The sequence below is a fragment of the Mercenaria mercenaria genome, chromosome 5 (genome assembly GCF_021730395.1).
Source record: "Mercenaria mercenaria strain notata chromosome 5, MADL_Memer_1, whole genome shotgun sequence".
Taxonomy (NCBI): domain Eukaryota; kingdom Metazoa; phylum Mollusca; class Bivalvia; order Venerida; family Veneridae; genus Mercenaria; species Mercenaria mercenaria.
Window position 1 is genome coordinate 4,902,775 of NC_069365.1, and position 288,358 is coordinate 5,191,132.

At 35.7% G+C, this 288,358-nt stretch overlaps 5 protein-coding genes, 1 long non-coding RNA gene and 1 pseudogene across 17 annotated transcripts; 5 read left to right on the forward strand and 2 right to left on the reverse strand.

Moving 5' to 3' along the window:
• Positions 1 to 3,165: 3,165 nt before the first annotated feature.
• Positions 3,166 to 3,945, reverse strand: LOC123537131 (uncharacterized). The gene has a single exon (XM_045320700.2). It carries the CDS (start codon positions 3,943 to 3,945, stop codon positions 3,166 to 3,168), a length of 780 nt encoding a protein of 259 aa, XP_045176635.2.
• Positions 3,946 to 13,318: 9,373 nt separating this feature from the next.
• On the forward strand, positions 13,319 to 179,751 carry LOC123556315 (arf-GAP with Rho-GAP domain, ANK repeat and PH domain-containing protein 1-like). 11 transcript variants are annotated; one of them, XM_053542542.1, is made up of 48 exons: positions 13,319 to 13,411; positions 26,812 to 28,878; positions 68,474 to 68,598; positions 72,223 to 72,266; positions 72,897 to 72,975; positions 79,305 to 79,367; positions 82,802 to 82,843; positions 85,840 to 85,884; positions 88,118 to 88,165; positions 89,810 to 89,885; positions 95,654 to 95,706; positions 96,224 to 96,277; positions 96,710 to 96,793; positions 100,133 to 100,239; positions 121,978 to 122,062; positions 122,752 to 122,812; positions 123,310 to 123,449; positions 129,776 to 129,958; positions 131,403 to 131,471; positions 131,823 to 131,859; positions 132,696 to 132,736; positions 133,079 to 133,106; positions 133,546 to 133,580; positions 138,749 to 138,821; positions 139,167 to 139,184; positions 147,431 to 147,492; positions 153,253 to 153,320; positions 153,785 to 153,890; positions 154,382 to 154,471; positions 154,754 to 154,810; positions 158,374 to 158,443; positions 158,864 to 159,003; positions 161,989 to 162,079; positions 162,257 to 162,334; positions 163,202 to 163,336; positions 163,614 to 163,719; positions 163,956 to 164,049; positions 164,858 to 164,959; positions 166,880 to 166,960; positions 167,676 to 167,750; positions 169,202 to 169,307; positions 171,742 to 171,872; positions 172,298 to 172,411; positions 172,918 to 173,003; positions 173,317 to 173,355; positions 173,875 to 173,965; positions 174,479 to 174,507; positions 175,052 to 179,751. In XM_053542542.1, exons 2-47 carry the CDS (start codon positions 26,838 to 26,840, stop codon positions 174,491 to 174,493), a joined length of 5,568 nt encoding a protein of 1,855 aa, XP_053398517.1. In that variant the 5' UTR covers positions 13,319 to 13,411; positions 26,812 to 26,837; the 3' UTR covers positions 174,494 to 174,507; positions 175,052 to 179,751. The 11 variants fall into 11 exon arrangements, with proteins under 11 accessions (XP_053398517.1, XP_053398515.1, XP_053398520.1 ...); XM_053542540.1 differs by lacking the exon at positions 82,802 to 82,843 and adding an exon at positions 83,327 to 83,389; XM_053542545.1 differs by lacking the exon at positions 88,118 to 88,165.
• LOC128556843 (uncharacterized) lies at positions 104,624 to 121,326 on the forward strand. The gene is made up of 2 exons (XR_008370864.1): positions 104,624 to 108,193; positions 108,835 to 121,326. It is a non-coding gene; the product is annotated as an uncharacterized LOC128556843 (long non-coding RNA).
• A 12,548-nt stretch (positions 179,752 to 192,299) lies between the features above and the next one.
• Positions 192,300 to 193,451, reverse strand: LOC123558074 (uncharacterized). The gene has a single exon (XM_045349951.2). The coding sequence runs from the start codon at positions 193,449 to 193,451 to the stop codon at positions 192,300 to 192,302; it is 1,152 nt and encodes a 383-aa protein (XP_045205886.2).
• Positions 193,452 to 229,954: 36,503 nt separating this feature from the next.
• On the forward strand, positions 229,955 to 233,896 carry LOC123556318 (uncharacterized). The gene is made up of 4 exons (XM_053544414.1): positions 229,955 to 230,160; positions 230,346 to 230,564; positions 232,232 to 232,430; positions 233,306 to 233,896. The coding sequence occupies exons 1-4, from the start codon at positions 229,986 to 229,988 to the stop codon at positions 233,643 to 233,645; spliced, it is 933 nt and encodes a 310-aa protein (XP_053400389.1). The 5' UTR covers positions 229,955 to 229,985; the 3' UTR covers positions 233,646 to 233,896.
• A 5,452-nt stretch (positions 233,897 to 239,348) lies between these two features.
• LOC123556319 (senecionine N-oxygenase-like) lies at positions 239,349 to 249,937 on the forward strand. Of its 2 annotated transcripts, none has more exons than XM_053542551.1 (5): positions 239,349 to 239,502; positions 245,428 to 245,608; positions 246,473 to 246,637; positions 247,532 to 248,216; positions 249,231 to 249,936. In XM_053542551.1, the coding sequence occupies exons 2-5, from the start codon at positions 245,446 to 245,448 to the stop codon at positions 249,604 to 249,606; spliced, it is 1,389 nt and encodes a 462-aa protein (XP_053398526.1). In that variant the 5' UTR covers positions 239,349 to 239,502; positions 245,428 to 245,445; the 3' UTR covers positions 249,607 to 249,936. The 2 variants fall into 2 exon arrangements, with proteins under 2 accessions (XP_053398526.1, XP_053398527.1); XM_053542552.1 differs by lacking the exon at positions 239,349 to 239,502 and adding an exon at positions 240,370 to 240,389 and having other exon boundaries at positions 249,231 to 249,937.
• A 13,459-nt stretch (positions 249,938 to 263,396) lies between these two features.
• Positions 263,397 to 272,992, forward strand: LOC123556320 (flavin-containing monooxygenase 5-like; annotated as a pseudogene).
• Positions 272,993 to 288,358: the final 15,366 nt, after the last annotated feature.

A 288,358-nucleotide genomic window follows, 5' to 3' on the forward strand; every position in this document is an offset into this window, starting at 1 on the left:
GGTAAAGGTCTGCCTTATTCTATAGACAGGTATTACATATAATTCATTAAGTTCAGTATACCTATTCGAACTTATATACTTGTCGGCATAATAAGTACGCAGTGCAAAGAACTGTGTAAAATCTAGGCAATATCAGAAGATGAAATTATGGAAATAAATACTATTTGTAATCCGCGCAATAAAACCCTAACATCTTTTATGTGAGAAAAGTACGGGAAAGTGTTGGATTGCATTTAAAAAGCGTTAATATTGTTATCATGTCTGCATGAATTTTAAACACATGTAATAACAAAAACATACCAAAGAAGATATAAAAACGGTGATCATATGAAATGTGAACACAGCAAGACTATTACATTTTGTGACAGGACATAAAGAGAGGGAAAAATAAGAAAGAAAGAAAGAAATACGTTGATTTTATACACAATTGAATAGTTAAGAAGAGAATAAATCAAAAACAATTAATAAAGTACAATTAAATAAGGAATAATCGAAAGAAAATGCGTAGACAATAATGAATATTGTTTTATAAAATGTAAATTTAAACTGATATGTTTTCATGGAACTTGCAATTTCTTAGAATCCATGAATTCGAAGAATGAACAGTATGCACCAATAAACATATTGTTGACGGTGGTGGTCAGAGAAACGGAATGCACAAATCGGGAAATAAGGAAACGAACATCCATAACAGCACACTTTCCCGAAACGTTATCTTACCCTTATTGGAATACCAGTGCTTAAACTCTTACATGGCAGATAGGCTGCATGTAGATGTTAAAATCCTCTCGAAGAGAGCTACATTAACACTAAGTGTCACAACTATAGCTCATTTATAGCTAAAATCATTGTGCGGAAACCATTTTTCTGAAATGCACAATTGCGTGCAAGCCAACCCGGACAAGTTTCAAGCTATAGCCATTGGTAATAAAACACACCCTAGGAAGCCTACGCTCAGTATAAAAATGCCAATATAGGATGTGAAGACGTCGTTAAACTACTAGGAGTTAACTTAGGCTTTTTCTCTCACTTTTGAAAATCACCTAAGTACTATTTGTAGTAAAGCAGCACAACAACTAAACATTTTGAAAAGAATAGGCAGAATTCTATGTAAATTAAGTAGGCTAACTATCTTTCACTCTTTTATTTATCAAACTTCAGCTTTTGTCCTTTGACATGGCATTTCTGTTCAAACAAAAGCACAAATAGGATTGAAAAAAATACAAGGAAGAGCCCTTGGTTTTGTTTATGAAGATTATTCAAGTACATATGAACATCTACTTAGTAAAGCAAACCTCCCTAGCTTATAGATGAGAAGAACTAGAGCAACGGCCAGAGAAACATTCCAAAATTTTAACAATATTGCTCCACCTGTTTTAAGGTATTAGCACACTAATAGTCAATATTGAAAATCTGCATAAACCCTATATTTCTAGTATCTGTACCCAAAAGGTAAGTTGATTTCAAAATTTTAAGAAAATTTACCGTATATTTTGAAAATTATTACAATTTTTATTAACTCGGCTAACCTTCCGATTTTGACCCATCAGTCGACAAGGACCTTAATTGTAAAAAGAGCTACAGAATTTCATAAAAATAATTTTTACACTATTTCTTTTTGTTAATCAAGTCTCTGACTATTACTGAGTAATCAAAACCAGATTTTGGTCAGTTTCAAAGTAAACCGACTGAAAAATATTAACATATTTATCTATACCCCCTATCCAAAATGGCCGCCTTTTCTAGAAGAAAATTTTTTATCAGACATTTCTTAGACATATTTTTTTAATTGAATGTCATGTACATGGGGAATGAGCACATCAAAATTATCTTCATTCTTATAGAAAATAAATATAAAAAAACAAGTAACTTTTACCGTCATATATTGTGACACCAGTGAAATAATTTATACATGTGACATGTGAAAAGAAGGGCAAAATTGACAGTATAGAAGATAAAAATGTAATTTCTACCAAAAATTGTTTAACATGAAACAGTTCTAAAGAAATAAATTGTTTGAAATTTATAATGCTTTCCTTCTTTAATTATAAAACAACATTAGACCATTGCAAATGAAAAGCAAGAGCACACCTGGGCTGTCATCGCTCGTCTGCAAGTGCTGGACAATATGTAAGAAATGAGTTACAGTTCAGAATTTCTAAGTACAAAAAGGGCCATAGTTCTGGAAAAATGCAGGTTAGAGCTATAGTTGTTTGCCTACATAGTAACCTTATGATGATAAACAAGTGTGCAAAGTTTCAAAGCTGTAGCTCTTATAGTTTTTGAAAAAAGGTGGACCTAAGTAAGAAAAATTGACGAAGAAACTCAAATTTTCTAAGTACAAAAAGGGCCATAATTTTGACAAATTGCAAATCAGAGTTATGGTTCTTGGCCTACACAGTCATCTAATTATGATAAATATGTGTACAATGTTTCAAAGCTGCAGCTCTTACAGTTTTTGAGAGGTAGAGCTAACCAAACAATATAATTAACGTCGACAAAGACGAACGAGTGACCATAATACTTTGAAGAGATGTTTTTCAAATATCAGACAAACTAACAATGCAGACTTGGATGATAAGATAAACACCATAGCTATCAATTAGATTTACAAAATGTTGCAGAGACAATTTTCCATATAAAACTAAGTAATGGATTTTGCTTTACAAGAAAAAAAGTTACATATCATATTATCTAATTACATGTGGAAAACTTGGACTAAATTGTTTGCTTGCTTACTTTGATCTAGTCAATGGAACGCAGCAATAATTTATCTGTATTACACTTCAAAAGTAAGGTAGTTATCTACAGCTACCTACAAACAATTATCATAATAATACTATAGTGGACGCAACTTGACCCCGATGATTGACCTTTGTATTATAATACGTAATTAGATACAACCTATTATTGAAAAGGAGTGCACGTAAAACGCTTCAGCTCTTTGCATTCATAAATTTAAAATTGACGGCTACTCCAAGTACCCCATCTTTCTACAATGAAATAATCGATATGAATAATCAGCCTAAGGTCAACCATCGCGGTCAAGTTGCGACTACTATAACAGTCACTGATGTGCAATAGAAGTCACTGATGTACACTCCGCATTTCACTTTTTTTCCGACAAGACAGTCTGCTCTAAAACAATCATTAAATAATTTTGACTCAACTGTTTTTGCTAAACAATTCTACCAGTTTAGGAATGACGGACTCTAATACTCTCTTAGTGTTTGTGACACGAGGTTGGCCATCACTATTCTTAGAAATAAAAATGTTAGTCAACCCGTCTTCCCCTTCACGACTGAAAATTGTCCTAAGATGCTCAAGATTGAGCCCTGATCCAGCAATGTTTTCAGCAATGTTAAGCTTACATATACCACTTGAAACAAGAACACTTAGAGATGGAAAATTCTTTGATTTCTCTCTGTTGTATATCTGATTTTTATACACAGCTTCTGGTGAAAAACTGAAAGGTAGCACTGTTTGGTGTGACGCGGAGTGTTTCAGAAGATGTCCGAGAGCTCGTACATCTTCAGTAGCATCATGGGCTCCATAGGTTGCACCTAAAATATCGTGAACCAGATCTATTTGCTTGTACGAAGATCTTCCCGGATACTGCTTTCGAAATACTGATAAAGAATCGGTGCAACCTGACACACATTTGAAGAACCTTTCCTGCAATTGTACGTTGTTGATGGCACTTATAATAACTGGAAAGTCAAACCTGCGCCCATTATGTGCAACAAGAATTACATTGTTAAACTTTTCCAGCCATGTACAAAAGTCATTCAGTGCTGTTGTGACACTAGATGGTTCAACAATATGCCCATTGACTGTCATTTCATTGCACGAAAGAGATATACCGGTGACTTGTTGTGCTGTGACAGCTATCGGCTGTTTGGGCAAAACATATCTGTTGAAGGATTGGCTGGTCTCGAGTTCCATGGCTGCTGATGTGATGTGGAAGTTGCCGTCAGGGACGAAACAAAAGAAAATTAAAATCTTATAATTTATTACATTATTGAACGGTTGACGCGTGGACTGGTAAGAGAGAACGTCGATTATGACGTCAAATTGCCACATGACGTCCGATACATTATTCCTAGGGTAAATGAAGTCGAGGATAATATCTATTAAAATATGTCAATGAGCATGTCAGAATAACCACGATTCATCTTTCAGATGCTTCAGTATTTAACCACTCCGGCCAATGCCCTCGTGGTTCAATTCCTACACATCTGAACTCTGAACCGTGGCAAATCTGACAGTTTTTGAAATTTTGTTTTTGTGATATCAAATTTTTTTCAATTATCTATAAGTGTTAATTTGATGTTATAAAACATTTTTAGAAGATAAATTACTTACTCAGATCAGTTGTTTCAAGGTCAAATGTGATTGGTGTGGAATTTCCATTTGGTAGGTGTATAGGCTTGAAAACCCCTCTTGGAACCGGATCAGGTAATTTTGTGACGTCAACAGAGTCATGATGACTAATTCCTTGAAGAAATAAATTATTGATTTTATTATGTCTCCAGTGACAGGTGAACTTTATAGAAAATACATGGCTTTCTCCCTAAAAACCTGTATCTACAATATATATATAGAGAGATAATCCAAGGTTTGACTGTAGTTTGTATGAAATCAAGGACTATCATTTGATCTCGAAATGAAGTTGATTAGTGGCAAAACGCAATGTTTTAGGTTTTATTTCTTAACAAAACCCTTAATGATTACCGTCGCAAAACAAATTATGCTACAATACACAGGGTTAATATGTTATTAAACTGTATAAGCTCAAAATCAAGCTTCTCGATCAGTGCGCTTGCAATCAAAATTGATTGAGAATGGGGTCAAAATATTTCCACGGTATTCAGAGCAAAAGAAATAAATAATTGGATCAACATGTCCTGATTACTTGATTTCGAAGCTTGCACAAAATGCAATATATGCAATTTAAAGCAAAAAAAGGCCATAATTCAGTCAAATAGTTATGTACTCTTGCCTACAGATGTAAATCATAATGATAAGCAAGTGTTCAAAGTTTAAAAGCCATATGTCAAATAGTTTTGACAAAACATGGACTTGTATGAAAACAGAACCAATTTCAAAGTCCAAAAAGGGCCATAATTCAGCCATAATAGATGACAGAGTTATGTTCTCTTTCCTACAGATAGAGACTATTATACTAAACAAGTGATAAAAGTTTCAAAGCCATATGTCAAACACTTTACAAAGAATAAGAACTGGTACGAAAAACTTAACCAAGATTTCTAAGTCCAAAAAGGGCCATAATTCAGCCAAAATCCTTGATGGAGTTATGTACTCTTGCCTATAACTGGACATGGTGATGGTAAACAGGTGATGAAAGTTTCAAAGCTTTATCTCAAAAGACTTTGTCAAAATATGAACTGGTACGAAATATTAACCCAGATTTCTAAGTCAAAAAGGGCCATAATTCAGCCAAAATCCTTGATGGAGTTATGTGCTCTTGCCTATAACTGGACATGGTGATGGTAAACAAGTGTTGAAAGTTTCAAAGGTTTATCTAAAAAAACTTTGTCAAAATGTGGACTGGTACGAAAAACTTAACCAAGGTGTGACGCCGACGCCTAGGTGAGCAGGATAGCTCTACTTATTCTTCGAACAGTCGAGCTAATAAGTTTACTTCATAAAACTTTAGTCATTTTTCTAACCTGACTGGTAAGAAACCCCTTCTAATGCTTCCTTGGCCACCTGATTCACAGCACGTTCTTGTTTTAAAATGAGACGCCTCCGCTTCGTTGATGGTAGCTGAATGCGCTCTTGGATTCGCTTGCGGTGATCTGCACACTTTTTAGCATACTTTTCGGTAAAAACACCAGGAGACAGACCAGCTGCAGAGTGAACCTATGTATAAGATAATACATTTCAAATTTCAAAGTAATAAAATAATAATAAGATATGAGTGTTTTCATCAGAAGCTTTAGTGAGTTAAGATTCTGAATCTTTCAAATACTAGTCCTTTGGTTACAAGAAACGATTTGGGTCATATCTACATTATTAGTTATTCACCCAGTATGAAAAAGTTGTGTTGTAATTGTAGGTATATCAACGAAGGAGAACTTCTAGTAAGTTGGAATACCTAAAATTGTAACCAGCATGAACATGAATTAAATCATTTAAAACAGGTGGAGAAATATTGTTAAAATTTTGGAATGTTTCTCTGGCCGTTGCTCTAGTTCTTCTCATCTATAAGCTAGGGAGGTTTGCTTTACTAAGTAGATGTTCATATGTACTTGAATACTCTTCATAAACAAAACCAAGGGCTCTTCCTTGTATTTCTTTCAATCCTATATGTGCTTTTGTTTTAAATGATTTAATTCATGTTCATGCTGGTTACAATTTTAGGTATTCCAACTTACTAGAAGTTCTCCGGTCAACAACAACTAGGTATGGCGAAAACAGTTTCAGATATGCCGCTCCGGTTCTGTGGAACTCGCTTCCAGAAAACTTCAGGAAAAATATCAAGCTTTGATCAATTTAAAAGCCTGATTTCACACTGGAATGGCCAAGACTGCAAGTGTTCAATGTGCAAACATACCTAGCAGCTTGTTCAGCAGGACCGGACGGCATCTCTCTTAACACCCTACCAGTTTACTACTATGCTTGTACTTTTATTTTGGCCTTTTACTTTTTTTTTTGATTTGCTTAGTATTTTTTCGCTTTGTTTAGTTGCTTTTGATGTTTGCCTTGTTCTCCATGTTTAGCTGCTTTAGTTATATACCTTGGTTTTCTTGTTTAATTGACAACGACATTGTGCCTTAAATCATTAGTCCTCCACCTCTGATTCATGTGTGGAAGTTGACAGTTACTTGCGGAGAACAGGTTTTACTGGTACAGAATCCAGGAACACTGGTTAGGTTAACTGTCCGCCGTTACATGACCGAATTACTGTTGAAAAACGGCGTTAAACCTAAAACAAACCAACAAACGTAGATGTATGCCCTGTTCTCAATGTTTAGCTACTTTAGTTGTATACCTTGCTTTCCTTGTTTAGCCGACTTAGATGATGTATGCCTTGTTCTCCATGTTTAGCTACTTTAGTTATATACCTTGCTTTCCTTGTTTAGTTGACTTAGATGTATGCCTTGTTCTCCATGTTTAGCTACTTAAGTTGTATACCTTGCTTTCCTTGTTTAGTTGACTTAGATGTATGCCTTGTTCTCCATGTTTAGCTACTTTAGTTGTATACCTTGCTTTCCTTGTTTAGTTGACTTAGATGTATGCCTTGTTCTCCATGTTTAGCTGCTTTAGTTGTATACCTTGCTTTCCTTGTTTAGTTGACTTAGATGTATGCCTTGTTCTCCATGTTTAGCTGCTTTAGTTGTATACCTTGCTTTCCTTGTTTAGCTGACTTAGATGTATGCCTTGTTCTCCATGTTTAGCTGCTTTAGTTGTATACCTTGCTTTCCTTGTTTAGTTGACTTAGATGTATGCCTTGTTCTCCATGTTTAGCTACTTTAGTTGTATACCTTGCTTTCCTTTTTTAGTTGACTTAGATGTATGCCTTGTTCTCCATGTTTAGCTACTTTAGTTGTATACCTAGCTTTCCTTGTTCAGTTGACTTAGATGTATGCCTTGTTCTCCATGTTTAGCTACTTTAGTTATATACCTTGCTTTCCTTGTTCAGTTGACTTAGATGTATGCCTTGTTCTCCATGTTTAGCTACTTTAGTTGTATACCTTGCTTTCCTTGTTTGGTTGACTTAGATGTATGCCTTGTTCTCCATGTTTAGCTACCTTAGTTGTATACCTTGCTTTCCTTGTTTGGTTGACTTAGATGTATGCCTTGTTCTCCATGTTTAGCTACTTTAGTTGTATACCTTGCTTTCCTTGTTTAGTTGACTTAGATGTATGCCTTGTTCTCCATGTTTAGCTGCTTTAGTTATATACCTTGCTTTCCTTGTTTAGTTGCTTTAGTTGCTATAGTTGCATACCTTGCTTTCTATTATTTATTATGTATTAACTTGCTTGCATAATATGCGTTGAATGTGCTAATGTCATTACTACATCTTATTATTGTGCTATGTTTCATGTGCTACTGTGAAGGAGCTGCTGCTCAGTTCACTTCAGATCTGATCTGAGGTGATATCCTCGTTTAGCAAGTTTTTATTCAGCTTTTTGCGTCTATTTTGCCCAATTTTTATTCCTGGTTATCTTAAGCGGTTCTTAGACCTTTGGTCAAGAGCAGCAGATACTTCACAGGTTTAACTTTATTTTTTGTGCTGCTACATGCTATGTGCTATAATATTGTCTCTTATTTCACAGCTTTCTTACTATATGCTTCAACTGTTTACCCTTGTTATATATAGTTGGCTTAAAAGCGCTTGCCACTTAAGTTGTACTGTTTTTCTGTCTTGCTGACTTAAAATGAAATTTATCTTATCTTCTGGTTGTAAAGTGACCTTGACCCTAGTGATCCAAGCTAACTACAGACGAATTCGAATCGTGATCTGAATTCATATTTTTGCTAATACATCGCTGACATGTCATTGGCTTCAGTAACTGGATACCATGTAGTGGGTGCCTCCGTGGCCGAGTGGAAACTTCGAAACACTTGCCCCTAACCGCCACAGGTTCGAATCCTCGCTTGGGGAATAAAATTCTTCAATCAGATGAAGCCGTCCAGCTGGCTTACGGAAAGTCGGTGGTACTATACCTAGGTGCCCACCCAAGCCTGAAATAATGTTCTGTGGGACACATTAGTTACTCCTCCACCATCGAAATGTGGAAATCTGTCATATTAACTATAACTGTGTCGATGTAATACTGCTACACTGCCAGGCTGCTAGCTTTACGCTGCTAGACTTCTCACCTCACTGAGAGTTAGTATGAAGAATTGCATCATCATCAGATATCTGCTTACAGCTGATAAGCATTACAATACCGCCTACTTATCATTTATATGACTGTATTGCACTATCCTTACTTCTAACCATTTATAAGCATTACATCATCCATTAAATATCATTATTTTCTTACCGCCCAGTGCTATTGATCTCTCAAAATATGCTTATAATATAGGACATATAAGTTTGTGTCGCATATATCTCAAAAAAGTATTTGACTTAGATCTAGTCATAAAACATTAGGGGCTTTTTATAAAACATGTGAAGTTGTGCATCCTGTGTTCTATTTGGGATATCATTCAACCAGACCAGAATTATGGTTCTTGACTCAGTGACACATACAAATAAAAGGCTTAACAGTTTGACGTGTTGTTTATATCTTAAAGGTTTTTTATCTAGAGTCATGAAACCTTGTAGGAATATTATCCAGGTTGTGAATGTGTGTAGCTGAGTTTCTTATTTCAGATTGTAAGACCAGTGTTATGGTCACTGACTCGGTAAAAAATAAAAGTCTGTATCCCATGTATCTCAAAACTTGTATCCGACCTAGAGTCATACAACATTAGAGGATCGCTATACAGCATTTGAAGTTCTTTTTTGGATTTCACCCAGCTAGGCTGGATTCATGGTCCTTCATCTAGTGAAAAATACGCATTAATTAAGTGCCTTTTGTCATGAAACCGTGCGAAGTGACAGGAGTGGGGGCACCCGAGTCCGTTAGACCCACATCTAGTTTATCATATGTGTAATAATGTTTCCTTTTCAGTTTATAACCATTGTTTTAAGGCAGTTGACTAGCAAGGTCACGAGCACGACTTCTCATATGACACCAGAACCGGTTTTTCCAGGGAACGGACTCGGGAGTGGTTCAAATAAGCTTGAAGCTTTCATCACAATCGAGCTAAAAGAAATTAGTATAAACTAAGATTGTTTCAGTTTTACTCCATTTAAATATGTGTTTTGTGTACGTACTTCTGTTCATAATTATGTATGCACGGCACATTTTTGACTGTATTATTTAGCTGATATAGTCTCAGTAACTTCAACATATGGAGTGATAATATACGAATCAATTTGCTTTGAATATAGATAATGTAACTCTTATGTATGCATCTAAAATATCACTTCTATTTTGAATTGAAAAATAAATTGCAAGATTAAAATTCAGTTTGCAATGCGAATCGTAAAATGCAAACCCTTTTGCAGTCGTGGTTCGTTATATTTCTTGAATTGCAAAATAAAAAAATTGTTTGCAATTCAAACTACGAAATATTTTGCAGTTTACAAGTCGGATAAAAATACACTTAGCGCAATTCAATCTTGCATATATGATATTCCCATAGGAAAGTGGTTCTACAAATACTTAGAAAATTGCTCATTTTGAATAACACGGTGATTGTATAGCCATGGAGCGACGGTGTTGCAAGGTAGCCCAACAAAGATTTTGTTTCTGGGTCCTATTGACGATATCAGCGTAGAGAGTCACGTGATCTTATCAAGGTAAACACTCCAAGGGGCATATCAGCTGAGCTCCCAGTACAGTTACAATATTGAAATATACATCTGCAGGATACTAATAATTATGTTGAATTATTGTTGTGTGCCAAATTGTAAAGGCTCTGGTTAGGAAGAAAATGTGTCTATGCATCAATTTCCAAATGATTTAAAATAGCAAAATGTGTGTTTTATCTTTATGTACAGTCAAAACATAATGAAATATACTAGTAATACATCTTTACACTAACTTCTAGCAACATTTTTTTACAGCAACGTATATAGATTTATCAAATTGTATCATGTATAGTTATGATGCACTTTCTTAAAAGTATTACATGTTGATACCGGATAACAATAAAAGTTGATAATGTTAACATATTTAGATAGGTGTGGAAGGAAAGAATACGTTGTGCAGGAGAAACAACAAAGGACGACTTTGTTATAAAATAAATCAACAAGAATTTGCAGCAAACTCTTCAAAAAAGAAGATTTTCACTACTTAATAATAATAATGACACATCAAGAAGAACCATGTTACAAAGTGCTACATTATCTGCGTTTCCTTAGACGAAAACACAAACACGAAAATTCGAAAAGAAGAGGCGCCTAGAAGACAGTGACACTGACACTGTGTCAGAAAAATCGGATGACAGGGTTCATGCTGAAACCCAAACTGACATACCAAATATCTGCAACCATCAGTTCTTTTTGAAAAAACATTATTGAATCAAACCCCTAACTGAGATCAATGCAGTTCTACACAGGATTTCCAAACTTATCTATGTTCAATACTGTTCTACAGCTGCTTGTTCCAAATAAAGTCAGAAGTCGAAAAATCTATTGGGTAGACGCAATCCAAATCAATTTACAAGTGGAGTTGATTCCGATGATGAAGGGTGTGTGAGCATGGACAGTGATGATGAAGATGACGACTCAAAGCAAACCATTCAGATTACAAAAACTTTCGCTTAAAGATGAGTTTTTGTTAACATTAATGAAATAAAGATTGGGATTACTTAATAAGGATTTAGCCATGCGCTTTCAAATTTCACTGGCGACTGTAACAAAAATATTTATTACTTGGGTGTTTTACTCGGCTCCATAGTGATATTTCTCATCAAGACATTATTTCAATGTATATGACACCTGAATTTAAAAAGCAATACCCTAGTACTGTGCTTATAATCGACTGTACAGAACGAAAAATAATATCATTAGACTAAGTAAGAAAATCTCAGACATACTCGGATTATAAATCCACTAACACATTTAAAATCTAATTGGTGTGGATAGCAGAAAGGTTTTACCATTGCAAACGAAATGTCTGAAATTGGACTTCGCCTGAATATACCACCATTTTTTGGGAAAACGAAAACGATTATCTACGGCTGATGTTCAGGACCACATGTTATTACACAACATCGTATACACGTCGAAAGAGCAGTTTGAAAAATGCAAAATTTCTGCATATTTGACCGAAAGCTACCGATAAAATCTGCTGGTATTGTCAACCAAATTTGGACTGTTTGTTGTCTGCTGTCTAACCGTTTCAAAATCCCATCATTACTACAGCAGAGAAGAACCTTATGTTATTAGTGTATGTCTGCAGGTTTCAAGCATGGAACTGCAACATTAACGTAAAATTGTGCTAAATTTATTTCTGTAGATTCATGTGGCTTTTCATTCTTCCTTTGGCTTCTCTAACATTTTGCTTTGATATGGAACTTGTTAATTGTCTTACAAACAAATGCGTCATGAGTGTAACTTTCAACAAAGAAATTATATCCTTTATCAAATGACCTCTTTTTACCATTTTCCTTTATGAAATCAGCACTTTGAATAATAGAAAATAACTTTGATTTCCCAAACAGCTTTTAGTCTATTCAACAGAACTTGAAGTTGCCATTTTCTGTTTTAATACAATGATAGATTGGAAGCTCTAGAAATTGTGAGAAATGCAGTAAACATGTGAATGAATGCAGAATATATATTTTGTAAATTGTTTGATGATGATAATTGTTTATTTATTATGGGGTTATCAGGGATTTATCTAAGGTTTAACAGCTAATTATCAACACCACTCTCCTACTAGCCAGTGTATTGCTATTGTAAATACTGCCTAGAGTTAAGCTGCAGTTTATCTGTTTACCTGGAACAGATCACGTGACTCTTCGTTGATATGGTCTATACGCAACTAGTATACTGAAGCGAAGGTCCTGCAGGTGGCTCTGAAAGACCTCTCCTTGCCATTTCCCTTGGCGACACTGTTTATACTTCTGATAAAGCGGATATGATGTTTTGCTTTTTTAACGGGACTGAATCCTATTTAATTTCCATAAGGCCTTAAATTTTATGTTAAAAACAGATGGAAAAGCTGTCCAAATAGACGGTGTGCATAATTACAAGGGTTGAAAATCACAACTTTTTATACTGCACATGAACTTTTACAGATAGAAATATGAAGGGAGGTAACAACAAACAATGGTTTCAATAAAACTTTCAACACATTCAAACATTCGACAAATATTCAAGAAAATAAGCATCGGAAATAGGTTTTACTAAGAAAATAATATATTTTATCATGTTCATATAACGGAAAATGTGGCAGCCGCATTTTAAACAAAGACATTATCAGCCTTTAAATCAAATAAAACAATAGCCCCGGCTCGGATAATTTTAGCAATATTATTTCCCTTAAAAGGTGCAGTTTGACGCAAATTTGATCTAACCTCAGTTTGTTTCAATTTTCAAAATATATAGAGTCCATCAGCTTCAGCAATCATAAATGCTATTTACATAATGTTTGGCGACCGAAACAATGAAAATGACTGATATCTAAATTTCATGTTATCAAAGAAATAAATGCTAGACGAATTTAAGGGAATGAAGCTAGTGTGCATACCTCCGTCGATCCACCCTTTAGAAACGATAACGTTATTTTATGCAGTCGTTAGATATTTAAGACAGCCCAAAACAAGGAAGTGGAAAAAGTCATTTTTTGTTTATCAAAAATATACACTTATCAAGGTATTGTATGTCATTCTTTCGTTCAGTAGTATCATGTTATAAATGTTATAATTATTGGTATTCTCAGAATAGTGACGTAACATCGCTTCACAAATAAATTTTCATTTGAGATCAGTTTTCGCGAGTTGCAAGAAAATTATTTATTCCCTAATTAATTGCTTCCTCTTTATGCAAAACAGTCACAGTAACGGAAATAGAATATCATTAAAATTTTGAATAATAATGTTATGTTTTATTGACTGTTACTTTCTCGGTAACTTCAAAATTCTGTATTTTCCTGGCACTGTCAATGACAATGTTGTAGTGAAGCAAACTACACCACTTACCGAAATCTTAGATTTACATTGGTATAATGACATGTTTTCACATCTCCAGTAGTTAAAAATGTATAAACTTATTGCCTGTATCATCACTGTAGATCATTTCAGTCAGTAGACTGTTCTTCAGTTGAACACATTATGCACAGCGAGATCATGGCCCACCTCGACAAGCATTGAATACTTGTCGATCAGCAGCATGGGTTCCGGAAGAGGAGGTCCACGGAGAGCCAGCTCATCATCACACTGCATGACCTTGCAAGCAGCCTCGATGAGGGGGAGCGGATTGACGCCATCTTGCTTGACTTCAGCAAGGTCTTCGGTAAGGTCCCCCACAAACAACTAGCCCGCAAACTTCATTATTACGTTATCAGGGGCAATCTAGTGCAATGGATCAGGAGCTTCCTGACATACAGATGTCAACAAGTCCAAGTTGAGGGCAACTCATCCGACCAATCTCCAGTGGTTTCAGGTGTCCCCCAAGGATCAGTCATAGGAACCCTCCTCTTCCTGCCCTTTTTCAATAACCTCCCACTCCAACTCCAAGCTACTTCTACATCATGCCTGTTTGCTGATGACAGTCTCTTGTGTAGAAAGATGATGCCAAAGCCTTACAAGAAGACCTAGACAGATTCCAGCAATGGGAACGAGACTGGCTTTTGTACTTCAGTCCCAGAAAATGAGAGGTTGTGCGCATTATGAGAAAGAAGAACCCAATCAAGACCACCTACCCCATCCATGGCAGTGAATTGCAGACATTGAAATGTGGCAAGTACCTGGGAGTAGACATCAGCGAAAAGCTGTCCATGAATGCCCACTGCAAAGAAGGCTAACAACAGCCTCGCCTTCCTAAGGAGGAACCTGACAACCTGCCTGCAAGATATCAAGGCACAGTGTTACGAGACCCTTATCAGGCCCATCCTAGAATATGACAGTACTGCCTGGGATCCGCATACATCACACAACTGGAGGCAGTTCAGCGCCGCGCTGCACGATTCAAGGGGAACTCTCTCACAGCAAGCAGCACCAGTCAGATGGTTGCTGACATTGGCTGGCAGCCCCTTGAACGTCGCCGCTCCAAAGCCAAGCTTGTGATGGTCTACCATATCACCCAAGGCCTCGTCAACATCCCTGCCAAGAGGTTCTTCCATCCAGCCTCCATAAAAACAAGGGGTCACCCTTATTCCTCTCTGCCACCAGACTATGGAACCAGCTTCCCAAACAAGCCATCATTGTCGACAGCGTCAAGGCCTTCAAGAGATGTTTGGATGCCATGTTGTAGTCACATGACCACAGTTTTTATTCATTTTTACCTGCACTTGTAGTTAGTTGCGCGTCGCACACAGCCTTGTACATATCACACTACGACAATGCCCCAAAGTGGGATTTATGTACATCATTGGAAGAAGAATAAAAAAGAAGAATAATCATTTATATCAATCAATACTTCAAGTCAGATCTTTTTATCTTTTTACTTTGTCATTTCTTAATGACTTCTTCACCACTTCTTCATGACTCGTCACAACCTCTTTACCACTTCATTACATCTACTTCACTTCGTCAAGACTGCTTCACAACTCATTAGTCATTACAGCTTCGTCAACACTTCCTCACCACATCTTTATGGCTAGACTGGCAAGTCAGGACCTTCAAAATTGATGCATAGGAGGCAGCTGAAGTATCTTACAGACAAACTTGACCCATATTTTGTCTCGATTCACTTAAGTAATTAAAAAAAAAAATTCAGTAATTTTGATCATTAGATGTAAACTGACTTGCAGTATTGAATTTCGATTTGGATGAGTATGAATACCTGTTCAATATGTTCAAAAGTAAAAGCGTTGATCAGGTTTTGGATCAGTCAGACATAATATAGGTATATGTCACCATGGTCGGTTTGTACAATGTATTTGCTTTTCTCAGAGCTTTCTGCAGTTCTATTTTCATCCTTTACTGCCAGAGAACACAAAAAATACGTGTTGATTTTATTGACGTGTATTTCAGGAATATCATATTGCTAAAAACGGCTTCAAAATTTTATTATTTTATAATTTCTGTTCACGTCTCATAAATTTTAGTTAAATCATGACAGATTTCAAATACCGATATGACTAGAAATACTTAAATCATCACAATAAGATTATTTTGACCCGTCATCCTGATATTTAGCTCGAAGAAAGCACAAGATATAAAGCTTCGAAGTTCAAGGCATACAGACACAGTCACTAAATAAGAAATGGTAGTCGCATAATGGCAGATTCAAATAGTCCCCAGTTTTTTTGCTCTGCAGAGTTATTTTTATTTTCTTTGCTACTTTTTTGCTGAAATTGAGATCTATGGTTGACATGTAGGTAGCATCTTCATTATATATGGAATGAAATCATAACATGACAGAATTTTTCATGGAAAATTATCATACACCACCACTACAATTTAGGGTCTCATTTTTTAGCTGATTTTGCAGTTTGTATGTTTGACAGAAAATATTTTTCTTGCATCAAACATGACCGCCACTTTTCTTCTGAAAATTTAAGTTACATATGTCTGTCATGATGTGTGATGCAGCCATTGGAAATATGTCAATTTAATATAGAATAAAGAAGAACAGCTATTTATTATGTTGTAACCTCAATCACATTTTTTGCTCAAAAGTTCAAAATTAAATGATCTACTGTCTGGTTGATTTACACACACTGCATTGGATATACGGTGTGAAGAATTATTCACTAACATCTTCACCCAAGATCATTAGAATACCTTATCTTATGTGTATAAAACAAAGGCACAGGAGAACTTACTAAACATTTTAACATGCTTCTGCTATGTATTATTTTTTCGAATGAAATGTCTAAATAAGCAACAACAGATTTCAAAGTAGTTGCAAAATGAAGTTCAATATTTTTTAGATCAAATGATAACTTTCCAACATTTAGCGGAGGTCTTTTCACAGTCGAATACTTTTACTTCGGAATTAATAACAAGTTTTGAGGTAACATATAAATTCTGGATAATACAGCAATTAAAGTGTAGTCACTTATTTTCAGTGTACAAGGGTTAAATGGTAAGTGATATGATTGTTCTTTCTGAAGTTTAATGCCCCATGTGCTACTGGTGTGAAGCCTTGCCTTAGTAAGACAATGGAATTATGACATTTGAAATTGAATTATGCATTTTTACCAGAATTTTGATTATTTCCACTAACTTAACCTTTATTAAGCTGGACCCATTTGATTCTGCCTTTGTGATCATTGTAGATCTTTGCAGTCTGATCAAGATCTCCAGTGTTTGCCATTATGTCAGTACCTTTTTGATAAGCACTTTTAACAGTTAATGGTACTGTCCAAATTGAAAGATTAACAGGGTAAGGGTTAAAGTAATGCCAGTACAGTCTAACCTGTATTTAGCAACTAGTGACACAGTCTGCAAGGTTAAGAGAACTTTATATTAAAAATAGACAGTCAATTTGGGAAGCTGACTGGTTTCTTGGAGCAAGTGGCAGTTTGATACAGGTGACTGCTTAAGGCAGTTTTTGCTGTATACTAACATGTACTGTTATCTCACGTATGTTTAATCTAGTTTGGTAGTAGATACAGCATCTATTGTCTTCTATCTTTACAACTACTATTATTTAATTCTATTGTGTATTGTTATGATACAGAACAATCAAATTAAAGATAAATTCAACTGACAGCATTATTATTTAAGTTACTTACATAATGTAGGTGTATTTTATGTAGAATTAGTGGTGTGTGGATTAATAATATTGTAACTGAAATGGAATACTACATGTAGACACTAGGATTCTGTAAATCTTCCTGAAACTAGTGGTAAGAATATAAAGCAATTATGCAGAAATTTTCTCTCTATCTTTCAAAGCAAAAGTGTCATACATGGATACACATCTAATTTCTTTGAGTAAACTTCTTTTAATTTTAGAGTTTTTATTCTACAGAATCAAAGGGGGGAATTGTCTGCGTTGGTCACATTTAGCCGAGGGGCTTTTGTCCAGAGGGATTTTGTCCTGCATATGGTGAAAAGTCACAAAAGGTGTCTTATTACAAAATATAAAATGTGATTTGTTCTTTAACAACACAAAGGGAATTGAAAAAGTGGTCTTTTGATTCAAGTGACATCTTATTAGACACGGTCTCTCTAGCAAGTTTGACTGTATCAAAACTTAAAGCATGGTTAGATGGCCATATGTGTAGAAGAAAAGTAAAATCAATAATGCCTATAAAATTTTAATTTATGCACATAACAAACCTGAGTTACTCCGTTTACAATTTTCATTGGATATTTTTTAATCCCCCGCCGTGGCGGAGGGATTATAGGAATGGTCTGCTTCCGTCCATCCTTCCGTCCGTCCTTCCGTCTGTCCTTCCATCTGTCCTTCCGTCCGTAACACTTTCGTGTCCGCTCCATATCTCCTAAACCCCTTGAAGGATTTTCATCAAACTTGGGTCAAATGATCACCTCATCAAGACGATGTGCAGAACCCATGAGTCAGCCTTGTCGGTTCAAGGTCAAGGTCACAACTCAAGGTCAAAGGTTTGAGCCTGCCATTTTGTGTCCGCTCTATATCTCCTAAACCCCTCGAAGGAATTTTATAAAACTTGGGTCAAATGATTACCCCATCAAGACGATGTGCAGAACTCATGAGTCAGTCATGCCGGCTCAAGGTCAAGGTCACAACTCAGGGTCAAAGGTTTGAGCCTTCCATTTTGTGTCCGCTCTATATCTCTTAAATCCCTTGAAGGAATTTTATAAAACTTGCGTCAAATGATCACCTCATCAAGACGATGTGCAGAACCCATGAGTCACTCAAGCCGGCTCAAGGTCAAGGTCACAACTTAGGGTCAAAGGTTTGAGCCTTCCATTTTGTGTCCGCTCTGTATCTTCTAAACCCCTTGAAGGATTTTCATCAAACTTGGGTCAAATGATCACCTCATCAAGGCGATGTGCAGAACTTATGAGTCAGCTATATCGGCTCAAGGTCAAGGTCACAACTGAAGGTCAATGGTTTGAGCCTTCCATTTCGTGTCCGCTCTGTATCTCCTAAACCCCTTGAAGGAATTTTATAAAACTTGGGTCAAATGATTACCTCATCAGAACGATGTGCAGAAATTATGAGTCAACCATGCCAGCTCAAGGTCAAGGTCACAAATAAGGGTAGAAGGTTTGAGCCTTCCATTTGGTGTCCACTCTGTATCTCCTAAACCCCTTGAAGCATTTTCATCAAACTTGGGTCAAATGATCAGCTCATCAAGAACTCATGATTCAGCCATGTCAACTCAAGGTCAAGGTCACAACTGAAGGTCAAAGGTTTCAGCTCTGTATCTCCTCAACCACTTGAAGGATTTTCATGAAACTTGGGTCAAATGATTACCTCATCATGACGTTGTGCAGAATTCATGAGTCAGCCATGTCAGTTCACGGTCAAGATCACAGCTAAAATCAAAGGTTTACCCTTTCACTATCCATAGCAGTGGCGGGGGATTTAGCTGTCGTTCAGACTGCCTTGTTATAGCATATGACTGTGAGTAATAACTTTTGAAGAAAATTGTATGTTACTTTTTCATGTTTTTTAGCCCACCATCATCAGATGGTGGGCTATTCAGATCACTCTGCGTCCGTGGTCCGTCATCCTTCCGTCCGTTAACAATTTCTCGTTATCGCATCTCCTCAAAAACTACCAGGGGGATTTTGACCAAACTTTGTCAGAATGATGTATTGGTACCCTAGTTGTGTCCCCCTGTAAATCAGACTGGTTCAGCAATTTTTTAATGAGTTATGGCCCTTTGTTTATTTCTATAATTTACATAGATTTATATAGGGAAAAACTTTGAAAATCTTCTTGTCCAAAACCACAGAGCCTAGGGCTTTGATATTTGGTATGAAGCATCATCTAATGGTCCTCTACCAAGATGATTCAAATTATTTCCCTGGGGTCTAATGTGGCCCTGCCCTGGGGGTCACATGGTTTAGTTTAAACTGTATTTATTTCCACAAATTGTATATACAAACATGAGTACTATATTTAAATTAACAAAGTTTGATAAAAAGACATACATCAATCAAAATAGTACAAACAAACAAACAAAGAAATTTTCAATCGAATGGATTGGAAAATGAGCTACTTAAAACTTATATGAATTCTGCTCCATCACATGGTTTATATAGACTTATATAGGGAAAAACTTTGAAAAACCTCTTGTTCAAAACCACAGAGCCTAGGGCTTTGATATTTTGTATGTGACATCATCTAGTGGTCTTCTACTAAGATTTTTCAAATTATCCCCCTAGGGTCAAATATGGCCCTGCCCCGGGGGTCACATGGTTTACTTAGACTTATATAGGGGAAAACTTTGAAAATCTTCTTGTCCAAACCACAAAGCCTAGGGCTTTGGCATTTGTAATGTAGCATCATCTAGTGGTTCTCTACCAAGTTTGTTCAAATTATCCCCCTAGGGTGAAATATGGTCCCGCCCTGGGGGTCACATGGTTCATATAGTCTTATATAGGGAAAAGCTTTTATAATCTTCTTGTCAGTAACCTACAACATTCAACTTTGGACCACATGTATGGTTTTGAGTGGCAAGTTGAACCTTGACATGAGTTGATCTTGATTTTGACCTAATGACCTACTTTCACATTTCTGTAGTTACAGCCTTCAAATTTGCACGACATGCATAGTTTTGTGCACTGAAAAAAACTTTGACCTTGACATTGACCTAGTGACCTACTTTCACATTTTTGAAGGTACAGGCTTCAAATTTGGACCACATGCATAGTTTTGTGTTCCGAAGTAAAATTATGTCTCCCCAGGAGACATATTGTTTTTGCCCTGTCCGTCCGTCCGTCCGTACGTACGTCACACTTCATTTCCGAGCAATAGCTGGAGAACCATTTGACCTAGAGGCTTCAAACTTCATAGGGTTGTAGGGCTGCTGGAGTAGACGACCCATATTGTTTTTGGGGTCACTCCGTCAAAGGTCAAGGTCACAGGTGCCTGAACATTGAAAACCATTTCCGATCAATAACTAGAGAACCACTTGACCCAGAATGTTGAAACTTCATAGGATGATTGATCATGAAGAGTAGATGACCCCTATTGATTTTGGGGTCACACCGTCAAAGGTCAAGGTCACAGGGGCCTGAACATTGAAAACCATTTCCGATCAATAATTAGAGAACCTCTTGACGCAGAATGTTGAAACTTCATAGGATGATTGGTCATGAAGAGTAGATGACCCCTATTGATTTTTGGGTCACTCCGTCAAAGGTCAAGGTCACAGGGGCTTGAACATTGAAAAACCATTTCCAATCAATAACTAGAGAACCACTTGACCCAGAATGTTGAAACTTCATAGGATGATTGTTTATGCAGAGTAAATGACCCCTATTGTTTTTGGGGTCACTCTGTTAAAGGTCAAGGACACAGGGGCCTGAACATTGATAACCAGTTCGATCAATAACTTGAGAACCACTTGACCCAGAATGTTGAAACTTCATAGGATGATTGAACATGCAGAGTAGATGACCCCTATTGATTTTGGGGTCAGTCTATTAAAGGTCAAGGTCGCAGTGGCCTGTTTATGTAAAATCATTTTTTGGAAATAACTTGAGAACCACTTGACCTACAATGTTGAAACTTAATAGGATGATTGGACATGTAGAATAGATGACCCCTATTTATTTTGAGGTTACTTGATCAAAGGTCAAGGTCACAGGAGCCTGAACAGTGACTTGAGAACCACTAGGCCAAGAGTGTTGAAATGTAGCGGGATGACTGGACATGCCAAGTAGATGATCCCTATTGCAGCCAACCATCAGTGTCTCTTTGACTTTCGCTCCTGACCCCTATTGAGTTCTTGCCTATAGGACTTTGCATTGGGGGAGACATGCGCTTTTTTACAAAAGCATTTTCTAGTTTGACCTTGATTTTGACCTGGTGACCTACTTTCACATTTCTCAAGCTACAGCCGTCAAATTTGGACCACATGCATAGTTTTGTGTACTGAAACAAACTTTGACCTTTACATTGACCTAGTGGCCTACTTTCACATTTTTGAAGGTACAGGCTTCAAATTTGGACCACATGCATAGTTTTGTGTTCCGAAATAAAATTTGACCTTGATTTTGACCTAGTGACCTACTTTCACATTTCTGTAGCTACAGGCTTCAAATTTAGGCCACATGCATAGGATTGTGTACCGAAACAAACTTTGACATTGACCTAGTGACCTATTTTCACATTTTTGAAGGTACAGGCTTTAAATTTGGACCACATGCATAGATTTGTGTTCTGAAGTGTAATTTGACCTTGATTTTGACCTAGTGACCTACTTTCACATTTCGTCCTTGAAATTGATCTAGTGACCTACTTTCACATTTCTCAAGCTACAGCTTTCGAATTTGGACCACATGCACAGTGTTGTGTACGGAAATGAAATTTGACCTCGAGCTAGTCAATAAGTCTTGAAATTTGGAACACTCAAAAATGGCACATTGGTGGGCGCCAAGATCACTCTGTGATCTCATGTTTAATAAGGCTTTATAACTCTGTGTTAAAGGGATATTTGAGATGAAATAATTTTGAAATTTAGCACATCAGTTATGCATCCCCCTTGTGCCAATTATCATAAAGGACAAATATATGTTGAATAAGTCTGCAAACTGAATAAATTGTAATAAAATGAATAAAGTTTTCCTGTAAAATAAAAAGAATGCTTGATGAGAAACAATTTGTCTCTCCCTTGTCCCTTCAGAACAGCATGTAAAAACTACGAAAAAGAACTCAAACATGAGAAAAAATCATCTCTGAGTGAAAAAGTTCAAAATGTAAAAGGTGACTCAAAAAAGCTTTATAGATTTGTATCTGAGACAACAGGCACTAGGTCTGAGAACCCTATGCCAGCTGGACATGACAAGCTGGAAATTTGCAGATCATTTCATGAATAAAATCGAAAAAATTCGAGAATCGTTGAAACATTTCGATAATTTTCAATCATGCGAAAAAGATATTCCTTGTTTTGACAGTTTTAAAGATCTGAGGGAAGAAGAAATTAGAAAACTTATAAACCAACTACAGACGAAACTATGTGAACTTGATATTCTACCAACAAAAGTGCTAAAATTGTACTTGGATGAGCTGTTGCCTGTTATTACCAAATTGGTTAATTTGTCTTTGTGCGACGGCATCTTTCCAACAAAATGGAAACAGGCAATTGTAAGACCTTTGTTGAAGAAAATGGGACTGGAACTTGAATTTGCAAACTACAGGCCTGTTGGTAACCTATCGTTTCTGTCAAAATTAATTGAAAAAGCAGCTCTGTTCAGGCTCAATGATCATGTAAACAAACAATCTTCTACCAAAAAACCAATCTAGACTTATAATTATTATAGGAAAAAAATTTGAAAAAAGCTCTTGTCCAAAACCACAGGGCCTAGGGCTTTGATATTTTGTATATGACATCATCTAGTGGTCCTCTACTAAGATTGTTTAAATTATTCCCCTAGGGTCAAATATGGCTCCGCCCTGGGGGTCACATGGTTTACAAAGACTTATATAGGGGAAAAACTTTGAAAATCTTCTTGTCCAAACCACAAAGACTATGGCTTTGATATTTTGTAATGTAGCATCATCTAGTGGTTCTCTAGCAAGTTTGTTCAAAGTATCCCTCTAGGGTCAAATATGGCCCCGCCCCAGGGGTCACATGGTTCATATAGACTTACCGTATTTTCCCGAATTAAGGCCCCCCCCCTCTAATTAACGCCCCCCCACCCGTTTTGGAGGGGGAAAAAAGTCAACAAGAACGAAAAAAAATCACCTACCTCATTTTTATAAGTCCACATAATAAGTAATTTACAGTAAGTTATAATCCAATGTTTTAAGAATTAAACACACTTTTAAACAGTACATGTACCGTAAATCCAAAACGTTTATACTAAGTACGGTACGTATCCAATCTTCAAATAGAAAATTAAACGGTAAATCCATTTTTGATTTGTTTTTGCACCACCCGCGCACAAGCTTCCTGTCGACTTTAAACAAATTTGCGCAAAGTGTTAACCTTTTCTTCGGCAGTTTTAATAACTTTTAATTTAAAAGCCGGCACATAAGCAGTGTGTCAAACCACTGACATTGTGTATCGCTACCCGCATGTACTAAGGAAAATATTATTGGAGTACACAGCTGTTTGGGTATGATGACGTAATGTGTAATGTCGCGAGCGTGTCACGGAATACATGAGGTACCGTATTAATATGCATAATTTTAAGACACGTTGCATTATATTGGATGCCAATAATTACGTTTTGGGGGAATTAAACAACACAGAAACACTTTACAGTTGGTTTGAACGATGTTTTTAAGTTTTGTAAAAATTTTAATTTTTTATTTTTTTACCTCAAATGAATTTTCTTTGGAAAATGTAATGCCCCCGGGGGCGTTTATTCGGGAAAATACCGTATATAGGGAAAAACTTAGAATCTTCATGTCCATAACTTACATCATTCAAATTTCGACCACATGTATAGTTTTGAGTGGCAAGATGAACCTTGACATGAGTTGACCTTGATCTTGACCTAGTGACCTACTTTCACATTTCTGTAGCTACAGCCTTCAGATTTGGACCACATGCTTAGGTTTGTGTACTGAAACAAACTTTGACCTTGTTATTGACCTACTGACCTACTGTCACATTTTGAAGGTACAGGCTTCAAATTTGGACCACATGCATAGTTTTTGTTCCGAAATGAAATTTGACCTTGATTTTGAACTAGTGACTACTTCCACATTTCTCAAGCTCATTCTTCAAATTTGAACCACATAGCATAGTTTTGATGTACTGAAATGAACTTTGATCTTGAGATTGACCTAGGTGACCTACTTTCACATTTTGAAGGTACAGGCTTCAAATTTGAACTTGCATAGTTTTTGTGTTCGAAATAAAATTTGACCTTGATTTTGACCTAGTGACCTACTTCCACATTTCTCAAGCTGCAGCCATCAATTTGAACGACATACATAGTTTTGTGTACCGAAATGAACTTTGCTTGAGATTGACTGGTGACTACTTTCACATTTCTGAAGGTCACAGCTTCAATTTTGACCTGATGCATATTTTTGTGTTCGAATTGAAATTTGACATTGATTTTTACCTATACCATCTTACATTTCTCAAGCTACAGCCTCCAGATTTAAAGGACATGCATAGTTCTGTCTACGGAAATGAACTTTGACCTTGATATTGATCTAGTGACCTACTTTCACATTTCTCAAGCCACAGCTTTCAAATTTGGACCACATACACATTGTTTTGTACCAAAATTAAATTTGACCTTGATTTTGACCTTGAGCCAGTCTTGAAATTTGGAACATTCAAAAATGGCTCAGTGGATGGCACCAGGATCACTCTGTAATCTCTTGTTAGGTTAATAGATTAAAGGTCAAGGTCAGATTAAACCAGAATGGTAGAACTTTTGTTTACAGTGAGCATATAATTTCTGTTCCTTGTGCAATTACTAAATGCATTAATGGGGGCATTTCATGTTCGACGAGCTCTTGTTCTTACTTAAGGTAGTTCTTACGTTTGGAACGAAATTTTTTCTACAATGTAGAATTTAATTAAACTCTGATTTTTCAAAACTTCCGAATATATAAAGATAATTCAGCAAATAAAAAAGATAGGGTCGTGTGCGTGATTTTGTGCTAGACTGATTTGAAAAATTTCGACCTCACACAATTTTTCATAATGGGGGTCTATGGGAAAAACGCAATTTTCATAACGTTTTCGCAAATAGAAATTTTTCTACAATGTAGATTTTAATGAAACTTCTCACAGTCGTAAAACAACATATGGCCTATAATATGGTGAAATAAAATATATAGGTCCGTGTGCTTATTTTTGAGATATCTGGCTATGATTAAAGTGAACCGCCTATTTCAAGCTAATTTTAAGACATTATTTTGAAATATATAACATTTAAGATGTTTTAATATCATATTTTAATTTTAGAAAGATAGTAACAGTGCCATTTCAATACACTTACTCACGGGTTGCCCTTAACTCATAAACTGATTTTCGTCTCCGTACGCCGAATCCAGGCATTATTCTACGTTTTCCGGATAAATGACGTTACGCCATCACTTCCGGTTTATCAAACGTGCAGAACTACCTTAATAACAAACAACTATCTAACTGTATGATAATGTTCTAATATTTTATTAATCTTATCTGATGCCTGATCTTTTGTTTAATGCTTACTAAATAGTTTATTCACAATGATATTTATGCTTAATTATGTCATATGTCATTTAAAATATCTTAACTTTTGTCGTATTTTTATGTATTTGTAAAACACCATTGAATATGTTTTGCGTAAAAATAGGCGTTTAATCAAATAAAACAGTTTCAGGTTTCTCTTAGATTTGTAAAAATTTGATATAAACCCACTGGAAAAACCCTTGCAGTTTAGATCAATGCGAGATTCAGTCTGTGCCATCTTTTATGATTTAGTCTCTTAAGCAATAGTAGCCTCTTAATATTTAGGGGTTTAAAAAGAGTTACAGATTTAGGGGGTTCTAGTTTCGAAGTGGTTGCTCACACAATAAGAGTAGGATTGGGTCATGTAGAATGACATCCTGTTTTAGCCAAGCCCTTTTGAAAGTAACATATAAATTGAATAAATGAACTGACTCAGAGGTATTGAAATTATGTGTCAGCACACAAAACTTCATAAGCTAACTGAGATTTCTTATGTGTTCATAAAGTTATGTATTATAAGTGTTAATATGTAATTTACTTATAAAATAGATATACATATACCAGTATATAAAACTGATGGGCAGGCATGATTTAAAGTTACAAGAAATCAAAATACTTCAGAATTTTTATAAAAGTCTGAAACGAAATGAAGAATATTCAGTAAGGAATGCAGGCAGTTATTTTAGAAACAATTTCAAAACCGTCTATAATCAGAATACTGAAGGTTTTTATTCAATCTATCTGCCACTAATGACATAACTGTATTTGATATATTTTATAATAAAGAGCTGAATGTCATTATTATATTTTACAGGTTAATGAAGGCCACAGACAAGTTAAATGGCTGAACACCATTCTCTGCAGTACTGGCTGGAAAGTATCAATCTGCCCCAGTATTATTTAGACTTCATACAGCATGGTCTAATAACCCGAGAACAATGTGCAAGCCTTGATGAACAAACTCTTACTAATATTGGGGTAACACTGCCAGGGCATCAAAGACGGATTCTTACTCATTTACCAAATGATGATAATTGGATTGAAAATGAAACAACTGTGCCTAATCTCCCACCAAAGAAAAAATCTGTCAGAGACTCGTACCTTTTCCAGGATCGAAAACCTCCTGACAGTTTAAATGTTCAAACCAATTCTGGAAACATTGACAAAACCACAGGTCTTGACTCTGTGAAAGTTTCTCCACGCCCTGTTCCAAGACCTAGGCAGAAATCTAGCCACTTAAAATCTCCTGCAACAACGCCAAACGAAATTACACCAAATGAGGAAAAGCCAAAGCCAACTAAGCGACCAACTCCTGCTCCACGAAATCTCATTTCTCCAAAAACCGGGAACAAACAAACAGTAGGTTCTCTTCCAGATAAACATGAAAATAGTTCTCGTGAAGAGACAAGTTATAAACCACAAGAAAACCATTTAGATTTTGAAAATGTTTCTTTAAGACTAACTGCTGATTCACAAATTGGTGTCAAAGTTGAGCCATCTTCAGATGTGGACAGAGTTCAAAATCTGCATGATTCTGTAAAGTTAGATGGAGCTTGTATGGAAGAAACATCAACTGATGATGCCTCATTATCAGAATTGTATAGTTTTCCCGATAAAAAGAAAACACCAGAAAAATCTCAAAGTGATACTGAGACAGCTGATTCGACTGTGACATTGAGACACGGTACAAATGAGAGTGATAAACATGTGAAGGAAACAAATGGTTTAGAAAGAGCAGAAGCTGAAGACTTGTATATAAATATAGATGATTCAGGTGAGAGTATATTAAAGAATTTACCAGAAAAAGATAAGAATAGAGAGATTGCTGAAGCTAGTTGTAGTGCTGTTCTTGACACAACTGAAAGGTATGAAAATGCTGAATTTGATCCAGTGTCCAAAACATACCAAGTGAAGTCTGAAGGTGTGGCACACATAAATAGTGACAATGTGACTAGGCATCTTATATCAGAACCAGTATCTAGAAATTCTCCTGAATTATGTAAAAGTGATAATGTTGAAATAGAAGGTGATAATGAGGGTATATATGAACCAATTTGGGAACACGAAGAAAAAGAATCTGTGACTAAAGCTGCTGAAAATCATCGTGCTTCCAGTTTAATGCAGTTCTCTCCCTTGGTTACAGAAAGTAATACGTGTGTGATCACCAGACCAAAAGAGAAACCTTCTGCAATAAATACCCAAGTACAGAATAGAATGTCAACATTTGAGAATAGAGATTCAGCGTCTTTTGACATGCCGCCACCACAGTTTGCTCCCCCACCTCTGCCTCCTGCAGTGATCAGCATGAAAGATGTAATATCAGACTTTGATCCCCTCACAGAACCAGTGGCACAGCATATGCCGCCTGTGCCCCCAAGACCAACAAACTATAAACCGCCAAAGTTATTCAAGCCTTACGAAAATGTGCAATTTCCAATGGGTGCTGAATCATCTACCCTTCCTGGCCACCATAGTGACATAGAGCCAGATTTGCCAGTGTACTCTCCAGCCTCTGTCAGCTACCAAGATGCTCGTATTTCAAGTGCTGATGACCCTTTCAAATATGAGGATCCGTTCGGACAGTTTAAACCAGACTGTGAAGGTTTTGAGCCCGAATCCTTTCCACCTTCTTCCTGTAACACACAAGGTCCTATAGCTCCTTCTGGCACTGAAGGTGACGCAATTTATGAAGCTGCTGAGGACCCGGATGCTTTTGATCCGTTTGGATTAAATCAGAAGCCAAGTTTGACTTCCTTACCAAGGTCTATTTCCAGTGGAAGCAGCGGAAGCCAATACAGACTGAGCGAAGTTCCTCCTGCACCAAAGTGGTACCAGGCAACTCCAGATACTGGCAGAATGTACTCAGTTGCAGGAAACTTAAGTAAGTTTTCTTTTACTCTAACTCATACAGGGATTTTCCGGACGCGTGTTTTTTGCATCACTGACTCATATTTTAGGCCAAGGACTCGCATTTTGTGAACTAGCGTGCGTCCATGGGACCCGCTTTTTCACCAGTCACATTTTTAGCCCACCATCATCAGATGGTGGGCTATTAAAATCACTCTGCGTCCGTGGTCCGTCCGTCCGTCATTCCGTCCGTCCGTCCGTCCGTCCGTTAACAATTTCTTGTTATCGCATCTCCTCAGAAACTACTGGGGGGATTTTGACCAAACTTTGTCAGAATGATGTATTGGTACCCTAGTTGTGTCCCCCTGAAAATCAGACTGGTTCAACAATTTATGAGTGAGTTATGGCCCTTTGTTTATTTCTATATTTTACATAGATTTATATAGGGAAAAACTTTGAAAACCTTCTTGTCCAAAACCACAGAGCCCAGGGCTTTGATATTTGGTTTGAAGCATCATCGAGTGGTCCTCTACCAAGATGATTCAAATTATTTCTCTGGGGTCAAATATGGCCCCGCCCTGGGGGTCACATGGTTTATATAGACTTATATAGGGAAAAACTTTGAATAACCTCTTGTCCAAAACCACAGGGCCTAGGGCTTTGATATTTTGTATGTGACATCATCTAGTGGTCTTCAACTAAGATTGTTCAAATTATCCCCCTAGGGTCAAATATGACCCCGCCCTGGGGGTCATATGGTTTACATAGACTTATATAGGGAAAAACTTTGAAAATCTTCTTGTTCAAACCACAAAGCCTAAGGCTTTGATACTGGTAATGTAGCATCATCTAGTGGTTCTCTACCAAGTTTGTTCAAATTATCCCCCTAGGGTCAAAAATGGCCCCGCCCCGGGGGTCACATGGTTCATTATAGACTTATATAGGGAAAAGCTTTTAAAATGTTCTTGTCAATAACTACAACATTCAAATTTGGACCACATATGTATTTTTGAGTGGCAAGATGAACTTTGACATGAGTTGAACTTGATTTTGACCTAGTGACCTACTTTCACATTTCTGTAGCTACAGCCTTCAAATTTGGACCACATGTATATTTTTGAGTGGCAAGATGAACCTTGACATGAGTTGACCTTGATTTTGACCTAGTGACCTACTTTCACATTTCTGTAGCTACAGCCTTCAAATTTGGACCACCTGCATAGTTTTGTGCACTGGAAAAAACTTTGACCTTGATTTTGACCTAGTGACCTACTTTCACATTTTTGAAGGTACAGGCGTCAGATTTGGACCATATGCATAGTTCCGTGTTTCAAAATGAAATTTGATATTGATTTTGACCTAGTGACCTACTTTCACATTTCTCAAGCTACAGCCTTCAAATTTGGACCACATGCATAGTTTTGTGTACCAAAAAAAACTTTGACCTTCACATTGACCTAGTGACCTACTTTCACATTTTTGAAGGTACAGGCTTCAAATTTGGACCACATGCATAGTTTTGTATTCCGAAATAAAATTTGACCTTGATTTTGACCTAGTGACCTACTTTTACATTTTCAAGCTACAGCCTTCAAATTTGGACCACTTGCATATTTTTGTGTACTGAAATGAACTTTGACCTTTACATTGACCTAGTGACCTACTTTCACATTTTTAAGGTACAGGCTTCAAATTTGGACCACATGCATAGTTTTGTATTCCGAAATAAAATTTGACCTTGATTTTGACCTAGTGACCTACTGCTACATTTCTCAAGCTATAGCCTTCAAATTTGGACCACATGCATAGTTTTTTGTACCGAAATGAACTTTGACCTTTACATTGACCTAGTGACCTACTTTCACAGTTTTGAAGGTACAGGCTTCAAATTTGGACCACATGCATAGTTTTGTATTCTGAAATAAAAATTGACCTTGATTTTGACCTAGTGACCTACTTCTACATTTCTCAAGCTACAGCCTTCAAATTTGGACCACTTGCATAGCTTTGTGTACTGAAATGAACTTGACCTTAAGATTGACCTAGTGACTTACTTTCACATTTCTGTAGCTACAGGCTTCAAATTTAGACTACATGCATAAGATTGTGTACCGAAACAAACTTTGTTTTTGACATTGACCTAGTGACCTACTTTCACATTTCTCAAGCTACAGCTTTAGAATTCGGACCACATGCACAGTGTTGTGTACTGAAATGAAATTTGACCTTGAGCTAGTCAATAAGTCTTGAAATTTGGAACAATCAAAAATGGCACATTGGTGGGCACCAAGATCACTCTGTGATCTCTTGTCAGTTATTTGGCCCTTTTCAGTATTTAAGCTTTGAAGATCTTTTCAGTAGCTACAGTCACTGGTGCTGTCACATTTCAAGCGTCTAGCTGACACATGATTATGGCTGCCGCTACTTTCTTTATTTTTTAGCTCACCTGTCACAAAGTGACAAGGTGAGCTTTTGTGATCGCACGGTGTCCGTCGTCCGTCCGTGCGTCAGTGCGTGCGTGCGTGCGTGCGTGCGTGCGTGCGTGCGTCCGTAAACTTTTGTTTGTGACCACTCTAGAGGTCACATTTTTCATGGGATCTTTATGAAAGTTGGTCAGAATGTTCATCTTGATGATATCTAGGTCAAGTTCGAAACTGGGTCACGTGCCGTCAAAAACTAGGTCAGTAGGTCTAATAATAGAAAAACCTTGTGACCTCTCTAGAGGCCATATATTTCACAAGATCTTCATGAAAATTGGTCAGAATGTTCGCCTTGATGATATCTAGGTGAAGTTAGAAACTGGGTCACGTGCCATCAAAAACTAGGTCAGTAGGTCTAAAAATAGAAAAACCTTGTGACCTCTCTAGAGGCCATATATTTCACAAGATCTTCATGAAAATTGGTCAGAACGTTCACCTTGATGATATCTAGGTCAAGTTCGAAACTGGGTCACGTGCCTTCAAAAACTAGGTCAGTAGGCCAAATAATAGAAAAACCTTGTGACCTCTCTAAAGGCCATATTTGTCATGGGATCTGTATGAAAATTAGTCTGAGTGTTCATCTTGATGATATCTAGGTCAAGTTCGAAACTGGGTCACATGCGGTCAAAAACTAGGTCAGTAGATCTAAAAATAGAAAAACCTTGTGACCTCTCTAGAGGCCATATATTTCACAAGATCTTCATGAAAATTGGTCAGAATGTTCGCCTTGATGATATCTAGGTCAGGTTCGAAACTGGGTCACGTGCCATCAAAAACTAGGTCAGTATGTCAAATAATAGAAAAACCTTGTGACCTCTCTAGAGGCCATATTTTTCATGGGATCTGTATGAAAGTTGGTTTGAATGTTCATCTTGATAATGTCTAGGTCAAGTTCGAAACTGGGTCACGTGCCTTCAAAAACTAGGTCAGTAGGTCAAATAATAGAAAAACCTTGTGACCTCTCTAAATGCTCTATTTTTCACGGGATCTGTATGAAAATTGGTCTGAATGTTCATCTTGATGATATCTAGGTCAAGTTCGAAACTGGGTCAACTGTGGTCAAAAACTAGGTCAGTAGGTCTAAAAATAGAAAAACCTTGTGACCTCTCTAGAGGCCATACTTGTGAATGGATCTTCATGAAAATTGGTCAGAATGTTCACCTTGATGATATCTAGGTCAGGTTTGAAAATGGGTCACGTGCCTTAAAAAACTAGGTCAGTAGGTCAAATAATAAAAAAAACCTTGTGACCTCTCTAGAGGCCATACTTTTCATGGGATCTGTATGAAAGTTGGTCTGAATGTTCATCTTGATGATATCTAGGTCATGTTTGAAACTGGGTCACGTGCGGTAAAAAACTAGGTCAGTAGGTCTAAAATTATTAAAATCTTTTGACCTCTCTAGAGGCCATATTTTTCAATGGATCTTCATGGAAATTGATCTGAATGTTCACCTTGATGATATCTAGGTCAATTTCGAAACCGGTTCACATGCGGTCAAAAACTAGGCCAGTAGGTATAAAACTAGAAAAACCTTGTGACCGCTCTAGAGGCCATATTTTTCATGAGATCTTCATGAAAATTGGTGAGAATGTTCACCTTGATGATATCTAGATAAAGTTCAAAACAGGGTCACGTACCTTCGAAAACTAGGTCAATAGGTCAAATAATAGAAAAACCTTGTTACCTCTCTAGAGACCATATTTTTCAATGGATCTTCATGAAAATTGGTCAGAATTTTTATCTTGATAATACCTAGGTCAAGTTCAAAACTAAGTCACTATGTCAAATAATAGAAAAAACGACGTCATACTCAAAACTGGGTCATGTGGGAAGAGGTGAGCGATTCAGGACCATCATGGTCCTCTTGTTTGGTAATAAATCTCCACAGGCATAAATAATAATGCGGGGAATGATCCAAATATTATTAGCCCAGGCCAGTCTGATGAAGTTGAAACTAATACCAAGGGAAACTTAAAAGAAAAAAAGCTTTTACATGAGTGTCCAGATAATTTTATATGGCTTCGCTACTGAAATAACGTTATGTGTTGCAGCTACTGTGTATCAAAACTTAACATTGAACAAACTTTCTGCTGCAGACAGACCACAGTCATAGTACTATAAGTTTGTTAACACCCTCACTCTATGACAAAATCTAGTCAATGGCTACAGCAATAAGATTTACCCTTGCAATTTTTAGATGACATAAATCATCAAAAAAGGTAATTATCAGGGTTACCAGTAGGATGAATAAAAATAAATACAGGTCAACTTATAAATGTAATATTGTATCTTTTAAGTAGTTTAGATATATTTGCTTTACAATTCATGAAAATCTCATTAAATAAAATTAGGGACCCGCAAAAGTCACCTAGGATTCCCAAACCTGCAAGTGTGGGAGTCCTGGGACCCCCATCTGGGAAAGCCAAGGGAAATCCCTGCTCTTATTATATTTAAGTACCAGAAGTTGAAGTTCTTGTTTGGGGTTGCCAGTTGGTAAAGGCTACGGCTTCAAATCACCTCTCGCTGACATGGGTTCAAAACTTCCAATGGGGTGTAGAAAACATGAAAGTCAGTGCAAACTAATGCCTGAAAAAATGCTTAAAGGGGCACCTTGGGTTTTCCTCAACAGCTAAAAACTGGAAAAGTTACCATATTACCTAAATTGTGTTGGTATGGTTTTAAATCCAACAAATTCACGATTACAACCTTGGCTTAAATTCTTCTCAAATTGTAATACTCATTAGCTCTTGATAGCTAGCTTCACTAACACCTAGGCCTTGGGTTATAAAAAGAGTATGGAGACCATTATCAAAACTCTGGCATCTGATTGGTTGATTGTTGGCTTGGTCTTGAAGTAGACCAATGACAAGCTTGTATTTTGAGTCTTTGTCTCCAAACCCTGCTTTAAAACTATACACACCTTTACCCATGACATGTGCTAGTGTGTACTGAAAAAAATGCCCATATGAAAGGCAATGTCACAAGATTCTTCTACCATCAGTAAATGCCATTGACCTCATGTTGATCAAGCTATATACCGAAAGAAACAAAGTGTTAGGGGGAAGTAAGTGGTCAGTGTAGCATACCACTATATTAGGAAGTACTTGTCATTAATTTAGGCAATATGATAAGATGTTGAGCTAGGACGTTCACTTATGTTTGTATCAAAATTTTTTCTACATTATAGAATTGACTAAACCCAAATTTTTCAAAACTTCAGAGTGTACTTAGAAAGTTAGGCTGACTTGTTAAATTTTTTGATAAAGTCAAATATCTCTGTTACTATCAAAGCTTTTGACTTGAAACTTGAAACAGTTATATACTATCGAAGTCTACATCAGGAGAATTAATCCCCATAACTCTGATTTGAATTTTGACAGAGTTATGCCCCTTTTTAGCTCACCTGAGCAATGCTCAGGTGAGTTTTTCTGATCGCTCGATGTCCGGCGTCCGTCGTCCGTCGTCTGTCGTCTGTCGTCTGTCGTCTGTCGTCTGTCAACATTTAGCTTGTGTATGCGATAGAGGCTGTATTTTTCAATTAATCTTCATGAATATTGGTCAGAATGATAACCTTGATGAAATCTAGGCCGAGTTCGAAAATGGGTCATCTCGGGTCAAAAACTAGGTCACTAGGTCAAATCAAAGAAAAACCTTGTGTATGCGATAGAGGCTGTATTTTTCATTTAATCTTCATGAATTTTGGTCAGAATGATAACTTTGATGAAATCTAGGCCGAGTTCGAAAATGGGTCATCTCGGGTCAAAAACTAGGTCACTAGGTCAAATCAAAGAAAAACCTTGTGTATGTGATAGAGGCGGTATTTTTCAATTAATCTTCATGAATATTGGTCAGAATGATAACCTTGATGAAATCTAGCCGAGTTCGAAAATGGGTCATCTCGGGTCAAAAACTAGGTCACTAGGTCAAATCAAAGAAAAACCTTGTGTATGCGATAGAGGCTGTATTTTTCAATTCTTCTTCATGAATTTTGGTCAGAATGATAACCTTGATGAAATCTAGGCCGAGTTTGAAAATGGGTCATCTCGGGTCAAAAACTAGGTCACTAGGTCAAATCAAAGAAAAACCTTGTGTATGCGATAGAGGCTGTATTTTTCAATTGATCTTCATGAATTTTGGTCAGAATGATTGCCTTGATGAAATCTAGGTCGAGTTCGAAAATGGGTCATCTGGGTCAAAAACTAGGTCACTAGGTCAAATCAAAGAAAAACCTTGTGTATGCGATAGAGGCGGTATTTTTCAATTGATCTTCATGAATTTTGGTCAGAATGATTACCTTGATGAAATTTAGACCAAGTTCGAAAATAGGTCATGTGGGGTCAAAAACTAGGTCACTAGGTCATATCACGTTAAAACCTTGTGTATGCGATAGAGGCTGTATTTTTCAATTGATCTTCATGAATTTTGGTCAGAATGATTACCTTGATGAAATTTAGACCAAGTTCGAAAATAGGTCGTCTGGGGTCAAAAACTAGGTCACTAGGTCAAATCAAAGAAAAACCTTGTGTATGCAGTAGAGGCTGTATTTTTCAACTGATCTTCATGAAATTTAGCCAGAATGATTACCTTTATAAAATCTAGGCCGTGTTCGAAAACGGGTCATCTCGGGTCAAAAAACTAGGTCACTAGGTCAAATCGAAGAAAAACATTGTGTATGCAATAGAGGATGTATTTTTCAATTGATCTGTATGAAATTTGGTCAGAATGATTGTCTTGATGAAATCTAGGTCGATTTTGAATATGGGTTATCTGAGGTCAAAAACTAGGTCACTAGGTCAAATTAAAGAAAAATCTTGTGTATGCGATAGAGACTGTTTTTTTCAATTGATTTTTATGAAATTTGGTCAGGTTGATTGCCTTAATGAAATCTAGGTCGAATTTGAATATGGGTCATCTGAGGTCAAAAACTAGGTTACTTGGTCAAATCAAAGAAAAAACTTCTGTATGTGATAGAGGCTGTATTTTTCAGTTGATCTTCATGAATTTTGGTCAGAATGATTGCCTTGATAAAATCTAGGTCGAGTTTGAACATGGGTCATCTAGGGTCAAAAACTAGGTCATATCTAAGAAAATGCTTGTTTTATCGCAAGAGACCAATTTTTTGGTCCAATCTTAATGAAAATTGGTCAGAATATTTGTTTCCTTGAAATCACTAGGTCAAACATGTTTTACACTGTTATGGAGTGTTTCTTAGGTGAGCGACCTAGGGCCATCTTGGCCCTCTTGTTAACTTGGATTTTTTGGTTATAGTTTTTGATAAAGTCAAATATCTAATTACTATCAAAGCTTTCGACTTGAAACTTAAAATAGTTATTTACTGTCAAAGTCTACACCAGTAGAAGCAATCCCCATATCTCTGATTTGAATTTGAGTTATGCCCCTTTTTAACTTAGAATTTTTCGGCGTGCCATATTAAGCACGATTTTATGACCTCGTATGACCTTATGCCGCCTGAATAATGTACCAATCGGATTGCTTGGTAAGGTATTCTCGGTATTTTCAGCCATAATGAGAGATTTTGTAAGAGTGGCGCTGATTGGAGGAAAGGCTGAAAATGCTTCACTCTGAGTCATGTGTGACACTGAGTGAAATGACAACACGTTCTATAACCTCTATAACGTCTATAACCTCTATAAGTACAACACCATCGGGTTGTATGCATACCACTTGAACAGGTGTACGTAACCAAATATTCATCTGCTCATCCGGACATATTTCTGTTTTGTTAAGTTTTCTTGTTAAGCTATTTCTGTTTTGTTAAGTTTCCTTTCCTTAAGTTTTGTTTTTACAAAAAGGTTATTTGTTTTATACAGTCATTAACTCTGACCCTGCATTACAGCAACAATTTCTAACCAGTGCTAATCATTACTAACCTACAACCACATGTCCGATACTGTTAAATTTTAGACTCTAAATTTTAAATTAATCTTTCCGGTGAAAACAGTACTGTACATATTCTGAATGATAGACAACATTACCAAAAGATTTCAAATACAGGTTTCTGCCCATATATAACTTGTGCTTCAGTTACATCAAGCCGACCATCTTTTTTAAAGATATTTCTTGTTTTGTTCAAGTTTTATAAAGTTTTTACTGGCAAAGCTCAGTATCTAGCTCAATATCTCAGTACACCCTTACTCACTTGACTTTATGTGGCTATGTGCACTGCCGTATGAACACATCTGCAGATGTCTCTAAATTGTTTTTTTTTGTACTTTTTTCTTGTGTATTATTCTTTAGACATTTGATTTTGCATCATACTTCCTTCTAAGTTACTGATATCTGAAGTGTATTTTACATATTTTTAAGGTTAAAAAAGTTTCTGAAGTCATAACATTAATTCTGTAAACATATTACTGGGAGGGGAGGGAGGAGGGAGGGGGTGAGTTGGGAAAGGGTGGGGGTCGGAGACCAGACAACTTTTACTTACATGATTAAAATTTGTGACCATAATTACTTCTGAAGTTTATTTTGTAACAGAGGATATTTTTTAGGATAAATTTTCTCATGTTTGTAGAACCTTGAGTTTGCGACTTTTACAGGAATTTTAAGGAAGTGTATTTCCATTATAATTTAAGAAGTTTCAAAGCATAAACTTAATAAATAAAACATTTTGGTATGGGTGTTATTAAGAATTTGAAATTTGGTATAAAAACCCACATGCAAACTGTTTCACATAAAGAAGTTTAGGTTGTCAGCGTTTTAGTTCCTGTTTCACATCAGTATTATTTGTGACTATAATTAGGCATTTTGAATAGTTAAGGAAATGAACTCATCCGTTTAACCAGCTTAATTGTCCTGAATGAGTTTACTTTAATAGCTTCATTTTGTCATGTAACCAAGATACTGTTGATTTTCATTGTTGGACTTAGCTGGAATTGAAAAATTTTTCTTTAAGTGTTATTTACCACATTGGAAATGTGCTCACAGATGTATGGGACATACGTTTTGCTTCACTGTGAATTACAATAGATCTTTAATATATTATTGTTGGATTAAAGTAGGAACTGACACAAAACTGGACTCGTATTCATTAGAATTTTTTTATTTAAATCTCACTGTATAAATTTAATGAAAAAGATATTAGTAATGTTTTGTTAGTTGTAAGGGTTGTCTAAATTCAGATACTTATTTTACAAAATTTAGAATCAGGAGTACAAATATTAAATTGTTTATGACAACTCAGAAAGGTGTACTAAGTTCTTGTGCTGTCAGCTGAATTTAGGACAATTTAAAAAATAACGATAATCTGATATGATAGTGAAGTTGTGATTGAAGTATATGTGACAAACTGACACATCTGTATGGTGCAAAAGATGAATAGGAATAGAAAGTGTAGGAGAGCTATACGCTCACATGTTCAAGGAATGGTTGAAAACCATGCGAAGTTTAGGGCTCACACGTGCACTGTTACTGTTCATAGCGAATGTCAGAATATTTTCATTTCGGAACCATTTAATGCGAGGATGTTACCGACATTGATTGATATTGACCCGTGTGGCTTCCTAAGAAAGTCAAGGTCATTAATGCATTTGCAACTTAAAGAGGAGACTAAAACTAGAAGATCACATTCACTGCCTCAGCTTGAACATTGTATAGTATTTAATAAAAATTCAATCTTTTATTAGTAAAGCTATTGCTTCCAGGAAATATATTTAAATTCACTTTTTGTTGATACATGTACTTTACACTATCAAATGGCTGATCCAATTCCACATTATTATACCCTCACCAAACATGTTGGTAGGGGTGGGGTGCGGGGGCTATATAGAGTCAGTTTTGTCGCATTGCGTTGCGTCCCGAAATCTATATCTCTGTTATTTCTAAATGGATTTGATTCAAACTTAAAACAGATGTTCCACCTTATCACCCACATCATGTGACACAAGGTGCATAACTCTGACACCAATTTTTTCATGAATTATGCCCCTTTTTACTTAGAATTTAAGGTTAATTTTGATGCATTTTCACTATATCTCAGTTATTACAAAATGGATTTGATTCAAACTTAAAATAGATGTTCCACCTTATCACCCACATTATGTGACACAAGGTGCATAACTCTGACACCAATTTTTCATGAATTATGCCCCCTTTACTTAGAATTTAAGGTTAATTTTGATGCATTTTCACTATATCTTGGATTTGATTCAAACTTAAAATAGATGTTCCACCTTATCACCCACATCATGTGACACAAGGTGCATAACTCTGACACCAATTTTTCATGAATTATGCCTCCTTTTACTTAGAATTGAAGGTTAATTTTGATGCATTTTCACTATATCTCAGTTATTACGAAATGCATTTGTTTCAAACTTGAAGTAGTTGTTCCACATCATCACCCACATCATATGACATAAGGTGCATAACTCTTGCACCAATATTTCCTGAATTATGCCCCCTTTTTGCTTAGAATTCTACTTATATAGTGTTTTGATACACTTTATCTGTACCTCTGTTTTGATACACTTTATCTGTACCTCTCTTATTATTTGATATTTTTTAACACAGACTCAAAGTAATTGTGCTATATTCATCCACCACTGGAGTCATTAAACACTCCAGTGACAGTTCTTAACATATTTAAATGTTTTTAGTACACAGGACTGGTGTAACATCATAAAATACAGTTAAAGTTCGAATTTGGCTGCAAACCACCAATTTTATATGTAGTTATGGCCCCTTTCCAACTTAAAATTTGTCAAACTCATGGTTGGTGGACAGTAACTCACAAAAGGCTTGACAGATTTAGATAAATTTTGATACACATCTGTAACATCATAAAATACAGGTCAGGTTCGATTTAAATTGCACCTTCTTGTGGCCATGTCTTTCTTATGGTTGCCATTCTTCTGTGACAAGACGGTATTGTGGGGGTATTGTCACTCCTGTGACAGTTCTAGTTTTCTCCAACATAGAATTGTCTCAGTTCTTATAGTTACCAAGCTGTATTTCAGTTTGTGAATACATAAACTTTTGCTAAGACTAAAAAGAATTCAGAAATTATAACTTTACTGATTTATCGCCCCTTCTACTGTAATGTTATAGCTGTCCCACAAGCTGCTTTTGTACCAAATTAACATGACATGATAGTTTCTGTTCATCTGAGGCAGTGAGAAACTTTGTGGAATTATTTGGAAATACTCCAGATGATGGTGTGGTGCTTTATGAAAACTTTTTACATTACAAAAATGCATCAAGGTTGAAACAGGATAATTTATATTATGAGAATGTGTTTGAGTTATGGAAGGGAGAAAACTTGAGAAAAAGGACAGATTCCTCTGCTGCATCAGTTGATGGACTGGTTGGAAATCGTGTCTCAGGTACAGTTTTTACTCTGTCTATTTTTGTTCAAAGGACTATACAGGTATATATATATATATAGTGCATAACTTCACCAAATTGTGGCTGTATGGAAAATGTTGAAAGTCTTCTCTCACCTGCCTGGTTGTATGTTTGATGTACAGTGTACTTAGGTATTCAGAACCAAACTTCAGAAAATAAAAAGTTCTGAATAAACAACTATTTGGAATAGAGCAAAAAAGTACAGTTATTTAGAATACCCCATTGGTAATGATTTTCTTTTAATATAAATAGATATTTATCCAAAATATTTCGAAATTGTTATTGTTTCAGTGTGATACTTTGTGTCCATGTAAATCCAGAGATATTCTGACAAGGTAACAAACTCACACAGTCATCTGAATATTATAGTTTGTTAACACCCAAGGCACTCAACATAGACAAAATATAACCACCCACAATGATTATGATTATAATCATTAATCATTGTGGGTGGTTATAATTTGTACTCAGTAATTTTGTAATGTCCACAACATAAGCTGTAACATACATTGTAAGCTGTGCTTAAAAATCAAACACATGTAGTACACTTCTCTTAGTGACATTGCTGAAAACCAGAAATGTCTGCATTAAATCTATTATGTTTGAAAGATCATAAAATGTCAGATTAAAGGAAATTTTTCAAATAGTAGAGATATATTGTAAGCACCCTTTCATTGGCAGTAAGTTCTAGTGTTAACACGCTTGACAGTCAGTCCTTAGGTCCCAGTCCAGGCACTTGAAATTGCTGAGGTGCGTTTGAATGTTTCCCGTCTTAGTAACCGAAATGGTCAGTACTGGTACTTCTCAGGAAAGAGGGCTTTGCATGTATCCTTGCTATAACTGGCGTGTTTAAAAACCAGGCTGTCTAGGCTTAGTTAGTGGGACATACTTGTATCTAAAAGATATGTGTCTCCCTTTCTGTTCTGGGGATTTTGTCTCACTCTATCTCTCTGGTCAAACTCTGTGTCAACACCAGCACAGAATAAATTTATCACTGGGCTGCTGCTGTTGTTTGTACTTGTTTTTCATGAAAAGGGTGTTGTATAAATCAGGTAAAATAATAATGATAATATTTACAATAACAATAATATAATGTTGACATTTTGATTTGGCCTCTGATAGAATCTTTGTTTTCTTTAGGAAATAATGTCAAGTACATGATCGATTAAAACCCTATTATAAAATTAATATGATATTTCCTACTATCTACATAAGGGATGATCAAATAACAAGTTATTTTTAGCCCACCATCATCAGATGGTGGGCTATTCAAATCACTCTGCGTCCGTGGTCCGTCGTCCTTCCGTCCGTCCGTCCGTCCTTCCGTTAACAATTTCTCGTTATCGCATCTCCTCAGAAACTACCAGGGGGATTTTGACCAAACTTTGTCAGAATGATGTATTGGTACCCTAGTTGTGTCCCCCTGAAAATCAGACTGGTTCAACAAATTTTTTAAGTTATGGCCCTTTGTTTATTTCTATAATTTACATAGATTTATATAGGGAAAAACTTTGAAAATCTTCTTGCCCCAAACCACAGAGCCTAGGGCTTTGATATTTGGTATGAAGCATCATCTAGTGGTCTTCTACCAATATGATTCAAATTATTCCCCTGGGGTGTAATATGGCCCCGCGCCGGGGGTCACATGGTTTATATAGACTTATATAGGGAAAAACTTTGAAAAACCTCTTGTCCAAAACCACAGGGCCTAGGGCTTTGATATTTTGTATGTGACATCATCTAGTGGTCTTCAACTAAGATTGTTCAAATTATCCCCCTAGGGTCAAATATGGCACCATCCCGGGGTCACATGGTTTACATAGACTTATATAGGGAAAAACTTTGAAAATCTTCTTGTCCAAACCACAAAGCCTAGGGCTTTGATGTTTGTAATGTAGCATCATCTAGTGGTTCTCTACCAAGTTTGTTAAAATTATCCCCCTAGGGTCAAATATGGCCCCGCCCTGGGGGTTACATGGTTCATATAGACTTATATAGGGAAAAGCTTATAAAAACTTCTTGTCAATAACCTACAACATTCAGATTTGGACCACATGTATGGTTTTGAGTGGCAAGATGAACCTTGACATGAGTTGACCTTGATTTTGACCTAGTGACCTACTTTCACATTTCTGTAGCTACAACCTTCAAATTTGGACCACATGCATAGTTTTGTGCACTGAAATAAACTTTGACCTTGACATTGACCTAGTGACCTACTTTCACATTTTTGAAGGTACATGCTTCAAATTTGGACCACATGCATAATTTCGTGTTCCGAAATGAAATTTGACCTTGATTTTGACCCAGTGACCTACTTTCACATTTCTCAAGCTACAGCCTTCAAATTTGGACCACCTGCATGGTAATTGTACCGAAACAAACTTAGACCTTTACATCGACCTAGTGACCTACTTTCACATTTTTGAAGGTACGGGCTTCAAATTTGGACCACATGCATAGTTCTGTATTCTGAAATAAAATTTGACCTTGATTTTGACCTAGTGACCTACTTTCACATTTCTCAAGCTACAGCCTTCAAATTTGGACCACATGCATGGTTTTGTGTACCGAAACAAACTTTGACCTTTACATTGACCTAGTGACCTACTTTCACATTTTTGAAGGTACGGGCTTCAAATTTGGACCACATGCATAGTTTTGTATTCAGAAATAAAATTTGACCTTGATTTTGACCTAGTGACCTACTTTCACATTTCTCAAGCTTCAGCCTTCAAATTTGGACCACTTGCATAGTTTTGTGTACCGAAATGAATTTTGACCTTAAGATTGACCTAGTGACCTACTTTCAGATTTCTGTAGGTATAGGCTTCAAATTTAGACCATATGAATAGGATTGTGTACCGAAACAAACTTTGACCTTGATATTGACCTAGTGACCTACGTTCACATTTTTGAAGGAACAGGCTTCAAATTTGGACCACATGCATAGATTTGTGTTGTGAAGTGAAATTTGACCTTGATTTTGACCTAGTGACCTACTTTCTCATTTCTCAAGCTACAGCCTTCAAATTTGGACCACTGGCATAGTTTTGTGTACCGAAATAAACTTTGACCTTCAGATTGACCTAGTGACCTACTTTCAAATTTCTCATACTACAGTCTTCAAAATTGATGGACATGCATAGTTTTGTGTACAAAGAACTTTGCCCTTGAAATTGATCTAGTGACCTACTTTCACATTTCTCAAGTTACAGCTTTCGAATTTAGACCACATGCACAGTGTTGTGTACGGAAATGAAATTTGACCTTGAGCTAGTCAGTAAGTCTTGAAATTTGGAACATACAAAAATGACACATTGGTGGGCGCCAAGATCACTCTGTGATCTCTTGTTAGTAATAGAAAGAGCATTGAAACTCGAGGGTAAACGATTTGTACGAGGGGGCATAGCCCCCGAGTATAAATCATTTACCTGAGAGTTTTAATGTTCTTTCTGTTTTGTATCATAGCCATCCATATATGGCAATTGTAGGCGTTCCACATTGCCATATACAGCAGTTCAGTGAGTACTTAAAATCCTTGCTTTACAAATGTGTAAAGCCCAGGTAAAATAAACCAATGCTAGAGCAGAAAATCAATAAAATACACTGCGCTGTCTACTGTTCCAGAGACGCTGGCATACTTTCCTATCCAACAGTGCGGTAACTAGCGTGCGGGTATTAAATACCTGCACACTTTTAGTTACCGCATCCTACGCTCAGTGTATACGAATTACCTGCACCAAATTTGTTAAGAAAAAACACTGAGCTATGATACAATTGATTTTTACACCACAGTATGCATTCAGCTAAATTAACCATGATGCCCGAATGCAGCTGGAATTTATTCTTTTTTGAAAATTTCAGGTTAAATATCATAATGTAACTGCTCTTGAAGAATTGAGGAAGAGTATTTTGTGTCTGATGGAAAAAAAACAACAGTTTATAGCAAAACTAACTCTCTATGCTTCATTTGAGATTGAGTTTATGAGCATGATACCACATTCAGAATTATTGTTTGACCCCTTCCTGATAAAAGATGATGATTTACTTACAGTTTGAACCTGGAATTAGTTCAGTTTTTGAATCTAGTATTTTACCTCTGTGTCTGAGTAACGCTTCATATTATTACATTATATTTTAAATGATGTATACCGAAGGGTAGAATGTAGAGATCAGGTACTTCTAGGTGAGGATGAGGAACAAAGTCTTCAAGTCTTCATGCCAAGAGTTATGGACCTTGTGATATTAATGTACAAGTATAATCCTAAACTATTGTAATCAAACTTAGATATTTGAAGTACCTGTAACCTTAATATGAAGCATGGAGGAAATGAACTATTATAAGTTTGAAGCATCCATTGAGAAATGATAAGCATTAAGTGAAAGTGCATTAAAACTTCAACAGAAGAACTACAGTGCAGGCTTATATTCAGATATAGACATAAAATTGAGCAGAATAGCTCACCATACAACTCCTATAATGCAATTTATTAGTCTGGATAATGATACAATTTTTGATTGAAATTTTTTATATTCAAGGACAGTAAAGTAAAAAATTTCTTAAATTTGCAGCAATTTATTTTAAATTAGGATACAAAGTCTTGCTTTTTATGCCCCCACTTTGGTGGGGGGGCATATAGATTTGCCCTTGTCCGTCCGTCTGTCCGTCCTTCCGTACGTTCGTGCGTCCTTCCGTGAATGTTGTGTTGTGCCTAGCTCCAAAAGTATTTGACGCAGAGTCACAAAACTTTACAGGAATGTTGGTCAGCATGTGTAGTTGTGCATTCATGGGGTTTCGCATCCGGATTCATTCAGTTGTGTAGGAGTTAGACCCCTGACTTTGTAAAAATTGGTCATTTAAGTGTTGTGTCGTGCATAGCTCCAAAAGTATTTGACCTAGAGTCACCAAAGTTTACAGGAATGTTGGTCAGCATGTGCAGTTGTGCACCTGGGGTTTTGCGTCCGGATTCATTCAGTCGTGTGTAGGAGTTATATCCCCTGAACTTCTCAGACCACAGCATAGTCATCCTTGAGTTCAAGCAACATTAAAATGCGGTGATGGACATGTATCAAAAAAAAACCTCAAGAAAGCATATTTAAGTTTATATGTACATTATATATGGTAAACCACACCCAGTGTGTGCAGTGTCCAACACATAGAAGTGGTCCTACACTAGACCTGGTGTATGTACGTAATGGTATACAGCAGCCAAGAACTTCATGCCTGTCTACATACTTCTCAGACCACAGCATAGTCATCGTTGAGTTCAAGCAATGTTAAAATGCGGTGATGGACAGGTATCTAAAGATCTCAAGAAAGCATATATGTTTATATGTACATTATATATGGTTATTTTTTGCATTTTTTTTTAAATAGCAACATATTGTTTTCCCAAAGTTGATCTGTGTCCTTTGTCATGTAGTGGGGGCATCTATGTCCCATGGACACATTTCTAGTTAAAGATTAGGACTTATCTAGTCTGACGTTGCGTTTGTCTCGTTATCAAGCATTTATGACAGGAACCAAATCGCTGATTTCACATAAAGGCTTGGCCTTAAGAATGACATAACCATGTTAAGGTTTAGTAGTATATCACCAAACAACAGAAATTTTTGATAAACGAACAACATCGTTACCAATACTTTATCTGACCCTTACATGTTCTGCCGTACTGTCCCGTACTTAAAACATTCTGAAAAAGTTGTCCCCCTTTGAAAATGAATGCTTTTGTAAAGAAATAAAAATAAACAATTGCTGAAAACTGTCTTCCACTTAATTATGGGAAATTTCAACACTAGCACACTATTGCAAATGCATCAAAACAAACATGTGTAACAGTTCTTTGAAAATGGTGAGTTTTTAAAGGCGTTTGACTGTCCGGTAGTGGGGTCCCTTTAGGCAGTCCTTTTCCGGAATTAAATGTTTATATCAGTATACTGACACTTGTTTTGTAAATTTTGTAATAATAGCGTGTATATTACTCTACAAAACAAGTGTCAGTATACTGATACAAACATTGAATTCCGGAAAAGGACTGCCTAAAGGAGTCCCACTTCCGGACAGTCAGACGCCTTTAAAAACTCACCATTTTCAAGGAACTGTTACACATGTTCGTTTTAATGTATTTGCAATAGCGTGCGAGTGTTGAAATTTCATATCACCAGGTGGAAGACAGTTTTCAGCAATTGTTTATTTTTATTTCTTTACAAATGGCATTCATTTTCAAAGGGGGACAACTTTTTCAGAATATTTTAAGTAAGGGACAGTACAACAGAACATGTAATAGTCAGGTAAAATATTGGTAACGATGCTGTTTGTTTATAAAATATTTCTGTGTTTTGGTGATATACTCCTAAACCTTAACATTTTATTATAATATTATATAACTGTCTTTTAAATTATGTTAATACTGATAATTCTGTGTGTTTTTGTTGGAATGTAAGTCATTGTAAATAGGAATGTGCAGGATTTGTTTGCAGTATGATGTTTCAGGAAGTTACCTTTAAAAAAAATTAGTTATAAAATGCTTTTTTTATGCCCCCAAAGGGAGGCATATAGTTTTTGAACTGTCGGTCTGTCCGGAATTTTCGTGTCCGGTCCATATCTTTGTCATCGATGGATGGATTTTCAAATAACTTGGCATGAATGTGTACCACAGTAAGACGACGTGCAGTGCGCAAGACCCAGGTCCATAGCTCAAAGGTCAAGGTCACACTTAGACGTTAAAGGATAGTGCATTGATGGGCGTGTCCGGTCCATATCTTTGTCATCGATGGATGGATTTTCAAATAACTTGGCATGAATGTGTACCACAGTAAGACGACATGCAGTGCGCAAGACCCAGGTCCGTAGCTCAAAGGTCAAGGTCACACTTAGACGTTAAAGGATAGTGCATTGATGGGCGTGTCCGGTCCATATCTTTGTCATCGATGGATGGATTTTCAAATAACTTGGCATGAATGTGTACCACAGTAAGATGACGTGCAGTGCGCAAGACCCAGGTCCGTAGCTCAAAGGTCAAGGTCACACTTAGACATTAAAGGATAGTGCATTGATGGGCGTGTCCGGTCCATATCTTTGTCATCGATGGATGGATTTTCAAATAACTTGGCATGAATGTGTACCACAATAAGACGACGTGTCACACGCAAGACCCAGGTCCGTAGCTCAAAGGTCAAGGTCACACTTAGACGTTAAAGATCATTTTTCATGATAGTGCATTGATGGGCATGTCCGGTCCATATCTTTGTCATTCATTTATGGATTTTAAAATAACTATGCATGAATGTGTGACACAGTAAGATGATGTGTGGCGCGCAAGACCCAGGTCCGTAGGTCAAAGGTCCTAAACTCTAACATCGGCCATAACTATTCATTCAAAGTGCCATCCGGGGCATGTGCCATCCTACGGAGACAGCTCTTGTTTAAACAGGTATCAGTTGAACTGTTTGAACATATGATAATTTTGTTATACATATCTTCTGTGTGTAACATCATAGATGTATAAAAATAAAAGTTTCATTTGCTTTCATTTGTATTAGAAAATTAAGTTCTGTTACATACATTCTTGTTTCTAATTGCTTAAAATCAGTTCTGTTTACTCTAATTGACTAAAAGTTAAAATGAATATTTCAAAATTGCATGTCAGTAGTAATATCACTTCAAAAAATGAGTAGGGAATTGCCTTGATTTATATGAAGTATGCATACCATCTGAAAATATATTAAGATCATATTTATCAATAGGTCACCTTATACGGAAAGCATGTGGAATTAAGGTAATGGCTGACCATGCAGTAAAGGTTGAGCCTTGGAAAGCTTGTGGAATTAAGGTAATGGCTGACCATGCAGTAAAGGTTGAGCCTTGATTTTCTGAGTAAAACTAGGTCACTGTTTCAGAGCTGAAAATGGTTACAGTCTAGGGGTCAAATTCTAAAGTCCGGCACAATAACTCAAAGATAACGTTGTATGATGAGGTATGATTTTTCTTCATTATAAATTTCAATAAGAAAATATTGTTGATGTAACATTACAGTACTGTAGGCGAACTAGATTTCGACGACCCAAAACTCGCAAGTCTGCGTAAACGTTATTGGCGATGCTTTTTATCATTTGTGACAGGACACACCTTTTGTTGATGCACACCTACTGAACAATTGCAAATCATAAATTAACTTAAAATTGAAATTACATTTGTTCAAGAAATGTTGTACAGCTCTCGCTTGGGAGTTGCTGTGCTTTCAGCGCTGGCATACCTTTTGGGCTCACATTTTTAAGGGTCCCATCTGTTAATGCAGATCCACCTTGATTATGATAAAAACAGTGACAGTTTTTCTGTAAAACACGAGTTATGCGTTAACATTTTTTTTACTCTAAATTTTGTCGTATATAGGCCGCTGATTATTTTACTTCGCGCTTATCAACATTATAGTAGATGTATGACAAGTAACATGTTTTTTATCATTAACTCCGACCTGAAAAGTTTCTGCGAACAGAATAGTAACATGATTAGCTTCTATGCCTGATTTCTGGGTCTGCAACACGCTAACACGTAAATTACGTACCTGTCGTCCATCACGTGCTCGGTTTATTTAATACAAAAAATTCGCTTTGTGAACCGAAGACTGAACTTGATTCATTTATTTTTCATGATATTGGTCAAATGAAAATATGACACTGAAAAGGTTGAAATTGTCCAATCTGGGTAGCCACTGCAGTATGCACTTAAACTCTATCATTGACGCCTTTGAGTCCAACAGGCTGACACCTAACATCATAGATAAATAAAACACTCTTTAATTATCGGCGTGAGTATTTCAACTGATATTACAAAACTTTGTCAGAATGTTTTTTAGCCATGAGCAATGCTCAGGTGAGTTTTCTGATCGCTCGATGTCGGGTCCGTCGTCTGTCCTGGTCAAACATTAGCTTGTGTATGCGATAGAGGCTGTATTTTTCAATGCTTCATGAATTTTGGTCAGAATGTGATTGCCTTGATGAAATCTAGGCCGAGTTCAAAAATGGGTGATCTCGGGTCAAAAACTAGGTCACTAGGTCAAATCAAGGAAAAACCTTGTGTATGCGATAGAGGCTGTATTTTTCAATTAATCTTCATGAAATTTTGTCAGAATGATAACCTTGATGAAATCTAAGCCGAGTTCGAAAATGGGTCATCCGGGTTCAAAAACTAGGTCACTAGATCAAATTAAGGAATAACCTTGTGCATGCGATAGAGGCTGTATTTTTCATTTTATCTTCATGAATTTTGGTCAGAATAATTACCTTGATGAAATCTAGGCCGAGTTCGAAAATGGGTCATCTGGGGTCAAAAAGTAGGTCACAAGGTCAAATCAAGGAACAACCTTGTGTATGCGATAGAGGCTGTATTTTTCAATTGATCTTCATGAATTTTGTCCAGAATGATTACCTTGATGAAATCTAGGCCAGTTCGAAAATGGGTCACCTGGGTCAAGAACTAGGTCACTAGGTCAAATCCAAGGAAAAACTTGTGTATGCGATAGAGGCTGTATTTTCATTTTATCTTCATGAATTTGGTCAGAATGATTACCTTGATGAAATCTAGGCGAATTTGAAATGGGTTATCTGGGGTTAAAAATAGGTCACTAGGTCAAATCAAAGAAAATCCTTGTGTATGCGATAGAGGCTGTTATTTTTTCAATGATTTTATGAAATTTTGGTCAGATGATAACCTTGATGAAATCTAGACGAGTTTGAAAATGGGTCATCTGAGGTCGAAAAACTAGGTCACTAGGTCAAATCAAAGAAAAAACTTTTGTATGCGATAGAGGCTGTATTTTTAATCGAGTTTATGAATTTAGTCAGAATGATTGCCTTGATGAAATCTAGGTCAATTTCGAAATAGGTCATTTTAGCTCAAAAACTAGTCTGGTCAAATTGAAGAAAATGCTTGTTTACCTTAAGAGACCAATTTTTGGATCCAATCTTAATGAAAATTGGTCAGAATATTTGTTTCCATGAAATCACTATGTAAAACATGTTTACACTGTTATGGTGTGTTTATCAGGTGAGCGACCTAGGGCCATCTTGGCCCTCTTGTTTTTCTGTATCAACCTTCATTTCTGCTTTACAGAAATTCCAAATTGCACTTAGATTATTATGAAAGAATTGATGTTTAATAATGATCTGATGTACTGATAATCAAGCTGGGTATTCCTTGGACTCAGAGTGATACTGGACATTTGAGAAAAATATTCATTATTCAAAGAGAAGATATTACTAAACATGGATCAGAGAAGAAAGTTAAGTAACACTATCGGGAGAAATATGTCAAGAGTGACTCAGTTGTTTGAAAATCCTATCAGTAAGTCTAAAATAAGGAATAAAACTGTAACACTACTATTAGATATTGCACGTTTTAGAAGGAAAACATTTATTTCCGAGCCTTTTAATTTCAAAAAGCTTCCAAGTTTAATTGACATTGACCCAGCTGGATTCCGTAGGAGGTCAAGGTCATTGCTTCAGGTGGAACATGGGATATGAATTCGTGGATTTCAACTTTTGAACATAAATTGAATAAAAATTTTACTTGTTCGTTGGGATTAAATTTTGTGGATTGACGCAACCACGAAATCCACGAAAATTAGTCCCCCACAAATATTTTTAATGATTTCACAGTATTGTAGTTTCATTTTTTAGCTCATCTGATTTTTGGGAAAAAAAATGATGAGTTACTGTCATCACTTGATCGGTGTCGGCGTTGGCATCGGTGTCGGTGTCTGTGTCGGCGTTGCCTGGTTAAGTTTTATGTTTAGGTCAGTTTTTCTCCTGAACTATCAAAGCTATTGCTTTGAAACTTGGAACACTTGTTCACATTCATAAGCTGACCATGTACAGCTAGAAACATAACTCCATCCTGCTTTTTGCAAGATTTATGGCCCCTCTTGGCCTTAGAAAATATCAGATTTCTTGGTTAAATTTTATGTTTAGGTCAACTTTTCTCGTAAACTATCAAAGCTATTGCTTTGAAACTTGCAACACTTGTTCACCATCATAAGCTGACCCTGTAGAGCAAGAAACATAACTCCATCCTGCTTTTTGCAAGAATAATTGCCCCTTTTGGACTTAAAAATTTTAGATTTTTTGGTTAAGTTTTATGTTTAGATCAACTTTTTCTCTTAAACTATCAAAGCTATTGCTTTGAAACTTGCAACATTTGTTCACCATCATAAGCTGACCCTGTACAGCAAGAAACGTAACTCCATCTTGCTTTTTGCAATAATTATTTCCCCTTTTGGACTTAGAAAATCAGTTTTCTTGGTTGAGTATTATGTTTAAGTCAGCTTTTCTCATAAACTATCAAAGCTATTGCTTTAAAACAGTTTTTCACCATCATAAGCGGACGCTGTACATCAAGAAACATAACTCTATCCTGCTTTTTGCAAGAATGATGGCCCTTTTTAGACTTAGAAAATCATGGGTTGGACAATATTTCTATTATACAAAAAAAATCAGATGAGCGTCAGCACCCGCAAGGCGGTGCTCTTGTTTAAACTCAAATTATTGTGTAGAAAAATTCTTCATGTAAATTCTGTAAAAAAGGCTAAAAATTCTTTTCGTTGTATAATTGATTGAAATTATTTCTAAAAGCACAACAGCTTTTCATCTGAAGTTCGAAGCTTTAAAAGATTTAATCTGGAATCATTTTAATCTGTTATAATTTTATCAATTCAAAACCCCCTAAAATGGCATCTAAAAATGGTGTATTTTATTTTTGCTATGGTCGTTAATGATCATTTAAATCCTATTAAGCATGGTATATCGTGTTACGCGTTATCCTTGTGATGTATGCATTTACAGGTAGATCACTTGTTGACTGGTATGATTGCATGTAGCATCAGGTGAATGTAGATGTTACAGTGTAGTATTCACTTTGTTGAACTGGTAATGCAGATTTACAGTGTAGCATTCACTTTGTTGAACTGGTAATGCAGATTGACAGTGTAGCATTCACTGTGTTAAACTGGTAATGTAGATTTACAGTGTAGCATTCACTTTGTTGAACTGGTAATGTAGATTTACAGTGTAGCATTCACTTTGTTGAACTGGTAATGCAGATTGACAGTGTAGCATTCACTGTTGTTAAATCGGTAATGTAGATTTACAGTTGTGATTCACTTTGTTGAACTGGTAATGTAGATTTACAGTGAATATTCACTGTTGAACTGGTAATGTAGATTTACAGTGTAGTATTCACTTTGTTGAACTGGTAATGTAGATTTACAGTGTTGTATTCACTTAGTTGAACTGGTAATGTAGATTGACAGTGTAATATTCACTTTGTTGAACTGGTAATGTAGATTTACAGTGTTGTAGTCACTGTTTTAAACTGGTAATGTAGATTTACAGTGTAATATTCACTTTGTTGAACTGGTAATGTAGATTTACAGCATAGTATTCACTTTGTTGAACTGGTAATGTAGATTTACAGTGAAGTATTCACTGTTGAACTGGTAATGTAGATTTACAGTGTAGTATTCACTTTGTTGAACTGGTAATGTAGATTTACAGTGAAGTATTCACTGTTGAACTGGTAATGTAGATTTACAGTGTAGTATTCACTTTGTTGAACTGGTAATGTAGATTTACAGTGTAGTATTCACTTTGTTGAACTGGTAATGTAGATTTACAGTGTAGTATTCACTTTGTTGAACTGGTAATGCAAATTTACAGTGTAGTATTCACTTTGTTGAACTGGTAATGTAGATTTACAGTGAAGTATTCACTGTTAACTGGTCATGTAATTTACGTGTAGCATACTTGTTGAATGTATGATAAGTTAGATTACATGTGATTAAGAAGTATTCACGTGATGGTATGTGATTTACAGTTGCATACTTGTGACTGTAATGTAGATTTACAGTGTAGTATTCACTTTGTTGAACTGGTAATGCAAATTTACAGTGTAGTATTCACTGTGTTTAACTGGTAATGTAGATTTACAGCATAGTATTCACTTTGTTGAACTGGTAATGTAGATTTACAGTGTAGTATTCAATTTGTTGAACTGGTAATGCAAATTTACAGTGTAGTATTCACTGTGTTTAACTGGTAATGCAGATTGACAGTGTAGTATTCACTGTAGTGTAGTATTCACTGTGTTTAACTGGTAATGCAGATTGACAGTGTAGTATTCACTGTGTTGAACTAGTAAATTGGTAATGGAGATTGAAGGTGTAGTAGTGATTGAATACAATGGCAGTTAAACAGAGTGAATTTATATTCTGAAACAAAAATATATGGGAATTTTTACATAGCCTATGATTAGACCTTTTCTGTTCAGTGTCTACTTTGATGAGAAGAGAAACTGCAATGGGAGCTCTCATCAACTCCAATTTGTGCAAACACCACTTTCCTTAATCTAGCATACATCATGTTTTTATTTCGATGTAAATGAGATGTGAAACCAAAATTTGTAGTCCTGTTTGGCGCCATATAACCTATACTGTGTTGATGCGCCATAAAACCCAAATATAAATATAAATTAATCTAGCAACCTTTTCTTGTGGTAGTGGTACTCCTGCACTATATGCAGGTAGACTTTCTTCTTTAGACCTATAAATTTGCTTAGATATTGGAAAAAAGTTGTCAGCCTGGTTGCAGATTGTTTACAGATCAGCATTATCACATTCCACAGTACTGTTGCAAATAGACATTAACAGTTGAACAGAGTGGTATTATTAAGAATAAACAGTGATTAATTTAAGTTATAAAAACATTGATACAAGATCTTCCTGGTTAATGCATGTACACCTTACACTTTTCACAAGCAGATTCAGTGGGGTACAGCCCGGTGCACCTTGCAGGTGCCCTGCCCCTAATATCTGCCAGACATGTGTTTTGTAGCTCACCTGAGCAATGCTCAGGTAAATTATTGTAATCACTCGATGTCTGGCGTCCGTCGTCTGTCTGTCTGGCGTCTGTCAACATTTAGTTTGTGTATGCAATAGAGGCTGTATTTTTCAACTGATCTTCATGAAATTTGGTCAATGTGATTGCCTTGATGAAATCTAGGCCAAGTTCGAAAATGGGTCATCTGGGGTCAAAAACTAGGTCACTAGGTCAAATCAAAGAAAAACCTTGTGTATGCATTAGAGGCTGTATTTTTCAATTGATTTTCATGAAATTTGGTCAGAATGATTGCATTGATGAAATCTAGATAGAGTTCGAATATGGGTCATCTGGGATTAAAAAGTAGGTCACTAGATCAAATCAAAGAAAAACCTTGTGTATGCGATGGAGGCTGTATTTTTCAATTGATCTTCATGAAGTTTGGTCAGAATGATTGCCTTGATAAATTCTAGGTCGAGTTCGAATATGGGTCATCTGGGATCAAAAAGTAGGTCACTAGGTCAAATCAAAGAAAACCCTTGGTATGCGATAGAGGCCATATTTTTCAATTGATCTTCATGAAATTAAGTCGCAATGATTGCCTTCTTGAAATTTAGATGGAGTTTGAATATGGGTCATCTGGGGTCAAAAAGTAGGTTACTAGGTCAATTCAAAGAAAAACCTTGTGTATGGGATAGAGGCTGTATTTTTCAAATGATCTTCATGAATTTGGTCAGAATGATTGCTTTGATGAATTTTAGGTAAAGTACGAATATGTGTCATCTGGGGTTTAAAAGTAAGTCACCAGGTCAAATCAAAGAAAAACCTTGTGTATACGATAGTGGCTGTATTTGTGCTCTGGTGAGCTATTGTGACTGGTCATTGTCTGGTGTCTGTCGGCGTCCATCGTCAATCGTCCTTCGTGCGTCATTATTTGCCATGTGAACAGTCTAGAGGCCATATTTTTGATCCAATCTTTATGTAACTTGGTCAGAATGTTAGTCTTGATGATCTCTAGGTCAAGTTCGAAATTTGGTCATGTTGGGTCAAAAACTAGGTGAGAAGGTCAGATCAAAGGAAAAGCTTGTGAACACTCTAGAGGCCACATTTGTGACCCAATCTTTATGAAACTTGGTCAGAATGTTAGTCTTGATGATTTCAAGTCATGTTCCAAACTGGGTCATGTTGGGTCAAAAACTAGGTGAGTAGGTCAGATCAAAGGAAAAGCTTGTGAACACTCTAGAGACCACATTTTTGACCCAGTCTTCATGAAACTTGGTCAGAATGTTAGTCTTGATGATCTCTAGGTCAAGTTTAAACTGGGTCATGTGGGGTAAAAAACTAGGTCAGTAGGTCAGATCAAAGGAAAAGCTTGTTAACACTCTAGAGACCACATTTGTGACCTAATCTTTATGAAACTTGGTCCGAACATTTGTCTTGATGATCTCTAGGTCAAGTTCGAAACTTGGACATGTGGGTTCAAAAACTAGGTGAGTAAATCAGATCAAAGGAATAGCTTGTGAACACTCTAGAGACCACATTTGTGACCTAATCTTTATGAAACTTGATCAGAATGTTAGTATTGATGATCTCTAGGTCAGGTTTGAATCTGGGTCATGTTTGATCAAAAACTAGGTCAGTAGGTCAGATCAATGGAAAAGCTTGTGAACACTAGAGACCACATTTGTGACCCAATCTTTATGAAACTTGGTCAGAATGTTAGTCTTGATGATCTCTAAGTCAAGTTCCAAACTGGGTCATGTTGAATTAAAAATTAGGTCACCTAGTCAAATCAAAGGAAAAGCTTGTGAACACTCTAGAGGCCACAGTTATGACCCAATATTTATGAAACTTAGTCTGAAAGTTTGGCTTGATGATTTCTAGGTCAAGTTCAACTCTTGGTCATGTGGGGTCAAAAACTAGATCAGTAGGCCAGATCAACTCTGATGAGCGATATATAGGGCCATCATGGCCCTTTTGTTCAATTGATCTTCATGAAGTTTGGTCAGAATGATTGTCTTGATGAATTCTAGGTCAAGTTCGAATATGGGTCATCTGGGGTCAAAAAGTAGGTCACTAGGTCAAATCAAAGAAAAACCTTGTGTATGGGATAAAGGCCATAATTTTCAATTGATCTTCATGAAATTAAGTCAGAATGATAGCCTTGATGAAATCTAGATCAAGTTTGAATATGGGTCATTTTGGGTCAAAAAGTAGGTCACTAGGTCAAATCAAAGAAAAACGTTGTGTATGCGTTAGAGGCTGTATTTTTCAATTAATCTTCATGGATTTGGTCAGAATGATTGCCTTGATGAATTCTAGGTCGAGTTCGAATGTGTCATCTGGGGTTTAAAAGCAGCTCACTAGGTCAGATCAAAGAAAAACCTTGTGTATGCCATAGAGGCTGTATTTTTTAAATTGATCTTCATGAAATTAAGTCAGAATGATTGCCTTGATGAAATCTAGGTCAAGTTTGAATATGGGTCATCTGGGGTCAAAAAACTAGATCACTAGGTTATATAAAAAAAATACTTGCTTAAACTCAAGAGACCACATTTTTGGTTCAATCCTAATGAAAATTGGCCAGAATATTTGTTTCCATGAAATCACTAGGTCAAACATGTTTACACTGTTATGGTTTGTTTCTCAGGTGAGCGACCTAGGGCCATCTTGGCCCTCTTGTTTATTTTAATGAAAAAGGACATGAAGACTTTTTTATTGCTTTACTTGCACATTATTGATAGTTATTAATGATACCATGTGGTGGGGTACTCCTTTTCATATTGGAAATACAAAAAAATTAAGTTTAAAAGTACCAAAAGTTCAAGCCCCATCCTCCCACACCCTCTCTTCTGCCGCAAAAGAATACTTGATCTGTTCCTGCGTGCAGTATAATATCCCGTAAACAATTCATGTAGTGCAGGAGACAGTTGTGCAAGCATAATGCATAATATAGAAACAGATTGCTATATATCATAAAATAAACAGTTGATACAATTGCCTGTGTCATAGAAGCAGCTGGGTTATGAGAAGGAAGTTTTGGTCATACTTGTACAGTTAATTCAACAGAAAGATAATTAATGATTGAAACAATTGATTCAGCAGAAATGGGTGATTCATTGGAGTGAAGATAATTGTTTTGTTGAAGGGCAGAATGAAACAAACAGTGAGATATATTACATAACTATAGACCTCATAATATGCATTTTACTGTCGTTAACATGACACAAATATATTGTTACCTTAAAGATGTCACGATGTTATTTTTACCTCACAGTGAACCTATATATACATATATTATATTCAGGGGACTGTATATCAGTATATCACTGATAAAACAGTTGATCAGGGAAGTTATAGATAACAGTTGATTCAACTTGTAGCTTTAACTATTTACAGCAAATCAATAAAAGTTTATATTGAAGTCATTACAAATTTTTAAGACTATATGATAGTGTTTTTTATATATTTTTTTTTATGGATGTGCACTTTGGGTGAAATTTGTAGTGTTTATCATGAGAAATAATATGATGACAATATATTTAATTAATGTAGTAAAGAAATGCATCTAAAAGTGTAAATTAGCTGATTTGAAAATATTCTTCTGAATAATGTGTGAGTCATGTTTTGAGATTTCCCTCTGAGGGCAGTTACAGCCTGTTTTATAATGGTGGAACAGGGGAGAGTGTTCAGGTAAATAAAAGTGTTGATAATCTAGTGATTTATGAGAACTTTATAAGTTATAACTATTCAAGTATGGAAGAACAGCTTTATGAGAATGTGTTTGAGTTAGAAGAGAAACGTGTCTTGTTGAAAGGGGCAAGTAACTCTCACCGCAGTATATATTTCTACGATTCTGATGATGATTCGGGAACAGGAAGTTATGCGCAAGGTAAAGATAACTTAGAGTTAGAAAATGCTTTGAACTTTAATTTTGTAAAATGTCTTAAGCAGTAAATGTTATAGAAATTTGTTTTTGCAAATAGTATTTTCTTTTTTATCTTTTGAGAATGAATAATTGGCTTTGTACTAAATTATGTCTCCGAGACTTATTGCTTCTTTCCAGTCATTCATCCATCTGACTCTCTGTCCAAGTCAGTAAGAAAATTGTTTGCCCTGTATCTTCTTAAGGCGTAAAAAAAAATTGTTTGTTTCCGGTATCCTGATCTACCCTAAATTTTTGGCCCACCCTAAATTTTTGGCCCGCTCTAAGCCCTCGAAATGTTTTTATGGCCTTAGAGAATATTTTTTCTACTCACCCTGGCATCAGCGTCGGCGTCACACCTTGGTTAAAGTTTTGCATGCAAGTACATACAGCTATCATTTAAAGGCGTATAGCTTTGAAACTTATTTTTTCTTTTTTTAGGTCAATTACCAACCTCAGTGGGTCAAGTTCCATAACTCTGACATGTATTTTGAGCAAATTATGCCCCCTTTGGACTTAGAAAATCCTGGTTAAAGTTTTGCATGTAAGTTACTGTCTCCAAAACTAATGCAGATATTGAATTGAAACTTCAAATGTGTCTTCAGGGTTATAAAACTAGTTGACAGCATCTAGTCCCATAACTCTGACCTGCATTTTGGCCAAATTATTCCCCCTTTGGACTTAGAAAATCCTGGTTAAAGTTTTGCGTGCAAGTACTTACAGCTATTACTTAAAGGCATAGAGATTTGATTTTTTATGCCCCCGAAGGGAGGCAGATAGTTTTTGAACCGTATGTCCGTCTGTCCGCAATTGTCGTGTCCAGTCCATATCTTTGTCATCCATGGATGGATTTTCAAATAACGTGGCTTGAATGTGTACCACAGTGAGACGACGTGTCGCGCGCAAGACTCAGGTCCGTAGCTCAAAGGTCAAGGTCACACTTAGACGTTAAAGGTCATTTTTCATGATAGTGCATTGATGGGCGTGTCCGGTCCATATCTTTGTCATCCATGGATGGATTTTCAAGTAACTACGCAAAAATGTGTGGCACAGTAAGACGACGTGTCGCGCTCAAGACCCAGGTCTGTAGCTCAAAGGTCAAGGTCACACTTAGACCTTAAAGGTCATATTTCATGATAGTGCAATGATGGGCATGTCCGGTCCATATCTTTGTCATTCATGCATGGATTTTAAAATAACTACGCATGAATGTGTGGCACAGTAAGACGACGTGTCATGCGCAAGACCCAGGTCTGTAGGTCAAAGGTCCTAAACTCTGACATCGGCCATAACTATTCATTCAAAGTGCCATCGGGGGCATGTGTCATCCTATGGAGACAGCTCTTGTTTTATCTTTTTCTAGATCAATTACCAACCCCGCTGATTCAGGTCCCATAACTTTGACATGTATTTTGGGCAAATTATGCCCCCTTTTGGACTTAGAAAATCCTGGTTAAAGTTTTGCGTGCTAGTTAATATCTGCAGAACAAATGCAGATATTAAATTTAAACTTCACATGTGCCTTCGGGGTTATAAAACTAGTTGATTGCATCAAGTCCAATAACTCTGACATGCATTTTGGTCAAATTATGCCCCCATAAAACTTCTGGTTTATGCCAATACAAGTTTTGCATGCAAGTTACTATCTCCAAAACTAATGCAGATACTGGATTGAAACTCTGTAGATATTTTAACATTTAGGGTAACATTTTCCTGCTTCTGGGACAATAATTCGAATAGTCAAGCATTGGCTGTCTTACAGAGAGCTCTTGTTTGACATCAAAAATAATTTTCGAAAGTCTCACTTAATAAAAAAAAAAATCCAAAAAAAATTTTTTTAGACCTATCTACACAAATTTTTTTGAGCCTGTTACCAGAAACAAAGAATTTCTTTTAGGCCTAAATAAGATGCAGCATATTTGTACAAAGACAGTGTGAAGAAAGCAGCCATACTGGTAACAGTTGAAAGGGTAAAACAGTGAGTACTTGGTGTCTACTATCCCCTGAAGGATTTTTAGCTCCACTATTCGGAGAATAGTGGTGCTATTCTGCTTGCCCCAGGGTCGGTGTCAGCGTTGGCATCTGTTTGAGCTTTCTTGGTTAAAGTTTTTTGGCATCCTTTGTTTTTCATTGTTACTTTTCCTTAGATCTTACTCTAACTTCACATTAACATTGTTCAGCATGCAATTAATTAATTAAACATTTATTATGTACAAGGGCTGACCTATCTACACAAAATTTTTTGAGCCTGTTACCAGAAACAAAGAATTTCTTTTAGGCCTAAATAAGATGCAGCATATTTGTACAAAGACAGTGTGAAGAAAGCAGCCATACTGGTAACAGTTGAAAGGGTACAACAGTGAGTACTTGGTGTCTACTATCCCCTGAAGGATTTTTAGCTCCACTATTCGGAGAATAGGGGTGCTGTTCTGCTCGCCCCAGCATCGGTGTCAGCGTTGGCATCTGTTTGAGCTTTCTTGGTTAAAGCTTTTTGGCAATCTTTGTTTATCTGTCACATCTTTGTTACTATTACATAAGGTCAAACTTGCACACAACTTGTATTTGCATAATATCTCGGTTCCTTTCGAAAATTGGCCAGATCCCATCATGGGTTACAGAGTTTGGCCCCTTAAAGGACCAAAATTTACTATTTTTGGCTTGTGAACATGATAGAGACCACTTTTGCAATCAACCTTAATCAAACTTGCACACAAGCTGTATTGGCATAATACCTTGGTTCCTTTCGAAAACTGGCCAGATCCCATCATGGGTTCCAGAGTTATGGCCCCTTAAAGGTCCAAAATTTGCTATTTTTGGCTTGTGAACACGATAGATACAACATTTTGCAATTAACTTTAATCAAACTTGCACACAACTGTATTGGCATAATATCTGGGTTCCTTAAAGGGCCAAAATTTGCTATTTTTTGCTTTGCTAGAGAAGAGACAACATTTTGCAGTCAACTTTAATCAAACTTTGACAAAACTTGTATTGGCATAATATCTCGGTTCTTCTCAAAAACTGGCCAGATCCCATCATGGGTTCCAGAGTTATGGCCCCTTAAAGGTCCAAAGTTTGCTAGTTTGGCTTTTGCAGCCATATGGAGACTTCATTTATGGTTTGATTTGATACAATCTTGCAAAATATCTTCAACAACAATAAATCTTGGATTCCATGATGAATCTGTTAGATTCAGTCATAGGTTCTGGAGTTATTTTATATCTGATTACCTCCCCTGATTTTAATCAAAATAGATTTATATCAGTAAGTACTTATAGGACTCATTTGAAATTTCATTATTGTCAATAGTTGGACTGAGACAATCAGGGTAGATAACTATGGACTGATTTTATGTCAAATTACCTCCCTTTATTTCAAATTAAAATGGGTATATCTCCGTAACTAATGAAGATACTGATCTGAAATTTCATTTATGCCATCAGATGGACTTGGACAATCAGTGAAGATACATATTGACTGAATTTATGACAAATTACCTCCCTTTATTTTTTATGTAAATGAATATACCTAGCAGCTTCTAATGAGATTGGTTTGAAATGTTATTTATGTCTTCCATGGTAAAAAATTTATACATTTACTTACCTTTCTGTAAAGGTTTGTACTCTGTAACTATCTTCTACATGCATGATTACCTCCCCTGATTTTAATTAAAATGGATTTATCTCAGTAAGTATTTATAGGACTCATTTGAAATTTCATTATTATCATTAAGGTAGCAAGGTACACTTAGATGCGAAAATTTTGGGCACGGACGGTCTTACATGTAGCGCGGCGCAATATTGCACTTCCCCTATAAGCAAAATTTGGGTGGCTATTTTATAAATTGCGTGCATGTTTTGTGCTTTTAATTAATGGCAAGATCGGGATTCTCATACAAGAATAAAGAAAGTTATCAAAGCGAAAGGTTTACATCATCCATGAAAAATAGCGTGCCAAAATCATCAATTTTGCACCTTTTGAACAGTCTACAATGATCCCGCTGCAAGAACTCTGTCCTTCCGTGAATTGAATTTTTCCGCGAAATGGTGTCTCATTGATCATACAAAGCTACCAGCAGTTAGTTTTCCAACTGACATCAGAATTTTACATGTATCGGCTGTATAAATTTTCTAAAGAATTAATAATCATTATCTCTCACCTTAATTTACAGACATCCAAAATCACGATGTTCTCTTTATAACAAATATTGACGGGGGCCAAAATTCGAAAGTGTACCCTGCTACCTTAAGATTTTTCAGTTAATGAACAAAAGAGGGTTTTACTTGTTCTGAACTTTTATATGTCTTTCGCCAATTCAACCAAATAAAAATGTTTCCAATAGCATGAAAAGAAGTCTGTATGAGAGACTCTAAACTTGCCCACCCCTAATGCACAAATTTAGCCAAAATTTACAAATCGTCGCTACGAGACAAAGAACGTACAATACATCCGTTTTTACCATTTTCTGACATGATTTAACGTATTTTGTCATTAGGAATGATATAAGGGCAATTCTGCACCATTTTGCGAAAATAAAATGTCTCCACCCCTTATTTTCTTATTTCATGGGGTCTCCACCGTCCGACTATCCCCCTGATTGACGAACTGCATAGCTGGTGGGCCAGATATGCGCTGTGTGGGTTAATAACGATAAAAATGATGTTTTTACTGTACCAGAACCTTATTACTGGAGCTAGAATCCAAAAAAATCGTATGCGTGTATATTGACTTTTATGCTTTTATGTGTCCTCACCATAACATTTTTGAGCTGCTGTGCCGTCAGGTAGCGTTTTAAGTTCCCAGAAAGTTTAGAATATCAAAGAAGAGGTTCTAAACTATTTGAAACCGCACAAATTTAAGAGTTCTTTCAAAATTTAATTTTGGCAGATTTTCCTTAAGGTAGCAAGGTACACTTAGATGCGAAAATTTTGGGCACGGACGGTCTTACATGTAGCGCGTCGCAATATTGCACTTCCCCTATGAGCAAAATTTGGGTGGCTATTTTATAAATTGCATGCATATTTTGTGCTTTTAATTAATGGCAAGATCGGGATTCTCATACAAGAATAAAGAAAGTTATCAAAGCGAAAGGTTTACATCATCCATGAAAAATAGCGTGCCAAAATCATCAATTTTGCACCTTTTGAACAGTCTACAATGATCCCGCTGCAAGAACACTGTCCAATTTTATTGCATTTCTTAATTTAATAGTCCTTACTGAACGTCAGGACATAAATGGAATGGGGGCCCATCCAGCTCGTTTTTTGGGAAAATAACGAAAATGTTCCTGAGTATCAATCAACAAGCACAGAACCCTTCCGTGAATTGAATTTTTCCGCGAAATGGTGTCTCATTGATCATACAAAGCTACCAGCAGTTAGTTTTCCAACTGACATCAGAATTTTACATGTATCGGCTGTATAAATTTTCTAAAGAATTAATAATCATTATCTCTCACCTTAATTTACAGACATCCAAAATCACGATGTTCTCTTTATAACAAATATTGACGGGGGCCAAAATTCGAAAGTGTACCCTGCTACCTTAGTTGGACTGAGACAATCGGGGGTAGATGACTATGGACAGATTTTATGTCAAATTACCTCCCTTCGTTTCAATTTAAAATGGGTATTTCTCCGTAACTATTGAAGATACTGATCTGAAATTTCATTTATGCCATCACATGGACATGGGCGATCAGTTTAGATACATATTGACTGAATTTATGATAAATTACTTCCCTTTATTTTTTATGTTACGTTATAGCAGCTTCTAATGAGATTGGTTTTAAATGTTATTTAAGTCTTCCAGGGTAAGGAATAGTCATGCTAGCATTTGAGCCTAGGACCCTCAAACTTGGTATGGAGATTGGCCCTGACTAGTATGTGACCCATAGGTCAAAAGGGGCTGTTACAAGAAAATATTGATCCTGATGATATTTAATGTGTTTGCCTATGTGATCTATGTCAAAACTTGATCTTACGATTAAGAGCAATGGTACTCAGGTGAGCAATATATGGCCATCATGGCCCTCTTGTTTTAAATATTATTCACACCATTTAGGCAAAAAATATAATTCTCTTTGACAAATATATATTTCACCTGTTTTTGACAAATTTAATAAAGACAAGTACATGTACCATAATAACACTGGAAGTCATTGCCGCTGCCTTAAGGACATTTTGCACTAATGTTATTTTTGATTTTCGATGTTCAACTTTTTGTATATTGACATAATTTTATATGGTCTTCATACAATGTGTTATAGTGATTCCAGCTACACCCCAGTGATACACATGTAAAACAAATGTCAGTCATCACCTCATCAACTGTCTGCACTTTTCATTTCATTAGTGTGGGCTGGTAGTCTAGTGGTAACAAGCTTGACTGTCATTCCAGAGGTCCGGGGTTCTAATACCAGTCCAGGCACTGGAAATGAGTGTCTCCCACCTAACTAAGAGGCCTCACAGTGCTGGTTCTTTGTGTGTATCGGTGCTGTACACAGGGCACGTTAAAGAACCACTGTCTTATTTGCAAAAGGCTAGGCTAAGTTAGCCGGACAGGCCTGTATCTAAAAAGTATTTCTCTCTGTCTGTTCTGGGGGCTTATAATCTCACTCTGTTCTCTGGTCAGATCGCTCTGTGTCTGTTCTAGTAGAGGATGAATTTCGCGCCCTCATTGTGGCTGCGTTTGCTATATGTAAAGTGCCTTTGAAAGTATTTATCATGAAAAGGGCGCTATATAAATCTGGTATAATAATAATGATAATTAGTAATGAATATGGAAATATTGCTGATACAAAACTGTAAAATATTGACAAATCAGTCATTAATGCTCCATAATCATAGAAAAGAAGCCTAAGCAGGCCTTAAAAGTAGATGGTAATAATGTTATTATGGAATTATGTCAGAAAAGTACTTTTACTATTGGGATGGACAGAAACTGACAATTTGTGATTGATTAATAGTCAATGTTCAATGACTTTACACCACAATTGACTACATTTATATTTTTCGTTATCTGTAAGATTGTGAATGTCGATAAAGGTACAAATTAAGCCTTGTTTAGACATTGTCTTCCGGGTTTTAAACATGATATGGTCTTTTTCCCTTCCTTCTTTATTTGACATGTAATATGAAATGCAAACTTTAAAGTTTATATATATGATACAGATACTTAAATGCGCATATTCACTAAATTTGGTCATCTTCTGCTGTAATGCATAAGTCAAGTGCTCCTTCACCTAATATTTACAAAATGGAAGGTAATTTCACCTCCCCCCCCCCCCATCTCCTTACCCAAAAAGTGGGTGAGGGGATAAAACGGTTTGAGTTTGATTTATAGCTATGTTTGCTTACATTGTAATTAATTTGGCCCCTAAATCATCCCCAACACCACATCCACCCACTTCCTTTGCAAAATGCAGTGCCCCATGAGGGTTTTTATTTGGACATTACAGTACAATTAAAGAAATAAAGTATCATTTGTATAATTTAAATGAAATCATACTCAAATACTAGCTGAATTAATACAATCGTGAACTTGGACTTGTATACATTTTTTGTTAAGTTCAAGTAGGGCTCCATAGTTTAATATGCCTAGTTAATCGTTTTATATACCGTAAAATCAGTGTTAATTGTGTGGTTCTAATTGTACCCCCCGACAACAAAGTTGTAAGGGGGGCTATACTGGTTTCAGGTTGTCTGTCTGTCTGTCTGTCTGTCTGTCTGGCCGTCTGTCCGTAGACGCAATCTTGTGCGCACCATCTCTCCTTATCCCCTTGACAGAATTTAATGAAACTTCACACAAGTGATCAGTACCAACAGTAGTTGTGCAATGGGCATGTTAGGTTCTTTTAGAAAAAAAATTTGCAGAGTTATGGGACTTTGTTTTTTTGTTACTATACTATATATATAGACACAATCTTGTGCGCACCATCTCTCCTCATCCCCTTGACACAATTTAATGAAACTTCACACAAGTGATCAGTACCAACAGTAGTTGTGCATGGGGCATGTTAGGTTCTTTCAGAAAAAAAATTTGCAGAGTTATGGGACTTATGTTTTTTTGTTACTATACTATATACATAGACACATAGACACAATCTTGTGCACACCATCTCTCCTCATCCCCTTGTCACAATTTAATGAAACTTCACACAAGTGATCAGTACCAACAGTAGTTGTGCATGGGGCATGTTAGGTTCTTTCAGCTACAAAAATTGCATAGTTATGGGACTTTGTTTCTTGTTAACATACTATGTACATACAGTCTGCATATGCAATCTTGTGCGTGCCTAATCTACCAAACCCTTACACACAATTCAATGAAACTTCACACAAGTGATCAGTACCAACCCTAGTTGTGCATGGTGCATGTTACATTCTTTTAGATAAATATTCTGCATAGTTATGGGACTTTGTTTTTTGTTACTATACTGTATACATACAGTCTATTCACATACAGTCCACATAATTATGCAATCTTGTGTGCGTCAAATTGCAATGTACTGTGTCAGTGCATGGGGGGGAGGGGGGGGGGGGGGGTACATTCATCACCTTTAGTGATAGCTCTAGTTTTAATTGCTCTTATGGTAAAGTGACAACATCTTGAGAAAAAGATTTAGTTCACATTTTTTTAACTTCTAAAACTAGATATCTGTAATTCATGTCCCTATGACATAGTAGTTTTTGGTTGCCAAGACCATGACATTTTATGCAATCAAATTTAAATGATTTTACAGTATACAGTTTCTATTTGCCATCAGTATTTCTTCCTGTTAGAACGTTATTGTTCTTATTTCTTTATTTTTAAAGCATTTTCATGATGAGAACATTGATAGGATAGCATTTATCAAAACGTTTATTTTGGATTTTAAAATGGTACGGTCAGTTAAGAGCAGCAGGAAGTTATAAGAGGTACTTGCTGAACTTAAATTTCTTACAAAAACTGTATCCAAATGATGTTTCCTTTAACAACTTTTGCAAGTTATTGGCAGCAATACTGAATCCATTACCAATGAATTATTTATGTTTTAAGAACACACATTAAATATGCCTCACTAATAATATTTTGTCCTTTTGTTATTTTTTAGGATAGACCAATCTAAACTACAGAAGAATCTTGATTTCTTCTTGTGGTTTATAAAGTCCATCAATGATACAGAGATCTTTTGTCTCATCCACTTGAGGATCTGTTGAGATAGTTGATAATGAAGCTTAATGATTTGGGAATGCTCTTAACTGATTTTCGCTTATCTCAAAATTTCGGATATCTTAAAGACATTTAAAGTCCCATCCCCAAAACACATGCACAAAATATCCTTTTAAGTGGAATTTCGGTTAAGTCAAAGTAAAGTGCTCGATCCGTTCAAGTTACCAAGTTTAAACTGTATTTAACTTCATAGGTATACTTTGGATGTTTAATTTTGTATGGATTTTTATAATGCAGGATTCCTTAAAAATGTTCCAAAAATGCACAAAAAATGTCATAAACTTGATTAAGCTAGAGAAGTGCCAGCTCCAGCTGCAGGAGATTCCTCTTTCTCATATGCTTGGTGTTTCAGAAAACATTTGTTTGATAGTTTATTGTCTGCGTTGTCATATCATACTGGGTCAGCAATCCACAGCTTGACTGATGCAGGCTTATCTAGAATTACATATTTATAGACTTTGTCAAAAGATTAATATATTAATTATCAAATACTAGAAGAGTTGTTACAGAAACATGTACGTGTATCCAGTATAGGATTTGCCATTATTTACCTTATAGTACTGAGGTGATGAAAATTAATTTTTGAAACAAAGTGCATGGGCAGATATAGAATAAAAATTAAGTTTTACATTGAGGAGTGTTGGCCAGTACAGGAGGAACTCATCTTCCTGGTTATGAACACCTCGTTAGTTATTTCTCAAGTACCGGTAAGTATTTCTTTGAGCCAACACAAATTTCGAAATTTTGAAATACGTTTTGTTTAATGTTTCAGATGATGTTGACTCGAGCAGTAATGGTAGTTTGGATGATTTGATTGACAGTGGGGACACTACTGAGGAGGACACTAGCTCTGGAACAATGACACAAGTAGAGATTCTCCCAACAACAGCACTTTCAGTAAGTACTCCTTGTCTTGATAATTACTTTTAAACCATGATTAAAGTGCTTGTAACTGTTATATGTTATATTATGAAAATATGTTGACCTCAAATTTTTTTTTTTATTTTCTTATCTTTAAAACATTTTAAATAAGAGAATATATATTTGGAAATTCTACTGTTCCAAGAAATCCATCTGAAGTTACAAGGCACTATACATGACACATAAACTTCAACAAGCTTTTATTGAAATCTTGAGACATTCCGATGGAGGCAATGTGTGTTACTCTAGTGCAGACATATGTCAAGGAGACACATGATTCCTTCTCTGTCATTGAAAATGGCACCTATTACTGTCGAGGAGACACATGATTCCTTCTCTGTCATTGAAAATGGCACCTGTTACTGTCGAGGAGACACATGATTCCTTCTCTGACAGTGAAGTGATGATTATTGACCTGTTACTGTTAAGGTGACACATGATTCCTTGTCTGTCATTGAAAATGTCACCTGTTACTGTCCAGGGCTTTTTCAGGGGGTTTTGGGAATAAGGCCCCTGGTCATATTTGAAATCATGTGTCACCTTGACAGTACGCGGTAAATTGTCAAATTTGGGAAAATATATCGACAAATTAAGTGAGTTTTTAATTAATATAATTATATTAGTTTAAATCTTCAGTTTCAAATTTTACTGGTAGACAGTATCCCCTTGTGAATTTTTGAGAGTTTTTTCAGGATTGTGTTCCAATATTGCCTAAAAATACTGTAACTCTTTATTTGTCATGCTAAAATTTTTGTTTACAGTTTGTTTTCACCAAAGTTTTAACTGAAATTATCCAAAAAGTAGAATGGCAAAGTGCGAGTATTTTCGAGTGAAAGACTGGGTCGCGAAAATATGTGACAATTGATTTTAATGGTATCAGAACTACCTGTCAACATGTTTAGGGTACTTTATTCAATTAATATTTGTGTTTTTATACATTTTGAGAGGTTTTTGCATACAAATCATACATTTCTTCAGCAAAATCTTGTAATTATTTTTTGCCGAGGTTGCAGAGGTCATGTTACTAAAATTAGAAACGAGTTGGTTTTTCCAATATTTTGTTTGATTTACTTGGCAAACAAAACTAATTGTGCAAGAATTATTATTGAAAAACAGAAAGTAACTGATTTCAGTTGGGAAATTTTTCATTGGATTGGGAATTTTTGGCTCCAGATTAGGAACAATAGAGCATATTTGGCATTGGGAATGGGGCCGAATATCGGCCCCGTGAGATAGGGTGAAAAAGCCCTGCTGTCAAGGTGACACATGATTCCTTCTCTGACAGTGAAGATGGCACCTGTACTGTCAAGGTGACACATGATTCCTTCTCTGACAGTGAAGATGGCACCTGTAACTGTCAAGGTGGCACATGATTTCTTCTCTGACAGTGAAGATGGCACTTGTTACTGTCAAGGTGGCACATGATTCCTTCTCTGACAGTGAAGATGGCACCTGTTACTGTCAAGGTGACACGTGATTCTTTCTCTGACAGTGAATATGGCACATGTTACTGTCAAGGTGACACATGATTCCTTCTCTGACAGTGAAGTGAAGATGGCACCTGTAACTGTCAAGGTGACACATGATTTCTTCTCTGATAGTGAAGATGGCACCTGTTACTGTCAAGGTGACACATGATTCCTTCTCTGACAGTGAAGATGGCACCTGTTACAGTCAAAAGTTGGTAAAAAATTCTCCAAGGCCATAAAAACATTTAGGGTCAGGCCAAACATTTAAGGTAGGTTGGGATACCGGAAACAAACATTTTTTATGCCCCCAGCATCTACTGATGCGGGAGGCATATAGTGATTGTCCTCTCTGTTCGTCCGTTTGTTTGTCCGTCTGTCCGTCCGTACGCGGTTTACCAAATGGGACCGTTTCGTCTAGCATCAATACCCCTTACAAGAATGAATTGATACTAATACAGATGTAAACTGTGACCATTCCTCATCTTCAAACATCACCTGACCTCAGTTTGACCTTGACCTTGACCTCGACCTTGTTTTGTACTTAGGTGCAAAGGATGCCACTGGGGGCATCAAGCGTTTATTGAATGCAGCTCCTTGTTTTTACACTTTATTGTCAAGATGATACATGGTTCCTGCTCTGACAGTGAAGATGGCATTGTTGTTATCATCTATCTGTGCACAGGAATGTACACTGTCATATTCTCTTTGTTGTACTTGCATATAACAGTGAAATCAGATTCTTTTATTACCGGTACTGTCTTTAACCAGGTTTTCAACGAAAACCTGAGTTATTAGATTGGGGTAGATGTCGGTCGGGCGGGTGGGCGTCAAACTGGTGTTTCTGGTCAATAACTTTTGTTTCGGTAAAGATATTTGAATAAAACTTGGTGTGTATGTAGCTTATATCAAGACAAAGGCTGGGATTGATTTTGGGGTTTATGGGGTCAAAGTCAAGGTCACTGTTACTTAAAATAGAAAAAAGGTTTCCGGTCAATAACTTTTGTTTCGGTAAAGATATTTGAATAAAACTTGGTATGTATGTAGCTTATATCAAGACAAAGGCTGGGATTGATTTTGGGGTTTCTGGGGTCAAGGTCAAGGTCACTGTTACTTAAAATAGAAAAAGGGTTTCCGGTCAATAACTTAACTTAGGAATGAGCTATCATGATGAAACTTGGTGTATAGAAAACTTATATAAAGTTGTAGCTTGGGATTGATTTTGGGGTTTCTGGGATCAAGGTCAAGGTCATTGTTACTAAAAATAGGGTTAGGGTTAGGTTAGGGTTAGGGTTAGCATATCTTCTAAATGCGTGGAGGGATTTTGATGAAAGTTGGCACAATTGTTCACCATCATGAGACGGAGTGTCATGCGCAAGAACCAGGTCCCTAGGTCTAAGGTCAAGGTCACACTTAGAGGTCAAAGGATACAAGAATGAAAACCTTGTCCGGAGCATATCTTCTTCATGCATAGAGGGATTTTGATGTAACTTGGCACAATTATACACCATCATGAGACAAAGTGTCTTGCGCAGTTCCCTTCTTTAGAATTACTTCCCTTTGTTGTTACTATAAATAGCTTATATTGTAACTTTTTCATTACTAGACGTAGGGAAAAATCGAGACCACTTTTCTGTAGTACAACATGCATGTTACATCCAATTTTTAGGTGTATTTTGACCAATCTCTACCTGGTAAGGATTTCTGTGTGGACTTAAAAAAAAAATTTTGTATTTTTTTTTGTTTTTTGTTTTTTTTGTTTTAAGATTAACTTCCCTTAGTTGTTACTATAAATAACTTATATTGTAACTTTTTTTTATAATTGACCGTAGGGAAAAACCAAGACCACTTTTCTGTGGTACAACATAGTTGTAACTTTCTAATTTTAGGTGTATTTTAAGGTATCTCTACCTGGTAAGGAGTTTTTTTGTGGACTAAGAAAAACAAAAGAATTACAATGATTACTAAACAACCACAAAATTAAAATTACATCTGCAAATACAGGTGCTAGAGTAAAGAAATTTGCTGTGACGGGCGTATATTGTGACATTCTGGCACTCTTGTTTATTCTTATGAAAAGTGTTGAAAACCTGGTTTCGTGGCATTGCCGCATTTCTTGTTTGATATTTTTCAGCCAAGAAGAAAAGAAAGAAGTGGTTATTTGTATAAACAAGGAGGGTAAGTTCTAGTGTCTTGAGTTACTTGAGTTATTTTACTTACAAATAGGGTTCAAACTTGGACTTGTAAAAGGATGGGCTTCCATGGCTAAGTGGTAAAGATCACTGATTTTGAGTCACCCCTCATGCTGGCAGTTCAAAACCTCACTTTGGGTGTAGAATTCTGTCTTCAGAGAAAGTTATTCAGCAGGCTTATGAAAGGATAATGGTTCTGCCAAATTGCTCACTCATGCCTGAAATGATGCCTGGAGGGGGTGGAGGGGGGCACCTGGGAACTTCGTCTGTCAAGAAAAAAAGCTGAAAATTTGAATTGTGTCAGATTGACTTAAAATTCATCAACATATTATTTTAGTATATCAGAAATGTCAGATTCCTTAGCATGAAAAAGAGACCCTTGAGGAAATGAGAATAGCTATTTGACTTATTTGTTTATATTTTTATCAAGTATTTATTGTATTTAAAAATGATTTTATATTGTTTTGATGCACAATATCAGCAGTTTTCAGTTCCAGTGCATTGTCTTTTTCTAAGATATACAGAAACCATTTAGTCCATATAATATGACTTTTGATTTCAGTTAATCCTTCTCACAGAAGAATGGTTTTAACATTTTATGTAATTTATGTTTCAGTGTAAAACAGAACCGAGGCTGGAGAAAACGATGGGTGATATTTGATTCAAAAACACTGAGATACTACTCCAATTCAAGGGTTGGTTTGAATATATATATATATATATACTTTTGCTACATGTTTTACCATACCTTATGCACCTATCAATGTTTTCCCCTGGGGGGAATTTGACATTTTTCCTTTTGCGGAGTCTAAATCCACACCCTAGAGCAATGGCAATTTGTCAAAATCCCCACAGTGGGAGATGCTTTACGTATCAAATGACCTGTAGATGGGCTTTCATGGACATCCATGAATTTATATAAGGTTATTGCCTTTTCACATACAATCTTTAAAAGGTAATAAGTCAGCCAGTTTCAATTCAATTTTATTACATTTGTATATTAAAAATTTCACATTTCACATGACAAAGTCATGAAATTGCCTCTGCCTCCTCTGCCTTCCAAACCTTGATATACTAACTGTGATACCTGAAACAGAGGTCATTTCCTTTTTTGGAAACTCAGTTAAAATTGTACACAAAGTCAATGAATGTTTAATACATGTATATATACATTTAAAGAAGAGCATTGCCTAATGGGGGCAGATGCTAACACTCGACAGTGTTTGCCCATGAAGGTCACCTGGGGGTCAACTTTAAGTAGGTCAATGTGAAGGTCTTTCCCCAAGGGTTATTTTGTCCAAATGTCATTCAGATCTTTTAAATTTTATATTCAGTATGCCTCAAACTCGAGTGAGAGCTTATTATAAATAAAATATTTACAAACAAGAAATATCTTTAAAAATGATGGTCGGCGAATTGTAATAAGGAAAGAAGTTTATGAATTTTTATGCCCCCGAAGGAAGGCATATAGTTTTTGAACCGTCTGTCGGTCTGTCAGTCTGTCAGTCTGTCGGTCTGTCCGCAATTTTCGTGTCCGGTCCATATCTTTGTCATCGATGAATGGATTTTCAAAAAACTTAGCATGAATGTGTACCACAGTAAGATGATGTGTCGCGCGCAAGACTCAGGTTCGTAGCTCAAAGGTCAAGGTCACACTTAGACGTTAAAGGATAGTGCATTGATGGGCGTGTCCGGTCCATATCTTTGTCATCCATGGATGGATTTTCAAATAACTTGGCATGAATGTGTACCACAGTAAGACGATGTGTAACGCGCAAGACCCAGGTCCGTAGCTCAAAGGTCAAGGTCACACTTAGACGTTAAAGGATAGTGCATTGATGGGCGTGTCCGATCCATATCTTTGTCATCCATGGATGGATTTTCAAATAACGTGGCATGAATGTGTACCACAGTAAGACGACGTGTCAAGCGCAAGACCCAAGTCCGTAGCTCAAAGGTCAAGGTCACACTTAGACGTTAAAGGTCATATTTCATGATAGTGCATTGATGGGCGTGTCCGGTCCATATCTTTGTCCTTCATGCATGGATTTTAGAATAACTACGCATGAATGTGTGGCACAGTCAGACGACGTGTCGCGCGCAAGACCCAGCTCCGTAGGTCAAAGGTCCTAAACTCTAACATCGGCCATAACTTTTCATTCAAAGTGCCATCGGGGACATGTGTCATCCTATGGAGACAGGTCTTGTTCATCTAACATTCATCTTTCATCTAACATTTTTCAAATTGCAAAACTAAACACTGCACTTTAACAATTTAAATGGTTCTCTTTTAATTTTTCGCAAAGGTTTCGTAGGGTTGCAATTTTGTTTTGTTTATCCTTAGACGAATAATTACAGCAGTAGTTTGATGAAGATTCATGAAGCGGTTCATGAGAAGAGGTCATTAAACGTGTTTATATTTTTAGCTAAATTGGTCCCTATCCCCATTTGTAACAAAATAGCAGGAGACCTTACGATATTGTTACACATCGAGTTTGATAAAAATCCATTACATTTTAGTGGTTAATGCGAAGAAAGGCATATCTACTTTTAGATATAGTGGTCCCTAATAGGGCCCAAGTTCCTATATAAATAAATCTGGAAGAGGACCTTATAATGATGCTCCAGACCAAGTATGGCAAAGATCCACCAAGCTGTTCATGAGACGCTGTATAAAGGCATTTCAAGTTTTAGCTCTAGCAGCCCCTAAAAGGGGTCAAATGTCCCAGCTGAACAAAGTTGGCTGCGGGCCTAATAAAGATGCTACAAATCAAGTTTGATTAGAATACATGAGAAAAAATCAATTAAAGGATTTTTTTGTTTATTATTTTTATTTATTTCTGAAATAGGCCAACTGATCCCGCTTTAACAAATAGCATATTCGCTATTCATGAATCTACGGACAATGACGTCACACCTATAAAAAAGTGAAGGTCAAGCAAAACATACAATTGTAATTATTTCAATATTTCTGTATTATAAGCAAAGTTTGACCGTAGTCATAGCACATAGATAAACTGTATGCAGCGTACCTTCATTTCTGTGTGATGAGATTCAATCATTATATAGCATATATATAATAAAACAGATTTCAACTGAGTTCAATATTTGCATACCATACTAAAGAAAAATATTCATATATAATAAATCAGTTAAATAATTTATAACAAATATATCAAAGCAAACAAGTACTCATTTTAATATGCAATCTGAATAAGTCACAAAAGCAAGAAACCTTTTCATATACAGACGACAATTGTAACAAGGAAAATCTTTTAAAAAGCACTTCTCTACATAAAAGACTCTTATCACACCCTTATTCATGTGATACGCAGACCGTATGCAGCTCTTTCTTTAATTTGTTATATGTTGGTATTTGAACAGGTTTTTATCATATTTATTAAACTTACTTATCATTTTGAGATATATCAATATTCTTGCTAAATATACTGAGCCAAAGTTAGCTTTAAAACTGTGAACAGCGTCGTTTAGAATAAACGCTTTGTCTACATTTCATTCAGCGTAGCACAATCAACAGAGTGAAAGAAATTGACACTCTCGTCCAATCAGACAGAGTGTTGCATAAATCTTCCATTTTGATAAATTATCTATAATGCGTTATCAAGTAGTTTGATTTGCAAACTGAAGTCGCGTGGCATAGGTAACGAAAACGAATTTAGACGGCGTCACCGAAAAACCATGTGAAAACTGCAACTTATGAAAACTAATCATAACTTTTCCCAGCCATTACCTTATACACTGGTAATACAGTACTGTACTACATAATAATATTACATGTACATTGATTACCGGACCAAGAAATATTTGACTGGAGTAGGGGGGAGGGGGAGGTGGGGCACCAGTCTAAAACAAAGATGTCACGATGAGGCGCATAGCGCTGAGAGCGGGCAGGTATTGGAGAGAGCCTCTGTCTGTATAACAGTGGGTGGGGTCAGGGGTCTCTCCCCTGGATTTTTTTTAAATACAGGCCTGAAATGGTGGCCGCTGGTGCGTTTTGAAGTAATGGAGGGGTTACTCCCCTAATTATAGGGAGGTCAACGGTCTCTCCTGGAAATTTTTTAAACATAGGTATGAAATGGTGGCCTCTGGTGCATTTACTGGTGGGGCACTCCCCTCATTATAGGGGGGTCACAGGCCCGGATCTAGAATGTTGAACAGGGGGGTGGGGGCACCAGTCTAGAACGAAGATGCCACTGCCAAGGCGCATAGTGCCGAGAGCAGGTAGGTACGGGGGAGGTGGGGGTGCATGTGCCCCCTTGTCCCGGCCCTGGAGTCTAGAGGTCCGCTTACCGGACCCCTAGCCACTTCCATCTTAAAATCAAATTTAGGGGGTGGGGGATTCTTAGAGGGATAAGAATCTAATAATCTATTTAGTTTTGCCTAACCCTTGAGAGAACCCAGTAATCTGAAGAAAAACCATCATTTGACATGTTCACTAGGTTAGTATGTATGAAATAGGGCCTGAACTCGTAACACTTCCCACGTAACATAGCGAAAATACATGACAAAATACAAAATCATAAGACATAAATTGGTATCGGGCCTAAGAATATAAAAGAAGGAAAATAGTCTGCCTGCAATTCTGCCATTTTTGTTTCTTTAACGAATCTGATTGCTGTCGTCTTTCATGCGATCGTAGTTGTCTCCCATACCATTACAGTGGTATCAAATTTCCAGCCCCCAGGATCTAAAAGTCGGCCAAAGTCTATTTCCCGGGACTCAGCACCATTCTGTTTGTCAGATTCCCACATATCGGGATAAGCCTTCTGTCAGAAGTCCCGGGTATGTCCGCCGCGCCCCCCCCCCCCACCCCCCCCCCACACACACACATTGATAGGTGCATTACTGTTTAGACATCAGGACAGAGTTGCTTAAAACTTGAACAACACTGATGGAACATTCAATCTTTTCAACTAAAGCAACAACAACAAAATCTGGTAAAAATGTCACTCAGCCTGTAAAAAAGGCACAGAATATGCTCTTATGATCTGTTTTTAGCTTGACTTTTCAAAGAAAAAATAGAGCTATTGCACTCGCCCCGGAGTCGGCGTCGGCGTTGGTTAAAGTTTTTGATAAAGTCAAGTATCTCTGTTATTATCAAAGCTATTGACTTGAAACTTAAAATAGTTGTTTATTATCAAAGTCTACACCAGGGGAAACAAACCCTATAACTCTGTTTGAATTTTGACAGAGTTATGTCCCTGTTTAACTAAGAATTTTTGGTAAAAGTTTTTGATAAAGTCAAATATCTCTGCTGTTATCAAAGCTATTGACTTGAAACTTAAAATAGTTATTTACTATCAAAGTCTACACCAGGAGAAACAAACCCCATAACTCTGTTTGAATTTTGACAGAGTTATGTCCCTGTTTAATTTAGATTTTTCAGTTAAAGTTTTATAAAGTTTTTACTGGCAAAGCTCTAACTCAAGAGTCAAGCACTGAGAAAAGTCGAGCGCACTGTCTTACAGACAGCTCTTGTTTTCATGGTTATATATCAATACCTAATACTGCTTACCCACGCGAGAAAGTTTTGAGATGGCTGATGCTTGTTGACCAGTTACTAGAGATGAACAATTTATGACAATGATTAGGATCATGTAGTTCATCAATATCTAAGGCCATAGTGGTATTGCACTTTCCATTACACATGAACAGAATCAATCAAAACAAGTTTGCTGTTATTTTGCTAGGTTGCATTTTATGATTCTATTGAACTTTTTTGCAGACTTTATTAAGTATTACAACAGCAATGTGGCAGCCATTAAAAGTCTCCATGTACTTGGATTCAGCCTTTAGGGGTGTGAGGGGTGTTCCACTTTTCATTACCTTTCATGAAAAATTTTGATCAGACTCAGTCTGTTATTATTTTGCTTGGTTGCATTCTATGCTTCCAAAGGATATTCTTACAAATTTTATCAATATCAGTTCATTTTCATACGCCCGTCTCTGAAAGAGCGGGACATTTTATGTTAACACCCGTGGTGGCGCGGGCCGCGTCCAAAGCATGTCCACTCTCTTATGTCAAACAGTTTTCATCGGATCTTCACCAAACTTGCTGACAATGTTTGTGGGCATAATATCTCGGCCAAGTTCGATAACCAGCCAAATCGTCCCAGGCACTCTTGGATTATGGCCCTTGAATTACTCAAAAAAACAGCAAATTTAGCTTTGTCCGCTCTCTAAGTTGAACTGTTTTCATCCGATCTTCACCAGACTTGCTGACAATGTTTGTGGGCATAATTCCTCGACCAAGTAAGATAACCAGCCAAATCGCTCCAGGCATTCTTGGATTATGCCCTTAAATTACTTAAAAAACTGCGAATTTAGCATTGTCTGCTCTCTAAGTCTAACAGTTTTCATGGGAATGTCACCAAACTTGCTGACAATATTTGTGGGTATAATATCTCTCCCAGGTTCGATAACCAGCCAAATCGCCTCTGGCACTCATGGTCCTTGAATTACTAAAAAAACTGCGATTTTAGCATTGTCCGCACTCAGTCGAACAGTTTTCTTTCGATCTTCACCAAACTTGCTGACAATGCTTGTGGGCATGATATCTTGGCCAAGTAAGATAACCAGCCAAATGGCCTTAGGCATTATTGGATTATGTCCTTGAATTAGGCCAAGTTCGATGACGGGCGTATTTTGTGACAGTCTGGCACTCTTGTTTTGGTGTGAAGTAAGTAAAAAAGTGTGTTAGTAATATGTTTATTATGTTCAAAAGTACTATAATTATCTGTTGAAAAAATACCTCTTCTGGTATTAGAAGAAAACAGTATATTGTGGCTTAGAAATAAATGGTGGAATGGGGAGCAAAAAATATCGACCAAAATACTTGAACGACTTAAGTTATTAACTCTGTGTATTTATTCCTTGCCAGTGTAACAAAATAGTTTCTTTTTCTGTGCTTTTGTTAATTGACAGTTGTTTTTTAAACAATATAATTTTATATGATCATCAATTGCTTTCATTGCAAATTATATTTGAGACTTTTCCCCAACAGGACCAAGTATCTAAAAGAATAGTACCACTGTCGTGTATGACCAACGTCGAAATGGATGTCAAGGTAATTTTCTTTCTATAAATAGAAGTTCAGACCATGCCATATACATTTTTATACCCAGAGTGATATATGTAAAAATGACACAGACATTTAGATGGATGTACTAATTTCACAAGAGAATTTGGTATTTTGATGTTAGATACAGCTTGTTTGGATTAACCCTTTTTGTGTTTTTATCATGCAGCTACTATGCAAAGTGCCTGATATATTTTTTGATAGCTCCTCCCATATTAATGGACTAGTTTTTACATCAGTTTCCTACCAGACTGAATTTAAGTACAGAGCCCAGTTTTAATGTCGATGACTTTTTCCAAAACAGATTTTGTAATTTCAGCTAGTAATTTCCTTAAATATGCCCTGTCTCCACTTTCACTGCACAGACAATAGTACTTAATGATGTCATTGTATAATGTTCATCATGACATCACAATGTTTACATGGAGGTTTATAATCAATAGGGGAAATTTCCCATTTGGGAAATTTATGCTTTTTCCCTACTTCCTGAATGGGACACTTGTTACTAAATATAGTAGCTTGTTTCCCATTTGGGAAGCAAAATCATCATTTTTAGCTCAACTATTCAAAGAATAGCCGAGCTATTGGACTCACCCGTGCGTCGGCGTCCGCGTATGCGTGCCGATTTGGTTTAGTTTTTTGTATGTAAGCTGGTATCTCAGTAAACACTTGTGGGAATGGATAGAAACTTCACACACTTATTCACTGTTATAAACTGACTTACGTTGCACAGGTTCCATAACTCTATTTTGCTTTTTTACAAAATTATGCCCCTTCGACTTAGAAATTTTTGGTTAAGGTTTTGTATGTAAGCTGGTATCTCAGTACCCACTAATAGGAATGGATTGAAACTTCACACACTTGTTCACTGTCATGATCTGATATGCACTGTGCAGGTCATTCATTCAATTGACCAGGCTGTTGAATAGTCAAGCGTTGCTGTCCTCCGACAGCTCTTGTTTGACTTGTTTCCATCGAAAGGTCCGTTGCATAAGAGTATACATGGTGTCATTAAATGAAATATGCCAAGTTAAACTTAGATACTTTATCTAAATTTCTACCATTCAGATGTTTTAAAAATATTTTTATTTAACTTTTATTAGCTCACCTGCGCAATGCTCAGGTGAGTTATTGTGATTGCTCAATGTCCGGCGTCCGTCTATCTGTCGTCTGTCAACATTTAGCTTGTGTATGCGATAGAGGCTGTATTTTTTTAATTTCAATAACTTGAGAACCACTTGACCCAGAATGTTGAAACTTCATAGGATGATTGGTCATGCAGAGTAGATGACCCCTATTGATTTTGGGGTCACTCCATTAAAGGTCAAGGTCACAGGGGCCTGAACATGGAAAACCATTTCTTATCAATAACTTGAGAACCACTTGACCCAGAATATTGAAACTTCATAGGATGATTGGTCATGCAGAGTAGATGACCCCTATTGATTTTGGGGTCACTCTGTTAAAGGTCAATGTCACAGGGGCCTGATCATGGAAAACCATATCCGATCAATAACTTGAGAACCACTTGATTCAGAATGTTGAAACTTCATAGGATGATTGGATATGCATAGTAGATGACCCCTATTGATTTTGGGATAACTCTATTAAAGGTCAAGGTCACAGGGACCTGAACATGAAAAAACATTTCCGGTCAGTAACTTGAGAACCACTTGACCCAGAATTTTGAAACTTGATAGGAGTAGAAGACCCCTACTGATTTTGGGATATTTGTTTCCATGAAATCACTAGGTCAAACATGTTTACACTGTTATGATGTGTTTCTCAGGTGAACAACCTAGGGCCATCTTGGCCCTCTTGTTTTTATTAATTTCGAAGTTTCCCAAACAGGAAACATTACTTCTCAATCGGGAAACACAGATTTGTATATTTACATTATTACCCCTTTTCCAGTCAGAAAATTCTTTTGTTTTTTAGTTTTCAGGTTTTTGTACAGGTCCATATGAAGCTTTTAATGATGTATATACTGTTGCATAAAATCATTTTGGGCCAGTATGATTTTAAGCAACATAACATTTAAAACAAGAACTGCATGTATATAGGAGTATAAACTGCTTAATTGTCACAAATATAGTGTTGAAGCATTTGGAAATTCTAGTTTGTTCTAGCAGTCATTAAGCAAGGCAATGTTAGAAGGTGTTTTATTAGTATTATTTGTGTAATTTCAGTACTTTATGAAAGACAAGCTATTCAATATTAATCTTTATCCTGTCACTTGCAGTATTTTCGACCCGATATCAGGGTGCTGTATATCTTTCTTGATATACCGTCAGTTGACACGTGACCAGTGATATACGGTCAGTTGATCATGTGACCTTATGATCGATATTGTTGTCATAAGAAAGTTTGCATTGAAACCATAACCATTGTGTTGGAAATGTCCGAACTAAGAAAATGAGTAGTCAAATAATGAGTTTTTATTCAAAAACGAAGAAGTTATTGCGATTTTGTCGGTGATTACGTTATTATATAAGTGACGTCATTACAAATAAGACGTCATTAAAACGGTTGTCGCACACTTATTTTTGTAAAAAAAATTGCTAAATATCGGAAAATGAAGTAATGACAAGATAAATAGAATAATAGGTTAGTGCCTAAGATGGAGAAAGTTTATCTGGCTCGGCTCCGGACGTTATCAGGTTACGCCTTCGGTTCACCCGATATCCTCCTCCACCTCGCCAGATAAACTTTCTCATCTACGGCACTAACCTATTATCTCTATATATAATGAGCTTCCCGATGGTGAAGTTAAGTTTCCAATTCGGGAAATTTTGAAATTAAATAATTTAAAAGTTGAATAAATTTTTGATCAGGATATTTAAAAAAAATTGAGCAGTAGAAATTTAGACATATTTCTCAAGTTTACAATCATTATGGTGTATTTTATTTAATGATACCATGTGTTTGCTTATGCACTAGCCCTTATGAATAAGTCAAGTCAAAAAAAGGTAATTTTACTTCCTGAATAGGGAGCAAGTTACTATATTTTGCATCAAGTTTCCCATTGAGGAAGTAGGGAAAAACCCAGTGGTTGACTTCCAGAATGGGAAGTTTCCTCTACTGATGATACACTTGACACTATAATATTTATTCTTGATTTATGCCATAGTTAAGGCATCTATTTTTTTTATCAAGTAGAAGCAGAAGTGGTTTTATTAATTATAATTCTTGGAAAAGTCGGAATTAAACTTTAAAGTCTATCTGGAAAAAGGAAGTGACATTTTCAGTACTTGTTGGAACATGTAGTTGCCTCTTACAGCAGTTTTCAGTTGCCTCTCTGATGGATGGTTTTCTGTCCTATAGGCTGTTGCAAACCATTATGTCAAATTAAATATTATATTTTGACTTACACTGTTTAAGAAATTTTATTAGTATTTTACCTGCAATGTTTGCAACATTAGCTCAAAGATATGTTAACAGCGGTTGAAAGAATGTCCTCAAATGTGAGTAAGATAGAATGATCTTCCTTGAATTATATCAACTAAACTTGGTCTGCATCTATCAATGTTCAAAGTATTTACATTTAGACTTTAGAGTGCCAAACATTCAATTTTTCATATCTTTTTCTCTTCTAAATTTATACTTCTAAAAATCTGCTGAGGTCTTTGAAGCTGTAAAAGGTTATTTAAGTTTCATTATAATCCATGCATTTGTAATAATTTTATACTTTGAACTTTGGTGGGGCCCAGTGTTGTTTATACAAAGTAAGGAATGATCTTTTCTGAATTATATAAACTTACTTGAAGTTTTTATACACACTAAGGAATGATTTCCCTAGGATTACATAACACTCACTTGAATTATTTATATGTAGTAAGGAATGATGTCTCCCCTGAATTATGTACTGGTAATCTGGTATGCAAAATTAGGAGTCATATATCATAAACGTTCTCTACCTAAATATCATATTCATCTGTTTTATCTAGAATAATATATATCCTGACTATTCAGTCATACCACTATTCCACCTACCCAAGAAGACATTTCATGTAAATATTCAACACCAGTATGTCAAGATAAAGCAGAGAGCATAGGCCCTGTGTAAATCTTTCTGTTGGAGAAATGTAAAAACTTTCAAATACATAAGCACATTTATGCATTTATGACTTTGTTTCATTAGTTAAATTCAGGAGGTCAATGGTCGTATCTGTATGTTAGGTCGTAAGGCTTTGACTGCAGGGTTAAGTGCTTTTGCAGTATCTTGACTCAACATGCTAGTTCTAATTCCTTATTTGTATTGCCTAAATCTTTGAGCAATGGGTAACATAAGTGCTGTATGAATGGAACTAAATATATCTTATTCTAGTATGAGAAGCTGTGTTTATTGCTGATTATCCATGCTAAAGGTGATGTCACGTCAGGCTATTTTGTGGTGACCAGGGAATAGCGCTACAATGTATTTAACTATATGACAAACAGTACATATAGAATTTAAATGATACATGGCAGAATTTTAGTAAATTTAAAGACAGTGAGTTGGTCATATGCCAAACTGAATAGTATATTTGATATACACCTTCTTTAAGTAAATCCACTTGACATAAAAACTATGGTCAAATCTAAATCATGTTTGAATTAAGTACATTATAAGGCTTCTGCTATGTATCATATTTGTAAATATTCTTGGAATCGGTATCTTCAGTTGTGATATGTTTAAACATGTAGTAACATTGTCAGGAGTTCAAATTATAACTTATTGTTGGGATAGTTACAGGCAAACTTTGCTTAATGTCATCTAGAAACTAGCAGGTGGAATTGTACTCTCAACCAGGAAGTAATGTTACTATTTCCTCTCACATAAAGTATCATCTATTTCCATGTGTAATGCACACTTTCTTTTTCAAACTTGGGTTTAACAGGCTCAGACAAAAGTTAAAGAAGAACTTAAGGACATGTCACGGCTGAGATATTTATGCATTATTGCAACACGTAATCGGTATTTAAATTGTGTTTCCAATACATATACTTGTTTGATAAATCCTCAATATCTATGTGAAAATAAGGAATGTGCTTTGTATGATTGCAACGCTATGAGTTGCTCTAAATTAATTAGTAACAAATGACTGAAACAATAGGAATTCTTACATGATCTGGATAGACAAAACGACAGTAAGGTAACAATACATTCTTTTATTGTTTTAATTTATGAGTTGTAAGCTACAATATAGAAGACCCATTTTAAGAAAATCAAACTGGAAGGTAGAAATAACAGAAATTTTTTAATTAGGTCATGAATCATCATACACCTGTCAAAATTTGTCATTACTTTTCACGAGCTGTCAGAATTATTTTTATCTCTCCATTCTGCATATACATTGTTTTTGTAAGTATCTTGGTAGGACATTGTAGTGTGTAACTTACTTTACATTCCACACTAGTATTTGTGCTTGAAATTGCTTTGTTGAGCTCACTGAAGTCACGTTAGAATTTCTATTGTTTTATTTTTTTGTCTGTAATAAAGTTACCAAACCTCAATATTATGATATGAGAATTGTTCCTTTCTGATGGACAAAGGAAACTATTTGGTTGAATCACAACATAACAATTTTTGGAAAGAACTGAATATTCTTTACTTTCTATCATTCACCAGAAATTCAAAACGTGATACCACCTTAAAAGAGTCTGTTTTATAACCAAAACCAGTTCTTTCCTTCGCAAGACAATTCTTCTCACTGATCTAAAGTGTAGCAACTAATACTGTAGATATACTGTGGTGATTTTTTCACTAGAAGCAAACATTTTCGCTCATTTTTCATCTTTCTAAAAATGAAAAAAAGAATTTCCCATTCAGAAATCAGGGTGTATATGAAATACATGTGTGTTTTAAACATGGGTAAATATGGTATGCTGGTTTTCCCAAAGTAATGAAATATCACAGGTTAATGTAAAAGGCATGTTTAAGTGACATATATTCTGATGTTTTGTTCCTAGGTTATGAAGGATAAAATCACCTTGGTACAATCCTACTCCTCATGTATACTAAGGTTTACTAAATACTATTATAGCTAAGTAGTCTCTCTGAAGAGTCAGTCTTGTAAACTTTTCAAAGTATCTTAGTTTGTTTTTATTCATTGCAATTTTTGAAACATATAGAAAAACTTAGTCAGTTTCATTGATTTATGCAAAGTGATGCAGATAGAGGGTCTGTAGCTGTTGGTGATTTTGTTCTAACACCCTTTCAGACATTAACCTTTATCCTGCTTAATTTCTAAAATGGTTGGGCAGTATCACTTTTGATTCAGAGGGGGTGTTCACTGAAAATTTACTGACTGAATAGCGAATAGTGCAGACCAAGATCAGCCTTCACAGATGTGCAGCCTGATCTTGGTGTTTACTACTCGCAAAGGCAATATCATTTGGCGCCAGCAGGCTAAAGGTTAAAATGATAACAACAAAAAATGTGTGTGACTTTATTGAATGTTCCTTACTTTTCCAATAGGACAGACCATTGTCAAGAATTATGCTATCTTCCTCCGAATTTTTTGTAAGTGTTTGCTGTTGTTGCATCCTCCTATTTTAGGCACCTGTATTAATGCTTTAGTTGACATGAGTTACTTGTATTAAGTTAACTAACGCTCCTTGTTTATTGGGCATGGCAGTTCTTGTTAACAGTAACATTGTATAATAAATATAGCATCATTTTGTACACTTATTGGAAACCTGTACAGTTTATTTTAGCTTTTGTTCAACTGTTTGCAATATTAGATGAAACAGACAAACTCAAACACCAGGGCCAGTATGACATAACAGGGTCAATACAGAATTTTAACATTTTAAGTAATAGGAAGGGAGGGCAATACATGGTTATACAATAAAATTTTCATTAATTAATTGAGTTCATATTTGCCATATTGTTTGTCAGGCTGTCCTACTGATATTTGACCTTGGCGTCAGGCTGTCATACTGATATTTGACCTTGGCGTCAGGCTGTCATACTGATATTTGACCTTGGCGTCACAGGCTGTCACACTGATATTTGACCTTCAATCGGGCATCACAGGCTGTCATACTGATATTTGACCTTGGCGTCAGGCTGTCATACTGAACTTGAACTTGGCGTCAGGCTGTCATACTGATATTTGACCTTGGCATCACAGGCTGTTATACTGATATTTGACCTTGGCGTCAGACTGTCATACTGATATTTGACCTTGGCGTCACAGGCTGTCATACTAATATTTGACCTTGGCATCAGGCTGTCATACTGATATTTGACCTTGGCGTCACAGGCTGTCTTACTGATATTTGACCTTGGCGTCATTATGACAACCTTCTGTCAAATTACAAGATCAATCACAATTCTGTTACTAGTGTTGGGTACTTTAGCTGCTTTTTACTACGCGAAAGTATAAGTTGGGGTTATGCTTTGATTTAAGTAAATTTTTATGCACTCAGTTTGTTTCCTTTAAATGACTGCAGTTTGGAGAAAAAGAGAAAGTTTAAATCCAGTATTTAAGTCTGTAGATGTAAAGGTGTGCTTATTGCAGACTGGTTTCAAACATTATTTTCAGGTGTTTCATAATGTAATGAACTGAATACTTGAATTAGATGAATCAGTATATATTCCTCTTTACTGTATCAGACATAATGAATCACTGTTTAGCAAAACACAGAAAATCAAAACTTTGTTCTGACGTTATCCAATGCGACCTTCTTTAAGCTGAAAATATCCTTATTGTAATGGAAAAATATTTTGGAAACACTTCAGGGAATTGTACGTTTCTCTCAGCACAATAACACTCTCATTTAAGTCTCTTGCTACAAGTATTTACTTTTGTCAGTTTTTAACCAAACTTTTGGAATTAACTGTGATACAGTTTCTTGTTTCATCAGAACATTAGTTTGCTGTAGATAGTTTTTGTCTGTTATCTTTACTTTAGTCCTCAGTAATATAGTATTTGTCTTTTCCTTATCTGAATTAAATGTAAATGTAGTCATATAATAACATACATACTGTTGGTTATCAGTGAATGTTCAGAAGACATTAATTTTGGTCAGTTTGTTAAACACCAGATCAGATAATTGTTAAGTAGAAATGAGTTGATTGTAAAAAAATTGTTATGCCCCCCGGCATCTACTGATGCGGGAGGCATATAGTGATTGTCCTGTTCGTCCGTCTGTTCGTTCGTTTGTCCGTCCGTATGAGGTTAACCAAATCGGACTGTTTTGTCTAGCATCAATACCCCTAACTAGAATGACTTGATACTAATGCAGATGTAACCTGTGACCATTCCTCATCTTCAGACATCACCTGACCTCAGTTTGACCTTGACCTTGAACTTATCCCTTGTTTTGGACTTAGGTTGCTTTGTATTGACAAGGATGCCACCAGGGGCATCAAGCATTTATTGAACGCAGCACCTTGTTTTTTTGGACAATTTAGCATTTATTTTTATTGTTAGATACTTACCATATTGCTCTTATTTTCAGCGTAGTTGTCAAATAAGATACTTACCTGTATAATGATAGTGGTGAATAGCCTACTCTATGGACTTGATTAAGTTGATATTTGCTGCATCGTTATACATTAATATGCTTATGAAGTTTGCCATGTAAATTCTTAGTATATGAAATTGTATCAGTTAGTGTATAACAATCATTATATTTATTGAACAACATGTATGATAATGCAATTCTGCACAGATATTGTACACTTATGTCACCAGAATTTTACCATCAAATTACTATAGACTGTTATATCAAATTTGCTGTCACAGGAAAGAAAGAAATGGAGAAATTCCCAGGTGTTTACGAGTCAGGTGACTGTAAGTTACTTTTCCTGAGGTCTCCCAGTATAAACATTATGCAGCTCTATTCAGCTCCTTGCTTAATTTTGCCAAAGTAGAGCTTCAATCCCCAGACTGTGATAACCCCTTTTGAAAGAGAGTGGGTATATTGTTTTGTTTCTCATGGCCGGTAGATATGCCTGTCTGTCTGTCATCAGTCGGTCAGTAGATCATTTTGTTTCTGATGAATAAGCTAGGGAAATGGTCAAACATAGGATGATTGCTTGAAGTGTATATATTACCCTTATTTAGAGTCATGTAGGCCAAAAGTTATAAGGTCAAAGAGATTCTGAGACTAAAACTGGATTACGCTCAATTACTGGACGACTTTGGTTTACAGAGTAGTAAAACTTTTTAAGGTGATTGCCTTTGGTCAATAAATTATCCCACATTAAAGTCAATGGTCTTGCATTGGTTACAGTGACATAATGAGACTAGAATATCTTTCAGGATGCAACAGATTTGGCCTTTATTGGTGATAACCGGTGGTCAGAAAGTGACCTTGTTATATTTGGGATGAGTTCAGTAGGTCAAAAGTCAAGGTCACAGTGACTTTCAGATTGAAAAACTGTTTTCACTGTATTACTGAAGAATGCTTAGGCTTACAGACAGTGGCAGTAGGTTAAAGGTTAGTCAAAGTGGTATTGAGACCTCAAGATGAAAAATGGTTCACAATCAGTAGTTGTAGAACACTTGGCCCTGTGGCCATCACATGAGTATGATTATCTATGGTGTTTAGGTTGTTTATGTGATCATAAGACGAAATGTAATGGTCATACTGAAGACTGAAATTACTGTTACTGTAGTCAATGGGGTGGGTAGGGGGGGAGGGGTGGGGGATGGCATATGCTTGTTTGACTCCTGTTATCTTGAAGTCAGCATGTGCAATTATATTAGTTTTAAAAAAAGACTTCTATTGCTTTCAGCCAGAAGAAAAATAAAGTAACTGTGTATCACTATATCTACACATGGCATCATGGGATATGGCTAAAATATATCTCTGTAGTAGAAATTTACTGCTTATTCATTATTCTTCTATGATCTTTTACTAGTAGAAATAAATGACATTAATTTTGTGCCTTTTAAATTTTGGGTGGGTTAGAGGTACTTAGATTTACCCTTGTCTGTATTATGTTATTTTCAGGGAGAAATTATCTCAGTTTTCATGTTTTTGTTTATAGCTAATGTCTGTCATGAATACTTTCTGCACCTGGCTTCTTGAATTCATTTAAAACTTAGTATCTGATTGGATTTCATACATCTATACTGTATCATGATAGATTAAGTTTCTATGGTCTGAGGTTATGAAAAGTACCAAACACACAGACTGGAATTTTTATGATGTATTTTAAACAGAATTTTGAACAAAATTTTCAGTTGAGAATTTCGCCTTTCAGTTTAATAGAATAATTCTATTATTTTCTTATCAGTGCTAACACATTTTTTATGTATATTGCATATTATGGTTAATATTGTCTCATATGAAAAGATGAAAAACAACCTTCTTGCTGATTTTACTTGTCTTTGTAAAACTTTGACCTTAGTTGTTTTACTGCTGCTCAGATACTTTCTATGTATTATTCAACATTCACAGAAATATTCACTATTTTTCTTTACTTTCAGCCAAACAACTCGAGACAGTTCAAGTTCAAGCTTCACTGTACCAACAGGGTGTTCTTGTTTGCAACAGATAATCTAGGTAATGTATGTCTCTTTACCTAACATACAACAGATATTCTAGGTAATGTATGTCTCTTTACCTAACATACAGCAGGTAATCTAGGTAATGTATGTCTCTTTACCTAGCATACAGCAGGTAATCTAGGTAATGTGTCTCTTGCTTACCGTACACCAGGTAATCTAGGTAATGTATGTCTCTTTACCTAACATACAACAGGTAATCTAGGTAATGTATGTCTCTTTACCTAACATACAACAGGTAATCTAGGTAATGTATGTCTCTTTACCTAACATACAACAGTAATCTAGGTAATGTTATGTCTCTTTACATAAATACAACAGTAATCTAGGTAATGTATGTCTCTTTACTTTCAGCCATACAAGCAGGTATTCTAGGTAATGTATGTCTCTTTACCTAACATACAACAGGTATTCTAGGTAATGTGTCTCTTGCTTACCGTACACCAGGTAATCTAGGTAATGTATGTCTCTTTACCTAACATACAACAGATAATCTAGGTAATGTATGTCTCTTTACCTAGCATACAGCAGATAATCTAGGTAATGTATGTCTCTTTACCTAACATACAACAGGTAATCTAGGTAATGTATGTCTCTTTACCTAGCATACAGCAGGTAATCTAGGTAATGTATGTCTCTTTACCTAACATACAACAGGTAATCTAGGTAATGTATGTCTCTTTACCTAGCATACAACAGGTATTCTAGGTAATGTATGTCTCTTTACCTAACATACAACAGGTAATCAAGGTAATGTATGTCTCTTTACCTAACATACAACAGGTAATCTAGGTAATGTATGTCTCTTTACCTAGCATACACCAGGTAATCTAGGTAATGTATGTCTCTTTACCTAACATACAACAGGTATTCTAGGTAATGTATGTCTCTTGCTTACCATACACAAGGTAATCTAGGTAATGTATGTCCTTTTTCCTAACATACAACCCGTAATCTAGGTAATGTGTGTCCATCTATCAAACATACAATTGGTATTCTATGTAATGTAACTATGTCCCTTTACCTAATATACTCAAGGTAATCTAGTTAATACATGTCCTTTAACCTAACATACAACAGGTTATCTAGCTAATGTATTTCTCTTTACCTCACATACTGAAGATAATCTAGGTAATGTATGTCCCTTTACCTAACATACAACAGGTAACCTCAGTAATGTATGTCTCTTTACAAAACATACAATAGATTATCTAGGTAATATATGTCCCTTTACCTGTGGTACAACAAGTAATCTAGGTAATGTATGTCTCTTTACTTAACATACAACAGGTAACCTAGGTAATGTATGTCTCTTTACAAAACATGCAATAGATTAACTAGGTAATATATGTCCCTTTACCTGTGGTAGAACAAGTAATCTAGGTAGTGTATGTCTCTTTACTTAACATACAACAGGTAACCTAGGTAATGTATGTTCCTTTACCTAAATACAACAGGTAATCTATGTACAATGTAGTGTATGTCCCTTTACCTAACATACACCAGGTAATCTAGATAATGTATGTCCTTTTACCTAACATACAAGTAATCTAGGTAGTGTATGTCCCTTTACTTAACATACAACAGGTAACCTAGGTAATGTATGTTCCTTTACCTAAATACAACAGGTAATCTATGTACAATGTAGTGTATGTCCCTTTACCTAACATACACCAGGTAATCTAGGTAATGTGTGTCCTTTTACCTAACATACAAGTAATCTAGGTAGTGTATGGCCCTTTACTTAACATACAACAGGAAATCTAGGTAATGTATGTTTCTTTACTGAACTTATAATGGACAGATCCAAAATGTGTCAATCATTAATGTTTACATAAAACAGACTGTCCAGTCAGGACTGTCCAATATGATAGACCTAGTTTACACAATAGACCATGTGTGTTTTGTTTGTGATACCGCTTGTGAGCTCTTGACCTTGGTATGAATAGAATAACAAGGGAGAGAGAGGAGTCAGATGAAATTTATCAACAAAAACTGGAACTGTCCATAGAGTATCTAGGTAATATAGTTATGTCCCTTTACCTAAGATATAGGTAATCTAGGAAATGTATGTCCATCTACCTAACATACCCAAGGTAATCTAGTTAATGCATGTCCTGTAACCTATAAATACAACAAGTAAACTAGATAACTGACAAACAGCAAATACTCTAGGCAATGTTGGTATTTAATGCAGTGAAGTCTTAGTCGAACCAACCATGATACAGTCTTACCTAGTTAAACCTCAGACATATTATATTAGGCTAGATCTGCCATCATCTGTTTGAAGTTTTGTTTGTACCAAAAAAGAGGTATCATATCCTTGGCTGTTGATAATATTAGCAGAAAGAAAGCATTTTCTCAGTTTGGAAGAAGACTCCATATATACAGGAGTAAATTGATAGAGCCGCAGATCTTTCACAAGAATTTCACTCTCGATGAAGGTTGGTCTAACAAGTGACAATTCCTACTAGCTAATAAGGCCCTAATTGTATGTAACCGTATTTATGTCTCCCCCAGGAGACATATTGTTTTTGCCCTGTCTGTCCGTCCGTCCTTCCGTCCGTCCGTACGTCACACTTCATTTCTTTATGTCTCCTGAGACATATTGTTTTTGCCCTGTCTGTCCTTCCGTCCGTCCGTACGTCACACTTCATTTCTTTATGTCTCCCCCAGGAGACATATTGTTTTTGCCCTGTCCATCCGTCCTTCTGTCCGTCCGTCCGTACGTCACACTTCATTTCCGAGCAATAACTGGAGAACCATTTGACCTAGAACCTTCAAACTTCATAGGGTTGTAGGGCTGCTGGAGTAGACAACCCCTATTGTTTTTGGGGTCACTCCGTCAAAGGTCAAGGTCACAGGGGCCGGAACATTGAAAACCATTTCCGATCAATAACTAGAGAACTACTTGACCCAGAATGTTGAAACTTCATAGGATGATTGGCCATGAAGAGTAGATGACCCCTATTGATTTTGGGGTCACTCCGTCAAAGGTCAAGGTCACAGGGGCCTGAACATTGAAAACCATTTCCAATCAATAACTAGAGAACCACTTGACCCAGAATGTTGAAACTTCATAGGATGATTGATCATGAAGAGTAGATGACCCCTATTGATTTTGGGTCACTCCATCAAAGGTCAAGGTCACAGGGGCCTGAACATGGAAAACCATTTCCGATCAATAACTAGAGAACCACTTGACCCAGAATGTTGAAACTTCATAGGATGATTGTACATGCAAAGTAGATGACCCCTATTGATTTTGGGGTCACTCCATTAAAGGTCAAGGTCACAGGGGCCTGAACATTGAAAACCATTTCAGTTCAGTAACTTGAGAACCACTTGACCCAGAATGTTGAAACTTAATAGGATGATTGGTCATGCAGAGTAGATGACCCTTAACGATTTTGGGGTCACTCTGTGAAAGGTCAAGGTCACAGGGGCCTGAACATTGAAAACCATTTCCGGTCAGTAACTTGAGAACCACTTGACCCAGAATGATGAAACTTCATAGGATGATTTGTCATGTAGAGTAGATGACCCCTAACGATTTTAGGGTCACTCTGTTAAAGGTCAAGGTCACAGGGGCCGGAACGTGGAAAACCATTTCCAGTCAATAACTTGAGAACCTCTCGACCCAGAATGTTGAAACTTCATAGGATGATTGTTCATGCAGAGTAAATGACCCCTATTGTTTTTGGGGTCACTCCGTTAAAGGTCAAGATCACAGAGGCCTGAACATTGATAACCAGTTCCGATCAATAACTTGAGAACCACTTGACCCAGAATGTTGAAATTTCAAAGGATGATTGAACATGCAGAGTAGATGACCCCTTGATTTTGGGGTCAGTCTATTAAAGGTCAAGGTCACAGTGGCCTGTTCATGTAAAATCATTTTTTGGAAATAACTTGAGAACCACTTGACCTACAATGTTGAAACTTAATAGGATGATTGGACATGCAGAGTAGATGACCCCTATTTATTTTGAGGTCACTTGATCAAAGGTCAAGGTCACAGGAGCCTGAACAGTGACTTGAGAACCACTAGGCCAAGAGTGTTGAAATTTAGCGGGATGACTGGACATGCCAAGTAGATGATCCCTATTGCAGCCAACCATCAGTGTCTCTTTGACTTTCCCTCCTGACTCCTAATGACTTCTTGCCTATAGGACTTTGCATTGGGGGAGACATGCGCTTTTTTACAAAAGCATTTTCTAGTTAGCTCGACTATTCGAAGAATAGTCTAGCTATTCTACTCACCCTGGCGTCGGCGTCGGCGTCGGCGTCGGCGTCACACCTTGGTTAAGTTTTTGCATGCAAGTACATACAGCTATCATTTAAAGGCATATAGCTTTGAAACTTATTTATTCTTTTTCCAGGTCAATTACCAACCTCACTGGGTCAAGTTCCATAACTCTAACATGTATTTTGAGCAAATTATGCCCCCTTTTGGACTTAGAAAATTCTGGTTAAAGTTTTACATGCAAGTTACTATCTCCTAAACTAATGCAGATATTGAATTGAAACTTCACATGTGTCTTCGGGGTTATAAAACTAGTTGATAGCACCAAGCCCCATAACTCTGACCTTCATTTTGACCAAATTATGCCCCCTTTTGGACTTAGAAAATTCTGGTTAAAGTTTTGCGTGCAAGTACATACAGCTATTACTAAAAAGCATATAGATTGGAAACTTACTTTTTCTTTTTCTAGATCAATTACCTACCTCACTGGGTCAAGTCCCATAACTCTAACATGTATTTTGGCCAAATTATGCCCCCTTTGGACTTAGAAAATCCTGGTTAAAGTTTTACATGCAAGTTACTATATCCAAAACTAATGCAGATATTGAATTGAAACTTCACATGTGTCTTCGGGGTTATAAAACTAGTCGATAGCACCAAGTCCCATAACTCTGACCTTCATTTTGGCCAAATTATGCCCCCTTTTGGACTTAGAAAATTCTGGTTAAAGTTTTGCGTGCAAGTACATACAGCTATTACTAAAAGGCATATAGATTGGAAACTTATTTTTTCTTTTTCTAGATCAATTACATACCTCACTGGGTCAAGTCCCATAACTCTGACATGTACTTTGGCCAAATTATGCCCCCTTTTGGACTTAGAAAACCCTGGTTAAAGTTTTACATGCAAGTTACTATGTCCAAAACTAATTCAGATATTAAATTGAAACTTCACATGTGTCCTTGGGGTTATAAAACTAGTTGATAGAATCAAGTTCCATAACTCTGACTTGTATTTTGGGCAAATTAAGCCCCCTTTTGGACTTAGAAAATTCTGGTTAAAGTTTTGCGTGCAAGTACATACAGCTATTACCAAAAGGCATATAGCTTTGAAACTTATTTATTCTTTTTCAAGGTCAATTACAAACCTCACTGGGTCAAGTTCCATAACTCTTAACATGTATTTTGAGCAGATTATGCCCCCTTTTGGACTTAGAAAATTCTGGTTAAAGTTTACATGCAAGTTACTGTTTCCAAAACTAATGCAGATATTGAATTGAAACTTAACATGTTTCTTCGGGGTTATAAAACTAGTTGATAGCATCAAGTCCCATAACTCTGATATGCATTTTGGTCAAATTATGTCCCCTTTCGAACTTAAAACTCTTTTGATATTTAACATTTTGGGTAATAATTTCCTGCTTCTGTGACAATATTTCGAATAGTCGAGCTTGGCTGTCTAACGGACAGCTCTTGTTATTATTTGATATGATTTTATATATCTTTATCTTTGTTAAACAGATGATTGCAAGATGTGGTCAAACACACTAATGGAGGCTATAATCACATATGATGTAAGTCTGTATTGTTTCTTGAAATGTAAGTCTCATCTCTTGTGATTTAGAACAGGAAGATGAAAATATTTGCATTGAAAGTAAATCATTTTTGTCAGAATATTGAAACTTGCAATTTTAATTATTTACTTTCTTCAGATATTGTTATAAATAAAGGCAATAAATTTGTTACCTAACTATTGTAAATGTGTGATTATTTATTACAAGCATGTAGGAAATCTAATTGAATTGATGTGTTAGAAAATGTTTCCTCTTGAATATACATTTGCTTTAAAGGGGAAATTCAATATGTAACATTTTTTACTTGAAAGATGTATATTAAGGAAAAGAAGAACACATTACTTTGCCCAAAGAGGCTGTTATTTCATTTCATTGATAACATTTATGTGGCTAGAAACTTGCAGGTTTGACTGTGGAGTGTCAGCTGAATGGAATTTAAGGAATTGTTGTGTTCAGAAAATTCTACAGATATACTATTAAATTCAATATTTGTTACATTGTTTTATGTTTATTACAGAAGCCTAAAGGAGGAGAGGTACCAGGAGGGGATATGGCCAATCCAGACATTGATGTAAATATTTCTCTGTTTAAAATGTACAAAATCACAGGTCTGTTTCCCCTGAACAAAGTTCATATAATTGTCTTGCACTTATGCCTACCTATAAATACAAAAATTGCATGATGAAATTATGATACTTTCATGCTGAAGACTAAGTATCAACAAGCATATGATGTTTTTGCAGCTTACACTGCCAGCTGAACAAGAAGACATTTTGGCCAATGACATTTGGCCTTCCATCAGTTTTGTATCATGAACAGCTTGTAGTACTGCTAAGAAGATCTTGGGTTGTTTAAGAATGCAGTAAAAATAATTGAATGATATAGAGACATGCAAAATTGAGATTCTGATAAAAAGGGTATCATATCGCTACAAACATTTAAAATAATTATGTGTATTTGGTGTTTGGTGACTTGTAAAGAGAATTGTTCTGACTTGTTTCAGGCATGGATCAAGATTAACAAGAACAGATACAAGTTTTATGTTGTTTTGAAGGGACATAAACTCTGTTACTACCAAAATGATGATGTAAGTATACCTATGACTATGGCAAAGTTAATAAAATGGTACTAGTAACTTCCTTGCTTGTGGGTCAGCATTAAAAGAATAGTACTAGGAGTGATCAACGAGGGGTCAATATAATGTGACAGGGTGGGGTATAGTGGCACATGTCAACACTGTAAAGTTTTTGCATTGGGCTCACTGCTACAAGTCTCACTGCTAGGCGGCGTAGCTGTGACAGAAGTTCTGTATTGTCTTCAGTACACATCATTGTAAATATGACTGATAAATTGTTGAAGTTAAACCCTTATACACAAATTCCACAAATTCAAATCTTACCAGAATACTATGTAAATGTAGCTGTGATACAGGATACTAACTCTTGTAACTACCAGAATACTGTGTAAGTGTAGCTGTGATACAGGATACTAACTCTTGTTACTACCAGAATACTGTGTAAGTGTAGCTGTGATACAGGATACTAACTCTTGTTACTACCAGAATACTGTGTAAGTGTAGCTGTGATACAGGATACTAACTCTTGTTACTACCAGAATACTGTGTAAGTGTAGCTGTGATACAGGATACTAACTCTTGTTACTACCAGAATACTGCGTAACTGTAGCTGTGATACAGGATACTAACTCTTGTAACTACCAGTATACTACGTAAGTGTAGCTGTGATACAGGATACTGACTCTTGTTACTACCAGAATACTGGGTAAGTGTAGCTGTGATACAGGATACTGACTCTTGTTACTACCAGAATACTATGTAAGTGTAACTGTGATACAGGATACTGACTCTTGTTACTACCAGAATACTATGTAAATGTAACTGTGATACAGGACACTGACTCTTGTTACTACCAGAATACTATATAAGTGTAGCTGTGATACAGGATTTTAAGTCTGTTACTACTAGAATACTATGTAAATGTAGCTGTGATATCCAATATCTCTGTTACTACCAGGAGGTGTAGGCTAATATAGCTGTGACAGAAGTTCTATATTGTTTTCAAGACATATAGATGCTGTTCCTACTGGAATGCTGATGTAACTGTTGTGTTTAGATGTTAATTTTGGACAACCTGTCCCGCTTTTCCATTTAATAAACACATTTTATGCAAGTTTTATTTCCAAGAGTAGATAATCGTTATATTACGATCATCTTAATTAGATGTTACAGTTGATATAAAAACTGGGCATTCAGAAGTGTGGTTTTGACTCATACATGCTTTTGATGTATGAATGTCTTTGAGTGAATGCTTTAATATGGGTAATCAGTTAGATTGAGGAAAATATAAAGTCTACACCAGACTTCTGACATGCTTGGTGGTTGCCTGAAATACTTCTGGCCTCTACATGCCCTTGTGTAAATGTGGTTGATTACTTCCTTATAGCACTCATATAAGGCACTTTTCTACACCACTTCTGAACTATTCCTTATTTGGGCACTAACATGACTCTGTTTATAACAGGATCAGTTATATATACTGTGAAACCATTACCACTGGGCGGTAATTTTTTGTTTCTTCTGTGGTAGTTTCTTTCCACAAACATAAACCATGGAACCATAGTCAAACACCATGAAATTTCTTACTCAGAAAGTGAAATCTGTATTGTGAACTGTTTTGCAATTTACATTGTAACAGTTTGAACATGATATGTAGTAAGGTGGAAATAAAGAGTAATTTTCATATTTGTTTTTCTGAGTATAATGAGAACAGCCATTCTGTGTTTTTATCTGTATTTGTTTTAAAATATTATTAAATGAAATTTTGGTTCTGTAGAAACTAGGGATGGGAACGAATATTCGAATATTCGAATATTCGGAAATCGGTCGAATATTCGAATATGAAAATCAAATTCGAATATTCGTAAATTATTGTTTTGTTTTTTTTTCAAAATAAGTATCATTGATTTTGGGCAATATGAGCATGCTAATTCTACAGAATAAAACCATGTCATGTTTGTATATCGAGTATCAAAAGATGTCCAATTAACAAAAAAATAGCAATGCATAATTGGCAGGGGCAATCGTTACGAATTAACAGTTTGCAACAGGCGTCAATGTGTCAGATGCATGTCAAAAGATGTCCAATTAACAAGAAAACTGCAATGCATAATTACCTGGGGTAATCGCTAAGGATTAACAGTTTGTATTAGGCGTAAATGCGATATCTTTTTATCTTTTGTTCATTTTTACTGGCGCCTGTTTTATGTAATTGTAGATTTTTTTTTTCGAAAACAATACCAAACTTATTGCCGATCTTTTCACAATATTTTGTACGACGTTTCAGACCATCCGCAGAATCGGTTTTCATCCGCAATCGGCCGTATTCGATTTAAATTTTGAAGTACTTTATAAGAAGATCAAGAAATAACATATGATTGATGCATACGTTCATGTTGAAGGAGGTTTATGTCTGCCTTACTTGCTTTTTACACGACGATTTTTACACGCCGATTGAAAATTTTCAAAATGGCGGCGGTAATACAATAGCGCGTCACGTGTTTAAATGGGACGACCTGCTATTTTTAGATAAAATTGCAACGGTCTAAATTATAATCGTTTTGGTTTTTTGTATCATTTTGAAGCTAAAACACTGAATTAGTTAAATATATTCATGGTTATACTGACAGAATCGTGAAATAAAACGCTAGGATCGGCCGGTTTAGCTAGGTAGGATCGGGTTACCCGAAACAAATATTTTTTGGCCTTATTACTTACGATGATCCACGCTTTAAACAAATGAATACGTTGTGTATATGCCAATCACTTAATAAGAATTTAAAGCTTCCATTAAAACAAACCGAATATTCGAATATATTCGAATATGGCAAACCGAATATTCGAATATTGATTTCAGTATTCGTTCCCATCCCTAGTAGAAACATAACTAAAAAGTATTTTTTCGGCATGCACTTTGTGAAAAGAAATGTCAACTAAACTGTTGGTTTGAAGACTTTATCCATTAAAGTGGCTGCGGTACAAGTGCTTAATACTGTTTACAGTGCCACTCTGGTGACAGGCGTATTAAGCACTTTAAACCACTTGTTGCTTAATTACCAAACTTGAGAATGTCTGCTTCTCAAGTTGTGAAGTTTTCTAACTCTGTAAGAAAACTGCCAGAAACTAGTCTGTCATCATTCTCCAGTTACTCTATTTTGTAAGGCAGAGCTCAGATTTTCCCATGCTGAAGTATTAGTCATGTACTAAAATGTTTAAATTACTACATGAATTATTACTGTAACAGTGGACTGCATGTACAAATAACAGTATTTTGTGACTTGTTTTCTTATCTGTGTGTGTTTATGTAAGTTTTATCACATATTTCATTAGTTTGTGACCACTGTATTACAGGATTTCAAGATGGCTTCTCCCCTACATGAAATAGACATGAAGTTGTCCTCTGTGAAGGAAGTGGACAGGACAAAACTGCAGCTGAATACACACTACAGCACATTTCTGTGAGTAGTAGTTTACATCTATATATTACACGATTACATCATACCATTTGACAGTTCTGTAATGTCAAAGGAATTTTAAAAATTGACAAAGATGATACTTGTACTAGTAGGTGTAATACAACCTCTTTTTTCTCATGAAATGTAATTTCTATGACACTGCTACAGAGATCAGTAAAAAAGGAATATTTGATTATTTTATTGACTTGTATATAATTTACAAATTTTCAAAGTGATTAAGAAATATTTTTGAATAATACAAAGAGGTTATATGCCGTCAGAATAATCCCACGAGTGAGTAAATTATTACATGCAACGTATAACGGATTCAGTATGAAAACAATGTCATTGTAATTAGTATGATAAGATTATCAAGAAAAAAAAATTATGAAAATAGTGCATTGCAAATGGCAGTGAAGATACAAATTAATTGTAGTTAGCAATTTTTCTTCCAGTTTGTTGAATATGACACTGATTTTCGCAGCTGAACATTTTTAACCTTTACCCTGCTAAATTTCTAAAATGGATTGGTCCGTCTTTCAATTTTGGCGGTACCATTTATTTTATCCCCCCGCCAAAGGCGAAGGGGATATTAGAAATGCTCTCCGTTCGTGCGTCCGTCCGTCCGTGCGTCCGCAACGATCTTTGTCCGGAGCATAACTCTAAAAGTACTGGAGGGATTTTCTTCAAACTTCATACACTGATAGAACACATTGGGAGGAAGTGCAGTGTGCAAGAACAATAACTCTACCTTGCCTATTTATTGAGTTATTCCCCTTTATCATATTTTTAGCTCACCTGTCACATAGTGACAAGGTGAGCTTTTGTGATCACCCTTCGTCCGTCGTCAGTCCGTCCGTCCGTCCGTGCGTCCGTCAACAATTTCTTGTCTGCACGATAGTGGTTTCATTTATGATTTTATTTTAACCAAACTTGCACACAACTTGTATCACCATAAGATCTCGGTTCCTTTCTTGAACTGGCCAGATCCCATTATGGGTTCCAGAGTTATGGCCCCTGAAACGGCCAAAATTAGCTATTTTGACCTTGTCTGCACAATAGCAGCTTTATTTATGATTTGATTTTTACCAAACTGGCACACAACTTGTATCACCATAAGATCTTGGTTCCTTTCTTGAACTGGCGAGATTTCATTATGGGTTCCAGAGTTATGGCCCCTGAAAGGGCCAGAATTAGCTATTTTGACCTTGTCTGCACAATATCAGCTTCATTTATGATTTGATTTTAACCAAACTTGCACGCAACTTGTATCACCATAAGATCTTGGTTCCTTTCTTGAACTGGCGAGATTCCTTTATGGGTTCCAGAGTTATGGCCCCTGAAAGGGCCAGAATTAGCTATTTTGACCTTGTCTGCACAATAGCAGCTTCATTTATGATTTGAATTTAATCAAACTTGCACAAAACTTGTGTCACCATAAGATCTTAATTCCTTAGTTGAACCGGCCAGATCCCATAATAGGTTCCAGAGTTATGGCCCCTGAAAGGGCCAAAATTAGCTATTTTGACATTGTCTGCACAATAGCAGCTTCATTTATGATTCGATTTTAACCAAACTTGCACACAACTTGTATCACCACAAGATCTTGGTTCCTTTCTTGAACTGGCCAGATTTCCTCATTGGTTCCAGAGTTATGGCCCCTTAAAGGTCCAAAATTGGCTATTTTGGCTTTTGCAGCCATATAGAGACTTCATTTATGGTTTTATTTGATACAAACTTCCAAAATAACTTCAGCAACAATAATTCTTGGATTCCATGACAAATCAGATCCAAGCGTAGGTTCAGAGTTATTTTATATCTGATTACCTCCCCTGATTGTAATCAAAATGGATTTATATCAGTAAGTACTTATAGGACTTATTTGAAATTTCATTATTGTCATTAGTTGGACTGAGCCAATCAGGGTAGATAACTATAGACTGATTTTATGTCAAATTACCTCCCTTTATTTCAAATTAAAATGGGTATATCTCCGTAACTAATGAAGATACTGATCTGAAATTTCATTTATGTCAACAGATTTATTTGGCAGATCCTTCTTTTGTTCACTTACAATAATTTTTTTTTTTTAATTACTTTTCTTTTACGTTACTATAAATAGCTTATATTTAGTAACTTTTTTATTATTGGCCGTAGGGAAAAACTGAGACCACTTTTCTGTGGTACAACATAGATGGTACCTCCAATTTTTAGGTTTATTTTGACATATCTGTACCTTGTAAGAATTTTTTTTTCTTTTTGGTTAAATTTCTTCCCTTTGTTGTTACTGTCCTTTGGACTAAGATATTTTTTCTGAGGACCTTCTTGTCCTCAAGTGCAATGATAACAGGTGAGCAATATAGGGCCATCATGGCCCTCTTGTCTTAAAAAATTTTGTCCGGAGCATAACTCTAAAAGTACTTGAGGGATTTTCTTCAATCTTCATACACTGATAGAACACATTGGGAGGAAGTGCAGTGTGCAAGAACAATAACTCTACCTTGCGTATTTTTTGAGTTATTTCCCTTTATTATATTTTCTTAAAATATTTTGTCCGGAGCATAACTCCAAAAGTACTGGAGGGATTTTCTTCAAACTTCATACACTGATAGAACACATTGGGAGGAAGTGCAGTGTGCAAAAACAATAACTCTACCCTGCCTATTTTTTGAGTTATTCCCCTTTATCATATTTTCTTTAAAAATTTTGTCCGGAGCATAACTCCAAAAGTACTGGAGGGATTTTCTTCAAACTTCATACACTGATAGAACACATTGGGAGGAAGTGCAGTGTGCAAGAACAATAACTCTATCTTGCCTACTTTTTGAGTTATTCCCCTTGATCATATTTTCTTAAAAAGATTTGTCCGCGGCATATCTTTTTCATGCATGGAGGGATTTTGATATGTCTTGGTACAAATGTTCACCACCACGAGGTGGAGTGTCATGCGCAAGAACCAGGTCCCTAGTTCTAAGGTCAAGGTCACACTTAGAGGTCAAAGGATACAAGAATGAAAACCTTGTCCGGAGCACTTCTTCTTCATGCATAGAGGGATTTTGATATAACTTGGCACAAATGTTCACCACCACAAGACAGAGTGTCATGCGCAAGATCCAGGTCCCTAGGTCTAAGGTCAAGGTCACACTTAGAGGCCAAAGGTCAGATACAAGAATGACTTTGTCCGAAGCATTTCTTCTTTATGCATGGAGGGATTTTGATGTAACTTGGCACAATTATACACCATCATGAGACGAAGTGTCATGCGCAGTTCCCTTCTTTAGAATTACTTCCCTTTGTTGTTACTTATAATAGCTTTTATTGTAACTTTTTCATTACTAAGTCATAGGGAAAAATCGAGACCACTTTTCAGTAGTACAACATGCATGCTACATCCAATTTTGAGGTGTATTTTGACCAGTCTCTACCTAGTAAAGATTTTTGTGTGGATTTACAATTTTTTTTTTTTTTTTTTTTTTTTTTTTTTTTTAAAGATTAACTTCCGTTAGTTGTTACTATAAATAACTTATGTTGTAACATTTTTATAATTGACCACAGGGAAAAAACAAGACCACTTTTCTGTGGTACAACCTGGATGTTACTTTCCAATTTTAGGTGTATTTTAAGACATCTCTACCTGGTTAGGAGTCTTTTTGTGGACTTAGAAAAACAAAAGACTTACAATGATTACTAAACAACCACAAAATTAAAATTCCATTTGCAAATACAGCTGCTAGAGTAAAGAAATTTGCTGTGACGGGCATATATTGTGACATTCTGGCACTCCTGTTCCCTGTTAGCTTTCCATTCCTTCTTTTTACAGTAGCCATATAGAAAAACATCATACAGCTATACTGTTCATGAAAATTAATAAAATTTAGCAGTAAACCACCTCATCACTGAATAACTCTTTCTTCCACATCTTTAAAACCCCTGATGTGGACCACAACTAAACGGTTTTTCAAAGCTTCTCCCAAAATGAATACTTTCAGACACTAACTTGCCAGGAACTTTAGCGCTCAATTATAATATGCCCGGCGGGGGGATTGGCCATGTCTAACATGGCTCTTGTTATTCTGAGGGGAGTTCACTGGAAATTTACAGACTGAAAACCGTAAAGTGCAGACCATGATCAGCCTGCATGGATGTGCAAGCTGGTCTTGGTCTGCACTGGTCACAAAGGCAGAATCACTTGCTGGCAGCAGGCTACATAGCCAATTTCGCCACATATGATTCTCATATGAAACGATTACCATATGAAATTCATATGAATTTCTTATGATAATCATATCGTAATACGATCATATGCTTTTCATATGTACTATTTCATATGATTTTCATATGAAGGTTTTCATATGCTACTCATATGAATCAATTAACATATGAAAATCATATGAAATATTGTCCATATGAGACCCATATGTTTTTGATATGAAAACCATATACATATCTTATTGCATTATGAAAACAAAATGGCGGAGACAATGATGATCTGTACAACATACTCCTCCGGGAACTGTTCAGAATTAGAGCTACATGTGATTTTGCGCGTTTTGGTCTTTTTTAGATGGAATGGCCTAAATACATGCAGCGCGGGTCATAAATCATGAGGGTGGAGTTGGGGGATCTCCATAATAAAGATTTTGTAATTTTAACTTCAAACTAATGAGTTTAAGATGCGATTTTTAGCCCCTTTAAATGTTAAAACTTTATTTTTCGGACAAGCAGTAAAATGCATAAACAGACAAAGCGGTTGGTGCGTGGGCTTTGGCAAATTAGGGGATCTCCCCTAAAAACATTTTTAAGGCGAAAACCGTGCACTTTGATGAGTTCTCGGTATAATTCTATGTTCTGTTTTCCTTGAAACTTGATACTGTAACAAAAACAAAAATCGGACGATTTTGCGACCTCTCTCCCCGCCCCCAACACCACCGAAGTTGCGGCTACGCTATATACTGCTAAAAAGATCTTCTTTGGCATCTAATCGCTACAGAATAGTTCACATTTTGAGAATATTACCGGACTTTGATCTATGACCTTGACCCCTAACTGACCGGGTTCGAACCCGACTTGACCTGTTTTCTCTAGGGACAATGTTTGTTTTGCAACAATGTTTCATTTATTAAAATCAGACATCAGGTTATAAAGATATGACTCCTCTGACAATGCTCACCTCTCTGTTCTCTATTTAATATAATTATAAAGAATGCATATTTTCACAAAAAATGATACATTTTAAGACGGTCCCACGACGAAACTGTAGGCGGTAAAAATATACAAGTTATATATCTCTTTACACAATGTATTAGATTTAATCATAAAAGTTATTTCATAAACATATCTTGTTACTGGAACATTCTACAATTATTTGAAGTTAATGAAAAACACGGACGTTTTTCCGTACAGAAAATTACGGAAACACAGCTTTTATCCTAAATTACGTACAGACGGACGAACATATGTTGTTTGTTCTTGTCACAAACTTTCAGATTTTGACATTTCTATCAAAACAAGTATTTCCTTGCAGTTATTTACCCAAAATAAATATTTTATACGCAGTTTTTCCTTATTTTACGGCTAATATTTTAAGTCAAAAAGGTTAAAGTTCATGCAGGAAATGTTCCCGGTGTGTCCGTCGAGGAAGAAAATCGTTTTTCATATTCGTTTAAACAATATTTCCAACTACTTATTAAAAGAAATTTCAGTTTTATAACATATTCCTAACGTTTTTTATAATAAAATGAAATTGATGAATTTTTCGAAAAAATGCGATGAGAATTAGCGTTAATTAAATGGTCCCTATCGCCAGTCTACAGATCGTACAGACAGACAAAACTTACTGAAACTATTTATTTCAGTAGAAATAATTGATATACACCAAAGCGTGTTACTTCAGAGCCTTAGTTGATGAACTTTTTTTTAGGAAAATAAGGTGTATTGTCGTGCATTCTTTACTTTTTGACATGGCACCCATGTTCGAGCCTGTAGGCCTACGACTCTTATGGTCGGGTTTGAGCCTTTATGAAATAGTTATTAAATAGTTCTACAAATACATGTAATATTTATTAATACATCTTTAGTACTTTTGTCATAATATCTGATTGAAAATGACCAATTTTTGAAAGCAAAATATTAACAACATTTGATCTAAATAACCTCGACATGCGATAATTTTGCGATATTTGAGCGACAGACTGTCGTGTGTCGTTGCTCGTTGTCGTGTGTCGCGTTGAATGTCGTGTGTCGTGGTTAAGCATTTTATGTCGACAGTCGACAATTCCACGACATGATATAATATCGAGTTTCGTTGTACATTGCCGTGTCCAAATTAATGAAACAGTTCAATATTTTTCATAGCGTCAGCACTATCTAGATCTAGATTTGTAAAGAGAATTGAGACAAGCAAAATACACTGAAACCGCTATAAACTGGAATCCTTGAAAACCGGAAACTCATCCAACTTTGAGAAATTTTGGTGTCGCAATTGAAAAACATCCATGTTAACTCATGAAGTTGTACAGCTATTAGGCCCCTAACCCGCGTGAAAAGTGAACGACCTTCAAGGGAGTCCGACTGTTAATTTGCAGTTACCGTTACCATGATTGCGTGCTTAATTCAATCTTTAAGTAGGCATAGGACATAAATCTGGTAAATTAAAGATAAGTAACTGAATAGGATTAGATATTAAACATAGGCCTATCAGATTTCCATGTAATTATATTAAATATTTTGTTAACTTAATATATAGCAATTATTCTCATTAGAAAATCACTTTAAACAAAAAAAAAAAAAAAAAAAAAAAAAAAAAAAAAAAAAAAAAAAAAAAAAAACATCTCCGCATTGAACTTAAAGAAATTAACTTTTATCTGATAGCTGTTCTTTAAGAAAGGTTCCACTATACTGCCACACTGTGAAAAAAAAAACACGAACGGATATGAGTAAGTTTGAAAATACAGCACTAATTGCAATAAGAATACAAATGTCAAAATATTTATCATATGACGACCGACTACAACGTAAGTTACAAAGAAACAAAAACACGTTTGATAACATAGGCTAATTAAAAAGTTCAGTTTGTTATCAAGCAATAACAGCGGTTTGGTGCATATATATGTAGCGTCTTTAATAAAATTTGTGACACATAAAAACCTATTTTTACCATGTATAGATCTACATTAAAAATATCCTATTTCCGAACACCGTATCCGGTACAGGTACGGCACTGAAACTGAATATCGGATGGAAACCGAGTTGTTCCGAATTGAGCGTTTGTTTACAAATGGATGACATACACGCGAAATTACATCCACAACAATTCAAGCAGCGCACTGACAAATTACTGACAAGAAAGACAAATGGCAGGTCAGCTTAAAGGCTACGCACTGACTGAATCAAGGGCAATCATGATAGATCTATGCGATACCATACTGATTCCGTAAAGGCGAGCAGGAAGCGCCGCAGATGAAGTTGTCATCTACTGTATGTTTAGAAGAATGTTACATCATGTAAAATCTACAATGAAATGTCAAGATAAAGTAATCTGCTGGTGGAAATTGAGTCATTCGGTTTAACAAACTTTCAAGATGTGCGTATCCAGGTGACATTATTTTAGTTGCTAGCCCATTGAAAATGATGGGTACAGATAATGTTTTTACGCTCTTTGAACAGTAAAGATGAACTAAGGTAATGGAACTTAGCATTGTGCCCTCACTGCCTAGCTGCAGGGCAAACCAGGAATATCTTCATCCACTTTTGATCAAGAATCTGATAGCGCCATTAGCGGCTATTTTGATATGAGCGGAGGTTCCACAGCCTGAGGCAGGACCTGGTGACCACCAACTCTCAGTCTCTTGCAAACGTTCCCTCAAGGGGTTTGACGTCAACGGAAGATAGAGAAGAACTTATCATGGTGCAGTGCAATCTAGCAGAATCAGCCTCTCATGTGAATGGATGAAAAAAAGTAAGTTTCCCATTTATACTAGATATGTGAGCTCTATTGTGATGAAAACTTAAAATTTATTTGAATCACTCGCGTGTCCACTTCATGGACAAAACCACTACTGGTCGCAGTGGTGTCGTATGAGAAGGCATGGTCGTGACCCTAGTCGGGTGCTCAAACTCACGACCCCTGGATTGAAGTTATGAGGTCTTAAACTTGTGTGTGGTTTATATGAAGAAAATGGTCTTAGACTCTATATATTTTTATTTAGTAACCTTCCATATTTTCAAAGTTATTAATAGGATATCTTTTCTGCCATAAGTACATGCATGTACTATGCATGTACCCATTTCTTTTCTATTGATCTTTACACACAAATGATATTATGCACGCTTTGTCAACATGAAAAAATATATTGTAGAATAAAAACCAGATTATATTCAAATGTTTACAGTGTATACAGCGGTGATTCATTTTCTTTTTAGGCAATGACATTGAACTCTACTGAATAGTAAGAAAACACAAACAGTCTCATTAAATTTTTAATTATGTTTTATATTTTTCACTCTAAATTTTTAATTTTGTTACTATTTCTTGGCCCTCATTTAAACATGCATGAACAACAAAATGATTAATTAATCACACAAACATATTTTTCAGAGACACTGGAGCCTGAAGGGGTGCTTCAAATGGTCCTGTTACCAGAATATTTGGTCACAGTTAAAACAATTGAATAAGAATAGTATATAAACTTGGAAGTCTAAATGCATGCTTGACATATTTTTTGGGCAAGTGGAAAAAGCTGACAATTATAAGCTACATTTACAGTACAGAGTGTTCTAAATTCTACATAGGCCAGGAACAAAGTCTGCAAAGATTTAATTGTTACAATAGTGCAGAATGAGATACTGGTAATTAACTGGATTAGCATTCATGTCAGCAGTCAATCAAAACTTCGGTGTCAGAAATGCTTGATATCTATGGAAATCAGATGTATCATATCTGGCCTAATACGAAATAACGAGTTAAATTATTTTGATTTTGGGCAAAGACTAAAAAAAATTTTTGTTTCCGGTAACATGCTAAAAAAATTAGGGTAGGTAGGACGGAAAAAAAATTAAAAAAAATTTATTAAGGGAAACTTTTGGGAAATCATTTTTGTGTCAAAAAATGAATACAAATAAGGGGGGTTATGCCTTTAGAGCGTCAGTAAGTTGATTTCTAACATTACTGGCCATGTTTAAAGCATAATAAATTCAGCTTATCAACTTTTTATTAAAAAGTTGAAAAAACTTCTCCAAGGCTATAAAAACTTAAAGGGTCGGGCCAAAAATTTAAGATAGGCTGGGATGTCGGAAACAAACAATTTTTTACACCCTCAGCCCTTTTTTTATGGTTTTGGGGAAGGGTGGTGGGTCCTTTCAGAAGGGGAAATTTGCGTCGTAAAATACCAAATTGGGGAATTTTTTATATATATAAAAAAACAACAACAAAAACACACAGATTGAGTAAGATCAAGGCCTCCCCTGGCTGTTTCACACTTTTTGCCATGACTTAAGCCAATTGCAAAATCTTGGGACCATTTCATACCCTACTGTAAAGTGCCAGAATTAGAAGCCATTGTTTTTTTTAAATCTCTATTTCATTTTATACTTTAACCAAGCAATTTGCCCTTGAACCATTTTGTCCTAATATCACATTGAATCAAAAATAGTTTTTAATCTTGTCATTAAAATGTTTAAATCATTTTTCAAGAACAATTTCAAAGCTAAAGTAATTGCTCAATGTATGAAATTATTCCTTTAATAGTTTGCAATTTTTGAATTATCTCCCTTTAATGGGCATTTTTCACTACTTAGATGTTTATAAAGCATTAATATTTAGTTCTTTATTTTTGACCTTTGTATTTCAAACTTAATATAAGGTCATTTATCAAAAATAGGGTTGTCCTTTTTTATTTTATGACTTTTAAAAAGCTTTTTAAATGCTTTTAATTGCATTATATATAAATCTCAATTTACAATCTAGTCCATACATATTACTGTATAGCGAAAATACCACCTAAAGGTATGATTAGCACTTTGTTTTGAAGCACTTGGGAGGTGCTTTAAAAAATCCATCCCCATGTATCAATGCTTTACATTGGGCACCTGAAAGAACCAAAGGAACTGCTTTAGTTCATTTGTATCTCAAACTTTCTTCACTGAAATTTAAGGAACGCGAGTGAAATGCTGGGCGGACCGACATGTTTACGCATAGACTGAAATGAACGCAAGTGAAATGTTGGGCAGACCGAAATGTTTACGCGTAGACTGAAATGAACGCGACCGCGATTGAAATCATTTCACGATCGCGCAAATTATTTGTGAGCCGTTCGACTTAACAATATTTCCAGATTTTTTCGTTCATTACTTCCGCAAATCGGCTTGTTATTAGATAAATATCCGCAAATCGGATTGTTGTAGATAAATATATCCGCGAATCAGAAATTCTGGAAAGGCTTTTCTTTGGAAAGGGAAATTCCCGATGACCGACGCTAACGGTAATATCTGAGATGTTCCGATTGCGGCGTTTCTAGAAGCGGTGTTTAGAACGCATATACATTCGGACCTATTTATTCATCGGGGGTGGAAATTTTCGCTGATAAAAACGACTTGCAATTGGGGAATTTTTTAGTGCAGTTGGGGATAAAAGTATATTATTTTGCCTGGGGAATGGGGCCAAAGTTCGGCCCCAAAATCGGCGTAAAAAAAGGGCTGACCCTATATTGAGCCTATATCAGTATTCCGATTATTTTGAAAACAATGCCAAGAAATTGGCATTTGTCACAATTGTGTGTGATAATAAATCATTTTACATGCAGGGTTGGAATAATTAAGCCCGCATACTTGCAATGTGCATGTGACTTTTGCCCAAACTCAGTATCACAAAATTTTGCTGGTGCTAACTTAAATGGAATCGACAGCATTTATCATTTCTTTGACATTCTGTTTCGATCTGCTGTAAATATGTATTCATTCATGGTGCTTTACATGATACGCACAATTGATGATGTTTTTACATAGTGTGCAGCCTGGCAGAGGTGGCAGAATCTGATTTTGACTTGCTTGTTTTTGCCAATTGCTATTTTTAGCTCGACTATTTGAAGGATAGGGAAACTATCCTACTCGCCCTGGTGTGAGCGTCACACAAATGTTAAAGTTAGCGTACCACCCCAAATATTTTCAAAGTTCATTGAGATATTGCTTTCATATTTTGCATACGTGTTTACCATCATGACACCAGTCTGTAAAAAGGAGGAGGCAACTCTATCAAGCATTTTGACTGAATTATGGCCCCTTTTCGACTTAGAATATGCTTATTGTAATGTTAAAGTTTTACTCATTGCTTATATTATACTATCAAGCACTGAGAATAGTCGAGCGCGCTGTCCACTGACAGCTCTTGTCTACTTGTCCGTATGATAGTTATAAATATAGTAAATTCTGGTCAAATTTCACTTGTCCGTACAAGTTTTGGGACAACCTGGGCAATACGGACAACTGAATTTGCCACCCCTGCCTGGTTACAACATGATATTTTATTTGTGTCTGCTTGTGTATTGTGGCGTAAGAAGGTAAATATGAAGTATTTCTACAATTATATTGTGGAGTAAGTAAGTATGAAGTGTGACTGCAGTTGTATTGTAGAGTAAGTATATTAAAGATATATTAAAGTAGATCTATGGTAATTATGAATACATTGCAGGGATCACTTTTGGTCGCGATTTCGTGATATTCTCGCATTATTTTGGTGAAAATCGCATAAATTTTGCTCAAATGCGCTTAAAAATCGCATCCGCGTGGCTGTAGATCTTTTGCCGAAATTGCAACTTTTCGCTGCAATGCGGTCTTGCCGTTACTTAATTTTCGTATGACGTTCATTTAGGCGCTTGAATTTCGCTTTTATCTCCATAGAGCGTCCGATGATTATGACTACCAGACAAAAATAATCTGTTTTCGCGATGTTTCAAAATACCACTGAAACAGAAATTTAAGCATTTGGAAGGGCAAACTTTCTGCCTCTATTCGCGCGGATGAATAGCGATGAGAATAACAAGATGGTGGAGAAACCGCCGGTGAAGTCCCTTCATAAAAAACGCTGAACGCCCGAATTTCTAAACGAAATGGTTGAGGGTAGGGTTATAAATAAGTTTGACTTTAAAATTGTTTTGACCTAATGGAAGTGTATCAAGTCCAGAAAGATTAAAACACAACTGAACTTCAACTTTGACAAAGCAGCTTTGAAGTAAAATCATTAAGGGAAAAATGCATGTGGACCCAAGGCATGGTTACAACTTTCATCAACCTATTCAGCAATTCCTGGCACTGAATTTTAGAGTTGTAAATGGTGTCTCTGTAAGGAACTGTTTTGTTTATTTACAAGATAATTGTTCTTACAAATAAACAGGTGTTTGCTTAAATTCAGTGTAATAAAAGCTGTCCGCCGATGTACAATCTCATTATAAAAAGAAAAAATCCCATTCATTTTGTCAAAAATCTCATTGATTCAAGGCAAATGGGAATTAATCTCATTATAGTATCTGCCAAAAGTGATCCCTGCATTGTCATGGAGTAAGTATGAAGTGCGTTCACAATTGTGTCATGGAGTACTTTTGAAGTACAACCACGTTTATATCGTAGAATAAGTATGAAATATGTCTATACAGTATGTTGTATTGTGAAGTATAAAGTAGTCTACAGATGTATGGTGGAGTAAGTATGAAGTATATCTATAGATGTATGGTGGAATACGTATGAAGTATGTCTACAGATGTATCATGGAGTAAGTATGAAGTATGTTTACAGATGTATGGTGGAATACGTATGAAGTATGTCTACAGATGTATCATGGAGTAAGTATGAAGTATGTTTACAGATGTATGATGGGATAAGTATGAAATTTGTATACAGATGTATCATGGAATAAGTATGAGGTATGTCTACAGATGTGTCATGGTGTAAATATGAAGTATATCTACATATGTATCATGGAGTAAGTATGAAGTATGTCTACAGATGTATGGTGGGATAAGTATGAACTTGAAGTTTGACTATAGTCGTATTGTGTAGTATTTATAAAGTATGATAACAGAACTTTGTGTCATGGAGTAAGTGGCAGTGTGAAATATGTCTATGTAGCTAACTAGTTGAGTATATATGCATGAGGTATGCCAGCAGTAGTATTTTGGAGTAAGTATAAAGTACCTCCACAGTTTTATACTTGAGTAAGTATGAAGTAATTCCATAGCTGTGTCATGGAGTAAGTATGAAGTGCATCTACAGTTGTGTCATTGAGTAAGTATAAAGTACACTCAGTGTCATGGATTTAGTATAGAGTGCTTTCACAGTTGTAATTTGTTGATCAAGTATGAAAAGTTATAATGAATGTTTAAAGTTGTATTATGTATAATATGGAATAAGTATGAATTATGTCATCAGTTGTATTGTGTATCAAACATTAGATTTGTCTACAAGTTATGTTATGAATTTTTTATACTCACTAAAAAGCACTTGAATTCTAACCCTGACATGCACATTTATAGTACATATAAGCTGTGACTGTTTTACTGTTGGGCATTAGTATCATGTATAAATTTGTTAAAGATGATAAATTTTGCAGATGATCACATCATGTACTGTTAATTCCTGATTCATCAATGCCATGATTGAACAGCAATTCACTAGTAAACGTTTCATTGCATATAGAAACAAGCAACTCTGCAGTCTTCTAAATTTCTTTTGAAAAGTCAACTTTGATCTTAAAGTTGTATGATACTGTTTAATATTTTCCTTTTTGGGATGGCTACCCATTAGATAATCTTAAAAAAAGTCACATTATATTTTGACCTTATCAGTCTTGGCTTCATTAATCATTAAAAGTGTTTTGAGAAGAAAATGGATATAATTGCACAAAATTTGAATAGCCTTAGAAGTTAATATCAGGGTCTGAACACAGACTAATGTTTATTTTTCTGTTTTAGATAAATTGTTCTTCAACAAACAATAATTACATTTTGTTTTTGACATAGCTTTACTGTTTAAACTTGTTAGATATTGTATGTCACTATAGACACACTTATTATTTTAAGAATCCTTGTTAAAGAGATTTGAGACAAATTGTTTATAGTGTAATAGTAACATGATATCTACAGTCTGATGTATTACTATACACCACAGGCATTGGGTTATAATTACATGTATTGTCAAAATATATCATATCAGATTGTTTTTTTTTTGTTAATCTTGAGAAATATGCACAAGTTGTGCTGTCGAAATATTGCTTAACTTTTTTAGTGCAGCATTACTATGCAAAAAGAACTGAAACAAAGCATATTGTGAAGTCAATGATTCAGTTTTCATCAAACATATTTAAGAAACAGTTTACTAAATCTTCAAAGATCATTAAGTTGCATTTCAATACTATTTTCAAAAGAATGTATTTTCTGTTGTGAATTATTTAAAGAAGTTGTTGAGAATCTTTTTGTGATTGCTTTCTTCTATTTAATAAGGCTCCCATGTTAACATGTTTAAATGAGTCCTTGTCATGTTTGACTGGTAAATGTTTACAAAATTTCTATCCAGTTAAACAAAACGATCATCCTTAGAACAACCATGTCTTTCTGATTGAAACATGTTTTCTGTCTGTTAAAGATATTAGATTTGTCTTTTGCAGTAAACAGGGAGTCGCCGTATTTGCCCACTTGTTCGGTTCAAAGATTGATTAATTTCAAAAATGGATTGCTCCATTTTGAAATACATTTGCATCAAACAATAGGGAAAATGTTCCTGGATTATTTTCTTTTAACTCACAACCTGAGCCAATGGCTCAGGATGACCTTTTGTGACCGCTCAATGCCTGTTGTGTGTCAACAATTTCTAAAAAATCTTTCTGAAAACCATTGGGCAGATTTACACCAAACTTCACAGGAATGATCCTTTCAGGCAGGAACATTTTTAAAGTTTTTCCCTTATACTTTAGCCTGTAGCATCCTTTATTTATTGATTGACCTGTCCCATTTTTTAGCTTGACTGTTCAGAATGTAGGTAGAGTTATTTGACTTAAGATAGTTATGCATGTTTGATAAAATAAAACCTGAATTTGACGTACAGAAATGAAAGTCATTTTGTAACGTAACACTTGGTCTGTGTACCTGAAGCTTGTCTTGAACACAACACGTTACGACAGTTCTAACATTTATTTTCTACGAAGAGCAATGCACAGTAACTTATAAATGTTCAGTCTAATTTCATGAATATAATCAATGTTCAATAAGTCTTTTAAAACAGTTCTGTTTACTGATCTATTTAACAACATTTCTTAATTATAAATATATTTCAAACTAGCTCTTAACAAAGCTTATTAAGTTTCAGCTCATGAGAGCGGGAACAAGTCCCTTAGCCCGCCACTTGGGCAGTCTCTCCCCCGATCACAGAGTATATTGAGTTTATAAAGTGTTATACAGGAAAACACAGCAGACACATTATTTCACTTCCTGTCCACCTGGTAATTAAACTTCGATATTAACTAATGTTTTACACCCCGAAGCTACTGCAAAGTTGACAAGTTTCTTCTGATTTTTGAAATGTACAGTTAAAATCTTAATTGTCCGAAAGAAATACCAAAATAGAAAATTATAAACATAGGTATTACATTACAATTTTTAGCTCCAGTATTCGGAGAATAGGGGAACTATTCTACTCGCCCCGTCGTTGGTGCGGCTTAGCTTTCTTGGTTAAAGTTTTTTGTCAACCTTCGTTTTTCTGTCATATCTTTGTTACTATTGCTTATATCTTACTGTAACTTCACATAAACATTTTCCAGTATACAATCAAAGTATGTGTAGGGGCTGAGACCATTATACCCAAGGTCAATGTCACCAAGGTGTTATACTTAGGTTATTTTAAAGGTTAAAGTTTTTTGGCAGGAAGAAGGAAGGGTATATTGTTTTGCAGATGTCGGTCAGTCGGTATGTAGACCAATCCGTTTCCGGATGATAACTTAAGAACGCTTGGGTGTAGGATCATGAAAGTTATATGGTGGTTGGTCAAAACCAGCAGATGACCCCTATTGATTTTGAGATTAGTAGGTCAAAGGTCAAGGTCACTATGGCCCAGATCATTTAAACTTCGGATGATAACTCAAGAACACTTGGGCCTAGGATCATGAAAGTTGATAGGGAGGTAGGTCATGACCAGCAGATGACCCCTATTGATTTTGAGGTCAAAGGTTGAGGTCACAGTGACCAGGAACAGTTCAATGTTTTCTGGATGATAACTCAAGAATGCTTTCGCCTAGGTTCATAAAGTTGATAGGGTGGTTGATCATAACCAGCATATGACCCCTAAAGATTTTGAGATCAATAGGTCAAAGGTCAAGGTCAAAGTGACCCAGAACAGTTAAATGGTTTCAGGGTGATAACTTGAGAACAATTTGGCCTAGGATCATGAAAATTGATAGGGAGGTTGATCATGACCAGCAGGTGGCACCTATTGATTTTGAGGTCATTAGGTCAATGGTCAAGGTCACAGTGACCAGGAACAGTTAAAATGTGTATGGATGAAAACTTGAGAATGCTTGGGCCTATGACCCCTATTGATTTTGAGGTCAAAGGTCAAGGTCACCTTGACCAAGAACAGTAGCACTTTTATGCTCAGTGACTAAATAATTTCTGTCCCTTGTGCAATTACTGAATGCATCAAGGGGGCATTTCGTGTTCTACAAGCTCTTGTTCTCTCATATCTTTGTTAATATTCCTTATATCTTACTGTTACTTCACATAAACATTGTCCAGTATAAAAACAAAGTGTATGTGTAGGGGCTGAGTCTGTTATACCGAAGTTCAAGGTCACCAAGGTGTTATACTAAGGTTATTTTTAAGGTTAAAGTTTTTTGGCAACATTTGTTTTTCTGTCATGTCTTTGTTGCTGTTGCTTATATCTTACTGTAACTTTACATAAACATTATCCAGCATACAAACAAAGTATGTACAGGGGCTGGGCCAATTATATCCAAGGTCAAGGTCATCAAGGTGTTATATTTAGGTTATTTTAAATGTTAAAGTTTTTTGGCAACCTTTGTTTTTCTGTCATATCTTTGTTATTATTGCTTATATCTTACTGTAAGTTCACATAAAGCATTGTCCAGCATACAAAGTATGTGCAAGGACTGGGCCCATTATACCAAAGGTCAAGGTCACAAAGTTGTTATACTTGGAATTATTTTCATGTTAATTTTTTTCGAAAGCTTCGTTTATAGACATATCTTTGGTGCTTTAAAAGATGACTTGAAATTAAAAGCTGTTGTTTATAATCATCGTCATCTGCATGTGTGGTAACAATCCCTGTAACTCTTGATTTGTATTTTTGACCAAATTATGCCCCTTTCATACTTAAATTTTTATCTGTACCTCTCTGATTATTTGATATTTTTAACACAGACTCATGCTATGATGCAATATTCATCCACAGTTCTAGTTGGTCTTGTCAGTAACTTTACTATATTCAAGTAACTTGCCACAGTCACCATAACAAATTAATTTGTTGCATGTAAGATTCAGACCTCTAACTCAAGGTTAAGGTCACCTTTAGAGATGAAACATTTTGGTATTTTTTTATCTGGTCTGTTACTTTTTTATGCATTGGTGTATATCTAAATAACTTTGCATACATAATAACCATTACAAGACATTGTGTCATGTACAAAGGTCACAGACACTTAAGTTACCTTTTTTGTGTACATGAAATTTCTTCTCTTTTATATGATAAAAGTACAATACATGTGCTTTATGTCAGTTTTCCCACTAATTTAAAAATGAAATTATGTTTATAATTATTAAATAAGGTGATTGTAATGATACATGTAGATATAAAAAGCTATTGATAATTGTAAAAATCCAGAATGCAAAACCCAAACACAGGATATAACTTTATGGTATATAATTATAGGTAAATAGAGAATTACTTTAGTTGCAATACCTTTATAATAGGTTGATATGTAGTGCAGTTCTGCATTGAAAAATAGTAGAATTAACTTTTTTCTGGTGTGTTACTTAAAAACAAAGTTTTGTAGTAGCATGTAAATGTCATGCATTTCATTTATTAGCTCACTCTGAGCCTTTGCTCACTGTCCGGTGTCAGTCCACACTTTCCATTAAACAACATCTCCTAAACCACCATGCTAATTTTGATGAAACTTCACAGGGATGATCCTTGGATGATCTTCTTCAAAAAATTGTTCAAAGAATTGAATTCCGTATAGAACTCTGGTTGCCATGGCAACCGAAAAGAAAAACTTTAAAAATCTTCCTATCTAAACCACAAGGCCTAGGGCTTTGATATTTGGTATGTAGCATCATCTAACAACAATATGGGCCTCTACCAAGATTGTTCAAATTACCCCCCTAAGGTCAAATATGGCCCCGGGGGTCACATGGTTTATATAGACTTATATAGGAAAAACTTGAGAATCATCTTGTCCAAAACTATAAGACCTAAGGCTTTGATATTTAGTATGTAGCATCATCATTCTAGTGGTCCTCTACCAAGATTGTTCAAATTATCACCCTAGGATATAATATGGCCCCGCCTTTGGGGTGGGGGTCACATTATTTCTATAGACTTATATAGGGAAAATTTTTGAAAATCTTCTCGTCAAAAACAAAAGGGCCTAGGCCTTTGATATTTGGTATGTAGCATCATAGAGTTGGCCTTTAAAAAGATTGTTTAAATAATTCCCCTAGGATGAAATATGGCCCCGCCCAGGGGGTCACATGGTTTTGTATAGACTTGTATAGGAAAAAAACTTTTTGTCTGAAACCACAACACCTAGGCTTTAGATATTTAGTATGAAGAATTGCCTTGTGATCCTCTACCAAGATTGTTCAAATTATTCCCCTGGGGTGAAAAAAGGCCCTGCCACGGCGTTCCCTAGTTTTACATAGACATATATAGGAATTTTTTTTTTAAATCTTCTTGTCTGAAAGTCCAAGGCCTATGCCTTTGATATTTTGTTTGTATCATTACCTAGTTGATCTCTAACAAGATTGTTTGAAATATGTCCCATGGGTGAAAAGAGGCCCTGCCCCAGGGGTCTGTTGATGAGTTATATAGGAAAAAATACTTCAAAAATTATCTGATTATATTTCCTAGACTGTTTAATTATATTTAAAAGATGACCCCAACTCATAACACCCGACTGTGACCTTGACCTACTGACCTACTCTTGTTTTTAGCTCACCTGAGCACGAAGTGCTCGGGGTGAGCTATTGTAATCGCTCACCGTCCGTCCGTGAGGCGTCCGTCCATCCACACTTTCCTTTAAACATCTCCTCCTAAACCAACAGGCCAATTTTAATGAAACTTCACAGGGATGTTCCTTGGATGGTCTTCTTTAAAAAAATTTCAAAGAATTGAATTCCATGCAGAACTCTGGTTGCCATGGCAACCGAAAGGAAAAACTTTAAAAACCTTCTTCTCAAAAACTAGAAGCCCTAGAGCTTAGATATTTAGTGTGAAGCATTGCCTAGTGGACCTCTACCAAGTTTGTTCAAATTATGACCCCCGGGGTCAAAATTGACCCCGCCCCAGGGGTCACTTGATTTTACATAGGAAAATCTTTAAAAATCTTCTCAAAAACCAGAAGGCCTAGAGCTTAGATATTTGACATGTAGCATTGCCTAGTGGACCTCTACTAAAGTTGTTCAAATCATGACTCTGGGGTTAAAATTGACCCCGCCCCAGGGGTCACTTGATTTTACATAGGAAAATTTTCAAAAAATTTCTAAAAATAAACCAGAAGGCCTAGATCTTAGATATTTGACATGTAGCATTGCCTAGTAGACTTCTACAAAATTTGTTCAAATCATGACCCCCAGGGTCAAACTGACCCCGTACCGTGGGGTTACTTGATTGTACATAGAAAACTCTTCAAAATTTTTTAAAAATAAACCAGAAGGGCTAGAGCTTAGATATTTGACATGTAGCATTGCCTAGTGGACCTCTACAAAAGTTGTTCAAATCTTGACCCCTTAGGGTCAAATTGACCCAGCCCTAGGGGTTACTTGATTGTACATAGGGAAATCTTCATAAATTTGCTAAAAATAAACCAGAAGGCTTAGGTACTTGATATGTAACATTGCCTAGTAGACTTCTACACACTTTGTACAAATCATGACCCCCGGAGTAAAGTTGGCCCCGCCCCAGGGGTTACTTGATTGTACATCGGAAAATCTTCCAAAAAATTTCTAAAAATCATCAGTTTGACATTTGAAACATGTAGCTCATATTACTCAGGTGAGCGATCCAGGGTCATCATGACCCTCTTGTTAAAGATACAGACTTAAAATTTGGATGACATGTATAATTTTGCACACTTACCTTAAAACTGACGTTCAGTGAACATGAATATAACCTACTGATCTACTTATTTTTGTTTTTGATGCTTTAGCAAAGAAATTTGTACAAGGAAGCAACTTAACTTAGGTGAGCGCGATATAGGGCCATCATGGCTCTCTTGTTTATTAATTACCTCCCTTTAATATGATAAACTATTTTATTATATTTGTATTTATTTTTCCATGCCAGTTTAAGAATAAAATCACATTAAATCTTAAAATGAAAAAAAAAAAACATTTGAAAGCATTCACCAGACATTTTTCAAACTACATTTGTACATGTACATAATGTTTTATGAATTATATGATACATAGTAATGATTTATATACATTTTTAGTTTGTTGCCCTATAAAATAGAAGAAGATGTAGTATGTTTTGTGAAAAACGTCCCTTGTTGGGGGACGTTGGTAACTCTGTTACAAAATTTCGTTTTACATTAGTATTGACGACATATGTTATGCTGTTATGTAAATCTGTAGATACTTGTTTATTTTGTACTTCCTTTTGTGTGTTACTCGGAGTTTCTTTTCTTGAATTGTTCCATATTTCTGTAAAGCTTTAATTCACATGCTTTCTGTGTAAAACTTTGTTACTTAATGTAATTATAATACATAAATTGTACCTAAATGTAATTGTTAAACATACTCATTATTGAATGTAAACAAATCACAATGGTTTCGTTTGTAAAGAAAAATCAAAATAAAGATGGAAATATCAATATTCCTTTGAATTTGTTTTTCTTTTTAAAGATGATTTTTGTTCCAGCCTGCTCTAGCAGTCTTTTTCGAGAAAAAGATGCCACTTTTCAACCAACAACAGAGATGGACCATAAAATGTTTTCACGAAAAAGGCTTGCATGTGACCAGCGTAAAAAAGAATACTACATGAGTAGCATATGAAAGAGATAACATATGAAAAGCATATAAAAGTAGAATCATATGACTAGCATATGAAAGGAGCTCGCATATGAAAAGCATAAAAAAGGAGACGCATATGATTAGCATATGAAAGGAGATAACATATGAATTTGATATCGGTATCATGCCCATATCATATGCTAGGCCTTTCAATTTGCATATGAAATTCATATGCTAATCATTTCATATGAAACTGATAAAATTTTCATATGAGAATCATAAATCGATATCATATGCGGCTCTTTTTTTATGATTAGCATATGAAAGGTCTCATATGAAAATCATATGATTATCATATCGGTTTCATATGTGGCGACATTGCCTGTGTACAGGTTAAATAGGATCTGGAAGTTCAGTGTATTTACTTTCATATGTTTCTATGAAATCCGGCTCCCAAAAATAGTAGGCAAAGTAAACTAGTATAATGAATGTTGAATTCCTGATTTATTTTCAGGTTACATTTTGAGAGCTCGTCAGATGCATCCAACTGGAAGATGGCCATTGAAGAAGCTATTACAGATGCTTTAGGGGACAATTCTGTATGTGGTTTACTGTTTACATGCCTGTCTTTGTGTGTTATAATATTTTTTTTTCTTTGTCATCTTGTTTGAAATTGGTAATAATTGCACAGGAAATCTGACTAAGTAAAACTCTGTGAAATCATTTAACTTTGCTAGCATTAAGTTTTGTGGTTTCGGCCCAGTTGACTTTTTTGTGAGAACATGAATTTTTGAAATTTCAAAAAAAATTGTAAAGATAAAAGAAAAGGATTTTTTAATCAGTTGGTTGGTATTTAAATCTATGTAATGAAGCAAACAAAGATGAAATTCTTGAAAATTGTTCCTCCACAAATGATAATGCTTTCACAGCAGTTGAACTTTTTTCTGATGTCTGTGAACTTGGATTGTTCCATTTGTCTGTAAATGTATACATGGTGTTTGTGTTATGTTTATGAAATGAGAGTTTGTTCATGCTTTGTGTAAATAGATTGAAAGCATGAATTATCTGTTTGACTTGCTTGATTCTTTCCTTTAACAGAATTTTGACATTTTCTTTAAAATGATTTAATAGATAGTATACAGAAAAAAATCACCTTTTCACTGGATAGTCACTGTTTAATGGTAGTGCATTCTTTTGTAGAAATAGATTTTATATTTTTTGATTGAATATAATTAACATATCTTTTAGTTTTAACCAATGTTGTGTAACCAACCATGTTTGTTTGTAGATATTAGACCAGGTAAAGGAGAATCCAGACAATGGAAAATGTGCTGATTGTGGGGCTACAGGTAAGTTCAGTCAACATGATCTCACAGGTGTCTGTTTCAGCAGTGAACACATAGTTATCAATGGAAAACTCAAGTTTGTGTAACTACCTGTTGGATTTTCACTGATTTGTGCCTTGTCATTCATAGTCTCAGCTTGTTTGTTACATGAGATAATGAACTGCAGCAAATGAATACAAACTCTTTTATTAGGCTGAAATGAACCTTTAAGTAATACAGATAGAAGCACAATATGAGATGGCTTACATATGCTTGCCTTTTTTGTTTACTAGAAAGAAATTTGGACATTCTATCAAAGTTGCAAAGATTTTACAATTGTAATCGAAAATGCAACCTTTGTGTATTGAAAAACTTAACCTTTGTTATCTACTGCTATTTTTATATTTTCTTGCATAACCAAATGAACATTGTTATGAAACGTAGGAACACTGGAAGCTGACTCAATGTTACATTTTTTATCAGCAATATGAGAATTGAGAAGATTTGTATTTGTGTTATAGATGCTCACTGGGCTTCCATGAACCTTGGTATTGTGTTGTGTGTGCGATGTGCTGGGATACATCGAGGGTTTGATCCAAGACTGTCAAAGATTCGGTCTCTCAGGATGGACACAAGGGTTTGGAACTCCAGTCTCATTGAGGTATACTTCCTATTTTAGTTGTTAAAAAATCCTCAGTAGTTAAAAAAATGATGAATGCTTTTTGACATTTCATGCATGATTGGTATATTGAATTGCATTTTTCTTGCACCAGTGTCTTTCTGGTTTATTATCCCCCGACGAAAGTCGGAGGGATATAGTTTTGGCGTTGTCCGTTCGTCCGTCCTTCCGTCCGTCTTTCCGTCCTTCCGTCTTTCCGTCCGTCCGTCCGGAGCCATATCTAGGAAATGGTTGGGAATATTTATTTAAAACTTCATGTACATGTTCACCACTATGAGTTCTTGCGGCCCATCAAGTTTCAGTCAGATTGCCCAAGTAACACCAGAGTTATGGCCCTTAGAAGTTTCTAGTGTTAACTATATAGGGTACTATAAATATGGCAATTTCTGCATCATAACTTTTGATATATTTTACCTAGAACTATGAAACTTAAACAGAATTTAGATCACCATAATGTGGTTGTGTACACACAATTTCATTCAGATTTGTTTGTAAATTAAGAGTTATTGCCCTTTAATTGTATAAAAATCCACATATTTGTATATAACAAACTTACCATTTGGTAGAATTTCATTAAATTTCTTTCATTCTTTTCCATGAACATTTATTGTAAACATGTGAAGTTGTGTACCCACACCTGGTCACCCCCTTACCTTGATCACACCCCTCCCCCCCCCCCCACCCCCCCCCCCCCCAAAAAAAAAAAAAAAATCATTCCTTATTTTAGATTTTTTTCAAACAAACTTCATATACATGTTCACCACTATGAGGTTATGGGGCCCATCAAGTTTCAGACAGATTGCCCAAGTAACACCAGAGTTATGGCCCTTAGAGGTTTCTAGTGTTAACTATATAGGGTGCTATAGATCTATAGATATGGCAATTTCTGCATCATAACTTTTTATATATATGACCTTGAACTATGAAACTTTAACAGAATTTAGAGTACTATAATGTGGTTGTGCACAGACAATTTTGTACGGATTTCTTTTGTAACTTCAGAGTTAATGCCCTTTAATTGTCTAAAAATCCACATATTTGTACATAACAAACTTACCATTTGGCAGAATTTCATTAAATTTCTTTCATTCTTTTCTGTGAACATTTATTATAAACATATGAAGTTGCGCACCCACACCTTGTCACCCACTTGCCTTGGTCACACCCCCTTCCCCCCCCCCCCCCCCCCCCCCCCCCCAACACCACACCAAAAATTTTTTTTTCATTTCTTATTTTAGATTTTTTTCAAACCTTCCAAGTTGTACCATTCCCCCACCTCACTTCTCCACCCAGTCATGCCCACCACTGATCATGCATCCTCTGCCCCCCACCCCCCAACTTCACCCTTTTACCTTTTTTTTTTTTTTTTTTTAATTTTTAATTTTCAATCAATATTTATAATCAGCATGTGAAATTTGTTTCCTCTCCCATTCCCCTGCACCCCCACTCCCTAAAAAAATAAATATATACATATATGTATATATATATATATTTCCATTCCTTTTTTTTTTTTTTTTTTTAAATGTTCAAACCTTCAACATGTTAAGTTGTGACTGCACAAACCTTGCCCTCAGACATTTATTATTATTATTATTATTATTATACCAGATTTGTTGAGCGCCCTTTTCATATGGAATATACGTTCAAAGGCGCTTTACAATTAAACATGTGACACATCGCAGATATGTAGGAAAATAACAAAACATGACATATGCAATCACAAAACTGAAACTGAACAATTTGATTAAACGCCTTTTTTATAAATGATATATTCAATGGCGTTGTACATAATAATAAAAATAATACTTATTACAACAATATCATAAATGAACAATGATAGTATTTACAGCCTTATTGTAACAAACAGCCATGACCGCACCCCCACCCTTGAGGTCGTTTTACCCCTATTGCCAATACCAGTGCTTTAAACATCTGGTACGCCCAGACGGGCTGCATATAGTGGTTCAACCTCCCGGTAAATGGTGCCATCATGTACTGTATTAGATAGAAATACCACACACTTGAAGTGAAACTCAAGTCTTGCGAAAAACACACACATAGAACGTCATAACCCTTAAAATGTGACATGATGAAATAAAAGCTGGATTGTCAATTTAGTTAATTACATGATGAATTGTACAGTTAAGAGATCTTCGTCAGCGACGAATGACTTGCCATAGTTCTGTATTACAAAAATAACAATGGCATATTTATTACGGGTAGAAACAGTCACAGTTGGTATCTATGTGTTGTAGAAATTTTTGAAAAGGTGTGTTTTGAGAGCTCTTTTGAATGAATTAAGTGATGAATCTTTTCTGAGATTGTCAGGGAGAGAGTTCCATAGTTTTGCGGTGGCAACCCTGAAACTTCTACCCCCGTAGGTAACCAGTCGACTTTTTTGTGGCACAAGGGTTGTTGCTGCACTTGCTGACCTCAGATTTCTAGTTGGCACGTACACCTCCAGTAAGTCTCTCATATACACCGGCGACTGTCCATGCAAGGCCTTGAATGTTTGAATGAGAATTTTGTATTTGATTCTATCTTGTATTTGAAGCCAATGAAGATCTTTAAGGATTGGTGTTATATGTTCAAAACGGGTTGTTTTCGTAATAAGACGTGCAGCTGTGTTTTGGACATTTTGCAGTTTGCTCATTGTTGATTTTGGCACGCCGTATAAAAGAGCATTGCAGTAATCTAATCGTGAGGTCACAAGCGAGTTTATCAGGGTTTTTGTGGCTTCAGTTGTCAAATATGGTCGAATATGACCAACGTGTCGTATTTGGCCGAAGCATGTTCGAGTCACAGAATATACATGATGGTCCTTGTGCATGTTCGAATCAAGCATAGCACCAAGGTTTCGAACAGTTTTTGATGGTCTTATGCTCGATTCGCTAACTTTCAGTTCTAGATTTTCAACATGTTTGGAGTGTTTTTGACTCGAAAAAAGAATTACTTCAGTTTTGTCTGCATTCAATTTTAACATGTTTGAATTCATCCATGAGATGATTTCTTTTAGGCATTGTTCAACTCGTGTGATTGTGGCTGCCTTTGATGCTTGGTCAACTGGTTTAAACGATAGATAGAGTTGGGAGTCATCTGCATAAAAGTGGTGGTTTAGACCGTGGTTTCTACAGATGGACCCAACTGGCTTTGTGTACATCGTGTAGAATTTTGGGCCTAGAACAGATCCTTGAGGAACACTGAATTTCATAAGGACTGGTTCAGAGAGTTTGCCATCGATGCATACTGTTTGGTAGCGGTCTGTTAGATATGATGCCACCCATTGAAGGGGTTTATCGGCGAATCCAAAATTAAATTCGAGTCTGTGAAGAAGGGTGTTATGGTCAATGGTGTCGAATGCAGCCGACAGGTCCAACATCACAAGTACTGTGACGTCACCTTTGTCAAGGGATTCGAGAATGTCGTTCTGAACTTTTAACAACGCGGTTTCAGTTGAATGAAATTTTCTGTATGCTGACTGGTTTATTTCATGTAATTGATTGTTCGTCAGATGTTCCTCAATTCTTCTGCTTACCACTTTCTCAAGGATTTTTGAGAGGAATGGCAGATTGGAAACAGGCCTGTTAAGATGTTAACAATTTTCGTCAATATTGGGAGAAGTTCGTTTATACAAGATTTCAAGAGCCATGTAGGAAGAGGGTCTAATTCACATGACTTATTAGCTGACTTTTGAACAAGCTTTTTCACCTCCTCCTCTGTTGCTGGACTGAAACTAGTCAAACGCGCGGTATCACATAGTGATATGCGTCCGTCTTCTGGAGTAAATGATTCATTCTGATCCTGGGATGCAATATTAGTTCTGATTTTTTCTATTTTATCTATGAAGAAATCGCTGAACTCCTGTGCTAGTAGTTCTGGGTTCTTGCCTGATGGAAGTGCCGCTTCACTTGGACCGTTCAATAAATGTTTCGTTATTTTGAACAAGCTTTTTTGGTCTCGTTCACTTGATTCTATTTTCTCTGAGTAATAATCAGTTCTTGCCTTTTTTAACATTTTGTTAACGATTGCGCATTGGTTCCTATACATTAAGTGGTAAACGGCGAGTCCTGAAGTCTGCCATTTACTTTCTAGTTTACGTTTCAAATGTTTGGCGTCGTGGAGCTCCTCCGAGAACCAGGGACAAGATGGTCTTAATGTGATTGTTTTTGAACACAAAGGCGCATGATTGTCAATTAAAGCTGAAAGTTCACTGTTGTATAATGAGACGAGAGTTTCTGCATCTGATGTACTTTGTGACAAATTCAAAAGATCGGATGATAGAATATCAGCTTTGAAAGTATCAACGTCAATCGAACGGAGTTTCCTGTATGTCACAGTTCTCTTTACCGGAGGGGGTTTCGCGGCAAGTGCATTAAACATTACCGCGAAATGGTCCTTGGCTATTTTTCCAGAGCTGTCTGATAACCCAGGATCAGTCACTACTACTGCTGATACTGTTTTATCTATGTCTCTGGTGATGACCATGTCTAGGGTATGACCGTGGACGTGGGTGGGCCCTTTCACATGTTGATACATGCCACAAGATTGTAACACACTGTTAAATCTGATGGTGTCACGATCAGAAGGAATGTCTAAATGAAAATTCAGATCGCCAGTTATAATGATATTCTTGTCAGCTGCGGCGTATTTTGATAAGAAATCTGGCCACTCGGTATCCAGAAAATCATTTGTATTCAGACCATTTTTCTTTGATGGAGGAGGTCTGTAAATAACGGCCATGAGCATTGTGTAGTTGTTGATACTAACATTACACTCAATATGTTCAAATGTTGAAAAAGTATTGTCACTAGTTGAAGAGACTACTTTTACATCTATCACCAATCTATAAATGAGGGCCACCCCACCTCCACGCCTACTACCAGGGCGTGGCACATGCTTGATTTTGTACCCATCAGGTAACAGTTCACCTAGACATGCTTTATCGATGGAGGTGCCTAACCATGTCTCAGTCACAGCAATAAGATCTAGATCATCCGAGATAATAAAGTCACAGAAGGCTGTCGTTTTGTTTTTCAAGGATCTTGGGTTAATGCAACAAATTTTTATATTTTTCTGGCCTTTAACTATTGTTTGAGTTTCATATTTTATGTGGGATAAATTCATTGTTCTTTTCGAATCAAGCACTTCTTTGTTGATTTTTTTCTTATGCTTTGGTCTATCTGTTGATATTACAGTTGAAACTGCCTCAGGTAATGTTCTAATATTGTCTAGTTTAATCCCTTGATTGATATCCCAATTACATGTAAGTTGATTATTACCACCTCTGGCAGATCTGTAAATCAAAATATCATAATCCTTTAGAATTTTCAATGTTTCTTTGTCTGGTCGTGAAAACCTTCTGGGTATGTTTTCCAATTTCAATAATTGGTCTCTATTATACTTTATAAAGCACATTATGTTGTGAGATTGTGTTCACTAAAAATATACACTATTTTACAGGTAAAAGCAGTCTATTCTATTGTACATCCAATTGTTTTATTGAATAAAATCCACTATCGAATGAATAAATCCAATTAAAATCACAGAAATGTTATCTACATATATTCATGAAACACCATGCAAAAAATCTTGGTTCTAAAGTCACTGGTTTTCACAGAATAATCAAAATATCAAGAGCACAAAATTTCTGCTGCCAACACTTGGCGCAATAACAATAACAAGACATGTTCAAGATATCTTACCTGTGTTCTCTTAAGGACATCTGTTCTTTTAAGTACATGTTAAACAGCAACACCTGGTGCCAAACCACTCAAAGACAATATTTCGTTCCAGTTATACTTCAAGCTCACATTTCAATTAACTGCATTTAATTTTAAAAGCTAAGCTTATTACAGTAAGCATATCCCATTCAAAATAAATTCTTTAGTCAGGATCAAAGTATCATACATTTATTATGTACTCTTTAATTAAACATTTGTTTTCTGTTAAATTGATTTTGACTAATGAAATTATTTGCTTCTTATTAACATCCTTAACTTTTTTCCGGATATATTTTTTTGCCATTCCTCACCACAAACCCTTTCAGCGGGGGATACCAATTCATCGAATTTGCTTGTTTTAAATTGGTAGTTTGTTGGGAATTTTTACACATGATTATAGGTAAGTTCTTTAAAATTGCATGTCACTCTAATATGTATGAACTGCAAGTTATTCAAGAAAAAGAATGAAAATGTATTTATGATGTTTAAAATGGAGAAAAAGAAAAGTATGGAGTACAATGTAATTTCATAGTTTCAAGTATTCGAAAAATAACTTCTCTGCATATTTGTATTTATTTTACATTTCAGATGTTCAAAGAGATTGGCAATGACAATGCAAATAACTTTTGGTTGAAGAATATGCCCACTAGTTGCAGTATAAGTGTGGAGACAGATAGCGAGGCCAGGAAACAGCATATTCATCATAAATACAAGGATAAATTATACTGTGATAAACACCCTCTCGCTGAGAATAAAGAAATGTTAAATGAGGCAAGTATATCTGAAATACTGATTAAACATGTTCTGCAAATTATGTTTATATTTGGACAATATGTATCCTTTAATTGATAATTAGTAGTGTTGTTTTTCATGATCTTGTTCTGCCCAAAAGGTACTTATACTAAAATTATATTATGTTTGGCAATATTTCTGGCAGAAAGTTCTAAACAGAGTTGCTAAACTAGATGCTGCTAAAATAAACCTGCTCATGAAATTAGTTTGACTTAACTTTAATTCTGTTTCACTTTATACATTGTTTATACATCATCTTATTGTTCTGGTACAGCAGCGGTATATCTGCATTGAATAGAAAAATACTGTATATTTAAGAAATAATAAGTTCCCAAATGTGGTTTATTGTAGAATAACCCGAGTTTTGAGTTCTTATGCGAAACAATATATCACTCAGGCCTACGGCCTACGGCCTGAGTGATATATTGTTTCACATAAGAACTCAAAACTGCCTGAGTGATATATTGTTTTGCATAAGAACTCAAAACTCGGGTTATTCTACGATAAACCACGTTTGGGAACTTATTATTTCGATTCTAACACGACATACTATCAACTGTGTTAGAAAAAATGGTAACTACTTTTTAAGACCGTGCTACGCACCTCGATGGGATGACGTCATTCCACCGAGTGGTATATTGCAGAATAATCTGAGATGGATCTTGCTCTACATGTATGTAGGTTATTTGCTGGTTGTGTTAGAATTATATTCATTTTATAGTATTTGTTTACTCCATGTGATGTATTTTTATATGCCCGTCTCTGAAAGAGCGGGGCGTATTATGTGAACACCTGTGGCAGACGGGCGGTCGGCGTCCAGAAGCATGTCCGCTCTCTAAGTCAAATAGCTTTTATCCGATCTTCACCATCCGCAAAGTTCGATAACCAGCCAAATCTTCCCAGGCACTCTTAGATTATGGCCCTTGAATTACTCGAAATCTGCAAATTTAGCCTTGTCCGCTCTCCAAATCAAACAGTTTTCATCCGATCTTCACCAAACTTGCTGACAATGTTTGTGGGCATAATATCTCGGCCAAGTATTATAACCAGCCAAATTACCCCAGGCACTCTTGGATTATGGCCCTTGAATTACTCGAAAAACTGCGAATTTAGCCTAGTCGGCTCTCTTAGTCAAACAGTTTTCATCTGATCTTCACCAAACTTGGTGACAATGTTTTAGGGCATAATATCTCAGCCAAGTTCGATTACCACCCAAATAACCCCAGGCACTGTTAGATTATGGCCATTGAACTACTCGAAATCTTTTTATGATACGTAACTGAATATTTAGACGGGTGTATTTTGTGACAGTCTGGCACTCTTGTTCGGTTTCATTATTAATTTTTTTGACATTTTTCAGTTTATAATTATGTTTATTTATTTATGTACATTATGTGTAATGAAGATTTTATTGATTAAACAGGCTCTATTACAAGTGGCTCAGACAGACAATGTGTTAGTTACCTACCAGATACTCATGTCAGGTGCTGATGTAAGTTCTCAGTTTACCTTTAATACTGGAAATCATTTCATCATGATTTTTTCTTACCAAGAAATACAGGCCCTATATCATACAGACAGGCATGTGACCAGAGGTCAAGAGAGCCACCACTTTGATGTTTTTGTACAAAAAAACTTGAAAGCTCCTGCAGATCCCACAAATAACTTTATTTGTTTCTTGGAAGTCCCAAAAGATTGTTGAATACTTATGTACATCAACACAGATGATAAACTCACAAGACATTAATTTTTAATTTATTTTAAGATTTTCTGCCAGTATACAATTATTGAATTTTGATAGATTTTAATTGTAATATAACAAAGATGGTTTTGATCATTTCAGATTTTGTACAATTTACCAGGGCATCCTAACTCTACAGGTAAGAATTATCAACAAATAACATCTGTTTCTTTTATATTTATGTGGATAAATTTCACACTGTCAGTGGAGGGTCTTTAACCTTTAGCCTGGTGGCAGCAAGTGGTTTTGCCTTAGCGACCAGTGCAGACCAAGATCTGTGCAGGCTGATCATTGTCTGCACTGCTTGCTATGCAATCAGTAAATTTTCAGTGAACACTCATTTGAATAATAAGTGGTACTGCCCAAAATTGAAAGACAGACCAGTCCATTTTAGAATATTAGCAGGGTAAGGGTTAACTATAATGCAAAGATGTTTTTATGTTTATTCTCTGAGCTAGGTCTTCTTAAATCATTCATGGCAGTAAATGAATTTCAAAATTGGCTGAAAATGAGAAGTGATGAACATTTCTGTACTTGGTCAGAATGGCAGTCATTTTGTTACCGTGGCAATATATATAAAACAAAATGGTGAATTTTTTCAACTAGAATGAAAAAAATTAACAACCTTAAACTAAAGAAACTATAAGACATCAAAGCTCTTTTCCTAAATTTCAAACTGCCATATATTTCACATGTTGGTCAGATTTTAAGAATAATTTTATTGTTTTGAATGGCTGGAAATTGACTTTTATGTGAATTTAATTTTCATTTAGGCATTTGTCCCCATTTAAAGATATCATAAAAATTCAAAATGTTTCTGTTGCCAATCCTGGAGACCTTTGATATGATGTGTAACTTCTTGATCCTAAAACTATAGGTGAAATTCAGGAAAAGCAACCTGTTACGACTTTTTTATCATGCAGTAATTCTTGTAACTTTTCTGAACTATGTTTTTTTTATATATTTTTTCTGCAGCATTTGAGATGGCAAAAGAAGCCCACCAGAGGATTCAGATGGTATGTATAACAGGACTTGCTGGTATTGTACTGTTAGCAAATTATTTTCAAGAGGTCCATTGGTGTTGTGTGTTTAACATACACCTTTCATGTATATGTTGGCATCTGTGGAATAAGTGGAATAATGTCTGAAATGTGTAGATGCTTAAAATATTTCAGAGTTATGTAGGACTTAATACCTTAAAGTTTGAGTCACAAATGATCTTACCTGAGTAAGAGATCACTTATTAAATAGGGACTAAATTTATTTAATACTTTAATGTAGCTTGAAGGTTTACTGTTTTAGATTTATAGGCTTATCATTTTTAATGATTTTTGAAAACTTTTTTTTATATATTTCAGGAGTATTTACTTCAGAATGGAGGAGATAGTAAGTTTGAAATTTATCTTTAGTCTTAAGAAATTTATTATAAATATATTGCGATTTACTGTGTTGATAAGGACCAATTAAAGCATTAATTGGTTATATTTGTTTAGCAAGAATATTTATATAAAGAAAGTAAGTGATTCAAGCTTGAAACACTAATCATATGTTATTTTGAGGGAATGACAGTGTCGAAAATAAATCAGTAGGCCTTTTTACAGTTTAATTGATAAACAAGGGAGTAATTGATTTAGAAAATCTCAGATACTTTTTGAAAAGAATTTTATATTTGATGTAGATGTCAAGTAAAATGTTCATCTCTTAAACACCATCATGACATAGACCAGAATATTTTATGTATATATTGGACCAGGTGTGTTTCAACGGGAAAAAAAGATATCTCAAAATAACAAGTTTTAAAGTTTTTAATATTTAATATTTACAGAAACAAAGAATTTCATGCCTGGCTCAGAGGAAGCAGTAAGTTGTTAATCTTTCTTCATTTTCTATAACGTAACCTTCAGTTTTTCAGTATATAACTAAGGTAACTGCAACAAATATTCTGCAGTAATATCACATTTCACTTGCTTATACGTTTTGAGGGCCTCCTTGGGCAAGTAGTTAAGGTCCCTGACTTTAAATCACTTGCCCTTCATCGATGTGGGTTCGAGCCTCACTCTGGGGTGGGGGGGGGGGGGGGGGGTTGAATTCTTCATGTAAGGAATCTATGCAGCTCACTTACGGAAGGTGGTTGGTTCTTCCCAGGTGATGAAATAATGCAGGAGGGGCACCTGGGATCTTCATTCACCATCAAAGCTGGAAAGTCGCCATATGACTTATAATTGTGTCACTGCGACGTTAAACCCAACAAAATAAAATAAAATAAATATATACTTTTTGAGTTTCTTATATTGAGACCCAAGTTTTGAGTCTTCAATTATCTATTGCTCTTTGTATTTGAAACAATTCTGGCCAGTTTCTGCAGCAACAAATTGAAGTTAAATAAAAGAAAATTCTAAAAGAGCTTATACCTCTTTTCCTGATTGTTTATCAGGATAATATTTACCCCCTACTTGTATTATTTTCAGTAAACTTCTGTGTCATTGCCATCATTTGTCTGTTCTTGGCCAGAAATTCTGAAAAAAGTTGATTTTCTTTTGGTGCAGACAGTCAATAAAATCTGTAAGAAGATCTTAAAAACTAAGAATTTATTCTGATAGGTGCTTCTCCTTGACTTAAAGCATTAATGTTTGTATTTTATGGGTTTTATGTATGTTGTCTGTCAGAAAAGTACGGGTAACTTTGAACAAATGACCAAGCATAGATTTCTACTTCGAATTTTGTCATAAATATTCAGATAGATACAGTTTTAGAAATTATATTTAGAGAACTGGAAAAATGGTGAGATATATTTTTTTGTTGATAAAAGATTTCTTCTTTTTTCACCCTAAATTTGCACAGTTTAGTCGTGGGGATCAGGTTAAATAGTCACATTTTGTTGATATTAGTTTATAAACATTTGGCTGTAAGAGAATCACATTTACAGTAAACATGTAGATATTTTTGTGGTATTTGTCGGTCAATCCTTGTATTTATTCCATTTTAAAATTCTGCTGTCACAATATTTCAGTTGTTGGAGCAGGAAATAGGGTTAAGAGTTACTAGTACACCTTACTATTATACTATCAACAAATATTTGCTGAAATTGTACAAAGACCATTTGACTTGCCCCAGTCATATTTGCTCAGTGTACCAGTAGTTTGTGCCAATAACTTATATAGGTGGTTGGTACTTTGTCCATCGTCCACAGTTTTACTGTTAGCATTCTAGAGGTCACAACTTTTTCTCAATCTTACTGAAACACGGACAGAATGTTAACCTAAATGAAATCTCAGACTCATTGTACCTGGGTCATCTGGGGTCAAGAAGCATGCCAATAGGTTAAATATTAGAAAAAAAACTTCTAACACTCTAGATGTCACATTTTCTATCCAGTGTTAATGAAACTTGTCAGAATTTCTATGAAATGTAGGTCAGTTATGAAACTGGGTCATCCTGGTTCAAAAACTAGGTCAGATCTTAGAAAAAAACTTGCTAAAACTTGAAAAAACAGCTGTTACCTTCATGAAAAAATGCGACCTGACATATATTCAAGGGTAAACCTTTCTTGGTTATTGTATTTCAAAACAGGGGGCAGAAAGTTAGGAATAGAAATTTGGTATTGTTGGCTATGTACATTTCATAATGGTATAATACATCTGTCAGGAAGTACAGCAATAAGAGTGCTGCCCTAATATAGTGCTTGCTTGGGATTTAGAAAATACTGGGTTGGAAACAGACAGATGAAAATTAATTTATGAAAAAGTTCATGTTAGAAGCAAAGGAAAAGGCAATAACCTAACCAGCTTGTTCAGTAGGAGAAAGTTGGACCACAAAGGCACCAAGGTGGAGGGTGCAAGTGTAATACATAGAAAGTCAGTTGTCTACAATGACAGTTGGACCAAATAGACCAAATACAGAACAATGAAATAATCTGTCATGCACCTTTTGTTAATATGGGATGGTTATTATTTAACTGTTGAGAACTTTGGATTGAAACACAGAAACACTCGTAGAGTAAGGGAGAAAAAAAAGGAACAAAACAAGCAAACTGTCTGCTGTTAGACTATAGATGTTGTTTTATGTTGTGCCCCACTAGTCCTGCCCACTAGTCCTGCCCACTGCCCACTAGTCCTGCCCACTGCCCACTAGTCCTGCCCACTGCCCACTAGTCCTGCCCACTTGTCCTGTCCACTAGTCCTGCCCACTAGTCCTGTCCACTAGTCCTGCCCACTAGTCCTGCCCACTAGTTCTGCCCACTAGTCCTCCCTACTAGTCCTGTCCACTAGTCCTGTCCACTACTAGTCCTGCCCACTAGTCCTCCCCACTAGTCCTGTCCACTAGTCCTCCCCACTAGTCCTGCCCACTAAGTCCTGCCCACTAGTCCTGCCCACTAGCGGATCTAAAGCTCTTTGGGTTATTAGTTTGATCCTCAGATGAGATATACATTCTATGAGACAATGTGATAGAAGACATTGTTTGAAAATATTCGTGCTGCACCTCTGATTCATGTGGAGGAGTTGGCAACTATTTGATAAGATCAGGTTAGTATTGGTTCAGAATCCAGGAAAACTGGCTAAGTTAACTATCTCTTGTTACAAAAGTAAGATAGTTTTGAAAATCAGCCCTTAACCAGAAAAGAAAAACACCCTTCCCACATGTCAATGACATAATGAGAACAAAGTTTATTGTCACACATCTTGCTGTAATCTATGAATGTTATTTATCTTTTGGTATGCATGTGAGAACAAAAGAATTTACATTGATTATTTGAGTAAGGGCAGAGGTATATTGGACACTAACATAATTATGTCTCCCCCAGGAGACATATTGTTTTTGCCCTGTCCGTCCGTCTGTCCGTCCGTCCGTCCTTCCGTCCGTCCGTACGTCACACTTCATTTCCGAGCAATAACTGGAGAACCATTTGATCTAGAACCTTCAAACTTTATAGGGTTGTAGGGCTGCTGGAGTAGACGACCCCTATTGTTTTTGGGGTCACTCTGTCAAAGGTCAAGGTCACAGGGGCCTGAACATTGAAAACCATTTCCGATCAATAACTAGAGAACCACTTGACCCAGAATGTTGAAACTTAATAGGATGATTGGTCATGAAGAGTAGATGACCCCTATTGTTTTTGGGGTCACTCCGTCAAAGGTCAAGGTCACAGGGGTCTGAACATTGAAAACCATTTCCGATCAATAACTTGAGAACCACTTGACCCAGAATGTTGAAACTTCATAGGATGATTGGTCATGTAGAGTAGATGACCCCTATTGTTTTTGGGGTCACTCTGTTAAAGGTCAAGGTCACAGGGGCCTGAACATGGAAAACCGCTTCTGATCAATAACTTGAGAACCTCTTGACCCAGAATGTTAAAACTTCATAGGATGATTGGACATACAGAGTAAATGACCCCAATTAATTTTGGGGTCAGTCTATTAAAGGTCAAGGTCACATGAGCCTGAACATGGAAAACAATTTCCGGTCAGTAACTTGAGAACCACTCAACCCAGAATGTTGAAACTTCATAGGATGATTGCTCATGCAGAGTACATGACCCCTATCGATTTTGGGGTCACTCCGTTAAAGGTCAAGGTCACAGGGGCCTGAACATTGATAACCATTTCCGATCAATAACTTGAGAACCTCTTGATCCAGAATGTTGAAACTTCATAGGATAATTGAACATGCAGAGTAGATGACCCCTATTGATTTTTGGGTCAGTCTATTAAAGGTCAAGGTCACAGGGGCCTGGTCATGTGAAATCATTTCTGGAATATAACTTGAGAACCACTTGACCTAGAATGTTGAAACTTAATAGGATGATTGGACATGCAGAGTAGATGACCCCTATTTATTTTGGGGTCACTTGATCAAAGGTCAAGGTCGCAGGAGCCTGAACAGTGACTTGAGAACCACTAGGCCAAGAGTGTTGAAACTTAGCAGGATGACTGGACATGCCAAGTAGATGATCCCTATTGCAGCCAACCATCAGTGTCTCTTTGACTTTCGCTCCTGACTCCTATTGACTTCTTGCCTATACCACTTTGCATTGAGGGAGACATGCGCTTTTTTGCAAAAGCATCTTCTAGTTTCACATTGATATAAGCTGCTATAAGCTTTGTAAATCACATTTAATGAACAATTTACAGAATGTTAGTGCTGCCCTTGACATTTCATGTCTTAAAATGTTTATTCAGATAGAATTTTATATTTATAGTTTGATTTTCATATTATTGATATTCCAAATATGGCAAAAGCCCAAACAGTAATATTCACCTTTACTGTTACAAAAAATCATTGAATCTACCTTTTCAATGAATACTGCTAAACAATATTGCAACATGTTTGTAAAACTGTGTGGCTGACCATGACTGTGAGGTACAGTTGCCTGACACCTTCAGTGACTATTGAAAAACAGATGACCTTATCAGTGAATGTTGCAATACCATGTGGCTGACATTTTCAGTGAATATTGAAAAAAAAAACACAAACCTTAATAATGAATATTATAGAACAATGAGACAGTTCGTTTGGACATAATATATTTATGTACAAACTGTAAAGATAGTTATGTATTTTTAAATAAAAAGTTAAAACCAGTAGTGCAACAAAGAGACTCCATAAGAGAAACAGAGACAAATCAGAAGCAAGGTTCAAGTTTAGCAAACATTATTTCAGAAAGAGTTTTCTGAGGAAAGATGATTTAGATATCTGAAATAATTAAATTTTGTGGACTTAAAATTTCATGGTTTTGGCAAAAACACAATTCTGTGGGAACTATAATTCATGGATTTCAAAATGCACAAAGATAGAATAAATAGAAATTTTCTTGTTTGTCAGGATTTCATTTCATGGATTGATACACCCATGACTTCCATGGAAATTGGTCCCCCATTATAACAGTTACTTTTTACATTTGTTTCTTTTGAAATTGAACTAATATAAATCACTATTTTGGTACAAAAAGTGTTCCCATTGTATTTTTTCATAAGGATATAGATTGTCTGAAAGATACTTGTTATAAAAAAAACAAATACTGCTTTCAGTCACTGGTGGCCAAGCTAAGAGCTGAGGTACAGTGGCAGGGGTATCTACAGAAGACTGGTTCCAATATGAAAGGTAATAACATGTTCTATGTCTGTTAATCCAGCATTGGCGGTTGTTTACAATTTAAGTAGTTGTAGTAATAAAAATGACAGTAGAAAGGTAATAACTTTATCTATTAAGGTAACATTTTAAGACATTTGCTTATTTACAATATGGCATTCAGTTTAAAAACAGCAATACACCTTTAAAGTTATTCATTATTCTTAGACAGAAACATGTATTTGATCCTTGAAATAAAGTGTGACTCGTGGATTTGCCGATCCTATTCTGTAGTTCATTCCACATGAACACCAAAAAAAATATTTCATTTCTTAATTGAAATGGTGCTTTAATATGTAAATATTAATTTTAAACTAGTCCGTTTACATGGGGATGGTAAGTATCTAAGCTTTTAGTTATCCAACAGCTTTACATTTCTGTCATGTTTTTTTTTTTTTCAATCGCTTAACATGGTTTTTGGAGCTTTAAAAAAAAGAATGTTGTCTTGTTGCCTGACATGTTGGCATTTAAAAAGTGATTACATTAAAATAGGCATGGAAGTAACTAGATATATAGTGAAAAAAATTTTGGTTAATATATTCAAATTCCAGTTGACTTGCAGAATGTTTGCACATTCTGACCTTGGCATCATATTGGGGGGAGGATGGTGCCTTGATCTGCCCAAAGTTGTACACTTGTTTTCTTGTTATGCCCCCGAAGGGAGGCATATTAGTTTTCAACTGTCTGTCCGTTCGTTCGTTAGTTCGTTCGTTCGTCACAACGTTAACTTTTTGCATGAAGGCACTTTACTCGCGAACCACTGCACCCGGGACCTTCAAACTTCACATGCTGATAGTACTTATTGAATACACCACCCCTACTGACTTTGGGGTCAAAGGTCAAGGTCATAGGGGCCAACGTTAACTTTTTGCATGAAGGCACTTTACTTGGGAACCACTTCACCTGGGACCTTCAGACTTCACATGCTGATAGTACTTATTGAGTACACCACCCCTACTGACTTTGGGGTCACCAGGTCAAAGGTCAAGGTCACAGGGGCCAACGTTAACTTTTTGCATAAAGGCACTTTACTCGCTAACCACTGCACCCAGGACCTTCAAACTTCACGTGCTGAGTACACCACCCCTACTGACTTTGGGGTCACCAGGTCAAAGGTCACGGTCACAGGGGCCAACGTTAATTTTTGCATGAAGGCACTTTACTTGCGAACCACTTCACCCAGGACCTTCAAACTTCACATGCTGATAGTACTTACTGAGTACACCATCCCTACTGACTTTGGGGTCACCAGGTCAAAGGTCAAGGTGCTGCAGGGGCATTTGTCACCATTAGTGACAGCTCCTGTTTATTATTTATTATACATTTACTTTCTGTTGGGCTCTTTGCTTTAATCATGTTAAAAACAATCTGGTTGAATTTTTTTAAATTAAGAGTTGACCTTATTTTTAGAATATAAAATACTTTTTCTTTTAGGAAAAAGTCTTGGAATAACATCTTGTCCATCACTTAGGACTTAAAGATCCGCTATGTAAAACACAAACTGCATAGTGGTGTTCATTTATATTAATATACAGTCTTGCAAATGACATCCCACTTATCAAGACTTATGAACTAGAATGCATTTTTAATGACTACAGACAGATTGGGGTAGACATATTGTTTTTGCCCTGTCTGTCCTCAGAGTAGATGACCCCTAGCGTTTTTGTTTTGGTCACATGATCAGAGGTCAGAATATGGAAAACAGTTTTCGATCAATAACTTAAGAACCATTTGACCATGGACCTTTAAAGTTCGTAGTCTGATAGGACTAACAGAGTACATGACCCCTAATGATTTTGGAATCACTCGGGCAAAGGTTAAGGTCCCAGGGGCTTGAACATGGAAAAGTGTTTCCAATCAATAACTTGCAAACCACTAGTCTCAGAATGTTGAAACTTCATAGGATGATTGGACATGCTGAGTAGATGATCCCTGCCATCAGTGTCTCTTTGACGTTCACTCTGGTCCCTTTTTGACTTCTTGCCTGTTAGTACTATGCTTAGAGGGAGACATGCGCTTTTCTACAAAAGCACCTTCTAGTTGTATGTGTATTTTAAAGACATGTGCTTTTCTGAAAATGCACCTTCTAGTTGTATGTGTATTTCATACTGCAATAAGCATATACTGGTGATTTGATTTCATTCACATGCCAATATTTTACCTTCATATTTTGGTACACAGTCAAAAAACACTGAGTCGGCAAAATTTCTTGATAAAAAAAATGATAATGAGACTATTCCTGACTGTACCTGTAAAGAAAGGCAAACCAAATAACCAGAGGCAGTGAAGACCAAAAAATGGGTAAAAGAATGGGGACGATGCATGGAATATACACATGCAAAATGGTCTGCACTGACTGTATGAAATGTTAACAGGATCAAAATTCTGTATGTTCAAAAAATTTCAAACCAAATTTCAATTGTCCCAAGTGCAAATTTGAGCCCAGAATGGCTTACTGTAAGTACTAGCAAAATTTGGATTAAGTTTTGCGAGTGCAAAAAGTGGTTAATTCTAGCCATGGAAGTCCTTTCAGAAGTTGGTAGACAGAACGCTTCTGGTAAAAAAGCATATGTTTTTTAAATACGTGTACTTCTTTAAGGTACAAAAGCAGTATTTTGAGAGAATTAAGAGCATTTTGTAAATAATATATCATTATCTTATGGAATAGACTGCATATTTTCTCTTCTGAAAGTTTGAGTTGAGGAGTAAGAAACAATGTTTATTTTCTCAGTTTGTCAGACCATATGACTGAAAAGTTGTCTAATTATAAGCTAAAATATATTTGTTTCAAGTTCAGTATCCAGATCTATTTGGAACTATCTGCTTGACCTCTATGTCTGTTGTAGGATTGTGATAATCTCTAGACTTTATCTTGATGTATTTATATGCTTTCAAGAAAAAAATCTCTTTAAAACTTGGAGCTTACTGCATGACTTTATTGATTGCACTTACTTCTTGGCAAGCCATTGCAGATAGGAATGAATTACTAACAGGCTGATATATTCTTGTGAATCTCATAAAGTTCTTCTCTTTCTTGTATATTTTTTATTTTCATCAGGAATGGTAAAACACTGATATACATAATTACATGATCATTTGTGGCATATTGTTCCTAATGCTGCTTATATTATACACTTATTTTGGCCTTGGGCAATAAGTCACTGGATCCTTCTATGACAGACGGTATATTATTTTGACTTGTCTGGCAAGTCATTCAATAAGTGTTTATCATATGTCATCTTGAATAAATTACCAGAGATACTGTTTCTAGTATTTAATATAACCCAGCAAGCCTTGAGCCTATAGCAAAACATACCTTCAGCATATAGTTAAGCAAACCTTGAGCATATAGCACAACACACCTTTAGCATATAGTCCAGCAAACCTTGAGCATATAGCACAACACACCTTTAGCATATAGTCCAGCAAACCTTGAGCATATAGCACAACACACCTTCAGCATATAGCACAACACACCTTGGGCATATAGCACAACACACCTTGAGCATATAGCACAACACACCTCGAGCATATAGCACAACACACTTTCAGCATATAGTCAAGCAAACCTTGAGCATATAGCCCAACACAACTTCAGCATATAGCACAGCAAACCTTGAGAATATAGCACAACACGCCTTGGGCATATAGTCAAGCAAACCTTGAGCATATAACACAACACACCTTGGGCATATAGTACAACACACCTTAAGCATATAGTCCAGCAAACCTTGAGCATATAGCACAACACACCTTGGGCATATAGTACAACACACCTTTAGCATATAGTCCAGCAAACTTTGAGCATAAAGCACAACACACCTTGAGCATAAAGCACAACACACCTTCAGCATATAGCACAGCAAACCTTGAGCATATAGCACAACACACCTTGGGCATATAGTCAAGCAAACCTTGAGCATATAGCACAACACTATTTGGGCATATAGTACAACACACCTTTAGCATATAGTCCAGCAAACCTTGAGCATATAGCACAACACACCTTCAGCATATAGTCAAGCAAACATTGAGCATATAGCACAACAAACCTTGGGCATATAGCACAACACACCTTGAGCATATAGCACAACACACCTCGAGCATATAGCACAACACACCTTGAGCATATAGTACAGCCTACCATTAGCATATAGCACAACACACCTTGGGCATATAGCACAACACACCTTGAGCATGTAGCACAACACACCTTGAGCATATAGCACAACACACCTCGAGCATATAGCACAACACACCTTGAGCATATAGCACAGCAAACCATGAGCATATAGCACAACACACCTTGGGCATATAGCACAACACACCTCGAGCATATAGCACAACACACCTTGAGCATATAGCACAGTGTATCATGAGCATATAGCACAACACACCTTCAGCATATTATTATTATTATTATTATACCAGATTTATATAGCGCCCTTTTCATGATAAACACGTTCAAAGGCGCTTTACAGCAACTGCAGCCACACAAGGCGCGAAATCATCCTCTACTAGTACAGACACAGAGCGATCTGACCAGAGGGACAGAGTGAGACAAAGCCCCCACAGAGAGATCAGAAATCAGATACAGGCTTGTCCAGCTAACTTAGCCTAGCTCGTTGCGAATAGACAGCCTGGTTCTTTAACGTGCCCAGTGTATAGCACTGATACACGCAAGGATTGCCTGGATTCCTGACCAGTACACCTCTAGCTGGGTGGGAAACACTGAAAAGCGTTTCTGAAAATTCCCAAGTAGCTGCCGGGGATCGAACCCCGACCTCAGGATTGGAAGGCCAATGTGCAAACCACTGAGCTATCCGTCCACCACATATAGTCAAGCAAACCTTGAGCATATAGCACAACACACCTTGAGCATATAGCACAGCGTACCATGAGCATATAGCACAACACACCTTCAGCATATAGTCAAGCAAACCTTGAGCATATAGCACAACAAACCATGTGCATATAGCACAACAAACCGTGAGCAAATAGCACAGCACACCTTCAGCATATAGTTAAGCAAACCTGGAATATATAGCACAACACACCTTAAGCATATAGCACAGCGTACCATGAGCATATAGCACAACACACCTTCAGCATATAGTCAAGCAAACCATGAGCATATAGCCCAACAAACCTTGAGCATATAGCACAACAAACCTTGGGCATATAGCACAACACACCTTCAGCATATAGTCAAGCAAACCATGAGCATATAGCCCAACAAACTTTGAGCATATAGCACAACAAACCTTGGGAATATAGCACAACACACCTTCAGCATATAGCACAGCAAACCTGGAGCATATAGCACAGCAAACCATGAGCATATAGCACAACAAACCTTGAGCATATAGCGCAACAAACCTTGGGCATATAGCACAACACACCTTCAGCATATAATCAAGCAAACCATGAGCATATAGCCCAACAAACCTTGAGCATATAGCCCAACAAACCTTGAGCATATAGCACAACAAACCTTGGGCATATAGCACAACACACCTTCAGCATATAGTCAAGCAAACCATGAGCATATAGCCCAACAAACCTTGGGCATATAGCACAACACACCTTGAGCATATAGCACAACACACCTTGGGCATATAGCACAACAAACCTTGAGGATATAGTCCAGCAAACCTTGAGCATATAGCATAACAAACCTTGAGCATATAGCACAACACACCTTGAGCATATAGCACAACAAACCTTTAGCATATAGTCCAGCAAACCTTGAGCATATAGCATAACAAACCTTGAGCATATAGCACAACACACCCTGAACATATAGCACAACAAACCTTGGGCATATAGCACAACACACCTTGGGCATATAGCACAGCAAACTTTGAGCATATAGTCTAGCAAACCTTGAACATATAGCATAACAAACCTTGAGCATATAGCACAACGCACCTTGAGCATATAGCACAACATACCTTGGGCATATAGCTCAACAAACTTTGAGCCTATAGTGCAGGAAACCTTGAGCCTATAGCCCAATAAACTGAGCCTATAGCCCAACAAATTTTGAGCATATAGTGCAACAAACCTTGAGCATATAGCATAACAAACCTTGAGCATGTAACACAACAAACCTTGAGCCTATAGTGCAACAAATTTGAGCCTATAGCCCAACAAACCTTGAACCTATAGCCCAACAAACCTTGAGCATGTAGCACAACAAACGTTAAGCCTATAGCATAACAAACCTTGAGCATATAGCCCAGCAAACCTTGAGCATATAGCCCAACAAACCTTGAGCCTATAGTGCAATAAATTTGAGTCTGTAGCCCAACAAACCTTGAACCTATAGCCCAACAAACTTTGAGCTTATAGCCCAACAAACCTTGAGCTTATAGCGCAACAAACCTTGAGCCTATAATGCAACAAACCTTGAGCCTATAGCCCAACAGACATTAAGCCTATAGCCTAACAAACCTTGAGCCTACAGTGCAACAAGACTTGAGCCTATAGCGCTACAAAGCTTGAGCCTATAGCACAACAAACCTTTAGCCTATAGCCCAATACACCTTGAGCCTATAGCACAACAAGCCTTGAGCCTAAACCTTAAGACTATAGTACAGCAAACTTTCAAATGATGATAATTCAAACAAAACTTAGACTAACCTTATAGTTTGAATTCTCTGTAAAATACTGCTGCCAACCAATTATTTATGTATTAATCAAAGGCAATGCCAAGGTCAAATACAGTCATCCAGACAATAAAACCCACTTTCAATGTTGAAAACTCAGAGCAGTGTGAATGCAGTGTCAGTAGTAACTTAAAAAATGAATGGCTTCCACATGATAAATTATTCTACGTAATGAACTCCTATATAGCTCGTTATCACACAATAATCTTCCAGCCATTACATAAATGAAATACTGTTGAAAAATGGCATTTAACCCAAAACAAAACAAACATCAGTTCTAAACATGATTGGCTAACATTAGAAAGATTAATTTCGTAATGATCTGTAGATTATCCCTAAAGATTCCTGTTTACCCACAGGGAAAAATTAAGACTTCTGACTGGCAACTGTAGACTAGTCATGTAGTGAAACATATTGTCTAAAAATATGTATGTGGAGTCACGTAATAAAACTATATGTATGCTTCTCTTTTTAATCCCCCGCCATGGCGGAGGGATTATAGGAATGGTCTGCGTCCGTCCTTCCGTCCGTAACAAAATCGTGTCCGGTCCATATCTCCTAAACCCCTTGAAGGATTTTCATGAAACTTGGGTCAAATGATCACCTCATCAAGAAGATGTGCAGAACCCATGAGTCAGCCTTGTCGGTTCAAGGTCAAGGTCACAACTCAAGGTCAAAGGTTTGAGTCTGCCATTTTGTGTCCGCTCTATATCTCCTAAACCCCTTGAAGGAATTTTATAAAACTTGGGTCAAATGATCACCTCATCAAGACGATGTGCAGAACTTATGAGTCAGCCATGTCGGCTAAAGGTCAAAGTCACAACTGAAGGTCAAAGGTTTGAGCCTTCCATTTTGTGACCGCTCTATATCTCTTAAACTCCTTGAAGGAATTTTATAAAACTTGGGTCAAATGATCACCTCATCAAGACGATGTGCAGAACCCATGAGTCAGTCATGCCGGCTCAAGGTCAAGGTCACAACTTAGGGTCAAAGGTTTGAACCTTCCATTTTGTGTCCGCTCTATATCTCCTAAACCCCTTGAAGGATTTTCATCAAACTTGGGTCAAACGATCACCTCATCAAGGCGATGTGCAGAACTTATGAGTCAGCCATGTCGGCTAAAGGTCAAAGTCACAACTGAAGGTCAAAGGTTTGAGCCTTCCATTTCGTGTCCGCTCTATATCTCCTAAACCCCTTGAAGGAATTTTATAAAACTTGGGTCAAATGATTACCTCATCAGAACGATGTGCAGAAATTATGAGTCAACCATGCCAGCTCAAGGTCAAGGTCACAACTAAGGGTCGAAGGTTTGAGCCTTCCATTTGGTGTCCACTCTGTATCTCCTTAACCCCTTGAAGGATTTTCATCAAACTTGGGTCAACTGATCACCTCATCAAGAACTCATGAGTCAGCCATGTCAACTCAAGGTCAAGGTCACAACTGAAGGTCAAAGGTTTCAGCTCTGTATCTCCTAAACCCTTTGAAGGATTTTCATGAAACTTTGGTCAAATGATCACCTCATCAAGACGTTGTGCAGAATTCATGAGTCAGCCATGTCAGTTCAAGGTCAAGGTCACAGCTAAAATCAAAGGTTTTACCCTTTCACTATCCATAGCAGTGGCGGGGGATTTAGCTTTCTTTCAGACTGCCTTGTTTTCTTAACTAATGCATGTATCTTGTCTATTTGATAAAAAACATACATGTAAAATGGAATGGACACTAACCATTAATTATTCATTTCCTTAACTGTTGGAACTATTGATAAAGTATGCAGTGATATAATCATTTACATTTTCCTCATGAGCTTTGGTATCATATAACTTGTACAACATATCTGACTTAGAGACATTCTGAAATTTGATCCCCTATGTTTATTTGGTTATATGTATTGATCAGTGCTGATGTTTTCAGATTTCTTGAAGAGATGGTGTGTACTAGAGCATGGTCATCTTAGTTATTATGTTAGTGAAGAGGTGAGACAATACAGTTTATAACAGTAGATATCTTAGATTATGTTACTGAAGAGGTTGGATTGTCTTAGTGAAGTAAAGTATAATAAAGTTACTTGGCAAATGCACAGTTTTGCCATAAAAGCATAATGAAAACAGTAAATGGAATGGTGAGAAAATAAATCTACCAGACACATTTAAGTTATGGATAAGAAAATCACATTTCTGTTTGAGATGTATCTAACAACTTATTAGATCCCTGTTCTTGGACAACTCTCCACCTCCGGTTGGGTTTCCTTACCTGCAAGTCATGACAATGGTAATTTATCTGTGTTTGTCAGGAATCAGGGATTGACTGATTTTTCTTTACTTATAAAAATCAGAAACTGTTGAAACTGTGTTAATCCCTAAAAGGCTGGTAGCACCTTTACTTTTGCAGTGTGTACCTATAGTAATGAAATGAAACTATGTAAACCTTTTCAACTTGTGGTGGACATGTGCATTTAACTGAACTTTGTATTTGTTTATTTTTCTGGAGTTATGACCAATTTTTAGACTTGAAAATATTACAGCTGCACCTGTACAATGCGTACTTCCTGCTACACCTGTACAATGTGTACTTCCTGCTGCACCTGTACAATGTGTACTTCCTGCTGCACCTGTACAATGTGTACTTCCTGCTGCACCTGTACAATGTGTACTTCCTGCTACACCTGTACAATGTGTACTTCCTGCTGCACCTGTACAATGTGTACTTCCTGCTGCACCTGTACAATGTGTACTTCCTGCTGCACCTGTACAATGTGTACTTCCTGCTACAACTGTACAATGTGTACTTCCTGCTGCACCTGTACAATGTGTACTTCCTGCTGCACCTGTACAATGTGTACTTCCTGCTGCACCTGTACAATGTGTACTTCCTGCTGCACCTGTACAATGTGTACTTCCTGCTGCACCTGTACAATGTGTACTTCCTGCTACACCTGTACAATGTGTACTTCCTGCTGCACCTGTACAATGTGTACTTCCTGCTGCACCTGTACAATGTGTACTTCCTGCTGCACCTGTACAATGTGTACTTCCTGCTACACCTGTACAATGTGTACTTCCTGCTGCACCTGTACAATGTGTACTTCCTGCTGCACCTGTACAATGTGTACTTCCTGCTGCACCTGTACAATGTGTACTTCCTGGTACACCTGTACAATGTGTACTTCCTGCTACAACTGTACAATGTGTACTTCCTGCTGCACCTGTACAATGTGTACTTCCTGCTGCACCTGTACAATGTGTACTTCCTGCTACACCTGTACAATGTGTACTTCCTGCTACAACTGTACAATGTGTACTTCCTGCTGCACCTGTACAATGTGTACTTCCTGCTGCACCTGTACAATGTGTACTTCCTGCTACACCTGTACAATGTGTTACAGTACTTCCTGCTGCACCTGTACAATGTGTACTTCCTGCTACAACTGTACAATGTGTACTTCCTGCTGCACCTGTACAATGTGTACTTCCTGCTGCACCTGTACAATGTGTACTTCCTGCTACACCTGTACAATGTGTACTTCCTGCTGCACCTGTACAATGTGTACTTCCTGCTGCACCTGTACAATGTGTACTTCCTGCTGCACCTGTACAATGTGTTACAGTACTTCCTGCTGCACCTGTACAATGTGTACTTCCTGCTACACCTGTACAATGTGTACTTCCTGCTGCACCTGTACAATGTGTACTTCCTGCTACACCTATACAATGTGTTACAGTACTTCCTGCTGCACCTGTACAATGTGTACTTCCTGCTACACCTGTACAATGTGTACTTCCTGCTGCACCTGTACAATGTGTACTTCCTGCTGCACCTGTACAATGTGTACTTCCTGCTACACCTGTACAATGTGTACTTCCTGCTGCACCTGTACAATGTGTACTTCCTGCTGCACCTGTACAATGTGTACTTCCTGCTGCACCTGTACAATGTGTACTTCCTGCTACACCTGTACAATGTGTTACAGTACTTCCTGCTACACCTGTACAATGTGTACTTCCTGCTACACCTGTACAATGTGTACTTCCTGGTACACCTGTACAATGTGTACTTCCTGCTGCACCTGTACAATGTGTACTTCCTGCTACACCTGTACAATGTGTTACAGTACTTCCTGCTACACCTGTACAATGTGTACTTCCTGCTGCACCTGTACAATGTGTACTTCCTGCTACACCTATACAATGTGTTACAGTACTTCCTGCTACACCTGTACAATGTGTACTTCCTGCTGCACCTGTACAATGTGTACTTCCTGCTGCACCTGTACAATGTGTACTTCCTGCTACACCTGTACAATGTGTACTTCCTGCTACACCTGTACAGTGTGTTACAGTACTTCCTGCTACACCTGTACAATGTGTACTTCCTGCTACACCTGTACAATGTGTACTTCCTGCTACACCTGTACAATGTGTACTTCCTGCTACACCTGTACAATGTTTTACAGTACTTCCTGCTACACCTGTACAATTTGTACTTCCTGCTACACCTGTACAATATGCACGTCCTGCTGCACCTGTACAATGTGTACTTCCTGCTGCACCTGTACAATGTGTACTTCCTGCTACACCTGTACAATGTGTACTTCCTGCTACACCTGTACAATGTGTACTTCCTGCTGCACCTGTACAATGTGTACTTCCTGCTGCACCTGTACAATGTGTACTTCCTGCTACACCTGTACAATGTGTACTTCCTGCTGCACCTGTACAATGTGTACTTCCTGCTACACCTATACAATGTGTTACAGTACTTCCTGCTACACCTGTACAATGTGTACTTCCTGCTGCACCTGTACAATGTGTACTTCCTGCTGCACCTGTACAATGTGTACTTCCTGCTACACCTGTACAATGTGTACTTCCTGCTGCACCTGTACAATGTGTACTTCCTGCTACACCTATACAATGTGTTACAGTACTTCCTGCTACACCTGTACAATGTGTACTTCCTGCTGCACCTGTACAATGTGTACTTCCTGCTGCACCTGTACAATGTGTACTTCCTGCTACACCTGTACAATGTGTACTTCCTGCTACACCTGTACAATGTGTACTTCCTGCTGCACCTGTACAATGTGTACTTCCTGCTGCACCTGTACAATGTGTACTTCCTGCTACACCTGTACAATGTGTACTTCCTGCTGCACCTGTACAATGTGTACTTCCTGCTACACCTGTACAATGTGTACTTCCTGCTGCACCTGTACAATGTGTACTTCCTGCTGCACCTGTACAATGTGTTACAGTACTTCCTGCTGCACCTGTACAATGTGTACTTCCTGCTGCACCTGTACAATATGCACGTCCTGCTGCACCTGTACAATGTGTACTTCCTGCTGCACCTGTACAATGTGTACTTCCTGCTACACCTGTACAATGTGTACTTCCTGCTGCACCTGTACAATGTGTACTTCCTGCTGCACCTGTACAATGTGTACTTCCTGCTGCACCTGTACAATGTGTACTTCCTGCTGCACCTGTACAATGTGTACTTCCTGCTACACCTGTACAATGTGTACTTCCTGCTGCACCTGTACAATGTGTACTTCCTGCTACACCTGTACAATATGCACGTCCTGCTGCACCTGTACAATGTGTACTTCCTGCTGCACCTGTACAATGTGTACTTCCTGCTACACCTGTACAATGTGTACTTCCTGCTACACCTGTACAATGTGTACTTCCTGCTGCACCTGTACAATGTGTACTTCCTGCTACACCTATACAATGTGTTACAGTACTTCCTGCTACACCTGTACAATGTGTACTTCCTGCTGCAACCTGTACAATGTGTACTTCCTGCTGCACCTGTACAATGTGTACTTCCTGCTACACCTGTACAATGTGTACTTCCTGCTACACCTGTACAATGTGTTACAGTACTTCCTGCTACACCTGTACAATGTGTACTTCCTGCTACACCTGTACAATGTGTACTTCCTGCTACACCTGTACAATGTGTACTTCCTGCTACACCTGTACAATGTTTTACAGTACTTCCTGCTACACCTGTACAATTTGTACTTCCTGCTACACCTGTACAATATGCACGTCCTGCTGCACCTGTACAATGTGTACTTCCTGCTGCACCTGTACAATTCGTACTTCCTGCTACACCTGTACAATGTGTTACAGTACTTCCTGCTACACCTGTACAATGTGTACTTCCTGCTGCACCTGTACAATGTGTACTTCCTGCTACACCTGTACAATGTGTACTTCCTGCTACAGTTTCTCTCCAGTTACCTGTACAATCTGTACTTCCTGCTACAGTTTCTCTCCAGTTACCTGTACAGTGTGTTACAGTACTTCCTGCTACACCTGTACAATATGTACTTCCTGCTACAGTTTCTCTCCAGTTACCTGTACAATGTGTTACAGTACTTCCTGCTACACCTGTACAATGTGTACTTCCTGCTACAGTTTCTCTCCAGTTACCTGTACAATATGTACTTCCTGCTACAGTTTCTCTCCAGTTACCTGTACAATGTGTTACAGTACTTCCTGCTACACCTGTACAATATGTACTTCCTGCTACAGTTTCTCTCCAGTTACCTGTACAATGTGTTACAGTACTTCCTGCTACACCTGTACAATGTGTACTTCCTGCTACAGTTTCTCTCCAGTTACCTGTACAATATGTACTTCCTGCTACAGTTTCTCTCCAGTTACCTGTACAATGTGTTACAGTACTTCCTGCTACACCTGTACAATATGTACTTCCTGCTACAGTTTCTCCAGTTACCTGTACAATGTGTTACAGTACTTCCTGCTACACCTGTACAGTGTGTACTTCCTGCTACAGTTTCTCTCCAGTTACCTGTACAATATGTACTTCCTGCTACAGTTTCTCTCCAGTTACCTGTACAATATGTACTTCCTGCTACAGTTTCTCTCCAGTTACCTGTACAATGTGTTACAGTACTTCCTGCTACACCTGTACAATGTGTACTTCCTGCTACAGTTTCTCTCCAGTTACCTGTACAATGTGTACTTCCTGCTACAGTTTCTCTCCAGTTTAAATGAAATTTGGTATACATCATCAATGTCATGAAGATATGTCAATTTTGTCTGAAGTTTTGTGTCTGAGTTTTATGTTAGTTTTGCCTCCTTTTCTGTCTGGATTCAGTGTTGTTATATTTCTGGTCCTTTGGGATCATGGAGTCTATTCAACCTAATGTGTAATAGAGTTCCACTTAAGCTGGTGCTAGGGGGCGTGAGAGGTGTTGCACGTTTCATTACCTGTCATGAACAGACTCAATCAAACCGAGTCTGATATTATTCTTCTTGGTTGTATTCTTTGCTTCCAAAGGATCTTTTTACAGATTTTATTATTTATCATTTTATCAAGCATTTTTAGGTGACACTTGTTATATAATGTTGGCATCATTCTTGTTTATATTGTAAGTTTGTAAACTGTTGTGAGTTTTGCTATGATGCAATTCAAAAATGTTTTGATGGAGGCTTCTATATATTTTACCTTTTATTTTTAGCTTTTAATAGTAGAAGAAGACTTTAAGTGCTCTTTGTCCATTATTGTATTCAATAATTATTTTGCTTTATTCTAGGTTAAAATTTTGTTTTCTGTCTGACATGTTGAATATGAAGAGATAAGTGGATAAACTATTCCTGATGTATCAAAAAGCTGTGGTCAGTTATATGGACACTTCGATCATATTGAAAACTGTCGTTTTCTCTCCATTAATTGATGCATATGTTGTTTTTTAGAGTAAAGTGGAGAAGGACAGGATAGATAACGAGTCTATACTGTGTATACAGGCTGTACACAATGACAAGTAAGACTTACACCAGAAATAAGTTTTTTTTCCAGAAGGATCTTTATCAAATCTGTATTTTAATGGCATTCAATGTAATAACTTCTTAAAGAATACTTGAATTTTGTTCAAAAGTGCCAACAGTTTCATTAAAATCAGTATGTCTCATTTCTATATTGCAGAGTCGTAAATAAAATGAAGACTGCTTCGTTTTTGCAGATTTTTTGTCTACAAAATGAATGCTTATTTAGTGTCTCACTGATCTTGATTAAAGACTTTGAATTTCAATATGATCCACCTGTCTCTGTATGCAGACAGTTTATTCCCTTTTATGACATTTATAACCAGATTGTATAAATTTTAAAGTCTTGGGAACATACTGTTTCACCTGCTTAGAAAAGTAAAACTGTTGTTCTTTCCAAGTCTACTGAACAGATCGTCTGAGTTCATGTTTATCTATATGACACCATTTTGTTCTTAATCAGACATGCAGCCTGCTTTGAGATTAGTTCCAAGAAGAACAGCAGGGTGTATCTGTTTGCAGCAGCCAGTGAGGAAGAACGCTTACACTGGATTCGTTCTATATCACGGGTATTGTAAATTATCTACACAGTTACTGTCACAAGTTTTAGATTTGGAAAAAAACTATACACAGTCTGTGTTACAGATGAAAATAAACCCTACATATATTCAATATCATAAATAAATACAAAAACTGGACACAGTCTGTTTTGTTGGTGAAAATAAAACCTATAAGTATTACATATCACAAGTAAATACTAAAACTAGACCTAGAAATCTTCATGTTACTCACAGCAATGAGTAAGAAAGAAAAGGTGATAATATTGTCTCAGTTATAGTAAAGAAAAATTGCATTCTTTTATTTATTTTGTCAGGTTTTACAACACATTCACGCAATAATGGTATGGTGACTTTTCTACTTTTAATAGTAGAAGAAGACCTGGAGTGCTCTTCGTCCATTATTGTATTCAATAATTATGTTTTAGAGTATTACAGTTTCTTATTCTGGCTTGTAATTATTCAAAAATCTGTATAGACATTGGCATTGGTTGGTTTTGCAGGTATTTTGTCCTGTGGATTTGATGGATCAGATAAAGCAGATGAATTTCTCACTGGCAGGGTATGCTCATATAAAGAACGGGATCAACAGGGTATGTGCTGTTTATGTCAATACTTATATCATTGTATGGATTGAAAGTTTCGGTGAGAGGACATCAAGTTGAACGTGGTATTTATGTGTAATAAATGTTACATATTGACATATGCAGCCAAGTTATGTTGAAATGTTCAGAGTTTATGTAGTGTAGATACAGGCTTTGTTTTTATTATTAAATTGATGACACTTTTACAGATGGCAAAGACAGGAAATGCAGAGCACAAGAACAGTAACTCTGTTTTAAATAATATTTATTTCTGTTTCTGTTTATATACAGGATTGGCAAAGGTCATGGTTTATGTTAGAGAACAGAAAGTTAATCTTTATAGACAAGGTGAGAAATTGCATATTACCTCAGGGATCTGTTTTAGGTCCTGTTCTGTTCATCTTATACATAAATGATATGCCATTACATCTACAAAACACACCTACAGACATATTTGCAGATGACACAACTATCAGTGCACATGACACCTCACTAGCATGTCCTTGTAAAACATTACAGAACAGTCTTGATACCATTAACAAATGGTGTCACAGAAATTCTATGAAACCAAACCCTCAGAAGACTAAGGCAATGTTAATATCACCATCAAATAGGATCTATAATACAGAACTTAAATCAACAGATATAACTAAACTAACCCTACAACATCAAGAAATAGAATTCAGTGAATGTGAAAAGTTATTAGGAATTCACGTTGATCATACACTTCGTTGGGAAACACAGATTGGCCATCTTCTTAAAAAATGCAACTCATTGCTATATCTTCTCTTACGCATTAAGCAATACTTGAGTACTGAAATGCGCAAACTATTTTTCAATGCATATATCTTACCCCACCTGGACTACTGTTACACAATATGGGGAAACTGTAATAGTGATCTTCTGAACAATATCTACAAATTTCAAAAAAGAGCAGCACAAATTATTCTTGACAAAGACCATGACACACCATCAGAAGAACTCTTTCAAGAACTGAAATGGATGAAAATCCATGATCGAATTTCATATAAAAAGGCAATCTTTGTTTACAAATCAATCAATAACCTTTTTCCACAGTACATGTCTAACTTATTCTCACATTCAAATAATACTGCCCTCAGATCACATACACAACAATTTCTAAATGTACCTAAACCAAGATTAGAAATTTGCAGAAAGTCACTGGCCTACTCAGGTCCTATCATATGGAATAAAATCCTACTTAATATCCGCCAATCAAACTCCTTGTCAACATTTAAAACTTCGTACTTGTCATGGTGGTACTCTGGTGGGCAGCAAAACCTTATGTAAATCTTAAATATTCCATCCCATAAATATTTAATTTTACAGACTAAATTAGTTATATGTATTTAGTTAAATGTATTTAATTGTAATTGTACCCCCCGACAACAAAGTTGTTAGGTGGGGTATACTGGTTTCAGGTTGTCTGTCTGTCTGTCTGTCCGTAGACGCAATCTTGTGTGCACCATCTCTTCTTATCCCCTTGACAGAATTTAATGAAACTTCACACAAGTGATCAGTACCAACAGTAGTTGTGCATGGGGCATATTAGGTTCTTTTAGAAAAAAAAATGCAGAGTTATGGGACTTTGTTTTTTTGTTACTATACTATATACATAGACACAATCTTGTGCGCACCATCTCTCCTCATCCCCTTGACACAATTTAATGAAACTTCACACAAGTGATCAGTACCAACAGTAGTTGTGCATGGGGCATGTTAGGTTCTTTTAGAAAAAAAATTTGCAGAGTTATGGGACTTTGTTTTGTTTTTTGTTACTATACTATATACATAGACACAATCTTGTGCACACCATCTCTCCTCATCCCCTTGACACAGTTTAATGAAACTTCACACCAGTGATCAGTACCAACTGAAGTTGTGCATGGGGCATGTTAGGTTCTTTTAGAAAAAAATTTGCAGTGTTATGGGACTTTGTTTTTTGTTACTCTACTATATACATAGACACAATTTTGTGCGCACCATCTCTCCTCATCTCCTTGACACAATTTAATGAAACTTCACACAAGTGATCAGTAACAACAGTAGTGTGCATGGGGCATGTTAGGTTCTTTCAGCGACAAAAATTGCAGAGTTATGGGACTTTATTTCTTGTTAACATACTATGTACATACAGTCTGCATATGCAATCTTGTGCGTGCCTAATCTACCAAACCCTTACACACAATTTAATGAAACTTCACACAAGTGATCAGTATCAACCCTAGTTGTGCATGGTGCATGTTACATTCTTTTAGATAAATATTCTGCATAGTTATGGGACTTTGTTTTTTGTTACTATACTGTATACATACAGTCTATATATATACAGTCCTCATAATTATGCAATCTTGTGTGTGTCAAATTGCAATGTACTGTGTCAGTGCATGTGGGGGGTACATTCATCACCTTTAGTGATAGCTCTAGTTTTATTATGTTTTAATATGTTTGTCTTAATGTATTCTTTCTTATGTACATGTATTTATGATGAGGCCCATATGTAAGATTGGTTTCCAGATATATTTGCCTCGTAAAATAAAGTCATTAATCATTATTATTATTATTATTATTTATTCAGCATTTATTTAATGTAGATCAGATAATACAATAAATCAATAGTTTATATCAATTTAAAATCATTAGATCATAATGTGAACTGTGTTTTCAAATCTGTCTGGATATAATGCTAATAAAGAGCAAACTACTATTGAAAATATTTGTGTTTGACAGAAACAATAAAAGGAAATCTAATAAACCTTACCAAAAGTAATAATCCTTTCTGATTAAGACTTTTAGGGATGGAAATTTTTTCTGCAGAGATAATAAATGTAAAATATATTTGTAGTATCATGTATTTGATGTAACATATGTTTGTTTCATCATGTATTTGCAATATCCTATAGTGCAATATGATGTATTTACTGTATCATGTATTTGCAAATCATGTATTTACTGTATAATGTATTTGCAAATCATGTATTTACTGTATCATGTATTTGCAATATCATGTATTTACTGTATCATGTATTTGCAATATCATGTATTTACTGTATCATGTATTTGCAATATCATGTATTTACTGTATCATATATTTGCAAATCATGTATTTACTGTATCATGTATTTGCAATATTATGTATTTACTGTCACAGTACTGTGTCGTGTATTGTTTGTATTGTGTATTTTGTATATCATGTATTTACTGCATCATGTATAAATTTCCAGTTTCATGTATTTACTGTATCACACATTTGCTGTGTCATGTATTTACTGTATCATGTATTTACTGTATCACACATTTGCTGTGTCATCTATTTACTGTATCATGTATTTACTGTGTCACACATTTACCGTTTCATGTATTTACTGTATCACACATTTGCTGTGTCATGTATTTACTGTGTCACACATTTACCGTATCATGTATTTACTGTATCACACATTTGCTGTGTCATGTATTTACTGTGTCACACATTTGCTGTGTCATGTATTTACTGTATCACACATTTACCGTATCATGTATTTACTGGTTCACACATTTGCTGTGTCATGTTTTTACTGTATCACACATTTGCTGTGTCATGTATTTACTGTGTCACACATTTGCTGTGTCATGTATTTACTGTGTCACACATCTACCGTATCATGTATTTACTGTATCACACATTTGCTGTGTCATGTATTTACTGTATCACACATTTGCTGTGTCATGTATTTACTGTATCACACATTTGCTGTGTCATGTATTTACTGTGTCACACATTTACCGTATCATGTATTTACTGGTTCACACATTTGCTGTGTCATGTATTTACTGTGTCACACATTTGCTGTGTCATGTATTTACTGTGTCATGTATTTACTGTATTATGTATGTGCTGTTTATTTCAGGAGGAGACTGAACGAGAACAGGATAGTTTAGATCTTAGAAAAGTCAGCAGCATCACCAAAATTATACAAAGTATGTATTTGTCTGCTTGAATAAGGCTATTGTTGTTAATATTCCTGCCTGGTTATTTCAGTGTTATAAATATCAGATCAGTAATTTAGTGTATGACTCCCCCATTGATTATTATATTTATACTGATCACGTGTAAGCAAACATTGGAAAGTGCAGATGATACTTTCTGTTTTGACTAAAGTCTCCATGGCTTTTAAGGTACATGTATCTCTGCACATTTCATAAACAGAAAGTCATGACTAAATGACATATATCTGAATTTCATATAATAAATTCTGGACCCGGGATACAGTAACGATATACATCCTCCAAATAAATGTCATCAATATGTAAAATTGTAAAAAGCGGCAGTTTCTTTCTTTCTGAAGTTAAAATACAATAATAAAAATGTTGACACATGAAATAATTTCAAACCTTCAGCTCAGACTGCCTGTGAGGCATGTTTGGAGAGCAGTGGGCCACAGTTTGTACTGAAATCAGGGGAGATAATGCTGTATTTCCAAGCAGATCTTATCAAGGATACAGACAGGATCTTCTCAGCTTTAGAATCATCTATAAAGGTCAGTTTTAGGATGTTGTATCTGTAATTAGTGTAGCGATCTTTATATAAATAATGCCAACCAGTGACATTTCTTTAAGAATGTCACATTGTAATGGAATCCAATACTTGAACCTCTACAGATTTAACTTTACTTAGTGGAAAATTGCCTTAAAGATCTGTAAATAGACCTTCCAATTTATGTCAGTTTTTTTTTTTTTTTTTTTTTTTTGTAAAAAGTTCTTTATAAGCTCTTGTTGATGAGTAAAAATGAAGTGTCAGTTTGTTCTAGCTAGCATTTTTTAGCTCACCTGAGCACAAAGTGCTCAAAGGTGAGCTTTTGTGATCGCCCTGTGTCCGTCGTCCGTCGGTCCATCGTCAACAATTTGACTGTTAACACTCTAGAGGTCACAATTTTGGACCAATCTTAATGAAACTTGGTCAGAATATTACTCTCAATAAAATCTTGGACGAGTTTGATATTGGGTCATCTGGGGTCAAAAACTAGGTCACCAGGTCAAATCAAAGGAAAAGCTTGTTAACACTCTAGAGGTCACAATTTTGGCCCAATCTTAATGAAACTTGGTCACAATGTTAGCCTCAATAAAATCTTGGACGAGTTCAGTATTGGGTTATCTGGGGTCAAAAACTAGGTCACCAGGTCAAATCAAAGGAAAAGCTTTTTTTTACACTGTAGAGGCCACATTTATGACTATATCTTCATGAATCTTGGTCAGAATGTTAATCTTGATGGTCTCAAGGTCCAGTTTGAATCTAGGTCATGTAGGATCAAAAACTAAGTCACCAGGTCAAATCAAAGGAAAAGCTAGTTAACACTGTAGAGGCCACATTGATGACCATATCTTTATGAAACTTGGTCAGAATGTTGATCTTGATGATCTATAGGTCAGGTTCAAATCTGGATCAGGTGTGGTCAAAAACTAGGTCACTAGGTCAAATCAAATGAAAAGCTTGTTAACACGCTAGAGGCCACATTTATGACTATATATTCATGAAACTTGGTCAGAATGTTAATCTTGATGGTCTCAAGGTCCAGTTTGAATCTGAGTCATGTAGGATCAAAAACTAGGTCACCAGGTCAAATCAAAGGAAAAGCTAGTTAACACTGTAGAGGCCACATTTATGATCATATCTTAATGAAACTTGGTCAGAATGCTGATCTTGATATCTATAGGTCAAGTTTAAATCTGGATCAGGTGGGGTCAAAAACTAGGTCACTAGGTCAAATCAAATGAAAAGCTTGTTAACACTCTAGAGGCCACATTTATGACTGTATCTTCATGAAACTTGGTCAGAATGTTAATCTTGATGATCTTTAGGTCAAATTCGAATCTGAGTCATTTAGGGTCAAAAACTAGGGCACCTGGTCAAATCAAAGGAAAAGGGAGTTAACACTTTAGAGATCACATTTATGACCATATCTTTATGAAACTTGGTCAGAATGTTAATCTTGATGATCTTTAGGTCAATAGGTCAGGTGAGCGATACAGGGCCTTCATGGCCCTCTTGTTTTTATAAAACATTATGAAATGTTGACAAAAGTGTTGGTCGCAATTGATATTATAACATTTATTATGAAACATGCCCCTTTAATTAGTATAAATTTGTAAGAAAAAATATTATGAATCAAATGATCATATGGGGAAGGTATTGTCAAATTGTCATAGGACTTTCGATTAGATACTTCAGGTTTCTAGAAGTGAATTTAGGTTGTTTGTCAGATGAGATTGTCTTTATTTCAGTTCACCAAATTTTGCTTCAGGTATAAGATTTATCAAAAGAAAGGAAAACATTTCAAAATTAATCAGTAATGAATAATCAAAATAAATCTCGTACATGTTTACCTTTTGTTTAACAGTATATTCCCTTGTGCAATATTATAAGGCTTTTGCCAGTTAAATCAAGTTCTAAATAACATAAGAAAACTACAATGTGACAAATACTTCAGAAAAGCAGCATTAACATGGTGAGTATCAGGTTTTAGTGTAGGTTTGTAGTGTGAAGAGGTTGTCAGGATCTGCAGTGATTTACATGACAGTGTGTTGGTGTGTAGTAATCTATAACAGAATTTACAAGCATGATAAATGACATGCTATAGTTCATTTACATTTAATTTCTCATACATACAGAATTTCAGTTTTTGTAAAAATCTTTACTTAATTCTATATTCCCAGCAGGAAGAGAATTACAAGAATAAAGTTAGGAAACTAAATTGGGGTGAACATAAGATTTGTTAAAATCAAGTATAAATACAAGTAATTGCATCAATTCAGTTAGTCCAAAATAAAGAATATTAAACTAAATGTTGTAAAATCATTAATTTTCATAGATTTTGTAAATGAGTCAATCAATGAAATACAAGATGAAGAAGTAAAATTAACATTCATTTTGTGTTTAAAAGTTGAAATCCACAAAGCCATACACCCTACACTTAAACTACAAAAAGTGAAATGATTTCACAATAAGAAGTAATTTATTTACTGATGTAGAAAATTGGGTGTAAAAGATTGGTGAAGGTATTTTAATAGACTGGTAGAAAATTTTGAAGTGCAATCTCTGAAGTTTTATGTGGTTATGAAATTTGTCAGTGATTCACTTGTTAGTGCATGTACATTTGTAGAGTAAGTAGTGAATGACTGTATGTTTAAAGGACAAAATTGTTGTTTCTTAAATGTTTTTCAAGTGTGTAAATAACTTTTTTATAGCATATAACCTTTGTTAGAGTAATTTACATATACTTCTTTTTGTTACTGACAAATACAGTTAAAAAACACAAGTGTTTTATTGATGTGAAACCTTTTTATTGCCACCATTTCTCTTGAATGTTACTCTAAAAAGCCAACATTTATGTATTTTCCATAGGGCAAATATATTTGAATGTTTGTATTAAGAAAATAAAACTGATTCCATGCATTAACAAAGGAAGAAGTAGGAAATTAGATTCTGTGACATCTGAAGCAACAGTGTTGTTTGTGTTTTCTTTCAGAAAGGGGGTGATATTCTAGAAGAACAGGCTTTGACCAATGATGATGTTCCAATTATAATATCTTGTTGCATAGACTTTATAGAACAATATGGTGAGTATCTTTTAAAACAGCTTTAACCAGTTTTTACATTCAAGTTATATCATGTTGTATACTTTATAGAACAATATGGTGAGTAAAATATCTTCTGAAACAAATTTCAACCAATAATGTCAGTCCAATTATAGAGGATATTGTATGACATGTAAAAACAAAGTTCCATCATTTCAGGATTAAGAATGGATGGGTTATACAGAAAAGCTGATACAGAATCTAAAATAAAGGCATTGCTGCTTAAATTTCAGGAAGGTAGGATAATTAATTCAGTGTTGTTGTTGTGTGTAACGTAAACTAATTTGCGTTATCCTCAGTCTATGTTTTAAAACTATTTATCACATGTTTGACATCACAGGAGTGAAATAAAGCCATTACTTAAAATTGATAATACACTAGACTAGTGTATTAAAGCTTTGATGTAGACTTTGTTTGTAGTATAGGAGATGCTGATCCAATTGACTTGTTTATAATAGTTAAAGAAAGTAGAAGTTTTGGTATTTTGGCAGGAAAAGCTTCAGTGATGAAAAGAACATTAGAGATTTTCCACGTTAAATATATTAAACTTGTTGAATAAAATTGATAAAATGCTTGGCAGAGCCTTGCATTTTATTATTCTATTCAGCTTGATGAAATGACACTCATCTGATATCCTCTATTTAAATATTAATGATTATTTAAAAGTGACAGCCTGTGGGATATTAACGCTTTATAAGCAATAAGCACTGCGGAAAATGGTTCCGTATACGGGAGTGTACACATTCCGTATACTCCTAATATACGGGCATATACGGAAACATTTTTCCCGTATATGGAACATTCCATATATGGGAATCCCGTATTCTTTAATTGGTCATTCATGTTTTTCTCTCATGGATCCGTTCATTCATACTTAGCATAAATACGTTTCAACAGTTTATGTCAGTATTCAAAGTTAGGGATTGTCATGGTCCAAAAGTATGTTTAAGGCGTAGGTTTTGATCATACTTTCAGGAAAGATACCTTTTATATGATATTCGTATATTAGACATATACGGGACCGTATACTCCCGTATATGCACATATTTTTCGCAGTGAAGAACAACAAGTAAACTAAAGAATATTTTTATTTTATTTTCTCAGATGCAAGATCTGTAGTGTTACGTATAGAAGAGGAATCAGTTCATCTTGTATGTAATGTATTGAAGAGATTTCTAAGGAATTTGTCTGACCCACTTCTCACTGCTCATCTCTATAAAAGATGGATACAGACAGCTGGTAAGATCAAAGTTTTGATTTTCTGTCTATTGAAATATAAAGAAGATTTAGTTAGAAACTCTTTTCAGCTATTTAACTTTAAATGAAAACTGTTGTGCCATTTTGATTTGATCAAATGTTCATTGTGCTTTTGTTCATTTGCTTGTCACATGTTTTCTGTCAGGAGGATGAAATAAAATGTGTAAGAATTTCTGTTATAAGCATAGACTGCAACCAACCAAAATAGTAGCAGACTCGGTTTGACTGAAGTCTAAAAATACGTATTTTTTGTTTGCAGCTGAAATTGACCACAATGTAAAGTTACAATGGTACAAATATTTGTTACAACAGTTACCAAGAATTAACTACCTCACTCTAAGAACACTGGCTTCACATCTTAGCAAGTAAGTATTGTGTCTAGTAACAGACATTGCTTTTGCTTGTCAGGAGATGTTTAAATTATCTGATTTATTTTTTTTATCTTTGATGAATGAAAATGGCTTTGAAACTGAATGTGGTGGTCCTTTAATGAAAGTTGGTCTTCACTGATTGATTAGTTTGACTTATAATTATTAAAGGACTGTAGTAATTGTTGAGGCTTACCTTTGAAACTATATTACCATTTTCTCCATTTACACAGATTGTCAAAACATGCAGATGAGAACCTGATGAATTTACACAACATATCAATAGCTTTTGGATCAACCCTGATGAAGTCAGACAAAGTAGAAGATGTATGTATTTCAGCTTATTGCCAGTAAAACATTAAGTATTAAAAGTGAACAGTGGCTTTCATTGCTGCTTTATCAACATCTACAATAAAATTTCTTTTTATATGTTTTACAGCAGCAGTTTTAAGTGTTGAAATGCTTCCTCAACAGGTGTATTTATCATCAGTTTATCCTATATTCTGTTGCACAATCTTAAAACATCCTTAAATTTGAACTTTGTACTTACAAAGTTCTGAAAAATGCAAAAATATCCAGGACAGAACTTGAATTATTTACTGATATATGAAAAATGGAAGTAAGTTGTGAATCTTTTGACCATAGATTTAGCAGTGGTGAATTACGCTATTCATACTAAATTCAAACAAATAATGAGGAGGTGGGTGGGTGGGATGAATGCTTATGCAGGGAGGGGGCTATGTTTTTGGTATGGATTTTTAGCTTGCGTGAAGTTGGCATCCAGCTTCTGTGTTTTCTGGTAAGCTGTTTCTGGTGAAAAATGCCGGAATGTAGTGTTGTCAATGAAAAATGTACCTATAGTTGAGCGAAGTGGACGATGAATGTAAAGGAGAATGCAAATTAAAACAGATTTGTGTAATAAATATCATGCAAAAAATGAAAGGCATTTTTGAAATACATTGTTGGATATTGAAAAATTAGCCCTTAAAAATAAAAAAATCTCAAGTCTGGAAATATTTGCATGGTGAGATGTATGAACCCCAGGCCATATAAAGTATTGGGCTAAATGTATCACTTAGTGAATGTAAAGATACGGTCATAATTCTTGTACATACATTAGCTGTGGTAATTTCAGGTAACAATAAATGCGAGTGCTGTGGGCAGTTCCATGCAGCTTGAGATGAAGGTTATATCAGATGTTGTCACCTATCATGAATGGCTGTTCGATATCAAAGATGTAAGTTTCTAGCTCACCTGAGCCAAAGGCTCAGGGTGAGCTATTGTGATCACTCACCATCCGGCATCTGGCGTCCGGCCGTAAACTTTTACTTTAAATGACTTCTCCTCATAAACCCCTAGGCCAATTTCATCCAAACTTCACAGGAATGTTTCTTGGGTGAAGCTCCACAAGAATTGAATTCCATGCAGAACTCTGGTTGCCATGGCAACCGAAAGGAAAAACATTGAAAATCTTCTTCTCAAAAATCAGATGCCTTAGAGCTTAGATATTTGGTGTGAAGCATTGTCTAGTAGACCTCTACCAAATTTGTTCGAATCATGACCCCAGGGTCAAATTTGACCCCGCCCGAGGGGTCATGATTTTACATAGGAAAATCTTAAAAAATCTTCTTCTCAAAAACCAGAAGCCCTAGAGCTTAGATATTTGACATGTAGCATTGCCTAGTGGACCTCTACTAAAGTTGTTCAAATCATGACCCCGGGGTCAAAATTGACCACGCCCCAGGGGTCACTTGATTTTACATAGATTTCTATAGGAAAATCTTCAAAAAAATTTCAAAAATAAACCAGAAGGCCTAGAGCTTAGATATTTGACATGTAACATTGCCTAGTGGACCTCTACAAAAGTTCAAATCATGACCCCCGGGGTCAAAATTGACCCCACCCCAGGGGTCACTTGATTTTACTTAGGATACTTAGGAAAATCTTCAAAAATTTTCTAAAAATAAACCAGAAGGCCTAGAGCTTAGATATTTAAAATGTTGCATTACCTAGTGGACCTCTACAAAATTTGTTCAATCATAACCCCTGCGGTCAAAATTGACCCCACCCCAGGGGTCACTTGATTTTACATAGGATAATCTTCAAAAAAAATTCTAAAAATGAACCAGAAGGCCTAGATCTTAGATATTTGACATGTAGCATTGCCTAGTAGACTTCTACAAAATTTATTCAAATCATGACCCCGCCCCATGGGGTTACTTGATTGTACATAGAAAAATCTTCAAAAATTTTCTAAAAAGAAACCAGAAGGCCTAGAGCATAGATATTTGACATGTAGCATTGCCTAGTGGACCTCTACAAAATTTGTTCAAAGCTTGACACCCCAGGGTCAAATTGACCCAGCCCCAGGGGTTACTTGATTGTACATAGGGAAATCTTCATAAATTTGCTAAAAATGAACCAGAAGGCCTAGATCTTAGATATTTGATATGTAACATTGCCTAGTAGACTTCTACAAACTTTGTTCAAATCATGACCCCTGGGGTAAAATTGACCCCACCCCAGCAGTAAATTTATTGTACATCGGAAAATCTTCAAAAGAATTCTAAAAATAAACCAGAAGGCCTAGAGCTTAGATATTTGACATGTAGCATTGCCTAGAGGACCTCTACAAAATTTGTTCAAATGATGACCCCCAGCGTCAATTGGCCCCGCTCCAGGGGATACTTGATTGTACATAGGAAAAACTTCCAAAAAATGTCTAGAAATAAACTAGAAGGCCTAGAGCTTAGATATTTGGTGTGTAGCATTGCCTAGTGGATCTCTACCAAGTTTGTTCAAATCATGACCCCGGGTTCAAGCTTAAATGCAAATCTTCATAGCATCCATTTAACCAGGTTAGCGATATAGGGCCATCATGGCCCTCTTGTTATGTTACATCAGGTTTTCCAAATGATTTAATTAACATAATTTGTTGCCATTGTTGCCATATATATCCCTTTCATCTTCAAAATGAACTGTGTCACTGTTATTGGTGGTTGTAATGTTACTGTGTAGAGGTTTCTTTCATACTTATTTCTCTCTGGCTTAGATAGTTTGTATCTAGTGTAACTCATTTTTTTGTTCAGAGGTTAGGAAAAAAACAAATTTGTAGAAACTTGTGTTCTAGTTACAAAACAATTGTACTGATTAACAGGATGAGAGGAAATCAAGTCTTGTTGAAGATAAGATCCGAGAGGCACAGAGAAAAATGGAAGAAATTAACAAAAATAGAACTGTGAGTATTTCTTGAAGGTTTCTTTCATGCAGAATAAAATAACAAAATTCATAATGAGCCATGCCATGAGAAAACCAACATAGTGGGTTTGCGACCAGCATGGATCCAGACGACCAGCCTGGGCATCCCTGCAGTCTGGTCAGGATCCATGCTGTTCGCTAACAGTTTCTCTAATTGCAATAGGATCTGAAAGCGAACAGCATGGATCCTGACCAGACTGCGCAGATGCGCAGGCTGGTCTGGATCCATGCTTGTCACAAACCCACTATGTTGGTTTTCTCATGGCGCGGCTCAATTATGAAGTTGATTTATATGAACTATCACTGCAATATCAGTAATAGTGAAGATGATGGAATTTATTATATCCATGTTGTTTTAACTTTATGCTTCAAATGCAGAACAGAAAAATAGAGTTTGATTAGGATTTTGAAGACAGCTATATTGACATAGGTGATATTAATGATGATGTTGGTGGTAAATGATGATAGTGGTGTTGGTGATGATGATGATGTTGGTGATGAGCTGATAAGTTTTCTTTTACTTTTTCTGCATCATACAAAAATGCACTAATGATTATGACGGTCATATGGTGATGTTGTTGATAAAACATCATCATCACCTTGCTGTTTATGATGACATAGTTTAAAGAACTATTTTATTTCAATATTTTAATATTTTGCATATAACTTTCTGTATTTTATTTTTGTACAAGCAGACAGTGATTCAGAGCAATGACATGATGATATTTGTTTACTACCTTGATCCCAAGGGCAATGCAGAGTCAGTCAGGGTGAGTTTTGCTGTATAATAGTTCAAAGCAATGACATGATGATATTTGTATACTATCTTGATCCCAAAGGCAATGCTGAGTCGGTCAGGGTGAGTTTTGCTGTATAATAGTTCAAAGCAATGACATGATAATATTTGTATACTATCTTGGTCCCAAGAGCAATGCAGAGTCAGTCAGGGTGAGTTTTGCTGTATAATAGTTCAGAGCAATGACATGATGATATTTGTATACTATCTTGATCCCAAAGGCAATGCTGAGTCGGTCAGGGTGAGTTTTGCTGTATAATAGTTCAGAGCAATGACATGATGATATTTGTATACTATCTTGATCCCAAGAGCAATGCTGAGTCAGTCAGGGTGAGTTTTGCTGTATAATAGTTCAAAGCAATGACATGATGATATTTGTATACTATCTTGATCCCAAAGGCAATGCTGAGTTGGTCAGGGTGAGTTTTGCTGTATAATAGTTCAGAGCAATGACATGATGATATTTGTATACTATCTTGATCCCAAGAGTAATGCAGAGTCAGTCAGGGTGAGTTTTGCTGTATAATAGTTCAGAGCAATGACATGATGATATTTGTATACTATCTTGATCCCAAAGGCAATGCTGAGTCAGTCAGGGTGAGTTTTGCTGTATAATAGTTCAGAGCAATGACATGATGATATTTGTATACTATCTTGATCCCAAAGGCAATGCTGAGTCGGTCAGGGTGAGTTTTGCTGTATAATAGTTTAAAGCAATGCCATGATGCTATTTGTATACTGTCTTGATCCCAAGAGCAATGCTGAGTCGGTCAGGGTGTGTTTTGCTGATATAATATCATCTGTGTGAAGTTATAACAGAAATGGAAATAAAAAATGTGTAATTTCATCTGTAAAATGTTGTGTCATATTAAGGTCAGAGACCACCAATTCAAAAAACTTACTGGGAATGAGATAAGTGTATACCTTGAAATGAGGTAATATTTGTCCTTTCTGATTGGTCAGTCATGTAAAGAAACCCAAGAAATGATTATTCTTTTCAAAATGGAATATTTTACAGCATTTATAGTATATCATTATACAGTTTGACCAAATTTGCTACATTTTATGTGTATTGTAAAAAATTACTTAAATAAAGTATCACTATTCATATGTTTTTCATCCAATATTTCATGGGAACTAAGATAGTTCTTGAACAAAATGTTATTGCTTATATATGTTTCGATTTATGGAAGGCCATGCATACCATTATGTTAAAATGGAAGTCTACCGGAAAACAATTGGTGTTCTCTAACCATTATGTATAAATATTTTTCTGTTCCTGAATGGGCCCAGATATTTTTGCAGAAAAAAAGTATTTTCTGAATCATTCATATACCATAGAGAGTTCTGTCTGCATTGGCTAAGATGTTTTGGGGCTTGTGCTATAGTTAAAAAGTAAGGGATGGGTTATATTTCTATTTTTAGATCAACAAGGACACCACAGCAGCTGATATTGTTCATACACTGACCACAAAACTAAAACTGACCACTGGATCCTGGACAGTACATGAAATTATCAAAAATGAGCTAGGTTAGTGCTGTTAACTGACATAAAATTGTATATGTCATTAAATTGTTAGGCCTTTAAAGATAAATTAACCAAAGCGTTAGTGTGCCATGAATTCATCAAAGAATTATATAGAAGAGAGAAAGAATGTAGTACATGTATATGCTGTCCTAGACTATAAGACTATATATAGACTATATAATTAAAATCCGTAACTGTCTACAACAAACAACTTCTACATTTACAATCATGTGTGATATGTACTAAAAAAAATTTGAAAATTTAGCATTCCAATATTTGAATATTCCTGTTATTTGAATATTTCCTGCTGACAAATAGGTTATTCAAATATCTGAAATCCACTGTATATGCTGTCCTAGACTATCAGGTGTCAATGTTTCAACTTAGATTTTATGAAACAGATACTGAACTTCTGAAATATGCATACTTGGAAAGAATGTTGTTGTAAAATTTTACTGGGTCAAAACTATATAAAATACAGTTGGTGAACTTTTGAGTAGTGTCCTGTTATTTTTAGCTTAACTATATGAAGTATGTAGAGAGCTATCCTACTCACCTCGGCGTAGGCTTCTGAGTCTTTCCACATCCCCACCTTGGTTAAAGTTTTTTTCACACTTTCTTTTTTCTCCTTATCTCTGTAATCACTTAATGGATTTGCTTAAAACTTAAAATAGTTGTTCCTTATCATCACCCACAGCCTATGGCACAAGGTTGATAACTCTCACACCAATATTTCATGAATTATCCCCCCTTTTTACTTAGAATTTCAGGTTAAAGTTTTGATGCACTTTCACACTATCTCAGTTATTTCTGTTTGTATAAGGGTAGATAATAAGGATGCACTTATACTTGTACATCCTTGGTGTAGAATTAGGGTTTTTAGTGTTATTAAATGATGTGGAAGAGTGAGAGGTCCAATATGTGATTCTTGGTGATGGCAGAAATATTTTGTCTTTTGTACCGTTGCATTCCATAAATTTAAAACTTTGTCATAAGTCGGGTTTTTATATCCCCAAAGGTGGGCATATTAAAATTGCAATGTCCGTCTGTCCTTCAGTGCATGCCTCCGTCTCATCTGGGCTGTGACTCTGCCATCCATAATGGAATTCTGAAATAACTTGGTATAAATGTTCATCATAATGAGATGACGTGTTGTACACAAGACCAAGACCCCTAGCTCCAAGGTCAAGGTCACACTTAGAGGTCAAATATTAACAGGGTCTGTTTCTTGTCAGGTCCATAACTCTGCCTGCCATGAAGTGATTTTGAAATAACTTGGCATTAATGTTTATCATAATGAGATGATGTGTCATGATGTGTCATGTTAAGGTCACACCTAGAGGTTAAATGTTAACATGGTCTGTTTCTTGACCAGTCCATATTTCTGCCAGTCTTCAAGAGAGTTTGAAATAGCTTGGCATAAATGTATCCCATAATGAGGCAACGTGTCATGCACAAGACCCAATCTCTAGCTCTAAGGTCGAGAGCACACTTAGAAGTCAAATGTCTGTTTCTTTTCCAGTACATAACTCTGCCATCGATGAAACGATTTTAAAATTACTTGACGTAAATGTTTCCTGTAATGAAATGATGTGTCGTGCCCAGACCCCTAGATCAAAGGTCAAGGTCACAGTTAGAAGTCAAATGTTAACATAGTCTGTTTCTTGTCTGGTCCATAACTCTGCCATTTATCAAGGGATTTGAAAATAATTTGACACAAATGTTAACCATATTGAGATGTGTCACACTTATGATCCGGTTCTCTCAGGTCAAGGTCACAAAATTATTCATACCTTAACTATTCTGGCATATTTTGCACAGACAACTGTAGCATTCTTGGGCACGCTTCGGGGGCATTTGTCACCAGTAGTGACAGCTCTTGTTTAGTGGGCAATTACAACTAATATTTTACCAGATGTTTGTATGCCTCATCTAAATATTAATTTTTTTAATAAAGTTTTGCCTCATCAGCTGTTTAATATCTCTTCTTTTTAAAAAAGTTATGAAGAAAATGAAAATCTTGGACTGTTAATCATGTCACAACTTCATCTGGGTCTATGTACAGCAGGGCAATTCAGACGAAGAGAAAAGAATAACCATCTTAACAGTCCATTTGTATCCCCATAATTTGTGAGGACACATTGGTTGAGAAGGCTAAGACACTTGCCTTTGGAGGTGAAGGCCCCCGGTTTGATTCCTGGCTACTTTTCCTATTGTGGTGTGTCCTTGGGTAAGGCATTTTATCATGATTGCCTCAGTTGACCCAGCTGTAAATGGGTACCAGCAAATTGCTAGAGGTAAGGTATAATTGGTTTTAACTGTTCTTGAAATAGGGTCACTCAAAAGCTCTACAGAGCTTATGTTCATTGTTTTACAAAGCGACAGTAAATGAAATTTACCTTTTATCTTACATTAATCATCTTTGTTTCTATTACAGAGCGGCCATTGGATCCAAATGTGAAAGTATGGCCATTGGTGTATGAGTGGCAGAATTGGTCCAGTGATTATAGTGCTGCTGCTACACTCTGTCTGAAGTCCAGTGAGTTTAGAGAGAAGCTAGAACGTGCTGTATGTACAGTTTAGATATTACTTCTCGTACTGACAAATCACTGTATGAAAAATATTTTGCCTTATGATGTAAACATAAAACTTTAACTGACATTTAGTGGCATATTTCTGTCTTCTTTCAAATCTCTGTTTATTCAGATCTGAAATTCTGGTTACAGACATGCTTAAATTCTTAATATTTAAACAGTTTTCAACATGCTCAAGTGGATGGCATCTCCTCTAAATGTAATGCTGGAACATTTTTGAGTACTGTCAAACATCACAGTAATTTGATGCATTCTCATTCTCGAAATTGATGCTGCCAACTCTTAACAACTAATACAAGTGCAAAGAATATCCTCTAGAAGTATGACATTTGTTGATAAACCTTTAAAGACTAGTGTTAATATGGTCGATAATTACTTATCTGACATTTATATTTACAGTATGACCCTAGTAAACCATTGTTTGCTGAGATGAAATATTGTGAAAAGAAAAGATTTGTAAAGATGGCATTTGAGTTCACACAAGCTAGACTGTCCTGTTATAAAGATACAAAGGTAAAATGTAGCAATGTATTTCTGGTTTGAAAGTTTGGTTGGAGTCCCTGCATTGTAGGTAGTACCCAGACAAAATAAAAGCATCATTGTGAGAAAGCTTGGAGTTATCAAATTCTTTATATGTAACATATATAAAACAGCAGTTAAAAATTAAGATTCCTTGCATGCAACTAAATATACAAAGTACAGTGTATTTTGTCATTACAGTGGTGTCATTAAAGGAGTGAATTATGATTTTGTCATTTTCATAAGGGTGTGAAATACACTGGGTATGTTTTATGTGTGTGGGACTGGATGTATCCATGCATACTTGATAAACAACTAAAGTATTTTATACCTGTGATATTTTGTTTTATATTTCCAGCTTTGTTTTCTCTCTCATTTACAAAGCATTTGAATTTGCCCATTGTTGCAAATTTTTAAAGTTTAAAATTTCCAAAAAACCCAAACCTGCATCACTTTTTTGCGCTAGAAGACCTGAGAAAAGTAACTGTTGTTTTTTCCAGAATGTAAGTAACCCTGCAGGAAGTTGGAATATAGAAGATCTCAGTATTTACAGAGGATGTGATTCTAAAAAGTCTCCTCCCACAAAGTAAGTGTTAATTTAATACCACTGTCTACTTCAGGATTTGATTGTAGTTTATATTTTGAAATCAATATTTATTTCATTGTATCATGTTAATAGCAGTTCTTGAGATATTTTTGGCCCACAAATAAAAACGAGAGTGAAAAATGGCTGCTGATAAAACCTGCTTCCAACAGTTTGATAATATACTAAGTATTGTGGTATTTTATACAAATGCACAGTATCGGATGATAATGTTGATATCTGTGATATTTTAGACCTCCCAACTTATATTTGAATTTTACATACAAGGAGATCATTTATTTTCATATTATTTCAGGTTTTCATTTACCTTTCTGTCAAGAGGAGATAAAGTTGGGTATGTATTACAAAATGCTTTATAAACAATTATTTTACAGCTACCATTTCAGTATTTTCAAAAAAGAAATATGTCAGACATATTGTATAGGTTGTGTGGTAGTGAATCATTAACCTTTTGTGATTCTGCCTTTATCCATGCAGTCTGATCATAATCTGCACTGTTTGACATTCAGTCAGTATATTTTGGTAAGCGCCCCTTTGAATAATAAATGGTATTACCCAAATTTCAATGATGGACCAGTCCATTTTAGAAATTTAGCAGGCTAAAGGTTAATTACCTTTGAAAGCAACCTGGAAAATGTATTTCTGTATTGACAGAAAAACAAGTTTCTATCCCTGCATGTGTTAAAATGACAAATAATAGAAATATGAGTGAGAAATGTGAAATAGCTAATAGAATTGTCTGAAATAGCTAATACAGTAGTATTGTCTGAAATAGCTAATACAGTAGTATTGTCTGAAATAGCTAATAGTATTGTCTGCATTATAATGCTTGATTACTGGCTTGTGTTTTCAGTGAGAAAGATCTGCCGTGTTTTGGTAGAGCAGTGTGCTGTACTTCAGAACATGACATGTTATCATGGATGTCAGGTCTACAGATGGCACAGGTACTTTGTTTTAATTAACAACCTCAATCTATATTTATAAATGTGTCATTAAGTAATACTTGTGTTACATTTCTGAAAGGAATTTTCTCTTCTTATTTAAGGATCTTTTATCAGTGTATGCAGTGATGACAGTTTCTTGATAGTAATTATTGTGGTACACTATACATTGACAAATCGGATTTGTACATGGAGTACAGGCCCTAATAAAGACAACTGGTTCAGCTCCTTTAGACTGCCACTACACTAAATGTCTTAGTTAATTTGCACTTCGTCTTGGGGAAGTTACTTCCTTGAAACATGACAGTATTCTACAAACTTCAGAAATATTTAAGCATCAAGTGATGACCAAATGTTACTGAAATAGTGTTGAAAAAAATCTGTAAAATGATAGAATGCAATCAAGCAAATTAATGAAGATATTTCCAGTTATCCAAATAATCATAAATTGAATTGTCAGTTTTTTTCTGATATATTTGTAGCAACTTTCACGTGTTGTTATATTTTATTATTTAGCACCCAAGGAGATGAATGGAGTAATCTTGGTAAGTAAAGTTTGTACTTGTATTGCCAGTAAAATTGTCTACATGACTTACCATTCATGAGAGATACCATCTCGGTACCTTAGTGGTAGAATGCCCAATTCAAGTGTAGGGGGGCATGGGTGTGCTACCTGTCTGTGTCACACTTAAGATGTGAAAAATGATACTACTAGCTTTTACGCTTGGTGCTCTGCATTAAAAGGGTAGTTCTATGACAAGTCAGCCCAGTGTCGGTATAGTGTGACTGAGGGGTTATCATGCCAAGTGTCTACAGCCTGATATTTTAGTGAGGCAGCACTAAAGATGTGCATTGTGATCACTGCTACAAGTAGACACTGTCATTTATATGAGTGAAATATTGTTGAAAAATACGGTAAACCCATACACATTCATATTCATAAGAGATGTTGAACCAGTCATTATTCTGTTAATATATAATTAATATTTATCAGTCACTTATATATGCTTTGTTATACCAACTGTTCATTTTAATGGTATAATACATTTTTCTTTTATAATCATGGTCAGTGTATTTTTTTCACTTCAGAATAGAATTTCAGGGGAATGTGCAATCAAGAAAAGATGTTTTCTTCCAGAAAGTCTTCCATCGATGGTTTTAAAATTTGCAGATAGAGGTCAGAGAGGCTTTAAGAAAGGTCATTGGTGTGTGTTGAGGAATGAAGAAGACAAGATGTATATAGTGAAATGCTGACATAAGTCATTGAAGTACCATGAAATGGCAGATGATATCACTTGGATGATTGTTTTATATGGATTGTTTTGCAGAGATACAAATTTAAGCCACTTTTGGAATTACTGGACAAGTGCTGCTTGTTATATTGTAGTAAATTAGTAGAATTTTTTCTAGCACTATTATTTTTATGGACAGATTGATAAACACCTGAAATGTTCAGTGACAAAAAAGAGGAAATTAATTGATTTAATAGACAATACAGAATGCTCTGTATGATGAATAGATAAAACATTTAGGTATCTTAGATCTATAAGTTAGTGCTTAGATGTACTCCTGTTGCTGATGATCAATTTAAAGTTATTGTCCCTGAAGACTGCAGTACACCCTTGTTACATAGAAGTAACCATTTACAACTGTTGTGATAGTCATTTTCCATTGCCCCACTGCAATCTTAGTTATTGAAAGGAACAATTAGGAACTATTTCAGTTTCATATTAATTCCTTTCTTGTACTTAAGAAAAAGTTATTCATTTCTTAGCTGTTTTCTTTAGAGTGATTATTTTTAAAGGAACAAGTACTGTTTATTACATTGTAATCCTTTCCTGTATTAGAGGAAATAGAATTTATTAAATACATGTTTATTTACCTTGGAGGATCAAGTTGTTTAAGGAACAAACATTTGTTTACAGTGAAAACTAATACATTTTGTGTATTATTCTTAGTGTTATTTGTGTGTTTGTTTTGGTCAGTGGGTATAAATATTACATAAACTGTATAAAATACAATAAATTGTTATAATTTATGTATATAAGATATTTTAGTGTGAGCAGTAGTACTGTAGATATATAGAGCTTTATTGTGCAATACAATATATTATTATCCACTGTTTATGCTTCAGGTGCTTCATGAAAATATTTTAGGAGCAGAAAAGTTTGTTTGAAACACGAATAGAGTAATAATTGATCAATGAAACAACACTTCATTTTATTTCATGTTCCTTGTTCATTCATCTTGAGATATAGATTGAAAACAACGTTTTAAAAAGCAATGACCTTGACCGATTAATTTAGCCCTGCCAGATATGTGTTCATTATTTTGATTACTTTAGCCCTACTGCTCTATCCAAAATTGCAGTTATTGGGAGAATTCATTTCCAACAGAAATGCACCTGTATAAATATGTTGAATCAGTTCCTTTTCAATACCAAATCTAACTTGTTCAAATTAGGCTTTAAAAGCAGATACGTTTATCTAATTATCTTGTTTTTACTCAACTTGATTTTCACCCACCCAATCTAAATCACTGACTCTCTATTAACTTTCTTTTCTCTGAATACAGTATAGAGATTCAATGACCCCTGGACAATAAAGTTTTCTCTAAGGTAATAGAAGAAAGATTTTTGATTGATAGTGTATTCCTTGCAAATGTTTACATGTGTAAAAACTTGTGTAAACTTTCTGTAATAGGATTCTAAACGCATTTTGATAGCGAGCGAGCAATTGCGCAAAGCGCAATTGCGAGCCCATAGCTCGCCTTACGGCAATGTGTAGGCAAATATAACAAAGGTGTGCCGAATGGGGCAAAGTGATGTAGCTGAAAAATTTTCCTCTCGTCTGGGCGCCGCCATTTCAGGTGCCTCCATTTTGTTCTACTTCCGTCAAAGTCGGGAAAATTGTTTTTTTTTTTAATTTTATATTTGAGTTACAATCTCTATGTTCATTATGTGTCTATTTTTAAAAAAGTTATGTTATGGAAATAATTTCAATTTTGCTTTTATTTTTCAAAGTGCGTGTCCCTAGAGGACAGGTGCTCACAGGAAATGCTTTGTTGGCAGTGAATACAGAACTTCATTTGATTGATGAATATTATCCATAACTCAAAAATAATGCAAGAAAGATTTCCAGTTGGTAGAAAAAAAAATATGATTTTCTTTTAAAAGATCAAGCATTGGCCAGAAAATGGGATAAAATGTCATAAATAAGCATAAAGCCATAAGAACGCCACAAACAGGTAATGACGTCACCGTGACACCGGCTTTCCATAAATTTTGCAACGTATGATATTCGCTGTTACAGGTATAATGACCATAAAGTTTTGTTTCTTTTCAAGTGAATAGGTTCTCGGAATTGTTTTAAGCAGTGAATAGTTTCTTTGCCGTTTAAGCTACGCTCGCTCAGAGGCTTTGCCTTTTTCATATTATATTGTAGAAAATTACTGTACAGATTGAAAATGGTTCCTTTTTATATAATGAATAGTGCTCTACTAATTGATGTTTATTTAGAAATAAGTACTTTATGTTTTTACACAATCATTATAAAATAGTATGAAAAGATACAGCCTGCTGGAAAGGCAATTCAAATTTTTAATCTTTTTGTAAATCTTTTGACAAATTCTTGGACAAATATTTTACAAATTCACATATTTTTAAGCTTGTCATGTCCTTGAATCATTTAATATAATATATGTACTTGTATATCTTGTAGATAACTTACACCATCTGATAGAGTAACATATTTCCTGTCTTTCTTCATTTCCATCATACTTTGTTATATATATCTAAGTCAGATATTTATTTTTGTACACACATTACTTGTTATAATCTCTTTGTGATAAATCTTGAATATACACAAACTATTGTTATATAACTTACATATTCATTATATCATTGCATTATTTAAATAGTATAAATGTTGTACATGTCATTTTAAATTGTAAAATACAAGGAAAGATCTTATTATATGATTGTTTTTAATAGTGACAGTTAGAAAAAGAATAGCTTGATTTAGTCTGTTTGTGAAAGGTAATGTATTGTTCAATATACCACTAGAACTGGGTTTAGGGAAAAATCTCTAATACACATGTATTAATGGGGTCCATGATACCAAAGTAGCTTATAATGTGAAGGCATCAAGTCTAAGTCTGTGTTGGTGGATGTGGGGGGGGGGGGGGGGGGGGGGGTGGCTTTTATGACAGCCATAAAGCACTTACAGAATACTATTGTGATAGGTTTAGAAACAATATAACCTATGTGTTTGTTTTTGCTTCAGAAAGTCTATATGTTATACTTGAAAATGACAATTTTCTAAATTTCTGTGGATTAAACAGATTAAGTTTTTCTCAGAATTTATACAGTTGATATATACAAAACAAATACAAACAGTTTACCAGTAATACCTAAAATTGGGCTATATGTGAGTTTTATAAACTTGTAACTTGTTTTCAAATAGAAAAACTGACCATGAAAAAAGTGATAAAAAATCAGATAGCTTGTATAACTTATTTTTCGGCATTTTCCTTTATCTTATTTGAACCTTGTCTAAGTGTTATTTAAGTCGTTAATTCAATGGGCTATAGCCAGTACTACATTTTTTACCAATCATGTTACTGGCCAAAAGGAGTCTCTTCTTTTATTGTTTGTTTAGCACTTGCTCACGATTTCTTTATTCATTAGAAAATATGTGCATATATGTGTTTTAGTTTTAAAAAGTCTTCCTTGGAAATGAATTCATGAAGAAATTGGAGCAGTCTTCCTGTTGAAAGTTAACACAGAACTGCACAGCTTAAATGTAGTGCTGGAAATTAAATACTTAAAAAAATAATATGCTCATAATTATATAGACATGTTGACTTTAGTATATTTCTCACATAGGTTTTTGTTAAATAGATACATGTATAAGAAAACTAGACCGATGAGAGTTGTATGTTCATTGCCTGTGGTATAAAAGAATCTCTCAATGTTTAGAACACCAATGATAAGCAGATGTTTACTTAAACCGTTTCATACCTGTGTTTGAAAAATAGATCTTTCCTTAGAATGGTGGAACCAGTGCTTGGCGTAACTCTTGAAGATTGGCACTTTTCTAGTGTTATCAAGTTATTACTTACAGTTAGTTGAACCAACAATCATTTGAGCTTTAAATGATAAATAAAATAAGCCTATATGTCCTTTGACTGAAAAGTATCGTTTGTCAAACAGACTGCCATTTGTATTATGTCAAAAATAGTGCCAACCTTATAATAATTGAGATTATTGGTCTAAATTTACCCATCTATGACATTTAAGATAGGTCATTGATTTAATGCAAAATTTACACTTATTACGACTCCTTTATGTAAAACAGATAGTCTTTCATTATACACATTTTTTTTATTTTGCCAAAAAAACAGGTAGTCTTTCACAATCCACAATATATTTTTATAATGCCAAACACTTGTCCTCTTTCTGTTGATAACAAACAGCTTTATGTGTCACTGAATGGACTGCCTGCCAAGAAACATACAATTTACTTTTGTTTTTATACCAATGCCATGATATAAAGGGCGGGTTATAAATAAATTATCAAAAAAGGTTCTGTGTTAATTTAGTTTCAGTGTAGAGAATCATTCAACAGGAAATGTGCTGAGCACTGATTCTACCACTCTATATAAAGGGTAATACAAATTTTGTTGACCCCTACAATTATTTAATGTTAATATTGAGTTCCCTTCAGCATAATGAAGGACCGCAACTGTTTGAAATATTACATTATGAAATAAAATATTTTTCTAAGTTATTTTGGAATTTGTTATAACATTTATCTCTTTTCAGTCGATAGAAATTTAAATTTGATTTGTGTAACCCCTTTGCAAATTGCTCTAATTAGAGTTATCAATATGTTTGTGAAAAGGCCAAGCAATTTATATGTTATTTCTCACATGGTTAGAGGAGGCACATGACTTCAGATGAATAGCTTAGCTTTACTGTCTTTCCTATAGGATATTTAAATTAGACAGTATTGTTTCATACGAGCAGGTCGCTCTCTCCTGATTTATTAGAAAAGGTGTTCATATATTGTGCTGCTTATTGTCAGTCCGTTTATCTGTTGGTCTATTGGTTTGTAATCAGTAACTGGAAAATGCTTTGTCTCATAAAAGTCAAACTTCATAGGGTGATTGACTGTGGCTAGTAGTTGATCACTATTTGATGGTCAGGAGGTAACTTAGAGATAGAAATTTGTTTACTAATTAAGGGACCGGCTATGGCTGTCAACCATTTTAGTAGTCTGTAGAGTTGAGACTTAGATTTAAAGACCTTTCGAACAACAGACACCAATTCCTTTATAGTAATGTCCCTACCCCACTGGGGGAGACGTATTGTTTTTGCCCTGTTCGTTCGTCACACTTCATTTCTGATCAATAACTAGAGAACCACTTAACCCAGAATGTTGAAACTTCATCGGATGATTAGACATGCAGAGTAGATAACCCCTATTGATTTTGGGGTCACTCTATTAAAGGTCAAGGTCACAGGGGCCTGAACATAGAAGATAATTTATTATCAATAACTTGAGAACCACCTGACCCAGAATGTTGAAACTTCATAGGATGATTGGTCATGCAGAATAGATGAACCCTATTGATTTTGGGGTCGCTCTTTTAAAGGTCAAGGTCACAGGGGTCTGAACATGGATAACTATTTCCGATCAGTAACTTGAGAACCACTTGACCCAGAATGTTGAAACTTCGTACGATGATTGGACATGCAGAGTAGATGACCCATATTGATGTTTAGGTCATTCTATTAAAGGTCAAGGTCGCAGTGGACAGAAAATGGAAATCCATTTCCGATCAATTACTTAAGAACAATTTGACCTAGAACCTTCAAACTTCATAGTGTGATGGGACTTACAGAGTAGATGACCCCGGCGTCACTCCATCAAAGATCATGGTCACAGGGGGCTGAACATAGAAAACTCTTTTCAATAACTTGAGAACCAATTGACCCAGAATGTTGTAACTTCATAGAATGATTGTACATACAGAGTAGATGATCCATATTGATGTTCAGGTCATTCTATTAAAGATCAAGGTCGCAATGCACAGAATGGAAATCCATTTCCGATCAATAACTTAAGAACAATTTGACCTAGAACCTTCAAACTTTATAGGGTGATAGGACTTACAGAGTAGATGACCCCTGGGGTCACTCCATCAAAGGTCATGGTCACAGGGGGCTGAACATAGAAAAACTCTTTCCAATAACTTGAGAACCACTTGACCCAGAATGTTGAAACCTAATAGGGTGATTGGACATGCAGAGTAGATGACCGCTACTGATTTTGGGGTCATTGATAATAGGTCAAGGTCACAGGGGCCTGAACATGGAAAATTATTTGACATGCCAAGTAGATGATCCCTATTGCTGCCAACCAGCAGTGTCTCTTTAGCTTTCGCTCCTGTCCCCTATTGACTTCTTGCCTAAACGACTATGCATTGGGGGAGACATGCGCTTTCTACAAAAGCATCTAGTTACATTCTTTTGATGAGTGAGTGTACTGCATCTTTTACCACAGCTGAGATAAGCACGGTGCCATCTTTACTGTTCAAAAAGAACTGTATTTGCATGTAGGATTACTACCTGTTTTTCTTTTAGAATAGAAGTTAAATCCCATGTTTTGTGTTCCAAACCTATTTATGAACCGAGTGTTCTGCTTTCAACATCAACTTGTTTTATTTTCCGGTTAGTAAGTGCTTCCTTGATTATGGCAACTACGAGGGTCGTTCACAAAATACGTAGACTAATGCCATAACTACAAAACTTTGTTTTCTCAATATACAGAAAATATAGTGAACAACGTCGGTGTATTATTAAAATATGTGCGATTAAAATATATCATACATTGATGCCTGGAAAGCTCATATAATTTTGGTATCATTTTAAAGTGTATTGTCTACTGAAAAAGACATAATGATTTTCATGACAAAATATGTTATAGAAGTGTTATTTTAGTTTACAGTTTTCAATGATACTCCAATAGAAATCCAGTTATAACAGTGTTACATTAATCATTTAATTCAAAAATTGGTAAGTAAGCGGGTGACCATAATAATATGCAAGAATAACTACAGTCATGTTTTTGACTGCGACAATATTTCTTCACGGGCGGACCCCGGTACGCTAGTTTGATGGCTTCCTCAATGTCTCGAGAGAGGCTCGAACCCACATCGGTGAGAGGCAAGTGATTCGAAGTGGGAACCCTTAACTACTTGGTCGTGGAGGCCTCTACGTATTTACTGAACAGCCGTCGTATATTTGTATATGTGGCAACACCTTTTATATGACGGTCATTTAAGAGTGATTAAAGTGCGAATCAACAATATTTCCTTTGTTCTCTCTGGTCTGTTGCTCGAAAATATATATTTTCTGTTTCAATCTTACCTAGTGGTTTGCATTTTGGCGTTTACTTCTTTTATATCTTGACGATTTAAATACAGCAATTTGGAAACTTCAGTGACAAAAAATCACATAAAAAGGTAATAGGTAAGGGTAGATCTCTCGGAAGGACAGAAGACCACAAACACAGCCTCAGAGCCATGCATTTGCCAAGTAGGCCCACAACAAAAGCTGAAACGGAAAAATATTATAGATGGATTGCTTCAAAAATCCAACAAGTACATATTAATTTTATGCAAATTATAGAAAAAGCGGGGAGGAAGAGGTAGGGGGTAGAAAAAGGGGGATTGAAGGGAAAAGTGGAACAAGGATGCGGAATATTCAAAAGAGAATGCTACTTTCCTTTATCAATAAACCACAGCAGCGCAGACTCTCGTGTACAAAAGACAGGCACGCACACACACACACACACACACATAACTAACTTACATATATAAACAGACAATTAAGATATAACAACACTGTAGGGCACCGCCCGAGACAACCAGACGCACAAGCACACACACACACATAAGCAGGAATAAAAACAAGAATCGGGCACCGCCTTACGATTCCGGCAGCCAAAATTACGGTGGGCACGATAATTACTCATAGTAAAGGTGAGGTGATGCCATAGCAAGGGAGCGCAAATGCAAGGGATAAGGACTGGGGGCGATAGGGGGAGTGAGGAGAAAGAGGAAAGAAACGCTAACAACAAACAAGACAACATAATATAAGACAGACAGAAAACAAGATGAAAATAGGGGCACCGCCTTGAAACGGTCAGCAACCTATACTAGTATAAAGGAAACTGGGGGTTTACACGTGTTTAGGGCATGCCAACCTCGCACGTACCTTATTTTCAACAAGTTAGACAACACAGTATTAATAAACTCATTCCCCGGTGAGAAAGGCTCTTACATTAGTGAAAAAAATACCAGATCATATTAAGTAAAACATAAAATTATGGTAAATCAAAGGTATAATTACACCAATGTACTCAACAACTTGTCTGAAGTCAGAGCACCAAGAGCCTAAGTTTTAAGAGTACGACTAAGAAAGCTGCAAGACAAAATTCCACTCCCTGCGTCCGTTTTATGTAGGATTTAGGAGAAAAGTATCATGGAGTCTTAAACTTTATTAGTCACCGCTACGTCAAATAGGAAAGCGTAGCAATTAACTGTAGAAGCGTCAAACACCAAACATGCACTGTGCTTCAAGATTTTTGCATCGTATCCTCTTTTGATAAACTTTTTAACACATTTTACAAGTATCTGATTAAAATAAGGATAAACATCGTCTTAATGTATAATGGATTTCTATCTGCCAATACTGCGGAAGGGACTAAGCGAACCTAAGGTTTATAGAAAACCGTATTTGTCGTGTTACCTAAATTATTTTGTGACTTTTTTCTAAAACTATTTCAGTGTTTTATTATTCAGGTAAACTGTTCTCAGTTAAATATGCTTAGTTCAACAGGGAGAACGCAGATCTATGGATCGCGAGGTCGTGAGTCCGATCCCCGGGCGAGTCGTATAATTTCCATGACGATTTGATAAAAGAGATTGTGTCTAAAATCATTCGTCCCCCACCACTGATTCATGTGGAGAAGTTTAAGAGAACAGGTTTTTTTACTTGTACAGAATCCAGGAAAATTGGTTAGGTTAACTGCCCGCCGTTACATAACTGAAATATTGTTGTTTTATTACAAAGGAGTACTGTTACCTAGAAATCAATTCATTCAATTGTGCACGTGTATGAAGATGTGGTTCATATATTTTAATGTAGAGCATTTACAATAAAATATACAAGAAGCCTCGAATGAAACAAAACAGACATTTCTTTTTGATAAAATCAAGAAAAATCAAGAAGATGAGCTACGACAAAATGTTCTAGTGAAAATGTATTCATACTTGCTCCATGATCCTATTAACAAAAATGAACCATGTTATGCATTAGATTTATTCAATTTAAGTTATGTAATTACAGTCAAGCTTGTGTCATTGTATTGCAAAAGAAGAGAAATATTCATTTATCAAATTGTATAACGGGACAGAGAAAACTTGAATTTTAACAACTCCAACGTCAAAACTTGGAATCGTAGAACTGCTACCAAAGTCAGAAGTATAATTTCTTGTGATTCTTATAAAACATTCTAATTTTACATAAGTCAGTTGAAATAACACAGGATAGGTTTGTCGTACCATTCATACATGTATACATTTGTTTGTGGAGTAATGTAACAACATAATCCCATGAACCAAGTATATAACCGTTCCTGCTACTGGTTTTATCAAACATCGTAGAATTCACTCGAAGCTGGAATATAAACATTAAATGAATATATGTGTGTACATCAATGTTTTTGCAACGACATATCATAACATACATCAACAAGAGAAAACAAATCCTACGAATCATATAACATCTTGTAAGTATGAATCTGATCATCGGTCTCATAACAACTCACGTACAGCATGTTTGTGTCTGCATCATAGCACAGTGCCGAACATGAGTCAACACCGTCCTTTTTCTCGATAATATTCTTCAGTTTTTTACCTTCCGGTGACACTAGTTGTACATTACTCTTGAAGAAGCTGCACACCAGCATGTATTCATCTTCACACACAACAAGGTCTCTTGGATCCAACAACTCTGGATCTCCTTTCTAAATGTTCTTATAGCTGAGCTAAGTGTACCACGTCAACGAGCTTTATCTTGTTGTTATTCCAATCAGTACATGCGAGCGTTGTAACGTTCAGTGCGACTATACCTGAGATAAAACACTCCTTTCGGTCTGATGACGATTTGACGTTGATGACCCCTTCTTGTTTTGGCTTCGCATTTACAATGCTTCTTTTTGTCTGTGTTTTTCTCTGCGGCTGTGATATATTTTGAACTTCAATTTCTCCGAGTGGACTACATTTGGATACTACGTGAACTCCCCTTGCGTGAACTCCCTTAATGAACATCCGGTCTAGAGGTCACAGCAGGTGCACATGTTAGGCGAAATGTAAACAAACTAAAACAGAATGCAAAATATTCACAGTTATAAAATAAAACTCGAAATGATGAATGAAATTCATCTTGTATGTGACTTTGAATTTGAAATTATACATTGGTAAACATCTGTTCTGTTTATTTAATTCATTTTGAACATTTATCCTACATATAATGATATACACATTTTAGCATACACGTGTAGTAAAATGACGATTGACATACATTTTCACATCAGCCAATCAGAATGGTTTTGTAAGCTAGACCGGAACTTCACCAGGGAAGTTCAAGCAAGTTTTTTTGTGTAACGTTGAAAAACTGTAAACTACGCGTTGTTTTTCTAAGACAAGAAGTATTGAAGAAATGTGACCGGTACACAATGGAAGATAAATTATCGTATCCATATACAGGGGCATTTTCTTTCTGGACTGGTGCCAGTGAATCAACCATGTCGTGCATAAAACCTTGAGTCCGTTTAAAAGAAAGCATTGAGAGAAATTCTTTTACTTCCAAACACTACAGCTAACTCAACAATACACGTTATTACGTCTTAAAATGTGCCCGCCCGCTTAGCTCAATAGGGAGAGCGCAGATCTACGGATCACAGGGGGTCGCGAGATCGAGCCCTGGGCGAGGCGTATGTTCTCCATGATGATTTGATAAAGTACATTGTGTCTCAGATCATTCGTCCACATTTGAACACAAAATTGAAACTGCGTACTACACTTTAAATCTTAATCAACACAGTAAAACCCCCAAAAAGAAATTAATGAGACAGATGAGATCTTTTTAATTGTCTGTCCAAGGCTTGACACAGTTCGTGGATGCGGTTAAAGATACTTTGTGTAGTTATAGCAGAGCTACCGGCGCCGCGAAGCGACGCCGACAGCGTCGCATTACGGTTAGACGTGTGAAAAAGAAAATGAATAAAACTGTGTACAGACATTACTATCGAGTTGAAAATTCGTGGTAAGTTTTTGGAATCGGTGTTGTTCGGGTTTCTTCCAGTACGCAATGCTCATAGTAATTAATCAGTAAGACGTCAATAGACGCTTGCTGTTTACAGTTGACAAAAGCGTTTCGCTTACTGCTTTGAACGTTGAATAAAAATGTAAATGAGCGCCTGATAATAAGAATTTAGTACTAAATACATTTTCTACGAAGAAAGAAAGGTAAAATACAATATTTTCAGTGTGAAACGATTTTCGTCACGCTGCCGCAACTGAAGTTTATTATATATACTTGTATTTGTGGTAATGACGTTATACTTCCACACTGGTGCAGTGGTTAGCAAGGTCGCGTTGTTAGCAAGGTCGCGTTGAAATCCAAAGGTCGGGAGTTCGATCCTCACCAGACGCGCCTTTTTTTTTTAATTTCTTTTTTATTTCAGTTTTTTTTATTTTATTAATTATGGGTTTTGAAAGTATTGTAAAAACAATAAAGTTATTCATGTGATATTTAACAAGTGTTTTGTTAGTGATGTCAGGTTCCAATGTAGTACTGTCTGTAGCCTACAGTAGTCAGTAGATAAAACTTTTTAAAAAAAAAAGGTTTTTGGATCAAAATTTACAGGCATTGAACAGTGAAAAGCACAAAATGCTCTTCTCCCTGTTAACATATATTTCATCCACAAGCTTAAAAATCACTGACCAGAGTTTATTACTAGAAAAAAAACTATTGACTATAAATTATCAATAAACATCAAAAAGGCTCCTACTAGTAACTACTATTCCTAATCTGTATCAGTTGTGCTAAAAGATTAACCATAAAAATGTTAACTTCGCAGTTCAGTAAATAAAACAGAAGTTTTCGAGAATTTCGGCAAAAAAGTGATTTTCTCTGGGTAAAATTCTCATCATTTACATGTACAAAGCTACTGGTCGGGGGCCACCAACCGGACACTTTTAGAGGTTTTTCGCCATTTTCTCTTTCATTTCCTTCATTACAACTGTGAAATTTCACATGAACATAGTTAGGAGCACCCTTAAGAAGAAGACTTAATTTGTTTACCCCTAACGAATGATTAATGCCCTTTCCAGGGCCGAATGTAGGGTCAACTAAACTATTTACTTTCACTGCTTGGCAGTACCATATATCTGGACAGTTTTTTTTTTACAACTTATGGGAACCTCTGTACTGATGACATTTTGCTATGTGATGTGAAAACGAATTGAAGTATTCATTATTGGCCTGAAAGATATAAATTTTATTCAGATTTTTTTTTGTGTGGAAAACTGCTATAAGAAAGTAAGAAATGCAGTGCGGATTTCCAAATCCCCCATGATAGTTTCATGCTTCAGTATGAATGACGAAATAAAAAAATGAAATTTCCTCCTCAGTAAGTTATTTTTGTCAGATATAATTCCACATCATTGTTAAAAAATCAAATGTGTGTTTGACTAATAAAAGATTGCTAAAATTACAGCAAAATTTAGCAGCTACGAAACTGTCCGGTTTGGTGGTCGTCCGAATTTGGTGGTCCTCAACCAGTAGTCTTTTGGTTTTTAAACAAGCTTTGTACATGTAAATGATTTTCATTCTCCCATACCAGAGGTCTATCATAGCAGTATTTTGCCTTAAAGTTGGACACATTATTCTTTCTAAAAAGAACTGTAACTTTCTTTAGATTTAATCTTAATGCATTCTAAGACATTCATTCAGAAATCAGGAATTATCATAAATTCATGAAAATTTTAATAGATCTTAAAGAACATAAACTTCCTAAAACGGATCCATAATCCCAGGTCATTCCAGCAGCACTCCTTAAATTTTCAAGGGGCACTGGTGATTTTTCAAGGGAGCTCTGCCTTCTAGGTAGCACCTAAGTTCATATTACTTTCAAGTGCCGAACGTAAATTATTTTGAACTGTAGATTAACTATCAGAGCTTTGGACCACACATAAGCTCGAATTTATCCGAGCACGCGCCGGGGATAGATCTATATTCATGTCTTTCCCTACTAAAATAGCGTGCACTAAGGTGACGTCACATAGTACTGGTACCACTGTGACGTCATAAACTGTATAAATACCCAAACCTATTTGTCTCCACGATCTATTTTGAACATTATAGGCAAGAAAAATGATCTTACATGTCTGCCTGTGTAAGACAGCTGTTTTCCCTACCCTCGGGACAGCATGGATAAAAAACCTCGCTAACGCTCGGTTTTCCATTCCACACTGTCCCTCGGGTAGGGAAAAACCCGTCTCGCACAGGCAGGCATGTAAGGTCCTTATAGTCTAGAGAGACACCCTCCGTTTCTAACAACGAAGAATGAACTTTAAAGGTACTTCATTACAAGACCAAAATAAAGAAAAAGTTCATTGCTAAATGAAGCATGGTGCATTCCTTAAGTATGGCATTTTGAAAACATCTTTCAATATGATCCAGTTGTTGTAGAACGGGGTTTTCTCCTGTTGTATCTTAAAATTTATTCTTTAATTCTGTTTTTATGTTTAACAGTTATTCAACGTGTAATAATTTCTTAAAGGTAATAATATACATTTGAGCAACATTTTACGATGTTTTTCAGTTTTCGTATATTCTGCTAGAGACTTATTTAAAGAACAAAAAAATACCCATGACATCGAATAAGATTCAATTGAATTTTTTAAATAAATTTTTTGTTATTTCCTCTCTTTAATATGAAGTATTGAAAAAGTGGACTATTTCTTTTGATTTAAATAAAATTCTCAGCTTTGCATTTGATAAATATTGAAATAAAAATATATATAGCGGATTTTCGCATATAAAAAAATATTTTCGTTAGCGATTTTTACGGTGGCATAGAGGGGACATAGAAATATTTTATTTATCACGTGCGCAATTGATAACTATCACGTTCGCACGTGTTAGCTTTCACGTCCGCATAGGAAATATTTAATTTTATCACGTGCGCACGTGTTAATTAACACGTGCGAACGTGGTAGTTAACACGTGCGCACGTGATAATTAACACGATCGCACGTGTTAGCTAACACGTGCGCACGTGATGAATAAAATATTTCCTATGTCCCTTCTATGCCACCGTAGATTATGACGCACACATCATACATATTTGCTGTTCATTTCCTTATTAATGGTACAAAATCAATTATTTTTCGTATATTAGTATGTGCAAACATGTTCTTTAAAGTAACAGAAAATAGATCTACAGTTTAAAAATGTAAAACAAAATAAAATATATATCTTATTTTCACATATATAAAGTTATTTTCGTTACCAATTTTGACGTGTGTTAATTAAAGCGCTTATTATTTCCTAAAATCATTTATTTTTGTTTTATAAGTGTCGTATCTGGTCGTATCTGTATAATAATATAAAATTAATTTAAATTAGATATAAATAAAAAGATGGATTATTTTCGTAAAAAAGTCTTATTTAGGCCTACCCTGAACAGGTGTAGAGCAGGCAGAATGCCCTCAAATATGTCGAATGTTTTCGGCAATATTCGTTAACTCGTAATATTCAGATCTAATAATGTAGTTTACACATAATGTTATTTGCACCGCATATAAAGTTAAAATCACCGGATATAAATATAAAGGTACACCATATACAAGTAAGCGAACCGTATATACAGCTGAAAGCACCACATATACAATACAATGCGCCACATATAAAGTTAAAATCGCCGGATGTAAAGTTAAAAGAAATGCACATACAGTTGCAGATACCTCATATACAGATGGAAGTTGAAAAAAACAACATACACACATAAAGTAATTCATATACAAAGTTAAAAAAAGCACAGAATTATGCAGTTGAAAACACCACAATTGAGTGTACCACATATACAGTAGAACGAACTGCATATAATGTTAATAAGACCCCAAATGCAGATGGAATCACCACATATACTATTAAAAACACCACATATACAGTTGAAACAACCATATACACAGTTAAAATCACTACAAATACAGATGGATGGCGTTCCATACACAAGAGCTCGCGAAAATTCTGTTTTGCAGGTTTATATGTCATTGTACTCGAGAAGCTCTAGTGTGTAAATGAATATATAAAAACTGACAAAATTTAATTTATTGATGAAGTTCATGTTCAAATTGTAGAGACTCCATTATGTTTTTTATAACACCATATCATACAACTTCATTATTACGAAGGTATATAAACATAATTTAAGCTGTTCAATATACATAGTGTGTTGATATGACACAGAAAATAAAATCGATTTATTTCTCAGATAATGTGCTTCATTTAATTGTGTTTAAATGTGCAAATTCAGAGTTATATATAAAAACACTATACTTGTAGTTAGTCGCCTATCACATAAGTCAATATACATGAATTATTATAAATTATCGTTTGAAACGAGAGATAAAAACCCAAGGTCGGGTTTTCACTGATATCTCTTTCCTCAGTGTACTACATGTGATATCATTAAAAAGAATCTGTACATGTCATACTCAGTATAATCCTTTGCAAGACTGGTGTGGAAATACTTAAATCCCCACGGCTGACTAGTGAAACTGTGGCAGACTTCGACTACAAATCTGCCAACTCTGCCACTCTGATACGGAATGATCTCCCGTAGTCAACTCGTCCCCATTTTGGTCATTTCGTATCCCTAATGGTCATTTCGTCCCCTCCTTTTTAGTCTTTTTTTTTATCAAAATTTCCTAGATTATGATTAGTATAATTATGATGTAAAATATGTGTTCTGTAAATATGTTCTTCATAAAAAACATGAAAATTTAACTTTAAAAACTACATTAAAGTGTGTGTTGGCTAATGCGGCCGTGCATCTTTTTAAAGATACTTCTTGTTAATATTAAATGTTCGTATATCAATTATAGTTTATAAATATGCTTTGTCGTTTGTCTGCCTCAGAAACTTTGTCACTTCTAACAATTTCCTTGGATTAGTAGAGCTAAGCGGACAGAATTCGTGAACCAGTGCACTTCTTCAGGAAACGTCTAAACTATACTTGGAATGTAATTAACTTTACATAATTTGTGCCAAAGAACCATAAAGTCCCCCAAACCAACTGTCTCGTGCTCCTTGCTGAAGAACTGTCGTAATTAAAAACTTTAGAATATACTATGAAAAGTCGGCAAATAAAAAGATATGATCGTGTGTCTGATATTTGCTGGCCTGATTTGAAAGGTATGTTTTTAATCAATTTTCCATATTGGAAAAAGTAGAATTTGCATACAGAAAAATTTCTACGCCTTAGATTTTAATGAATCTTCTCGCTGTTGTAAATTGATTAATTGTCTTTCTTCTAGTTAAAAACATTGTATTGGTCCGTGTGCTTAATTTTAAAACATTCGCACAAAAATAGAGACCCCCTAATTTCAAGTTGATCTGATGACCTAATGTGGATTTGTTTCACGTTTCAGATTCTTGGTCATATGTTTCATATTTAGAAGGGTAGAAACGTTGTCGGATTTGCATGTTGGTTTTCGGAATAAATTACGTTACACTATCACCTCCGGTGTTTCAAACGTGCCTTAACAACTCTTAGTCAAAAATTATGATAATTATTTTTTGTATGTTTGAATTTCTGTTTTTGGTTCCTTCAACACATTTTAATTTTTCTCATTTACAACATTTATCCATTCAAAATTATATTGCACAATTCTAGTAGTTAGTCTGTCATATAATTCATGCATTTACAATTTAATAACTTTTGTATTTATAAATAAATTTTGTGAAAACAAGGTTGTAGGATATGTATCGCAAAAAATATACACGACAAATTGATACTCAATTGTTCCTGCTTTTGTTTTATATCGTTAACAATAAACTCATATGGAATCTGTAATTATACAAGAGATATAAAAATTGAACAAAATTATGTGTATACACATGTTTATTTTTGGAAAGCCGTGGTATGAACATAAATGTATGTGTCAACAAACAAGAGAAGATAAATAATATTAATCATGTCAATTTGAACATCTGAATCTGAAATCTGCTTTCATAATTACTCAGGTAGAGTTTGGCGTGTTCCTCATCATAGTGCAGTGCCATGCAATAACCAAGAACGTCAACCCGGTCCAGAATGTTCATCAGCTTTTTATTTCCTGGTGATACAAGCTGTACAGTACTCTTAGAGAAATTACACACAAGCATGTAATCATTTTCACAGACAATAATTTTCCTTGGATTCAACAAATCTGGATCTTTGTAAGTAGTAAGTACTTGTCCGTCAAATGTAAGCTTGAAGACAGAGTTGGCAGCTTGATCTGACACGTATATAATATCATCAACACTACTAACGGCAACATAGAGAGGATATATGAATAATGCTTTCCCAGTGTAATCTGTTTTGAAACACTTTAGAACTTTGCCCCGAAGATTTAAAATCTCAACTTTAGGGTCCTTGTCGTATGACACAACAAGCCTGTCCTTGCTATATGTTATTCCGCGACACTTTCCATTAACCTTAATGAAGCGACTTTTACATAGACTTTGTTTGAACGACAGGAACTGAATTTTCTGTGCAGAGTTCAGAGTAACTGCAATTTCCTTGTTCGGAACGAGTGTCAAATCCCACGGATCGGGTTCTACATCTATCTCTGAGCTAAGTGTGCCGTCTGTGACATCAATAAGCTTTATCTTGTGGTTATTCCAGTCGGTACATGCGATTGTTGTATCACTTAGTGCAGCTATACCTGAGATATTGCAACCCATGCGATCTGATGATGATTTTACATTGATAAACCTTTCTCGTTTCGGAATACTAATTTCGTTCTGTACATTTCCTTGCCTTTGTGTTGTAACTTCGATTTCTCCGAGTGGGTTACCTTTTGATAATATGACGTTATAAAACTGATTTCTATTTAATTGGCAAACTTTCAATCTGGACCTTCCGTCTGTCGCATAGATTTGACTTTCTAATGATTTTAAAGCTGAACTTGCTTTCCTCGCCTTTACAAACTTATAGGTTGATTCCTCTTCTTTGGATGTGATCTGCCCATGAATCACATCTAGTTCTTTTTTTAAATCTTCGAAATATTTACTCATCTTTTGTATCGCATTACTGTTTTCTTGTTTTATCTTGTCACAGTTGTCTAGTAACCGTTGCTCCATTCTGTCCATATAATCATTGATCTCTTTTCTAATTGTTCTTATGTCACTTACAGTTTCTATATAGGATTTTTCTCTGCTTCTTTTTCAGTCGTTTCAATTTCCTCACTTGCTGACTTTACAATAGATTGAAGTCGGCTGATTTCGCGAACTAGTGCACTAAATTCACCCCCTTTAAGAAACGTCTCAGCGATATCTGGAATATAATCAACTTTACATGATTTGTGCTCAAGAATCATACAGTCTCCACAACCAACAATCTCGTGCTGCTTACAGAAGAATTTCACCACTTCAGTTCCATGTTTTTCACAGATTTCCGTACAGACGAATGTAGGCGCTTGTTGCACGTTTGTTGGCATGTTATGTTTGTCCAAAATCGCGTGGTTTTTGGTAAGTGTGACCTTACGATGATGTGTGATACATGTTATACATAAATATTCCTTACAATTTTGACAAAAGCCTTCCGCTTCTACATGTTGTCCATCAGTAAGACATGGTTGGCAGCAATTTATCAACTGTTTCACGGAACCTCTAGACGAATTATCCGTCCGACCAGCTACTTCCATTTTTGCGTCCGTTTTCAACTCATATTTCCCTAAATACTAACCTTGACACTGTACCAGTATCTTCCTTAAAGTTTGATTAATGATATATCTCTAGCAGTACCTACACATGTAAATGCATCACGATCATTTTAACTGATATAAAATTTTACATTTAAAGTTCAAATATTATCCATCTTGTTTATCATTTTATCATTTTGCTCTAAATAACTTCCTCTTTCATTTTTGAAACGCCTTGTGCGCCCCCACCCCCCCCCCTCCCCTCCTATCTCTCTCTCTCAGCGTTCGTCTTAAACATACCTGTGAATAAACAGCAACAACAAGTATTTTGTACAAAAAGGACAGACTAGCTACTATTTCGATTTCGAAAACATTTTATGCATTAGACATTTGACAGAACATAGCATGTAATTAGTCATAAGATACCATAATGCCAACTTATATCCACGATGTAAAAATAATTAAACACTTATATTTTAGTCTCTAAAGACTGAAAACCACTAAATCCGGCTGTTCTTTATTTCTTGTAAAATCCACTACCTTAATAACGGTTTTTGGACATTTTCTAGCATATCAGATTTTCAGAGACTTATTTGCCCAGAAAACATCTATATCGCTTCTATAGAAAAGCAAAAAAAAGGGTGTTAACTTCTATATAAGAAAACTACAGTTCGTTAAATACAACCCGCTGAATTTACTCCTTTTCGCTTCTTTCAGTGTCACTTTTCGAGACATAAAATTCTGACGCCGCCATTTTTAACTAGCATGCGATAGGAACTTGCCGATTACACATACATACTGAAACGCGGTAGAGTTAAAGGAAACACGATGCTATTTAGAAAGGGCACGAGGAAAAGAAGAAAGATTAGCACTATTTATATTTGGACTACTTGTGATAGACCTGCGGAGGCTTACATCTGATCAGCCTAAAACAGAAGCATCGCACATGAAATCAAAATATCGAACTGTTTTTCACTTTTTGTATTTTTACATCCAACTCTTTCTTTACTTTTAAAAATATAACACTTTAAAGACAGGAAGAACTGCGTACCGGTTGTCCCAAGCTAAATATCATTTGTTTTACCCTCAACGATATATGTTTGTTGATACATATATTATTGTTCATTCTCTTGAGAAGGAACACTTAGAATTGGTAAGTCACACCCGACCGAGCAACTGACCTCGCAAACTGTTGTAATTACAAGCTAGCCAATCAAACTCCGTGACCTTAAAAATAACCTCTGACGTTAAAATTATTCTTTCCTAACTGAGGCTACTTTCTGGCTGATCGTGCTCCGTGGATTACATAATTATTACTAAACCTGGATGGAAAAGTGGCGTTGTTGAAACATGCAAAACATCTTATTTATCACAAAGGTTAACATAGCATTACGTCGTTACCTTCGAATCTATGAACAATATGTGAAAATAGACCCCACTGCGACCCTCTCATTGTGCGCAACAAATTCACGCTTCGAATTTCACGAGATTTAGGAAAGGTACTACTAAATTATAGCCATGAATTACTTGATCAATGACCACTAAGTTTGTTGTGTGCAAGGACGTAGACTATTTAGCGCATCAAATCACTACATTAGGATGTTAAACAGAAAAAAAAGCGAATATATATGTCAATAATTTAGAATGGTCTTATCCTTGCGTCCAATCCTGGGGTTCCACACACTGATGATCAATATTTAAAACAGACATTGCAACCAAAATTTTACAAGATGATCATTATATATTCATATAGATGTACCCTTGAAGGAACTTTTGCTATGCTTTAACTTTAATTTTAGGCGGGAGGGGTAGTAGAAAGTATCTAATGCTGCAAACAATGAGTGAACCTGTCAGCCCCGTGACTTTCATGGCAGGTAAAACCTTGCTGAATTAGAGGCACTGTTCATCCAGAACATGATCGTACAAAAATACCATAAATAAACGTGATCATTACTCCAAATTTAACTTAAGACCCATGAAAAAAAACCTTGCTGCACCAAAAAAGTAAATAGAAGAGAAATGGACTTTCTTTGTAGTAAATAAAATCTAAACAGAACTCTTCATCTAAAGGCAAACCCACGTTCAATATTTACCCCAAAGAGTTAAATACCTAAAATGAAATTCTTGCATACAAACATTTTTTCACGGAAAAAATGTCGTACACGTGTACAAACTGCTTTGCCAGGGACGTATATGTATTACGTGTCATGGTTTTCATGCAAAGAATATATCTGCAGAAGCCACTGAGAATCCCGCGGGCTTCTGCAGACCTTAATACACACACACACACACACACACACACACACACACACAAACACGTGCATTATCCCTACAATCTTACACTAGTGAAAATATACTATTAACATTTTATTCTTTCATAAAATCTACGTTTTTCACTGGATCCGCCCATGTATGAACGGGAGAAAAATCGTGCATTAACACGGCGATTCACGTGCTGAATGTTTTTTATTTTTGAAATGCTTTGCCAGGGGCGGGCGTATACCCTTGCGCAGATGGAAATCTGGTACTAGTATCTACTGTTTTGCTTCTTCCATAATAACCTCTATTTTGTAGCATAAAAGATGCAATCTAGTCCATTGCATGTTTTGCTCTATCAGTTACCAACCTAAAACGCATTTCCTCCATTAATATCCCTCGGCGTCGGTTCAATTTTTGTCGATAACCATGAATGCAACTTGTGCGATTGTTTGTTTTCAGGGATAGTATTAATGCCAGTCGGTATGTTTAATCTAATATTTCGCATAAATCACTACGTTCGTACTCATCCGTACTCGAAATGTGTTTGTACTCAAATTAAATAACGCGACTGTAAAGTTATTATCCTTGGAATTGTGTCCTGTTTACAAGATTTTTAAGTAATAATCAAAATTGTGGTAATGTCATGTTTGTAATAACGAGAAATTAAAAAATCGTTTAATAACCGTCAGTATATGCCTTTGGTAGCCCCGGTTATTGGTAATTAAAAATTGCGCCGGAATCGTAAAGTCATCACATATGAAAACAATTTATTTAGTCGTCGTGTCATGTTTTTAAGCAAGAATAGCGACAAGCGATAATACACGTGTTTTGTGTATTAACCTGACCTTTGAGATATCGAATCACCTGACCTCTGTGACATCGATTCTCCTTTTATTTCATTGACAGAAGCAAACACGGCGGACATATATTTTAAAAATCGGCGCACGTGTGATTCGTGTTAGACAGTTTAACGGCGTTTTCTTAGAAAAATAATGCTTAGCTCATTTACACTGACATATCTTTGATTGATGAATATGTATTTTGTATAAATATGAGCGACCTACGGTACCAAATACTTGTCCCAACAAATTTCTATGCATTTTCTTCCAGCAAATGGTTGGGGCACGCTTTTTTATGTCATTGATACTTTATAATTTACATAGAGAGACATCTTTTTAATGTTATTTATATCTTTTTGATCCCCGCGCAGTTCTCGTGTTGTTTCGACGTAGGAATTTTACAATGTCAAAATGGCATGGCCCTTAAAATAAACAGAATTTCACAAGGTGAAATACGTTGATAAAGCTACTGATGTGAAGAGAAAAGTATCAGCTGAAAAATATCTAAGATATGAGAAAATCAAAGAAAACAGTTTAAGGACAGTTAGATGCATGACTTTAATGTCCTGTATTAACAGGCAACAAAGATAGAATACTTTCCCACTGGAAATGAAATAACATAGACATACACAAAATCAGCATTGAGAAAAAGTGTTTATTCAAAAATTGCCATTTATAAACAGATTCTATCCATTTAATAAAGAGAGTTAAGACTTTCTCTGTCGTGGATTTAAATGCTAATATATGTCCCCAGAACTTGACTATTAATACAACAATTACTGCTAATTTCCAAACGAACTGGACATGTAAGTATTTGCTGGAATATAATTGAATGTTGTCGTTGAAAAGGAACAAAATTACATAGAAAGTAAGTACAAGCCAATTAAATTTACGCTTGGATATCAAAATAATCTACAATAAACTACTTTTATGTCCTAAAAAGGGTAATTTATGTTGAAGGTCATAACCTGCTATCCACTATATTTGAGGTAGGACATGATTTATAACATTTGTGTACTTGATACGCTGTGTGACAAGGTTACTGCTCGCATAAATATATATGACCTTTCATATATAGCTTTGAAAAATTCAATATCTTACAGAAAACCGGTGATGTCTTCACAATTTTACATTTCACAACTTGAAACCTGACATTGTGAAAGTTCACGATTTTCACACTTCATGACCTTAACATTTCATAAAACGTGAAGTACGAACTAATGAATTCACGATTTTGCTCTTTACGACTTCACGATTTCTAATATTTCTCGAAACGTGAAGCGTGAGCGAGAAGTATGAAATCATCAACTTCACGATTTAACACGGCTTTTAAAATTTCTAAAAATTTAACATCGTGAAACTTTCCAACACTTAGGACATTTTATAATTCGTAAAGCGTGAAATCTAGTAGTATGAAATAATAAACTTCATATTCACACGTCACGACTTCAAGACTTTAAAAACTTCTCAAAACGTGAAACGTAAAGTTTTGAAGTACAGTACAGAATCGTAAAGTTCATTATTTCATAGTTCGTGGTTTGACGTTTTATGTTTAAAAAATCGTGAAGGATAAAGTAAGTGAATTTCATACTTCGCAATTTCTCACGATGCTTGCTCCATTCAACGTTTTGACTTTTTTTTTTTCATTGAATGGCTTTAGAATCGACCAGCATGCTGTTGCTTGTGACATGATATCATGTAAAATGTATGGGAAAAACATATAAAAGTTACAGGGGCTGACAGAGCAATAACACCCAACACAACGAAACAACTTAAATCTGGCCTCGGAACTACATTAATATATAAATTCAAGCAATCGCACCGCTGCTTTCGTAATGTTGAGCCTTTTATATCCGACTGCATCATCATTATTTTTGCCCAAAACTTTTACAAGAAATGAAAAATCAATGAGGCAGCGATAATATGTTCAGTTCTAAAGTTTCGAATTTCGTTCAAGACAATGATCAGAAGATGTAGTGTACCATTTGCGAGTGCGTAAATGTAAAATTGAAAGGTACTTATATTATGATAGTTGAAAAAAAAATGTTATTGGAAACTGTGCTGTATCTATCGTTACGATAACGGCTGTAGAATATATCTTTTCCAATCAATGTTTATAAATGCAGATTCGATTTGCTTACTCTTTTACTAGGACTGAATGTTTTCTTTTAAAAGAGGTTTTATTTTATTTTGTACACCGTCTAATTTATTAGCACTGTATTGTCTATTGACAGGTTTATCATTTAGTGTCTCATTATGACCCCTTACTATCTTAAAGAAGGAACATATTGTAGAAACATATTGTTGTTACATATATATGGTACATCAGAACTTTTCAGGTTACAATTGAAAATAAAATTCCCACCATATTCATTGAGGGTATTTTCATAGAAACATTTCATTTGTCCTGCGTTAATTTCATTTAATAACCTTTTACCTCAACATGCTTTGAAAGAGTCTTAAAATGTCTATCCGTCAGTTACCTTAAAACTACCATTTTCGCAATCTGAATTAAAAGTTTCTTGTTTTGTTGATTTATTACGCATACATGTATATGATAAATATTGTTGTTTTATTGTCTGTTATAATGTTTAGAGATGGATTGGAGATGGATTAGGTAAATTGTACAAATTGTATAAATGCATATACTAGACTGGTAGAACAAATGTTTTCACTACTGTTACCTTTCCTAGAAGAGTAAATTCGCCCATCTTTGGATTATATTATGAATGTTATCATTACTATATCAAACGTGTGAACTGGTAGCATTTTTGTGAAATTTATGCTTAAATTCAGTCACTCTTTAGTGTTGGCAGTAAAAATGTCGCTTTAATCTTAACCCTGCTATATTTCTAAAATGGACTGGTCCAATATGCAATTTTGGCAGTATTGAATAGCGAACAATGCAGACCATGATCAGCCTGCATGTACGCGCAGGCTGATTTTAGTCTGCACTAACCGCATGTCGCCAGTAGGCTAAAGGTTAAGATAAACAATCCAACACGAAAAACCACGTTCCAAAAACGCAGCCTCTCCAACTGTCTGCATTTTTCCTATTCAAAGCGAATAGGATTTGGTTTGACACCATTTTGTCTTCCTGTAAACAAACTATAGCAGAACGAAAACGTCGTTGGTATAGGATTCTCGAAATACATGTAACTGATTAATAGATTATAACCCGAATTTGTCTTTTTAAAAGGGACGAAATAAAATTAACCTCAGTAAGTTGACAAATTGAGGCAAAAACCATCATATTACAAAAATATTTTTAGCTACTGTTAGGTTTTAAAAGGTATCTTTTGTTTTATAAATCAAGAATGGCTACAGGGATAATCCACCAAGTGATGTAGTATGGACTGAATGGAAAAGGTCAATGAGTTTCTAAACGTTATCAGCTAAAATAGAATACGTGGTGTCAACAGGTCACTGCTCGCATGACCTCAACCAGTTAAAGTAGGTTGCTTTGAAAGTACAGTATCTGCAGCTTGATATTAAACTTTTGAATAAATACGGAACCGGACTAGCATACTTTCTAGGTAAATGATTTTTTATATTTCTATGTCCATCCCCATCTAATCCGTAATCATTGCCTCAAAAAGATGAAGAAAGCTTGTCGGTGCAGTTAGATTTTGCATGATTTTTGTCGACAGATGATACTAAATTATGTATTCGGAACAGCTCAAGCGAAAACTTGTATATATGTTTACTATAAAAAATCAAAACATGCATGTAGGGATAACGCATTTTTTTGTTTTTGTTTTTTTGTTGTTGTTTTTTTGTGTGTTATCACATCTGCAGAATCCCGAGGGATTTGTTGGTGCCCAAGCCTGGTAGGACGCACACCAACGATTACCGAGATATTCTGAAGATGTTATAGCTTGAAATGAATATGCGCTAAGGCTATTCTAGCATAAACCGCGTAAAAACTAATAAACAAATATATTTTCCCTCAAGGTCAATGAATTTCACAAAATTGTTTTTGTTTTCCAACATTAAGAAACAGATATAGAATATAGAAATTTATTAATTAATACTTAGTACTGAATGAGTACTTGTATTCAGTGCTGGTATTCCATCAGAAAACATAGACATAAGAGCAGCATTGATCCAGAGTGTTTACCCCAAAATCACAGAAGAAATAAATAAAAGGTTAGTAGTATTTGTTAAGAACATTTAGATGTATTTATATAAAAAAGAAGATAAGATTTTTAGAAATGGAAAGTTTTGCTTTCTAAAACAAAATCGAAAATATTTCTAATAGATATTGCTGAAGGGTTGTTGTGCACTCTGTTGTGCAGTTCGCGACTATCCTTAAATTAGCTTAAATCAAAATTTATCAACTTATCTGCGGCATTTGCATCGACATAATATGGACGGTTCCCACTGGATTCTTTCACATCCGCAGATTTTTTACAGTTCCTAGCCCCATTCAATTATTATCAACAGGGTTGAGTAAAATGCGGTATTCAGCTAGCACTAAAATGAGACTTGAGTAGATATTAGCATTTCGGACACGGAGTATTCAAGTTGTATTTGAGCTCCACAGCAAATCTAGGTACGCTTACCTTAAGCTACACTATCATATCTCTTCGCCCATCGCTACTGACCATAGGCTGGTCTTTAGCATAGATACAACTAATCTGAGCGCATAATAGACATCTTACTGGTCCACATTACAGGAAGTAATCTGTCTTCAGCATCCGAAAAGATCTGTTTCTCTGTGCAGGTATTTTCGACCGCGAATTATTTCCTGTAGACTACCCATTTACGTCCAGTAAGGATTGCATTCATTCAAAGGTCAACAAAGGGAGGTCAAACACAGAAATCTAGTTTGCTGTGGCATAGCTTTTTAGCCAAAGGTAAGGCTCCTCCCTCTTGTCGTATTCTTGGACTATCGTCCGCCTAGCAACGACAACCAATAAATGGAAGATGTCCGCACTCAAATTTAGTATCTTCACAACACATACCGGTACTGAACTTGAACCACCTTGCTTGGGGGTGACCTTAACTTGCCGGAATAAACTGAACCACAGGTACCATCAGTGGAAACTACTTTCCTCAGAATATCAGACAAAAATTCCTAGACATATTGTTTGAAACATGTTCAGAGCATGTCATCAGCGTCAGTACGCTAGTAGGAAACACCCTGGACCTTTTTATTCCCGGTCAACTGTCACCAATCGATCATCACTGGCGACCATTGCCTGTCGACAGTGTAAACCGCTACCGGCAATCAGCGACCCGACATAATCGTCGTCACACAGGCCCAGAACACAGCTGCTAGGACGACGCCACCATCACGGAAGATCTTGCTGTGGAATAATGCAGAAACTGACGATATTCAAAAAGACATTCAAGACTTCTGTGATGATTAAACTTTATGGTACACCGGCTCCACTGATAAACAACCTATGGCAGACATCCAGGACTTACGTTGGCCAAACTATTTACAAACATGTACATTCCAAAATAACCTCCACGCAGTTCAATCAACATTTGACATCACGAAAAGAAAAACGAATCACCAAGAGGAAGAAGAGAGCATTCCGTACGGCCATTTCCACAGAAATCGATATCCGAAACATTGAAACTGCAAAGGATATGCAATATGAGTGCTGTAGGAAAGCCTACCTACAACTTTATCAGCGATATGGTATGATTAGACTGTAATCCGAAAAAAAGTGTATTCGGCGGAGTACCTCAGCCCTCACCCCTCCTCTGTTTATCTTCACCAAAGGCCCTTGAAGAGGAATTGATTATATGTGTACTGCTGAACTTCATCAAATCCTTTAGTAAGGTACACCAAAAAACGACTCGCCGCCAAACTCCATCACTATGACATCATAGGACGAAAAAAAAATCTAGTCCAGACACGGTATCACGTTCATAGTAGGAAACTTCAAGTTAGGAAAGTGGGCAACTAATTTGATGTGTGAACAAAGTACGAGAAGATGTCATGGAACACACAAGTAGTCACCACCGCCATTATGTTTAACATTCCAGAGGAACGCCAAGGTCCAGTACTACTAGACTCTCCTCAAATCAATTCTATAATATGCCAGCTCCTCCTGGGACCTACCCACTACAATAAACATCACATAACTGGAGGCTATTCAGTGCTGTACAGCCCGTTTGTCCGCTCCAACACTATTTTAATGACCTTTTGCGTTCTCCGCTACCTGTTTGATACACCATAATTAGTCTTTTTACCACCTGACTACCATCAACATCATAGGCAATCCTGTAAAATGCCACACTGATGTGTAACTGCACTTCTTTATCCTCTCTGCCATTAGACTGTGAAACCATCTATCAATGTATCAGGCCACATTAAAGAGAGATGAGGCCTTCATGAGGCGACTTACACCGCAGACACCTTGGCAGGATTATACCTTTTTTAATCATGCACCTGTAGATAGCAGCGCGCCTACAGTGACCTTGTCAATACGTCGTACTTGTTGTTAAACATTAGCACTCAACATGCGTCATTTGTCAATTTAAATTCATTCCGGCGCGTCATGACGGCATTACGAAAGGAGTTTTGCCTGAAAGCATCGAAAAAGACCGAGGCGTCCTATGGACAAACGAAGTGGCAGCTATAATATAAAACCCAAACAGACGCTCTAAATGAAAGAGCAAGTGTATTTTGTGTTTCGACATAAATTTAAGTTACTGGTCATTGAAAGATAATTTAAATCTAAAAGAAAGGGCCAGATCTTTTGAAAAGTGTTTTTCTTTCCAGAAATGTGTTTTTCATTGCGTAGTACAAAACGGCAAAGCCAAGATAAATGGGCACTTTCATATTCCCCTGTGTTATATGTTGATTTCTGAGAACATTTAAGGAATACAATATCATCTTATTCTTTTTTAAAAAGATATTTGTTAGGGCTTTCTGGTGATGTATGGTTTATCATACTTTTGTTCAGTATTTTTTTATTTACAAGGGTTGGAGAGTCGAAAAATGGCTCATTTTTAATCGTTATGCTGTTGCACGGAAAATTCATTACTTTTTGACCATTTATTTAATTACGTTTTTAGTTTGTTACAGTTTTTATTTCAAGTTTTCAAACTTCAACTGACATTCAGGTAAGACATATTTTTTACAGATTTGAAATTGGTCCGAAAATATTCAAGATATTTGTAAGTAACTAAATCCATCACTTCGTTATGCGTTGATGGTTTTTACCTGCTCTGTTTCTACAAAGGGAATACCAAAGTTATTCTTTGAACTGGCAGATATAATCATTATAATCATGAAAAAGAAACACATTTGCCAGCATCTAAAAGCAAGATATTGATTTGCACTACATTATTTTCTGAAAAATGATAGCTGAATCTTGACATTTTTATGTAGAGTCCGTAGCCCCATTTTCAAAAGTGTACCACTTGCACAAAAACAAGAGCAATATAAAAATGAACCTTTGATTATTTTCGGGTTATCCCACATACTAACTACAGAAAAGACATTTCTTCAGAGAAGAAGCAGAAAAAAGTTTTAAACAAAAAATGGTTGTCCGTAGCCCTGTAGAGTCCGTAGCCCCACCATATGCATGCAGCTAAATCAGAATTTTTTATGCAATAATCATATCTAATACTAATATTTTTTCTCATTTATGATATAACAAAAGAGCTTCATTCTTTTAAACATCTAAGATGTTGATAGTAAACAGTATAATGGGAAAAAACATAATTGTAATAAATTAATTATATTTTTGCCAATTTGCAACACTTATCTTACAGATCTAATGCATACTGATGTTTGTTTAGTATCATAAAGTACGGTTAAGGATACACTGTATCAGACTTATAATAAAAATTGTATTAACAAAGTATTTATATATTGATGATAAATACAAGTTAAAATGTTAGACAAGGGGCCTACGGACTCTACATTTCCACAACGAGACCCATTTCTGTTACATTTACCAGTCTATTTCCAGATGATGTAAAGAAACAAACATATCAAACATGAGACCTGTAACAAGGAACCAAATAGCTGAAGAAAGCATTTTTTTGCATAATTTTGTGTACTGTTGACTGAAGCAGGGATGAAACAAATTGTGTAGAGTCCGTAGCCCTATATTAGTCTATATTTTAAATATGCAACCATTCTATATTTGAATTCAGGAACTTCTTTTCTAGGTTTAAACATGTTTTATTTAAGAAATATTTATAGCAAAACAGTGCTTTATCACTATTTATACAAGATGGGCGGTTATACGTCGAACATATTAATTTTACGAGGGCACAGCCCAAGTGAAATTATTTCGGACGACGTATAACCGCCCGAGTGTATAAATAGTGATATTGATAAAGCACTGTTTTGCTATAAATTATTTCGATTCTAATAATTTCTTTATTGTAAAAATTATATCAAATATAATCATAATGGAACTGTTTCTTCGTGCAAGCATGGCGCCAAAAGTAGGTCTTTGTTTATACACGCCAGGACCGGAAATGGTAATAAGTCTTGCGGTAGAGTTCAATTCGGATGAAAATTATTGTGAATTATTCAGCAAAGCGAATAACTAAGTATGTTTGTAAATTAATCAACACATTTGTGCAATGTGACATTTTGTTTAAAACATATTATCAAATTAAATATTTCATGACATTTGAAAGTACTATATCTTGATGGGTACACGGCGCTAAATATCACATTGACGAGACGTCAACATAATATCGTTGTGATGATTAAAGCATTGTTAGTCATATTAGAATGTGATTAATCTTCCTGTTAAAACCAAAAGTGAGGTACACTGACACATTTCAATAATTTGTTCATGTTCTTCTTATGATGAAACAGTTTGTTCACTTGTGTCTTTACAAAATTTAAATAATCAAAATGCAAAAAAAAAAAAAAAAGAAATAAAATAAAATTGTCAGTTAATAATGCTCTTAAATGATCTGAGAATTATAAGACTGTCAGAAAATATCACTAATTCTGGAAACTGACTATGAAATATTATACTGCAGCAACTATTTTACTGGTAACCATACATGGATGTAGAGTCCGTAGGCCTTGATATCAAATTGTATTGGGTTCTGTATCAGAAAAGTGTTTAAAGTTATTAACTGAAACCTTTAGTTCAATTTATATACATATTTCTTAACAGGTTTCAAGGAAGCTTGCCATACTCTTCTTAGTTTTCTGTTCAGAATGTGAATTGGAAGGCAGTGCATATTGTCTCATTTGATGGTACTTTGATATCCAGCTCTGGATATATTATGAAATCCATAAAATCAACTTTATATTCCATAAAGCAATATTGAAAACATCTTAATGCAACTATTTAACCTATTTTCAACACCATGAATAACTTTTTCTGTGTTATCTAGGTATGTTATGCTTTGGCATGTAGAGTCCGTAGGCCCTAAGAGGTGTGGTTCCTTGAGCAGCCGTAACTTTTTTATTCCGCATAATTGAAGAAAACCCTGATAGATTCTTGTGCTCAAAGGATGTACCTTGAAATCACATGATAAGATATGAAATTTTGATTAAGTTTAAAATTCACCATATGTGCAACATCAGGGGTACCCTTTATCTTGGCTATGCCGAAAAGGAAAATAATGAAATGACATCTGCCATGTTCTATTTAGATTTGGACAAATCTAGCAACCTTTGTTACCTTTGTCTCACAGTAATTATAAACCATGTAACCAGACGACATGAAGATAACCTGGTCATATTAAGCATGGGACTGTGATCTTTCATAAAGTAAGGTAAACACAGGTCGTGAAACATAATCAGCTGAACAATCTTCAAATAAATTTGTCCCACTAGTGCAAATTCTTGCATATATCTAAAACTCGATTGTTGTATCTAAGCAGATTTGTTGTCGATGTGTAGTTACGCAGTTTTGCTTTAGAAAAATGACATTATTAATACTTCTCTATTTGTAAACCTTTATAAGATGATATATGTTATACAATAAGCTATCGTCTATTTTCTTACGACAGATATCTAAAGCACTCACCTGTGTAGATAAAGAGTTAATATTACATAAATTAAAGCAAACAGTTATTGTGGTTAAGAAGTAAACATGAAAAGGAAGCTGAACTAAGAGAATAAGAAGCAAAGCAAAGCTAATTAGATGAAAAAAGACATAGTAATTCATGTAAATAGAAGTAAAAATCACGTAGTACTAATTGATATTAACTATACAAATTGATATATATATATAATACATAATAAATGCCACTAAAACTTGCAATCATAGTCAAAAAGAGAAAGCTGCGTAAACTTCAAAGAACAAAAGGAGCAACCGACAACACAAAATTGATTTGTGAGAAAATGCTGGGAGAAAGACTCTTAACAAACTGAAAAATGTACATGTAGTAAAAGCCGACATTTAAACAAGAACTACATCTGATGAGCTCAACTTGACAGTAAGTTCATTCTACATCAGTAGTAGCCGATAGCAAGTTACTGGAAACATAATAAAATAGCAGGAACTAAAGGAAAAAACAAGCAGAAAGCAAAAAAAAAAAAAAAAAAAAAGAAAAAAGAAAAAAACAATGGGAATAATAACGCGTAAAATGAAAGTAACAATTTAGGCAATTAGCATTTCGCACCGGCCATCCATACTACTGTCCGACCAGGGATACCTGACAGTGACGTCATATTGTGTTTACTTTCCAATGTTTACCTTATATTGTACTGGATTGTCATTATGTTTCTTTTCCAATTGTCCGTATGGATACGTAGCCGAGAGGATAACGGCGCTGTCGTAATAACCGAAAGGTACCGAGTTCGAATCCGGTCGGCGGAATTATTTTCCCGCGCAGTATTTTCTTATTCATCTATATAGTTATCTTGATTTTTTGTGTTTCACGAATTATGCATACAGAATAAATTGTGTAGAAAACGTTAGTCATTTCAATCCACATAAAATGGCTAAAACGCATATATACACGTTTTTCATGGTAACGAGCCTTTGGAGAATAATGGGAAAGCAACATGTATTCTAAAACACAATGGACTGGCTGACATATGTTGTATTAGCATTTGGTATACTTCATAATGAAATAGATGGTTGATAATTAAAAAAATATCACGAAAAACAACATTTCAACAACAAATCAAGGAAAGCAAATGTAACTGGTCTTTCAAACAATATATTTTTTGCTACAAAATAAATATATAATATACCTCACCTACCACTGGTTTCGAACTTACATCGCCCGCATGACAAGTAGCCAACACATCCACTGGACCATACATATTTCTATTTGATATAAGTATACATCCGTTTGAGGGATATTCCATGGTTATTTATAGTTTGTTGACAATGTGACGTCACGGTGGATTAGTTTAATCATATTTTATTTGCTCTATACATATTTACAATAACAGAACATATACACAGCATAAAGAAGTAAAGCAAAAGCAAAAAGGGTTGGGTAACAAGTTTTTGCAACATCAATGAATGCCCTTCCCTAACAAAAAAAAAACGTATAAAAGTTGATCGGCTGACATTCATAACCTAAAGGAGCAAAATACAATGTAAATGAGCAACATTTATGTTTTGATTTTTTAAAGACCTCATAAGAAAGAAAAAAATAGCCCAAACAGATTGAAGAAGTTGGTGCCAGTTTCCACAAGGATTAAAAAAGAGCTTTAGAGTCACGAGGGATGTGATTAAGGACTATTAATGATACACATCCAATCACTATTCAAAACGATTAGTATGTTTTATATAATTTTGAACTTCGATGAATAGTTCTCCATTTTCCTATGGTAACAACACATGTTTTCCCAATAACAAACAGTCCAAGTTCATAGGATGAAAATGTCGTGTCAACTTAAATAGATTTATGCGTTATTCGTTAAAAGTTGGACATTGAAAAAAGTAATGCTCAGCATCTTCGCATATGGCTCCGCAGCGACATGTTGAATTTTCACGAAGGTGATTTAAGAAAAGATCATTGTTTAAGTTACTGCAATTGTTTTTTATTCTTGCATGATATACTGAATAACGTCTTTCACCCACAAGATAATAATCTACTTTTGAAAATGTTTAGTGATGGTGAATTCCGAATTTCAAGTTCAAGATTGTTCCGTAAGAAAATTAAAGATGGGATAAATGAATTTGAGTATATCTGGCTTCTCCTAGCAATGGTAATATAATCTTCACTATTACGTAGATTGTACGGTACATTTTCTGTAACAATGTTTGGAAAAATTCTATTTAAGTAATCTGGTAATAGGTCATTGTGTCCTTTGAAAGTGACACCCATCCTATTTCAACAAGAAGTTTATTGACAGAAACTGATATGGTTAAACCTGTAACTATTCTTGCAGCTTCATACTGAAGTCTTTCTAGTGAAAGTTTTTCATATTCAGTGCAGCCATCCCAAACGACAGATGCATATTTTAAAATAGGTCTCATGTAAGATAAATATATTTGGTTTAATGAAACTCTTTCTAACCTAAATTTAAGTGCCCTCATTGAACCAAGTGCCTTAGAAGCTGATGCAGAAATATTATTTATGTGTTCGTGCCATTTGCAATTCTGGCTTAATGATAACCCAAGGTGTTTATGATCTAATTTTATGTCATTAAAATATAACTCTGGTTTTCTAAAGGACCCTAAGGAAACGAACATAACTTCTTTTTTGGGAGGATTGAACTGAACTAACCACTGTTTTGCCCACTCATTTATCTGCCTTAGATCGTTATTTAACGTAGTTTCAATATATTCAATGTTGCTTGAGGTAATAACAAGTGAGCTATTGTCAGCAAAAAGTCGCGTAACACTTAAAAGATTTTCTGCGATATCATTTACATAGATTAAGAAAAGTAAAGGGCCTAATACTGAGCCTTGCGGAACTCCAGCATTTATAGACTTTGATTGTGAGAAACTATAATTGATAAAAACTTTTTGATTTCTTAATGTTAAATAATCAGATAACCAAGACCACAAGTTTCCTTCAATGCCATATTGTTTAATTTTAAATAAAAGACCTTTGTGCCACACCCTATCGAACGCTTTTGATATATCACAGAAGATCATGCAAGTTAGGATTTTATTATCTAGACCATACGTTACTTGGTTGTACATGTCTATAAGCTGATAAACTGTTGATCTGCCCGCTAAGAATCCTGACTGATTATTATAAATTAGGTTGTTAAAGTGTAAGTAATTATATATATGTTTATATACAACACGTCCCAACACTTTACCCACGCAACTTATCAGAGAAATAGGTCTGTAATAGGAATAGGTAGGTAAGTTTCTATCCCCTTTTTTTAAAAAGTGGCATTACATTAGCAGATTTCCATATGTCTGGACATATACCTTCATTTAGGGATCTGCTAAATAATAAACATAAAGGTTTATACACTGATCTTGCTGTTTCCTTTAACATTTTATGACTTATTTCATCTGGACCGTTGGCTTTATTTGTGTTTAGAGACTGTAAAATATCCGATATTTCTACTTCGGTTATAATAATATTTTCTATCAAACTATCGGTTTTCCTTACATTAGGAGGAAGGGTTGATTCTGAATCATCAATATTTGATATAGAAACAAAGTAATCATTTAAACAATTTGCTATTTCTAAATCTGAAAAGGCATAATTATCATTTTCACATTTTAACGGCGGTATGCTTTCACATTTATCATTTTTGTCGATATTTCAAATGCCTTTTCTAAACATAAATCTAATTTGTTCCAAAATTCTGCAGAACTACTTGGGGCACGATAAACTGTCCCTATTAAGTATTGACTACTCCTATCCTTAACAGCTAACAATAGTGACTCGGGTAGATAATTTTCAAGTAAATTCAACCTACCAGATATTAATTTTGATGAAACATAAGCAATATAACCAACTGAATATGCAGTATTATCTTTTCCATATATTTTATATCCTTGAATAGTTTACGATTCATCTGTAATAATATTGTTTAACAAAATCTAGTAAAACGTCTTTAACAAAGTCTAATTTATGCCTAATACTTCTTATATTTTGATGGAAAATAGATAGACATTGATCTTGGTTGTTATCAAGCCCTGGGTTTAGTACTACATCTCCTGAAAGTAGAAGGAGATAGATAACAATCAACAGATATAGTTTGTTATTAAAGATAGCTTCGGAAATTAATACATGACATAAGAAACAATAACTTTTATGTTCAGACATATCTAGACTTGGGATGAAGCTGCAATTAGTTCTTGAGACTATAAGAAAAAGTAAGAAATATTCTAATAAACCAACAATCAAGTTAATAAACACTTTCAATACTTTAATAAATGTATGTATTGGTAGACTCATATTTAGACGTTTATGTTTTTGTTCCCTCTGAATACAGTTATAAAAGGACCCTATTGCTGCTCTGTACGCACTTACATCATTACCCATGTAAATATACATGGACAATAATGCAAACACAAAACAGCAACAGAAGAACAACTAGACTTGTTCCGTCCAAGTGTAAACCGGCGTCATAATAGACAGATAGAAAAAGAAAACAGTGAAAACTAAAAGAAAACAGAAAAGTGAAGAATAGGTCTAAGTCTAATGCTGCTAACATGTTGCGCTTTAACAGCAACAGTTGGAAAATAATCGACGTGTTACATCAGATTTCTCATATCAATTTCTACGATCTGCATATCTTTAGAGAAAAAATATAAAGAAAAAAAAAAAAACACAATAAGCACCACCAGTTTAAGCTAATCAAAAAGGGAAATTAATCATTCAACAACTAATCAATTAATTGTTAGGTTATTTCCCCTTGACCGAACTATTGTAAACAGTAGCCCTTAATCACGGAAACGGAAATGTAAACGTACATGACTCTGTACTTCAGTCAAAATTGAGCGTTCATCTCAACGCTGTAAATTACTTGTTCAAGTTGTTGAACGTGCGTGTATATTAAGGATATATTGAGGGCTCTGTGCAAGAAGAAATTACTAGTCATTTTTTTTTCTCTCTATCAAAATGTGCAGATTAAAGTTAGGACTGCTGTAAATTTCCCTTAATGGACTATGGTTTTCTGAAATTAAATAATAAGATGGATAAATAATGCTGATACATCTACAAACAAGTATTTTAACGTCATGGTGGAAGTAACATTATTAGCGTTTCTAATTGTGACGTCACTGATGACGTCATTTATATGGGAAAATACTGTATAACGCTAAAAAACGTCTTTTTGCTATAAAATAATAATAATAATAATAATAAAGTAAACAATAACAATAACAACAAGAAATGAAAAAAATCCGCAATGGAAAAACTTTCCATTATTTACATGGCTAAATGGAAGGAAGAGTTATCTCTATCACATTACAAAATTTGTAAAGTTCACCGCTCGCGAATACTGAGTATTTTTCGAAGGTCTGACATCTTGTCAGCATTCCTTTTTTTAAAGAAACTAAATATCTTACTAAAATGATTTTCTATTTATTTAAGGGTGTATTTTTACCAACTAAACTTCGAAATTTGGAGATATGAAAACTATCTTGACAATTTCTTTATTGAATTTTAATAAGAGACGAGAGTCTATCCGGTAGATATAGGCCCTGAAGGTTCGAAACATGATTAGATTCTAGATCTACACAGCTTGGCGGTAAGAGGTATTTTCGACGAGTAAAATATAATTCAACATTTTGAACGTAACTTAGTCATAATGAAATATGTTGTAAGTACTAATGCACTGCACTTATCATGTGTCGCCTTCAGATTAACATTAATTAGAAAATATATGCATGGGTCTCCGTAGATTGGTAGCTATAGCGATGTGTCATGTATTATCAAATCTAATGAAACATACACTCTATAGAAGTTGTATAAACTACACTGCTTAAAATCTCAAACTTTTAAGAATGCATCTAAGCAATCAACTTTTCATTCGATTTATCATTGATTTCAATGAAACGGTGGAAATTTCAAATTCTATACATTCTTTCAGCGTAATACAGATTTGCATAATTTTGATAAATATTCATTTGAGTGAATTATTATTCTTAATACTTTAATTTTACGGATGTTGGCGAAATGAATAGATGATCTTACATAAGTGAGTTCTTTTACTGAATTTATTCAACTAGTTAATCAACATAATAAAACGCGAGGCTCGTGACGAGCATTTTATCTTTACATAAATAAGGCAAGTGTTTCTTCCTCGTTCTTATTATTAACAAAATATTATTAGAAATCATAATGTTTCAGCAAACTAGTCCAAAGTTTTCATAAATTTCAGCGTGTGTTTGTGGCTCTAATCCGTTTAGTTTAGGAAAACAGTACTATATGTGTTCTATGGACAATTCACTTTTTATAAAATCTTGTGACATTATTACTGATAGTTATAACATGGTACAAATATCTCAGTTTTGATTTTATCCTCTTCCTTGCATCGCAATAAGCCCTTTTTATATAATTACACATTAAAATACACTTAAATGAAACTACGTTTATCCAAGTAAAATTGCATGTCGTACAAGAATTCAGAAAAAGTTCCGAAATAGAAATTGCCTTGTTATAACTACATTTGGGTAAGTTAGTTCTGGTCAACAACATTTCAGACTGGCAAACTTCAAGATAAATAGTATATAGCAAATGTATTTGGATACCTAGCTTGGGATAGTGTTTGGGGCGCTAGATTCAATGTCAAGATCAGTATTGATAAAACATTATTTTAATGTATCCTCTTAATGAATTTATATTAGAGTGAAACCTTGCCTACAGGTAGCTTCAAGAAAAACCAAGACTCGAATTGTGTTTGCAGCCAGAAGGTTCAGTCTAAATGTGCTGTACTTGAAAGATTCCAGTGTGTGCAGCGATCTTAGGCGCTGGTCCAGAGTACATTTCATATTTAGGAATTTTGAAGATTTTTGGTTAAAATCTCGATCGGAACATTACTTTGTTTTAGCAGTGTTGGTGGCATTAGGGTAAATGCTGCCAAGGTCAAAATATAATACTAAAAGTAGAAGAAAAATAATTCAGTAATTAGATCGTCGAGCAAAACAGATGGTTTCCAGTTTATAGCTGAAGTACACGAATTGTCACCAAACTCTGTAGATAGCAAGCTTCTGTAGAAGCTAGTGGGACCGCCTAAGTCAATGTCAAGGTCGCCAATATTTAGAATAGAACAGGACAGAAGTTTATTCAGTGAAGAAGGTTATTCAATTAAGTTGACTTAAATACAGTATGATCTAATCATGGTGTGATATTAACACTGAAATGGTAATATTTAAAACAGAAAATTATCGCATAGTGTGGCAGTTTTTCTTTGATCTTTGCAGTATGTTAAACATGGTAACACACATTAATACTACAAAATCTGTGCTGATATTTTACAAAACTGTTACGATATATATCAACACAGAAATCTCTATAGAGTTTCATTAGAAAAAAAATGGTGTGATATATATCAGCACAGTAAAACTGTTCCGAGATAGATAGATAGATAGATAGATAGATACTTTATTTAAATCCATTGCATTTATAAATACATGAGGATAATAACACACAATAATACATGATGAACAAACAGTGTGAAAACATGTAACATTTAAATATAGATCATTTGCCATAAATATCTTTTACTATATAATGCGCATAACAGTGAAAACATATCGACATAATCAGTGAGTTCAGTCCATTTAAGTACAGTATTATGTGTTTCAGGACAATAATTTCAATTTCTTTTAAGTTATTTTATTCATGTTAACAATCCAGAACCGGAGAAGGCCACGTAATGACCAATATAATCCATGCCTTATTTCACATATCACTATGAGCAATAAGGACATTAATTTCCATATAATGTAGAATCTCTTAAGACAAATGCATGATAGATAAACATTCCTAAATTTCTTATGATTTTCTTATTGTCTGACTGGAGTTCAACAAACTTCATCATACTCGGTCTATTCCAATACTTTCGTGGTAAATACTGCTTTCTTATATCATTATATAAACTACATTCAATAACAAAATGATATTCATCTTCCAACTGATTACAAACAAAACATTTTCTTTCATCAATAGGAATTCTTACAGGTCTAATCCATCTTCCAGCTTGTAATCTATGTGATACATTAAACGTTTTATAGAAACGGGCTCTATCAGAATTATTAAGTCTCGAATTCCAATTTTGAATGAATTGGTCATTCAATCTTTGCTTAACAACAGACAAAAACATTGTAACATTGCCAACACCTTGAAAAATCCAAGCATCTACCACACTTAAGGAACATAATAAATTCTTAAGTAACGTACACCAATTTGTCTTATTAGGATATCTTTCCATATCATTTTTTATCAAGTTATTACAATAGCTACAAACTTGTGCTCACTCATTTGTAAAATTCTCAACCAGTATTTAACTATTCTAAGCAGTTGTACAGATTTAAAAGACACACGACCAAGTTCTCCATAAATGAAATCATTCTGTGTGGTTTTCTTAACTCCTAAAATTTTCTTGCAAAACTGCATATGTACTCTTTCTATTGATAAATCGTTTGCAAAACCACATACTTCACAACAATAGTTCAAAATACGTGAAATTAATTTATCAAATAATTCTAATTTATGCTTTGGCGTTATAAATGTAAATTTGTATAGGTATTTATTCAACTGGAACAATGCTTTCTGGGCCTGACAGGAAAATGTTGGTTGTGCAGTAGCGAAAGAACCACCAGGGGTAAACACTACCCCTAAATAACTAAATTTAGAAACTATTTCTATTGATTCATAATAAAAACTTACATCACGTGAAACTAAACCCCCTTTTCTAAATATAATATTTTTTGTCTAAGTAACATTAACACGAAGTTTCCATTCATTACAATACTGCTGCAACAAATTTATACTATCTTGTAGTTCATTAGCTGAATTAGCAAATATAACTAAATCATCTGCATATAGTAACATAAATATTTTAACATATCGACATCTATACCATTAAGGTTGTTATGCACAAATTTCTCTTCTAAATCATTAATAAACATTGAAAAGAGAAAGGGAGATAAACATTCGCCCTGTCTTACACCAAGTACACATGTAAATTCTTCACTTAAACTATTACAATACATTACCCGTGATTTAACTGAGTCATAAATTGACTGTACAATGTTCAAAATCTTTCCTCGAAGTCCTATATGTATTAATTTATACCAAAGATTGTCACGTACAATATAATCAAATGCCTTTGTAAAGTCAACAAAAAGAGTAAAAAGTGTTTTTCCTTGATTGAGAACATGTGATATTAAACCATTTAAAACAAAAATGTTGTCTACTGTACTCATATCTGCTCTTAAACCTGCCTGAGCTTCAGTGTATATACGATAATTTTCTGCCCATGATGTCAACCTATTATTAATAATACGTGTGAACAGTTTACCTAATGTACTTAATAATGTAATACCTCTATAATTTGTGACATCATTTATACTTCCTTTCTTATGCAGTGGTATCACATAACCTTCGGACCATCTATCTGGAAAATAACCTACTTCAAATATTTTGTTGAACAAAGTATATAATACAGGTAATAAAACATCTTTACCTACTATAAAAAACTCATTCAGTAACAAATCCGGCCCAGCAGATTTATTCTGTTGCAACTGTTTAATTGCTAAGTTAATTTCATCAAAAGTAATACATATATTCAATTCTTCAAGCATAACCATATACTCATTTCTCTCGTAATGTTCGATAAAATGTAGTACATCTTCGTCCGGGGTGAAAAACCTGTCCTCCGGATCATTAATTGCTTGAAAATACCTTTCAAAAGTTGATAATGACATATTGCACTGTTTTACACCTGAAGCCTCTTTTAACATTTTCCAGTACAAACGTGCATTTTTCTGTTTAGCGTATATAAGTTTATCTGTTTTATTTTTGTCATAATTAAATCTATATTTTCTAATGACATTTTTGTATTCTGATCTGGCTTTGACCATTTGTATTCTATTTACATCATTTTTGCATGTTCTATATCTATTTAAACATTGTAAGAATATATCCCTTTTTTCAAAACAGTGTTCATTAAACCATGGCTGATTACGTTCACTATATATCGCAACACTTTTTCCCTATCGATGTCCTATTGAGGGAGTATAATTTTTTCCTTTCAAAGAAAAGATGATTTTAGCACCAATTTACAGTTCACAGAGAAAGAATTATCACAAACACCTACATTTATAAAGTAAAAGAATAAATAAACTAGAATATTTCAAAAACTCGATAGTTATCGCCAAATTCAGAAATACATGAAATATATGAAATTCTGAGATTTCTCAAATGTTTCTTTTTCTTTGATTATTATTTTTTTTTTTACAAACAAAACAACATGTTTTACAATATGTTTGATGTGCGTGAAATTAGCCAGAGCAGCCAGAGTAGCCAGAGTTCAGATAGAGTTCGGCCAGAGTTCAGCCAGAATAGCCAGAGTTCAGCCAGAGTTTAGCCAGAGTAGCCAGAGAAGTCAAAACTCTGGTTACTCTGGCTAGCCAGAGTAGCCAGAGTTCAGCCAGAGAAGTCAAAACTCTGGTTACTCTGGCTGGCCAGAGTAGCCAGAGTTCAGCCAGAGAAGTCATAACTCTGGTTACTCTGGCTGGCCAGAGTAGCCAGAGTTCAGCCAGAGTTCAGCCAGAGAAGTCATAACTCAGGTTACTCTGGCTGGCCAGAGTAGTCAGAGTTCAGTCAGAGTAGCCATAATTCTGGTTACTCTGGCTAGCCAGAGTAGCCAGAGTTCAGCTGGAGTAGCCAGAACTCTGGTTAGTTACTCTGGCTGGCCATTGTAGCCAGAGTTAAGCAAGAGTTCATCCAGTATCCAGAACTCTGGTTACTCTGGCTGGCCAGAGTAGCCTTAATTCAACCAGAGTAGGCAGAATTTCTAGATTTTTAACATGTTCTGGCTACTCTGTTCAGCCAAAGTAGCAACAGTAGCCCGAGTCACCAGGATATCATTTGCTCTGGTCACTCTGGCTGTTTCTAACAGAGTAGCCAGAGTTCAGCCAGAGAAGCTAGAGTTTCTAGGATTTTAACATGTTCTGGCTACTCTGATCAGCCAGACTAGCCAGTGTAGCCAGAGTAACCAGGTACCATGTATTTTCAGTCTTAGCTAAGTTTAATTATGAAACTTAATATGTCATTTCTATCTAAATCGCGTATTTAAAACTGAATTTCAAGTTAATAACTATTTTCAAGTGGTTAATTAAAGTAGCTCTGGTTACTCTGGCTAGCCAGAGTTTCTAGGGTTTTAACATGTTCTGGCTACTCTGGTCAGCAGGAGTAGCCAGAGTAATCAGGTCCCGTGTTCGCAAAACATTTTCAGTCTTAGCTGAATTCGATCTTGAAACTTAGTATGTTATTTCTTTCTAAATAGCATGTTTAAAACTGAATTTCAAGTTAATAACTATTTTCAGTTAGCTATTTATAGTAGCCAGAGAAGCCAGAACTCTGGTTACTCTGGCTGGCAAGAGTAGGCAGAGTTCAGCCAGAGTAACCAGAAGTCTGATTACTCTGGCTGGCCAGAGTAACCAGAGTTCAGCCAGAGTAACACGACTTTATTAGGATTTTAACATGTTCTGGCTACTCATACCAAAGCAGCGTAACATCAATGTTTGAAACTTAATGGCAGACACTAGAACATAGAAGAATACATGCATCCTGATACATAATACAAATAACCATTAATCAAATCATTCACTTTCAGTTTTAATATTGCATATGCCATGTTTTTATGATTTACTTACATATCTGCGATATGTCACATGTTTAATTGTTAAGCGCCCTTGAACGTATATTTTATATTAAATGGGCGCTCAACAAATTTGGATTAGTAATAATAATAATAATAATAATAATAATAATAATAATGATAATAATCTCATATACTAAGTTTTTTCTGCAATGGATGCAATATGGTGTTATAGTATTCTAACTGTGGGCGAACGTATGTTTTAGGCAGTTTCTTTAATATTATTGTTATAAAATTGTACACATTTTTGTATAAATCTGAGAGTGTTACTAGCTTTTGAAGATGTAATATTTCAGTAAGTGTTTCAAAGTTAAGACATCACTAAGATATGAAGCATTTTCTGTAGTTTTTAGGTCTTGATTAAGTTATATATATGGTAAGATGATTTTTTTTTTGAGATTCCTATTACTTCGCATTTATCAGGATTGAATTCCATAGACCAGTTACGTTCCCATTATTCTAATTTTGTCAAATCATCTTGAACTTTGTAAGAGTCTATTAACGAGTCTATGTTGAGGTATACGATAGTGTTATCAGCAAATAAGCGTATTCTGCTTTTAACAGAGTCAGGAAGGTCATTGATAAAATAAAGAAAGAGACAAGGACCCAACACTGAACCTTGAGGAATCCCCTGAAAGAACTGGTAAAGTGTGTGAGCCTTCAATTACTACAGATTGAGAACGGTTACTAAGGAAATTGAATCCAGGATAGAGAGATTCTATCGACACAAAGTTTCACGATTTTATAGAGAATCTTGTCGAAAGTTTTCTAGAAATCCATTACAATGAGACCTGTTTGTTTCCAGATTGGATATTGTCAAAAGTTCCTTCTCTAAAGGATAATAGGTGAGCCTCACAGCTGTTTGGAACGGAAGCTATATTGGAAAGGTGTGAGAAGATTGTTGACTATTTGGATTCTCTCAGGGTTGGTTTTTTTTGTGTTTTATGTATCAAGTGATTCATAAAACGGACTTCTGCCAGAGTAGCCAGAGTTTCTAAGGCTTTAACATGTTGCGAAATGACCCTTTTTTGTACCCTCAGGGTTTTTAGTGTTTCATGTATCAAGTTACAAAGAATAGTCTTATCATTTAGCAGTCCTATAACTGTTTAATCCGAACACAGTGAGTATTGTTTCATACACATACACAAGTGATACCGAGTTAATACAACATGGAATGTTGATTGTCTGATGGCATAAGGTGACCACAATCAATTTTTGAATGGCATTTTGCGTTTTGATTTCATGCCACAGGTACCTACCTTTTTCCAAGGGTTTAGATGAAATACCGTTATTAAGCCGCTTTAAGTGTATGTGTTCACATGTCAACATTTCGTCAACTTACACAACTTTAATATCCAAATTTCAGGAATTGGTTGTTGTCAACATGTATGAAAAATTTATTCTCCAATTTCTTTATATTATCGTTATGTCTTCAAGTTAATTTATTTGGTACAAATTCAAGGCAAACACTGAAGTTAAATAAATACAAAACAAGAAGCCTTAAAAAAATATTCTTTATTTTTACACTCAAAGTTATATGGAATTCACTGAAATTGTTTATGATATCAGTATAAACTACAGGACATTTGTGGTCCTGAATCGCTTACCTGGACTTTGTGGGATATGACAGTCATAGTAAAAATTCACAATTTGTAATTGTCAACTCTAAATTCTGGTTATTCTGGAAATTTTAAACTTATATTGTATAAGATTAAAAGTATACTTGATAATCCACAGAGAGAGACTTATATTGCCCCGGGGGTGGTGATTCAATCAAGTTTGAAAGAACTCCATTATAAATTTTGCTAATTTACATGCAAACTATTTCAGCTCTTACTAGTACCCTTGTGGCTCTGAAAGATGTTTGCTATGTAAGTATATCATGTTTTTTTCTATGTAAAACTTATGTAGGATCCATTTTGACTCTGGGGTATTGGTTTGAACATGTAAAATATCTTTACTCTTGTCATTGCAATTTTTATGAGAAGATTTTAAAAGATTTTCCTGAAAGACTTTGCAAGCTCATTAGCACAAGCGGGGGCAATTTTGATATCAGGGGACATGATCTGCTCAATTTTAAGAGAGGCATTCACTAGGCCATGCTACATATAAAATATATATAGTCTGGGCCTAAAGGAAAATAAGACTATTTTTATAGGATTTAATATATTACTCTATATGAAACTGATAGCCCCAATGCAGATCCAATATGACCCCGAAGTCCATGATTTGAACAATTTTGAAAGAGATGTACTTGCCAATGCTTCTTGCAAAATACCTAAGCTCTGGGTCTTGCGATACTTGAGAAGATTTTTAAGGTTTCACAATACAAAATGGAATAAGTACCGAGTTCAGTCAAAGAGCCTGACTCAATCTGATAGACAAGACAAAAGTTGATCTTAAAACCTCACACAGTGACAAGAGCTAAAAAATTTAAGTATAGTGTATGAGGGTCACTCAATATATAATGGTAACTATTAAATATCATTTAATCTGACTTAGTCTTACCTATTAATTTTGTTCAGTAACGTAAATTGACTTTTCACCATTTTCATACTGTTACGTACGGCGTTCCGTTAGGACAATCGTGACTTTTTATTAAATACTAAACCGCAATGCACGATGGTACGATGACGAAAACGCGATGGCGCGATGACACGATTGATGAAACAACGATGGTACGATTGTAAAAACGCGATGGTACGATGCGTTTTCAACATCGTACCATCGTGTTTTCACCATCATATCATCGCGTTTTCACCATCGTGCCATCGCGTTATGATCACCGTACCATCGTGGTTTCACCATTGTGCCATCGCGTTATCATCATCGTACCATCGTGGTTTCACCATCGTACCATAGCCTTCCAGTTAGAAATGCGTAGTCCCGTACACATTTTTTTTGTCAACAATAGATGAATGTTTCTAAATGTATTTTGAGAGAAGAAATTTACCATTTAGATTCTGTTGTTTTCCAAAATGTTCAGTGCTCTGTTCAATAAAACTGTAAAATTGCAATATGAAAATGAGATTGTATCAAGCCTGTATTTTACTGAAACATGTATTGTACCACTGCGCATGACCTCCGGATGGTGACAATGCGATGGTACGATGATGAAAACACGATGGTACGATGACGAAAACACGACGGTGAAAACGCGATATTACATCGACATTTCACCATCGCGCCAGTGTTTTCACCATCATACAACCGTTGTTTCATCATCGTGCCATCGCGTTTTCGTCATTGTACCATTGTGCATCACGATTTAGTATTAGATAAAAAGTCATGGCTGTCCAAACGGAACATCGTACTTATGGGGAAATATCTGTACTGTTTGTATGACAACGCTATTTTCAAGGCATGCTCAAAACTGGACATTGATAAAAAATTTTAAAAAATTGTGCTCCATTAATCGTCGTGCCGTGCCGGGCTTAGCCTTTATTCGCCATGATGTTATTTTGACCCCAACATGGCAGGCACATATATGTCCGTTTCCGCCAGGGCTCAAACTCGCGACGGTCGGATTAGATGACAGACGCTCTAGTCACTGAGCTATGGAGGCGGAATTATTTAAACAAGGTTTCTCAAAAAGGTGCAACATCATACAAAATGGTATTTGCAATATATCAATTAGTAACTTGGTTTTAGCCATGGGCAACCGAAATGTAGCTATCGTGTGGATGGTTGACATCGTGTGTAATAAATAAGTTGCCAGGACCTGTGTAAACTGTTAAAGGATATTCTAAGAACTTGTATCGAAAAATACCTTTTGACATGATACAGGTATATTACTAGTATAGTATAGCCTTGAATATCTGGACTCGCAAAGTTTTTACGACTTCTTAGTTTTACATTAAGAGTCCTGAGAACAATGAATTTGGAAATGCATTGTATAAGCTTATAGAAAACTGTACAACCCGATTTGAGGTACGTTGAAACTAAAGTCATTTTTGAAGAAATTTGAAGGAATATCAAAATTTTGTTTTTGTATCTTAGTAGTCAATTTAATATTTTGTTAAAATATTTTCAAAAGTAGTGGATTGAAAACGTCCAAAATCCTGGACGCCTACCAGTTCAAAATAAATTAGATGTGGGCTGTAATATCAAATATCAATGCTGATATATTCTGCCACAGACCTTGCAGGCTACTTTGTATAATTACAATTATAGAAAAAGAAAACATACCTAAGCATTATTTACAATGTATACTCAGCGTCACTGAAAAGTTACCACCTAATATATACCTCTTTACTATTTTATACAATATCGACGTCACTTTTTCATGGCCTGTGCGCGATTTATTACTCATAGACCCTGTCTGATCATGTCTCCTAACCCATTTCATGACTGTCAGGTGAGAACAGCATATACGACGTGCAATTTCGCGACATAAAAGTTCGGCGTCAACCATGCCAATGGCCTGATGGCGTTGATCGTGCTTTAAACGTGGCATTCTTAGCAAGGATATTCTGGTTTTTTTGACGTATTCCTTTTAGTCTATCGACTAACTTTTAAGTGCGATGAATGATTTGCGATAGAAAATTCGTACATGTCAACATTGCTGGAAAAAGTCATTTTGCAAGTGCAGCCCGTGCCTCAAATGGAGTTAATCGAATTTGACAAATCTTTACACCAGTGACGTCTCAGCTGCGTCAAAAATGTAGTCGTGTTATACCTTTAACACAGTCCAGTGCGATTTTTAAAATATAAGGGTCATTATGGTGGTACCTTTTCAGTGACGCTGAGTATATATAAACAAACAGCCTTTGCATATACCTTGTTACTTTTTTTTTTTTGGAAAGTGTCATTTTCTGTTTCGTGTTACTCTTAACTTTGTTCGAAAATCATGCCGTCTTACAGTTTCTTTGTTGTTGTTGTTGTTATTTTATATTTTTAGGCGTGTTTTAAAGACTTTCAATCTACCATAAATATATAGACCTGTCCGCTTTAATCTTTGTGAATTTCAGCCTTCATATACCACACACACAAAACGCAACAGGTCTAACTTTTTATTTACATTATAATTATATACAACAGTTAGTGCAGCCTAATCATGTATAATATGATTTTTATGAAAAAGGGTCATACATTTTAGAAATGGCTCTAGTTTACATGTTTGTCTGTATTTTCTCTGGCTTTTCTGGCCAGCCAGAGTAACCAGAACCCGTGCACATTTCAGTTATTCCTGGTTACTCTGGCCAGCCAGAGTAGCCAGACTATGTGAAAATTATTAAACAGACTGTCCTGGTCAGCAACAGTAACCAGAGTTCTGATTAATCTGGCTACTCTGGCAACAGGTTTTACTGTATTTTCTTTGGCTATTTCTGATTAGCAGGGTAGCTTGTACCAATGGCCATCTCGAAAATTCTGGCTGTTCTGGCTATCCAGAGTAGCCAGACCAAATGAAATCATGGTCACTCTGACTACTCTGGCTGACCAGACTAGCTAGAACATATTAAAATCCTAGAACGTCTGGCTACTCTGGCTGCAGTCTAAAAGATAAGACAATTCTTTGAAGTCCGTTTTATGAATCACTTGATATATATAAAACACTCAAAAATCAAACCTGAGAGAACCAAAAGGGTCATTTCGCAATAGGTATTACAGTATTTTCTCTGGCTATTCGGGCTAGCCTAGGTAGCTAGAACCAATGGACATTTCGGAAATTCTGGCTGTTCTGCCTAACCAAAGTAGCCAGAGCAATTGACATCCTGGTTACTCGGCCACTCTGGCCAGCCAGAGCAACCAGGTTTCTGGCTACTCTGGCTGAACTCTGGATATTCTGGCCAGCCAGAGTAACCAGGACTGGCTACTCTGGCTGAACTCTGGCTAAACTCTGGCTGAACTCTGGCCAGCTATAGTGACCAGAGTCCTGGCTACTCTGGCTACTCTAAATAGCCGCTTGAAGATAGTTATTAACTTAAAATTCAGTTCTGAACATGCTATTTAGATAGAAATGACATATGAGTCGTGCCATGAGAAAACCAACATAGTGGGTTTGAGACCATAATGGATCCAGACCAGCCTGAGCGTTAGGATCCATACTGTTCGCTAACAGTTTCTCAAAGTCCAATACGCTTTAAAAGCAAACAACATGGAAGCTGACAAAACTGCACGTATGCGCAGCCTGGTCTGGATCCATGCTGGTCCCAAAGCCACTATGTTTGTTTTCTTATGGCACGGCTCAATTATTAAATTTCATAATCAAATCCAGCTAAGACTGAAAAACTTTTGTGAACATGGGACCTGGTTACTCTGGCTACTCTGGCTGACCAGATTTGCCAAAACATGTTAAAATCTTACAAACTCTGGCTTCTCTGGCCAGTCAAAGTAACCAGAGCAAAAGGAATCCTGGTGACTCGGGCTACTCTGGATACTCTGGCTGACCAGAGTAGTCAAAACATGTTAAAATCCTAGAAACTCTTCCTACTATGGCTGAACTTTGGCTGAACTCTGGCTACTCTGGCTGAACTCTGGCTACTCTGGCTAGCCTGAGTAACAAGGGTTCTAGCTACTCTGGCTACTCTAGGTTAACCAGATTTCTAGCTACTCTGGCTACTCTAAATAGCCACTTAAAAATAGTAATTAACTTGAAATTCAGTTTAAACATGCTATTTAGATAGAAATTACATATTAAGTTTCATAATCAAATTCAGCTAAGACGGAAAATGTTTTGTGAACCAGGTTACTCTGCCTGCTCTTTAAATCATAGAAACTCTGGCTACTCTGGCCAGACTAACCAAAGCAAATAAAATCCAGGTGACTCGGGCTATTCTGGATACTATGGCTGACCAGAGTAGCCAGAACATTTTAACATCCTACAAACTCTGGCTTTTCTTGCTGAACTCTGGCTACTCTGGCCAGCCAGGGTAACTAGAGTTCTGGCTACTCTGGCTGAACTCTGGCTACTCTGGCCAGCCAGGGTAACTAGAGTTCTGGCTACTCTGGCTGAACTCTGGCTACTCTGGCCAGCCAGAGTAACTAGAGTTCTGGCTACTCTGGCTGAACTCTGGCTACTCTGGCTGAACTCTGGCTACTCTGGCCAGCCAGAGTAACCACAGTTATGACTTCTCTGGCTAACTCTGGCTACTGCACAATAACCTGGTTGACTTCTCTGGCTACTCTGGCTAAACTCTGAACTCTGGCCGAACTCTGGCTGAACTCTGGCTGAACTCTGGCTACTCTGGCTGGCTGCTCTGGCTAATTTCACGCACATATATGTTTGGCCAAAGAAATGCAAAGATTTAAAACCAATGCATAAATCTGTTGGAAACTTTTATCTGGGGAACACATTTTCTAAAACAGAAGTTTTAGTGCTTCAGTCAGCGAGGCGCAGAAAGGGAATCAAAAGAGTTAAAATAATAGTAAACAAATTTAAATGAAAATAATATATAAATTTTAATGATAAAACTATGCGATAAAACAGTTATAATATGTAATACTCGTGTGTTACGAGTATATATCAGAGCTAGGGGTACATCTCGGTATTTTTCTCTGCACATATCGTCGAGGCCGGTAAAAATACCGAGATGTACCCCTAGCTCTGATATATCCTCATAATACACTTTCACACATACTATAACTATTACATCTATCATTGCAATAACTCGCTATAAGACTGAAATATCACCACGAAGCTTACTAGGGTAGAAAGGCTTAGACTGTATTTGGGGCCGATCGATGTCTTTAATAGAAATAGACGAAAAACAGTATTCGGCTAACAACTTAAGCTTGGAGGGACATAATTATTATCCACCAAACATTGTATATAACATGCTTATAAAAAAGACCCAATTCGTGACTTTATTTGCGACGCTGTTGTTTATTGAAATTGATTAGTTTCGAATTTTATGTTTTGAGAACCCCGGATTTCTTACCAAAGAACAGAGTACATTTACATTTACATTTACATCTCCGTGTCCGTTGTAATCCTCAAAGCTCTGATTAGAATTTTGACAGGTTTATTTTCTTTTTTGCTGGCAATGCTTCAGTTCATAGCCGAGCACTGAAAAGTAGCTTTTCCGTCTCATGGACCACTTTAATTACTTTTAGAAATGGAAATGATTTTTAATTGAAACGGTATATATTTTTTAATTGAAACAGTGTAAACAGGTATTATTTTTAAATATAGAAATAATTTTTAATTGAATGGTACATATTTTAAAGTTAGCAGTGAAACATTCCCAGTATACATCTAATACTTAAATTTGTTGCTTTCTGTATTCTTTTTGAAGTTTAAGTGATTGTAATTAGTAATTTTATTTATCTTTAGTCAAGTACACTAGATACACCTCAAGAGTAGACCTAACTCATATTAGTATGAATAAATAAATAAAGTAAAATTAAATAAATGGAAATACTCCTTTCAAGAACTAATTTAATATATTGTAACTAAGTTTCCTAATGCTATTTTATATTGACGAATGCTGCGTATTTTAATATTGTACATACAAATAATGAGTTTATGTGGTATATCCAAATAATTTATAGAATGGCTGTATACATGTATATTTGTTTATAATGTATATGGATGAGACTGGAATAAATAAAATACATATTTGGAACGGAATTACGTAATGACTCTTTTGATTCTTCAAAAGTAAATGCTTAAATATAAGTTTCTTTTTAATCCGATGAAAAGTAAAGAATATCTGTTACATCTTAAAAATAAGAAAACTATTTTTTTTGTTAACTTTCCAACAATAAAGCTGAATTAAGTTACATGAAAATAATAATACAGTGATACAATATAGGTATGTATTTCAGGCGGGGGCTGTGTGTGTTTGAATGAATATTGACATAGTGTTAAACTAAAACAAATCAAAATTTTTGTGTTAGCGTACGTGATTGAGCGCGCATATATGTGCATGTGCGGGCGCTCACACGTGTTTACTAAAACTAGCGTGTTGAGCGTCGGTTCGTGCACACGTGCGTGTGAGCCGGTTGTTTACACATATGGTCGGCGCACGTGCAAGTGTGTGTGCATGCGCACACAAGTGTGTTTGTATGTGTGCGTGCCTGCGTACAATCCTTTAATAATGAGTGCATGTGTACTAATGTATGAAATAGATACAAAAATCTGAAAGTTTAATTATAGTACATCTTTTTTATATTCTTTAACAGTCATTTAATGGCTAGAGGTATTCTTATGCTAACAAATACAAAGAAAGTACATCCTTTATCATATGTTTTTAATATAAACAGATTATATACACATGCATATACACATAACACCCAACCACACTCACACTTACATACATACATACATACATACACAATTATACACATATGTACAAATACTTATGTACATTAAATAATATTATATTACTTAAAATGGTATTAAAACATGTTTTGTTTATATTATTATATCAGATTTATATGTTAATATGATGAAATTATATTTTGTCAACAAACAAGTGCTCTTTGGTTCTATTAGTTACACTTTGTGCAATAATATTACACTTCAGCTTTGTATTAATACACTGTCTTATTGATTACAGATTTATCTATTTAGATAGTTTCCTAACTTATGTCACTAGTAGTAGTATTATCATTCATTAACTATCACAGATCACTGTCTGGTCTCCTGATACATGGCCTTATAGACCATTACTTTCTGGTAACCAAGGATTCTGGTTCATTTCATCACTTGGGTCTTGTAACAGGTGATCTAGTTCTTCAATGGAACTTATTAAGCTGACAGAACCCTTCTCAGTCACTTTGTAAAATATCCTGCCATCCATGGTCCAGTAGGAATTTACTTTTTTTTCATTTCTCAGCTCACCCAGTCTTTGAACAATGTGCTGCCTTTTCTTGGTGAGATCTTCAGTGATGAAGACAGAAAAGGTATTAGACTTGCACTTTTTGAGATTTGATTTGTTTCTATACACAAGATCATTTTGCTTCCAGCTTTTAAATTTACATATTATTTGGAAGTTGCCTTTTTTTCTTGCCAATAGTATGACTTCTCTCTATATCAGTTTCAGAAATGGCAAGATTTACATTCATTTGATTACAAATGTCAACTATTATTTCATCAGTGGTAGGTGTTGAGCCATCAGGTTTAGAGTTTATTGGCACATTATGGAATCTGATGGTAGATCTTATTCCATATTGCTCTAGATCATCATTCTTAATGTATAGGTCCTCTATATCATCTTTTACAGAGTTCACATTTTGCATGAGCTTCCTATTTTCAGTTTCTAGAGACTTTATTTTGGATTTTTGTTGTTCAATTGTTTCACTTTGGTTAATATTTGCTAGTTGAAGGGAATTTATTCGTGAATTCAGCGAATCCGTGCCTAGTTGAATTATCCTTTCAACTATACTTGAAAGAGCGGTAAGGGCCTCTGTTACTGATTCACTGGCAATTGCAGTCTTCACAAGATCAATTAAATCTACTGTTTCTCGGACTTTGAGGACTCAACTAATATTGTTAGAGATACTGTTTGAGTCTTACTACCCGGTTACCCGGTGATAGTATTTGAGGACTCAACTAATATTGTTGGAGATACTGTTTGAGTCTTACTACCCGGTGATAGTATTCTAGAGCGCGTTGGATCAGGGGCTCCAACATGATCTTGATCTGCCTGGGATGGACTAACCGTTGAATCAATTGAACGCTTCAAGGAAGGCGTACTTACCTTGCCGCCGTCGGTGGATTAGTACATGTTACGCGTAGCGGAATGTTACCTTTTCGTCCGCTAATTTTAATATTAGCTTTTGCTAAAATATAATAATAAACATGTCAGCTTCAAGAAATGCATGTACTTGAAAAAAAAAGAATATTAAATTTTTGAATAATGTGCATGTCATTTACATCATTTATGACAGGTATTCAAGGCTGTAAAGATATAATCGCGATGTGAGTAAAGAAATGACAAACTGTTGAATATATCAGCGAAAAACAGAAATGCAGAAAAAAACGATAACTTTTAAAGCAAGTTCAAGAGCATCAAAAATCTGAAAAGATCCTAGGATACATGTCCATCAAAGATATATGTTATACTGAGTGGTTAAACGCCTTTAAATGAGCATAAACTACGCATATATCAAGATGCTTTTAGGGCCAATTTGCCCCTTTTCCCAGAATGTATGATATGAATTTCACCACGTAAATATTGTTCACTTTTGGATTTTACATTAGCAGTTGATGTCATTAAAGATGTCCGCAGCAAAGAAAAGTGTATGTGTTATTGGCGCAGGTCCATGTGGAATGTCAGCACTATATCACTTTGGCAACACGGATGGCGGGAAAGATGTTGATGTCGTCTGCTACGAAAAGCAAAGCACCTGGGGAGGACTTTGGAATTTTTCGTGGCGTACAGGTCTGTTTTATTGACTATGCTGATGAATAGAAAATACCATACTTCAGTAGGGTATATGAATGTAACAAATCTGTTAAAACGGTATACCAGTTTCTTCCTATTCATTAAAAATAACCACAGGTGTATCATTGAACAAAACATTCGTTATCTTATATCAATGTTTGCTTTTCATTTGTGTTAAACAGGAAATGATGAATTTGGAGAACTTTGCCACAATGGTATGTACAAGAATCTGTGGTGTAACTCGCCGAAGGAGACAATAGAGTTCCCGGATTATACATATGAGGACCACTTTGGTAAAGCCATACCATCATATCCTCCCAGGCCAGTACTGAGAGATTATCTAGAAGGTAGGAGTTACAGAAAAAGCTTCATTTATAGTTCTATCATCCCAGCATTTGGGGGCAAGATATAGCAGTAACAATGCCATATCTATCCTCTATAAGTTTATTTGAAATACTTCTTCAAAATCACTTAACATAATACCTGCATAGTCTGCTTGCTGGTATAGTTAATTAAATGTCGATACATTAATAGATGTGTTACCTTATTGATATAACCCCGTTATATTTCGGAATAAATTGCACACCACTGCCTTTTCTGCGAGTGATGTTACACATTGATTATGTCTGCAACAATGATAAAGTATAAATCTATTTATCATACTTTTGCGATAATATTCTAAATTTTTGGTATGCCATTTAGGACAGTCAGCATTGTTTGGTTTTGATTACTTTAAATAAACAGAATATTCAACTTTACGTCCTTGGTAGGATATATATGAAATGTAACTGGTACTATCTGTCTACCTTCATGATTTTATTTCAAACATAGTGTTTCATGAATAGTTTTCGAGAATTGCGGATTTATATAAACTGATTTTGTTTGTTATGCATTAGCTCCTCGGACACAGTTTTACATCTTGAGGTGCTGAGGCGTCCTAACAATTTAAATGATCTGGAATTGGAATCCTTCTACCGGATCCTTGTAGTAATTTAGGAAAAAATAATTAGAAAATAATGTACGCGCTTCTCAGAGATACTGTTTGCAAATGGATTCCCCGTGCTGGTTAATTGGTTGATTTGAACGTAACAACGGCCTGTAACGTTACACTGTGTCTGAGAAGCATATATTAGGCAAAGATAACCTTTATACGAATTAAAAATGTATAGACAGTACAAAATAATGTATTCTAAAGCAAAGATAATTTGGACTAGGGATTGTAAAATCAAATAGTATCAACATTCAGGTAGATATTCTCCATTTCTACCATTTACTTTTACTGCGTTGTATTATAAAAGAGGACATGACAATCTACATTTGCGCCAATATGCCCAATATATAATGTTATCATATTTTATCTATTTTACACACTCGAAAACTTAGCATAATTATAGCTGCGCACGTGAAATATACACCAATCGTGTATCAATTGATAATAATGGTTTTGCTAAAATATTTCTTAAAATACATGTATATTGGTAATAATTTAATAATTAACGTAAATGACGATTGACTTTGTAATTGTGAGTATTGCCTTGATATGAATATTCTAGGTTAATTTAGTAGGTCGTGGATAAAAAGCAGCAAAGCTGATTTGCGCCAATACATAAAATTCAACATATTTTGAATTTAAATCAATCGATAAAAGGCGTCAGATACTCGCGGTTATGCACAAACTTCAAAGATAAACAAGTCAACGACGAAACCTTCACGCACATTATTGTACTGCGGTATATTAAATTGCCCTAATGTACCGATTACAGTATTGTAATGTTTGAAGGATATTTGCATTTCCAACTTCCGCGAGGCTACTAAGAGTTAAAGTGTTCAGCGCCTAATTGGTTGTACGGTGCAGTAATTACGGCAGAAGATGCGCTTTGCAATAGCAAGAAGTATGAGGAACTAAACGCAAGTTTGTACGTGGAGAACAAAAGCGAATGGTCTTCAAGGGTCCAGAGGTTGAAGAGACGATGGCTTGTCAACGAATTATGAAGGTAAAGCAGCGCTATTTCTATATGAGGGTCGCGGCAGAGGTGGAATTGTAGTGGCTGATGTTTAGGGTAACAAGGGGTTAAATTCAAATGTAATTCTTTCTCGTTTATGGAAGATGAGTTGAGACTCCAATCTTCTTTGTCAATGTACCCGGACAACCTGTACAAGGGAACCCTGTGGCTGGGTGGTGGAGGCAACAAACTCTTCTACATGGGCATCCAAGACCAATACTACAGTTATACTATCTATGACGCCCAGGGACTGTGGACATGCAAGTAAGACGATACATATTGCATTCATATGTTTGTATATAAGATTACATGAGATGAAGAAGCTAGCTATATTAGGCACGAGGCGAGTGATAAAAGAAAGTGAAAGACGAGTGTTATTGAGCCTTAAACCGTAAACCGTAATGACATCATGGCGTTTCAGTACGCAGTCTGTTACCACTATTTCTAAAGATATCTATTGTAATAGATATTCCCTCTCAAGCCGGTTATAGTGTATAAGATGCAGTCAAAGTTATGTTTTAGGGGTTCACCAAAAACTATAAAGTTTTTTTTAAATTAAAAAGGAATAAGGTGAAACGATTTTATTCCTTTCAGTGACTTTTGTCTTTTTGAAATTATAAGTTCTATGTTCAGTTTTGTTCTACAAATAACTTGAAAAACATTTCCAAACAAGTTTAATTTTATATACGACATATAATGAAGAATCAAACATAGTTTCATAATGTGTTATATGATTACATAAACTATGATAAAGAGGAATCAAAAAAATACATGTTACCGAAAAAAATGATCAAAATCGGCTCATTCTATTTACGGGTTTAAAAACAACTAAGACAATTATCTAATAAGAACAGCCATTTCCCAAGAGAGCAGCCTATCAAAACCGCAACCCCATAGAGTGTATGTATATTTGTATGATTATCACGTAAACAAAAACACATAGATTAATTTTTACTTTAAGAGAATGAGTATAAAACGAACAAATAAAGAAACCGCCTTGAACCAGTCAGTGGGAGAAACACCATGGAGGAGTCCGCCAGGTTACAGCGGGTAGAAGTGTTCTATAATGTCGCTTCTGATGATAAAATTAATTGTTGCCTGTTACATGCTCAATATAATTATATATCATTTATATTCAGGTACATTCTCGGACAGATACCGAACGAACCGAAATCCATGCATGAGATGAAAGTCAGTGTCAAAGAATGGCGGGGAAAATGTTCCAAACTAAAATCAGTCCACGACGATATCGACTTTCAGACGGAAGTCCTCACTGACTGGTGTAAAGATACAGGGTACCCTACCGACGCCACCAAAGCTGGTAAATTGCTGCACGAATGGGAACAACACAAAGTTGAGAATATTGTTACCTACAGGGATCAGTGTTTCACATCGGTGTTTACAGGGACAAAATCACCTAAACATTCTGTTCCGTGGTGGAAAGCGTTCGACGATAGTATTGATGCCTTTGTGAAATAAAAACAGTGATGTAAAACAGTGAAGTAAATACAGTGAACAATATATTTTCAACATTTGTTCAATGTTACTTTCTTTCTCGTTCAAAGAGGAATTGGTTGAACTTGAACTGAAATGGACTTTGAGCATATATTGAAGGATATTGGTTGTTTATAGACAGAGTTAGTTATGAGATATACCAGATTTTCTAGTTAGTTGTATAACCATCATGTATCCCATCAAATATATTTGCTGTTTATATATGCATGTCAAGACTACAGTTTGTTGTCACTATACAATATAATATTCATGTTTAGTGCATGTTATATCCCGGAAGCTTCAAACATTGTTTGGTATGTGACCATAGATCTAAGGGTCTGCTAGAGTAATATTAGCTGCACGGACAGGTTATCTAACTCGCAGCCAAAGACTTTTATAACACAGCAAAACTCTTGTATGTTGCATATATACGAATGTAAACAGTTCTGAGCACATGCAGGTTTCTTTGCAAAATGTTCCGACTAACTGTGTTTAGAATTAATCCTGGTATAAATGCTTGAGTTTAGTATCCTGAGGGGACCTGAGTAACCGGGTGGTTAAAGTCACCGACTTCAAATCACTTGCCCCTCACCGATAGATCTTCTTGCACTGTTGCCGAAGCGTTTTGCGGAAATTCCCATTGCACTTTGTCTTGTCCCCATTTGGTGAAATACTAGTAAATGAATTTTACTTAAAACCAGTTAGGATTTAATGCTGCCACCTAATCTAATGATCTAATGACACAAAAAGGCGCATAATTGTTAAAACTTGGAAAGCCCCAGGAGTTATCTCAAATGAACAAAATATTAGTTAAAAGCTCTAAGTATATACCGTCTCATATTTCGTAGTATTCCTCACACATACAAGCGTCTTTCATTCTTTTACAGTTGTAGATGTTGGGCAATATCAGTCAGTTAGTGTTAAAAGTGGGACACTAGGTAGTGGTGGGTCTTTAAAACATCGCACTCCCGAAAAAGTCGGGATTTTCGTGATATTATGAATTTCTGTATTATTGTCCTCTTTAAGGCAAAGACAATTCATAGATCTGTGTATCTGCACTAAATTAAAAACAAGTCAGACGGAGCTTATTTTAAATTGCACATACATGTTTACTCTAATAAAAGTTGTTTGTTGTTTTTTTTAACATTTTAACATTGATGATATTCAGTGCTCATTCGGAGAAAAGTTTAATACATTTTTGATTGATTTGAATGTTTTGAAAAGCCTTTACAAAATCTAAATTTAACTTGGCCTGATGATACGTGTGTCAGTATTTTCCCATGCTTTGCCCGTGCTGAGTTTGCAGATTGATATAAGTCAAGCAAGTTATACAATGACGGGTCTAGGTGGAGACATTCTGAAATGTATGTATATTTTTCTAATATTACTTAGCATTTTTAAACAAACAATCATATAGATATCCCAGAAAAGGATATTTTATCATAAAAATCGTTTTTTCTTTTTTCAATATACATTCAATTTGTGTATATTAATTTACGAAACTAAAATTTAACTTATTTTTATGTCTTCTGTTGAAAACATTACTGCTTGATTTGAACTTTCTGTAACACCTTTTATTTGATTGGCGTTGGGCTCTTAGAGATGCCTTGTCCGTTCGTCTGTCCGAATTTGTGTCATGCATATCTCAAAAAAGTATTTGACACAGTGCCATCAGGTTATACAACCTCGCAGGATTGTTATTTAGCATGATGTAAAGCTGTGTACCTGGTGTTTTAATTTCAATCCACAGGGCAAAGGGGAGCGGGGGAAACCGTACAAGTTTGTTTGTAGGTCATCCCTCTTATTTCTTTTAAACACGTGTAATTTACAAGTCTGTGTTCAGACCTTATGTTTTGTTCACCGGAAATAACTCTTGAGACTTTTTGTGTAAATATGTCCCTTCTTCTCAAAACATAGGTTATCACACTGGCACCAGACCAGAAAGAAAATGCCTCTGTACATGTTATACCCTACCCCTAGGTATTCTATAAGAACCATGGTCATGAACGGGAAAGTGCACTAACCTAATTCAGTCGTTTCTCAACTAAAACGCGCAGTTCGGTGAATAGGTATCTAGTATATTGAACAAGCGATAATTTATCTTCCATCGTGCGCCAGTCACATTGTCTCGACATTCTATGGTGGCTGATTTCTGCCAGTGTCGTTCTGTCGTTCTGGCGCCCCCACCATAACGAAAGAACGACGTTTTCCTCTTTTGGCGTTGTCTCGTTCTGTCGTTCTAGCGCCCCCGCCATAACGAAAGAACGTTTTCCTCTTTTGGCTTGTTTCGTTCCCTCGTTCTGGCGCCCCCGCCAAAACGATATAACGAAGAATGTAACGCGACAGAACGAAAGAACGACACTTATAAACGGCGCCCTAAAAAACGTCGTCTTGGCTTACTTTCCTTCTGGCGCCCCCGCCACAACGACGGAACGAAACAACGCCAAATGTGAAAATATCGTTCTGGCGTTCTGGCGCGTTCCGGTAGAGCATGCGCAGTGTTGTTATGTTTCGGCAGAGTAACTCGGAGTTACTCTCTTTTAGTGGAGACCGCCTTTTGGGTTGTTCCTAATTCCCATATCGTACCCGTATCGTACATTCATATTCGGCAACTTTCGATTTTCACGGAGTGTGGCGGAAACATACGACGAAAAAAATATATTTTTAGACATATTTAAGGGGCTGTTGTTGTGGTCTTAGCCGATTTCATCATGTTTATGATATGTATATAATTTAATGTCATTTTGAAAATTGTATCTTAAGGTTCATTATGTTTGCTGCTAATTGATGACCCAGTTTTTCGTCATATTTAAACATGTAGTTCACAAAGGGAGTGGATATAACCACATGTTTCTGATATTATTCTTTTCCTTCAAAGCTAGAATGAATGCATTAAATAAAAAAAATATTTACTTGTGTTTAGAGTAAAAATATGGCTAAGATGTTTTAAGTATTTAACCTTATACATATTTAACACTAGATAAAAACTTCCACCGTTTTTATCAGTATGTTTATTTTTTCCAAATTTGAATAACATGAGTATTATAGCTGGATATATATGCTAAGTCGCTGTTATTTTCAGCTTAAGCTTGAAACAAAACCGGGTGATATGAATAAAATGAAGTGTGAAATATGAAAGATAGGTGCCGTTTCCAAACTTGTATGGATTCCGTGAAAAAGTGTATCTGTCTATTTATGAAACAGTAAAAATGGGCTTAAGCAAAATACGAAAATTATGACAACACTGCGCATGCTCTAGCGGTACGCACCATGACGCCAGAACAATATTTTCACATTTGGCGTTGTTTCGTTCCGTCGTTGTTGTGGCGGGGCGCCAGAACGAAAGAACGCCAAGACGACGTTTTTTAGGGTGCCGTTTATAAGTGTCGTTCTTTCGTTCTGTCGCGTTGCATTCTTCGTTATTTCGTTTTGGCAGGGGCGCCAGAACGAGGGACCGAAACAACGCCAAAAGAGGAAAACGTCATTCTTTCGTTGTGGCGGGGGAGCCAGAACGATAGAACGAGACAACGAGACAACGCCAAAAGAGAAAAACGTCGTTCTTTCGTTATGGCGGGGCGCCATAACGACAGAACGACACTGGCAGAAATCAGCCACCATAACATTCCATAAAGCAGAGATGATCAACATAGTTTATACTTTCGTCAACGTTACAGAAAAAACTTGCGTGAACCACCCTAATGAACATCCGGTCTAGAGGTCACGACAGTACACATATTTGGCGAAATGTAAACAAACAAAAACAGAATGCAAAATATTTTACACTAAAACTCGAAATGATGAATGAAATTCATCTTGGATATGATTTTTAATTTGAAATCATACATTGGTATACATCTGTTCTGTTTATTTAATTCATTTTGCACATTTATGCTGCATATACACATTTTAGCGAACACATGTAGTAAAATGACTATCACATCATCTAATCAGAATGGTTCTGTAATCTAGGACGGAACCTCACCAGGGAAGTTCGAGCAAGTTTTTTTGTGTAACGTTGGAAAGACTATAAACTACGCATTGTTTTTCTAAGATAAGAAGTATTGAAGAAATGTGACCAGTACACAATGGAAGATAAATTACTACTTGTTTAATATCTATAGTACACATTTACCGAGCTGCGTGTTTTAGGTATGAAATGCGCGACTGAAAAAGGTTAGTATATTTTCCCGTTCATGACCATGGTTCTTATAGAATACCTAGGGGTGGGGTAGGGTATAGCATGTACAGAGGCATTTTCTTTCTGGTCTGGTGCCAGTGGGTTATCAAAGTCAAGAAGAATCAAGTCAGAATATATAAGAGAAATTGTTTAAAACAAATGTAATAAAATCTAGTTGGTATTTACCTTCTTTTTTTTTCACAGTCTGAGCAGCAACAGTCTAAATTTAAGCTATATATACAGAGAGACAGATTTTAATACAAGTATATATGTAAGTGTATAATCAAGGTAACATCGCATATCTAAAATATTTTTTGGGGTGTTGCTTGATATATAAGAAATTTCAAAAGCTTATCATAGTTTTGTTCCGTAAATAACTTTCTAATAGAATATATGACAACTTAATAATGTCATAAATGTTGCTTAAATATGACTGAATTACAGTTAAAACGTATGATAAATACGCGTTCTAAATATGCATCCAGACGTTTCATAAAGAGTCAAGGTAAGGATAATCATATTCAAATAGCATAAAAATGGGTATTATATCCAAATACAGGTAACATGATATTTCTGTGTGTGTGTGTGTGCAACTTATCTGCACAGTTGGTTTTGTTGACAAACAGCCGATATCATAATGATGAAAAGGGTCAAATAAGAAGTCTTACCTGTATGTTTATATATAATATTTACCTCAAAATTATAAATTGACATAATCATAAAAAGTTATATTATATATAATATTTACCTCAAAACTATAAATTGACTTAATCATAAAAATGTGCAGCTACTGTTACTGGAAGCTAACATAATTTAATTTCGTTTCATGATACTAAGACTTTTATTTGATGAAGGTGTCTGTCTTTCAGTTAACTCTACTTAATAAAAAAGCGGATGAAATAATAGTATTGAAGTTTGTACTGTTGCACAGGTAGAACAATACAAGGGAACATTGCTACACACAGTAAAATGAAGTTCTTTTATATGGTTTTCTACTGTCAGTTTTGAATGTAGGTTCTCTTTAATTAATATACAAAATAATTTGAGATATCTATAAGTCTAGTTAAAATCTTTAAATAATAATTATAGTTAAAGTTCCGCTTAATTATAAACTGGGGATGTGAGGGACGTTGCACTTTTTTTTAATTCTCAAGACTTCAGATCATTCCATTTCTTTAGTACTGAGCAAAGCTTTTATCTTATTGCGGACCATATGCCGCTTTTCATTAAACTGCACGCTGTGCATCATTGAAGGTCCCATGTGCACCACCTTATGAATACATCGGCGGATGTCTCTAAATTATATTCTGGTACTTATAACATGTGTAAATGTACAGTTCTGCTCAACCCGGGACTGGAGGGCGTGGACGGCAGCTTGCATTTCCACTACCGTCCATGAACCGAACCTATTCCGTCCATATCACCCGGGCCTGTTATCATTCATATCAAAAAACAGTTGAAGCTCGTCTGAGGTTTTAGAAAAAAAGATTAAAGCAATTGGTTCACTCATAATAAAAATAATAAACATGTTTATATCGGACTACTCGACTGACACATTTACGTATACATTTGATCAGTATCAGTTACTGTTTACCTTGTCGTTTAGATGTATAAACAACCTCTACAGTGTTAACTTAAAGGGAAGGACTTTTTCGATTTAACAAGGTAACCTTTTTCTTGCATTTTGATAGTTTGTTTCTTAGACATCTATAGTCTAACATATTTTTTAGCAACAAAAGATGGGTATGACGACAAATATCTAAGTTAAAAAGCATGTTTAGTGAAAACGCAATAATTTGATTTTGTTGACGAACAATGACTACAGATATAAATCCCGCACGATAACTCAAATGATAACATGTTTGATAATCATGATATCTCCATTAAAACGTTCCAAGACAGAAAATAATTTTGTATAATATTACAGTATGCACTACTTTTATCATTGATCAACGATCCATGAGAACAATAACAACTCAAACAATAATATAAACATGTTGTCGTCTAAATTATCGTTCGGGAGTAGTAAAATAATGATAAAGGTTGATCTTACTTCTAAATTTACACAGTTTTACCATAAAAATAGCAAAGATATTTTAACCGTTACAGGAATATAATATAACGATGTTAAACCAAATTATTATAGTTCATCTATTCAGCCGACATAAATGTCACAGTTGGTTAGTAATCTTTTCGAGTATCCAAAACTACTAATGCGTGTCATCAGATATGGTAAACCAGGTAAAATGTTTGTGAAAGTTTTGCGTACAGTTTCTTTTTTAAGGTGCTTCCGCCATATTGAATTTAGAGTGACCTTCGTTTATCAAAACCACCGTATGGATCCGATATGCTAAACATGGTTCTGCTATATTTATTATATTATTAGTTCGATATTTTGTTAACAATAATGTTTACTATATTATTTCGAATCTATGTTAACAAGCAGATTTAATAGGGAAGCATTATTTCATTGCGCATGTATGGTGCCAAATATAGTACATCGACGAGACGTCAACAACGGGCTGTAAACCTGGCTCCCACTCTTTGCGGAGGTGAGTTGAAAAAAAGAGCCAGTAATATTTCCGTAGCGACGCTAATGACCGGAACTACATGAGAAATGTAAACAAGGACAGAGTGCGAGTTTGATTTTTACTTTCTTATTTAAGTCCTTTTTTAAAAAAGGGGACAATGCTATACTTAGAATTGGATACACTTCTTTTGTATGCAGGTCGATCTGCAGAGTGTAGGCATTTCTTGACGTGAGAACTTTTGAAAGTTGTGAAATAGGACCAAATTAAGCCGAATGAAGACATATGTATTTCGCCCTAATTTACACAAGTCAAATATTTCAAAGACGTCGTTCGGATATTGTTGAAAAGAATGTCTTATAACTGTAAAATCTACGTGCTTTGTTGCCGAATTACTACCGTCCATGTGTATTTTTGGCCAGGATGAGGAGCCAGCAACACAGAGAAGGCACTTAGAACCAGAGTGGGGACCAAAGCACATTTAATATCAGGGTGTTCAGCGCTTTTAAGTTATCAGCAAACGACTTGCTTTCCTTCGGCTGCATTTATATATATATATATATATATATATCTTGTCTCTTGTTAAATGTGTAATACAGGCCGCGTCAATACCGAACAGTTTTTAACAGTGCTAGAACTCGGGGGCGTACACTAACTAGGCGTATTCCTAAGTTATTTCTTATTACATGCTTAAGTATGACCACTAAAATCACAGTCTTTGCCAAAAATGATACCCTCAAGAAACGTAAACGTAAACGCACCGATGACGTTGGGTAGACAATGAAATAAGAAAACGCATCCCATGACGATGTAATTATTATATTAGAAAAATGCAAACAAATGGGGAGAGTATTGTCAATGTTGAATAAAAATTAAAATAATTCAATGTAGTCAGAGTAATGTTGGATGCCAGAAAATATTTTATGTCAAGCAAAGCACTGTAAAACCACTTGTGCCCATTTACTTTCTAGGTATCAATTATATAATTTATGTGTATGCATTAAAGGCATTTTGTTACCATTGTTACCGTTTTTCTTTTTAAAAAAAATGTATATTTCTGTGCTCAAAATAAGGAATTATGATTTTGGTCAAATTGCTCTTTATTTAAAGAACTAATCCACAAAGTTTAGGCAAAATATAATTTCTCTCAAAAATCCAAAAAGAGTATTCTGAAAGTGACTAGTAGTATAAACTTAATGACGTAAGAGTTTTGCAATATAAATAAATAAAAAGAAAAAAGTAAACCACTGCAACGCTTTTGAAATATTGCAGAAAGTCACATACTTGCATTTTATCCATATCTAACTTTTATTTTCACCTACTTCATCATTTTTCATTGTTATATATACATGCTATGCCAATTTTGGCGGAAATGAACATGTACAAAAATTTAAAATGATCTGTGGACAAGTAGATATAACAATTTATTACATGACTGTATTCTATTGTTTCTCTGATTGGCTGAAAACGGTTCGAAAAGTAATGAGTATATATCATATCAACTTATCTTGGGTTATAAATAGTACGAAAATAAAAACAGATCGAAGTAGGTGCTTGGAAAACCAATATCAACCTGATTTGGTCTAAATTTATTCCTTATTTCTTTATTAAAGATACAATTGCAATAACAAGACTGACTATACATTTATACATGTAATAAAACAATTATTGACTTTTTCATAGGTTGATATCAGGATTTATCAACCCGAAAAGAGTTATATTCACCGAGCCTTCGGCGAGGTGAATATAAATCTTTTCGGGTTGATAATATGATCAAAGTGCATTGCATTTAGGTATGGGCAAATTACTTAATACAGTTTGTGTGTCTTTAATTTTGATAATAGAAGTAAAACAAAAAAAGAAATTATCATTGGTTTACACACTCTTTGCACACTTATTTTGTCCGCAAAGGGGATGAATTCTATAAGACCACGAGTCTTTCATTCTTATGCTTTCCTGCTTATCTTTTTTCAGACTGATGTATGTATAATAATAATAAAGCTTTATTTAACGAGGAAAACGCATTTGACGAACATCATCAATCTTTCATGCGGCCCTTAAAACAATACATAACATATACATCTAAAATATTTACATGGTACATTGTAACATATAGAAGACAGACAAGTGCATTTAATACCAGTATTTTGTTTAACTTTACGAAGTGAAATATTATCAGCTATGTATAGTGATTTGAATTGCCCTACTGATGATGCTCTTTTATATATGACTTGGTAAGGAATTCCAGATAGTAGCACCAGAAGATGTAAAACTTTTTTTAAATAGTTCAGTTTTCGGTCGAGGAAGGTAAAGCTGCAAATTAGAATCTGACCTCAAAGTTCGAGCATGTATGTCATGTATATCACAGCTAAATGTAAATGAATTTCTTAGGTAAATAGGTGCTTGATCGTTTAGACTTTTGTACATTAAACTTGCTTTTTGAAATATTACCCGCTCCGGAAAAGTCATCCAGTTTAATTCTCGAAATAATTCAGCAGAAGGGGTATCGAAGTCTTTATCAAGAATTAGGCGAGCTGATCTAATCTTGTACATGTATTAACTAAACTGCATGGAACATAGCGCGAAGAAAATGGTATTGCATACTGGCATATTAAAAGCAAGTTTCCATATTTCTATCGCACTTTTGCTGAAATCACATGACAGTTGTATACTTGACATTTCGGTAGAACTTTCATAACATGTAGAATGACGTCATATATGGCCGGTACAATCTGGTGTCTCATTTTGTTTTTACTGATTTTAAGTGTATTTGCTTGGCCGAACACCTGACTTAACGAAAGTTAAAGACATTTAAAATGAGTATTGATGTGTGATTCAGCAAATTCTATATGTTCATTATAAAACACCAGCTAATTGTTGTGTTCATCCATATAAGGGAGCATTGGTAAAAATAGTTGGTCAGATGAGGGCGGAAATGGATTATTTTGTTTAGAATATGAGAACAAAAAAAATGCAATTTTGCTGTGAAAATGGGTTAAACAAAAATATCACTTTAGCTGTTTTGGGTGTTGATTATTTTCTTCTTTCAAAATGCTAACTACAGTCTAAATATTTCTAATGACTAGCTGTCAGAACACTGATCTTCTTTAACTGGCACTATCTGAAGGGAAAACTGTTACAGGTATACAGACACTCAAAAGCAAAATGGCGAGAAAAAAGTTCTAACGTATAATTGCGGATTCAAATGATTCTTATATTATTTTTTACATATTAAAGCCATTTTTCCTTATTTCATTGCATTTTTCTTCTGAAATGACAGATCTATGCATGAATTTTATAATGAAACTGTTGCATTACGGAAATTGTCAGAAAAATTAAGTTGAGCACCACCACTGCGATCTGGCGCCACAATTTTTAGCTGATTTTACAGTGCTTTGCTTGACTGAAAATATTTTCTTGCATCAAACATTACTATGAGCATTCTTTTAATTTTTTTAGCTCACCTGAGCACAAATGCACAAGGTGAGATTTTGTGATCGCCCTGTGTCCGTCGGTGTCGGCGGCATCGTCAACAATTTGACTGTTAACACTCTAGAGGTCACATTTTTTGCCCAATCTTAATGAAACTTGGTCAGAATGTTACCCTTAATAAAATCTTGGACAAGTTCGATATTGGATTATCTGGGTTCAAAAACTAGGTCACCAGGTCAAATCAAAGGATAAGCTTGTTAACGCTCTAGAAGTCACATGTTTTGCCCAATCTTAATGAAACTTGGCTAGAATGTTATCCTTAATAAAATCTTGGACGAGTTTGATATTGGGTTATCTGGGGTCAAAAACTAGGTCACCGAGTCAAATCAAAGGAAAAGCTTGTTAACACTCCAGAGCTCATAATTTTGGGTCTATCTTAATTAAACTTGGTCAGAATGTTGCCCTCAATAAAGTTTTGGACGAGTTTGATATTGGGTCATCCGGAGATAAAAACCAGGTCACCAGGTCAAATCAAAGGAAAAGCTTGTTAACTCTGTGGAGGCCACATTTATGACTGTAACTGCATGAAACTTCGTCCGAATGTTAATCTTAATGATTTCAAGGTCAGATTTGAATATAGGTTACGTAGATTTAAAAAGTAGGTCACCAGGTCAAATCAAAGGAAATGCTAGTTTACATTGTAGAGGCCTCATTTATGACCATATCTTAATGAAACTTGGTCAGAATATTAAACTTGATGATCTATAGGTCAAGTTTAAATCTGGATTAGGTGGGTCAAAAACTAGGTCACTAGGTCAAATCAAAGGAAAAGCTTGTTAACACTCTAGAGGCCACATTTATGACTATATCTTCATGAAACTTACTCAAAATGTTAATCTTGATAATCTTTAGGTCAAGTTTAAATCTGGGTCATGTGGGGTCTAAAACTAGGTCACCGGGTCAAATCAAAGGAAAAGCTATTTAACACTTTAGAGGCCACATTAATGACCATATCTTAATGAAACTTGGTCAGAATGTTAATGTTGATGATCTTTAGGTCAATAGGTCAGGTGAGAGATATATGGCCTTCATGGCCCTCTTGTATTCAATATTGACAATATTCTTGAAGAAAATGCGAGTTGCATGCACTTAAAATGGATCCTTAGGTCGCAGCTATTGAAAGTTTCTTAGTTTTATATGGAATTCCAGGTATTTATATGACGGAGTTGATATGCGATTCGATACACTGACTTACTATATACCTATGTAAACTCTGTCAAAATTACAGCTAAGTTGTATTTCTCAGGTAAATATGAACAGAGAGACAGAAAGATTCATATTGTACCTTTTGTATTGTATGTTGCCGGACTACTTTCATTTAATATGCATGGCCTGACACAGTTCTATTTTTTCCACCAAAAAAACTTGAAGATTTCATTCGATATGAATAAAACGAGGAAGGTATAAAAGTATCTAGATCTGGGATTTTATATTTAGCTTTCGTGGTTTTGCAAGTGTAAGGGTAACACATGGCACTTGCGCGTCTCGTGATATCCAATATTTTTGTAAAGGTGAGCCTTACTGGATTGTACGGACGGCAGACACTGAAAGCTGCAAACTCTCTTTTTAGCTAAATCTTCTATAAGATATGGCTGCAACAAAGAAGAAGGTGTGTTTGATAGGTGCAGGTCCGTGTGGAATGTCTGCTTTATGGAATTTTGCAGACATCGACGGCGGTAATAAAGTTGATGTCACCTGCTATGAAAAGCAAAGCACATGGGGCGGACTATGGAACTACTCTTGGAGAACAGGTTAATTCCATTATAGTACCTAGAAATGTTATATTGGAACGTATGAAAAGTGCCTGGTTTGTTCTGTTATTTGTGTTTTTGTTTATTTGATTTTGTTTTTAATAAACAGGAGATATTGACCATTTCTTGATATCAGTAAATCTATTTCTTGATATCAAAAGGCATTTTCTGATATCAAGTATCAAAAGATTATGTCTTGGTGTCAAGAAATTGCACAGCTATTCGATTATTTATTATCAGGTTTGTTAGAGACACTCCACGGAAATAAGATGGGTTTTTAACTTTTTTGTAGATATGTCTTAATATAGTAAAACGGCGCTCAATACACGAGAAGTTTGAGATAACTGGTATGGACGGAACCTAGTAAGAACCACTAACTACCCACCATTAACCAACTGGATATCTTCCTTTTAAGAATGCAAAAGTAAACACTGGAATATACACCTTCTTTCCGCTCAAACTGCCAAATTTCCCATTTTGTTGAAATTTATAAAGGATCTTGTTTTCTTACAACAATCCCCCGTTTCTTTTTTATATTTTTTGTATATTAGATGGTAAATCATCTGTAGCAATGAACCAAAGGTAATTTATACGCAAGCAAATATATTCTAATTGTCCTTATTGTGAACAAAAACAACATTTCTTTGTTTCGAAACCATTTCTTCTCCAAGTCCCTTGTGACAGTGCAAGGGAAGATCAAAGCTTGTAAATACCTGATACATATGTACACCGTTAAACAAGAGTTGTAGGAAAACACTGATATAAACAAAAACTTTACAAAATTCACATGTGTATTTTTGTATTTGATGGATTTAAAATGAATTTCTAGACTTTAATATAACGTATTTCTATCTTTGCTTGTAGGTACTGATGAATATGGCGAACCATGTCATGCCGGCATGTATAAACACCTTTGGTCAAATGGACCAAAGGAGTGCCTAGAGTTCCCGGATTACACATTTGAGAAACATTTTGGGAAAGCCATACCCTCATTTCCTCCTAGACCTGTTTTACAGGACTATCTTGAAGGTAAATCTTCTTTATATCGATACATTTTTTTCTAGTGTTTTATCTATTTTTGCGTAAGCCTGCAATGATGACATACTGAAAGAACTGCAATAAAATCACCTATTCAAAATTAATTACGATAAAAGTTTCCATACAGTTGTAATTACAGTCAAGTGAAATGCTTTACCAAGACAGATGCGGAAGCATAAGAGAGAAATTTATATTTTAGGAATATGCAGTTTCTCTGCTAAGTTTTGATAAATGGAACTTATGTGCTAAATGTAATGACATGAACATTTTGCATATTTTTCCGAAGTCCTGCATGTTTTAATATGGTAGATACAACTCTTCCTACACTTTGGAAAGACGGTAACCTCTTGTATGTACTCTGTTCACATACGGGAACGTTATTTAAGATGCCACGAAGAATATAAGAATATTATAACTCCGAAACAAACAGATACCTATCATTCCCGTTGTACGCAAAAATATCATGAAATCCACGATACTGTTATATACTCTCTTTCAGAAAAGATGCTTGAGGATATTTTAAATATGTCAAGAAAAAATCAAACAACTCACATTATCTTACGGAAGGTTTGGAAGTGACATGGTTGATATTTTCTGGACTAAGTTTATTTTTACTACCTTGTGGGAACAACATAATATCCGAAGTTTCTTTTTTAACTTAACTCGTGGCCATAACTCAGTTTCCGGAGTTTATTTTCATTCAGAAACTCATGTCAGTCATGTCACTTCCAGGCTTCCATATTATTTTCATTGCCTGAATTTCCTGAAGTATACAACGATGCTTTAAAAAGACAGTTGTTTGGTCAGACTGTATATGGTAGTAAAATGTCCGAATGTACAAAACTTCTTTAAAGACTGATATGTTAGATTCGCCTTTACCTCTAGGTCGCTGGAAACTCAAAGAAGGTCTCAGCAAATGCATAAAGTTCAACACTGTAGTGCGGCATGTTCAATATAACGAAACAGACGACACTTTTACAGTAGAAAGCACCAACCTTGCGGCCAACACGTCCTCTACGGAAAAATTTGATTACGTCATCGTTGCTGTGGGTATTTTCAACACTCCCCATGTCCCGGGGTTTCCAGGCATTGAGACATTCGAAGGAAGAATATTGCATGCCCATAATTTTCGTGACGCTATCGAATTTAAGGGCCAGCGTCTATTGATTATAGGTGCAAGCTATTCCGCTGAAGATCTTGCGCTACAGTGTCTGAAATACGGAGCGTCAAGTGTCATATGCACGTGGAGAACAAAACCAATGGGGTTCAAATGGCCGGAAGGAATAGAAGAAAGACCATTGGTACAGAAATTTACAGGGAAGACAGCGCATTTCAAAGATGGAACGACCGAAGAGATAGACGTTGTCATACTATGCACAGGATATTTGTACTCATTTCCATTTATGGAAGATGGACTGCGTCTAAAGTCATCATTGTCACTGTTCCCGGCCAACCTATACAAGGGAAGCGTTTGGCTTGGTGGTGGCAACAACAAGCTGTTCTATATGGGCACCCAGGACCAGTACTACACTTTCACCATGTTTGATGTACAAGCATTGTGGATCTGCAAGTATGTATACCGCTTAATTTGAAGACAGAATTCTAAGCTAACTCTGACCGAGTATTAGTATTACCATGTAATACACAATGTATCAGACAATTAAATGCAACAAAATAAAAAAGAAGACATTTTCGCGAAACTTATCTGGTTATCGTATGCAGAAATATGCCACCATAGAAATATCTTGGCAAATTGCTTACTTTTAGTGTCGATTTGAATTTTTGATATTCTAATCTGAAATTGAATATTCGGTATTCTTATCTGAAACGAAACGATAGTAAATGCTTTCAATCTGTTTAACGGCATTTTTGTTTAGGTTCAAAATTCATTTTGTTGACATAATTTAAAATGAAAAATAAAAGAAATGACATTATGAACTTCTAAATACACTCTCTATAATGTACTCTGAAGAATTCAAAATGTCTCAAAATTTGTGTGTGTATATATGTTTTGGTGTTGTTATTTTTCTTTCAGGCGTGTAATTCATTTATTTCGCTTCAACATATTCAGACATTGCTTCAGTAGCACAACTCCTGGGTTCAGCATTTATCAAAGCATACATTACTTGGGGTAGTAACAAAAGTTTACAGGACAAAATCATGTAACACGTGTAAATAACCAGGTGTTTGCACGTCACATGCCTTACCATTTAACTGCAATTTAAATGTAAATTAAATAATATTCACTAATGTACACTACGTGTGCCTTTTGCTAGTTATTGACGCTCCAAAACCAACATTTGATATTGGTTAAGTCGTGCCAATTACTAGTTCAAGCACGTCAATACTATTTAGCATATGCATTATACATAGATTGCAAAGACAATTCTTAAAACGTTTGTTTGAAGATTGTGTTTATAGTATTTTATTTTTGTCTGAAATCTCACATTAAAAAGAGACGATTGAGAACATTGTGACTTGGGGATCAAATCTTGAACCACCAGGATAGGGGTCGAATGTTCTTAAATAGGGCGGTATTGTTTGTATTATGTATAGTTCAAACTTTTATTTTTCTCTCCTTCAGATACATTCTCGGTAAGATTCCAAATAAGCCCCATTCGCTGAAGGAAATGAAAGAAAGTGCAGAAAAATGGGTCAAGGAACGCTCAAAACTGAAGAATTGCCATGACGACATAGATTTCCAGACGGAGTTTATCAAAGATCTAAGTGAGGATACGGGTTATAGTCCGGATGCAATAAAAGCGAGGGAATTGTTTCATACGTGGGAACACAGTAAGGATGAAGATATCGTCACGTACAGAGATCGGTGTTTTTCTTCAATTTTCACCGGCACCGAATCACCAAAGCACACGGTCACCTGGTTGCAGGCGTTTGATGATAGCATTTCCGCTTTTGCGAAAGTAGCAGAAGAAAAATCACATTCTAAAAAAGGCAGTTAAATTTGAATGATTAAATACAACTCGGAGAAAACGGAGAGCACTTCATGAACGTTAACGCTGCGTTAACTCATGTATATATATATATACTGGGCATATCATATTCTATGGCATTTTAGAAAATCATCATTTAGTATAGCCACTGATATCACATAATAGGCAGCTGGATGGACGTTTTTCATTTATAACGTCTTTGACCATAAAAATCAGTATGTATTGTTTTGTTCACATTCGATCTTTTATTTAAATGGAAAAGCCTAAACAATTCTCATTCTTCGACAAAACAGCACCATCACAAACCTCTTACATTATTATGCTCAATTTTCAGACCATCTGGGGTTTTTTTGGGGGTTTTTTTTGGCCTGTTTACTGCTTTGAAATGTTTTACCCAATTTTCTTCATCGATATAGAAAGTCTCTTGTGTTAGGTTTACATAAATTATACTCTGCATGGCATTCCTCAGCAGACAAGCTGTTTTTTTCTTACTTTATCCCTTACAGTCAAAGTTTAAGTAAAGACACGTACACATTCACATTGAAAACACTTGCCCCAATCATCCTCTAAATGCTCAATTTCGTCATTTCGTCATGACTTGCATGTTTAATCAGACCTCTTCGTTCTTGTATCATATGATAATCTAATAATATTACAGCTTTCAAAAATGGTCCTTTATATAGCCGAATTCTTTGTACAAAGATCTACAGTATTCGTCTATGATAGTTAGATGTCATATGTTTCCTCCACGCACTAAGCGGGGCAGGTTTGCGTAAATCAGCAGTTGTTTTCTTCCTACTAAGAGATTTAACAAACAGTTCATCTGTTTTCGTGAAAGGGACATCAATAAATTTAAACACCTTTCGAATCGTATCTAAAGGTAAATCTACGATGTCTTCATATCTAACGGTACAAATTTGTTCTGGATACATTACATCGTGTTATTTCGATCTGTAGACATTTGCTGACAGATGTTTGACACGACCTTTAAGAGTTGGCATTACTATCGCCGTTCTCCGCCTGGGAACCTAACATAGCCCGAGGATCTCTGAATAAATAAATTATTTTTAAATTCCTAAAACTCAGAAAAAAAATGTTTTACCATCTCCATGGTCATTCGAATACATTTTTCAACGACGACTTTTGATTGTTTACATCTATTAGTCTATTAACGGCAAACATTTCTGAAGACTTTCCATAGCAAGTGTGCCCTTAAGGGTATCTTTCTTGTTGCTTTGTCTCCTGCAAAGGCATTGAGTACATAAGTTTTTGGTTCTTAAGGTTTGCTATGCTGTGGGTAAGAGTGTGTTTGGGTAAGCACCATAAACCTGTTTAAGCTTCCCGTTGGTGTTGTTGCCACTGACCGTTTCAAGTCGGTGTCCCACTGTGTTCCTGTATTTGTTTGTTTTGTACACGTGTATTTGATTTGTATGCAAGTGTATGTGTGTGTGTTTGTAGTGTGCACGTCTACGTGCTGTGGGTTTCGTTTTGGGGAAGCTACGTTTTTGGAACATGGCATTCCCTGTTTGATATTTGTCCTTGTTTTGTATTCCTCAGCCTTTTGTTATCAACATATTTAAAGGCACTAACTGAAGATAGCGCAGTTCTTCTTCCGAATAACATTTCCTGACAATACAATAACGGCACAAGATGCCTGTTAACAGGGAGTCTGATTAGAAAGTAATGATTGGCTAATGTAGCAAGGTCGAGGTCCTGATGGTATTGTTTAATCACCCCTTTGATATGGTACCTGCTTTTTAATTTTGTCTTTGGCAGTTTATATGATATGCAGGCTCCGTAATCTAAATTCTAATTTGTTTAGTTGTTCTGCCCATTGTTTTCTCGTTTATGGCAAAGGAATTATTTTATCGGTTCCATGTGCACCGGCGTATGAATATATCTGCGAATGTCTCTAAATTTTATTCTGGTACTTATAACATGCGTTCTGCTCAACCCGCCCGGGGCTAGAGAGCGTGGACGGTAGCTTGCATTTCCACTATCGTTCATGAACCGAACCCATGTCTGGTCTTATAACATTGATATCAAAAGACAGTTTCTGTTAAAGCAATTGGTTTACTCATAATAAAAATGATAAACATGTTTATATCGGATTGCCCGACTGACACATTTTCGTATAGATATGATCAGTATCAGTTACTGCTTACCTTGTCGTTTAGATGTATAAACCACTACAGTTATAACTTAAAGGAAAGAAGGACTTTTAAGGTAACCATTTTCTTGCATTATAATTGTTTGTTCGTTAATGTTGTCTTGAGCATCTATAATCTAACATCTCAATTAACAACAAAAATGAATATGATGATAAATGTCTAAGTTGAAAAGCGTGTTTAGTGAAAACACAACGATTTGAATTTGTTGACAATAACTACAGATATAATAATGATAAAATTTAATGTTAATCTTAATTCTATATTTATATACAAATGTTACCACAAAAATAATACGTGTAACAGTGTTTTAACCGTGTTAGAATAGGGAAATAACACGTGCCGCGGAATAACTCGGGGTGCGTAAAGTATGACCACTCAAACCAAAGTCCTTGCCAAAAATAACACCCCAAAGAATAATGCAATACCAAAGAAAAATGAAATAAGAAAACATTTTCCACGACGGTATAATCATTATGTTTCAAAACATCCAAAAATGAGGAGAGTATATCTCCAAATATACATCAAAATGTACCAGAGCTGTTCTACAATTCATTTTTTTCTATGTGAGCATGGATCAACATCTAGTTTCGTGGCTTTACTCTGTCTGTGGGGCCCATTTATATTTTAAATATAAATTATATAAATTATGTATATGCATTAAAAGCATATTTTTACCATTTTTTATTACAGTATATTTCTATACTCAAAATAAGGAACTGTGATTAGGGTCTAATTCCTCATTTTACAAGTCCGCACATTTTAGGCAAAATATAATTTTCCTCAAACATCCATAAAAAGTGAGTATTCTGAAAGTGACTAATCGTACTAACTTATAGACATAAGATATTTGCAAGATAACATAAAATAGTAAACCGTTGCAACGCTTTTGAAATAATGCAGAAAGGTAACTTCTTGCATTTTTGCACATAGCTAACTTTTATTTTCACCCACTTTATCATTTTTCATTGTTATATACACATTCTATTCCAAACTTGGCGGAAATGAACATGTAGAAAAATTTCACCTGATATGTGGACAAGTAGATATAACAATTTAATCAAAGTGAATTGCATTTAGATATGGGCAAATTACTCAATACAGTATGTGTATCTTTACGCGCTTGTTAGTTTTGATAACAAAGGTATAATAAAAAAAATATTTTTAGACAAAATAAAGAAATTATCATTGGTTTACACAATCTTTGCACAATTATTTTGTCTGCAAAGGAGAAGAATTCTAAAAGACCATGAGTCTTTCATTCCTATTCTGTCCTGCTTATCTTTTCTCAAACTGGTGCATGTATTTAATCTTGCACATGTATTAACTAAACTGGAAAATGGCGCGAAAAAAATAGAATTGCATACTGGCATATCAAAAGCTAATTTCCATATTTCTATCGCTTTTTGCTGAAATTACATGACAGTTGCATATTAGACAATTTGGTAGAATTTTCATAATGAAACAGTAGAACATGTAAACTTAGGTCATAACATGTAGAATTACATCATATACTAGTATCACCACTACAATTTGGTGTCTCAATTTTTTACTGATTTTACAGCTGGCACTATCTTAGGGAATACTGTTTTAATAGGAAAATGGCGCGAAAAACAATGCTTTCGTATAATTGCGAATTCAAATAGTTCTCAGATTTTGTTGTTACCCATTAGAGCTATTTTCTTTATTTTCGTTACATATTGTTTTGCTGGAATGACATGGCAGATCTATGCCTGACATTTAGCAAATATTTTCATAATGAAATTGTAGCATTTCAGAAAACACCACTGCGATCTGGGGTCACAATTTTTAGCTGATTTTACAGTGCTTTGCTTGACTGAAAATATTTTCTTACATCTTGATTAATCCGACTATTCTTTTGATTTTTATTCAAAATTGACAATACTCTTGAAGAAAATGTGAGTTACAGGCACTTAAAATGGGTCCTTGTGTCACAGCTATTGAAATTTTCACAGTTTTGTATGGAAGACTGGCTATTTAGTGTGTTTATACCAATATGATAAGCGATACGATACACTGACTTTCACAAGTAAATATGAACAGGCAGACAAAAAATTCATATTGTACCTTTTGCATTGTATGTTGCCGGACTACTTTCATTTAATACATGGCCGAAGCGAGAGACTAAATTTTACCGAGGCCAATGAGTATGCGCGTTTGTTCGTGGTTGTTAGGTAAAATTGAATGATAAAGGCAAAGTCCCGACAGAGGTTAGTTTGGAAGGTTGTGTCCCATCCTCCTCCATAGGAGGGTTTGTTGGGCGCTCCCCCAAGAAAAGAATAGGATATGTGATATTAAAAACAGACTTTAGTGCGCTGTTTTAAATAAAAAAGAAAAATTACCCCTTCACTCTGCGACCTACCCTGGGTACTAATCGCTCTCGGACGCAACGAATGACATATTTTTGGGAAGTGTATGTAGAACATTCTTCTTAATGGAGCTCCTAATTTATCTCATACGAGTAAAATTAAATGTAAACATGTTCAAACAGTTTTCCCTAATATCATAGTTCCGCCTAATGTTGCTGTCATGCTGAAAAGGGCATTAGTTTTCAATAAAAAGTTCTTCTTCATACAATGACAATGATGTTGCTAAAAGGATTGTTTGCGACTTAAAATTACAATAAAACGTCATTAGTTTGAAAAGAACATATAAATGAATATTAATATAGTTCAAACATCGTTTCTATCCAATGACAAGCGAGGGATTTTCAAAAAGTAACCAACTTATTTTCATATTATTTCGTAACTAAGAAATTGATCCACTTAATCATGAAGTAGTTCAAAATTAATGAGTATTCATTGTTCCGCCTACTATAGATTTCCCACATTCAAGGAGGCGGAGCAGTTGCTAAAACAGAGACTGCATGCAAGAAATAGTGTGTCTTTATAATGAACGGATCATGTATATAAATATCAAATTGTCTGTTTTTTCTTCTTTTTAATGCAAGCTGTACTTTCATAGTTCAAGTTATACCTTTCTGCACCTTTCACCCTTTGTATTATCTCTAAGATTTTAATACAACATTGACCGGAAAGTGCACTAATTGTTCCTTCATAATGTAAACCGGAGTTCAATTACCTCTACTCGTCAAAAAGTAAACCAACGTGCGCTTACTATATATAAATGATTTTGTGTACAAGCAATGTTGGCCACATCCCAGGGAAATTCAAAATTCAAATTTTAAACATTTTTTCTCAAAGTCGTCTTTACAAAATAAAACAGAAACAGATTTTTAATCAGATATTGTAAAACGTAACTATGTACAACTCTGCAAATTAAAAAATATATACCTTACTATTGATTTAAGGTAATTTCAAAGAAGGGTTCCCTGTGTGGTTTAGATTACTTGAGACGGAGATGTCGCTGATTGATGAAAAGGGGCGTTTTAACTATAAGTCGGTTATAGATACACTTATTGACTTTCTAATGCATTAAGTTTTGCCTTCACTACGCTGCGCTCCCCGTTAATGCATTAGAAAGTCAATAAAGTGTCTGTAACCTTTATTTACTACAGCATAAATGAAGTCTCATCAACTGATCACGATACCACCTGTCCACACGATATTACCTATCGTCTGCATATGCGCTTCAACAACAACTCTTCAAAATAAGTAAAAATAAACCCATTGTATTTTGATAAAAATGAAATACATACAAACTATGATGATAAATCATTAAGTTTCAAATAATTTTGCTTTTGGCATCAACAAATTCATTGCTTTATGTTGAATCTTAACCATACTTTGAAATCAGATTAGGTTTGGAAAACAATGAATTTATATTGTAGGAAATTAAACATTAAATAGCAAGAAAACGTAATCAACCCCCAGCTTCCCGATCCCCATGCTCCGTAAATTATTGCTCCGGTTACAAGTACCCAAGTACGAAATGACGATGGGAGGGTGGGAGTTTTAATTCGGGATCCGAATGTTACACGAATGAAAAATGCAATCCTTGTGAATGTTTGTAAATAGCTATTTGGTTGGTCTAATAGGACTATTTATTACATAGAAAGGGGACTCAGGGCGTAGCACAACCAATTGTGAAGCTATACTGCAGGAGGATGTAAAAAAGCGAAACCTCTTCCGTTGAATCTCCCTATGGGTAAAGATTCTGGGAAAGAGAACTTGTGACTTCTTGTAAAAGTAATTAGCCAGTATGACCTGTGTAGGTCTATAATACACATGACAGGCACGTAGCTCAGCATACTAACATACGCACAGGCATATCATCATTTTTCGACAATAGAAATATAAAAAAGAAATTCAATAAATAAAATTTGAAGGCTGAGGGGATAAGGTGTAAGATGAAATGAAGATTCAAAGACACTTTTTGCACACATTTAATGTTGAACTGTGGTAGAGGTATACATTACATTCTGCCTTAGCAGTCACCTACAGGTATTAATTAAGCAGCCACTTGCCTTAAGTAGCCAATAAAGAAACTTCTCAAACTGACCATTCTATTGTGCAGAATAAAATGTTTTAAGACATTGGTTTGATATAATTCTGGGCGACACCTTTGAACTTAATCCTTGGCTGATACTACAATACTGGAGCTTATTTGAAACTGAATAGGGAAGATCAAAGTTTATACTGGTATCTACAATGTTCGACATAATTTGTTTGAGACAGACATTATGGATTTATTTAAAGCTGTAAGACTTAAAAGTAGCTAAATACGTCTTCCATTGGAATAAGACTGTTTCTTTTCCTACAATCTTTTGAATTGCCTTACATTTACAGTATTATGGTTTTTGTCTGTTTATATTTTTCGAACGCAGTTATTAAGAGCTTTTGTCTCATTTTGTTTTACAAATGCTATGACACCGCAACTTTTGTCCGTATTATCAAGTAAGAGATCCAAGCAACTTAAAAGGCAAAATAATCCTACCTTGAGGCATGCATTTCACATTTAAAAGCAGTTTCATCGGACCATTTTTTCTCAAATATTTTAGATACTTTCTGCATTTAGCGGCATTTAGATTATGATGCAAATGTATCTAATAACATATGCTGTCTGGTAAACTTGATTCAGTATTATATCTTATAAATCTTTTGAAGATTACTAAAATTTCTTTACTGACGTGTCTGAATCATGAAAAGATTATGAAAGGATATCAAACGTCGAGATCTGATATTTCTTCAAACATGTCCTCGTAATTAGGAAACCGAAACATATACAATTTAAATAATTTGCGCAATGATTTGTAACGGTTTTTATTGAGGGGAGGAGGTGGAGGTGTGCGGTGTTTAACACACAAAAAATCAACTAGCTACGGTTATGTTTTTTCTTCTGAAATTTACAAATAAAAAAACAGTTTACTAATATCTGCGCAAACATTGGCACTAGCCTCATACCCTCGCCTGATATATTTCATTGCTTGTTTCCATATTTTTCCTTTTTGGACGGTTGTCGAAGATATACCGGCCAGTGCAAACATCCCCCTCAAACAATCTAAAAGTAAACCAAATGAACATATAAATAAAACTAGAAAAGAATTGGCAGGCTATCGTTGATTAATCTGGTGAGCATATGATGGTGATATTTGGTAAATCTTTTGAAGATTACTAAAATTTCTTTACTTGCGAGTCTGAATCGTGAAATGATATCAAAATTTGTCAACCTGTCATCCATTTATTGTTATAGTGGTAAAATCATTTATTGTTCTTAAAAACTTCATCAAAGCATGTCAGTAGGTATGAGGGTGGAAGATTCAATGTAATGTTAATTTTCATGGTAAATACTGATTTTGTTTTTTAGATTTTTTATATATGATATATGATATGGTACAAATAACATTATACCTAAATTTCAGATTAAATAGTGGATCTGAATTTATTTTATTAGACTTAAACATTTTCTGATGCCATACAATATGCATGTATCTTACAATTTTCCTGCATTGAGATAAGTTCTTCCTGCAATAATCAGACTGGCTGTAAATGGGGATTAAATATTTATCAATAGCTTGATAGGCAGGACTATCTGCAGGAGCGGCTACATGGAAATTAAAAGGTCTTAAAACAACATGCTCTGTTACGCCGAATAGAGCTGTATTCGTTGACTATAAAACCGTATATAGTTTACACTGAATACAGCTCACTACTGCTGCTACTACTACTACTTCTACTACTTCTGAAACGGTTGCTGCTGCTACTACTGCTACTGCTACAACTACTGCCACTACATCTACTACTGCCGCTGTTACTGCAACTACTGCTGCTGCTACTACTACTACTGCTGCTACTGCAGCTGCTATTACTACAACTGCTACTGCTGCTGCTACTATTAATGCTACTGTTCCTACTACTGCTGCTACAGCTCCTACTACTACTACTACTATTACTACTACTGCTGCTACTGCAGCTGCTATTACTACATCTGCATCTGCTGCTACTATTAATGCTACTGTTCCTACTACTGCTGCTACAGCTCCTACTACTACTACTACTATTACTACTACTGCTGCTACTGCAGCTGCAATTACTACAACTGCTGCTGCTATTAATACTACTGTTCCTACTACTGCTGCTACTGCTCCTACTACTACTACTACCTGCTGCTACTACTGCTACTACTACTACTGCTGCTACTGCTACTACTACCGCTGCTACTGCTACTACTGCTCTTACTACTACTACTGCTCCTACTATTGCTACTGCTACTACTGCTACTACTACTGCTGCTACTGCTACTACTGCTCTTACTACTGCTCCTACTAATACTGCTACTGCTACTACTGCTGCTACTACTACTGCTGCTACTGCTACTACTAATACTGCTACTGCTACTACTGCTACTGCTGCTGCTACTTCTACTGCAGCTACTGCTACTACTCCTTCTACTACTGCTGCTGTTACTGCAACTAGTGCTGCTTCTGCTACTACTACTACTACTCTGCTGCTACTACTATATCTGCTCCTACTGCACATACTACTGCTGCTACTGCTACTAATATGTGTGATAGTGTTAGCCATATACGTTAAGACGACAGACCTATCTGAAAAGCATATGTGTATATCTACCGTATACCACTTACATAAGCTGTATTCGTTGCATGCTCAGGGATACAGCTCATCGTAAGCTGTATGCGTTGTCAACCACCGAATATAGCTCATGCCTGAGTTATATACGGCGCAAGCTCTATACGACGTAACAATGCTCAAAATGATCAATTCAAGACCTAAGTATTATATTTGGTCTTAAATGTTATATATAAGCAACAAACATGAATTTTTTAAGTGCTTTTCATAAAATTTTTGGTATTATCTCTATGATATCAGACGACTTGCATTAAGATATCTGAAATGCGCGCACCAACTGAAGTATGATATTGAAATATTTTTATAGTATGATACTGAAATATTTCACAAACATCACGTCGTATCATGTATTTACGCTGTTGTCTTTTCCATATTTCATATAACATAACTATTCGAAAATGAAAATTGAAGACATTGTAGCTTAACCGAGATTAGACACTACGGGAAAGCCTGGTAATTCATACAGCTGAGGCAAACTAAAAGACGGAGACTAAATATAATGACCGAGGTAAAAAAAACTACCGAGGCAGTTAAGGCAGAAAAATCGACCGAGGCAAATAAGGCAGAAAAAATGACCTCAGTAGTCGCAACCACGGCCATGTATGCACCTGCCACAGTTCTGGCCCGACACAGTTCTGACACTGACACTGACAAACCTTGAAGATTTCATTCGATATCAAAAAAGATGGAAGGTAAATAATAAGAGGGTCATTATAACAGTAGCTAGATCCGGGATTTTGTATTCGGCTCTCGTGGATTTTGCAAGGTCGGGTAACACTCGGCGCTTGCGCGTCTCGTGATATCCGATCTGGCAAAAATACAGCATCCCAGATCCTTGCCGCTGTATCCATGAGTCACGCGACATCAAGTTGTATATAATGAAATGAATGAACTAGCTCACAGAAAAGTGCTATTCAAATATTCTAATTTTAATGCAAATATAATTCACCGTGTCCTAACATTCAAAAGGAATTTGGATATTTTTTTAATTATTCGAAAGTAAAACCATAATCACTTCCATGCATAATGTATCAACACAACACGACATCATGCACATCAGCGGTCTGAAGGATTCCCCGGATATATAACCAGATAAATTCCCTTGCGAGGAAATATTGGCAAGTTAAGGCCTTTACGCGCGCGCAACGCTCCTTGCCTATCTGGCCCATCAACCGAAGAAAACCATCAAGCTAAAATTGCTTACATGTCCTCATCGATGTTTATATCTTCCATGAAAAAGTGATTATGTAAACCATTTGTTTCAAATCATTATTCATTTTGTCAAGTATCTAGATCTTTATTGAAAGAGGCTACCAGTTTACCCGTGCAGTCACCATGAACATTATAGATGATAAGACAGAAATGTTTATAATATTTGTGATGATCATCCAATCTGCCCTCTGTTCCTAAAACTCGTTATAGGCCTCAGTGGTCACTTGCATTTGTTTGAGATCAAATTGGCAACTGTTTGCCATCCAGAAAACATCTTCTGAGTCAACGACCAATCTATCCATAGTTGTAACCATGTGATCATAATAATGATACAATTTATCACTAAGAAGCAGCTTGGTTATATTCTTGACCCAGTCCATGGTCTGTGATAAAACTGACACAAGTAGTGAATACGTACTACTCGTCCGTGTAATCAAATAAGTTTGACACACGTTCTGCATATGACATAATATTATCCAATTTTCAACAATTTTAATACGACCGAGAAATTATTGCAACAATCTATAGGAAAACTCCACTAAAATATTTTGTCTGCTCTATTAGTCACACAAAACTACCCAGGTGGCGGGGCTACTCCCGAAATCCGAAGCCCATATTAATGTACATCCAACCCACAGACAACAACAAAATTCCTCTCCAATTAGTGACAATGCGATATACTTACCTTAAACCAACCACACAAAGTTCTCCTCCACTCCGTGACAAATCAAAATACTTACTTAGACTATCTATATGAAACCCGGGCACCAACCTGCGCGAGACACTTAAAAAAATAGAACAACACATGAAACGAAAACAACTCTATCAAACAGGAATATATTCCATTAAAGTGATTCAATAAGACAAACGAGGGCACCGCCATTAGATCTCTCTCCCAATTTTGTATCTGGTGCTCTTATATGTACATGCAGGGACTAAAATACCAAACTCTGGAAACACATATATATGTAACGGTCTGCATCAATAGGTGCCAAAGTATGAATTACAGGGAACCAAAATCTGCGACCGAGGCCATCTACAAAACCTAAGTCCAGTTCGTCATGTGCATTTTCCAATATATTCTGTACAAATCACAATTTGTTATGATAAAGCAGTTTGTTATATGCACTTGCTAGTTTGTCCTTTACAGATTTTAGTTTATGTAGATAAAGCAGTTTATTATGTATATTTACTAGTTTGTCCTGTACATATTTTAGTTTATGCTGGGCATTCACTAGTTTGTGTTGTACAATTAATAGTTCGTCATGTGCATTTTCCAATATATTCGGTACAAATCATAATTTGTTATGTAGATAAAGCAGTTTGTTAAATACTTGCAAGAATTAAAGCATATCAGCCCCCCCCCCCCCCCCCCCCCCCACTACCCACTCGGCCGACACGGAACAGGATTCTTGTTTCAGTGCCCTCTACCACCTGATATTGAGCGACTCTCATAACAGACATACACGTCGTACCAGCCTATGCATAACAGCCATATCTAACAACAGAAAAAGATAAAGCTTCAGACGATCAAGGCACAAAACACAAGCTGCACAAAAACAAACGTACAAGAACTGGTATGAAGGAAAACATCTGAGCATCGCTAATTAGGGGATGTGAACATTACGAAAGACCGGTGGTGACTTCGGACTTCATACTTCTCACTTCAGACTTCACACTTCATATATATTGCTTAACACTCATACAAATAATAGAAAAGTGTGAAGTGTGAAGCTTGAAGTCTGAAATGTGAAGTCTGAAGTGTGAAGTCTGAAGTTTGAAATGTGAAGTCTAAAATGTAAAGTTGGTCTGAAGTGTGAAGCCTGAAGTTTGAAGTGTGAAGTCTTTTTCGGGCGTTTTTTTTTCTACTTTTAGAACAACCTGGGATTACCGAGATTGGACATAATGAAGTATAATGATTATGGCTGTGTTACTTTTAACTCTAGATGCATAATTTAAATGAATATAGCAGAGTATAATATACTGTAAGAGAAGAAGATATCAAAAAGGTTTGCCTTTATAAGTGGTATAATTTGAATACCTCTAATACTAGAGGACCGCTAGGTAATGCCACACACCATACATCTAATTTATAGGCCTTTCTCTCTTACACATAAAGATTTTAAAACATATTTTCCCTTTCGTTTACCACGGCAACCACATTTCTGCATCGAATGAAATTGTTTTAGCAATTTTCATGTGCGTCACCAATGTATCATTCCCGTGAGCTTGTTTAAAACATTATCCCAAATTCTCTTTCTCATGAAGATTTTGAACGGACGGACGACAGACATTGAATTTCCCCTTATTTTGCGAATATCAACAAGTGATATAATCTAAACTGGAGAAGTATTTTTTCCTAGAACATTTAAAATGTACACAATCAATAATACTTAAAACCCAAATAAGAAATGGCGTACACACCTATGCAAATACACAATAAGCAGATGACGTCAAGTCACGTGATGTTTAATCGATGAAGTGCAAAGTGTGCAGTATGAGGTCTGAAGTCTGCAGAATGAAATGTGAAGTGAGAAGTATGAAGTGTGACGTCTGACGATTGAAGTCTGAATTTTGAAGTGTGAAGTTGCAAGTGTGAAGTGTGCGGTTTGAAGTCTGAAGTTTGAAGTCTGAAGTTTGAAGTCTGAAGTTGGAAATAACCACAGGTCTTTCGTAGAACACAGCAACACACGGGAGTGCAAGTCAGAATAAGCTTATCGAAAATACCGTAAGGAAAACATAGTGTGGCAAGAACACGCCTTACAAAAATACCATCAATCTGAATACACTAAAAACTCTTCGCCCAACGTACAAAATACTGTAAACTTGTTACGTAATCCCATGAAATGTTAATAGAAAATACCACGAATGAAAAACCTAGTAGGGGCTTAGTTCGCCACTGCAGTTAAATAATCTGTAAACACACAAACTCTCAACGTGTGTAAAAAATATGTATCACTTCTTACGATCCTATAAAAATCTATTGATTAAATAAGTCATCGGTTCTATTAATATAATTTTTCATCTTTTTGTGGAGTAACAAGGCTTTTCTTTTTACTTGTACTTTGTAGCCGACCCATTTTTGCCCTTTTCGCAATGATATGTCTACTGTCCAGCTTGTTATATGTAATTGGACAGTATCTTGCGCTATTATGCTTTTTCTTACACAGAGACAACCAGGCCTTGACCTTCAATGTCGATCGATGCACCGGAAAAAAATCTAAAACTTGCTGACGGATAAACTTATAAGGGTAATGTCAGTTTTAATCAAATAAATGGTAAATGTTTTCGTTTAAATACAGAGTGTTCCTTAATAATGACAGCTGCAAAATCTCTTTTCATATAAGACTATAAGATATGGCTGCTGCAACAAAGAAGAAGAGAGTGTGTGTGATAGGTGCAGGTCCATGTGGAATGTCTGCTATATGGAATTTTGCAGACATCGACGGCGGAAATGAAGTTGTTGTCACCTGCTACGAAAAGCAAAGCACGTGGGGCGGACTATGGAACTACTCTTGGAGAACAGGTAATTGTAATATTTCAGTAGCATGTTAAAGTGCCTGGTTTGTTTTGTTATTTGTATTCTTGTTTGTTCGATTCTGTTTTTTATATGCAAGAGATACTAACAATGTCTTGATATCAGTAAATCGAATTCTTGATATTAAAAGTCATTTCTTGATATCAAGTATCAAACTATTATGTTTTAGTGTCAAGAAATTGCACAGCTGTCCGATTATTGATTACATGTATAAGGTTTGTTAGAGACACTTCATGGAAATAAGTTGGGTCAGTATAATAAATGGGGAGGGGGATTAGACGAGTCCCCATATTTATCATACTAATACTTTAAATCAGAAAATAATTTTTGATATCAAAAAATTAATTTTTTATATAAAATATGTCTTAAATATAGTAAAACGGCGCCCAGTACACGAGCAGCTTCAGTTAACCTGAAATGAGGAGGAAGACCCCAGGTTTTCGAAATATAACACTATTTAACACAATCGCTGGTTATCAAAGAATCAATAACCGGACATATACCTCATTTCCGCCAAAACTGCTCGATTTCACGTAGCGTTGCAATCTATAAAGGATCTTGTTTCCTTGTAAAATTATCCCCAGTTTCATTTTTACTTTTTTTTCTTTCTCTTTTTGATAAATAAGCTGAAAACAGTCATCTAAAGCAATGAACCAAAGGTAATTTATACACAGACAAATATATCCTTATTGTCCTTATTATGAACATTATTTTGTTTCTAAACCAGTTCTTCTCTAAGTCTATTGTGAAAGCGCAAGGGAAGATCAAAGCTTGTAAATACCTGATACATATTTACAGCGTTAAACAAGAGTTGTAGAAAACACTGATATAAATAAATGTTTTTTTTTTTTTAAAAAATTCACGTATGTATTTTTGTATTTGAAGGATTTAAAATAAATTTCTAGACTTTAATATAACGTATTTCTATATTTGCTTGTAGGTACTGATGAATACGGCGAACCATGTCATGCCGGCATGTATAAACACCTTTGGTCAAATGGACCTAAGGAGTGCATTGAGTTCCCGGATTACACATTTGAGAAACATTTTGGGAAAGCCATACCCTCATTTCCTCCTAGGCCTGTTTTACTGGACTATCTTGACGGTAAATCCTGTTTATATCGATACATTTCTTTTTTTTCTAGTGTTCATGTCACTACATTTAGCACATAAAAAAACAAAGAAAAATATCAAACAGGGAATGCCACGCACCAAAAACGCAGCCTCCCCAAAACGAAACCCCCAGCACGCAGACGCGCGCACCACACACACATACACACACACCCAAAGCCAACACATAAGGACGAAACGAACAACACACACGCACACAAAGCCAACACATAAGACGAAACGAACAAACAAAGGAACACAGTGGGGCACCGCCTTGGAACGGTCAGTGGCAAAAACACCACTGGGGAGCTTAAACCGGTTTATGGTGCACCTAACCTCACTCTTACCCCCACCATGTTCCAAAGACATGGGACAGTGTAAATAAAAGTAATCCCCTCCAGGTGAATCTCTTACACACGTAATGAAACAAAAAGGCATGGCATGTAAAACACAAAAATGCTCATGTATAAATATATAAAAAAACAAACCTTAAGAACCAAAAACGTATGTACTCAATGCCTTTTCAGAAGACAGAGCAACAAGAAAAACACCCTTAAGGGCCCGACGAAACAGGCCAGAAGACAGATTTCAAAACAGTTTAGTCCTGGTAGGATTTAAAAACTGCTCATCATAGAGTCCTCCCCCTCTTCCGTCAGACGCAATGAAAGAGGGAAGCGTAGTGTCCAACTGTAAACGGGTTGAACACTAAACACTAAGTTATATTTGTCAAAACTTAGCAGAGAAACTGTAAATTCCTGGAATCTAAATTTCTCCTTACATTTCCGCATCTGTCTTGATTGAACTTACGGCTGTATGGATACTTTTACCATAATTAATTTTGAATAGTTGATTTTATTTCAGTTCTTTCAGTATGTCAACAACGAACTATCAGTGCAGGGTTACGCAAAAATAGATATATTTTTTAAATTGTTTAATAGTTTTATTTCGATGGAATCATTTTGCATAGTTTTCTGAAGCCCTGCATGTTTTAGTATGGTAGATAACTCTTCCTACACCTTGGAAAGACGGTAACATCTTGCATTTAATAATTTCCTTAGTTCTTGAGACTTCTACTATCAAACTAATCGTTCAGACATTTTTTGTCTTTACACCGGTAATTAAAGCCCGACTCGTTGTCCGGATAACCTGAAAGAAACATTTAATTCCGACATACGGGAACGTAAAAGATGCCACGAAGGATATAAGAATCTTATAGTCTTACTCTCAAACAAACAAAGTATTGTATATGTATTATTCCTTTTGTACGCAAAAATATCATGAAATCTACGGAACTCCTATATACTCTCCTTCAGATAAGATGCTTGGGGATCTTTTAAAATGGTCAATAAAAAATCAAACAACTCACATTATTTTACGGAAGCTTTGGAAGTGACATGGTTGATATTTTTTCCGGAATGTGTTTAATTTTACTAACTTGAGGGAACAACATGGTATCCGAAGTTTTTTTCTTAAATTTTGGCCATAACTTAATTTCCGGAGTGTATTTTCATTCATAAACTCATGTCGACCATGTCACTTCCAGGCTTCCGTATTATTTTTATTGCCTGAATTTCCTGAAGTATATAATGATGCTTTAAAAAATCAGTTGTTTGGTCAGACTGTATATGGTAGTAAAATGTCCGAATGTACAAAAAAAACAAAGACAAAATATCAAACAGGGAATGCCACGTACCAAAATCGCAGCCTTCCCAAAACGAAACCTACAGCACGCAGACGTGCACACCACAAACACAAACACATACACGCGCACACACACAAAGTCAACACACGAGGTCAAAACGAACAAACAAAGGAACACAGTGGGGCACCGCCTTGGAACGGTCAGTGGCAAAAACACCACTGGGGAGCTTAAAAAACAAATACAAATATCAAACAGGGAAAGCCACGTACCAAAATCGCAGCTTCCCCAAAACGAAACCTACAGCACGCAGACGTGCACACCACAAACACACACACACATACACGCGCACACACACAAAGTCAACACACGAGGACAAAACGAACAAACAAAGGAACACAGTGGGGCACCGCCTTGGAACGGTCAGTGGCAAAAACACCACTGGGGAGCTTAAACCGGTTTATGGTGCGCACCCAACCTCACTCTTACCCCCACCATGTTCCAAAGACACGGGACAGTGTAAATAAAAGTAATCCCCTCCAGGTGAATCTCTAACACACGTAATGGAAACAAAAAGGCATGGCATGTAAAACACAAAAATGCTCGTGTATGAATATATAAAAAGCAAACCTTTAGAACCAAAAACGTATGTACTCAATGCCTTTTCAGAAGACAGAGAAACAAGAGAAACACCCTTAAGGGCCCGACGAAACAGACCAGAAGACAGATTTCAAAACAGTTCAGTCCTGGTTGGATTTAAAAACTGCTTATCATAGAGTCCTCCCCCTCTTCCGTCAGACACAATCAAAGAGGGAAGCGTAGTGTCCAACTGTAAACGGGTTGAACACTAAACATGCGGTATGTCTCAAAACAGTTGGGTCGTAACCTCTTTTAATAAAACGTTTTATAATTTTACCAAATACATTTGGAAAATTACCATGACCCAAGATCTTACGAAGTTTGTAAACCACATCCCCATAAAAAACGGGTTTAGAAATACCTTCTCGCAGAAGTGTCTTTAAATTACTATTGAATTTTAAAACTAAATCAGAATTACGATAGTAAAATTTAGCAAAATATTTACGCAATTTGTAATAACGGTAGCCTTGCTGAAGAAGTTTACTTGTAATATATAGATTACGTTCATTGAAATGCTTGACATGACTACACGCTCTGGCAAACCGAATTAATTGAGAAATATGTACCCCATAAGATGTAGCCTGAGGTACATCCCCATCCAAATGGGAAAAATTTACAATGCTAAAGTTAAAATCATCCCTCTTGTCATAAATTTTGGTATGTATAATATTGTCATAAATAGAGAGATGTAAATCTAAAAACGAAGCATCAGTATCCGAATTGTTAGTTTTAATTAACTGAAGCTCCCTAGGATAAACAGTACCAACTACTTGTCTAAAAACTGCATTCCCAAACCTGATGTAAATGTTGTTCAATAAAAAGGAAAGGGCTTTACAAACTTCGTCACAGGTCCACATTGTATAATGTTTAATAATATTGCTAGTAAAAAATGCTTTATCAAAACTGCAAGCGAGAAATGTAGCATTCTCTCTGGCAAAAGTCTTTTGAATTAGGGCAGTTAGTTTGTCATTTATTAAGTTATGTGGTAAAGTGGTATACAAAGTAGAAAAATCGTATGTACTGACTGTAGATACCTTGTAATTATTAATTTTAAACTTATCCAGGATTTCGCCAGAATTTTTAATCGACCAAAATAAATGTTTACCAGAGTTTTCGTATACTTTATCGCAGTATCTTTCCACGTGGGCTTTCACAGCAGTTAGACATGATGTTAATAGTTTTGAAATATTTGTAGTTGTACAAGAGCTTGAATTAGCGATGTAGCGGGCTTTATATGGTTGTTTATGCAATTTAGGAATCCAGTACATGGTTGGTAGTTTAATTTGTTGATCGTCTTTACGAACTTTTAAATTAGAAACTTCAGTGATGTGATCAGTGACCAAATTATTTTCAACAGAAGGACTCAATGTATACGTTTTAGTACTATTTAGTTCGTTTTGTAAAACATTAATATGATGTAGGCGTCAAATGATGATAGTATTGTTGGCCGCCTTATCTGCTGGAACTAAAACATACTTAGAATGAAATTCTTGGATTTCCTTCTTCAAATGTCTTAAAGTAAACTTGGCTTTTGGTGGAAGTAGGTGTTCATTGGTTTGATAATATTTTATTCGAGAATCAACAATGTTAAAAATATCACGTTTCGAAGACGTTAAAGCATTGGGATCAGCATTCTCACGACGACACCATTAAATACAAAAAGTTTCGATGGATTCCGCAATCTGACCACGACAAGCATCAAAATCAATAGTTGAAGAAATTCTCTATTTAGGTCCTTTAAAGAATAAATTACGAATACGTTTGTCTTTAATAATATCAAAATTACCAGTGATGACATGACCGGCATCTGAATAGCAACATTTTGAGTTTTTACATTCGCAGTAAGAAGGGGTATTTGTTTGAACATCTAAGTCGGAAACAATTTTATTGTAATTGAATATAACATTTCTTAATTTTAGTATTGTAAATTTTCCCCATTTGGATGGGGATGTACCTCAGGCTACATCTTATGGGGTATATATTTCTCAATTAATTCGGTTTGCCAGAGCGTGTAGTCATGTCAAGCATTTCAATGAACGTAATCAATATATTACAAGTAAACTTCTTCAGCAAGGCTACCGTTATTACAAATTGCGTAAATGTTTTGCTAAATTTTACTATCGTAATTCTGATTTAGTTTTAAAATTCAATAGTAATTTAAAAACACTTCTGCGAGAAGGCATTTCTAAACCCGTATTTTATGGGGATGTGGTTTACAGACTTCGTAAGATCTTGGGTCATGGTAATTTTCCAAATGTATAAAACGTTTTATTAAAAGAGGTTACGACCCAACTGTTTTGAGACATACCGCATGTTTAGTGTTCAACTCGTTTACAGTTGGACACTACGCTTCCCTCTTTGATTGCGTCTGACGGAAGAGGGGAGGACTCTATGAGAAACAGTTTTTAAATCCTACCAGGACTGAACTGTTTTGATATTTGTCTTCTGGTCTGTTTTGTCGGGCCCTTAAGGGTGTTTCTCTTGTTGCTCTGTCTTCTGAAAAGGCATTGAGTACATACGTTTTTGGTTCTTAAGGTTTGCTTTTTTATATATTTATACATGAGCATTTTTGTGTTTTACATGCCATACCTTTTTGTTCCCATTACGTGTGTAAGAGATTCACCTGGAGGGGATTACTTTTATTTACACTGTCCCGTGTCTTTGGAACATGGTGGGGGTAAGAGTGAGGTTGGGTGCGCACCATAAACCGGTTTAAGCTCCCCAGTGGTGTTTTTGCCACTGACCGTTCCAAGGCGGTGCCCCACTGTGTTCCATTGTTTGTTTGTTTTGTCCTTATGTGTTGGCTTTGTGTGTGTGTGTGTGTATGTGTGTGTGTGTGTGTGTGTGTGTGTGGTGCACGCGTCTACGTGTTCCATTGTTTGTTCGTTTTGTCCTTGTGTGTTGGCTTTGTGTGTTTGTGTGGTGCACGCGTCTGCGTGCTGGGGGTTTCGTTTTGAGGAGGCTGCGTTTTTGGTGCGTGGCATTCCCTGTTTGATATTTGTCTTTGTTTTTTTTTACAGGTGTTTTATATTTATAACAGATAATAGGAACTTCGGAGTTTCTTAAATATTTAGGCACAGAATCAATGACACGTTTATCACGAAATATACTGGGTACATCGATGAAGTCATGCCTTTATTCATGAAATAAATTTTAAGAAAATGTCTCTCATGGTCAGATTGGGTGTCAATATGTGGACGGAGAACGTGTTGTGTGTAACTTTGAATAAGATATGATACAGTGTAAAACGGATCTGTTTGAATGACATACTGGTCCGCTTCCTCGTCTAGCTTTTTAAGAGACTGAACAGATAAAGATGTGAGACGAGAAAGCATTGAATGTCTACCAGAGTTTGAAAGAATTAAATCGAGGTCTGCAACAGATATACTGACTTTAGATTTGCGCTTAACATTACCATTTCGTCTAATTCAATGAGACCTAGATTTACGTTTCATAATATTTAAAATAGAAAAGATATCGATATCAGGGTTTTTAGAGAGATTACCTTCCTGATAAATATTATCATTTAAGTCCAACGGAAACGGTGACTGTAAATTTTTAATCCATTTGAATTCTGCTACATGTCTGGCTTTAATTTTAAAACTAGATGTGGAATTTATATCATATACGATTTGCAAGATTTCTTTAAAGACTGATGTGTAGGTCTTTACTTCTAGGTCGCTGGAAACTCAAAGAAGGTCTCAGCAAATGCATAAAGTTCAACACTGTAGTGCGACATGTTCAATATAACGAAGCAGACGACACTTTTACAGTAGAAAGTACCAACCTTGCGGCCAACACGTCCTCTACGGAAAAATTTGATTATCGTTGACATCGTTGCTGTGGGTATCTTCAACACTCCCCATGTTCCGGGGTTTCTAGGCATTGAGACATTCGAAGGAAGAATATTGCATGCCCATAATTTTCGTGACGCTGTCGAATTTAAGGGCCAGCGTCTATTGATTATGGCGCAAGCTATTCCGCAGAAGATCTTGCGCTACAGTGTCTGAAATACGGAGCTTCAAGTGTCATATGCACGTGGAGAACAAAACCAATGGGGTTCAAATGGCCGAAAGGAATAGAAGAAAGACCATTGATACAGAAATTTACAGGGAAGAAAGCGCACTTCAAAGATGGAACGACCGAGGAGATAGACGTTGTCATATTATGCACAGGATATTTGTACTCATTTCCGTTTATGGAAGATGGACTGCGTCTAAAGCCATCATTGTCACTGTTCCCGGCCAACCTATACAAGGGAAGCGTTTGGCTTGGTGGTGGCAACAACAAGCTGTTCTATATGGGCATCCAAGACCAGTACTACACCTTCACCATGTTTGATGTACAAGCATTGTGGATCTGCAAGTATGTATACCGCTTGATTTGAAGACAGAATTCTAAGCTAACTCTGACCGAAAATAGTATTACCATATAATACAAAATGTATCAGACAATTAAATGCAACATCTTGGCAAACTGCTTTCTTCTCGGGTCGATTTTAATATTCGATATTCTAATCTGAAATTGAATATTCGATATTCTAATCTGAAGCGAAACGATAGTAAATGCTTGCAATTTGGTTAACGGCATTTTTGTTTAGGCCACGTTTAAAGTTAATTTTGTTGACAAATCTTAAAATGAAAAACGAAATGACATTATGAACTTCTCAATACCCTCTGTACGATATGCTCTGCAGAAACCAGATTGTCCAAAAATGTTTGTGCGTGTATAAGTTTTGTCGTTGTTGTTTTTCTTTCAGGCGTGTAATTCATTTAATACGCTACAACATATTCAGGCATTGCTTCAATAGCACAACTCTTGGGTCCGGCATTTATTAATGCATACCTTACTAAGGGTAGTAACAAAAGTTTACAGGACAGAATCATGTAACATGTGCAAATAACCAGGTGTTGGCATGTCACATACCTTACCATTAACTGCAGTTTAAGTGTCAAATAATTTATTAACGAATACTACGAGTTTACGAAATCGGCATAAACATGACTAGTCATTTATAAAACAATATCTTAGATGGGCAAGACATACATAAAATAAAATACATATTCATGACATCAACAGTATATAATGCAACATATCTAGTACAATATACAGAGTAATTATATGACATAAGCGACTAAATTAAATGCACGTTTAATAAGAAATTAGTTTACATTAAATTAAATTAGGAAGAAGCAGTATTAAGTTTTTCTTTACGTATTTTTTCATTAAAGACATACTTGGCTACATGTCTAATTGTTCTAACATTTTTGGATGATATCAATTTTACAAACTTATTAACTGAAGGAAATGAAGTATCAATACAATACTTCTGGCGTAGACCACTATAAAAAGGGCAACCTAATACAAAATGGTACTCCGATTCGACATTTTTTCATACAGATCTTACAAATATTACGATCATTTCTAGCAACATTTATAAATCTTCCACTCTCAATTTTCAGGCAATGCGCAGACAATCTAAATCTGGATAATTAAATTCTTAAATAGTTTGTATGTGCTATTTATAGAACTGTGTAAGGTCATGTATATTAAATGAAAATAGCCCATCAACATTCGATACAATAGGGACAATACGGATTTTTTTCTCCCTGTTCATATTTACTTGTGAAAAACAAGCAGTATTTTCAATAGAAATTCTATGTATAAAATTGATATATTGGCTTATAGCATATCCATTATACATAAATTGCAAAGACAATTCTTAAAATTTATGTTTGAAGATTGTGTTTATGGTATTTTATTTTTGTCTGAAATCTTACAATAGAAAGAGACGATGGAGAACATGGCATCTCGTGGATCAAATCTTGAACCACCAGGTTAGGGGTCGAACGTTCTTCTTAAATAGGGCGGTTACTTGGTATTGTATGTATTTTATATAATTCAAACTTTTGTTTTCTTTTTCTTCAGATACATTCTCGGTAAGATTCCAAATGAGTCCAAATCATTGAAAGAAAGAAAGAAAGTGCAGAAAAATGGGTCAAGGAATGCTCCAAACTGAAGAATTGCTATGACGACATAGATTTCCAGACGAAGTTTATCAAAGATTTAAGTGAGGATACGGGTTATAGTCCAGATGCAATAAAAGCGAGGGATTTGTTATATACATGGGAGCACAATAAGGATGAAAATATCGTCACGTACAGAGATCAGTGTTTTTCTTCAATTTTCACCGGCACCGAATCACCAAAGCACACTGCCACCTGGATGCAGGCATTTGATGATAGCATTTCCGCTTTTGCGAAAGTAGCAGAAGAAAAATCACACCCTAAAGAAAGCAGTTAAATTTGAATGATTAAATACTACTCGGAAAACACGGAAAGCACTTCATGAACGTTAACGCTGCGTAACCTCATGTATATATATAGCTGGGCATATCATATTATATGGCATTTTAGAAAATCATCATTTATTGTAGCCACTGATATCACATAGTGGGCAGATGGATGTTTTTCATACATATCGTCTTTGACCATAAAAAACAATATGTATTGTTTTGTTCACATTCGATGTTTTATTTAAATGGAAAAGACAATTCTCATTCTTCGACAAAACAGCACCATCACAAACCTCTTACATAATTATGCACAAACATTTGGCTCAATTTTCAGACCACCTGTTCTTCTTATGTTATTATTTGTCGTTTTACTGCTTGAACTTTTTAACCCAATTTTCTTCTCGATATAGAAAGTCTCTTGTGTAAGGTGTAAATAAATTATACTTTGCGTGGCATTCCTCAGCAGACAAGCTGTTTTTTCTTACTTTATCCCTTACAGTCAAAGTTCTAAATTGTATTCTGGTACTGATAACATGCGTTCTGCTCAACCTGCCCGGGGCTAGAGAGCGTGGACGGTAGCTTGCATTTCCAAAATCGTTCATGAACCGAAGCCATGTCTGGCCTGATAACATTGATATCAAAAGACAGTTGTCTGTTAAAGCAATTGGTTTACTCATAATAATATCGGATTGCCCGACTGACACATTTACGTATACGTATGATCAGTATCAGTTATTGCTTACCTTGTCATTTAGATGTATAAACCACTACAGTTATAACTTAAAGGAAAGAAGGACTTTTATCAAGGTAACCATTTTCTTGCATTTTAATAGTCATTCTCTGTAACCACTGAGAAAATTTTGCCACGCATTGTCAAGCATTTGCTTCAAACTCCTGCCATGCAATGATAGGATAAATGTATTAAATAAAAAACATTTATAACCTCAATTTGATAACTGGTTGCCATAGAAACGAACTGTATTTTCGAGAAAGTTACAAAGTCCTGCAACACTCGGACGCGTGGTACATTAATTTGATTTTCATCCCTATTAACATTCAACATCTATATTTTTTATATTGATATGCCTCAAAATAGTTTAACTTATGTTCAGCATTCACTCAACATTCACGATACCATCCGAAACGATTTATAATGCATCATTAAGGCCCTTAAATGTAACAAAAAAGTGTTAAAAAAGTGCTTACTTCTGGTAAATGTTATTTGAATATGCATCTGTTTTGCATAAATTGATATATTGGGCTAAATTGGCAGAAATGGAACTAACATAAACACCGATAACATATTTAGGAATCTGTCTAGTTTCCCAAAAAAAACGCAATTTTAAGGTGATGTCACTTTTTGAATTTCCGGTGAATAACAAAAAACCAAAGAATATTCAGTTCTTTCCAAAAACCGTTATATTATGATTCAACCAAATAGTTTCCTTTGTCTACCAGAAAGGAACAATTCTTATATCTTAATATTGACAGTTGGTACCTTTATAACTTTAAATATAACAGATATTCTTGCATACCAGACTGGGATTTCCGGTATTTTTACCGGTGCTGGAAAAATCCATCTTACACCCCGGGGTGTAAGATGACTCTCGTGCTTTAAATGACGTATTACGAACTACATATATGTCGAAGATTTATGTAGTTATTTATATTTTATTTTGAAAAACGGAATAAAAATCCAATACCTTGACAGTTCCTCTTTGTTCCTGATAGTATATTTCTCGATTCAAAACACGTTATTTTGTCAAAAATTCATAACGTTACGCCGGAACTGATAAAACAAAACCGGAACTAAACATTGTTATTTGTCTTTGAAACGTCATGACGTCTTTCCTGTTTACGGACGTTGATTTCCCGCGCTTTGTTTAAATACGCTGCTATAAGAAATAGTTCTAAAAAGAAAGCCGTTCAGCTGATTTTATTTTTATTATTATATCTTTATATCGGTATGCAAGAAAAAGATTCTGTCACTGGTTATAGGTGCAGATGAGAATATCCGGCTCTCGGGTAACTGTTTAGGCGGTAACTCGGTAGGAACCTCGTGAACGCCTAAACAGTTACCCTCGACGCCGGAAATTCCCATCTGCACCTACAACCAGTGAAAGAATCTTATAATAAACTAAAACAATAGACATTCATATGTGATTTCGTTGAGCTCAACAAAGCAATTTCAAGAACAAATATTAATGTGGAATGTAAAGTTAGTTACACACTACGATATCCGACCAAGATACTTTCAAAAACAATGCATTTGCAGAATAGAGAGATAGAAATAATTTTGACAGCTCGTGAAAACTAATGACAAATTGTGACAGGTATATGATGACTCATGACCTAATTAAATTGTTTCTGCTATTTCTAACTTCCAGTTTGATTTTCAAAAATGGGTATTCTATATTGTAGCTTACAACTCATACATTAAAACAATTAAAGAATATATTGTTACCTCACTGTCGTTTTGTCTATCCATGTCTCGTACGAATTCCTATTGTTTCAGTCATTTGTCAGTAATTAGAGCAACTCACAGTGTTGCAATCATACAAAACACATCCCTTATTTTCACCTAGAAAATGCTGTTCATAATCGTGCTTGCCGATTCTTTCTTGGTGTCGGAAAATACACGCCTAATGCTGCGGTTAATGGCGACATGGGCTGGACCCCTCCAATTGTTCGCCAATGGAAGAGTGTATTAAACCACTGGTTTCGATTGAATCAAATGGATGAAAAAAGACTGAATCACCGTGTATTTAAAGTAGCTGAAAAACTGAAATTTAGATATAAAAACCATTACTATACCGTTTTTACAAAATTGATAAATCAAATGATAAATATGGATGTATCAATTGTGTATGATAAAAGTACTCAAAAGCAAATTATCGAAAATGTTCAAGGAAAGGTTTTCTGTGACTACGTTACACATTGGAAAGAGACTATTACCTCAGTACATGGAACCAGGAGAACAAATCGAAACAAACTTAGAACATATAAAAAAATCAAGCATGACTATGATACTGAAACATACGTTAAATGTAAAAGTATAAACAGATCTTGTCGAAGCGCCTTAGCTAAATTTCGAAGCGGGGTAGCTCCACTTAAGATAGAAACAGGTCGTTATCAGGGACTAGCTGTTAATGAACGTGTATGTTTCAATTGTCGAGAGAATGTTGAAGACGAATTCCATGTTTTGATGAAGTGCCCTTTATATGATGACATAAGAAAACATTTATTTGAAAATGCTAAGCATATTGACAGTAAATTTAGTACGTATAATGATGATGTAAAATTTGTGTTTTTACTTTCGAATGCTGAATCTGTTAAACATTGTGCCAAAGCTTGTCATGATATCTTAATTCATAGGCGAAATATTTTGTACAAATGATTTTAATATACTATTTTAGTGTAAATATACTTTGAGGTTATTAATTGAAATTTACTTGTATGTTTAATATGTCTTAATTTTGAATATCTTACAGTCTTAATGTTAACAGTTGTTTTAAAAAGTTTTATACTTGTCTCTCATAACTCAATGCTGAGTGGTTTTTTATGCATTTTATATCGTATACTTCATATTGCTGTATATTATATTATTATGTATGAAAGTGAGACGTTAATAAAATGTCTGTCTGTCTGTCTGTCTGTCTGTCATAGATATTAAGGATTTATCTAATGAGCACATGTATTGGAAACACAATTTCAATACCGACTGTGTATTGTAATAATGCTAAACTATCTCAGCCGTGACGTTTTCTTAATATACAGTTTATTTCCCCTTTCTCCTACATGATTTATCTCCCTTTGATGATCTTCACAGAGGAGATATAGGCAACATTAAAAATATGGCGGAAAGCTGTCTTTGCTACGAGATTTCGCCTGGAAATTCCCTAGTAGGTCCCTGCCCGTTACGTAGTAGAAGGCGCAAGCCTTCGAACTGTCCCTTCGGCCAGGTCTTTTTCTGAACAGGATTCCTGGGTAGGATTAGTAATTGTTATTTCTATAATTTCTAGCCCTGTTTAAACAGCCTGCGGACTGTCAAAAAACAGGGAAATTCGCCGTAACGCTCAAACGGCTATTTTTTTGGGTTTATATCGAATTGATTTGAACATTCTTTCAGTGGATTAAATTTTCCTGGACAAAAGAAATTGTTTGGTCATATTTTTCAAAAGTTTAGGCCTCGCGCACGGAAAACGTGCCAAACCGAAAGTACTTTCATTTTACGCCGGAAGTTCCGGTAACAACAACAACCGGTGAATTGGAATTTTTTAAAATTATTCAAAAAGTTATTTCATTCCATTCTATTCAATTCAAGGATAGAAAGACAGTAAGTGTACTGTTTCTTTTGGTTCATTTGTGGAAGGTATCCTTCCTTGTACATTTATTATCTTACTGCTTTTACATCAAAGGCCAAAAAGAATAAAAATTAGAGAGGGTGTAGGGATATTGTCTGTTATTGAGGTTTTCACAATTCAAGAAAACAAATACTGTAGCAAAACTTGAGTATTTCAATTTACAACAGATATATCAGCTTTATACTTTCTACATCTAAGGTTATGGCTGAGAAAGTAAGTACCCCTTGCAGCAATACAAAATCCACAGGTAACTCGGATGGGGCTGGGCCTCAATTGGGATTTTACCCGCCTATGTGGGGATTTGGGTAGCCTTCACCGGGAGGGGTAGCCCCTCACACATCGGACATGTGGGTCAATTGGGGGTTTGGATATTGGTCCCCAGGGGCTTTACCCCCGTTCACACCAGGCAGTACAGCCAGTAGGCAATTAGAATATTTTCCCCAACTAGGCGTGACGGCAGAAAAAGGTCATGGGTGGTCTTCACCAAAAACAGTAGCCCCCCACACACCATGCAGGACGGCCCATGATACGCCGCCTGTGACACCAGTGCCAGCTGCATCTCCGGTAAAGGTCTCGAGCCAAGGTCATGCTAATAACCTCCCCTATCTCTCAGAAACACATGTTGGGTATCCCTTGCCTTCTCCTGTAACTCCCCATGGGGCTAACTGTTCCAACAATTCGCCTTTACATAATGAAAGTTTATCTCACAGTATACAAGTTCTGGAGGGGGGAAATCAAGAATTAAAATACCAGAGGGATTGCCGCAAAAAGAAAGTAAATACCTTGACAGAGATATGTGACGCATATCGTGTTTGCCAGGAGTATCTGCTGACTTGTAGACGAATTCTAGAAAATGAAAAGAAGTCACTGAAAGAATCCTCGTGGTGGAAGAAATATTCCGACGAAATTGTTGAGTCTAGTTTAAAGAAATTTAATGCAGATGATGAAATCATAGGAGCCCTTAAGTCAGAAATTAATCTTCTAAGGGAGAGCGTGCTAAGGGAGGAAGCCTCCTCACACTTCTCCAAATCCGAGATTTCCCCTGAAATGTGCGAGGTAAGTACCTCAACGGAATGGGGGGATTTGTCCTGTGATACTCTAGTTAAGGATCAGGGTAGTGTGCCATGTGTCCCCAGGGTTCCAATAAAAGCAGATGAAGACCTTGAACAAATCATATGAACCCTCAAGTCAGAAATTAATCTCCTAAGGGAGAGTGTGCTAAGGGAGGAAGCCTCCTCACACTTCTCCAAATCCAAGATTTACCCTGAAATGTGTGAGGTAAGTACCTCAACGGAATGGTGGGATTTGTCCTGTGATACTCTAGTTAAGGATCAGGGTAGTGTAGCATGTGTCCCCCGGGTTCCAATAAAATCAGATGAAGACCTTGAACAGTTCTTTAACTTTCTGGACTTTGCAGAGCAGGATTTGTCACAAGTTATTGAATACAAATTATCGAGCTCTTTTAGGAGTGGGGAGAGTGTGGGGGAAAATGATAGTAGTGCTCTCGTGCTGGGAGCATGTCTGAAACCTTGGGGAGAGCAGGCAAATAGCTCTGGGGTTGTTAGTTCTTTATTGAGTCTAGATTCCAGTCTTGAGGGAATCAGTGATGAGTCTCCGCAGAGGAGCAGTACACTGACTGGTAACCAGCTTGATAACTCTGCATCAGATAATGGTGGGATTAATATTGCTGACACCACTAAATTGAGTTATGTTAGTAGGCCTGGTGGGAATAACACAATACTGATTCCCAATAAGTTAATTAGTGAAAGAGACCATTCACATTCAGAGACTGTACCCACTCATAATCTTAGCACTATGTGTGTTGGTGCAGATACCGTACTTAATCTTTCTCTGAGCGCCCCCTGTAATTTAGAAAATACGGCTACCGTATTAACCCTTAATGCCAGCACCTAGTGCAATATGGGCAGTAATACAAATACTGTATCTACCATTTTGTCCGATGCCAGGTGAAATATAGACATGTAGATGCCAGCATCCAATGCAAAATGGACAGTAATACAAATACTGTAACTACCATTCTGTCCAATGCCACGTGCAATATAGACAATGCGGATACCGTACTAAATCACCAGTCTAGCACCCCATATGAATTGGACAGTGTTACCGATACTGTACCTACCTTTCCTTCCAACGCCATGTGCACTATTAATGACACCGGTACCGTATCGGCCACTAACACTAGCGCCCTATATGCTCTATACCATAAAGCAGATACCGTACTTACCATATCTTTGGATGCCCCAGAAAGTATGGTTACCATAGTCACTCCTGTTCCTAGCGCTCCACGTGTTCTGTACATTAAGGCAGATAATGTATGTAACACTTCTCCTAGTTCCATGTGTGTTATAGACAACATGGATGCTACATTCATCCCCAGCTCTAGTTCCCCATGTGATTTACTCTTTAATACTGAAACAGTATCTACTTATCCCCAAACGGCCTTGTTCAATTTAAACAATATGGAAACCGTATTCTCTCCTGATCCTAACGTCCAGTTAGCTTTGCACAAAAACATGAACATTGTAAATACCCCGGTTGCAACCACCCTGTGCAAATTAAACACTATGGGTACTAAATTAGCTCCAGTGTCTGAGTGCCCTGCATATTGTGACAATAACAAAGATACGGCTTTTAGGGAGCAGTTATCCAATAATGTTCTTGAGCACAATACTGTGACTCTTTTTAATACTGGCCTGTATATTTTAATGGTAATTTAAGAAGATAATCATAGGAACTGCCTCACAATAAAATATCCTATAAGTGAAATTGATGTATTTCCGGTAGCTAAAGGAAATAGGCAAAATGGTACATCAGACTTGCCCAACTCGGAGACTTGTTTTTACAAGAGCAACTCTTCTGACGGCAAATCTGGGAATCCAGACTCTAGGGGTGAAGGCCATGACCAATGTCTTCCACTAAAGTCCTCGCCAAGTTTATGCCAAACTAAAGCCCAGTTCAATACAAAGTCATCTGGACCTCAAGTGGCATCTGGGGAACCTAAGGTCATAGATGAATCTGGAATAGTAGGGAATATTGTTATTAAAGGTCAAGGCACCGATGGAAAGCTCAGAGGCCATTGTATTCCAAAGGTTTGCGGACATGATACTAGCAGATATGTTCAATATCAAGAGCTCGGTAGGGTATTGCCCTTCAATCATTCTGGGGGAATTGCCGCCTTATCACGTTGGGGAACCAAGAGTTAGTTTATTCCTATCTGACTTTGCCCATGAGGGTTCACTTGCTTGGGTGTTGCCGCCACCAGCAACCTTGTCATTGTACCCTGTACCACCCCCTCCCTCAGGGTTCCCTTTTCCTGTAATCAACCAGAGTGCCTGTACATTAAGTCGTTCTCCAGGGCAGCAACTATGGAACAAGTACGGGTTTAGCGACTCTTGCTCTTGGTCACAAATTATAGTGTCCTTGTCTGGGAATCTGTGTCCTACACCTCCGTTTTACTCACCCCTACATTAAGAGATAGAAGGTTTGTACAACACTTTCCGTTCACAATCCGGGGGAATAATGTTGAATTCTGACAGGTACAGTAAGGGCCTCAATGCCTCTGCCACAACAGTATTACATCATTGTGGAAATACTGAAAGAGAGATTTTTGGTGTAGGGTCTCTGGGATGTGTTCAGGTCTCCTGTTCAGATGGACAAAACAGTAGGGGCATGGTGTGCCAGAGTCTCACTTGTGGGTTGTATTTTGGTATCACCTGCTAACATTCCTAGTGTGAGACCAAAGTCTTTATTTAACCACAGCATCCTTTGGGCTATAGCACAAACTTCTTCCAGATGGGGATGGGGATTCCGGGAGGATCTGTCACGGGACCGGTCTGGTCTTAGCAATAGAGATCCTTGGGCTACGGGCCTGGGGAAAGGGACTCCGGGTAATTATGGGAATCCCATGACCTTAATTCCTGTTATTAAAAGAGATGTTCGGAATAACCGCTTCTAAATGGTAATAAATCTCCTATGGGGGAACCTCGTCCATGATTTCAGAAGTCCTTGTTGTCTGGTCTGTTTTGCATCAGATGTAAAAACGTTATTGGTGAAACCTCCATGATTATTATTAAGCAGGGTATCCCGGTTATGCCTGTCTCTGCGAGGAATCCATCTGTGGCCTCCCAGGTCATCTCTTTACTGTGTGATTCACACGGACCCTGGTGACCCACTTTATAGAACGGGGGGTGGGGGGGGGGTGTAGTGGGAACGTAGTTAAGGTTAGTTAGGTCACTGTAAGAGGGTAAGAGGTCACAGGAGAACCAGCCAATCGGAGAGGAGGATTCCTATCACATGGCCAGGAGGACCAATCACCGACGAGCAGCATCGCTTTACGACCAGACTTCATTGTATCAAGTTGTATATTCTGTTGATCCACCGAAATCCAGGGCCATCTGGGTAGTAAGTGACCTGTATTATAGTTATATCTGCCTGTTAGGGTTAGGAACCTTTTCTGCCTCTAATAGGAGTGTCAACTCCTGTATAGCGAAGGCCATTTTCGCTATACGTTGATCTTAATTCGTACTCGAAGCTGGTTTTAGGTTATTTGCAGTAATCATTGGAGCATCACAATAAGTTAAGTGTACAAAGCAATCGGAGCATTTCAATTTTATGTCAAATTTCTATATGCCCATTTGAAAAACGGGATGTATTACGGGAATGCCCCTGGCGGGCGGACGGACGGGCCGGGCGGCGTCCACAGACTTCGTCCTGAGCATATCTTCTTCATGCATGATGTAACTTGGCACAATTGTTCACCATCATGAGACAGAGTGTCATGATGCGCAAGAACCAGGTCCCTAGGTCAAAGGTCAATGTCACACAGAGTTCAAATGTCAAATTCAAGAATGACTTTCTCCGGAGAATATCTTCTTCATGCATGGAGGGATTTTGATGTAACTTGGCATAATAGGTACCATCATGAGACGGAGTGTCGTGCTTAGGAACCAGGTCCCTAGATCTAAGGTCCAGGTCACACAGAAATCAGAGGTCAAATTAGAGAATGACTTTGTCCGGAGAATATCTTCTTCAGGTATGGAGGGATTTTGATGTACCTTGGCATAATTGTTCACCATCATGAGACGGAGTGACATGCATAAAAACCAGATCCCTAGGGTTAATGCCAAAGTCGTGCTTGCAGGCTATTCGGTGGGTGGCCGGGCGGACGGCATTTACAGACATTGTCTTGATCATATCTTCTTCATGCGTGGAGGGATTTGATATTAATTTGACACAATTGTTCACCATCATGAGACATAGTGTCATGCGCAAGAACCAGGTCCTTAGGTCAAGGTTACACTTAGAAGACAAAGGTCACATACAAGAATGACTTTGTCCGGAGCATTTCTTCATACAGGAGGGATGTTGATGTAACTTAGAACATTTGTACACAATCATGAGACAGAGTTGAGGTCTTGGCACATGTTTGACTCATATAATACTATTCAATGATTAGGCAGATGTGGGAGACATTCATTTTTCTTAAAAGCGGGTCTAGTTACAGTTATTGAAAGTTTACTACAATGTTTTCATTATCATAATCATTTAAAAAATGAAGTACTGGTATTTCAATGTGTACACACAATCGCAGTACTCCCACATCTACTCGGGTATTAGTCAAAACTGTAAGTTATAGATATATATGTCAAATGACAGAAATCTGTGTCCCAGATATGATGATATTATTTAAATAAAACACATGACATACATTTTTTTCAGGCATTTCCCCGAACTGTAGGAGAATTTTGATGGAGATTCCGCATCTGACAGACTACAATATATTAAGGTAAATTTATATACAATTTATTATGCTCATGTGTAACAGCAATTTCTTGGCTTTAATTTTGTATGTATCATTATCCGAAATACTATATCACTTTGTTTATTGTACCTTAGTATTCTGTTATCACAGCCATATACCCCCATCCCTTAATTAAGCCCTTTCAGTGTTCAGTTTTAATATAAAATTCTGCAGAAATTGCATGTACCCAGATTTCTGAGAAACTGTTTGACTTGACTGCTTTCAGGGTCATTGTTACAGTAATGTTATCTTAGGATGACTCACAGAGCAGGTTTTATAATTCAAGCTGAAATTTTGTCAACGCCCGGGTTTCACTTGGTATAAATTTTGTGGAAAGTTTTACATGTAAGTATGTTTCTCAGGAACTGATGTACTTAACGCTTTCAGACTCTTCATTTTATGCCACCTTGAATCGACAATTCAGAAATAGGTTTCACATCTCTGACTTACAGTTTACTAAAGTTTGCCCATTTTTAAACTTACACAATTTTTGTAAAGCTTTTGTACGTAAGCAGATATTGTGTGGAAGGATTTCAAACAGTTAAAAGCGCTGCCTTTTACCAGTTCTTGTTAGCTCATCCGAGCCAAAGGCTCAGTATAAGCAATTGTGACCGCTCTCCGTCCGGCGTCCGTCCGGCGTCCGTCCATCCACACTTTCCTTTAAACAACATCTCCTAAACCATTAAGCCAATTTTGATGAAACTTCATAGGGATGTTCATTGGACTCTGGTTGCCATGTCAACCAAAAGGAAAAATTTTAAAATCTTCTTGTCCAAAACTACAGGTCATAGGGCTTTTATATACGATATGTAGTATCATCTAGTGGTCCTCTACCAAGATTGTTCAAATTATTCCCCTTGGGTCAAATATGGCCCGGCCCGGCCCGGCCGGAGTGGGGAGGTGGGGGGGGGGGCGGGACAAATGGTTTACGTAAACTTATATTGGGAACACTTTGAAAATATTCTTGTCAAAAACCACAAGGCATAGAGCCTCAATATTTGGCAGGTGACATCATCTAATGGTCCTCTATAAAAAAATGTTCAAATTATACTCCCTGGGTGAAAAGAGGTCTTGCCCCGGGCGTACCAGGTTTTACATAGACTTATATAGCAAACAACTTAAAAAATCTTCTAGTCTGAAACCTCAACACCTAGGCCTTTAATGTTTGGTATGTAGCATTGCCTTGTGGTTCCCTACCAAGATTGTTCAAATTATGCCTCTGTGATGAAGATACGCCCGCCCCGGGGTCCCAAGTTTTACATAGACTTAAATAGGAAAAACACTGTTGTCTGAAACTGCAAGGCCTAGGCTTTTGATATATGGTATGTTGCATTGCCTAGTGGTCCTTTACCAAGACTGTTCAAATTATGCCTCTGGGGTAAAAAGAGGTCCTGCCCTGGGGTCTCAAGTTTTACATAGACTTACGTAGGAAAAATTTGATTTTACGACTGAGACTGTTTTAGAATTATTTCCACTAAATGAATCAAAGTACTGTGAGGACTGATGGGGGCAGTGCTTTGCAGTTTCAAGACGATGTAACCCATTCATGTCACGGAAGTACATACAGGCATTGTGTAATGCACTGGTGTGTGGCAAAAAATGGAGTGGTCACAACTTTTACAGTGAAGAACAATAAACAGAAACAAGTTCTTGTTTCAATAAATTTATAAACTTTGTGTTCTATACAATTCTATGTTTTGTTCAAAAGGTAAAGATAAAAAAATCTAGTCTTGTTTAATAGCAATTGTTCATCGACAAACAAAAACCTTTCATTGCCAGGTTTGATAAAATGAAAAAGATAAAGCTATGCAATGTATTTCACTTTCTTCAATACTTCTGTTTGCACTCTATGTCTTGACATCATGTGTTCTTGACAGTCTAACAAACAAACAGGCATATTAAAAGTTCCATTTTTCAAAGTAATATGCAAGCCCAAATTAACAAAAGAACTGTAAAAGTGATATAAATGGTGTTGTTGCACATGACGCATCATCTTATTGAGGCAAACATTTGTGCAAAAGTATTTAAGAATCTCTCAATACATGGCTGATAATGGCCAAGACAAGCAAAACAGCACAGAGATTTGACCCTTAACTTCAAAGTATTATCTTGACCTTTAAGCTACCAACTTGGTTCTTGCATCTGACACATAGTATCATTAAGGCAAGTTATTCAAGAATCTCTTGATCTGTGGATAAGTTACAGCCCTAATAAACTCAGACAGACGCATGCACAGATGTACACACACCGGGCCGCTATTGTGACAACTACATCAAACTCACCGCCTGCAGGCTCATCAACAAGAGCTGTCACAGAAGACATCGCGCTCGACTATTTTGATGATGGATAGTGAAACTGGGCAAATCTGAGAAAACTGGAGCTGTCTATTGAGTGTTTAATGACTCCAATGGTGGATGAAGATATTGCACAATAGCTTTCAAAGAGTCTGTGTCAAAAATATTAATAAGAGAGCTAAAGATAAATTGTGTCAGAACTCTATATAATTATAATTCTAAACAAAAAAGGGGCATAATTAATAAAATATTGGTGCAAGAGTTATGTACCTTATGTCATATGATGTGGGCGATGATATGGAACAACTACTTCAAGTTTGGATCAAAAGCATTTCGTAATAACTGAAATATATTGAAAATGCATCAAAATTAACCTCAAATTCTAAGTAAAGGTGGCATAATTCATGAAAAAATTGGTGCCAGAGTTAAGCACCTTGTGTCGTATGATGTGGGTGATGATGCTGAACAGTTGTTTTAAGATAGAGTTAAAGTACATCTAAAAACCTAAAATTCTAAGTAAAACGGGGGAATACTTCATAAAATAATTGTACCAGAGTTATGCACCTTGTGTCATATGATGTGGGTGATGATGTTGAACAACGATTTTAAGTAGGAACCAAATCCATTCAGTAATAATAGAGCGAAAGTGCATCAAAACTTTAACCTGAAATTCTAAGTAAAGCGGGGGAATAACTCATGAAATATTTGTTATATAGCTTGATTTTTGACATGGATCAATCATTTGACTGACACAAAATGAATCCTTAATGCATTTTTCAAAATACCTTATAAGCATTTTAACAATCATAGTTTTCAAAAAGATAGCATTCATACAAAGAACAAAATATCTATAAAAAGCTTCACATTAATTAAAGACATTTCTACGGTTTTCGTACCCTTAAAATTCTCACAAAGTTTCTTGAAATTTTGCTCATTTATTGAGATCCCAAAAACTAAATACAATCACGAATTAGGACGGTCCGACCAAGTACATAAATATGCCTTTAAGCTTTAAAATGTTCTTAATAGTTGGTGTAAAACAGAAGTAGGCCTAATCTGTTCATAGTTTATTTTACGAATTTAAAGAATTAGAGAAAAAATCTACTGCCAATTATTAGATTAGATGATATGATAATTACAAAATATCAAACTGTCAAATTAATTTCCTCCCAAATCAAATAAGTCATAAATTCAAGACGCTTGATTTGATCACGTGATCGATTCTGAAACCGACATTTGTTTTGATCATTTCGTAAAATTGTATAGACACTAATTAATCCTTCTTTTATTCCAACACGTTTTCCAAATTTTCTACATACAATGGTAATTTTGGTTATTCTGTCCATATTTCATGTAGTTAGAAAAAAACAACATTTACTGACAATCTCAAATGTTAAATCAAACCATCCTTTCTCGTTGCGCTTACTTACAAGATTTCTATGTAACAGCAGAGATTAATCCATCCTTCTATATAAAATTTGAAAACAGTAAAATAGGTTTTCAATAAATTATTGAATAGGTTATTCTATCAACTTATACATGTTTGGTTGGTTTAAATGGAAAATAATCATAATAGTCCAAAATATTTTCTCATTTTTTCCCAATTAGAACGAAGGGGGTGAGTGAGTTGGGTTTTACGGCGAATCGAACAAAATGGTCATTTATCGCCGAGGATTAGAACGAAGGAAATTCGCATTCTTTTTGTTATAAAATCAATGAACTTTAGAAATTAATCTAGGTTAAAGGTTGATTGGTAAATAAATATTTCCTCAGTGAATGAGGTTATACACCCTTCTAACGGCTGGCTATTTTGGTTTTAGATTTTTACACTGCCGTGTGTCTTATCCGATATCCTAGCGTCCGATTTTCAAAATTCTTTTAAGCGTTAAAATTGTTTGACGATAGCTCTCATACACAAAGCATTCCTGCCTGTTTGATAAAATTAGTTTGATAAAATATCAAACTGTAAAACCTTCATTTTTGTTTCAGCTCGGATTGTTCAGTTTATACAGCTTTTCATACGATTATATATTATTTTCATTTCTTGCCTAGATGAAACAAGCAAATTCGATGAATTGGTATCCCCCGCTGAAAGGGCTTGTGGTGAGGAATAACAAAAAATATATCCGGCAAAAAGTTAAGGATGTTAATAAGAAGCAAATAATTTCATTAGTCAAAATTAATTTAACAGAAAACAAATGTTTAAATTAAAGAGTACATAATAAATGTATGATACTTTGATCCTGACTAAAGAATTTATTTTGAATGGGATATGCTTACTGTAATAAGCTTATCTTTTAAAATTAAATCCACTTAATTGAAATGTGAGCTTGAAGTTTAACTGGAACGAAATATTGTCCTTGAGTGGTTTGGCACCAGGTGTTGCTGTTTAACATGTAAATTTGAACTTAAAAGAACAGATGTCCTTGAGAGAACACAATCAAGTAAGATATCTTGAACATGGCTGAGGGCAAGGTTTGTGCAATCACAACTTAACATGTTGAAGGTTTGAACATTTAAAAAAAAAAGGAATGGAAATATATATATCTATATATATATATATATAGATTTATGTATATGTTCATTTTTTAGGGGGTGGGGCTGCTGGGGA

What these genes read in the sequence shown, in the direction of transcription:
- LOC123556318 (XM_053544414.1), top strand. Translation starts at nt 229,986, where the DNA reads ATGTCATTAAAGATGTCCGCAGCAAAGAAAAGTGTATGTGTTATTGGC. An exon ending in GAATTTTTCGTGGCGTACAG is followed by an intron (nt 230,161 to 230,345) that starts GTCTGTTTTATT and finishes TGTGTTAAACAG; the next exon opens with GAAATGATGAATTTGGAGAA. An exon ending in TATCATCCCAGCATTTGGGG is followed by an intron (nt 230,565 to 232,231) that starts GCAAGATATAGC and finishes TAGGGTAACAAG; the next exon opens with GGGTTAAATTCAAATGTAAT.
- LOC123537131 (XM_045320700.2), bottom strand. Translation starts at nt 3,945, where the DNA reads ATGGAACTCGAGACCAGCCAATCCTTCAACAGATATGTTTTGCCCAAA.
- LOC123556319 (XM_053542551.1), top strand. Translation starts at nt 245,446, where the DNA reads ATGGCTGCAACAAAGAAGAAGGTGTGTTTGATAGGTGCAGGTCCGTGT. An exon ending in GAACTACTCTTGGAGAACAG is followed by an intron (nt 245,609 to 246,472) that starts GTTAATTCCATT and finishes CTTTGCTTGTAG; the next exon opens with GTACTGATGAATATGGCGAA. An exon ending in CAAGCATTGTGGATCTGCAA is followed by an intron (nt 248,217 to 249,230) that starts GTATGTATACCG and finishes TCTCTCCTTCAG; the next exon opens with ATACATTCTCGGTAAGATTC.
- LOC123556315 (XM_053542540.1), top strand. Translation starts at nt 26,838, where the DNA reads ATGGCTGAACACCATTCTCTGCAGTACTGGCTGGAAAGTATCAATCTG. An exon ending in GTTTGCAACAGATAATCTAG is followed by an intron (nt 89,886 to 95,653) that starts GTAATGTATGTC and finishes TTTGTTAAACAG; the next exon opens with ATGATTGCAAGATGTGGTCA. An exon ending in TCAAGAGGAGATAAAGTTGG is followed by an intron (nt 173,356 to 173,874) that starts GTATGTATTACA and finishes TTGTGTTTTCAG; the next exon opens with TGAGAAAGATCTGCCGTGTT.
- LOC123558074 (XM_045349951.2), bottom strand. Translation starts at nt 193,451, where the DNA reads ATGGAGCAACGGTTACTAGACAACTGTGACAAGATAAAACAAGAAAAC.